General features: G+C 46.4%; 4 protein-coding genes across 7 annotated transcripts in view; 2 read left to right on the top strand and 2 right to left on the bottom strand.

The window, feature by feature from the left end:
• Positions 1-40,803, bottom strand: part of BIRC6 (baculoviral IAP repeat containing 6) — a 538,457-nt gene extending 497,654 nt beyond the window's left edge. For all 3 annotated transcript variants that reach the window (XM_078784399.1, XM_078784400.1, XM_078784401.1), the window contains exons 1-10: positions 40,602-40,803; positions 25,734-25,915; positions 21,197-21,334; positions 15,986-16,179; positions 15,763-15,874; positions 10,721-10,803; positions 4,016-4,238; positions 3,553-3,716; positions 1,965-2,023; positions 1-742 (exon numbers count right to left, since the gene is read on the bottom strand). The exon at positions 1-742 is cut by the window's left edge and continues 698 nt beyond it. In XM_078784399.1, the coding sequence (XP_078640525.1) occupies positions 1-742; positions 1,965-2,023; positions 3,553-3,716; positions 4,016-4,238; positions 10,721-10,803; positions 15,763-15,874; positions 15,986-16,179; positions 21,197-21,334; positions 25,734-25,915; positions 40,602-40,776 (2,072 nt within the window). In that variant the 5' untranslated portion in view covers positions 40,777-40,803. The remainder of the gene's footprint in view (positions 743-1,964; positions 2,024-3,552; positions 3,717-4,015; positions 4,239-10,720; positions 10,804-15,762; positions 15,875-15,985; positions 16,180-21,196; positions 21,335-25,733; positions 25,916-40,601) is intronic.
• Positions 40,804-66,228: 25,425 nt separating this feature from the next.
• YIPF4 (Yip1 domain family member 4) lies at positions 66,229-96,083 on the bottom strand. The gene is made up of 6 exons (XM_068129079.2): positions 95,838-96,083; positions 78,882-79,038; positions 75,204-75,375; positions 70,822-70,899; positions 70,607-70,720; positions 66,229-68,257 (listed from the first exon to the last, which is right to left on the bottom strand). Exons 1-6 carry the CDS (start codon positions 95,923-95,925, stop codon positions 68,120-68,122), a joined length of 747 nt encoding a protein of 248 aa, XP_067985180.1. The 5' UTR covers positions 95,926-96,083; the 3' UTR covers positions 66,229-68,119.
• A 123-nt stretch (positions 96,084-96,206) lies between these two features.
• On the top strand, positions 96,207-184,937 carry EXO1 (exonuclease 1). Of its 2 annotated transcripts, none has more exons than XM_068129080.2 (15): positions 96,207-96,296; positions 98,328-98,436; positions 100,813-100,978; positions 101,448-101,567; positions 104,055-104,178; positions 106,319-106,456; positions 110,655-110,864; positions 116,834-117,021; positions 117,399-117,495; positions 117,665-117,890; positions 147,370-147,646; positions 157,180-157,732; positions 172,517-172,612; positions 172,859-173,049; positions 184,286-184,937. In XM_068129080.2, the coding sequence occupies exons 3-15, from the start codon at positions 100,818-100,820 to the stop codon at positions 184,398-184,400; spliced, it is 2,496 nt and encodes an 831-aa protein (XP_067985181.1). In that variant the 5' UTR covers positions 96,207-96,296; positions 98,328-98,436; positions 100,813-100,817; the 3' UTR covers positions 184,401-184,937. The 2 variants fall into 2 exon arrangements, with proteins under 2 accessions (XP_067985181.1, XP_067985182.1); XM_068129081.2 differs by having other exon boundaries at positions 96,210-96,296; positions 98,328-98,425.
• Positions 184,938-212,808: 27,871 nt separating this feature from the next.
• Positions 212,809-278,352, top strand: LOC137435365 (two pore channel protein 2). Its single transcript, XM_068129084.2, has 19 exons — positions 212,809-213,235; positions 215,895-215,977; positions 216,201-216,321; positions 216,414-216,542; positions 216,667-216,783; positions 217,389-217,507; positions 236,350-236,451; positions 237,749-237,875; positions 239,763-239,964; positions 240,056-240,200; positions 247,750-247,935; positions 248,183-248,238; positions 257,534-257,615; positions 257,728-257,797; positions 260,359-260,575; positions 263,380-263,470; positions 263,561-263,674; positions 275,347-275,471; positions 277,767-278,352. Exons 1-19 carry the CDS (start codon positions 213,056-213,058, stop codon positions 277,880-277,882), a joined length of 2,382 nt encoding a protein of 793 aa, XP_067985185.2. The 5' UTR covers positions 212,809-213,055; the 3' UTR covers positions 277,883-278,352.
• Positions 278,353-288,358: the final 10,006 nt, after the last annotated feature.

Raw genomic sequence — 288,358 nt, 5'->3', positions numbered from 1 at the left:
TGGACATACATGCCTTCGGCCTCAGCAAAAGGTGGTAAAGGCAAGCACTGCACGAGTGTCCCAGGTCGCGGTGTGCCAGCAATGGTCGAACCATTTGAGCCAGCTCCATTTGAATCAGTCTTGCGGTCAGCAGTTGTTGCCAAACCTTGGGTAGCCTGCGCGAGTTGCTGAACGTAAGTCAAATGTACAGGCTCTTGCATAAATAGCTGTGGCTGTTGCTCCGGATCGACACCAAGGAGATGTGGCAGGGGAAATGTGCCACCAGCTCCTCCCTCCTCGTCTGGGGTGCCCTTCCCAAGAAGAGCATCTAACAAGGGTGTGGCCTTCTCTTCTATGCCCCTCACGACGTATACAAGTAGCAATGGAACTGTACGTGTAGAAACCATGCCCCCGAGCCCCCTAATCAGGGAAGACCCAGTTTGCATCACCTGAGCTGGGCTACTCTCTCCACTGCTAAGCACCCTTGGTTCTGATTCTGAGATTGGATCAGAATTCTCAGTCAAACTGGTTGTACACTTACTGGTGACCAAAGCACTGGCCAGAAGGCAAGGCAGTGGTGTGGCTACTGGTTGGTCTTTGTTACGATCGTTGACCCCGAAGCCAGTGCTTCGAGAATCCTTTGTGATTCCATCTGTGGTACTTGGACCGGCATCATAAAACGACCTTTCGGGCTGCTGCAGGATCGTAAGTGCAGTCACCTCCATTGCAATTCCGCTGGACGTGTCATCTTTGCAGGAATCACCTGCATGTGACATGATGTTAGTTTTGCTTTTGTATTGCACATAAAATCAAGCAACTTAAAGAGCCTCTAATATGCCTTTACAACATGTTAAATCATTTCTGATTTTAAAAGGGGATTCCAAAATAATACATAAGAATGTGTGTGCTACCAAAAAGTCTGCTCATCTAAATAAAGTAAAACAGTAAATCATAGCATTTTATTGTGGTACCACATCAGGGATTGTTGTTGCTGTTGATGATGCTGTTGTTCTATGTGGTGTTATAAGGGACCATTTTGAGCCAAAAGCCATGTAAATATAGAGGGAGATAGATACAGAGAAAGGGAGAGGGAGATGGAGAGGGAGGGGGAGAGGGAAAGGGAGGGGGAGAGGGGGCGGGAGAGGTAGAGGGAGAGGGAGAGGGAGAGGGAGAGAGAGAGAAATAATGAGATTGTTCAAAAAAAGAGAAGCTGGAAGTAAAATTAAGTGTTCAGATGGGATTTAAAAGCTCAAAGAACGATAACAAGGAGCTTTGATTAGTTATCAATGGATACCAACCAGGCAGGAAGTGTTACTGAATGATACTTGGCCTTGCTCAATATATGCTGGTCAAAGCCATTTCTGCCATTAAAAAAATTATCTTGTCGCGACGTTCATTTGACAAATACCTCGAAGAAGAAAAAAGTCCGTACTCGTCATAGAGGTTTGACTGTGCTAAGAAATTTTGAAAACTGTTTGATGTCGAGACGCCTACTATAATATCTCTACGGGAGTGTATCGTCCCTGGGAATATCATGGCAACAATTTTCCCGGAAGGTGGTGGAGAAATTTTACACAAGTTTAAAGCCATTTTCAGGATTTTCCAAATACGTATACCTCCCCAACAACAGAACACATGCTGCCATGAGAGTCTCCATATGAAAGGTATTAACAGGAGATGGTAGAGGGCGGCATCTTTACTAAAAAAAAAAAATCCCGTGGGGGCAGGGGTGGATATCTTGCTCAGTTTAGCAAACATTTTGGCTCCACTTAAAAAAAAAATTCTCAGTGGAGGCCATGGTACTTAAACCAATAAATGTTGTTTGGGTTGGATAGTTATGTCATTTGCAACTGAGCACTTGTCTCATGAAGCTACAACCCCAGGTTCAACTATCATACAGTGTTTATTTTCTATCATCTCCTTATGTACAAAACAAATTTGAGAATAAGGAGAGCGTTGCATAAATCATTTTGTGTGGATCTTACCAATAATTAGATCAGAGCCCGAAGGCTGGTCACAGTCAGAGTCCTCCAGCTGGTCATCACTGCAAAAAAAACAAATGAACATAAATCAGAATCCAGAAGCAAAATCAGAGTTTGCAACATTCGTTAATAAGTTAACACCTGAAGAGAATAACCTTTCGTGATGCAGAACTTTTTCATTGAAAGAATGTCCGCACCACATATTTCTACGATAACCAAATTGTTTTCCTCACCACCGATGTTCATTTGATGTCACCCAGATAACATGCTGTTGGCGGTGGTGGTAGTGGTGGTTATTGTTTGCGGAAAATAATTTTCATACACCATAAAAAATACAGCAAACTTTGCCCATCAAATGGAGGCCGTGGTGGCAATGTTGCAGAACATGTTGACTGAGCTAAAGGCCAATGGGGCAGAAATGAGGGCTGGCCAGGACAGGCTGGACAACATGGAGAGCAGGAAATGGCAATCAGACCAGAGTATATGAAAGAATGAATGAATGAATGAATGATCGTTTTAAGGCCATTTTCCCCGCTAGAGCGGGGGTTAGCCTTGCGGGCCCCATGACAATCATGGTTTCCTGTTTGCGGCAATGTTTTATGGCCGGATGCCCTTCCTGACACCAACCCTTGGTCACCTCTTACGGAACTTGCAGGGATTGCAGGGAACTTGCAGGGAACTTCCTCTTGCAGGGATACGGTGTACCTATTCTAAACTGGGGTACACACCAGAATCGTTCATCCCAGCAAGCTGGTACTCAATTTGCCGACATCGGAAGGATGACAGGCTGAGTCAACCCCCCTGGTGTTAATTTAGCGATCGACTGGGATTCGAACCCAGGATCCTAGGATCCCAAGCCGGCACCCTAACCGCTAAGCCAACACCAGGCTCAATCAATCAGACCAGAGTAAAAGAGGAAATTAAAGCAGGCATTAAGGGAGAATAAATAGCGCCAGAGCGAGAGATAGAAAATGAGGAGATTAGAGTGAGCAGCAATCCGGGATGTAGTGGCCATTGCCCAGACATTAATGGCGCCAGAATAAATAAAGAATAAATATAATAGCGCCAGAGCGAGAGATAGAAATGAGGAGATTAGAGTGAGCAGAAATCCGGGATGGCCATTGCCCAGACATGAAGAAATGACTTAGGGCGGGCCCTTGCTGTCGAGGCGATTGAAGGACGTGTTGGGGGGATGAGCTGTGATGTGTGTGCGGGGCCCCAAGGAGCAGATATCCATGCTGGGAGAGCCGGAGGGGAGGCACGATTGCAGGATGGAGCCATCAATTGCCCTGACAAGGTACGTGGACACAGCAATGGTGTTAATGGGGAGCAGATCCTGTTAAAGGAGGCCTGGACGGGAACACTTCCCACGGTGGTGTGTGTACCTCAGTGTGCGAGGTGAAACAGGGTCCGCACCCAAACTGCACAAACCCGAACCTGCTGTAGCAGCCCATCAACACGAAATAACATTGAATTAAAAATACCCCAAAAAATCATTTCCAACATGTCATGGCCTGCAAAGTCAGAACAGCAATCACAGCACCCACGAGGACATTCTTTGCAGCACGAGCGATCGGCAGCAACAGTGTACCTGTCACTCTCCAGCCTTGGGACATCCGAACTACTGGACGTGTCATCTGTCCATGTAAGGCAAGGCTTTGTGGAGTCCTCTTCATCAGGGGAAGTCCTCTCTGTCCGTGTGAAATTCAGTGCAATGAGTGGATCACGTGGGTTCAGGCAGAAGCGTGCTTTTACCTGTCAGTAAAAAAAAAAACACACAACAAAGCTGGCAAAGGCAACCATGGAGAGAAACTTTTGCAACGAGTCAAGTTGCAGGCAACTATCCGGCTGATAAAACAATGTTTTGTGCAAACAATGTTTTGTATTTTCATTACAATAAATCTCACACAGGTAAGTTGTTAAGTGGCATCATGTCTCCTTTTCTGGCACTCAACGCCGAGTCCATAATGTTAGTTTGTCAAGGCAATTCTCTTCAAAAGTAGAACTAAACAATCTGTGGAATACAACATTTGTGACAATAAAATCAGTCACACCTTCATCTGCTGAGAAATGTCCCAGATGCACACATGACCCTGTCGAGTGGCAGCGGCCAGAAGCCTGGGACAGATGCCAAAACCCAGGCAAGCAACAGCGTCATTGGAACCGGTGGCCAGCAGCTGGGCAGGCCCCGTGGCAAGCGTAACAGAAAGCGGGACATTCTGCGTGTGCTCCCCCTTTACATACGGGCAATTGGGAGAATGCCGCTCGTGTTCTGACCTGTGTGAGTACAAGTAAGATGAAAAACTTCACATCTCGTTACACTCCACTTGCTCAATATGTTCTGAAATCAGTTGTTAAGCTCGTTCATGAAAAATACTAAATGTAATCCATCCAAATAGTGTTTTACTAAATAAATAAAAAACCACCTTTAGAGGCCATTTTTCCCCGCAAAGCGGGGGTTGGCCTTTTTCGGGAACCATGGTTGTTGTTGTTTTTTGGTCCCCTTTTTGAAGCAATGTTTTACGGCCGGATGCCCTTCCTGACGCCAACCCTTTTTGCCGCCTTTAACGACAAACAGGGAATTACCAGTGAACTGGTACTCAATTAGCCGACCTCGGAAGGATGACAGGCTGAGTCAACCCCCCTGGCGTTAATTCAGCGATCGACCGGGATTCGAACCCAGGATCCTAGGATCCTAAGCCGGCACCCTAGCCGCTAGCCCAACACCAGGGTGTTTTACTATTGCATAAAAATGCAATTCAGAGCAGAAACTTCACATTTTCTTTTCCTACAGTGCTTCAGGTTCATAGTATGATATTCCTCGGCTGAGGCTTTGCAAACGGCGAGCAGTTGCTGCAGGGTTGGTCACTCTGAAGGGTTTAAAGCACTCATGAGTGGCCTGCCCAGGAGTAACTATTGGCCGTTTGAGGACGGTATAAACACACCTAAAAGGGTCAACCCACAATCGCTTTTCGTGCCACAACACCAAAATAACCATTCATTGTGACAGATAGCAGAGTTCAGCTGCATGCTGATACAATTTTTGCAGCAGATTCTGACTTTTTATTGCAGTGAAAACAAAGTTAGTTTGTTTTTATACGTGCTCTGGGCTCATGGAAGAGCTAGAAGTGTAAAGTGTGTCTCTTAATTTAATCATCCTGGCACAAAGTTTTTGTTTTAGTTATTCTTTGTGAGCAGGGAATGATCAAACGAGTTAACTTCTCAGAACAAATATTATTTGAAACTAGCGTCACAGCTTCAGTGTGTTTATATATTAGCATTCACCTATATTTAAACCAGAAAGTATCTTGAACCCAAAGCCGGCCCACATCCACTTTGTACTGGAACTAAGCTTGACGAAAACACCAATTCAAAAAAAAATAGGAAGTTGAATTTGACGCAAATGTGTCAATGGATATGCTTCAGCCTACATGAGATGTCAACCCACTGTTATGTTTTTCCTCAATTAAGGACCACATGAGAAATTAAAAATCACTTGAGAGAGCGTGAACGTGAGATAGAGAGAAATGGAGAGAGAGGGAGAGACAGAGAGAGCAGGAGAGTTAGATAGAGAGAGATGGAGAGAGGGAGAGAGAGAGAGACAGAGAGAGAGAGCAGGAGAATTATAGAGAGAGAGATGAAGAGAGAGGGAGAGAGAAAGACAGAGGGAGAGAGCGGGAGAGTTAGAGGGAGAGAGCGGGAGAGTTAGATAGAGAGAGATGGAGAGAGAGAGACAGAGAGAGAGAGAGAGCGGGAAGAGGGTGGAGTGGGAGAGAGAGAGACAGAGAGAGAGCGGGAGGAGGGTGAGTGGGAGAGAGAGCGGGAGAGCGAGACGGAGAGAGAGAGCGGGAGAGCGAGACGGAGAGCGAGACGGAGAGCGAGACGGAGAGCGAGACGGAGAGCGAGACGGAGAGCGAGACGGAGAGCGAGACGGAGAGCGAGACGGAGAGCGAGACGGAGAGCGAGACGGAGAGCGAGACGGAGAGCGAGACGGAGAGCGAGACGGAGAGCGAGACGGAGAGCGAGACGGAGAGCGAGACGGAGAGCGAGACGGAGAGCGAGACGGAGAGCGAGACGGAGAGCGAGACGGAGAGCGAGACGGAGAGCGAGACGGAGAGCGAGACGGAGAGAGAGACGGAGAGAGGGAGGGAGAGAGAGAGAGAGAGGAGAGAGGAGAGAGGAGAGCGAGACGGAGAGAGAGATGGAGAGAGGGAGGGAGGGAGAGAGAGAGAGAGAGGAGAGAGGAGAGAGAGAGAGAGAGAGCGGGAAGAGGGTGAGTGGGAGAGAGAGAGACAGAGAGAGAGCGGGAGGAGGGTGAGTGGGAGAGAGAGCTGGAGAGCGAGACGGAGAGCGAGACGGAGAGCGAGACGGAGAGCGAGACGGAGAGCGAGACGGAGAGCGAGACGGAGAGCGAGACGGAGAGCGAGAAGGAGAGCGAGACGGAGAGCGAGACGGAGAGCGAGACGGAGAGCGAGACGTTGAGCGAGACGTTGAGCGAGACGGAGAGCGAGACGGAGAGCGAGACGGAGAGCGAGACGGAGAGCGAGACGGAGAGCGAGACGGAGAGCGAGACGGAGAGCGAGACGGAGAGCGAGACGGAGAGCGAGACGGAGAGCGAGACGGAGAGCGAGACGGAGAGCGAGACGGAGAGCGAGACGGAGAGCGGGACGGAGAGCGGGACGGAGAGCGGGACGGAGAGCGAGACGGAGAGTGAGACAGAGAGCGAGACGGAGAGCGAGACGGAGAGCGAAACGGAGAGCGAGACGGAGAGAGAGACGGAGAGAGAGACGGAGAGAGACGGAGAGAGAGACGGAGAGAGAGACGGAGAGAGAGACGGAGAGAGAGACGGAGAGAGAGAGGGAGAGAGAGAGAGCGAGAGAGAGAGGAGAGAGGAGAGAGGAGAGAGAGAGAGCGGGAGAGCTAGATGGAGAGAGAGAGAGAGCTAGATGGAGAGAGAGCGGGAGAGCTAGATGGAGAGAGAGAGCTAGATGGAGAGAGAGCTAGATGGAGAGAGAGCTAGATGGAGAGAGAGCTAGATGGAGAGAGAGCTAGATGGAGAGAGAGATGGAGAGAGAGATGGAGAGAGAGATGGAGAGAGAGATGGAGAGAGAGAGAGAGACAGAGATGGAGAGAGAGAGAGAGCGGGAGGAGGGTGAGTGGGAGAGAGAGAGAGCGGGAGGAGGGTGAGTGGGAGAGAGAGAGAGAGCGGGAGGGGGGTGAGTGGGAGAGAGAGAGAGCGGGAGGAGGGTGAGTGGGAGAGAGAGACAGAGAGAGAGAGACAGAGAGAGAGAGCGGGAGAGCTAGATAGAGAGAGATGCAGAGAGAGAGAGAGAGGGAGAGAGAGCGGGGGGGGAGAGAGAGCGGGAGGTGAGTGAGTGGGAGAGAGAGAAATAGAGAGCAAAAGAGTGAGGGAGAGTGAGGGAGGGTGAGGGAGAGTGTGGGAGAGTGTGGGAGAGTGTGGGAGAGTGTGGGAGAGTGTGGGAGAGTGTGGGAGAGTGTGGGAGAGTGTGGGAGAGTGTGGGACATAGTGGGAGGGAGTGGGAGGGAGGGAGAGAGAGGGAGAGAGAGGGAGAGAGAGGGAGAGAGAGGGAGAGAGAGGGAGAGAGAGAGAGGAGAGGGAGAGAGAGAGTGGGAGAGAGAGAGAGACAGAATGAGAGAGAGAGTGGGAGAGAGAGAGAGAGAGAGAGAGAACGAGAGATAAAAAAAAAAACAGACATCAGATGCTTCTAACTCCAGTTATGGTCTGCAAAATGATTTTCAAAGGGCACATGGACTTTTGACTTTTGAACGGTTCAATCTAAAATTTATTCAGTTCATCTCTGTATTAGTCTGTACATTTGTCAAGTATGGTTGAAATCTCTGCAGTGGTTCATAAGTTATTGCAGTAACACAGTTTTTAAATTAAAGGGCACTTGACCTTGGGTCCTTGACCTTTTGAATCCAAAATGTAATCACTTTATATTTGTATTACAGTCCATATTTATGTCACGTTTGATAGAAATCTCTTTAGCAGTTCACAAGTTATCGTGGTAACTACAATCTGCTACTTTCAGCTGAGGGTCACATGACCTTTGACCGTTTGAACCCAAAATCTAAACACTTCATCTTTGCATCATAATACACGTTTGCGCCAAGGTTGGTAAAAATCCCTTCAGTGGTTCATTCACAAGTTAACACAAAAACAAAAATTGATTACGCACAGAGGCACGGACAGACAGCCAGACAGAAAACCCAAAAACATAATGCTTTCGGCGGTGGAGCGATAAAATAAAGTAAATTTTATTAATTAGTCTTCTCCATATACTCATAATAAAGGCTAGTTGAAAATTTGATGACAAAATCTCAAATTGTAAAAACGTTATGGCCTGGACAGACGCACTGAAGCTCAAATGGAAAATCAATAAACACGGAAGAGATTTAAAAACCCAGCCGTCTTGTGCAAACCATCGGCGGACGGGCTGAAAAGGCCTATTTCTACTCTTTGTGAATTTGCCCTTTGACATTTTGACCCAATTATTAATTAGCACTCTCGATATTCTCATAGTAAAGGTTTGTTGAAAATATCATGGCAAAAGCTCAAATGGTAAAAAGGTTATGCCCTAGAGCCTAGACATACAGACAGACAGTGATTGCAAAACAGGTCTCTCATTGCACGGGCAGACGGGCTAATAAATAATAGAATGCTTATGCATGGGTAGGCTTATGAACACCACCTTTGCATTCAATTTTCTTCCTTTATCCATGATGCTACAATTGGTGCAGAAGCATCCGTGCATCATTCATCATCATTCCAGCGTTCCTCTGAATAGACACTTCCTCCTCAGTGCTTGACCATATTCGTCGGTCAGTATGCGTGTGTTTTATTTCCCGCGACCCACTAGTCGAGGACGTGGCCTGTAGCCTACTTGAATTTTTCACTCCTCAGGGCTTTTAAAATCACAAAATTGCCGGCGAGAACACCGCACTCTATTTTCGGCATCTGGCACACTGCGAAACTGAATGGCTTTTTTTTTTAATCCAGGCAGCGCCATCAAGGCCTTTGAGTCATGTATGTGATTGGTGCATTGTTTACGTCATACTACATGTTACGAAGATACTGGAGAGCACTTTGGACAGGAGGATAAGGAAGAGAGTCGATATGGAGGCCGGTGAAGAGCAACAGGGGTTTAGAAAGGGTAGAGGGGTGATGGGTGGGATGTTCACGGTGAGACAGATGGTGGAAAAGAGGTCGGAGGTACAAGGTGAATGGCATTAGGATTCGTGAACCTAGAAAAGGTCTATGATACTGTCAGAGACAGATGGTGATGGTGACACTGAGATGGATGTGAGTGCCGGAAGCAGAAATTAGGTTGGTGGAAGGGATGTAACAGGGAGCGAAAGGAAGAATTTTGGTTGGTCCTTGGATGTCAGCGTTCAGTGTGAACATCGGTTTGAGGCAAGGAAGCTCTCGGCTCACTCATGTTTCTCATGGTGATGGAGGTAGTAGGCAGGAGGGTAACAACGAAATGTATTCTGGGGAGGATGTTGTCTGCAGACGATCTGGCCATTTTGGCATAGAGTAAGCGGGAGATGCAGGGAATGCGGGGATAGTGGAAGGAGGGATTCAAGAAGCGTGGGCTGAAGATGAGTACAGAAATGAGAGGTGATGTCGTCGGGCAGCAGAGAAAATTAGAAGGGAATAGGTTTAACTATCTGGGGGAACAGTGACCGGGGATGGTAGTTCTGAGGCAGAGATGGATTGAGGTGGGTGCAAATGTGTGGATGAGGATGGAGGGATTGAATCATCATTGAATCATTGCATTTGAATCATTGCCAGACAGTAAAATCATGAAGGAAATTGAAAGGGAAGGTTATGATGTTGTGTGAAACTCGGGCCTACCTTTACAGTCTGAAAACATTGGAACTGACAGATGTACAACAGAGGCTGCAAGGTTTGTGAGAACAACTGGGTCAGGTGGATTGTGGGAGTGAAGAGGGTGGATAGGAAGATGAACTGAGTAAGGAAACCGGTGTGCAAATGAGCTTGACGGGGAGAATGGTGAAATGCTGGCTGAGATGGGCTGGACACATGGTGTGGATGGGGGAAAGAGAGATTGGCAAAGAGAGCATTGAGGGAACAGGTAGGAGGAAAAGAGGTATACCACGGTTGAGATTGGAGGATTGCGTGAAGAGGGATTTCAGTAAGGTGGGGGTGGTTGGAGAGTAGAGAGAGTTGGCTAAGGACAGAGGGCAGTGGAGGAGTATCGTGGTCAAGGTAGGGCAGAAGCTTGGTACGATTGGACCTCACCCTTTTTAAAGGGAAGAGAAGAAGTATTCTTGCACAGGTCAATGTAATTACAAATTTAGACACTCATGATTCGTTGGCTGGTTCAATTTCAAAACCAAACGCATTAAAAAAAAATTAAAACATTATTGGGTCAACCATTACCGCTTATTTAACTTTCCATTATTAAATTAAAATAATTCACCATTCAGCAGTGATTTCAACGTAATTAATTTCCCAATATTTTTTGAGAAAGCAGACAGACCTATTGTGCCTCTGTTTGTCCCTGAGTGGCTGTATATAAAGCATGCGACATTTCAAAGCCAAGGAGGGGCCTGCAAAGGCGAGTCATGTCAGATTCATCAAAAATTAAATGCTTATGTTTTCACTTAGCAGTCAATTCACAACTCCAAAAGAGGTGTTTTGATGCAATGGACCTCAAACGATGAGGCATGTACAAATGGTGGCTGATCACGGGTGATGTGCGGTGACAAACCACGGCTCGTCAGTGGGCTCCCATGACACGAGGCAAACACTGCATGTGAAGCACATGGCCCTGTCATCCCCATTGGTAGTTGGCTGCAAAAACGACAGAAACATCGTGTTATTTATACTCTTTGATGGTCTATCTGCCTCCCCCAACCATCTTCCCTGCACAACACATCTCTCTTGACTCTTGTGGTGATTGTATTACTTTACACTACAAATAAGAACATCATCTCTGTGCAGGATGGGATGCATGTACTTTAGATTACTCTGGAAAAACTAAGACAAATATAAATGGAGTGATTTGTATGTTTAGAGTAGCCTATGCACCAGAAACTGGAAATTCCTGTCTTGAGCAAAAGCACTGCAATGGAATCTCAATTTGCTGGGTTATAATATCAAACATCAATGGTAATAATTAATTGGTCGGTATTATGAGGGAAGGGGAGGGGGGGAATTCCGGCTATGAAGGCATACAATTTACGTAGATGGACCCTTAGGCTGGATAAAGTAGGATAGGGTTGAAACCGAAGGATGACTGGAGAGAAGAGAGAAAAGTGTCACAAAAGATTATATGGTGCGAAAATTTTCCAGACTTAAATAACACAGTCACAGAAAAGAAAAGAAAAAAATCAAAGAACAGGGCAACTAAGAGTGAATGAGAAATTGCATCAAAAGCATCAAAAGCATGTGGTAGACCATCTGTAGAAATTGCTTTGTCAATGAAAAGTATTTGACCAATCAAAGATGACAGTCTTCCACCACTCATTAAAAAAAAAAGAATACTGAAACATGCATGGGAAGTAATAATGGCAACCCCCTTGGTGTATTTCGATTAACTAGTACTCCCACTCCCTATGGGAGCGACAGGAAGGGTCATGTTATTACCCCTATATAGATTACAGTAGATCTAGGCTCTAATCCGTTAGTCTGTGGTGGACAAGATAAGCATATGGCGGCAATGTGAACATGTTTCATTTTCAAATATTCATACGTTCCTCAAGGATGTCGGGATTCCTCTACATTTCTTCAGTTTAGTGTTAAACAGCAGTAGCAACTGTTGAAAAAGTTAATCATACTTTTCTGTGGTTTATAATATTTTCTACTTCCGGTAGGCCTGCCCCAAGATACGCCACAATAAGCTATATATTTATATACAGTCACGTGAAAAAGTAAGTACACCCCATGTAAAGTTTTGACTTTTTCAACATATTTCAACATACAGCTATTCGATCTTCATTTCAAAAATATTGATAGATAAAGGTGATATAATATAACAAATATCATGAAACATTTAGATTTTGTAGTTCATTGTATAATTTAAATAAACATCAATGCAAATTTCGCATGTGGAAAAATTAAGTACACCCCTACATTTATCACTTCTTCAAATACCTAAAATTTGAATCAGGTGCACCAGCTCAGGTGCAAATGATTAGAACATCATTAGAGAGGATCTTGGAGGAACCTGTCTTATTTAAACCTCAGACATTTCGCTTGGTTTGCTCTTTGTTGTTGAAGTGTGCGGCGTCACCATGCCTAGATCAAAAGAGCTCTCAGAGGCCTTCAGAAAGAAGGTTATAGATGCCTACGAGTCTGGGAAGGGATTAAAAAAGATCTCCAAACAATTTGAAATCAATCATTCGACTGTCCGGAAGATCATCTACAAGTGGAGAAGATTCCAAACAACTGCCAACATGTTCAGGCCAGGCTGCCCCAGCAAGTTCAGCCCAAGAGCAGACAGCAAGATGCTCAAAGAAGTCTCTAAGAACCCCAGAATGTCATCACGGGACCTACAGGTAGCTCTTGCCACTGTTGATGTCAAAGTGCATGAGTCTACCATTAGAAAGAGGCTGCACGAATTTGATCTGCATGGGAGGTGTTAAAAAAAAAAGAAAAAAAAAAAAAAACACCTTTAGAGGCCATTTTGCCCCGCAAGCGGGGGTTGGCCTTTTTCGGGGACCGTGGTTGTTGTTGTTTTTTGGTCCCCTTTTTGAAGCAATGTTTTACGGCCGGATGCCCTTCCTGACGCCAACCCTTTTTGTCGCCTTTTTGCGACAAACAGGGAATTACCAGTGAACTGGTACTCAAATTAGCCGACCTCGGAAGGATGACAGGCTGAGTCAACCCCCCTGGCGTTAATTCAGCGATCGACCGGGATTCGAACCCAGGATCCTAGGATCCTAGGCTGGCACCCTAGCCGCTAGCCCAACACCAGGTTCCTGCATGGGAGGTGTGCCAGGAGGAAACCTTTGCTGTCCAGAAAGAACATCAGGGCAAGACTAAAGTTTGCCAATGAACACCTCAGCAAAGACCAGCACTTCTGGAACAATGTGCTCTGGACAGATGAGTCAAAGTTAGAGCTATTTGGCCACAGTACCAGAAGACATGTTTGGTGAAAACCAAAGACAGCATTTGACCACAAGAACCTGATACCAACTGTAAAGCATGGTGGTGGAAATATTATGGATTGGGGCAGCATTGCTGCATCAGGGCCTGGGCAGCTCACCATCATAGAATCCACTATGAATTCTTCATTGTACCAGAGGGTGCTTGAGGATAATGTGAGGCCACCTGTCGGAAAGTTGAAGCTCAACCGAAGGTGGACCTTGCAACATGACAATGACCCTAAACATACCAGTAAATCCACCAAGGAATGGCTGAAAAGAAAGAAATGGAGGGTTCTGGAATGGCCAAGTCAAAGCCCGGATCTAAATCCCATCAAGATGTTGTGGGGGGATTTGAAACTAACTGTGCATGCAAGAAACCCCTCAAACATCGCACAGCTGAAAGAATTCTGCATGGAGGAGTGGGCAAAAATTTCTCCCAGTCGATGTCAGAGACTGGTAGACAGTTATAAGAAACGCCTACTTGAGGTTGTTTCTGCCGAGGGGGTACAAGCCAAGCCAAGGGTGTTCAAGCCAAATGTACAGCCAAGGGTGTACTTACTTTTTCCACCTGCGAAATTTGCATTTATGTTTATTTAAATTATACAATGGACTACAAAATGTAAATGTTTCATGATATTTGTTATATTAGATCACCTTTATCTATCAATATTGTTGAAATGAACATCAAATAGCTGTATGTTGAAATATGTTGGAAAAGTCAAAACTCTACATGGGGTGTACTTACTTTTTCACGTGACTACGTTAACACGGCGCTTGTCCACAGAGGAAAAAAAAAAACCCTTGGGGAGAGGCCATAATTAGTATTCATATTGTTTTGTAATAACATTAATATTATGATATTAACAGTGTTGTTATTACCTCCACCATCGAAAGTGGATGGAGGTTATGTTTTCACTAATGTCTGTCTGTCTGTCTTTGAACAAGATATCTCAAAATGTTGTGGACAGATTTGGACGAATGTTGGTGTAGAGGATGCATATGTGACAAGAACATTATTAGATTTTGGTGAAGATTCAAATCCAGATCCGGATCAGATCTTCTTCTTTTGTTATTGATTCTTCACCACTGAGAGATACGGCCAAAAAAATATATGTCGCATGATATCTCAAAAAGTTGTGTATGGATTCGGACAAAACTTGCTGGACAGCTTGGGTGTGTGACAAGGAAGTATTGGTTCGATTTTGGTGAAGATTCGAATCCGGATCCAGATACGATGACTTTTTAATTTTCTTAAGTGATTCTTCACCATTGAGTGTTAGGGCCAAAAAACGATGTGTAGCATGATATGAAAAAAAAGTTGTGGATGATTTGTGACAAAACTAAGTGGATGAGTTCATTAGGCAACAAGAACAACCTGATTGGATTTTGGTACATGTCGGATCCAGATCTGACCCATCAGTGGGATAAAAACCGTAAACTGTTCAACCTGGCGGCGGTATGCTCTCTACCGAGTGCCGGTCTACTTACTTTTGTTATTAGAAGTGGCTTTTGAAAAACAGCATGATTAGCTTTCTTAACACGGTAATACACCTCAACACGGATTTCGCCCGAGGTGGAAAAACCCCTTGGGGAAGGGGGCAGATAAAGTCACTACAACCTCCATAGTGTGACCCTTAATCCTCCTGTCAAGTTTGGTTGAGATTGGATAAGTATCGACTGAATGTATCACGGGTCAGACAGACACCAAATTGCGTATTTTAGTATGATGTACACACCACCACATCTGCGGATGTCCTTTATAGATGATCATAAATGGATTTCGTTTTATTGTGTTTCATCCGAAGATTAATTTAGTTTTGAGTCCCACATTCCACCGTTCCAGTTACCACATTTTTCCCACCTGTCATTTCTAAATGGATTTTCATTTCATTTTTTTCTCCCCCACCGAAATTGGACAGACGTTATGATTTAATTCTTATCTGTTTGTTTGCCTGTATTTGTGGGCGGATTCGGACTAAACTTTGTGGACAGGTCAGGTGAGTGACAAGGACGAATAGCTTCGATTTTGGTAAATCTCCAGATGCGATAATTTCTTAAGCGATTCGTCCCCATTGAGAGATGGGGACAACAATGATATATATAGCACGATATCTCAAAACATTGTAATTAAGTCTGACAAAATTAGGTCAACGAGTTGGATAGGTGATAAGAACAAGCCCATTCGATCTTGGTTGAGGTTCGGATCCAGATCCGGCCTGTCAGTGGGATACAAAACGTAAATGGTTCAGCCTGGCGGAGGTGTGCGATCTACTAAGTGCAGTTCTATTTCCTGTGTTTACTTGTCATCTTGATGGTAAAATACACTGCTAAGTGGTTCCACGGAGTATTTGAGGTGCGGAGAGTTGAAGAAAATTGTATATATATTTTTAATGCAGGTGCACAATTAAATGCTTATTTCCCTCGCCCATTGATAACATCACATGGAATTTATTTTTCTAAATGGAATTTAGGTTTTTGGAAATGTAAAAGGCACTTTTCTGAAATAGAAACATCACTAGCTCTAGAAACAGCTTTTACCTTTTCAAAGAGTGATAAAGATTTCCCCACACCGTACAAAAATAAAAATGAGAACCACAGACCATTTAATTGTGTCACCAGCGATTTTCCGTAGCATGATAAAAGCTATGAATGAAACTTTTACCTGATGGTAGAATCCAGCTTGGGCCATTGGGTCGGGCTGGGCCCATCGATAATTAGGATGAGGCCAGGAAGTGAATGTTTCTCTACGATTTGCTTCACTGAACATCAATGTCCTGGAAGGAACAAAACAAGAAAGTAAATAAGACAGTTACAAAATCACACAGTAAAATCGAGTTCACAATGCCGCCCCTGCTTGAATGGTTTGAAGTTTCAGCAGATCTCACCTGTCCAAGGGCCTTCCCGGTCCACCACCAAGGTCACCCTGCGCGCTGGGCAAAAGGTATGACAGGCGGTCCATAAAAGAAGCAGCCACGGGCAGAGCTGCTGCATACAACCCCAACCGCTTCAACTCACTGACTACCGCTCCCGCAACTGTTTTGAGCTGGTAATGAGGCAGGCAAATCTTCACCGTGGCCCACTTGAGGAAAATGCAAGGGTAAGTTCATGCACAAGGAAGAAAATGACAACAATATCAACAAACTTGTGAATTTTTATTTGTAAAACAAACTGTTAACTTAAGACAGCCACAAACTGATAACTTAAGATAGCCACAAACTGGTGACACCTTGCTAACCAATTCTGTGTTTGAAGTATGCTCCCCCTCCATCCCTTCAAATTGCACCACAGCTGACTCCACTCGTGAGAAGGTCGAATGCCTCAATTCTGTGTTGACTTCAAATTCTTGTTCCAACACATTACAGCTAACTGCTCCTGGATTTTGTGTCTTCCTCACCTGAGAAAGTAGATTTCCTGGAAACCCTGGCACCGATTCGGCAACTGGACCGGACGGCATCAACTCGCATGTCCTAGAAACCTGTTCTGCTACCTTTGCACATCCTCCTTCTGCTCTGTTCACCCTATCGTTTTCCTTATGTCTTCTTCCATTTGTTGGTAAGTCAGCCAAATAGACTGCATTGCATAAACATGGTGCAAAAACAGAACCTCTTAACCAGACTTATTAACTTGCTTCCATTCTTCAGCAAAGTAATTTCATCCATCATCGCAGTCGACATCAAACCCTAAAAATAATTTCTTCAACGGACTAAACTCAATCCATCCAGTTGGATTAAAAATGCATCACTCTACCTTGAACATGCTACTTTTGCCCACCTCATTAACAACAGCTGGAGGCCTTCGATCTCAGGCATGAGATCCGGGCCATCTCTCTGAACATATCTCACTCCTATTCCAAATCTTCATTAATGATCTGAATCTCTGGAAAATCCTCTTTATGTCTTCGCTGATGACTCAACCCTCGAACATCTTTCAGAGCATCATCATCTAGAGCATCCTTCAGTTACAAAGACAGCACAGTGTCTTCTCTCTCTCTCTGCAGACCCCTCGCCCTTTCTAGTCTTGCATTCTCTGTTCTTTCCATGCTTTGCTCCCTTCTCCCCCACCCCCATCCTCCCAGGTTTCTGCAGGGCGTACGTGATCCACTATCAACCCCATTCTGATGAAAGTCACAAAATCCAGAATCACTGTTCCCCTCTATTCATTCGTTCCTCTTTTCTCTTGACTATTGAACCAATATCCTCAGTCTGTTCATTTTTATTCCTACCTCCAAGGCTTCAATCAAAACAGCTTTTCGTCGCTATCTTCCAGTCATCCCCATCCATGACCATTGTCCTAGCAACCACCATCCGGCACAATCCCATCTAACCTCCCTCCACCTCCTCAGCATTTCCTCATCCTCCTCGTCATTTTTTGTCTATTCCTGCTTCCTCCCCAGTTTTCCTTTCCACTTCTGCGATTGAGAGTTTGCGCCTGTATTCCAGCTTGTTCACCTCCTGCATTGTCCTCCCCCTCCCTTCGCTCTAATTTTTTCCATCTTTTCTTCCTCCAAGTCTCCCTCTATTTTGTCCGTCTACCCTGCTGTTGGTGTGTTTCACCCCTCTCCCCCACATTTCCACTCTTCTTTTCATTCTGTTATATCCTGGTCCGTTCTGTTTTCTGAGTTACAAAATCACATTGTATAAGTTCTAAGTTACAATGTTCTAGCTCCTCCATAAGCCTCGACTTTGTATACAAAAATAGGTAAAACTAGAATCGCACTCGGTAGAGCACATACCTCCGCCAGGCTTAACAGTTTATGCTTTGTATCCCACTGATATGACGGATCTGGATTCGGTTCTGAACGAAAATCGAATATGTTTGTTCTTGTCATTTACCCAACTCATCCCCCACGTTTAGTCATAACTCATCCACAACTTTTTCAAATACCATGTTATTTATCGTTTTTCGCCCGATTTAGCAATGGTAAAGAATCACTTAAAAATTAAATAATTCTCGTATCCGAATCCGGATCTTCACCAAAATCTAATAATTTCGTCTGTGTCACATACACTACCTCTCTGCCAAATTTCGCCCGAATCCACCCAAAACTTTTTGAGATATCTTGTTCAAGACAGGGGTGAAAACAACCTCCATCCACCTTCGGTGGCAGAGGTAAAAACGTTTTTGCCAAGTGTCTAATCATCAAAAGTTTGTCAAAGAAATTATTTCATAATAAATTGTACTTTTGGAGGAAAGGGAAAAAAAAAAGTAACAACCCCATATCCCCACTATGATGAAAAATCATAAACATTTTCAGACATTAATTTTATCCTTGTAAGTGAATGTCCAAGATGAAACTAGAAACAATGCAGCTTCATAAATAGCCAACATTATATGCTTTCATTTGGACAATAAATTGTGGACACCTTAACTTTACAAGGTTTTCATTGCACGGGCATATTTTTAACACAGCAACAGCATCTTCAATGTCCCTTTATCATCAGAATGATACTATCATTTAACTCATGCAAGTACATTTTTCAAAAGTCTGAAACAATAAGGAAAAAAATTCTTTCAACATTGAGATGTCATTTGAGAAGTGCCTGCTTGTGGGATTCATAAGTACAGTACAGTATATATTGGTTGGTCTGGTTGTTACTCTGTCTTTCTATCTGTCTATGTGTCAATCACCTACAGGTCGCAATTCTACACTGATCTTTACGAAACCAAACTACCTGTTAGAACTAGGCAATAGCTAGAAGCCAATTGTTTTTTTAGGTCAAAAGGTTCACAGGTCACATAAAATCCTCACTTTTCATCCAATTGAGTTGAAATTTGCACAGGAATTGCATTTTGGGTCAAGTATATTGCTTTGAGGTCAAAAGGTCAAAGGTCAAGGTCACATGAAAACAACAATATTTATCCTAATGACTTGAAATTTGAACAAAATTTGAATATTGGGTCGCTGAATTGGTTCACCAATCAAACGCTAGTGGCCTATTCTTTTGAGGTGAAAACCTCAAAGGTCAAGGTCGCATGAAAACAACAGTATTTATCCTAATGACTTGAAATTTGAACAAAATTTGAATATTGGGACATTGAATTGGTTCACCAATCAAAAGATAGAAGCATATTGTTTTGGAAGTGAAAAGGTCACACTCACACTCGCACTCATCCTCTTTGTCCCAATGGGACATAAGGCTGCATGAAGCCCCCTCTATTTGTTGTCACCTTGATGTGGTGGGGGGCGGGGGGGGCTTGCGTGCCTTCGGGATACTGAGTGCTATGCCGGTGGGGGCTCTGGCCCCTGGCAGGTTAAACCAAGCCAGACAGGTTTCAGGTGAAGGGCCAGACTAAGGACAGCAACTGGTCCTCCAGTTTGGGGGTTGGGCATGGGGCTAACTACCCCACCCTGCAAAAACGCTATTAGTTACAGAAACTGTGAAAAGGCCAACTTCATGTAAAATCGTTAATTTTCATTTGATCGAGTTGAAGTTTGAACAGGCATTGCATATTGTGTCACCGCAGCAAATTGCTTTTGAGATAAAAAGGTCAAAGGTCAAGATCACATACAATCATCGATTTCCATCAGGTCGACTTGAAATATGAACTAATTTGGAATATTAGGTTACCGACTTAGTTTACCAATCAAAAGCTAGAAGACTTGTTTTTGACGTCCAAAGGACAAGGTCGCAGTGACTGATTTTGCAAGTACCTGCCTATGGCCCCTTGTTTGGTTGCTTGTTTGCTTGTTTGACTTGTATGCAATACTGAACCAAAGGATGGAACGAGTTGAAAACTGGTGGTTGGACGGGGAGATTTTATGTGGTGTAGGGGAAAAATGAAAAACGGGGATGTACGGGAAGTTTTTGGGTGGTTAAAAAAATTATAGTCCCAGAGGGATCAGGGTAGGGGAGGACCCCAATTCTCTCGATGCAAATATGCATACCATCGCGCCACTGCCAGTGGGAGCGAGTATTACAAATCAAACTAAAATACGACAATTCTGGGGAATTCATCTAGTTGTATGGATAGTTTCTTCACTAGTTTACAGAACCTGAAAAACAACAACATTGCAATCCAATCTCACAAACATTGCATTAACTCGCACAAAGGCAATAGCCAAATAAGTGTTATTAAACTGTCAGTTGTTCTAACAAATCATCATCATTGATTACAAAAGACCGTTTCCAATAACTCCAATGAAGCAGTTGTTCCCATCATTTTTGGGTGTGCGAACCCCTTCCAAATGTTCAAAATTATTTGGACCACCAGAAATATTATCATAGTGATTTGACATGTGACTACCAATATTTTCACCTGCTTTCCTCTTCAACGAGCCTGTTTTTTTGTTGTTGTTTTGTAGATAAGGGCAAGGCTCGTGGAAAAGCTAGTACACTGAACAGATCAGGATATGACAGAACAAAATCAACAACAGAGAGAAGGGGGAAACACCAGCAGCTGGGTCGAAGGACAAAATATAGGGAGACTTGGAGAAACATTGGGTGTAAGGAGGAATGTTGGGTTGTGGAGAATGCATGGGGTGGACAAGATGGATACAGAAACAAACTAACAGGAAGGAAAACCTAGAAATTGGGATGGAGGTGGGCTTGTGCATGTGGCCCTTCTCCTGTCGAGTTTTATTGAGATTGGAGAAGTAACGACCGAATGTGTCATGGTCAGACAGACAGACACCAAATTGCATGTATTAGTATGATAAGATGTAGCATGCAGACCGATTGGAGGAAGTGCTGCTGTTCACACAAGCGCCACAAAACCTTTTATTTTCAAATATTCTCCAAAGTTTTTCCCAACTTTTTTGCTTTGGTTTTATACATTTTCTCATTTAAAAAGATAAGGAGAGCAGATTAACTGGAAAGAAATGCTGCTGTTTACAAGTGCACGATACTTTTATGTGTTTTTTTGAGCGAATAACATTGTCAATCTGAGATCAACAATTTTGTGTCATTCTCTCATTTTTTAAATTAAATTGTTCAATCAGATGCATATAATCGGCATTATAATCGGGAATCAGCCCCCTGCTCTCTAAATATTGGCATCGGGCCTTGAAAACCCATAATCAGTCGACCTCTACATAATATGTACATGTTTGTTTGAAAGATACATTTGTGGTTTGAATTGACATACCAATACCTTACCTTTGCTACTTTGTGGTTTACAGGTGGCTCCTGCGTTGCAATTTTCACTCCTTCCCTTAACTGGGCCATGAAGTCATCACATCCTTCTGTCCCAGACACATCAATTTTTTTCTGACATACAGACAGCAGCTGCTGTGCCTGTGAACAAGCACGATTGCTAGAGTCAAAGAATACAAAATGCAGTTTCAACACGTAAATCACAACAATGTCTCATCTCCCATGAAAACAGCCCTATTATAACAAGTGAATCCTCTTGGATTGCGCTGAGGTTCGGGCTTGGAATTTCTAGGAGGAAGTATAATTTGTATGCAATGAAAGTACATGTAATATGGGATCGAGTAAGCTTCACCAGTGCGCGTGCGCGAATTTACGTCACGTCGTGACGTCGGCAGCGAGAAGGCGTTCCCCAACACGAACCAATCAGGAACTGCCACGCCCACTTATATGATCTCCGAATTCCTGTGACAGGAATTAGCGTTACACTGGCTGGAAGTCAATCGCTAAAGGCGCTTCCTCAGCGCCAATAATAACAAGAAAGAGCAATCAGAGATTGCAAACCCTCACCGGGATGTATTTTCAGTGTTTTTTAAGGCTTTTTTGTTAAAATAAATATGGCGGCCGAACCACGTGACCGATGACGTCATAATTATTTGTTTTCTAAACCAATTTATTCCTAGATTATGCTCAAGAAATTTCATCTTGATCGGATGAAGTTTTGTACTTGTCGAATTATGACATCATAATGGAGGCACCTATGACATCATCATTAACATATTTTATTCCCCATGGAGAGTTCTTTACAATGAGCCATGTCTCAATATTTTCTATTCAGAACTTTCGGAGATATAGAGGTGCAAAGATTTTCGGTTTTTCCAAGATGGCGGCCGAACCACGCGACCGATGACGTCATCATTTTTTTTTTTCTAAACTAATTTATTCCTAGATTATGCTCAAGAAATTTCATCTTGATCGGGTGAAGTTTTTAATTGTCGAAGTATGACGTCATAATGGAGGCACCTATGACATCATCATTAACATATTTTATTCCACATGGAGAGTTCTTTACAATGAGCCATGTCTCAATTTTTTCTATTCAGCACTTTCGGAGATATAGAGGTGCAAAGTTTTTCGGTTTTTCCAAGATGGTGGCCGAACCACGTGACCGATGACGTCATCATTATTTGTTTTCTCCACCAGTTTATGCCAACATGGCGCTCAATAAATTGCATCTTGATTGGATGAAGTTTTGTACTTCAAACGTCATAATGGAGGCTTTGGGCCTAGAGAGTTCAATATAGAACGATCCGATAAGGACGATCGGGCCCCCTCGCCGATAGGCGGCGCTCTTGCGTCCGCCATTACTGGGGGGCGTCCCGATCCAAACTTAACTCCAGCAGTCTGCGCCAGCACAACTATCATCGCGATCGTACATGAAAAGTGTCCGTGATAATCGTTCTCAGGTGTTTCTCTATACGTGTGGAGCGGTCGTGGACACCTGGCACCTGAAGGCACACGATACAAACCCCGTTTTCGGTGAAATCGCCGGGCGCCGTAGGCGCATGGCCATGCCGATCTGAGGACACCTGGCACCTGAAGGCACATGATACAAACCCCGTTTTCGGCGATATCACCGGGCGCCGTAGGCGCACGGCCATGCCGCCCTGAAGGCACCTGGCACCTGGGGGTACCCAGTTTCCACTTCCACCTGCACCAAACCTATTTTGTTAGCAACCGCGTACCCTATGCTACGCCATGCCGAGCCCCCTTCCGCCTTAGCCCCGAGTTTCTCGACCACTACGATAATGACTCCTCTGACCGACCCGACTAGGTGCCCGTCCCTTCATCGACTCCTCCATACGGCCAGGTCTTGGCGGCCGTACCACAGCCGCCCCGCATGGATTCTTCCCTCAGAGTCCACCTCCGCCCGGGCCGGCCACCTCTGGCAACTACGGCTAGGCCACGAGTGGCCACTGCCGAGCCCCAAGTTCCTTGATCACTAGGGTCGCGACTCGTCTGGCAGACCCGACTGGGCCTCCGTCCCTTCGCACGGGCCGCCTCACCGGCTCCTTATCGCTTCATCGACTCTTCCATACGGCCAGGTCACGGCGGGTGTATCACTGCCGCCCGCATGGATTCTTCCCTCAGAGTCCACCTCCGCGCGGGCCGCCACACCGGCTCCTCACCGGTCGTATAGCTCGGTGGACCGGTCGTATCGTCCACGATTCCATCTTCTCCGATGAATCTAACCAACAAATATATTTTGTATCGATATTCTTTCGGCAAAGTGAACTGAGCCCGGTAACTGCATGTAATCTGAACGCTGGAGAGCAAGCCAAATGAAGCGGATGCCTCCCACCTATGGCGGCGTCTATAGAGGGCGCCCGTCCATTGAACCCTCCGTCGGGTCGGTCTATTGGGCACAGTCTATTACAGGGCAAGACAAATATGTGTGTAAAGTATGGCGATGCTATGTGCAACGATGTAGACGTAGTACTGTGCACAAACAGACAAACAGACAGACAGACAGACAGACAGACGATATACAGTGTTAATTTGCCCATTGCCTCCATGTTCTTTTTCCTACTAAGGCGTCATTATGTCTTATTCTTTATTTTGTTTAAAGGCTTTAATATTACGTGACCAATAAAATGACAGATTCCCAAAGAAACATACACTTTCTGAAGCTTCATTACAGTCTCTCTAGAATGCCATCGGAGAACTAAAGACAATATATTTCAAACACCCTGCACAGCATATGATGAGATATTACAGGGAGATTAAACCACACACCTCATTCAAGCTTAAATTTTGTGATTTTTCTTCTTTCTTTCACAATAGGGTCGACAACTCTATTTTTGCATTAAATGGTTTCATATCACAATTTCATAATTGAGGACAATACTCTTGACAGAGCATGGGGGCGTTCACAACAAGTCACAAAACGTTTCAAGGTTAGAACCAATATTGGACAGATGGTTACTCCATCACAGTTGATATACAGGGTGTTCCAAAAAGACCCGGACAACTTTGGTTGTTAATATATTCATAACCACAAATTACATAACGATACCCTTTGGTTTATATGATACAGAAACTCAAAATTTTGTGCACACCATAATACATTTCAATGTGACCTCCGTTTGTCACGCGCGGGACATTAAGGCGGTACACGAATTATTGCCATGTTCGGCTCAGCATGCTTGCATCCACCAGTGTGCATGCAGCTGTGATCCAGGAACAAAGATCCTGCAGGTTTTCCACCTTGATGTTGTAGAGAACATCTTTGACAAACCACAACAGAATAAAATCAAGGGGTGTTATGTCTGGTGATTGTGGGGCCAGGCGGTTGGTTCGTCTTGGCCAATCCAGCGACCTGAAATTTTTTTATTCAGGACGGCTCAAACAACTAAGGCCCAGTGAGGGGGGGGGGGGGGAAGGGGTGAGGGATGCCGTCCTGTAGAAAAATGATATCAGGTTGCAGGTCTTCAATCTGTGGGAAGGCAAGTCCTTCAAAGATGTTCATGTAAATTGTTGAGGTCACTGTATCCTCCGCAAAGAAAAACGGACCCACCAAGCGGTCATGGAGAAGGCCACAGCACACATTGACCTTTGGACTGTTGTGTATGTGCTGAATGACCACGTGGGGGGGTTTGGAGCCCCAGATCCTCACATTGTGCTGGTTGACCTTTCCCGATATATGAAAGCAAGCTTCGTCTGTGAGCGTGACATTTTTCAAGTAATCTTCGTCATCCTCTATGCGACTGAGCACTTACAAGGCAAATGCCTTGTGTTTGGATCTGTCATTTGGTTTGAGTTCCTGCAGAATCTGCACCTTGTAGGCATAAAGCTTCAGTCTTTTATGCAAAATCCTGTGTACAGTGGTGGTTGGTGGTCCCAGTTCTCTGGATCCGCGTCGGATTGATTTTCTCGGACTTTGTTGAAATGATTCACGCACCCGTTCAACTTCTGCTGCACTTGTGCTTGGTCGACCGGTACTTTTCCGTTTCTGACAACTTCCAGTCTCCTTAAAGCTCTCCACTCTGATACTAGTCCATGATGGTGGGCGGATTGTACGGAAATTATGCTAAACTTATGTGTCGGGTTTTGTCTCGATGAATCATTCGAGGCACTGAGCTTTCTCCTGTGGAATCGCCATTTTATTTTACATTAAACCACCAGGCTTGAAAATAAAGAAAACTTTATGAGTTTCTGTATCATATAAAACAACGGGTATTGTGGTATAATTTGTGGTACTAAATATATTACCAACCAAAGTTGTCCAGGTCCTTTTGGACACACTGTAATACTTAAAATAAATCGGGGTGAAAAAAAAACAAATTCAATGCATTGGGGTCAAATAGGTAATGATTTTTATTTAGCTCTTAGCTAGATTGTGTACAGGTGACATAGGACTCCATTTATCAATGCAAAAGTACAAGATATTTAAGGGTGAACAGTGCAGTGTTTGTTGTGCATTGATCAAAACAAGAGAAATGTCACACTGTACAAAGTAATGGACAATAAGGACAAGTCATGCCTCAGACAGAGGTAGCTCCAGCTGCACATGGTCATCTTGCTTGCTGACAGGAGGCTGCAACGCAGTGTCCAACAACAAAATGCCGTTCAGGTCTTTCCTGCAGCCCACTGCGTAGCCATCTGTAAACACTACCTTGTCTACCCCTGGAAGGTAGTGGCAAGAAATCTGCTGCCCTGGCTTTGCTAAGCAGTGTGAAGAGGAAAGGGAGAAGGAAGAAAGAAAAGGCAAATCATTTTCAAAAGTCATTCAAACGCAAACTAGAAAATGGAAGATAAATCAACATATATCTTTTTTTTTTTTATAGTAAAATCCACATGCAACGCAACCCAATCTTTTCTTCAGAATACAGTACTCCAGAAGGAATCATTAGGTATCAAGCAAAATGCACTCGAAGAAGCCGAAGGTACAAATCAAACATTAAACATTCATTCAATGGCTTTCACCAATCAATAATAAGTATATAAAGCTAAGAGTACAAACAAATACCTGCAAGGTTTGCACAGTGAACAGCGTTGCTCGTCAATTACAGATTCAACTATAAAGTAGAATCAGACATGGTTTGCCAGGTGCCTAGCAAATACTGAAAAACATTGATGAATTTCATACTCGATGCCAAAAAAGCTTTTCTAAAAGCACTCAGAGCCTGCCAAAACAGGCAAAGTGAAACATATTATAGGAGTTCTCCAACACTTTGGTCACCTTCTTCCCTTTGAAAATGAATCATTTAGTTCTGAACAAGGTAACCCAGAAGCATTTGTCTAATTTAGTTGAGACAAGAACACCAGTATACAACAACAACAACAACAACAACAACAACAACAACAACAACAACAGGCATTTTAAGGCCATTTTCCATGCTGGAGCGAGCGTTACCCTTGCAGGCCCCATGACAATCTTCTCTATTTTGCCCTATTTTCTGCATCTCTCCTTGTTAACCCCCTTGCCCGCATTTCTTCTTCCATCACCTTAAGCCAAGTCTTTCTCAGTCTTCCCCGTCTTCTACTTCCTTCTACATTCATTTCCATCACTCTTCTCAACCAGTCACGTTCATCCTTCCTCAACACATGACCAAACCTTCTCAACCTGATTCTCTTCACAGCATCCATCAGAGGCTCTATTCCCATCATCTTTCGCAATTCATCATTTGTCTTCCTCTCTCTCAACGATACACCGCACATCCACCGAACCATTCGCATTTCCACCCTTTCCAGCTTTTGTTGCTGCTCTACATTCATTACCAATGTCTCGCTCCCATAAATCATAACACTTCTCACACATGCAGCATATACCTTCCCCTTCAGCTTCAACGACACTCACCTCCTCGTCAGCAAGCCAGTCAGTTCCCAAAACTTCTGCCATGCACATCTCACTCTAGCAACCGTTGCCGAGTCTGATCCACCTTCACCATTCAGCATGTCTCCTAGGTAGCAAAATGTTTTCACACCTTCCAGCTTCATGCCATCTCCAAGATTCAACTCAACATTTCCTCCATCTTCAGCTCCCTCTGTGCACACCTTACACTTGAATGTAGCTGCCACACTGGTTAATGACCCTCTCAGACCACTACATTTTTGATGAACACACTCAGCACACATGATACATTGAATGGAGTTCACTCCGACACCCTTCCTACACACAGCACATGGCCACTTCCCAGTTCTTTCCACCTCACCACATGCTTTACCACTTGCCATCACCTTCGTTTTTCCGATATTCACCTTCAGACCTTTTGCCTCCATACATTCCTTCCACTTGTTCATCTTCTCCTTCAGTCCATCCATACTCTCCCCAATCAACACCAGATCATCTGCATACAACTCCCACGGTAAACCCTCCTTTGCATTCCGAACCAGCACCTCCATCACAGCTACAAATAGTAGTGCTCTTAGTACCGACCCCTGATGCACTCACACCTTCACCTCAAACTCACCACTGTTCCCGTCCTTCGTCCTTACAGCTGTGGGCGCTCTCTCGTACATTGCCATCACTACTCTAATCAACCATTCCTCAACGCCCATGTCACTACTTCACGTGGAACCCTATCGAATGCTTTCTCCAGATCAACAAACCCAAGAAACAACTTCTTCCTCTTCTCCATGTACTTCTCCTGCAACTGCCTTACAATAAAAAGCACGTCTGTCATTCCTCTTCCTGGCATAAAGCCAAATTGCATTTCATCGATTTTCACTTTCTTCCTTATCCTCCTCTCCAACACCCTTTCCAATACCTTCATTCCATACTCTAATAACTGTATTGCTCTATACGAGCCACAGTCCAGAGGGTCACCTTTCCCCTTGTATAGAGGGACGAGGGTACTCAGTCCCCAATCCACTGGAATGCGGCCTTCTTTAAGCACCAGATTACAGATCTTCCAGATCCAGAAGAACACTAGTATGTACTCGGGTAATGAAATACATACAAGTTATCGTTCAAATGTTGTTCACCACAAGAAGAGCCAATAGTACAGATGAAATCAACATCATTTTAAACCTTTAGTTGTCCCCTGGAAGCAAGGAAATGCAGCATATTACAAGGACAATCCCAAAAGTTCATCACCCGATATCGTACCGACATAGACATTGTACCATGGAAAACCAATTAAATCGTGGCACATAATTCTATGTAATCTCAATGCTCTTCAGTGCATTTCATGCACAATCAACAAACTTTTTGACCCAAACGCAGACACCTTCAATCTGGAATTTCTCTACGCATTGGATGCGCCTTTGTATTCGAAATAATTACATTAAAATTACTGAGCATTTGATGCGAATTTTCCTTTAATAAGGGAAATTTTCAAAGGGAATGTGTTTCCACAAATTTATACGAGAGTGAGGTCGATGGTGCACACCATCACAAATCCCCACGCTTCCCTCCTAAAGCAAACTTGAACAAGAAAGAGCAATCAGAGATTGCAGACCCTCACCAGGACGTGTTTTTGTGGTTTTTAAGGCTTTTGTGTTAAAACAAATTTGGTGGCCAAACCACATGACCGATGACGCCATCGTTATCTTTTTCTCCCCTAATTCCTCCCGAGATGACACTCAAGAAATTTCATCTTGATCGGATGAAGTTTTGTACTTGTCGAATTATGACATCATGGAGGAACCTATGGCATAATCATTAACATGTTATTCCCCATGGAGAGTTCTTTACAATGAGCCATGTCTCAATTTTTTCTATACAGAGCTTTCAGAGATATAATGGTGCAAAGTTTTTCGGTTTTTTCCAAGATGGCCCCCATACCATGTGACCTATAACATCATAATTAGAGATGGTTGCAGAGAAAATCATATTTATTCTGTGCAGACAAACAGACAGACAAACAAATAAACGGACTCAAATGCAATAACCTCTCCTCTGGCGAGGGTAAAAATGGCAAAACAATCCAACAGGATTGACCCAATATCAAATTTTGAGTTTAAAATGTTTTATCCGTTTCGAACCCTGTGACCCTAAGTCCCAACCCCCTGGGGCATGAACCAGAGGTTAAATCCAAAAAATCGTTGCATATTTTAAGTGTCTCCCAATGTTGATTGTATATACAAAGTTTCATTACCTCCGCCACCAAAGGTGGATGGATGGAGGTTATTTTTTCACCCCTGTCTGTCTGTTGTCTGTCTGTCTGTCTGTCTGTCTGTGAACAAGATAATTATCTCAAAAAGTTGTGGACTGATTCGGACGAAATTTGGCAGAGATGTAGCATATGTCACAAGGACGAAATGATTAGATTTTGGTGAAGATCCGGATTCGGATCCGGCTACTAGAATTTTAAAGTGATTCTTCACCATTGGGAGATAGATGAAGCCAAAAACGATATATAGCAGGATATCTCAAAACGTTGTGGACGGACAAAACTTGGTGGCCCGGTTGGGTATCTCACAAGGACACATCGATTCGATTTTGGTGAAGATCTGAATATGTATTCGGATATGATAATTATTTAATTTCTCAGGTGATTCTTCACCATTGGGAGATAGGGCCAAAACCTATACATTGCTGGATGTCTCAAAAAGTTATGGATTGATTTGGACGAAACTTGGTGGACAGGTTGTGTGTGTGACAAGAAGAATCGATTCGATTTTGGTGAAGATCTGAATATGGATTCCGATATGAGAATTGTTTAATTTTTGACGAAATTTTGATTCTTCACCGTTGAGTGATATGGCCAACCAGGCAGAGGTATGCTCTCTACGGAGTGCCGTTCTAGTTTGAAAATGTTTTAATATGTGCCTGTAATTGCATTTTTTTGGTATTCGACTTTTTATCCCCACCAGGGAGGGGAGAGGCCAAAATGATACTGCTCTTGCACATTATTGCCATGTGGTAATCATAACTACCAAGTTTGGTAAATTTCTGCCCAACCATTTAGGAAGAGATAGCGTGATGGACGGATGGGCAGAAGGACGGAGCAGATTATACCATACCCACGGTTTTGTTTTTTTCAAATTTTCCCCGGGGAGTGATGATAGTGTCGGGGAGTGATGATACAGTGTCGGGAAGTGATGATACAGTGTCGTACTGACGGTAGTCTTCAATTTGCAGCGTCTGAAGACCAAGTCCAGCATCACGAAAATGTTGTTCCGTGATCTACTTTTCACCGATGACTGCGCACTCTTCAGTCATAATCTCGAAGATGTGCAATTTATTGTCAACTCCTCTGTGCAATCTGCACGTCGATATACCCTAACGATAAACCTCGAGAAAACTGAGGTTATGCTTCAGCCGAGACCAGAATGTGCGAAAACCGTTCCATCCATTACCATCGATGACAAGCCACTCAAAGTTGTAGATAAGTTCTGCTACCTTGAAGGTGTCCTCTCTCAAAATGCAATGATTGATGACGAAGTAACATCAAGAATCGGTAAAGCATGTGTGTCCTTTGGAAGGTTGTCGCATTGTCGTGGCATTCGCCTGGACACCAAGATCAGCGTCTATCGTGCCATTGTTTTATCGACACTCCTGTGCGGATGCAAATCTTGGACACCCTATCGTCGCCATATCAAATGCCTCAATCAATTCCATATGTGATGCCTTTGTAAGATTATTGGCATCACCTGGCAAGACAGAATACCGATGACAACTCTATTCTAGACCGCTGTCGTATACAAAGAATTGCGTATTTCCTGAAGCAAGCCCAGCTTTGCTTTTCAGGATACCTCACACGCATGGAAGACCACAGCATCCCAAGAGCGCTTTTCTACGGTAAGCTTACATTTGGTAAACCATCACGTGGTAGACAAAGCAAGCTCTATAAAGGCATCATTAAGTTTGCACTCAAGTCTTGTGTCATTCCAGTTGTCACCTGGGAACATCAGGCTACAAACAGGTCAGCTTGTCGCACCAGTTGCCAAGAAGGCCTGGACCACTTTGAATGTGGGAGACTTGCTATCGAGAGACAGCGGAGGCAAGAAAGGAAAACCTGCCAACATAAATCTCCACAAGGACCAGTCTCTGCATGCGATATTTGCGGTTGACGCTGTGGGTCCCACATTGGCCTATAGAGCCATCTCACAAGAAACAATGCTTCAAGTGAGCACGCCAACAAATGGGGGAGATTCGTCGAAAGACTCACACTGTCATCATCATCATAATGCAACAGAACAATCTGATTGACTTACATCTGAAAATCTGAATATGCCATATCAGTGGTGTCGAAGAAGTCCTACACTCAAAGAACATACATGACAACATTTAGATCTTCTGCACATGCACAGAGGAGCATGCTTTTCGATTTGTGTGATTTGTTAAGGGAAAAACTGCACCAATGGCAAACTTCATACTTCTATTGCCTATGAACCACTGAATAATCTCCAAACAGTAAAAGCTGCTGATACATTGCAAGGTGCTGCACACATCATACAAGACGAATGGTATCCATTGCCAAAAATGTCCTTGTTGTGATAGAAGTCAGGTATTGATACTGTTACAGATCCTACACGAACCCAAAAAAGCTTGCAGCAATTACGCATCAAAACTAAGATGAAGTTGAACACAAATCTGAATATGATCATACTTTTAATATAATACCACAAAGTAAATTTAAACATCTACACTGGCACCGATACAATGAAAATGTCTGAACTTAAGCAAATGTTCCTCCAGTGTTTCTCTGATGTAAACAATGATGCTTCACAGGACAAAACAACAATGGCACTGATGCAAGCCCAGCTTCCCTGGTCAGGACACTTCACAAGTAGAGCACATACTTCTGCCAGGCTCAACTGTTTACGTTTTGTACCCCATTGATAGGCCAGATCTGGATTCGGACCTGAACGAAAATCAAATCTGCTTGCTATCATCACCGAACCAACTCGTCCACCAAGTTTTATCATAACTCGCCCACAACTTTTTGAAATATCATGCTATAATGCTATATATCATTTTTGGCCCCACCTCTCAATGATGAAGAATCACTTTGAAAATGAAAAAAATTCTTGTTTCTGTATTCGGATTTCACCAAAACGAATACATTCTTCCTTCTCACACACCCAAGCTATTCACCAAGTTTCTTCAAATCTGTCCACAACTTTTTGACATATCCTGCTCACAAATAAACACACAGACAGATAGACAGGGTGAAAACGCAACTTCTGTCCAACTTCGGTGGCAGAGGTAACAAATTAAAGAGCAGGTGACAAAATAGTTTGCAAGGAGACATGGGATTTTGGAGTGCACCTCGTCACAATAAATGTGAGGTAGTGTTTTCTGAAAAGGTACCAAGAGAACAACATGTTTCTGAAATGGATTGCAGAGGACTCGAGGATGAAATGACGTCAGATAAAGAAAGTCAACAGGACAACAACTACCAATGGGAGCATGATGGAGATGTCACCTAACTATTCCATACAGCTAAACGTCTCCGTATGGAACATCTAAATCATGACTATGGGATGGCATGGCCTCCAACATCCCAAGAGTTGACAAAGGAAAATGTAGGACTGCCAGATTTGGTGTATATTTTTCGTTTTTGGCTCCTTCGTGATTTCTGAAGGTCAGTTACCAGTTTCTTTGGAGAGACTGACAGAATCTGAAACATTACATCATTGCAAGATTCATTCAAATGGACAGGACCTGCCATGTGTTACATCAAATGTAAGGAAAACATACCTAAACATATAGCTCTTCCCATGTTAATAAAATCTTTGACTGGGTCCGCTGTAAATAATACAAATACTGAACAGGTTTGGTCATTTAATATCATACTCTTCTCTTGAAGAAGTGGAGACTAAAATGGCAGAATGCATCCTTGCCAGGGGAAGCAATGGTGTTCCGCAACCTAACAACACTCAGCTACCCATCAGTGTAATTTTCTGTTGGAATAACAGTGACATTGGAGAGGAAGAACAGTGTACACATTGTACAAATGGGATTTTTGTTCAGGAACAGGCTGCAGGATGTGCCCCAAAGCAGCACCCAAAAGTACAAGGGTCATGCAAAGGAAAAAGCCGTACAGATCATGAAGAGAACATCAATATCACTGTTCCTCTATGCAAGGCCTAGGTAACCAGGTCGTCGTTTCTCCTGATGTTATAAAAGGACGTGAACAGTTTGTGTGCCGGTTATACGAATCCAAAACAGAAGATGTTGATGAAGCTCATTACCAACTATTTTGTAGCAAGGCTTGCGTCTCCTCAAAGCTTCCACCAAGAAAGGATCGTCTCGGAAAACACATCCAGCGTTCAAACTACCAGACAACTATTTGGAGAGGATCACTGGAGGTATGTCGTGATATTCCAAGCTGGAATGGGATGGAAACAACCTTTGTAAGGGAGCTCAACATGACGAGTATGTTTATTTAAGCAACTTTTTCTTTCACGTTCTGGGATAAGAGATTGACGAAAGGGGTCATGTAAAAATGCCTCTCAAAATTTTAGTTCCACTCTGAGGAACAGGAATTCGTTTGATCAAAATTCCTCAAAGGCTTCCCGACATTTTGGGACCAGCAAAAATCTTTGCCACCCCTGGGGGGAGAACGAACTCTTTTCTAAAGCCCCTATTCTGATTTGGCTCATGGAATATGAGACCCTTTACTCGATAAGGTACAAAAAGGGTGCCAGAACTTTGTGGATGACCCTCACAGATGTGTATGATGACCACATCTCAGAATTCCAGTATCTTAAGCCACTTGGAATGAGAAAATGTGGAACAAATAATATAATAGGTTAAGGAGGCAGAAAAAGACGCATAGCCATAGAATGTTTACAGCAGACATTTGTGCAAACACAACACTTATCTATTCAGCCCAAAATTATATTCCCTCGTACTCGTGATACTTATCCAAACGTAAAAATAAAATCTTGCACTCTATGTAGCTCCAACATAATCATTTTAATTCAAACACTAACTTGCTCTATGAAAAGGTCTCATGACAATACTTCAAAATTGCTCCTCAGTGAGGTGATAAGTTTAGGATTTACCTCTTCTTCTTTCCTATGTAGCACGTGGATGGCTGCGAGTTGCGTCATTGGCTGAGGGCACGTCTGTGCCACTGATGCAAAGCCCTCTGTAGGTCAATGTCGGGAATTTGAAATTTGGCCAGGGTGTCATTGACAACCCAATTAGTCACACGGATATTAAAAGCTGGCCTACTCTTCACGAAGGGCACCGTGGGATCTTTAACGTCCACCAACTAATGCAAGCAAACGGGTCACCCAGTTTAATGTCCATCCGTGGTGTGGCACACGTTAATGCCTCACCCTGCCCACGACACACCGGGATGATAGTTTGTAGCTGGGCTGAGATGCAAACCAAGGCTAATCTGCTCCGAGGTGAGTGTGCATACCTCTAGGTCATCCTGTCAGTCTAGGATTTATCTACACTCTGTTGTGGAAATGGGTTAAAGATGCTTAACATAATGCAGTTATTTCCATAAAGTGAATGGTTAGCATAAGCATAAAGTATTTAAATGTTATATTCGATACGCGTAGCTTTTATTTATAGTCACAGTCCACCACTCCTCATATGTATCTCAAATAAATTATCAATTTGACCTTTTATTAGATGTTTTTTTCTTTTGGAATCAGTCTTAAATGTGCCTTTCTACCACTCGCCAGGCTGCAAATGAAGGTATGGGTGGGGGGGGGGGGGGGGGGGGAACTTGTTGGTAAAGCTGACCTAGCCTGCCATGGTATCAGCGACTCAAGCGTCACGAACAGCTTAGCCTCGCCCACGGACTAGGCCACGGGCCAATAGTCAGTGAGAGAGGAGGGGAGGGGAGGGGCATCATTAATGACACCTGAGCCCAAGGGGATAAAGAACGCAGCAAGCACGGAAGCACCAGGAGAAGCCCGAATGCTCTCGATGAGAGCCATGCAATTTGCTTGCTCCAACCACATCAGAGCCATGCCTCTCCTTTCGTCCGGCCAGACAATGGAGGTGACGGAATGTATCCCTACCAGAGTGCTCAGGACCTTGCTCATCCTGCAATGCCCTGCTGGACACCGCACAGTATTTCTGTATTGTGATTCACTCTGTTTTTCTATGGTAGAGTGAATAATTGGGTCAGGCATATAAATAATTAAGGAGTAAGTTTGTTCATTAATTTTGTGGGTACGTATGATTGGGTAGAGGGTTAGGGGGTTTATTTATTACATATACATTTTGCTGCATTGCTTCCTTCTATTTCCTCTCCCCGTGCCATTTGTATAATAAACCTGATTTAGTCTTGGTGAATTCTGGTTGTGGTGGTGACTAAATTTGCCGTTTTCATAAACTCCTGCTAAGGTTGCAGTCAACACCGCTATCAAGATTGCGTCCAGTGGCTTAGGTGGCTTGGCCTAAATTCGACCTGTTTACGTAACGACTATTTGCACAGCACTGGGCCACTTTAAGACTTCCAATCTGCAAGGTAACACGGTCGTCAGATGCAGACAGATCTGGCAGGGAGGTCTTGAAGTGATCAACTGTTGTGATCGCTTTGACGCGGCCCTCCTAATTTGAACCAGGAAACTTGAACGACGGGCAGCTGTAACATTTCATAACATCAGCGTACACCTGGAGGCAATGACAAATTTTGTTTTCATTTGCCCTCACGTTTTCAAAAAGGAGGAACGTAACGGGTCCATGAAGCAATCGCTAACAACAAAGCAGCTTTTCTAGATTGCATACCAGCAGAACTCTGGAAAAGTAGAGCCTTAGGTAATCCTTTTGCAGAGTAGAGCGGCACACATTCATGGAAAGTAGAGCCTTATATAATCCTGAAAAGATAAGAATTTGCAATAATATCCTCCATGATGGAGATCAGCCAAGCATCTAGGCAAAAAGCGCAACAATACCTAACCCAAAAAAGGTGATCCGAATCTACCAAATATTACAGAAGCATCAGTATAACACCCAGACCAGCTAAAATATTCAACAAAATGATATTGAATCACATAAATATGTACATAGATCCGATGGTTTTAGACAAAATCGATCAATGCTCGCCCAAATCCTCTCACTCAGATGCATAATTGAAGGTATCAAGTAAAACATCTCCAACATGTTATGACATATATATATATATATATATATATATATGTAGGAGCGTACGCTGGATCAGCACGTCGCTGCGTCCTTGGACGACTCCTCAGCACCATCCGGACACACACCACTGTGTGTGTGTGTTATGGAATTAGATGTTTTTACGGCAGCCGGAATGCAAATCCTGCCACCAACCACCTTGATTGAGAGAGGACCCAGTACCCTGGTACTCGTTTCACCGACCTCGGAAGGATGACAGACTGAGTCAACCCCACCTGGTATTAATTCAACAGCTGAACGGGATTCAAACTCAAAACCTTAGGATCCCAAGCCCGCTGCCCTAACCATTAGGCCAACAACAGGTAAACATTTATAGAATTTCAAAAATCTCTCGATTCAATCCATCATGAAAAAATGTTCAACATCTTGAAAGCTTTTTGGATACCAGAATCAATAGTGAAAGCAATCTCTGCACCTAAGACTGACACGATGGCGAAAGTTATCACATGAGAAGGGGAGACCGACTTATTTAACATCCTGGCAGGAGTCCTACAAGGTGACACTAACTCCTTGTCTTTTCATTATTGTATTCGATTACGCAATGAGAACTGGCATTGGTGAAGATCTTGATGAATTAGGTTGCACAACTGTAAAACGCATGAGTCGACTTCACAAAGAAGAAAGAGACTTGGATTACACTGATGACACTGCTCTAATTTCCAACTCTTGAAGCTGTCCAAGAGCTTCTAAGGCCTAAGCAGAATAGCATCCTCTGCTAAAACTGTTGGCAGACACGTAAATACAGATCACACAAAGTGCATGATGTTTAATGTTAATAAAGAAGTTAAAACGTGCCAACAAAAATATCCTTGAAATGTTTATGAGTTCAAATATCTTCGATCATATATGAAGAGTCGTAAACATGACTTTAAAGTGAGAAAAGCGAGAACAGAAGACGCTTCCATCTCTCTCTGATACTCTTCAGAGAATGTCAGTGCGGCCAAAGCTGTTTTCTGACCAAGAGTGAAATATACTGGGTGGTTTGCCATTGCCTTCCCAGCAGTAGTTATGGCAGGAATTTGGAAATTGGCCAGGGTACCAGTGGGAGTTCGCCTACCCTTCGCTAAGGACACCGTGAGATATTTAATTTCCACCAACTAATGCCGGCAGTCGGGACGCCTGTTTAACATCCACCGCAAGGACGGAACACACATGGATGAATCAGTCTGCCTGTGAAACAACAGGATGACAGTTTGTAGCGGGGCCGAGATTCAAACACAGGTGAGTGTGGGTACCTCTAGGAGTCTAGGGCATCCTGCCAGCCCAAGATGCTTCAATAAAGATGGATAAAAGATAGAAATTAGAATAACACAAAATCTCAAAATTAAATTATTCTTCAAAGCAACAGCCGAGAGTATTTTCCTTCATGAAGCCGAGTCTTCGACACTCAATAAAATATGTGAAAGCAGACAAGATGGATGTTACACTAGACTCCCCAAAGCAGCACTAAATATTAGTTGGAAACGACATAACTTCAACAAAAGAACTATATGGTAACCAAGGAATGTACCACAACAAGTTTCTGACTGTTTAAGGGAGGGCAGACACGGATTTGTGGGACACTGCTAGAGAAGAAACATGATTTAATTGTGTTGCAACTTGTATTCTGGTTGCCAAGTGATGGGACGAGATCTCCCGGGTCGACAAGCTTTTACCTACATTGCTCAAAAGGAACATGACACAGGGCTGAAGAAGAGTTACGAAGGAACATGCAACCGAAGACATTCGACCCGATAATATAATGATTTCCTCTCAGCAAAGATGAGGACATATCGATAAGAGATTTGTGCACAATATGGAATTATTTGACTATGATGATTCACGTAATATACACAAATGTATTGTAGCATGTACGGGCTACACACCACAACCACAAAACCAAAATTGAGGTGGGTGGTCAACACATGCTGGAGCACTCCATGGAATAACCAAGCGGTCTGTCTATTCGTGAGCCAACGGGGAACGGAATGGTGGACCCCGGAACGGAGGACCGCGCTTCGGCGTGATCCAATAGCACACCGCCGGTGGCCAAACTGGGGTCAATAAATGTAACCCTCCAGTGATACTCAAACCAGTCCAATTTGAATATGACTAAGCTGGAAAACAAAAATGACGTGCGGCCAAACTGCTTCAGGTGATACATAATTTATTGAATAAATAAGAAACCAGGACAAGATCAAGGAAAATGGTATGTCAGAATGAACTCATTCATCACACAGTCACAGAATGCATAACCCCAATATGGGGCCGTTCAAAAATTACATAATGCTAGTTTTTTTGTAATTTCGAAACATAATGCTCGAGCCTGATTACGTCACGTAATGCTTGATTATCGTGTGTTATGACGGGCTTGATTAAATATTGCTATTATTCGACATATGATTAGACTTTTCAGGGTCCCTCATTGTGAATAACACCTCGATCCAAAAAAAGGCCAATAGAAATCTGAGGCAACGAACCCGGGCAGTGTATAATCAGCAGAGGCCTAATGTGTTAGCCCCACCACAAAATCAATATGGCGGCTATATCATTCATCTCGATGCTATCATGGATGGAGTTGAGCGACAGATGTGGGTGTCGTCTGGCAGATGTCCGACCAATGGGTGCACATTTCAAAAATCGACCCGCAACAAGAACCCCAACAACAACAACACAACTATCAGGGACGCCTCTTTGTGGTAGTCGAGGCCTCCAATGAAAATTGGAGGCCAAATCTTCCCCGCTCTTCCCTGCTGCACAGATTCGTCAGGACCGCGGTCACGATCAGAGTGCGAATCGGTCCCCATGCACCGGCCCTTTCCCTTTCGTCTCTGTCTCTTTCTAACTCTGCCATGGCCCTGACTTTGTGAAGGTGGGGGTACACACCATCCTGGATGTGGATGATCTCCTGCGAGATTGGTCGGCTGTCTCCGTGCCGCGGGCTTGTTCGAGAGAACTGTTCGGAACTGTGCAACAACAACACAACTATCGGGGACCCCTCTTTGTGGTAGTCGAGGCCTCCAATGAAAATTGGAGGCCAAATCTTCCCCGCTCTTCCCTGCTGCACAGATTCGTCAGGACCGCGGTCACGATCAGAGTGCGAATCGGTCCCCATGGACCGGCCCTTTCCCTTTCGTCTCTGTCTCTTTCTAACTCTGCCGTGGCCCTGACTTTGTGAAGGTGGGGGTACACACCATCCTGGATGTGGATGATCTCCTGCGAGATTGGTCGGCTGTCTCCGTGCCGCGGGCTTGTTCGAGAGAACTGTTCGGAACTGTGCAACAACAACAAAACAACGTGAAACTCTTGTAGACCTGCAACATGATAGAGCAGGGACAAACAACTATTGATTGGCTACCACTTTGCAGGCTGATGGGCCTAATGGCCTCTTCCTGTACTGAAGTTCCGAGAAAGGGAACTCACATTAAATACAGGAAACTACCTCCTATCCCACATGACAATGAAGATGACGATGACCGCCCGCCCGTCTATGCACGTTTTCCAAGGACGGGTCTCCAGCACGGTGCCGTTCCTCTCACCAACCAATGTCGACAATACCGGCGACAGTCATCGACCACTCAATCGTACAATGGCACCCAGCACGGGTGATCAGCCAATCCTGGCTCTTCCCGCAAAAATTACACCACTGCCTCCCCAAGAGGTCCTAAGTTACAGTCTCCTGATGGGCTATTTTCGCCAGCCCACGTGTTCAACACAACCCAAGCCCGGTGTCACTCACAGGTCTTAACCTCTCTAGCTACTATTACTAAAGGGTCCAACACAGTGTCACAGCCGCCATTTCAACCCGGAAGTACAACTTTCGGAGGTTACGTGCAGTCGGTGATACTGGGGTGCATTGGGACTTGGGAGACATGTTTACATCATCAGTTTGTAAACATCAACAACATATCGGGATTGATATCACCGGCAAAACAGTTTCTGGGGGAGAGGGGGGCGGTGGGGGACTGCACCCCAGTTTCCCTCTACTTAGGTGGCAGAATACAACATGTCAGCCTCTGATCCTTGCAGGAAAGAATCTGCTGTCGTAGTCTGAGCTAATTAGGAGAGGATTTGAAAAGAAGAGGTTGGGAAAGTAAAGCAGAAGGTAAGTAAAGTCGAAAGTGTGACACAAGTCAAACGAAAATGAGTGAAAGTGACGTCGTTATCGGTGATGACGAATATTTCATAAAGAATTGGCCATGGCGTCTCCGAAAAGAGACACAGGCCCGGACTAGGGTCTAGGCGTCCATTAGCTCAGACGGTCACCAGAGGCGTGCCAATAACCGAGGCCACGGCGGCTCGGAGATCGACCGGGAAAGCGGAAGGAGAGCGCGAGGCGCGAGCACGGAACGGCCCATCGCTCACCGGCCAATGCGGACAACTGCAGAACGGTTCCGGACGTGCCGTCTATAACCTTAACGGTCGCCTTGTCGGTCACGGCGAGCACGGCGTTTAACGCCGGATGGTACGCCAGGCTGCGCAAGCCTTCCTCGCACCGCAAGCAGCCGTCGCCGCTCACCAGCCATCCGGCAGCCGCCATGACGACTCGAATGACAGGGAGAGGGAAACCCCTGACCCTGACGCCACTTCCGTGAGCGAAACACGCTCCTCTCATTCTTCGTTTACTTCATTCGTTCGATACCTGATATCGGATTAATGACCGCAGTTACAGACTATTTACAATTGTCATTCGTAAATGCGAGAATTATTTGCCTTTAAAATATATTTTATATTCACGAGGTGGAACTTTAGCCTCGCTAGTATATTCACCAATATACATCGGCAACGGAATTGTCAATAATGGTAGATTTATTTTTGTTATAGTTTCAAATGTTATCATCGTGCACTGTATTTTCTCTTGCCAACAATTTGTTGGTTGCCTCAAATATACACTATAGCAAAATGGAATTGTTAAATATACCGGACGGTATTATTAATAAAGGGAATTACCAAATACGGTGTACAGTATAATACTATTACTAATACTAATACTAATACTATTATAATAATACTATAATACTGCTATAATACTATAATACTAATACTGAAGGAGCTGGGGCTCCCACGTCGATCGGAAGAATGGACGCGACAAAAAGCTGGAATTCATCCGAGTTGCTTTAATCAAACCAAACACTCAGGCACTCTGAAAAGCCCGTTTATCGGGCAGCAATATATATACATATTATCCCGGAGCGTTTGCCCAGGAAAGGCGAGAGGGGGCGTGGCCCAGCGTCCTGGCTGCGGCCTGGCAAGTTGAGGGCGAGCCTGCCCGGGCATGCCCGGGCGTCCCGACCGAGGCCTGGCAAGTTGAGCGCCGGGCGTCCTGGACGAGCCCGGCATGGTGATCGCTCCGCGTCCTTGATAGGTGCAAGGCGATTGTGAAAACCCAGCGGTAGCCGCTACACACGTCCCCCCAGAATCGACTTGCACCGGCAGGGTCAATTTGAGGGGGGTCCTGATGACCCGGCCGAAGCGACCCTGGCGGGTCGTGGGAGGGGGTCCGGTGTGGTGGTGGGCGGTCGAGTGGGGGGCACCGTGGACGGGGGGCGGCCTCGCCGCGGCGGAAGGGCCACCCGTGGTGGGTGGTCGACGTCCACGTGCGCCGGCTTGAGGCGGTCCACCGCAATCCGGTCCGACCTGCCGCCGATGTCGATGACGAACGACTTGTCGTCCCATCGCAGCACCCGGAAGGGCCCGTCGTACGGCGGCCGGAGTGGCCCCCGATGTGCGTCGTGACGCACAAAAACATACTCCGCTGTGCGAAGTGCTGGGGGGACGTAGGACTGGGGGTCACCGTGGTGGGATGTTGGCACGGGGGCAAACCGTCGGGCGGCCTCCTGGAGGTCCGAGCGCTGGTGAGCTGCGGACCAGGGACTGGTAGCGTCGGGCACGAATTCGCCCGGGACGCTTAGCGCCTGGCCATAGACCAGTTCGGTGGTGGATGCCTGGAGGTCCTCCTTGGGGGCTGTGCGGAGGCCCAAAAGGACCCACGGCAGCCGGTCAGCCCAACCGCCGTCTTGAAGGCCGGCCATGAGCGCGGCCTTCATGGAGCGGTGGAATCGCTCGCACAACCCGTTTGCTTGGGGGTGGTAGGCCGTAGTACGGTGGAGCTTGACCCCCAGGTTGCGGGCGACCGCGCCCCACAGCTCGGAGGTGAACTGTGGTCCGCGGTCTGACGAGATGTCCGCCGGTGCGCCGAAGCGGGCGACCCAGGTGGCGATGAAAGCCTGCGCCACGTCGGCGGTGGTGGTGGAGACGAGGGGAACGGCCTCCGGCCACCTGGTGGTCCTGTCCACCATGGTGAGCAGGTGTGTGAACCCCCGTGACGGGGGGAGGGGGCCCACCAGATCCACGTTGACGTGGTCGAAACGTCGTTCGGGCACGGTGAAAGGTGCCAGCGGGGCCTGGGTGTCGGTGGACCTTGGCCCGTTGGCAGGCCGTGCAGGTGCTGGTCCAATCGCGGACGTCCCGACGAAGGCCGTGCCAGACGAATCGCGCCGACACCAGCTTCTGGGAAGCTTTCCGGCCCGGGTGGGAAAGGCCGTGGAGGGAGGCGAAGATGCGGCGTTGCCAGGTGACGGGCACGATGGGGCAAGGCTGGCCTTGGGAGACGTCGCAGAGCAGGACAGTGTCCGCGAAGGGGATGTCGGCCAGGCGGAGGCCCGTGTCCGCCGCCCGGAGGGCTTGCACCGTGGTGTCGGTGGTTTGGTCCGCCGCCATAAGCGCAAAGTCCACGCCCAGGTGGACCGCGTTCGCGCTGGCCCGGGAAAGACAGTCGGCCACGGCGTTGTTTTTGCCGGCGACGTGCCGGATGTCCGTGGTAAACTCCGACACGGCGGAGAGGTGGCGCTGTTGGCGGGCCGACCACGGCTCCGTGACCTTGGCCATGGCGTAAACCAACGGCTTGTGGTCGACGAACGCCGTGAAAGGTCGGCCCTCCAGGAGGTGGCGGAATATGGCGGACGGCCAGGTGTAGACCGAGGAGCTCCCGGTCAAACGTGCTGTATTTGAGCTCGTTCGGCCGGAGCTGCCGGCTGAAAAAAGCGAGTGGCTGCCAAACCCCGTTCACCCATTGCTCATGTACGGCGCCCACCGCGTAGTCGGAGGCATCCGTGGTGAGGGCGATGGGAGCGTTGAGCACCGGGTGAGCGAGCAGTGTTGCGTCGGCGAGAGCCCGCTTTGAGCTTTGGAAGGCCGCATCCATTGCTGCAGACCAGGCGATGTCGTGCTTGGCCGGCTTGCCCCGGAGGGCTTCGTAGAGGGGCCGCATGAGTTGAGCAGCGCGGGGCACGAAGCGGTGATAAAAATTCACCATTCCCAGGAATTCCTGCAGGGCCTTGATGGAACGGGGACGCGGGAACGTGGTGATGGCCTCGACCTTGGTTGGCAGCGGCACGGCCCCGTTCTTGGTGATGTGGTGGCCCAAAAAATCAACGGCCGTCGTGCCGAAGTGGCATTTGGCCGGGTTGACGATGAGGCCGTGCTCGCTGAGGCGCCCGAACAGTGTTCAGAGGTGGAGGAGGTGCTCGGCCCGGGACGTGCTGGCGACGAGGATGTCGTCCAGGTAAACAAAAAGGAACGGCAGGTCACGCAGCACGCCGTCCATCCAGCGCTGGAACGCCTGAGCCGCGTTCTTGAGACCAAACGGCATCCGCAAGAATTCGAATAAGCCGAACGGCGTGATGACTGCCGTTTTAGGGACGTCGGCCGCCCTGACAGGTACCTGGTGATATCCCCGTATGAGATCAATTTTCGAAAAAATGACCCGTCCCGCCAGACGGGCGGAGAAGTCTTGGATATGCGGGATCGGGTACCTGTCGGGGGTGGTAGCGTCATTGAGACGGCGGTAGTCGCCACACGGGCGCCATCCACCCCCCGGCTTTGGCACGATGTGCAGTGGCGAGGCCCACGCGCTATCGGAGCGCCGCACGATGCCGAGGTGCTCCAACGCGTCGAATTCGGCCTTCGCCACGGCGAGCTTGGCTGGGTTGAGGCGGCGGGCCCTGGCGTAGACCGGCGGGCCCGTGGTTGGTATGTGGTGCTCGATCCCATGCCGTACTGCGACGGCCGAAAACGTCGGCCGCGTGAGGGCCGGGAACTCCGTGAGCAGGCGAGCAAACTCGTTCGCCGCCGGGACGGCGCATGCCAGCTCGGTCGGCGCGGAGCTGCTCAATGTGCATACCAGGGAGCTGAAGGTTTCAGCGTTGATTAAACGACGCCGTTGGACGTCCACCAGCAGTCCGTGTGCGCAGAGGAAGTCGGCGCCTAGCAGAGCCATGGGCACGTTTGCGGTTACAAACGTCCAAGCAAAGCGTTGGCCGCCGAAGCAGAGGGTGACATTGCGCGGGCCGAAGGTGCGGATGGTCGATCCGTTGGCCGCAACCAAGGAGAGGCCGCAAACCGCGGACTGCCTGTCCTGGTCAGAGGCGGGTATGACGCTCAGTTGGGCGCCGGTGTCGCACAGGAAGCGCCGTCCGGACGCTTTATCCATGATGAACAGTAAGTTGCCTGTGTGGCGGGCGCTCATGGCTGGTAATGAACGCCGGCCCAGCCGTTTCCCGGCCTGCCGAAGGTGCACGGGGGTCGGCATGTCCGGGCCTTCTGTCCGAACCTGGCATGATAGTAACACCATGCTTGGTCAGGTGGAGGCCCCGGTCGTCGTGCTGGAGGTGGTCGGCTCGGTGTAGCGGCCACCAATTGCGTCGGCAGTTCGGTCGTCGACCGTGTCGGGTGCTCGGGCACCATGGGTGTTGCGTCGGACGGCGGTGGGTCCCATGTCGCCGCTGCGATGCGCTGACCTGCGGCGGAGATCTTGTTGGCTTCTCTGGCAAGGGCCCGGGGATCTGTGATCGTCGTGCTTGCCAGGGCGAGGCGTACCGGGTTAGGCAGCTGACGGAGGAACAGCTCCCGGAACAGGAATGCCGGAGAGTGCTCGCCGAGCAGTGAAAGCATGTAGTCCATTCGCTCGGAAGGGCGCGTGTAGCCGAGCTCGGGCAGGTCGAGCAGGCGCCGTGCGCGTTCCGCCGATGGGAGGGCGAAAGCGTCGAGGAGAAGCTTCTTAATCGCGCCGTATTTGTCAGCGGCTGGCGGGCTCTCGAGGAGGCTCAGGGCGCGGGCCGCGGTGGCCGAACCGAGCGCTGCTACCACATGGTGGAAGCGGGTGTCGTCGGCCGTGATGCCTCGCAGGGCGAACAGGGAATCCGCCTGTACGAACCAAACCGCCGCGTGAGCCTCCCAGAAGGTAGGCAGTTTAAGGGCGACTGCCGTGTCCATGTCGGTAGGTCACCAATGAAGGAGCTGGGGCTCCCACGTCGATCGGAAGAATGGACGCGACAAAAAGCTGGAATTCATCCGAGTTGCTTTAATCAAACCAAACACTTAGGCACTCTGAAAAGCCCGTTTATCGGGCAGCAATATATATACATATTATCCCGGAGCGTTTGCCCAGGAAAGGCGAGAGGGGGCGTGGCCCAGCATCCTGGCTGCGGCCTGGCAAGTTGAGGGCGAGCCTGCCCGGGCGTCCTGGACGAGCCCGGCATGGTGATCACTCCGCGTCCTTGATAGGTGCAAGGCGATTGTGAAAACCCAGCGGTAGCCGCTACAATACTATAATAATTACTAATACTATTATACTATCAGTATAATACTACTGACAGTATAATACAGTACAATAGTATAATACTACAAACAGTATAATACTACAAACAATAGTATTGTGGCGAACACGATGGCTCGCTGGCGCGGTGACATCATTCCACGCACCAAGAGGGTGTCGGCCACGCCCGAGGGGTAGGCGTGGCCTCGGGATATACACGGGCCCCGCAGCCCCGAGCACTTCAGTGCTATAGTTGAGCTTTGGAATAAACTCTTTTTGGTTACCCGCGTTGTTGCTTATCTTCTTGACAAACAATTCGTGCGCCTAGCACGCACTTCACTGATGACCTCGACGCTGGTTCAGCCGCCGCTGACCAACAGAACACGCCATGTCAAACAACGCGGTAGCGGTGAAGCTCCCTGAGTTTTGGGAAGCTCAGGCCGAGGTATGGTTCGTGCAGGCCGAGGCACAGTTCCAACTTCGAGGCGTAACGGCAGATGAGACGCGTTATTACCACGTCATCGCTGCCCTCGGGCCCGGCACAGCCGCCCGAGTCGTGTCCGTCCTGTGGAACCCACAGGCCGACCACAGGTATGAGGCGCTCAAGCGTCTCCTCATCGCCATGTTCGGCCTCACGGAGTGCGAACAGGCCGACCGCCTCCTGGACCTTCCCGAACTCGGCGACACACGACCATCGGTCCGGATGGACTACATGATGTCGCTGCTGGGTGACAAAGCCCTGGATTTTTTATTCCGGGCGCTCTTTCTACGTCAGCTACCGGCACAGGTACGCCTCGCGTTGGCCGGTTCCAAAATAAAGGAACCCCGCGCTCTGGCCGTCGAGGCTGACAAGTTTTTCGCGGCTTGTGACACGCGGGCGAGAGTCGGTGCGGCTGTCGCGGATCCCGAGGCTGATGCTGCTGCGCACCTCGTGGATCCCGAGGCTGATGCAGATCCACACCTCGTGGCCGCCGCCACACCCCGCCCACCACCACCGCGAAAGCCGCGGCCTCCGCCTCCGCCGCAAACCTGGTGCCGTTTCCACGCCAGGTTTGGCCACAAGGCTAGGAATTGTTGCCCGCCGTGCTCGTTTGGCAAATCGGGAAACTCCCGGGCCGGCGCTCGGTAGCGGCTTTGAGCGTCGGCCTTTCCGGCAGCCTCCTTTTTGTCACAGACACCTTGTCCGGGCGTCGCTTCCTCTGCGACACAGGCGCACAGGTGAGCGTTATCCCCGCCTCCACGTCCGACAAGCGAACCGCGGGCCAGGGCCCCGCGTTGCTTGCAGCCAACGGTACACCCATACGCACATTCGGGAAGCGCTGCCTCTCCCTGCGGTTCGGAGGGCAACGCTTTCAATGGACGTTCGTAACCGCCAGCATGCCCATGGCATTGCTCGGTGCGGACTTCCTATGTGCAAACAGGTTGTTGGTGGACGTGAAGCATAGACGCCTCGTCCAGGCCGAAACGTTCAGCTCGCTTGCTTGCGCGCTGAGCAGTTCGTTGGGCAGCTTCCTGAGCGGCTCACCGATCGGCTCGCCAAGCGGCTTGCTGAGCGGTTCGGTCCCGGCGAGGTTGGTCTGTACGCTTCCGGCAGCGGATGAGTTCACCCGCCTCCTCGCCAGCTTCCCGGCCCTCACGCGGCCCACCTTCTCGGCGGTGGCCGTCAAGCACGGGGTGGAACATCACATCCCCACCGTCGGGCCACCGGTCTACGCCCGGGCACGCCGCCTCGAGCCGACGAAGCTCGCGGTGGCGAAGGCGGAGTTCGCTACGCTGGAGCGGCTGGGCATCGTACGGCGCTCCAGGAGCGCTTGGGCGTCGCCACTGCACATCGTGCCGAAGCCCGGCGGGGGATGGCGGCCGTGCGGAGACTACCGCCGCCTCAACGATGCCACCACCCCCGACCGCTACCCCGTCCCTCACATTCAGGACTTTTCCGCCCGGTTGGTGAAAATGTCCTTCTTTTCTAAGGTGGACCTCATCCGCGGGTACCACCAGGTCCCCGTCAGGCCGGAGGACATACCGAAGACGGCCGTCATTACACCATTCAGCCTCTTCGAGTTTCTTCGGATGCCCTTCGGGTTGAAGAATGCGGCTCAGGCGTTCCAACGGTTGATGGACAGTGTCTTGCACGACTTGGATTGCGTTTACGTCTACCTGGACGACATCCTCTTCGCCAGCGCGTCCCGCGAAGAGCACCTCCGCCACCTCCGCACGCTCTTCGAACGCCTGGGCCAGCATGGCCTGATCGTAAACCCCGCCAAGTGCCGGTTCGGCGTCGCCGAAATCGAATTTTTGGGGCACCGCGTCACCAGGCACGGGGCCACCCCCTTACCGGCAAAGGTGGAGGCTGTCAAGGGGTTTCCGCGCCCCCGCACGATCAGGGGGCTCCAGGAGTTCCTGGGCATGGTGAACCTTTACCACCGTTTCCTGCCCCGCGTTGCCCAGCTCCTGTGCCCCCTGCACGAGGCCCTCCGGGGGAAGCCAGGCAAAGGTGACGTTGTTTGGACCGAGCAGATGGACGCGGCATTCGCAGGCGCGAAGCTCGCCTTGGCTAACACCACCATGCTCGCGCACCGGGCGCTCGATGCACCGATCGCCCTCACCACCGACGCATCAGACTACGCGGTGGGAGCGGTGCACGAGCAATGGGTGCGTGGCGCTTGGCAACCGCTGGCGTTTTTCAGCCGGCAGCTTCGCCCGCACGAACACCGGTACAGCACCTTCGACCGCGAGTTGCTCGGGCTCCACCTGGCGGTCCGGCACTTCCGCCATCTGCTCGAGGGCCGTTCATTCACGGCCTTCGTCGACCACAAGCCCCTGGTCTTCGCGATGGCCAAGGTCGCCGAGCCATGGTCGGCACGGCAGCAGCGTCACCTCTCGGCCGTGTCCGAGTACACGACGGACATCCGGCACGTCGCGGGAAAGGACAACCCGGTGGCGGATTGCCTTTCCCAGTCCGTCGCCCACGCGGTCCACCTCGGGATCGACTATGCCCGGATGGTGGCGGACCAGACCACCGACCCCGACGTCCAGGCCTTGCGGACCACCGTCACGGGCCTCCGCATCACTGAGGTGCCGTTCAACGGCGCGGGCACGGCCCTCTTTTGCGACTTCTCCCTCGGGCGGCCTCGCCCCATCGTGCCCGCGGGCTGGCAGTGCCGGGTTTTTGACGCCATCCACGGCCTGTCCCACACGGGCACGAAGGCCTCACAGAGGCTGGTCGCTGACAAGTTCGTCTGGCATGGCCTCTGGAAGGCCGTCCACGATTGGACCAGGACGTGCCTCGCGTGCCAGTGCGCGAAGGTGCATCGCCACACCCAGGCCCCGTTGGCCCCGTTCACGGTGCCCGAACGTCGGTTCGACCACGTTCACGTGGACTTGGTGGGACCTCTGCCCCCCTCGCGGGGTTTCACCCACGTCCTCACCATGGTGGACCGCACCACCCGGTGGCCGGAGGTCGTGCCTTTGGCGGCGACGACGGCGGCGGACGTCGCGCAGGCGTTCATCACCACCTGGGTTGCCCGGTTCGGCGCCCCCTCGGACATCTCGTCCGACCGCGGCCCCCAGTTCACCTCGGAGCTCTGGGGGGCGGTCGTGCGGGGACTCGGTGTCCAGCTGCACCACACTATGGCCTACCACCCCCAGGCCAACGGCCTGTGCGAGCGCTTCCACCGCTGCTTGAAGGCCGCGCTCCGGGCCACCCTCCGCGACGGCGGCTGGGTCGACAGGCTCCCCTGGGTCCTGCTGGGCCTCCGGACGGCGCCCAAGGACAACCTGCGCGCATCCGCGGCGGAGTTGGTCTTCGGACAACCGCTGCGGGTGCCGGGCGAGTTCCTCCCCGACTCCACGGCACCATGGTCCGCGGCGCAGCAGCGCTCCACACTGCAGGAGACCGCCCGGAGGTTCGCCCCGGTGCCGACGGCGCACCACGGGCGCCCGCCAACGCACATCGCCCCGGAGCTTCGCACGGCGGAGTACGTGTTCGTCCGCCACGACGCCCACCGGACACCGCTGCGGCCCCCGTACGACGGGCCCTTCCGCGTGCTGGAGACAGGGGTGAAACACTTCACCCTCGACATCGGCGGTACTCCTGACCGCGTTTCCATGGACCGCCTCAAGCCGGCCCACCTTGACGTGGACCACCCCCCGCCAGTGGCTCGGCCGCCGCACTACGGCACCGCCCAGCCCCGCCGACACGCCCCCCCCCCCCCCCCCGGTCCTGCACCCATCCCAGGTGCCGCCGGGGGCATCCCAGATGACATCCCGGCATCCCAGACGCCGCCAGCCGCCACAGGGCGCTTCGGCCGGGTCATCCGTTTGCCCCGCAAACTGACCCTTCAGGTGCGCGGGAATTCTGGGGGGGCGCATGTGGCGGACACGATGGCTCGCTGGCGCGGTGACATCATTCCGCGCACCAAGAGGGTGTCGGCCATGCCCGAGGGGTAGGCGTGGCCTCGGGATATACACGGGGCGCGCAGCCCCGAGCACTTCAGTGCTATAGTTGAGCTTTGGAATAAAGACTCTTTTTGGTTACCCGCGTTGTTGCTTATCTTCTTGGCAAACAAGTTGTGCGCATAGCACCGCACTTCACTATACTGTGTACTATATGTTACTAATGGTCGCAATGTCAGAGTGCACCATGAAGACGATACCGTGCCCAAGTTAATAATGGAGGTAAATATTTAGGTCAGGTGTAAGCAAATTGCACTGGGTACAAATTCTAGAACGAGGGTGTAAAACTCGAGGCCCAAAGAGGTGGAGGAACGTGGGTCCTCCTTGGGTTCGTTTTCACCCACTGAACCGCTGCACAGATTGAGTTGAAACCTGCAGGTTGTACTCGGGATGTGCATTGGGGGTTTAGGGAATAAGAAAAATTAGGTGTGGGGAAGATCCCATTGCTCTCGAGCTAAATGTGTATGACACAGCGCTGCTATTGGTGGGAGTATTACAAGTGTGTGTGTGTGTGTGTGTATGTGTGTGTGTGTGTGTGTTTGTGTGTGTGTGTTGTTATCTCCATATGCAGCTTTCAGAAGGTGGAATGGAGTCCTCCCAGGTCTCGGAGTATCCACCTCCGATTTAGTTGTTGTTCCTGTTTCGTGTGCAGCCTTTGGCTGCTGGTTGCATCATTTTTATGGAAGCTTTTTACCCAATTACCAGTTAGCTGGTACTCAATTTGCCAACCTCGAAAGGATGACAGGCTGAATCAACCCCCCTGGTGTCAATTCAACGATTCGAACTCATGATCCTAAGATCCCAATCCAGCACCCTAACCGTTAAGCGAACACCAGCCTTCAGTTTCAGTAAGGGATCATGATTCATGGACCGGTTTGTGATGTTTTCTTATTCTCAAAGTTTTGTTCCGAGGGCTCTTTTGGGGATCGCCACCAAGCCCCTGACAGCTTCCAACTGCAGTTTGTTTGTCGTAATATTCCCAGGAATGATTTTAAGATCTCTGTTAGGCTCTTCTTTATCATTCCCGTTGCCCCAATTATCACTGGTACAATATTGGCGCTCTTCAGCTTCCAGGATCTATTCACTTCATTCTTGAGCTCTAGGTCGGAGCGATGAAGAGAAGGACACGTTCTGGTGTGCGATAGAGAAGCTGATGGAAAACGTGAAAGATGAGGAAGTTGTTGTGGTAGGAGACCTAAATGGACATGTGGGAAGGAGTATGGACGGTTTTGAGGGAGTTCATGGGGGTTACGGATATGGTGTGAGAAATGGAGAAGGTGAAAGGATTTTGGAGTTTGCTGATGGAGCTGATTTGTTGATTTGTAATACTCAGTTCCAGAAAGAGGATAATAAGCTTGTTACATACACGTCAGGTGGGTCGACGACAACCGTTGACTACCTGATGGTGTGTAGGTGAGATAGGGGGCACCACCGGGACACAAATGTGATCCCGGGGGAGGAGGCTGTTTCACAGCACCACTTGGTTTTCTGCGACATAAGGGTGAAAGGTGTGAGGAGAGCTCGGCCATGTGAAGTACCAACCGAGAATGAAGGTGTGGAGGTTGAAAGAGGTGACAGTGAGGGAGGCATTAAAAGAGAGGCTGAGTAGGGTAGAGGATGATGTGGTTGAGCTTGAACGTGGTTGGATGTCAATGAAAGCTAGTCTGTTGGGAGCCGTTGGTGAGGTATGTGGATGGACAAAAGGACCACCGAGGCACTCGGAAACATGGTGGTGGGATGATGAAGTTGGAAAGAGGATTGATGAGAAGAGGAAGAAGTTCAAGGAGTGGCAGAAGGCGAAGGGTACGGGAGCAGAAACAGCAGAGCATGAAAGTTATAAGGCAGCCAAGAAGACTGCAAAGAAAGAGGTGGCAAAAGCGCAGGAGGCATGCAGGAAAATGTTCGGAGAACGCTTGGATTCGGAAGAGGGTCAGAGAGCAGTATTCAGGATTGCAAAGCAGATAGCGAAAGAGAGGTGTGATGTGATGGGGGTGAGTTGCTTGAAGGATGAAGTGGGACAAATCGTTGTGGACCCAGATGGAATTAAAGGAAGATGGAAAAGATATATGGAAATGCTGTTGAACACAGAGAATGAATGGGATGGCAACATAGAGAGTAACCCAGTATTAGGACCGGCAGAGAAGATAACTGAGAAGGAAGTTGAGGAAGCGATAAAAGCAATGAAGAGTAGAAAAGCGGGAGGGCCGACGGGAGTTGTGGGAGATATGTTGAAGGCAGCAGGAAGTTGGGGTGTGAAGAGAATGACAGAGATCTGTAATCTGGCAGTGAAAGAAGGCCGCATTCCAGTGGACTGGGAACTGAGTACCCTCGTCCCTCTATACAAGTGGATAGGTGACCCTCTAGAGTGTGGCTCGTACCGAGCGATAAAGTTATTGGAGCATGGAATGAAGGTATTGGAAAGGGTGTTGGAGAGGAGGATAAGGAATAAAGGGAAGATCGACGAAATGCAGTTTGGATTTATGCCAGGAAGAGGAACGACAGATGCGCTTTTTATTGTGAGGCAGTTGCAGGAGAAGTACATGGAGAAGAGGAAGAACTTGTTTCTTGGGTTTGTTGATCTGGAGAAAGCATTCGATAGGGTTCTACGCAAAGTATTGACATGGGCAATGATGAAGTTAGGAGTGGAGGAATGGTTGATCAGAGTAGTGATGGCAATGTACAAAAGAGCGCGCACAGCTGTAAGGACGAAGAATGGGAACAGTGGTGAGTTTGAGGTGAAGGTGGGAGTGCATCAGGGGTCGGTACTATGTCCATTACTATTTGTAGCTGTGATGGAGGTGCTGGCTCAGAACGTAAAGGAGGGTTTACCGTGGGAGTTGTTGTATGCAGATGATCTGGTGTTGATTGCGGAAAGTATGGATGGACTGAAGGAAAAGATGAACAAGTGGAAGGAATGTATGGAGACAAAAGGTCTGAAGGTGAATATCGGAAAGACAAAGGTGATCGCAAGTGGTAAAGCATGTGGTGGGGTGGAAAGAACTGGGAAGTGGCCATGTGCTGTGTGCAGGAAGGGTGTCGGAGTGAACTCCATTCAATGTACAATGTGCGCTGAGTGGGTTCATCAAAAATGTAGTGGTCTGAGAGGGTCATAAACCAGTGTGGCAGCTACATTCAAATGTAAGGTGTGCACAGAGGGAGCTGCAAATGGAGGAAATGTTGAGTTGGATCTTGGAGACGGCGTGAAGCTGGAAGGTGTGAAAACATTTTGCTACCTCGGAGAGATGCTGAATGGAGAAGGTGGATCAGACTCGGCAACGGTTGCTTGAGTGAGATGTGCATGGAAGAAGTTTCGGGAACTGAGTGGCGTGCTGATGAGGAGGGGAGTGTCGTTGAAGCTGAAGGGAAAGGTGTATGCTGCATGTGTGAGAAGTGTTATGATTTATGCGAGCGAGACATGGGTAATGAATGTAGAGCAGCAACGAAGGTTGGAAAGGGTGGAAATGCGAATGGTTTGATGGATGTGCGGCGTATCGTTGAGAGAGAGGAAGACAAATGATGAATTGCGAAAAATGATGGGAATAGAGCCTGTGATTGATGCTGTGAAGAGGAACAGGTTGAGATGGTTTGGTCATGTGTTGAGGAAAGATGAAAGTGACTGGTTGAGAAGAGTGATGGAAATGAATGTAGAAGGAAGTAGAGGACGGGGAAGACCGAAAAAGACTTGGCTAAAGATGGTGGAAGAAGAAATGCGGTCAAGGGGGTTAACAAGGAGAGATGCAGAAAATATGGCAAGATGGAGAAGATTGTCATGGGGACCGCAAGGCTAACCCCCGCTCGCAGGGAAAATGGCCTTAAAATGCATGTTGTTGTTGTTGTTGCCTTGAGCTCTTGGGATTTGGCCATTTTCTTGATTTCTGCATTATTTAGACCAAAATTGCGAGGTACTGTCACCTCAATAAGCAATGCCTTTGTCTCTTGTTTGTACTATGTCCTGTCGCAATGCTTTGTTTTCTATGTTCACGCTTGATGGAATCATTAGGTCATACGTGAGCATGACTTCATTGTTTTCAGTGATTGCTTTGGGTTCATGTTTCCACGAGTTTTTTGGAACTGGGATAATGAGACTTTTTCATGTGCCGGTGGATTACTCGACATATTTTGTTGTGCCTTTGGATGTACAGCTGCTCTGACATGAGTTTTTTTATGCCTCCGCCCCTGAAGCATTATGTTTTTGGGTTGTCCCTCCATCCGTCCGCTAAACCTTGTTTTTCTCAGCAACCACATGTCTGATTCTGATCGAAATGTATTTATGATAATTGTGACGACATAGGTCACGTGGTATGGCAGCCATATTGGATTAAACGCAATTAATTAAAAAAGTATTTCTCGGAAACCGCTGAATGGAAAAATTTGAAACCTGGCACATTGTCAAGTACTCCCAATGTGGAACAAAAGCATGATAATGATGACATCATAGGTGAAGTGGAATACCAGCCATAAATGTTTTCATCGAATGCGTTATCCTAAAAATCTGAAATTGCATGCACATGATGTAGGACCCATTTGTCTTGAAATATTAAATTTATGACATCATAGGTCACATGGTTTGGCAGCTGTTGTAAAAATCAGAGTCTCACAACAGCTTTCTCGTTCCGAGTTTAATTTGAATCAATCTCGAACAGCATCTAGAAAGAATACATAGCAACCATCATTTCAGTTCTCTAATAAGCATCAAGAGTATACATCATATAGGGTACACATAAGCAAGCCTCATGCCAACGTGATTTCTCACCTTCCTAAGTAAGCGCGTCACGGTCTCAGGTCTCAGGTCTGCCCCTCGCAGTCAGCGAGTGGATATTTATGAGAGCACTTTCGTGGGCAGAAGATGCTACTACACCTGGGCTATAACTTCGATGCCTACGTTTCACAACAGCAGCCATATTAGATTTAACCAGAAACCTCAAAAAAACATCTCCCAAAGCACCAATGATCGACTTGAAACTTTACATGTGTCATTGACTACTGGGCATGGCGATTAAAAGCTGATCATGAAAACCTGATCGGTAACATGGTGTGGCAGCCATATTGGATTGAAGGACAATATTAAATATTATCTTAAATATATTAAATATAATTAAATAATTTAAATATATATTTTAAATTATTTATATTAAATATAATAATATTAAATATATTATTAATAATATAATATAATAATATTAATAATATTAAATATAATAACAATATTAAATACAAGTACACATACATTCAAAGTACACCGCCCCCATGCCAAATAATTAAATATCCTACAGCGCGGCATTGCCGGGGCGCCTCCGGCGCCCGGCAATACCGCAGTGCAGTTCATAGAGGCTACATTGGGAGGGAGAGGTGTACGCTAATTGATTGATTAATTGTATAATTAAAATCAATAAAAGATTATCACAAAATATTTTCTTAATCAATTAGCTAATAGCATAACTAAACCACTAGTGCTTCATCCGAAGATGTATCTTTCAGAAATTTAATGAAATAAGTCATTAATAAAAAATTAAATAATTAATTGATTACTCAATAAATAATTAATCGATTAATCAATAAATAATTAATCGATTAAATGATTAATCAATAAATCAAAAATATCCTTGATAGCCACATCACTTGGTCACTCATGTCCAAATATTAGCTTCCCAGCTCAAAAGGTGCCTGAGATATTGGCCAAATGAGAAAGAAAATAAATAAATGATTAGTAATGAAAATAAATAAATAATAATCATAAAAAAATTAAATTATTAATCAATTTGGTCAGAGAACACATAAACTACCACTATTTCATCAGAATCTGTAACTTTAAAAAAAAAAACTTTTTTTGTCATTAATCGAATAATTAAATAATTAATCGATTAATTGATTAGTTAATAAATCAAAAATATCCTTTGCAGCCAAATCACCTGGTCATTGGCATGTCCAAATGTCAGCTTCCTAACTCAAAAGGTGCCTGAGTTAATGGTCAGAAGAGAAAGGAAATTTGATTAATTAAATAAGTACTTAATTAATCGCTAATAATTAAATAACTCCTCAATTTATTGATTAATCAAAAAAAAAATACCGTTTTTGACAAAGGACTTGCTCACTATTGTGCCGAAATTTCAGCTTCCTAGCTCAAAGGATGGCTGAGATATCGTCCGGACAAACAAACAAGAAAGAAAACAAGTACACATTCATTCAAAGTACACCGCCCCATGCCAAATAATTAAATATGCTGCAGCGCGGCATTGCCGGGGCGCCTCCAGCGCCCGGCAATACCGCAGTGCAGCTCATTGAGGCTGCATTGGGAGGGAGAGGTGTACACTAATTGATTGATTAATTGTATAATTAAAATCAATAAAAGATTATCACAAAATATTTTCATAATCAATTGGCTAATTGCATAACTAAACCACTAGTGCTTCATCCGAAGATGTATCTTTTAGAAATCTAATTAAATAAGTCATTTATAAAAAATTAAATAATTAATTGATTACTCAATAAATAATTAATCGATTAATCAATAAATAATTAATAGATGAAATGATTAATCAATAAATCAAAAATATCCTTGATAGCCACATCACTTGGTCACTCATGTCCAAATATTAGCTTCCCAGCTCAAAAGGTGCCTGAGATATTGGCCAAATGAGAAAGAAAATAAATAAATGATTAATAATGAAAATAAATAAATAATAATCATAAAAAAATTAAATTATTAATCAATTTGGTCAGAGAACACATAAACTACCACTATTTCATCAGAATCTGTAACTTAAAAAAAAAAAAATTTTTGTCATTAATCAAATAATTAAATAATTAATCGATTAATTGATTAATTAATAAATCAAAAATATCCTTTGCAGCCAAATCACCTGGTCATTGGCATGTCCAAATATCAGCTTCCTAACTCAAAAGGTGCCTGAGTTAATGGTCAGAAGAGAAACGAAATTTGATTAATTAAATAAGTACTTAATTAATCGCTAATAATTAAATACTCCTCAATTTATTGATTAATCAAAAAAAAAAATACCGTTTTTGACAAAGGACTTGCTCACTATTGTGCCGAAATTTAAGCTTCCTAGCTCAAAGGATGGCTGAGATATCGCCCGGACAACCAATAAAGAAAACAAGAAAGAAAACAAGAAAACAAGAAAACGAGAAAACAAGAAACCAGAGTGAAAACTGAGTACTCTCTTTCAGCGTGCGTCACTGCCGAGCCCCCTTTGGTGCCCGGCAATGACGATTTGCAATGCCTGGAGATGGCATAGGAAAGGAGCGGTGTACAACAAGAAAACAAGAAACCAGAGTGAAAACTGAGTACTCTCTTTCAGCGTGCGTCACTGCCGAGCCCCCTTTGGTGCCCGGCAATGACGATTTGCAATGCCTGGAGATGGCAAAGGAAAGGAGCGGTGTACAATAATATTAAAAAATATATTAAATAATTATATATCAGAAACCGCTTACCCTGTCGATGTGAAACTTTCTAAATGTCATCTAACACCATTGCTGCATATAGTTTGAAAATGATGATGTCGTACAGCATGTGGTTTGGCAGCCATCTTGGATAGAAAAACAAACTTTACCCGATCAACACGAAACTTCACAAACGTGATCCCCTACCCATACATATGCAGAGTGTCCATTTTTGATGTCATATGTCATGTGGTTTAGCAGCCATATTAGCTTGAAAGCCGATATTTAAAAAACCTTCTCCAAAACCGCTTCACCAATCGATGTGAAACCTGTCATGTCTGGTGAAAATGTGATACTTGAGAGCAGCTGAATAGATTTAAATCAAACTTGTATATTTTAAGGACAGTCAACAAGGGCATCTATCCTTTGTCACAGACAGGGACTATGCAGAGACATATTGGCAATGCAGTCGCATTGTTCCAGTTTACATTCTGATAGGAGGTGGCTCGTACTTTGTTTCTACCTTGCAGAACCTACACTTGTCCGATTGACTCAGTCCCACCATTTTCTTAAATCTGTTGGTGTGTGTCCTCAGTCTTGGGTATTTATTATGATTCGTTCTCCATCCCAGTTGAGCTTACCTCTTCTTAGTCATTCCAAAGAGCCTTCGTTATGTACTCCCAATCTGTCCAACTCTTTTTTTTTTTTATACCTTCCTGCTCTTTATCGTTTTCCCAGTTATTGGTGTATATCTGTTGATATTTCGTTTTTGTATTTTTCTTTCTTATTTTTTTGCAATTGTTGGGGTTATACTCGTTTCGGTTTCTTGTGTGACATTTTCCTTCTCTGGTTTGTCATCTTCGTATTTGCTTACAAATTGGATTCGGTAGTCTGTTGCGCTTTTTACGTATTCGGCCAATCCTACTGTTGTCACTGCACTTGGTCGAGCTCCATCAGGCTGCTACCTCCTTCTAGTCTGGGCAGGTACATTCTCGAGATCCATTAATTTTTGTAAACCATTTTGTGGATGGTGAGAAGTTTCCTTGTTTTGATATCCAGTTTATTGATTTCTGATTGTGGCCAGTTTATTATTCTGCAATTGCCTGGTGTTGGCTTAAAGGTTAAGGTGCTGGCTTGGGATCCTAAAATCCTGAGTTTGAATCCCGGTTGATCATTGAATTAATGCCAGTGGGGTTGACTCAGCCTGTCATCCTTCTGAGGTTGGCAAATTCAGTACCAGCTCACTGGTAATTGGGGCACTGCATCAGCGGCACTAATGCGCTTCCAGAGAAATGATGCAAACCAGCAGTCACAGACTGCATACGAAACAATATTATCCCACAGCTGTACTGGCATACCGGTATTGCGAGTTGGTTTATGGCTTTGATTTTGTTCCTTGAAGATAGATATGTTTCAGGATCAGCCTCATTCAGCACAGGTATTCTTTAGTAATTATTTTGCGCATTTGTTCGTGATATATTTGGTGGCCATCTTCTACTCCAAGATATTTGTATGATGCTTTTTTGTCTAGCTCCTGTATTGCTGTATTTGTGTCAATTTTATGTTGTCCGTTTATTGTTGGTCAACCTTGTATGTATGTGCACTTGGCACACTTATCTAGGCCAAATTTCATTTGAATGTTGTACTGCTTCACTAATTACCTCCGCCACCAAAGGTGGATGGAGGTTATGTTTTCACCCCTGTCTGTTTGTTTGTTCGTCAGTGAACAAGATATCTCAAAAAGTTGTGGACGGATTCAGACGAAATTTGACAGAGGTAATGTATATGACAATGACGAAATGATTAGATTTTGGTGAAGATCCGAATTCGGATCCGGCTACTGGAATTTTTAAGTGATTCTTCACCATTGGGAGATAGGGCCAAAACTGACATGAATGAATGATCGTTTTAAGGCCATTTCTTCCCGCTAGAGCAGGGGTTAGCCTTGCGGGCCCCATGACAATCATGGTTCCCTGTTTGAGGCAATGTTTTTATGGCCAGATGCCCTTCCTGACGCGAACCCTTAGTCGCCTCTTATGATGCGCAGGGATACAGTGGACCTATTCTAAACCGGGGTACACACCGGGATCATTCATCCCAGCAAGCTGGTACTCAATTTGCCGACCTCGGAAGGATGACAGGCTGAGTCAACCCCCCTGGCGTTAATTCAGCGATCGACCGGGATTCGAACCCAGGATCCTAGGATCCCAAGCCAGCACCCTAACCGCTAAGCCAACACCAGCACATATCTCAAAAGGTTATGGACGGATTTGGACGAAACCTGGTGGGCAGGTCGGGTGTGTGACCAGGACTAATCGATTCGATTTTTGTGAAGATCTGAATATGGATTCGGATACGATAATTATTGAATTCATAAGTGATTCTTCACTATTGATAGGGCTAAAAGTGGATATACAACATGATATTTTAAAACGTTATGGACGAGTTATGACTAAACTTGGTGGATGAGTTGGCTAGGTGACAAGAACAAGCCGATTCGATTTTGGTTCAGGTTCGAATCCAGATCCGGTCTCTCAGTGGGATACAAAACATAAACTCTTCAGCCTGGTGGAGGTATGCTCTCTACCGAGTGCCCTTCTAATTTTAGTTGTTCTGCCAATTGTCTACGTCATATCTTGTTTACCATTTGAGTTGTCATCAAATTTCCAACAAACTTTATTATGAAAATATTGAGAAGACAAATTAATAATTTGGTGAAATGGCAGTCAGTGAGTACAAATAGCCCTTATTAGTTCTCCGCAGGTGTATAGCACGAGACAGCCTGGTTTACATTGCCTCCATGTTTCTTTATTTTGTCCACTTGCATTTTGAGATGCTTTCTCGTTTACCATTTAGCTTTTGTCATAAATTTTTCAGCAAACCTTTATTATGAGAATATGGAGAACACTACTTAATAAATTTTACTTTTTGGTTTTTAGCTATTGTTTTTGTAAAGTTTGGTTCGAGAACAAGTGGATGTGGACGGGCTTTGCATTTTGTGAACTGAGGTTCTAATTTAATTTGAAGAGGTGACTTCCATTGTTTTTTTTAACTTACCAGTTTGATTTAAAGTAGTGCAGTTTATAATCGATAAAAAAAAATCGAGATGAAAGGTTCACTCATACATTGACTATTGGAATTACAAGCTAGGACGACCCCTTTTTTAAACAAAGAACTAAGGATCATGGAGGAGTTTGTACATTAATCACATGCAGGAGAAGACATTAATGTACTTTTCCATTTATTATAAGGACTTTAATAGACAATGGACCAACACACATGGTATGATGGGATTTGCACGTGAGTTTACAGTCAACATGTGACAGGAGGGTGATATAGGAACCCTAACAGACTTTCATGCAGGTCTCTCAATATTTCTGCAGGTTTCTCCATGAATGAAATTTGTAACGTTTCAGATTTCTATGACAATGGATTCATACACCAATAGCTATGCAGCCATTTATGATTTTTTTTTTTTCTCTTTCTTTCATTACCTCATGTAAGACGCACAATGAGGAATACATACAATAATTGATTATTGCACTATTTGCTAAAAATGCCTTTGTAAAAATTCCAGCTTTGTTCAACTTTGTATTATCGAGAATAATATGAACGTTTAAATTTTTTTGGAATTTCAGCATTTCATGGAGGATGCCATTCATGACGTTAGACTATGAAGAAAAATTGCTTTCTTTTTTTATTTACAGGAACGAGGCTCATGGAAAAGCAAGATATAATTGACAGTGGGACAAACATCAAGGGAATGAGTGAACAGGAAGGGGAGGGGAGGTAACTTAAACGACAATGTAAAATCTTTGGGATAGGAGAGGTTAATGGAGGCAATGTGTCAGAATTGGGGATGCCAAGAGATGGCGATGCACTGCTTACTTGAAGTCCTGGAGGGAAGAGTGACACAGAACAGTCTCTGGAAGGTGGTTCCATCGAGGAGGGCAGCGAGGAATAAAAGAACATTTGAGCTGTACAGTCAGTGTCGATTTTGGAAATACAACTAAAAATGGGTTAATGGGAGTACTCATGCATCCTGGGGAAGGTCGGAGGACTGAGAGCAGAGGGAGAAATGTTGGACAATTGACGGTAGAAAACAGGGAAACCATGAACCTGCCTGCAATGTGAGAGCAACAGAACTTGTGATTTTGCCACATTACAGGAGATTCCAATAATTTTGAGCTTTAGATGCCAAATAATCTAGGAGAAAGATGCAATTCTGGGATGCCAGCCCATTACCGAGAGCAATACTCCATTGAGCTATGGGAAAAGGGCCTTGTAGACTGAGTAGCTACAGTCACGTGAAAAAGTAAGTACACCCCATGTAAAGTTTTGACTTTTTCAACATATTTCAACATACAGCTATTTGATCTTCATTTCAACAATATTGATAGATAAAGGTGATATAATATAAGAAATATCATGAAACATTTACATATTGTAGTCCATTGTATAATATAAATAAACATATATGCAAATTTTGCATGTGGAAAAAGTAAGTACACCCCTACATTTATCACTACATCAAATACCTAAAATTAGAATCAGGTGCACCAGCTCAGGTGCAAATGATTAGAACATTGTTAGAGAGGATCTTGGAGGAACCTGTCTTATTTAAACCTCAGACATTTAGTTTGGTTTCCTCTTTGTTGTTGAAGTGTGCGGCGTCACCATGCCGAGATCAAAAGAGCTCTCTGAGGCCTTCAGAAAGAAGGCTGGGAAGGGATTTAAAAAGATCTCCAAACAATTTGAAATCAATCATTCGACTGTCCGAAAGATCATCTACAAGTGGAGAAGATTCCAAACAACTGCCAACTTGTTTAGGCCAGGCCGCCCCAGCAAGTTCAGCCCGAGAGCAGACCGCAAGATGCTGAAAGAAGTCTCTGAGAACCCCAGCATGTCATCACGGGACCTACAGGTAGTTCTTGCCACTGTTGATGTCAAAGTGCACGAGTCTACCCTTAGAAAGAGGCTGCACAAATTTGATCTACATGGGACGTGTGCCAGGAGGAAACCTTTGCTGTCCAGAAACAACATCAGGGCAAGACTAAAGTTTTCCAATGAAAACCTAGGCAAAGACCAACAATTCTGGAACAATGTGCTCTGGACAGATGAGTCAAAGGTAGAGCTATTTGGCCACAGTACCGGAAGACATGTTTGGCGAAAACCAAAGACAGCATTTGACCACAATAACCTGATACCAACTGTAAAGCAGGGTGGTGGAAATATTATGGTTTGGGGCAGCTTTGCTGCATCAGGGCCTGGGCAGCTCACCATCATAGAATCCACTATGAATTCTTCATTGTACCAGAGGGTGCTTGAGGATAATGTGAGGCCATCTGTCGGAAAGTTGAAGCTCAACCGTAGGTATACCTTGCAACATGACAATGACCGCAAACATACCAGTAAATCCAGCAAGGAATGGCTGAAAAGAAAGAAATGGAGGGTTCTGGAATGGCCAAGTCAAAGCCCGGATCTAAATCCCATCGAGATGTTGTGGGGGGATTTGAAACGAGCTGTGCATGCAAGAAACCCATCAAACATCGCACAGCTGAAATAATTCTGCATGGAGGAGTGGGAAAAAATTTCTCCCAGTCCATGTCAGAGACTGGTAGACAGTTATAAGAAACGCCTACTTGAGGTTGTTTCTGCCAAATGGGGCAATACCACCTATTAGAGCCAAGGGTGTACTTACTTTTTCCACATGCGAAATTTGCACTTATGTTTATTTAAATTATACCATGGACTACAAAATGTAAATGTTTCATGATATTTGTTATATTATATCACCTTTATCTATCAATATTGTTGAAATGAACATCAATTAGCTGTATGTTGAAATATGTTGAAAAAGTCAAAACTTTACATGGGGTGTACTTACTTTTTCACGTGACTGTATGTTGTGAGACATATTGCTCATTTCAATCTGTTTGTGAAAATCTAAGAAACATTTTCGTCTCTCTACCATTGCATTCCAGAGATTGATCATATTGAATAAAACAATTTGGAATATCGCTTCCTTAATAATATGGTCTTATTTGGCACCTAAGTACAAACTTGCGTATTTCAAACTCTTCTCCAATAATTTCTGTGCCCAATTTAACCTTCATTGCATTTAGCATTGTGGAAATGCTGCAGGTTCAGCTTTTCAGTGGCATTTCCATAATGTTCATTTGATTCATTGTAATACTGCACTTGACAAATTCTAATGCTACTCAAGTTAGTTTAAATGTCCTCGTAAAGATGACTTCACAATAATCTTCCTCTGGGTTTTCTTTCTTGAAATCTTGCCGCAAAGCGCATCTTGGGATCACTTCATCGATGACGTTAAATTATGTATGGAATATTAACTTCCTCTTTCTATTTAGCAGACTCATTTTCTATATGTGGAACCAATTCTTAACAATTCTCACCTCAGAACTGTCTCGCCTGGGTTTGAATCTCGGCCGAGCTGAAAACTATCATCCTGGTGTCCCGCAGGCTGAGCAAGGTATCAATGTGTGTGCCGTCCGAGAGAGGGACGTTAAACTGGGTGCACTGGGCGCACCATCTGCATTGATGGTTGATTAGTTGGTGAACTTTAAAGATCACACGGTGTCCTTTGCGATGAGTAGGCAAATTTTTGCCAGCACTCTGGCCAAAATCCAAATTCCTGCTCTAACCTACAGGGAGCTGTTATCCCATAAAAAGAGATTCCAATCCAAAAAATGTTTAAAATCTAAATTACAACAAGAAAAAGAGCAATCAGAGATTGCAAACTCTCGCCAGGATGTATTTTCAGTGGTTTTTAAGGCTTTTGTGTTAAAAAAAGTATGGCGACCGAACCATGTGACCGATGATGTCATCATTTTTTTTTTCTAAACGAATTTATTCCTAGATTATGCTCAAGAAATTTCATCTTGATCGGAACAAGTTTTGTACTTGGCGAATTATGACGTCATAATGGAGGCACCTATGACATCATCATTAACATATATTATTCCCCATGGAGAGTTCTTTACAATGAGCCATGTCTCATTTTTTTCTATTCAGCACTTTCGGAGATATAGAGGTGCAAAGTTTTTCGGTTTTTCCCAGATGGCGGGCGAACCACGTGACTGATGACGTCATCAGTAATTTGTTTTCTCCACCAGTTTATGCCGACATGGCGTTCAAGAAATTTCATCTTAATTGGATGAAGTTTTGTACTTGTCGAATTATGACGTCATAATGGAGGCACCTATGACATCATTAACATATTATTCCCCATGGAGAGTTCTTTACAATGAGCCGTGTCTCAATTTTTTATATTCAGTGCTTTCAGAGATATAGAGGTGCAAAGATTTTCAGTTTTTCCAAGATGGCGGCTGAACCACGTGACCTACATCATAATAATTATCATTTTAAAAATTCTACAGGTGGAGTTTCACCTATGGTGAAAATTTCCTGTCAATCAGACCAACGGTTGAAGAGAAAATCATATTTGTTCTGTGCGGACAAACAGACAAACAAACAGATGAAAAATCTGTCAGAGACCGAGGACTTGCCGGAATGTACTTTTTTTTAAATCTGCCATTTTGGACAAATATGGCAGCCGAACCACGTGACCGAGGACGTCATCATTATTTGTTTTCTCAACTAATCTATTCCGAGATTATGCTCAAGAAATTTCATCTTGATCGGATGAAGTTTGTACTTGTCGAATTATGACGTCATAATGGAGGCACCAATGACATCATCATTAACATATTTTATTCCCCATGGAGAGTTCTTTACAATGAGCCATGTCTCAATTTTTTCTATTCAGCACTTTCGGAGATATAGAGGTGCAAAGTTTTTCGGTTTTTCCAAGATGGTGGCCGAACCACGTGACCGATGACGGCATCATTATTTTTTTTTCTCCACCAGTTTATGCCGACATGGCGCTCAAGAAATTGCATCTTGATTGGATGAAGTTTTGTACTTGTCGAATTATCGAATTATGATCTCATAATGGAGGCCTTGGGCCTAGAGAGTTCAAAATTTGGCACAGTCTATTCCAGGGCAAGACAAATATGTGCGTAAAGTATGGCGATTCTATGTGCAACGATGTAGACGTAGTACAGTGCACAAACAGACAAACAGACACACGGACCGATAAACCAACCAACCAACATAATTGCCGGAATCTGTTCCGGCAAGTAACAAACAAACGGACTCAAATGCAATACCCTCTCCTCTGGCGAGGGTAATAATGTAGAGCCTAGCCAGGATAATTGCCTCAGTGACCCCTCTAACATACTGGGGTTAGACATCAAAGTGAGCTGCATGGGGCACTAGATTAAAGTAGATCTGCATGTCGACCCACAGACACAGACGGATTACAAAATCCTCTCCTGGAATTTGGGGAATAGGTGATCCTACGTTGTGTTATTCACCACAAATAAAAGAAAAGCATGTATTTGATTCCAAGCACAGACAACTGTATTCGCTATTTTGTCAACAGCAACTGCACTGGTTTCATTTTGTGATAGTGATGGTTCAATGGTCCAAACAATTCAAGCAAACAAACGTGAGTTCAAGTCAGAGGAAAGGAAGCAAAAGCATTCATTCCTTTAATATTTACCAATACGACAGTCAACATTCCATTCATTGCACTTCTGCTAAATACAGCTGAGTTGTACGCTATGTACCTAGGAAATACCATCCAGATCAGTTTAAAATAAAACCTATTGAAATCAAACTAAAGGAGAAAATCTCCATTTTCCAAAATGAGATGTATTGTGAAAGTAAGTCTTAAGCAACAACAAAATATTCATAATGTGCAAATATTGTATGCAGTACAGTTATTGCAGCAAATTATCACACCATTAAACTGTTCCATTGAATCGTTGACCTGCGAACCCAGTACTAGCATTTCATCACCAATTAATAAGAGGTTTAAAATCTGGTATCTGCACATTTGGCTACGCCCTCCATATGTAAAATATACAAGGTGCTCGTGACATAAAAGGTAAGGGGAGGGGGGGGAAATAATTATTTTTTAAAGTACTACTGTAGTATAAAAAATCCACTACCATGTTATACTCCCCTATCATGGGGACCGCAAGGCTAACCCCCGCTCTTGCAGGGAAAATGGCCTTAAAATGCCTGTTGTTGTATGTTATACTCCCCTACCATTCAGTGACCAAAACACAACGAAAATGGTTATTTGTATATTACATTACCAAACTAGCAACTAGATTAGAAGTAGGCATACGGTACTCACCTCTGAGCTGTCTAGCCTGGGTTTCAATCTCAGCCCAGTGCTATAAACTGTCACCCTGATATATCGCATGCAGGATGATACATCGGTGTGTGCACCATTCATCAGCAGGGTGACAAACAGGGTGTCTCATCTGCTATCATTAGTTGATGGGCATTCAAGATCTCACAGCGTCTTTTGTGAAGAGAAGAGTTATCACTGGCACCCTGGACAAATTGCAAATTCCTGCTCAAATCCGTAGGGGCATAGTCAGTGGCACAACCATGCCTCAGTAATTATACAACGGGCAGGTTGAATTCAGAACTGAATCCCAATCCATTATACATTCACGGACAAATGGCAAACTTCCCCAATGCTCTTCGTAAAACATGACAGTTAAAAGAAAAATAACCGTTCCTTTCACGTCTACAGACACATAGGGCTGCTGATGCAGCATTCCTTGGCTAGGGGGGCACACTCCTGGATATGTCACCACTCTGACACAGGATACTCAAATGGCTCATTCTTGCCAGTAAACCTGTACTCATTTTGCCCGATCTCGAAAGGATGACAGGCTGAGTCAACCCACCTGGTGTTATTTAACGGCGCAGCAGGAGCCCAAACTCAAGACCCTAATATTTTAAGCCAGCCACCTTAACCATTAAGCCAAGTTCAGGCTTTGACAGAATTATACACAATATATATATATATAATATATATACACATTTGCATTTGAGATCCAACAATACGAATAGTGAACAAAACATTATGATAATGTGTATTATACTGTATTGTGTAGATGAAGTTTGATGGACAAACGGCAAATTGCAATGCATTTTACATCTGTACATTGTTCAAATCCCACACCTCCACGCAAATGTACTTACTGCATTATTTCTCTTCATTTTTTTCCAACATAGTAAACAATAATTATTAAATCAAAAGGGGGCTTCGACTATTCATTAGGCATGGAAGCAATATTTACCAGTCATCGTTTTTCCTGTAATTAGGTCAATTGTAGGAAATAATGGTAATTTCTGCTCTTTACCAATCCAAGGTGTGCTGCAACAAAATAATAAACAATATTCCCCATTACAATGTTTTAGATGCAAGGCGTGGAGTTCAAATCTATCAAGAAATTGTTTCGTATTTCTATCGCTATTTTTATACAATTGCGATACAACTTGTTTCGTCCGAAAAGACTTTCCAAGTCACGTTTTAAATTCAAGCTCCACTGTACAGTGAGAGAAAGTAAATGTACAACAGAAATATGGGATATATCAGAAGAGGTTTCTTGGCTTTGAACTCGGTGGCAACAAGCAAAGATGCTGCACTGTATGCAGACCAAAATACTCCAAATAACTGTGGAGGGAATTGTGAAGGCAAAAAGCACAGATTTCAATCAACAATAACATACAAAACACTGAGATCATGTACATTATATGTGGGAGAGATAATGCCGAAAAAGAAAATAGAGAAAGGTAAAGTTGGGGAGAAGGAGGTGAGGAGGGAATGTACAAGGAGGTAGGGTCAAAAATTTAACAATATGTGCATGTCAAGCTATTACGTTGTAATCAATATCAAATACACTTGGTACTTAATGTCGCAGTTGAGTTTTTGAAAAATGCGACTTTAAGCGAAACAACATAAAGTGAATCAAATTTTCCAATCTTACTATAATTCACCAAATGTCCGTCCGTCTGTCTGTCTGTCCGTTCGAAGGTACGGCAAAAACGGCTGAACCGATCGCAACGATATTTTGGGTGGGTAATCCTAGGGCCCCCTGGAGTGAAATAGGCTATATTGTTTTTCAAAGTTTTCCAAGTTTTCCAATTTTTTCAAACACGATGGAATAATATTTACCGATATGAACAGTGATGTGGCTTTTGTTGAAATTCTATGTACCAGGAAAGAGTAGATCGACTCCTGACGAACTCTTCCTAGATAAACGTGCGGCTCTGAAGTAACACGGCAGTGTGTGCAAAGCGACTGAGAAACAGGTGGAGCGGTCGCTTCCGTGTTACAGATTCGGCACGCACTCTTCACACATAAACGTGCGACTGAGAAAGACGTGTAGCGGCCGCTTCCGTTTTGCAGAATTCAATCTTTTTTCAAAATGGGCACCATGTACTGTTTAGATTTTGATGATTTGCGTGTGATATGATTCAACGGATGTTTATATGAATCGTTTAAAATAAATTTAAAAAGCCTTCAATTTCTGATATAGCCTTTTCCTTTTCTTTTTCCTTTTCATTTGGGCTTCCCAATTTAAGCCCCGCCCATGGGGCGGGTACCATTGCTTGTAACAATTAATGTCCAATTTGGAGCTCGGTTATTTTGATCATTTCTCGTCAGAAAAAAAAAACATTAAAAGTTGAAATACTCAACATGTATCATACATTCCTAAATTAAATATCATTTTTAAATAAAATAAATTTCTGGGTATAAATTTTACTTAGATAATACTAACTAGTGATGGGTGTGTAGATTGTTTGTCGAGGTGGGATGGGGTGGAGGGGTGAGTGGTGGAGTTAATGGGACAGACCAAAAGCTGTTCCGATAAATTCATCAAAAGAAAAAGAAAAAAAAACATTAAATATAAACATTATTATTATTAAACATTATTATTATTATTATTATTAAACAAACATTATTAAAACATCATTATTCTCCAGCATAAAAATGCTTTAAAACCTCGAGTTTAATTTCTAAAATAATTGTTTTTCTTTTCTTGCTGTCAGACTCACTTCTATCACATATGAACGTTTTTGACTCATGTTTACAAGGGACTAGCAAGGGTACTGGGTGTGGGCTGGTGTTATTCTAATCCTGTTGTGCCATTTTGGAGAAATCAAATTTTGATTTTTTTCTCTATTTTTTGTGAGGAACTAAAACACTTCCCTATACCCACCAAGGAATGGGGCCAGGGATCATTTAATATTTCCTTTCACATTGCGACAAAGGTTGAGGCATTATAAAGCAATGAAAAAAAGAATCCAAAATGTTCACAAATTTTTTTTGGGTTTTGCCTAAAACACTCCCCAACACTCACCGATTAACCTCTGAAAGTTTAACAAAGATCCATCTGGTCAACTCTGAGAAAAATGGCGACACACACACACTTAAAGGCTCTCATAGTATAGATTTTATGATTTCATCATAAAAATCCCTGGTGTTGGGCTGGTGGCTAGGGTGCCGGCTTAGGATCCTAGGATCCTGGGTTCGAATCTCGGTCGATCGCCGAATTAATGCCAGCAGGGTTGACTCAGCCTGTCATCCTTCCGAGGTCGGCTAATTGAGTACCAGTTCACTGGTAATTCCCTGTTTGTCGTTGAAGGCGGCAAAAAGGGTTGGCGTCAGGAAGGGCATCCGGCCGTAAAACATTGCTTCAAAAAGGGGACCAAAAAACAACAACTACCACGGTCCCCGAAAAGGCCAACCCCCGCTTTGCGGGGAAAAATGGCCTCTAAACGGTGGTTTTATACTTAAGACAGCATCAAAATGGTGTGGTTCAGCGTCTACCTGCCCCTCTACGTGTATGTGACACAAAGTAGTTTCCTGTCGCCTGCTGGCAAACAACGTAATAGTGAACGTCACTAATAAGGATATAATTATGTTCCATATTGTATCAGTGATGATAAAATGGAAAACGATAACTGAATCAAAGGTAAGTGAAGAATTACTGTACATGCATCATCACCATGAACTCACCTTCACCAGAAGAGTTACAACTTCAAACGAGTTTGCAATCAGCAATATTGGAACTATTACAATCAAAGGTAATAGTGAGTAGCCAATGACGCCAACAACTTGTCCATAGCTGACCTAAAAATTAATAATTAAACAATAAAGTCACAAGAATTGCAATTTCAAAAAACAATAGAAAGGAGAAAAAAAGCCTTTCAATGAGGAAACAAAGTACTTACCTCCCCACCCAACACCCTTGCCAACAGGAAGATTGTCAATGAACCAAATAACCAGATCGTAATGATCCACGACACCACCTGAATCAAATTCATATATTAAAAAAGTAAAATTTCTTACAAGGGTTTGTTCTAAATTTGATGAGAAACATTAATATGGTAAAAAGGTTATGACCCAGACAGACACACTGACACACAGAAGCTATTGTAAAACCCTGTCTCCCACTGCATGGGCGGACAGGCTAACAAACCAAAAATATATTACATGTTATCAAATGCTGTGCCATCTCAGATAAAAGTGGCATTCAAAAGATTATTTTCATCAAATCAAAACTTACACACCAATTAATTTATCAACAAAACTAGAAAGTTCATAGAACACCTTATCCCGCGCTGTCTTGATTTATACCAACCGAAAACAAGGACATGAGCGGGGTCTAAAAAAAAAAAAAAAACACCGTTTAGAGGCCATTTAGAGCGGGGTCTACGAGTGGCAAATGTGATTTGTCGTAATAAAGTAAAATTACGTAATATTTTGTCAAAGTACTGCTAAATGGAAGGGTTTTGAAAGTGCTAAAAAGGCAATTTGTGTTCTAGTGTTCAAGTATATAATTAAATTGAAATAAAATAAAGATTTAAATTTTGTCATATACATTTTTTTTTTTGATTTACCACCGTTGCTGCTGCGTCTTTACACCACCTTGCAGCGTCTATATGGATTGAACGACTCCAGAAGCGTGCACTCCGTTTTATTGTGTACCATCTGTTCAGTCCTACGTGCAACAACCTAGTCATTTTGATATACAAGTGTTGAGTGAACGCAGGAATGAGCTTCTCTAGCATTTTGGACTTTGTCTTCTAAAGTCTGATCGTCACCATGACATTCTTCCTTCTACCCAACGATCTATGTCTCAATATAATATTCAACTCAGAAATGCTGAACATCTTGATCTACCTCAGGGTAACACTCAAAGGTACAAAAATTCAACAATTCCTTTTTTGACCAAAATGCTTAATTTTGTTATGTCGGTGTATATATATATCAATTACGTGTATAATATTTGTTTGAATTGTGTTTTAATTTACTTTGTGGTCTTGGTGTTTTTACATTTGTTTTGACTTTTTTAAAATCTCATCTGAGTTGTATATTGAGTGTATTTGTTATTTGTGTTTGTGTAATATTGTGATTATTATGTTGTGTGTCTTATTTATTATAATTATTTTGTAATTTTCCTTGCTATTCCAATGTCAACCTTTTATCTACCAGTTTTCTGACTGTCTTTACCAAGGATGCTTTTATTAATAAACCGAAATGATTGATTGATTGACCTTATTTAACATGTTACATTCGTTCTTTGTGTCCTTTATGATGTACTTAAAAACGCAGTTTCCTGATTGGAATGATTTTCACTCCTCTCAGGCCATGTGTGATCCCATCCAGATGAATTCATAGCCAAAGTACTGCTATATTACAGGTTTGTTTTCAAATTCCTGTCCAAAGTTGAAACTGTTCATTGAAAAGAGCAATGTTGTTGAAAAGAACAACATTCAATTGAAATTAACTTGTTCTTCGATCATAAACAGACGTTTGTGGACAGACAAACAGACAGACAGAAATGAACCAAATGCTTAACCCCGCTTTTTGTTTCACATGTATGGGGTGGTAAATACAGTACCACTAATCGAGTCCGTAGTCCCAAGTAGGCATTGTAGCATATCTCAAAACAGGCCTAGTGAAAGCAAGCACACTGAGGAATACGTGCAGATAACTTTAAAGTAAACCATATTGGAGTCACAAAGTCAACTTGTTCTCAAGCTAAGTGCCTTCAGAAAGTATTCGCGCCCTTTGACTTTTTTCAAATTTTGTTGTGTTACAGCCTGAACTTAAAATGGATTAAACGCAGTTTTTTGGCACTGACCCACACATAATATCCTATGATGTCAAAGTGGAATTTTTTTTAATAGAAATTTTTACAAAATAAAAAAAGTAAAAGCTGAAATGTCTAGAGTCAATAAGCATTCAACCCTTATGATACTCTGCATTCAAATTGAGCTAAGCTGCATTCAATTTCCTTTGATCATCCTTGAAACGTCTTTACAACTTGATTGGAGTCCACGTTTGGCCAAATTAATTGATTGGACATGATTTAGAAAGAAACACACCTTTCTATATAAAGGTCCCACAGCTGACAGTGCATGTCAGAGCAGAAACTGTACTACGAAGTCCAAGGAACAGTCTGTATAACAACGAAATATAATTGTGAGGAGGTATAGATCTGGCACAGGGTATAAAAGAATTTATCGAGTGTTGAAAATTCCCAAGAGTACAGTGAGCTCCATCATTAGGAAATGGAAAGAATATGGAACTGCACAGACTCTTACTAGAGCTGGCCATTCGACCAAACTGAACAACCGGGCAAGAAGGAACTTGGTCAGTGAGGTGACCAAGAACCCAATGACCACTCTGACAGAACTACAGAGTTCCTTGGCTGAGATAGGAGAACCTGCCAGAAGGACAACAGTTTCTGCAGCCCTTCACAAATCTAGGCTTCATGAGAGAGTGGCCAGACAGAAGCCACTCTTGAGAAAAAGGCACATGACAGCACACCTGGAATTTGCAAACATAGGGGCAATACCCCTGGGCGCTCACCTGGTATAATAAAGCAGTATACTACACTGACTAAAGGTATTTTAAACAGTATCATGGAATTTTTAACTAATTTCAATGGAAGACAGGGCAGCATGTACAATCATACTAACGAAATCATAAGACTTTAAACAGACAAACAAAAAAATACCTATTTTGGGAGGCAACCTATCTCCCCTCCCTCCCCTCCCCCCCCCCCCTCCCTCCTCCATCGACTACCTTAGACCCCTATTTTTTTTAATGCTGAGTACAAACTTTGGTACACCACGGGTGGTGAAGGTTGTGGTAAAGTTTCATCGGAATTGCATGTGTAGTTTCTGAGAAGAAAACAAATACCTATTTTGGGGGGCAACCCCCCCCCCCCCCCCCCCACCCCCGTACACCCCCTAAGGGGCAGATTTTTTTTAATGCAGTGAACAAACTTGTCAAAACATAACATATATAATTTGTGCCAAATTTGGTCGCAATCCCATGAGTGGTTTTGGAGAAGAAGTTTCAAGTGTTTACGGATGGACTGACGGACGGACGCGCCATCGCATAAGCTCCCCTGAACTTCGTTCCAGGTGAGCTAAAAAGTCACGTGAAAGAGTCTGAGAGCATGAGGCAAAAGATTCTGTGGTCTGATGAGACAAAAACGAGCATATCTCATCGAGCATATCTCATCACCCATCTAACACCATCCCTATCATGAAGCATGGTGGTGGCAGCATCATGCTATGGGGCTGCTTTTCAGCGACAGGGAATGGGAGACATGTAAGGATAGAGGGAACAATTAATGGATCCAAATACAGGAAAAAGTTTGAGGAGAACCTGCTTCAGAGTGCAAAAGACCTTAGATTGTGGTGAAGATTTATGTTCCAACTGGACAATGACCCAAAGCATACAACCAAAGCAACACTGGAATGGCTTCAGAACAAGAATGTGAAAGTCCTTGAGTGGCCCAGCCAAAGCCCAGACTTGAATTCCATTGAGAAACTGTGGAAAGACTTGAAGATTGCTGTTCACCGACGCTCCCCATCCAACTTGAAAGATCTTGAGCAAATCTGCAAGGAAGAATGGGAGCAACTCCCCAAATCCAGATGTGCAAAGCTGATACAGACATACGCAAGAAGACTCGAAGCTGTAACTACTGCCAAAGGCACTTCTACCAAGTATTGAATCAGGGCGTTGAATACTTATGCAAATTAGATATTTTTGTATTTCACTATTTTATCTTTTTAATTAAAAAAAAAATTCCACTTTGAGATTATGGGGATTATGTGTATATCAGTGACAAAAAATATCTCAACTTAATCAATTTAAAATTGAGGCTGCAAGAACAAAATGTGAAAAAGTCAAGGGGTGTGAATACTTTCTGAAGGCACTGTAGATGTCAAAATGTTAAGGTTATTCTCGCCAACTTCGTTGAACTGTGCTAAAAGCCGAACGGGGCACTATATATAAAAGTTGGAATGCATAAGGACTTGCACACACGAGCATTAGCATGAGCATGCACGCATGTGCACACACGCACACCCCAAGTTCTACAATACCCACACCCATCTCCTTAAGAATGGATGATGCTAAAAAAGTAACGTCCTGTTTGTTGTCTTTCCCATACACCCCTGGGGGCATCAACATGCTCACGATATATCATAAATGTTTGTTAATAAATTTTTCATTCACAGAACAAATAAACCCAAAATTCCACAACCACCACAATGACTAGAACACCAGCACTAAAACCAGTCAAACATACCCGAAACTGGCCGTACAGGGAGACCATGGAGAAAAACAGTACAACTGCCAAAGGTCCCCAGAAATCTGGATTGTCCCGCACCACCTGTCGATTGAAGCCAAGGGATGGCAGTGGCATCAGCACACAGCGCAGCTTGTAGTATATATCTTTGAGATCAATGTCCAGTTCTTCCCTGAAAGAAGAACCCAGTGGGAGGGGGGGGGGGGGGGGGTGGGGAAAGATAACATTTAATCATTAAAGTGCTTCAATTATATACAACACACACACACACACACACACACACACACACACACACACACACACACACACACACACACACACACACACACACACACACACACACACACACACACACACACACACCACCATTGCGATGATGAAAATAGTGTACATGTTTAAACATCATGAAGTTTTAACTTTTAAAGTTTCTGGTGTACCAGCAGCATTCTAGTTTTCATCAAATGGAAAGCAATGGAAGGAGAACTTTATTAAGAAAGTTTGGTGACCAGACTCAATGATGTAATGGTTAGAGTGTCTACTCCGAATCTGGAAGGTCAGTGGTTCGAACCCAACCCTGAGTGAGTCATACCAAAAACTAAAAATGGAACTTGCTGCTGTCTTTATGCTCAGTATTTAAAGGATAAAGAATGGATAAACAGCTATAGGTTGGCAACCATTGCACAGACCTGATTGACCGAGCCTCCCCCTACGTTGAAGCTCCGCTGTTTGTGCAGACGGGTGTTTATGTAATTAAACCACCAGCCCCCTTAAACTTGTTTGGTTTTCATGTTTTTAAATACTTTCTTTAAACGAAACTTTACGAATACTTACGAAACGAATACGAAACGAATACTTTTTAAAATACTTTAATACTTTAAATACCAGCCTGGTGTTGGCTTAGCGGTTAGGGTGCCGGTTTGGGATCCTAGGATCCTGGGTTCGAATCCCGGTTGATCGCTGAATTAACGCCAGGGGGGTTGACTCAGCCTGTCATCCTTCCGAGGTCGGCAAATTGAGTACCAGCTTGCTGGGATGAATGATCCCGGTGTGTACCCCGGCCTAGAATAGGTACACCGTATCCCTGCGCATCGTAAGAGGCGACCAAGGGTTGGCGTCAGGAAGGGCATCCGGCCATAAAACATTGCCTCAAACAGGGAACCATGATTGTCATGGGGCTCGCAAGGCTAACCCCCGCTCTAGCGGGGAAAATGGCCTTATTTTTTTTCTTTTTTTGTTTTGTATACAAGATCGAGGCTCGTGAAAGAGCGAACATTAATCACACAGAAAGACAAACAGACACATAAAACAAATAACATCGGGAGCGGTAGACAAGATGGGGAGAGAGAGGGAAGGACACAAACACAACATTTGAGAGCAGGGACCGAGAGACATGGAGACATCGAGAGAACTGTGGGAGGGAGAGGGCTTTGGGGGGAGGCATGGGAAGGGGGGGGGGGGGGTGGGAGAGGTATAAAACATATGGACACTGCCAGGACTTCCAGGAAAGAAGTTGGAATTTCAAACAAGGTGGATCTGGGGTGAATTAGTGGGGGTAGAAAAGATCAAGGTTTTGGATGGGGGAAGATAAGAGATGGTGGAGACCAGCTGTTTTAAAGACCTGGAGGGAGGAGTGTGATTGAAGTGAGTGTGGGAGTTTGTTCCAGAGGCGGGAGAAAAGAGGAATGAAAGAGTGAAGGTGAGCAGAGAGCCGAGATTTCGGCAGTTTAACCATCAGAGGGTGGCTGGCAGATCTTGTGCGACCTGTAGGAATATTTGGCCTTAAAACGATCATTCATTCATTCATTCAAATACTTTCAATTTTTGGATAACAGTCTTTCCTTAATTTAAAATTATGTTAAATTATAATACAGGTAACCAACCACATATCTGGGAACCTTTGGACCGAAGGGTTGCCATTTTTCAGGATATCCCGGTTTTCAGGATAAAAGACTAAGAATCGAAGGATTTTGGACTGTTTTTGACAATAAAAGAAATACAGTACATATACACTGTGTTAATTGATTAGATTATATGCCTTGCCGCGTAACACCACCCCGTGGATTACTATCACACTGTAATACTCTGTTCATGTATATCCATGATCACCTCGGACACAGATGCAGTCAGATATGTAACATGGCTTATTTGAGTTAACACCGAGTGTGTGTTCTGTGATATAAGCATCTGAAACACACCAGGCCGTCATTTTTATTTATTTATTATCATTATAATAATCATTAATTTATCAATGATTTTTGGACTTAAATTTTGGGGGTCTGTAACGTATCTCATTGACTTTCATGTTATAAACTGTTTGGTGTTTGCGATTTCGCCATTCACGGAGGATTACAGGAATGTAATGCCAGAGGATGGGCGAGGTTTTACCGTATATCACAAGCAGGACAGATAAAATAGTAGATCTCAGTGTACTTTTACATGAATTGCAAGGACAGCAGTCGACAATGGACAAACACATATATGGTAAATGGGATTTTAGTCTGGGTTCCCTGCATCATGTGGCATAGGAGTCAGTTGAGACCACGAGCAGGTAATCTATGTAGTATGTCCTCATATAAAAACTACAACACTTCATGATCTTCGATTACCTAAAAGGATAAAAATGTGCCCGTAATTTTTTCGGTATTTCTACTTGACCTTTTGACGCCATCCTTGGGCCTCAGGGCTGGGGGAAAATGATCATGCTCTCGCACCTTCTTGCCATTTGGTGATCATAACTACTACGTAGTGTGTTCAAAAAGTATCCGACCTTTATTTTTCGTGCGTTAAAAAAAAAGAAGCTAGGGAGGCGTTGATTGGTGCACGTATGTAGGCGATCCTAATGCGCACGCGTGAATTTTTTCCACCTGCAGAAGCTGTCATTCGACGGCAGACCGCCGATGAGTGAGGACATGTAAGTGAGCACCGTAGGATTTTCGTTTTTGACAAAATGACGGGAAAACTTGAACAACGCTACTGCATCAAATTTTGTGTTTTTTGGCCTCGGGGATGTTGGATGCTTCCATTGTGATGACTGCAACTTGGTTTCTGGGTCGTACCCATAAACCCAGGACTCATCGCCAGTGATCACTGTGTTGAGGAAGCTGGGATCGCTGTTCACAGTCTGCAGCATGTCCTGTGCGATCTCCAAACGGAGTTGCTTCTGCTCAATCGTTAGCAGCTTTGGTACGAACTTCGCTGAGATTCTCCTGAAGCCCAAATCCTCCTTCATAATGGAATGAACGGTGTTGAATCTTGCGGTTCGTTTCCACTTGGGAATCGCCAAGCTTTACACAAAATTTGATGCAGTAGCGTTGTTCAAGTTTTTCCGTCATTTTGTCAAAAACGAAAATCCGACGGCTCTCACTTACATGTCCTCACTCATCGGCGGTCTGCCGTCGAATGACAGCTTCTGCAGGTGGGAAAAAATTCACGCGTGCGCATTAGGATCGCCTACATACGTGCACCAATCAACGCCTCCCTAGCTTCTTTTTTTTTTACGCACGAAAAATAAAGGTCGGATACTTTTTGAACACAGTAGTAAGTTAGGTGAATTGCTGCACAACCGTTTAGGAAGAGATAGCGTGACAGACAGAGAGAGCAGATTACAATTACCCCCCACACTCCCCTCCCCCAACCAGTTTTTTTTTGTAATCGTGGTGACAACAACAGGAGTCTTACAGCAGGGGTTTTTGGCTGTCTGGGTCATCTCCGTCTTCCACCTCAAGTAACCAACCATATCCCTTCTTCTGAAGAAATGCCGCAGTTGTCGATTGCTGCTGAGCATCTTCACCGAGCATCAGCTTCACATCCGTGGAAGCTATATTCCCACTGACATCTGATACACAAAACATCACACCACAAACATGATGTTATTGCTCATTACATCTGCTTAACATCAAAATAAAACGGTTATGTAAAGTCAGAGCAGAATATGCCATTTTAACGTTAATGGCAATACAAGTATACAGGTTGTGGTAATTGATCGACAATACTCATTATGATGTACCACAGTCTGTTACAGAGCGCCAGTGCTGCCAGAGCACTTTATTGGCAAAGGTTTTACTTGGTGGTGTGCCATAGCCTTCGCAGTCAGTGGTTAGGGCAGATATTTGGAACTTAGTCATGGTGTTGGCGATAGCTCGCCTACTCTTTGTGAAGGACACTACGGGATATTTAGCGTCCACCAACTAATGCCAGCAGACCTGGTTTAACGTCCATCCGATGGACACATTGATGAATCACCCTGTCTGTGAAACACCAGGATGAAAGTTTATAGGTCGGTCAAGACTCAAACTCAGGCTAGACAGCTGACGAGTGTGCATACCTGTAGGCCATCCTGCCAGCCCTAGATAACAATACAGATCGGCCCCGTATAACCGAACGTTCACTTCAAAGTCTATAATCAGGTGGGGAACAAAGATCCGCTACAAGTCGCAACGTTACGCTTTCAAGTTGCTCAATTCATTTAAATCACTCAAAATGATACCATTGACTGATAAAAAGAGATTTATCAGAAGAAGAAAAGATAGGCACACCAACAGTCTTTAGGTAATTATTCAAGGTCAAACTAAACCATTCAAGGTCAACCTAAACCAGTCAAACTCCACCACACTATAAGCAAGCTTCATAACCATCTCCGATTAATGTACAACTGTACATGCTATTTATTTACACTTTTATATTAAAGCAACATTTAAATATATATTGTTGCGGATATGGGACTTGGCCTCAATATCCGCTTGTAAATACTCCCCTATTTCCCCAATACTCCCCAACTATCCCCAATCCCCCATTCCCTAGTCCCATTGCCTGTAAATAACACTCTGTAGAACCGACCTTCCCCTTTTTCCCCCATTAAATGTCGTGCCCAGGTCCACCGCATCTCACGTAGACAACTTTCGGACATCTTGCTAGTTATTCTTAGTCTATGTCAGTTAAGGACTCGTTTCCATTAATTCTGACTCTTCGTTGCACCAGAATGTGATTATATGGCACCAGTAGTGAGTTTAGGACCTTCCCATACCTCCTCCCATCTTCTTCCCCAAACAACAACTACAAACAACAACTACAACAACAACTACAACAACAACTACAACAACTACAACAACGGCGCGGCGCGGGGGAGTGTGCGTCCTCACACCGGCTCGGTTAGCCGCCATTGACCATGCGCTCCGACGGGGTTACCACGAAGGGGCTCCCTGTCAGCCCCTCGTCAAGGGCGGAGCCGGTAACCCCCCCGCACGCACCCAATGAGAAGCAACGGACCGATTCCATCTGGGGCGGAGCTAACTAGCCGAGGGCGTGTCACTCCCCGCCGGATATACGCGGCCACTTACCGGACGTGACGTCAGATGCGCCCCCGACTGAAGAAGACAAGTCGCGACCTCCAAGCGCTGAGCGAGCTCCACGCATCGACCCGGTATTGCAGTACCTCCGAGAACGGTGCACCCCCTCCGAGAACGGTGCACCTTGAGCCATCGACGGCCCGCTTTCCTTGCCATCAATCCCCGTGCGAGTCAGTTTTTGTCCTGTTTATCTGTCGTCTGTCGGGGCTATTATAAGAGTGTGTCTAAGTGCCTGTCTTCCTATGCTGTCCCTCTTGTCGTTGTAATCTGACCTTCCGCCCTAATATAACCTCCTCCGGAGGTCTTGAGAACTGAACCCTTGGTGTCGTGTCATTTTAATCCAGCCGTTGTGTCTTTTCCATCATCGATTTAGCATAGCGCGATTTAGTCAACGTTCGAGTATAATCGGGTAACTTGTGCGGACACGGCGGCCATTCCGCTCGGCCCACCCTAACATCAAAGTCGTGTCTGTAACAATTGGTGTCAGGAGTGTCGGATTCGGACCTGGGACTAAATTTATTAGGCCCAAATTTTGGAACACCAATTGTACCACTAGGGTAACAATTGGTGTTGGGGAGGTAGAATTCGATCCGGAGCGCGTTTCCCGCTCGAAATTATAACGGCGAAATTTGAATTTGTTTTACGAAAATAAAAACCCGAATTTTGAAAGTCGCGCTATGGCGGATCAAGACAGCTGGGTTCCGGTAGAGGAGAGTGAGGCAGGGTCGGTCCAGGACCAAATTGAGGGACGCGAGGAGAGCGAAGCAGCGAGGGTAGCAGACGCACAGATTAGCGTCGTTGCGCCCGACATGGCGGGTGCGCAAAATGGCGCCTCGCTGGTCACCGCGCCCGCGACCGTGGCAGCGCCCCTGGTGGATTCGAACCTTTTCCTCCTGCAAATGAGGGCCCTTATGGAACAAATGGGTGAGCAATTGGGAGACCAAATTAGAGGTTTGAAAAGCAGTATGGGACAAATGGGGAACCGGATGGATGCTCAGGGTGAGCAATTGGGGGTAATGAGGGACGAAGCGAGGGGTACCGGTGAGGGGTTAGGCAACGGGATAAAAGAGGTGAGAAATGGGTTAAAGGGGGTAGAAAACAGAATGGCCGCTCAAGAGAATCAAATGGAAGGGATGCAAAAGGGGTTAGAGGGGGTAGAAAATAGAATGGCTGCCCAGGAGAATCAGATAGAGGGAGTGAAAAATGGGTTAGAGGGGTTAGAAAACAGGATGGAAGGCAAATTGAGGGACATGAGGGACCAAGCGGAAAGGGAAGTTAACCAAATGGGGCAGCAGATAGAGGGGGTCAGAATGGGGGTAGAAACCAAACTGGATGCTCACAGGGAGGAAATGGAGCAGATGAGGGTGGCATCTGGGCAGGAGATGCAAGTGATGGGAGAGGAGATCAGAAGAGGAGTGAGTGAGGAGGTCGGAGGAGTGCGCGAGGAGGTGAGGCACTGTAAGGAGCGCATGGAGAAGGAGGTGAGAAAGGGGACTGTAAAACTGCAAGGGGGTATAGAGGAGTTGACGCTGGGAGTAGAGCAACTGACAGTGGGACAAAAGGAGTTGGGGGACCAGGTAAAGAAGAACACAGCGGTAATAGAGGGTTTAAAATCGACACAGAAGGAGATGAAAAAGGACATAGGGGTAATTAAAAAAGAGTGTCAGACGGTACATGAGGACCTGACGAGGAAAATGGACAAGGTGGTAGAGGTGATGGAGGTTAAAGAACGGGAGGTGCGGGAGCACATAGAAAAAATAAAGTGGAGTTAGAGGAAGAACTTAAAGGGGCGCACGAAGAGATGAAGGAGGTGAAGCAGAAATTAGAAGAAGTGGAAGAAGGGATGAGCGTAATTAAGAAGCGACGGAGAGAGGATAAGAAAGAGATAAAGGAGGAAGTAAAAGAATTGGTCCAAAGTCTGTGTTCGGATCGTGATGATGTGCTCATTAACCGGATGAGGGATTCGCAGGTGATGGAGGAGAAGCGAAGAGAAAGAGGACCCGGTGTAAGTGGTGACCAATATGGTCGTGCGTATGATGCGCCAGGTGATTTAATAAGCTTGGGGGTCGAGATAGACCCGGATGTTCGTGAGAGGCCACGAGTGAGGTGTATGGCTGGTCCGGAGGGTATGGAACGAGAGGTGCGAGGTGTGGGTGAGCAAGGTTGTGGTGGTATGGAATGGGTAGCGGGTTGCGGAGGTGTGACCCATGCATCGACACCAACAGGGGTAGTTGTTGGAGGGACCGGGGAGGCACGAGAGCCCCTTGGGGGTAATGTACTGTGGGGGCCCGGCCGGTTCGGCCCCGCGCTGACCCCGCAAGGGGCGACGCACGGGGTCCGGCCGGCGGGCAACGACTCGCATACGAGGTGGTCCCACAAGGTCCCACTCGCGCCGTATGACGGCAAGAGTGATCTACGCGCGTACCTGGCGCAGTTCGACTGTGTGTGTAAGGGCAACGGTTGGGGTGAGGACGAAGGTGGAGTACACCTGGTGGCCGCATTGCGCGGCGCGGCGGCGGAGGTGCTGACGGCATTACCAGCGGGTGCTCTCACCCTGCCAGCCCTCCGCGACGCCCTAATTAATCGATTTGGCATAGAACAGCAGAGCGAGCTTGTTAAAGCTCAGCTCGCGCTGCGAAAGCGCAAGCCCCAGGAAGCCATCGGGGAACTTGCCCACGACATTCGCCGCGCAGTGGGGATCGCACATGCTAGCATGGCAGCGGATTCCCGGGAAAGCCTGGCGCTGGACCATTTTATCCAGGCCCTCCCGGATATTGAGCTCCGGCAACAGCTCGCCATGTGGCGCCCGCAGACTCTGAGCCAGGCGGCTGACGCTGCGGCCCGTTGGGAAGCAGCGAGGCCCCTGGCCCGGGGGGGCGAGCGTCTCGCAATGGCGGTCCGCCAGGTGGGACCCCCGATGGAGGGCGGACCCCTTAGGGGGCCCGCCCCCGACGTGGGTCCTGACCTGGCGGGCATGGTCCGGAGGCTGGTGGACCAGCGCCTGGCGGGACCTGGACCATGGCAGGCGGCCCCGGAGGTGGCCCACGGTGGACCACGAGCGGGTAATCCAATTCGGACCTACAGGGGGGGAAATTTGGAATTCCGGAGGCAAGCACCTTATCAGGTGAGGTGCTATACCTGCAACCGTCTGGGTCACCTGGCGCGGCACTGTCGAGCCGCGCGCCGGGATGATCCCCGGCGGTTGAGGTCCTCAACTCCGCCCAGGGGGGAGCGGGTTAGCCGACCCCAGACACCCCCCCGCCAGACCCCGGGAAACTAGAAGGTGTCGGGCACGTAGGGCGGTGTTCGGCAGCAGAGGATGGAGGAGAGCCCTCATTGACGCGACAGGTCATTTATTGTGGCCAAATTGGAACCGGTAGCCTGACAATTAGATGCAAAATTGCCGGCGTGGGGGTAGACGCCGTAGTGGACACAGGAGCTAGCGCCACGATCATCAGCCCTGTGGTCCTTGATTCGAGCGCAGGTGGCTGGGATAAGATCCAGCGCCTGCAAAATTATAGTTTGCAGCTTGCTACCGGGGTAACGGCCCCGATCATAGGGCGTGGTTCTGTGACCCTCAAGTTAGGGTCGGTAAGGAGGGAGATAGATGTTTGGGTGGCGGAGGTGTGCGACCCATGTTTAATAGGGTTGGACCTGTTGACTGCCAGCGGTTGTAAAATCGACTTGTGCCGGGGGATCCTGCAGGTGGGAGTAGAAGAGCTGCCGTTAGGGGGAGTGAGCACGGCCGAGAGAGCGGAGCTGGAGGCTTCCGAGGCCGTGACCATCCCCCCAAGGGCCGAGGCGATAGTGCCGGCCCGGTGGGCAGCTCGCCCAACATGGCAGGAGTCCTGCGGCCTGGTCGAACCGGTGGCAGCGCAGTCCATACCGGGTTTAATCGTGGGCCGCACCCTTGTAAAAACGGACGGACCGGTAGTGGCCGTCCGAGTAATAAATATGAGTACAGAACCACGCACTATAGTAAGGGGCACGAGGGTAGCTGGCTGCACCCCAGTTGAGGAAGTCGCGACAGTGAGGGGCGAGAACGTCCAGCCGAGCCGACCCCGGGGGGAGCCTTCAATAACAAGTAGGAATTGGCCCGATCCCATTTGCGAGATGGTAAATCGTAGTAGCGTAGAGTTGGGAGGTACCCAGAGGGAGGCCTTACACAAACTGGTTGGGTCCCATTTGGACCTCTTCTCCCTGTCCACCGAGGATATTGGACGTACGGGCCTGGTGAAACATCAGATCCACACCGGTGAGGCCCGGCCTATTCGTCAGGCCGCCCGACGGCTCCCTTGGAGCAAGAGGGCGGAAGCTGACGAGCAGGTTGAAAAAATGCTCGACGCAGGTGTGATCGAGCCCTCGGGAAGTCCTTGGATGTCACCTGTTGTGCTGGTCAAAAAGAAGGATGGGACCACGCGGTTCTGCGTGGACTATCGCCAGCTAAACAACGTGACACTCAAGGACTCATATCCCCTGCCAAGGATTGATGACACCCTCGATGCCGTTGCGGGCTCAAATTGGTTCACAACTTTGGACCTCAAGAGTGGGTATTGGCAGGTGGAGATGGATAGGGCAGGGAAGGAGAAAACGGCATTTTCCACAGGTAAGGGACTGTATCAGTTTACTGTGATGCCGTTTGGTTTGTGTAACGCCCCCGCCACCTTTGAAAGATTGATGGAGCATGTACTAGGCGGCATGCCATGGCAATCATGCCTGGTGTACCTGGATGACGTCCTGGTACATGCCCAAACGTTCCCCCAGGCAGTAGCTAATTTGGACCAGGTGTTCGGGTGCCTCAGACAGGCAGGGTTGAAGCTGAACCCGAGTAAGTGCACTTTGTTTGCAAGAGAGGTGGCCTATCTAGGTCACGTGATCGGCCGCGAGGGGGTAAAAACGGACCCAGACAAAATTAAAGCGGTAGAGGAGTGGCCCGCACCACGTACCATCAAGGAGGTGCGGGGATTTTTGGGACTCTGCTCCTACTACCGGCGCTTTGTGGCGAAATTTGCGGAGTTGGCCCGTCCCCTCCACCGGCTTCCGGAGAAGGGGACGCGATTTAATTGGACACGGGAGTGCCACGAGGCCTTCCAAAAATTGAAGGGGTGTCTAACATCCGCACCCCTTCTAGCTTACCCCACTAGTGGCGGGGCATTTACCCTGGACACGGATGCGAGCCAGGAAGGATTGGGCGCAGTTTTGTCTCAGACACAGGAGGGCGTGGAGAGAGTGATTGGTTACTATAGTCGGGCCTTAAGTAGGCCCGAGCGAAATTATTGCGTCACTCGCAAAGAGTTATTGGCCATGCTGGCTGCCATGAACCATTTCCACCCGTACCTGTACGGGCGGAAATTTTTGGTTAGAACTGACCATTCCTCCTTGCAATGGCTCCTTCGGTTCAAGGAACCGGAGGGCCAAATTGCAAGGTGGTTGGAAAAGTTGCAGCAGTACGATTTTGATGTGGCCCATAGGGCCGGGAAGGCCCATGGTAATGCGGACGCACTCTCTCGGCGTCCTTGTCTGGGGGAAAACTGTAAATTTTGTGCGAGACACGAGGAGAGGGAGCAATTGGGCGATTCCGCCCCGATTCTCGTCGTCCGGGCAACCCGGGTGAGAGGGCCAATTTTGCCACTAACCGCAGATGAGGAATTCGGAACTTTGGCATGGAGCACGGCCCAGCAGGAGGATCCTGTCCTGGGGCCAGTGTTCAATTGGGTCAAATTGGGGCAAAGACCAAAGGGGGAAGAGGTCACCCCCCTCGGGGCACAAACAAAGGCATATTGGGCTCAGTGGAAAACTCTGGAATTGAAGGATAACATCTTGTATCGCAAGTGGGTGGAGGTTCCCTCTGATAGAACTTCCTGGCTGGTGGTAGTCCCAAACAAATTTAAGACCGATATATTGCAACAGGTGCATGGTACCCGCCCCGGCGGCCATTTGGGCAGGACAAAGACAACATCGAGGGTACGCCGGAGGTTTTATTGGGTGAATATGGGGCGCGACATACAGGACTGGTGTCGGAGATGCGACGCCTGTACTGCCAAAAAGGGACCAGCACGGAGGATGATGGCCCCCCTTCAATTACACCAGGTGGGGGCCCCCCTAGAGCGGGTGGCCATGGATATCCTAGGCCCACTACCCCGCACCCGCCTAGGTAATAAGTACATCCTCGTTGTGATGGACTACTTCACCAAGTGGCCGGAGGCCTACGCCCTCCCCAACCAAGAAGCAGGGGTGGTAGCGCAGGCCTTCGTGGAAGGATTTGTGTGCCGGCATGGGATTCCACAGGAGTTGCACACCGACCAGGGACGAAATTTTGAGAGCAAATTGCTAAAAGATGTGTGCAGTCTCCTGTCAATTCGGAAAACCAGAACAACGCCTTTAAGACCTCAATCTGACGGGATGGTGGAAAGATTTAACCGAACTCTAATCCAACAACTGGCACTGTTCACCGCCACCCGTCAGGATGACTGGGACGAACATCTCCCTTATTTGCTTATGGCCTACCGAACCAGCCAGCACGGGGCCACCGCATGCAGTCCAGCGTTGCTTATGTATGGGCGGGAGTTACGGGCTCCCGCCGACTTGCTATGCGGTCCCGTGCCAGACACAGTGGTTAACCCGCCGAGGGAGGGGTACGCACGTCACCTAGAGGAAGGCATGGAGCTAGTCCATGCCTTCGCCCGCCGCCAACTCCATCTGGCGGGGGAAAAGATGAAGCGCAGGTACGACGACCGGAGCCAGGGGAGTCAATACGCTCCGGGGATGAAGATTTGGTTCTTTAATCCCCGGAGGCGGAAGGGAAGGTGCCCAAAGCTCACCTCCCCCTGGCAAGGCCCAGGAGTCGTCCTGTCGCAAATCTGTGACGTGGTCATTAAGATCAAAATGGGGCCACGAGCCCTCCCTCGGATCGTCCACGCCGACCGGATAAGACCTTACACTGGCGAGCAGGCGCCCCCGTGGATTGCCTCGGCTTTAGATGCCGAGGCGGGACCCAGTACCTCTGAATAAGGGGGGCTTATTAGTGCCAGAGGACTGGGGGATTGAGGAGCGATGGGCCCGGTGGGTAAGGGTGGCATCTCTGCCACCCTTCCCATGTGGGGCAAATGCGCAATAGATTATGGGGTGTATGGCAGTGAAAACTAGCCCGGGTGGGTTAGGTTATATTGTAGGGATCTAGCAAAGATGACATGAGGTGACGTTAAGGTTAGTTAGTGACTGATACCTGTAGTGGGGACGCAGGTAGATTAGTATGGATGATAATGACGAGGGAGCGCAATAGTTAAAGGCACGACTGGGAAGCGCAAGTTCAGAAGGGAGTAGTTAGCTGAGATGATGCCGTGGGTGTGAGAATTGAACAGGTGTGATTGCACAGGTGTGCAACTGGACAGGTGTGTGGAACAGTGTGTGAGTAATGAGTGTTGTGGATCAGCGCGAATGCGCTTGGGGAGAGAAGGGTGCAGGTGGCACCAGGTGTGAGAGCACAGGTGTGCAGGTACAGATGTGTGGAGAGAGTTGGAGTAAGTGGTAGGGAGTGGTGTGCATGGTGCGAAGGTGTGGATGGGGGAAGAGTGGACCCCTTTCACGAGTACCCGGGGCGGGTAGTGTAAGTGTTAGGTAGAGGGTATAGGTAAATTGTGGTTGGATATTGGCATTTGTGGTGCGGTTGCAGAATGGTATTGTGAATGGGTGCATTAGTGTTGTGGAAATGGCTGGGCGTGTAGCCTGTTAGTGTGTGTAGTTGGTTGGGCACTCCACCACTGTGAGGATGTCGGCCAGGTGAGGCCGCAGGTGGGCTCTGGGAGCCGTTAGTGTCAGTGGGTGCCTGAGGATCCCGGGTATGGATCGGGTAGCCCAGTGCCAGAGAGGGCACCGAGTGGGGAGAGCGCCAGAGGGCCTTCCCCAGGTAGTTAGGTTAGGGTAAGGAGCAGGTAAGCTCGGAGGCAACTGCAGTGGTGGAGGTGTGCAGGTGGGTAGACCCGCTGGGAGAGGTACACGCCACAGCCCAGAAATTGTGCGAGGGCACCGGGAGATGAATCGGGGGAGTGAGACCCCAAATTGAAAAGCACCACAGTTTGGCCAATGGGAATTGGTTTTTAGAACCCATAGTGTAAGAGGGCCAATGGTTTGGCCGGAGAAAGACCCCGGGTAGTGTAAAGTTGTTAAAGTCATTTAGGAAATAGTTAGGATTGATGAACCTGTCGCACCATACGCAGCCACTTACCTGTGGTGATGATGATGACTCCACACCTGTGTTTTCTTTGTTCTGTGTGCAGGAAATGAGAATTGCTGTGAGGATTTGTGAGACGCATCACGACGTGGATGAGACATTGGGGTGATTCCATCTCTCCCTCCTTAGGAGGGACTGATGATGAATTGGTAATGGCAAATTTTGATGTTCAGTTGGAGATGGCAAATTTTGATGAGAGTTGAAAATGGCAAATTTGATTGGTTCGGAGGGAGAGAAGACGAATTTGGTATATGGGAGGAACGGGGAAGACAGTAGGGACGTTTGTTGATTGGTAAAGTAGATGTTTATGGGTAGTGTTGTGTTTTGTGGATACAGTAAGGGGTAAGGGAGGGGCCATGTAGGTTACCTGGTGGGGGGGGGGAGCGTACGGTAGGAACGTACCTGTCTCACCTGGTTCCCATGTGCCCCTAGTGTGCATTACCTTGTGTTGCGTGCACTTTTGCGCCCTTACCACCTTACTCACTTGTCTGCTTCTTTTGTCTCCCACCTCCGAGGATCTGGCTTTGGGGCAGAGAGAGAGAGGAGAGAGAGGTGCTGGCTTCGCAGTTGTGGGCCTGCACTTTCGCTGCTTGCTGCCTGGATCGATACACCATATGGACCGCAATGTTTGTGGCCACCCACCATGGACCGCAGTTCTTTTGCGGCCAAGCACCACCCGTGGATGGACCTATGGGTCAACGTGGCACCTATGCCATACAGGTGAACCACTTTTAGTTGACACCACTGAAGGCCACAATACAGAAATGGACGCGGTTGGCGCCTTTCTTTATTTTTAAAGAAGCCAGAAGGCCAAGTGCACCACACGAAGAGCAAGAGACACCTGCAGGGTTAGGGGTTGTTGAATTTATTTTTATTCATTGAACAATGGTGACTGCACCGATTGGTGCTGGGGTGGTGCTTTTGGTGCTTGGATGGGGTGCTCTGCACATTATTAAAGGCCGTAAGGCCACAGAGCACTCGTGGGTGGGTGTATCGATGCTGGCATGCGTGCTCTCTCTATGCATAACATCTGCATGTGTTCCTCCAAAAACAGGTCCTGGATCGTAGTGTAAATATCAGCGTAGTCTTGTAAATAATGCTCCCTACCGGCTGTATGTTTAGTTTGCGAATTCTTTCCGCAATTCGGTTATCCTGTGGGTGTGTTTCTGTGAGGAGAAGGGTGCAACGTCGCAGGGGGACATATTTACTCATTTGTGAACATCTGTAAAACTGTCGCACTCAGGGTAGAGTTAATAGTAGAGGGAACTACATCTGAGTGCCACACTAAAGTAGGTAAAAATTTATCGGGTCGGGACGCCCCGAGGGTAGAGAAGGGTGCAATGTTGCGGATATGGGACTTGGCCTCAATATCCGCTTGTAAATACTCCCCTATTTCCCCAATACTCCCCAACTATCCCCAATCCCCCATTCCCTAGTCCCATTGCCTGTAAATAACACTGTAGAACCGACCTTCCCCTTTTTCCCCCATTAAATGTCGTGCCCAGGTCCACCGCATCTCACGTAGACAACTTTCGGACATCTTGCTAGTTATTCTTAGTCTATGTCAGTTAAGGACTCGTTTCCATTAATTCTGACTCTTCGTTGCACCAGAATGTGATTATATGGCACCAGTAGTGAGTTTAGGACCTTCCCATACCTCCTCCCATCTTCTTCCCCAAACAACAACTACAAACAACAACTACAACAACAACTACAACAACAACTACAACAACTACAACAACGGCGCGGCGCGGGGGAGTGTGCGTCCTCACACCGGCCCGTTTAGCCGCCATTGACCATGCGCTCCGACGGGGTTACCACGAAGGGGCTCCCTGTCAGCCCCTCGTCAAGGGCGGAGCCGGTAACCCCCCCGCACGCACCCAATGAGAAGCAACGGACCGATTCCATCTGGGGCGGAGCTAACTAGCCGAGGGCGTGTCACTCCCCGCCGGATATACGCGGCCACTTACCGGACGTGACGTCAGATGCGCCCCCGACTGAAGAAGACAAGTCGCGACCTCCAAGCGCTGAGCGAGCTCCACGCATCGACCCGGTATTGCAGTACCTCCGAGAACGGTGCACCCCCTCCGAGAACGGTGCACCTTGAGCCATCGACGGCACGCTTTCCTTGCCATCAATCCCCGTGTGAGTCAGTTTTTGTCCTGTTTATCTGTCGTCTGTCGGGGCTATTATAAGAGTGTGTCTAAGTGCCTGTCTTCCTATGCTGTCCCTCTTGTCGTTGTAATCTGACCTTCCGCCCTAATATAACCTCCTCCGGAGGTCTTGAGAACTGAACCCTTGGTGTCGTGTCATTTTAATCCAGCCGTTGTGTCTTTTCCATCATTGATTTAGCATAGCGCGATTTAGTCAACGTTCGAGTATAATCGGGTAACTTGTGCGGACACGGCGGCCATTCCGCTCGGCCCACCCTAACATCAAAGTCGTGTCTGTAACAATATGTATGTAGTCAACTCGTATTGTCTTTTATTGCAGAAAACATTCCCGAGTTTGGGCCCAAGGACCGTAACCAACATTTATACACGGTTCCCATGGGAAAACTGGATACGCTTCAAGACGACTTTCCAGGAACGCAACCCCGATGTAAACCTGGGCCGGAGTGTATAGTCGGATGAAAAATGGCAAAACTCACTCAAACCTCTTGCCATAGCAGAGGGCCTGTCAGGTTGGCCTGTTTAGCAACACCATCTGAACTGATGGCTCATGATGTGAAGAACATAGGTCACACATACCATACATGTTTCCCTGCAGTCCAACGATGCCCTTTTAATTCAGGTAAACACCAAATTTGGTGATGTCATGGTTAGATGAGGTCTGCGCTCACTTGACACAAAACTGGCAGGATAGCTCCAATTACGACTTTTTTGTTTGGATATGCATTTGTTACTAACCATGTATTAAATATCAACCACCCCAAATGTAGACTTTCCTCTACTTTCTCTCTTTCAGCTCTTGTTATTTAAATAATACGAGATGAATATTCTGCAGGTGGCTAACGATATCTCTTCGTGGATATATTTTTCAAAAGGCACAAAGTGGAATTTTAAACGTCAATAAAATAATGCCACAGGTGGAATAGGTAGCCTAGTCCATTAAAGGGACGGTCCACTCATTCATGTAGTGCCCTGTCTACGAAGCCAACATCAGTCAGGTTATTTTAAATAGTCATGTGGTGAATCAAATCCAGATGAGACAGCTTGAAGGTAAGTGCGCTCTGCACAATCCTGCCAGGCCCAATGAATCTTAGATGACTATAAAATAAAATCTTAGCGATAGGCTCGAAGTGCCCTTTGAAGATTATGCAAATAAGAAAAATAAGACGATTTTCATTCTGGCAAAATCGATGATCAGATTTGAAGCTGGGTTCCCATGCCGTCACGAGTTCAGATGAAAACACGAACAAGCCAACCTGGTTTATATATATATATATATATATATATATATATATATATATATATATATAAAAGAGACATATATCCATATATATACATACATATACATATGAATGAATGAATGAATGATCTTTTTAAGGCCATTTTCCCCGCTAGAGCGGGGGTTAGCCTTGCGGGCCCCATGACAATCATGGTTCCCTGTTTGAGGCAACATACATATATATATATATATATATATATATATATATATATATATATATATATATATATATATATATATATATATACTGAAACGCAAAAGAAACTTACCACCTTTGAAACCTTTAAATATCAACAATAACACTGCGTGTAGTAAATGTGTGAACTTATTTGTGGACAATAGTGTCCTCACTGTCAGACAAAACGGTCACGGATGGTCACTTGAACCTTCAATGGTCACTTCATAGCACAGCTGTTGAACAGCCGTTTTGACTGTCAGTGATTAGCCAAGGGGTACGGGATGATTTTAATGAGCTGCACGTGATGTCTTGATATTGGCTTTAAAAAGGCCAGTGCAAAATGGGCATTTCAATCAACATGCCACGATTGTCAAGGGATCAACGGCAGCGTGCCCTGGGCATGCTGCAAGGTGGACTGAGCTACCGTGAGGTGGCACGTCGCCTTGGCTGTTCACACCAGACGATATCGGCCCTGGTGGACAGAGACACCCTCCACAACTCTGCAGATGACAGACCTCGATCAGGGAGGCCAAGAGTCACCACTGCAAGGCAGGACAGGCAGATGGTCCGAAGTCACCTGCGGGATCGATTCCGTCCAGCATCCCGCACTGCGGCAGAAACTCCGGGGCGTGCAAACCCACGGATCTCCAATGGTACTGCACGAAGACGACTGCATGACTATGGTCTGACTGCCAGAAGACCATACAGAGGCCCCGTGATGACGGTTGCCCATCGCCGCAACCGTCAGAGATGGTGCCAGCAGCATCAGCGGTGGACCTTGGCGCAGTGGAACGAGGTCGCTTTCAGCGATGAGTCAAGGTTCTGTGTGGACAGTCCTGATGGGCGTGAGTGTGTCTGGAGAAGAACAGGCGAGCGATATGCCGATTGTTGCGTGCGTCAAGCCAACAGGTGGGGTGGCCCAAGTGTGATGGTGTGGGCAGCCATATCAGGCCGGTACAGGATGCCACTGGTGGTTGTGGATGGGAATCTTAACGCCCAGCGGTATGTGGATAACATCCTGCGACCTCATCTGCTGCCATTCCTGCTAGACCACCCAGAACTGAGAACCTTTCAGCATGACAACGCTCGTCCCCATGCTGCTCGCATTACCACTGCATTTCTCCAAGGCGAGAACATCAACACCATGCAGTGGCCTGCGCTCTCCCCTGACCTGAATCCCATAGAGCACCTGTGGGATGAGCTTGGGAGACGCGTAGTTGGCAGGGCCAGGACACGGGCAGAGCTGCTTCAGACATTGAGGACTGAGTGGGACAGAATCCAGCAGCAATCCATCCAAAGACTGGTAGGCAGTATACGCCGACGATGCACTGCCTGTATCCAAAACAATGGTGGCCATACACGCTATTGAAAGGGGACTGACATTGCACCCTGTGCTGTTCTGTACTGTAGAACAAACTGATGAGATGGTGTATCTTGGTCAAAAACTTGACATGTCATCAATAAAATGCCAATGTTTCAATTAGCAATTGTTGGTTTGTTTTATTTTGAACTGTTACAATTTTATTACATTTCAAACAAGTGGTAAATTTCTTTTGCGTTTTCGGTCTTTTTGAAGTTGGTCAAAATGGTCAAAATGGTCAAAATTTTCGGTCAAAATGCCCATTTTGCACTGGCCTTTTTAAAGCCAATATCAAGACATCACGTGCAGCTCATTAAAATCATCCCGTACCCCTTGGCTAATCACTGACAGTCAAAACGGCTGTTCAACAGCTGTGCTATGAAGTGACCATTGAAGGTTCAAGTGACTATCCGTGACCGTTTTGTCTGACAGTGAGGACACTATTGTCCACAAATAAGTTCACACATTTACTATACGCAGTGTTATTGTTGATATTTAAAGGTTTCAAAGGTGGTAAGTTTCTTTTGTGTTTTCGGTCTTTTTGAAGTTGGTCAAAATGGTCAAATTTTTCGGTCAAAATGCCCATTTTGCACTGGCCTTTTTAAAGCCAATATCAAGACATCACGTGCAGCTCATTAAAATCATCCCGTACCCCTTGGCTAATCACTGACAGTCAAAACGGCTGTTCAACAGCTGTGCTATGAAGTGACCATTGAAGGTTCAAGTGACCATCCGTGACCGTTTTGTCTGACAGCGAGGACACTATTGTCCACAAATAAGTTCACACATTTACTACACGCAGTGTTATTGTTGATATTTAAAGGTTTCAAAGGTGGTAAGTTTCTTTTGCGTTTCAGTATATATATATATATATATATATCTAACGTCATCTGTCTGTATGTATGTCACACCCTGAAACACAGAAACACTCCTTGGGGTGAAAACAATATTCAGCAAAAGTTGCTTCCAATATTGAAGCTGGGTGGTGTATAATGCAACATACCGCTGCTTCGATCGCTTCCGACCTTTTTTCTGTTAAGAAATATTCTGCGCTGTATTTGCTGTTAAGAAATATTATTGTTTTGGAACTTCACAATACACACTCCATACAGTATATTTAATAGGCTAATGGTGTCTGTCCACTCCGCCACCCCCTCCCACCCATCCTCCCCCCAAAACATGGAAATGCTCATTAGAGACAATAAATTACGTAAAAGTTGTTTCAAATTAACCCACACCTACGGGAAATTATAATACTGGATAGTGCCTCAATTTAGGTCTTTAAACGAACGCAAGAATAAAAGGCTTCATTTTATTTTTGGTCACCTGGAACGCCGGTCCAGGGAGCTCATGGGATGGTGCGGCGTCCGTCCATCCATCCGTCAGTCCATAAACACATGCAACTTCTCTGAAACCGCTGATGGGATTGTGACCAAACTTGGAACAAATGATATTAGGTATGTTGCAACTCAAGTTTGTTCACGGAATAAAATTTAAAAAAGAAAATCGGGGTCTGAGTGGGTCTACGGAGGGGAGTGGGGGGGGGGGGTGGTTAAAATTGGTCCAGCTTTAACCACCAAAATAGGAATTTGCTTTTTCCACTGAAACTACACACACTATTTCAATGACACGTGACCACAACCTTCACCACACGTGATGTACCAAAGTTTGTTGACGGTATTAGAAAAACCGGGGTCCAAGGGGTTGTACGGGTGGTCAGGTGGGGGTTGCCCCCCAAAATAGGTATTTTTTTTTGTTTGTTTGTTTAAAGACATGATTATTAAAGTTAGGATGATTCTACATGCTGCCCTGTCTCCTAGCAACCATTGAAATTGGTTTATAATACCGTGATACTGTTTAAAATACCTTTACTTTTAGTCAGTGTCGTCTACCGCTCTATTCTACCAGGGGTATTGGCCCTATTTTTATTTTTCTGTCGTGGTATTTTTACCACAGGCTTCCAGCAAGTCGAATACAAATAAACAGCGTCTTCCAAAACACCATCGAAACAATGACATTTGTCAACAACATTAACAAGCATTTCTCACCCGGCCGGAACCAAAGTACCCACCAGCATCCCCGGTAGGAGAGACAAATGTAAAGTCGCTGTTGCTCGCTGCATCGAACGTTTCACGACCTGATGACCTCTGCGGGTTCATGACTTCCGGCCGTGCCGATCGATATCTCTTCCGATATCGGACGTGATATTAAATAAATATATACCGAGTAGCTCAATCCCAAACTGTTTGCTACATCAAGCCTCCTCTCGCGTCATCGCACTAGGCCCGTCTCGAAGGCTCCACGTCACATCAAGTGTAAAAGCTAAATCCATAAAATGATTTTTTTTTCCAACACCAAGCCGCCGATTATGTTCTAATCTTCCCTGCGAATATTATTTCGGCCTTGGGATATTTTTAGTTTTAGTTCATTTCTTTCGTCCAATGGGAAGCGGAGGTTCGCTGATCGCGCGCATTTTGGTCGCTCGACGTTGGCGACGTTGGCGACGTTGTTATCCTGGATATTAAGAAATGTATTGTTTGACGAAACAGTTTATTTTAATTATACTGTTGTTGTGCTTACAACCCCTGCTTGAAGAATAGGTTCTGCTCGCTAGCGTGGTCGTCGTGGTGGTGGTGATGGTCGTCGTGGTGGTGGTGATGGTCGTCGTTATGGTTGTGGTGGTGTGCAGTTGGTTGTCGTGGTGGTGTGCAGATGGTTGTCGTGGTGGTGTGCAGATGGTTGTCGTGGTGGTGTGCAGATGGTTGTCGTGGTGGTGTGCAGATGGTTGTCGTGGTGGTGTGCAGATGGTTGTCGTGGTGGTGTGCAGATGGTTGTCTTGGTGGTGTGCAGATGGTTGTCTTGGTGGTGTGCAGATGGTTGTCGTGGTGGTGTGCAGATGGTTGTCGTGGTGGTGTGCAGATGGTTGTCGTGGTGGTGTGCAGATGGTTGTCGTGGTGGTGTGCAGATGGTTGTCGTGGTGGTGTGCAGATGGTTGTCTTGGTGGTGTGCAGATGGTTGTCTTGGTGGTGTGCAGATGGTTGTCGTGGTGGTGTGCAGATGGTTGTCGTGGTGGTGTGCAGATGGTTGTCGTGGTGGTGTGCAGATGGTTGTCGTTGTGGTGTGCAGATGGTTGTCGTGGTGGTGTGCAGATGGTTGTCGTGGTGGTGTGCAGATGGTTGTCGTGGTGGTGTGCAGATGGTTGTCTTGGTGGTGTGCAGATGGTTGTCGTGGTGGTGTGCAGATGGTTGTCGTGGTGGTGTGCAGATGGTTGTCGTGGTGGTGTGCAGATGGTTGTCGTGGTGGTGTGCAGATGGTTGTCGTGGTGGTGTGCAGATGGTTGTCTTGGTGGTGTGCAGATGGTTGTCTTGGTGGTGTGCAGATGGTTGTCTTGGTGGTGTGCAGATGGTTGTCTTGGTGGTGTGCAGATGGTTGTCGTGGTGGTGTGCAGATAGTTGTCGTGGTGGTGTGCAGATGGTTGTCTTGGTGGTGTGCAGATGGTTGTCGTGGTGGTGTGCAGTTGGTTGTCGTGGTGGTGTGCAGATGGTTGTCGTGGTGGTGTGCAGATGGTTGTCGTGGTGGTGTGCAGATGGTTGTCTTGGTGGTGTGCAGATGGTTGTCTTGGTGGTGTGCAGATGGTTGTCTTGGTGGTGTGCAGATGGTTGTCGTGGTGGTGTGCAGATGATTGTCGTGGTGGTGTGCAGATGGTTGTCGTTGTGGTGTGCAGATGGTTGTCGTGGTGGTGTGCAGATGGTTGTCGTGGTGGTGTGCAGATGGTTGTCGTGGTGGTGTGCAGATGGTTGTCTTGGTGGTGTGCAGATGGTTGTCGTGGTGGTGTGCAGATGGTTGTCGTGGTGGTGTGCAGATGGTTGTCGTGGTGGTGTGCAGATGGTTGTCTTGGTGGTGTGCAGATGGTTGTGGTGGTGTGCAGATGGTTGTCTTGGTGGTGTGCAGATGGTTGTCTTGGTGGTGTGCAGATGGTTGTCTTGGTGGTGTGCAGATGGTTGTCGTGGTGGTGTGCAGATAGTTGTCGTGGTGGTGTGCAGATGGTTGTCGTTGTGGTGTGTAGATGGTTGCCGTGGTGGTGTACAGATGGTTGTCGTGGTGGTGTGCAGATGGTTGTCTTGGTGGTGTGCAGATGGTTGTCGTGGTGGTGTGCAGATGGTTGTCTTGGTGGTGTGCAGATGGTTGTCGTGGTGGTGTGCAGATGGTTGTCGTGGTGGTGTGCAGATGGTTGTCTTGGTGGTGTGCAGATGGTTGTCGTGGTGGTGTGCAGATGGTTGTCTTGGTGGTGTGCAGATGGTTGTCGTGGTGGTGTGCAGATGGTTGTCGTGGTGGTGGTGGTGGTGGTGGTCGTCGTGGTGGTGTGCATAAGTTTAGGATAACAAATTTAATTTATGGATCGTCATTTACACATATGATCCCTAACGGTTGCTTTTTGATGTGTATATTATATATATATATATATGTTCCTTGGTCCGTCGAACACTGCGCTGTTTGACTTCGTGTGACATTTCTTGGGCTGAAGCTTGTTGCCTTGTTGGGTGATTCTGTATTCTGCCAGATTTCCAACACGGGTGGGCCGAACCCGAACCACCGGCTGTCGACCTTGGGACACCGTACGGAGACGTCGCCCGGGACGGGGCGCATATTCGCCAACAGGTGACCCCTAAGTATGTAATGCAATCGGGTTGGACTTGTTTGCGGTGGTTGTGACAGACGTTTGACCCTTTGGCTTTCCAGGTTTGACATTCGACTGGAGCACATTTGGGGAGGAATTTTGAACCTGTTTCCTGGAAAATAGGTGAACTACTCTTTGCGAAATTCGTTCTGGGATCTCTGGCATAATTACACCAGTTAATGCAAGCAGAATGGACAGCCAGCTTGATGTCCATCCAACGGATGGTGTTCTTTGTGATGCAAACTTTGAATATGAAATACCAGGATGGCAGTTTAAAGTAGGGCCAAGAAACGAACCCAGGCTAGACTGATAAAAGGTAAGCCTCTGCACAATCCTGTTGGACTACTGTCAAAAAGTTTACATTTTATTTGGACATAGATACAATTCTAAACTAGAGCGGCATTCAGTAACTAACGTATATCTCCACCAGGCTAAATAGTTCTGTATCCCACCAGTAAGTAATAAGTTCTGTATCCCACTGATAGGCCGTAGCTGCATCCAGACCTGAACCAACTTGTCACCTATGGAACTCATCGACCAAGTTTTGTCCGAATCCGTCCACAACTTTTGGAGATATCGTTTTTGGCCCTGTCTCTCAAAGGTGAATAATCACTTTAAAATTCTCGGATCCAGATCTTCACCAAAATCGAATCAATTTGTGCTTGTCACACACCCAACTTGTCTACCGTATTTCATCAAAACTTTTTTGAGATATCCTGCTCACAGACAGACAGGGGTGAAAACATAACCTCTGTCCACCTTCAATGGTGGAGGTAATTATTTGGCAATGCAACATTTCGCACAAGTTAACCTTTAAATACTTTGCATTTGAAAATCACAAATCCCAGGCATTGTTTGATCGATCTACACCTATTATATTGTTGCGGATCTCAAACGTCGGCCTTCTCCCCTTACCAAGAGGGGGTTAATCCCCTTGTCTGTTACTGACCGACGTGATCCTGAAGTTATCCCGTTCCTTCCGGTCGGTATTAGGTAAGGTTGCTGGTCAATTTGGTCCCGTTTCCTAATTACCAACACCGACCGTGAAGCAAGGAGATAACCTCCCACCCGAGCCGCAGCGTTAGTGGATACGCCGAGCGAAGCGAGCCGCGACTCGGGCCGTTAACAATGACTAAACCCGATTCTGAGCGGTTCCTAATCGTGCCACGTTTACCCAATTAGAGAAAAGACGAATGCGATTGGACAAGAGGAAACCAGAAAATAGGAATAACAAAGATGGGTTTATTAATTATTCACAAGAAGGAGAAGAGGAAACGAAAGGAATATACAAGATAGGAAGAGGAAGAAGCAGCACACAGGGCAGTCTTAAAACAGTCTTATTCTTAATACCCCAGACAAACGTACACACTCACACCGGGATTGTAGATGGTGGATGGTCAGGTAGAGGGTCCGGCGATGGGGTCCAGGCTCCGGTCCAGTGGGCGAAACCCGGCAGGCAGCTCCGCGTGTAGTTGAACGCGACCGGACAATTTTATATAGCGGGGGGAAGCTGGTGTCCTGCGTACGTAATATGTGTACACTTGTGCCAAACGCCCTCTCTCCAAAGTCCTCCTTTAACAAAGGTGCGCTCTCCCAATTGTCCAATGCAACGTGCGTTTCCCAGCGAGTCCTTAACAAGCGCTGCCGTATCTCTCCTTCAAGCCAATGCAATGCGCTCGCTGGCAAGTTCTTTGATCAGTGCACCAATCCTTCTCCGCGTAAGTCCTTTCAGATCCAACCTTCCACTCGAGTGCTTCGTGAGAATCCTGTGAAAGGGCTTTGTGCTCGCTTATATAAGCCAACCAAGCGATCGCTCTGCCAGCCCAAAGCCACGCCTGTCGGCGATGTCACTTCAGCCCTGGTTGGCTGGTTAGGGCTTACCGGCTCCGCCTTTGACGGCTGGATGACGTGGCCACACCTTCTTCCCGGCGTTCCGCCTCCCTTCTCGGGCCTCACCGCGTGGCTTATGGCGGCGTTTGGACGGAAGCCCAGCGAGGCTGCGAACGCTGCTGGCAGAGGCGCGTAACTATTTGGGAGGGGCCATGGGCAGACTGGAGGGCGCGTAATGGCGTCGCTTGGAGAGGGAGGTTGCAAACTGAACGGAATGGGGCCTACTTCTTATTTGATTGACACAACGCAGATTCAACTATTGGAAACACGGCCTTATCTAAAACACATATTAATGAAATAACTGGAATCCTATGGTGGCCTACGTGTTGCTTGTGGACTAACTAGGGGTGCTACCTTTAACCTTTAATGATGTTGAATTTATTTACATAAGTGAGGGTTTTCAAAACCGCAACAATATGTTAAATCATTGTACCGGTATTGATTTCATATAATTGACTGATACTGTGATTGGTTTCAGCCACAATGGGAATCCAAGGACTCCTTCAGTTCCTCAAAGATGCGACTGATCAAGTCAGTATCAAGAAGTACAAAGGGCATACGGTTGCAGTTGACACATATTGCTGGATCCACAAAGGTGCATTCTCATGTGCTGACATATTGGCCAAGGGCAAGAATACCGACCAGTAAGCTTGAATCCTCTTACCATCAATTTTCCATTCTAGAGGAAGATTTATTTATTTTTCCAAGATTTGATGATGTCATGGATTTCACAGAAATGTTTCTCCTAGTCCTTTTGTTGAATCGTATGGCAAAAAGGCAGCCACAGGCAATGGGTTATTTCCAGTGACATTCTGAAATTAATAATGTGCTACCAAGTCTGTTTATCAACATTGGGAGCACAGTCATTTTCCCTTGGTCTGCTTATGAATTCAAGATTTGCCTAATGAGCATTTTTTTCTTTGTCAGAACCAAAGAAAATGTCATAAAAAAATTCACAATCGTAAAATTTTGAATTGTATGCTCATATCATTGCTATGCATAAATTTATCGTGGAATACCCTTTGATGAAGCTAAATTTGTTTGGACTTTTTTTTTCAAGGAATCTTTTTCATACTGTTGTGAAACTCGTTCCTGTGCACGTCTGTCACACAGATACGTTTCTTATTGTATGAAGTACATCGAGATGATGCTGTCGTTCGAGGTCAAGCCCATCTTGGTGTTTGACGGCTGCACCTTGCCATCTAAATGCGAGGTCGAGAAATCGCGCAGACAGTAAGGACTTGTCATTCGCCCAACCACATAATGCTTGGCGTGCATCAATTTATGTACAGTGTTTTAAAAGGAAAGTATCTTTGTATTCATCTATTTTGAATGGAAAATATTAATGTCAACCTTCAGGTTTTTGAAATGTGCACCCATTGGTCAGACAGCATCCACACTCCACCCACATTTATCGCAAGACTCCACCCACCACATGGCACCCAGACAAAATAATATGGCCGACGTCTTGGTGTTCTGTTCAGCCGAAGACATCAGGCTTTTAGTTAGGCCTCTGCTGATTATATACTGCCAGGGTTTGTTGCGTCAGATGTCCATTGGCTTTGTTTGGCACGAGTGTTACTCATTATGAGGGACCCCAAAAAGTCGAATCAATGTTCACTACAAATTATTGGTACGTTTTAATCAGGCACATCAACACGCACGGTATGCAATGTAATTTTTGAATGGCCTTATATTGGGGTTAAACAATCCCTGACAGTGTGACGAATCAGCTCTTTCTCATATAACAGTGGGGAGGGTGCTATGGATGAGAGGTGTTGAGTTTATCTTTTAATAGCACATTAAATGTGTGTTTACCAATTAAGTGTTAATCCTTTAAGAGTGCTTTAAATGCGTGTTTCCCAACCGGCTCGTTACCGGATTTTGTCGTAGGTTGTGACCACAGTGCGGTCATTCTTGTTGTTCTTGGTGAAGTTATTTACAACACTCACTTCATTGCATCACCAACTCCCCTTGTCACTTTGGAGCTGTGTTCCCTGTTCAGATAATCATCACTGAAGATTTTCAAACCAGCTTCAATCATTTGGAAAACTTCAGAAAGACGTTTGGTTTGTTCAAATCCAATGGATTGGTTCTTCTACTTCTTGGACCTCTTCTTCCTTTTTTTCTCATCATCTCTAGTCACTTCAGATCTTCATTGGTTAGTTCTTCTCTGCGTGATTGCAGAGGTTATGTAACGTTGGCTTCTTCCACTTCATCAAAACCTGCTTTATTTGCCAAGCCGAGAATAACCTTCCTCATAGCGAGCCAACATAGTCCCTGGTGTTGGGCTAGCGGCTAGGGTGCCGGCTTAGGATCCTAGGATCCTGGGTTCGAATCCCGGTCGATCGCTGAATTAACGCCAGGGGGGTTGACTCAGCCTGTCATCCTTCCGAGGTCGGCAAATTGAGTACCAGTTCACTGGTAATTCCCTGCTTGTCGTTAAAGGCGGCAAAAAGGGTTGGCGTCAGGAAGGGCATCCGGCCGTAAAACATTGCTTCAAAAAGGGGACCGAAAAACAACAACAACCACAGTTCCCGAAAAAGGCCAACCCCCGCTTGCGGGGAAAAATGGCCTCTAAAAGGTGGTTTTTATAGCGAGCCAACATCTTTAAATCCTTTCAAGTCATCAACACATTTAGGCCACAACATCCTCCACACACCATTTATGCACAACTGGGTGACTTCAGCCTCAGACCCACCGATGTTATCGATGCATTTGATGATGTAGTTGTGCCAAAATTGCTGAATCGTAGGCTTGCCTTCCCCATAGGTGCCGCTAATGAGCTGGTTGAAAACCTGCATAAGTAATACGCCGTACATGCAGCAATGGCTCCTTCGTCCAGGGGTTGGATGAGTGGTGGTGTTACGTGGCAGAATGACAACTTTGATGAATTCACACTGGTCGTCAAGGCTTATTGGATCAGATGGTGCATTATCAATAAGTAATAAAATCAAGATTTTCCTTGGCACAGCTCTTTTGATGCAGACGAGCGTGCGGTAGTTATCTACTGTACACGACGTTATTACGGAACATTGCGTGACTTTAAATGGGTATGGTCTTGAAGAAATCGGTAACGTAATAAGGAAACAACGTTATGGACAGTGTTACTAACTGTGCATACATTGGTGTAACACCTTGCCTGTCAAGCACCAGAGTGATCGTTTATAATTGGATGAGGAATTGAACTTGGACTAAACATCTCAAAGCTGAATGAGCTACCCCTGAGCATAGGCGTAGTTTGACTTCTCTATTTTTGGGGGCAAGGGGTTAATATTAATAATGGGTACCTAGGTCTGACGTCCAAAATTACCATTTGTTTGTGTAGTTACAGTGTGCGTGAAATCACACATACAGTTTACGTTCATTATTGTTACTCACGTTTAAATACGGGATGTTTTAATCTTGATTATAAACTACTGAAAAAAATTAAGGTGGGGGCATTGCCCCCCCGCCATGCCCTCCTCCCCCCCCCCCCCCCCTCCCAAACTCCACCGATGCCTCTGAGCCATCCTGCCAGCCCTGTTCTGCATCAAATTTTGTTAAACAGACAAAGGCACCAAAAATCTCATAAATCCATATTCTCTGTCTTTCTGAAGCCAAAAATGAAGTTGTGTTTTGTTTGAAATTAGATTATACAAGTTGGCATATGTTTTTGCTTTGTAGTCATTTATGCTCTTGATGGCTAAAGTATCTGCCTCACTGTCCTATTTCCTCCAGGAATCGGCAGGAAAACCTGCAGAGAGGCAAGCAGCTACTACGAGAGGGCAAAACTTCGGAAGCACGGAAATATTTCAACCGGTGCATCAATGTTACACCACATATGGCACTGCAGGTTATGAAGGTCAGCATGGTCTTGAGTTGCGAAAGCAAAGTGCCACCATCACAACGATGTACTCCCGTCCGTCCGTCCTTCCTTCCTTCTCCTTTCCTTTAAATATATTGATTCAAGAACATTTTTGGTGGAAGGATCTGCTTAAGTGCGGACTACCAAGCATGTCGGTGGTGATTATGCTTTGCTTTGGTATGAATATGTTCATTTTTTTTTTTCTACACTTTTTTCTTTACTTGAGTGAGGCTCATGGAAGATCATGGTAGGACTTGCAGTGGAACAAACATCGAGGGAATGAATAAATAGGGAAAGAGAAAAGGGAAGAAGGGGAGAAAACTCTAACGATCAAGAAAAAATGGTTGGGTTAGCAAAGATTCATGAGAGTAATTCAGATCAAGGGTCAGAATTGGGAATGACAAAGGATGGCATGCACTGCTTGTTTGAAGTCCTGGAGGTAAGAATAGGACAGAATAGCTTCTGGAAGGTGGTTCCATGGAGAGCAGAAACAAAGAATAAGAGATGAGGTTTGCAGTCAGCCTGGATTTTGGAAATTTCACCAGAAAGGGGTTGATGTAAGAATGTGATGACAGGAGTAGCTGGGGAAGGTCGGAGGATTGGGAGAGCAGAGGGAGCAATGTTGGAGAATAGACGGAAAAAAGCAGAGACCACCGACCTGCCTGCGATGTGCTTGAACATGATACATGTCTTTTGAATACATTGATAACTCCCACCTATTGGACTTGAGTACTCGGTAATCATAATCAAATCACCTGTGATGGTAAGAATGAGGTCAGTTGGGCTACTTTCATCTCTGCATTTCAAGTTGGTTCCTTCCTTTTGAGACATTTCAAGTCTATGCTGATAGAGAAAGTGATTTGAGGCATTTGTTGTTCAAATTATTGGGGTTAGTTGCTCTACTTTTATAAACAATCCCATCTATCTCATGAAGATCAAGACTCACAGTCACCATAATGCACATTAATCCTATTCCAACCTCGTGTTTAAACATCTACCAAACTTGCTGGTTATCAACAGAACTATGATATTTCCAGTTTCTGGAAATGCATCCAAACGGCAACTCAGAGTTTTTCGACAGGGGAACGGCATGCCTAATGGAATAATGATTCGATAAAAATCAAGCACAGACGAAAATTAAATGTTGAGGTAAAATCAATTCTAATTTGAGGGGCCTCCACTCCAACTCAACCACACACACAAGGAAAGGTAATAAAATAAAATGTCTTGGCTGTAGCTTGCCCCAACGGGTCTTTTTGTAAGGCCAGCAGTGGTTGACCTTGAGCCACCCACGCGGGAAGCCCAAATTGGCGGCAGCGCCACAGGTTAAAGGCGCTCGCTATCAACCCTGTGGCGAGCTCGTGAAGATGTCCCACTTCCTTCTTCACTGCCTGGACGAGCACCAAGCGGCCTCCAGCTCCCTGGTGAGCCCAACAGTAACCCGCCTCTTTCAAAATGTTGCGATGCAGCAAAAGCTCCACTAGCCCTCAAAAGCGCACCCAATTGTCCCAGCACACAAAAATGGCCATCCTTCCTGTCGGACCCAGCAGAAGAAGCTCATTCCTCTTCTTCCGCCACGAGAGCCAATCGCGTCCCTTAGGGCATGGCCTGCAGGCCTTCTTCTCTGCCCACTGATCCTCCGCCTCTTCTGTGCAGGTCTTTTTCCGTATTAGGTCCATGTTTTTTTTTCTTGCCTTTCCCCCATTGGCTTGACTGGTAGTTGTTTAACATGGCCGGCAGATGCTTTAAAATGTTAAGAAAAACTACAGAGGATTTGACGGACAGGGGTAACCAGCCTTAACCCCTATTACTAATTAACACGGTATCATCCCCCGTATAATGCACATTTAAACAACCTTAAGCTACATTTTCCCTGCTTATGTACATCGAAATGCTTCTACACGGCACACAGTCCATACTGTTTCCCTACGGTATTCCTTTATCTACCCTCCAAAAACGTAACAATATTTCTGGATAACCTTCATTTTATATCAATATTTATTGACTTGTGAATTACCTGTCTGATACGGCGAAAGCTTTTGCGGATTATGCTCACAATTTTAAATTGAAAGCGTGCTTAGCCTTGACCAGATCTGTTTATCAGCACACGACCATGTTTCCTTGCTGTGTCCTGCAGGCGGCTCGTGCCCGGGGAGTGGACTGCCTTGTAGCACCATACGAGGCCGATGCCCAACTTGCATATTTGAATATCACTGGCATTGCACAGGCCGTTATAACTGAAGACTCGGACCTCCTCGCATTTGGATGTGACAGGGTACTACTGAGTGGGAAAGCAATATTGTACAACTTTACTAGTCCGTCCACTTTGCAGTGGGGGAGGGGTTTTTTATTTATTTATTGTGTGCGTGTGTGCACACACCCAGATCCATAACTTTGGCCATAATATCAAAGTTTTCTGATGAGAATATGGAGAAGACAAATCAATAACTTGGTCAAAGGACAATTGTCACATTAAATCATCAATTTTCATCCAATTGACCTCAATTTTAAGAATCTGCATATAGTGTCACTGAATTGGTTCACTAATCTATGCTAGAAGCGGATTTTTTTTTTAGATCAAAAGGTCAAAGTTCAAGGTCACACAATCATCATTTTCCATCTTATTGACTTGAAATTTGAGCAGGGTTTACATGTTGCTTTTAAGGTCAAAAGGTCAAGATTGCCTAAAATCATCAATTTTGTTTTACACTGCTCCTTTGCAGCGCCATCTCCAGGCGCTGCATAACGTCATTGCCAGGCACCAAAGTAGGCTCGGCAATGATGCACGCTGAAAGGGAGTACTCAGTTTTCACTCTGGTTGTTTGTTTGTTTTCTTGTTTGTTTTCTTGTTTGTTTGTTTCCTTCCTTGTTTGTCCGGGCGATATCTCAGCCATCATTTGAGCTGGGAAGCTGAAATTTGGGCACAATAGTGAGAAAGTACTTTGTCAAAAACTGTATTTTTTGTTTTTTTATTTATTAATTAATTGATTAGTTATTTAATTATTATAGCTTAATTAAGTACTTATATTGTTGTTGGTGTCAGACTTGTTGGGAGGGAGAGGGGACGTGTAAAGGGGGGTGTGGGGTTAGGGGAAATGAGAATGGGCCCACTTCGATCCTCTCTGTGATAATCTTGTGGACCGCGAGAAGAGATCGTGCGACACCATCGCAACTGCTTCCAGCACTTCCGCATTTTACCATTTCGTGAACACCATTCGCCCCGCCCATCACAGTGCGTACGTAATACACGAAAATACAGTGGCCCAGGTGTCGTCATTTGCGCATGCGCAAACATCCATCCACATATTACGTAAGCGTGCACACGTGACCTTGCGATCCAGCGCGACCATTTGCGCATGCGCGGTTTTTCAGCGTTGGTTGCGCATTCAAACTCTGGTGTTGGGCTAGCGGCTAGGGTGCCGGCTTAGGATCCAAGAATCCTGGGTTCGAATCCCGGTCGATTGCTGAATTAATGCCAGGGGGGTTGACTCAGCCTGTCATCCTACCGAGGTCGGCTAATTGAGTACCAGTTCACTGGTAATTCCCTGTTTGTCGTTAAAGGCAGCAAAAAGGGTTGGCGTCAGGAAGGGCATCCGGCCGTAAAACATTGCTTCAAAAAGGGGACCGAAAAACAATAACAACCACGGTTCCCGAAAAAGGCCAACCCCCGCTTTGCGGGGAAAAATGGCCTCTAAAGGTGGTTATTTATTTATTTATTTTAATTAATACTTATATATATACAGACTTGGCATTTAATATGGAATTTTTTTTTTCTTGACTTGGGTTTACTTTCTTAACTCAGTATATCAATCTGGTGAGTTTCTTTTACACTTTGGTGATTTATTTGTTAAAAGAACCATGTCACTGATTGTCTGTCGCAGCAAGAATTCAACAACAGGATTATATCACAGGTGGCGTGGCAAAATGTACAGACAGGTGCATTTGATGATTGGCTTCACAGTCGGGTATACAAGGGTTGTTGTGTTCTGTATTAGTGGAAAACAACTGCTGCACGTCTCCAAAAGTTATTGCCGCTTCCTCTGGAGATGGTCCGTCAACTCGACAATGCTGTTTGTCATGGAGTGGTGGCTTTACGAAATTACGGCATGAAACAGCGTGCTATTGCTCGGCAGTATGGCATCACTCAAGGTCAGGTGTCAAAGATCCTGAAACAAAATGCTCAGAGGGGTGCCCCGACTCCAATACCGAGGCCAGGATGTCCCCGCAGAACCACAAGGAGGGATGATCGCCAGCTGCACCGGTTAGTCCGCAATGGCCGTACCAAGTCAGCTAATCAGCTTAGGGCTGAGTGGCAGCAACTGACAAATGTGCCTGTATCCAGAAGGCGAGTCAACCAACGACTGGTTCAAGCAGGCTATCGTGCCAGGCGTCCCCTGAGAAAGCCACGCCTGACCAGACAACACCGCCAGCGCCGATTGCAGTGGGCCAGAGAGCACCGTCAATGGCAGCCAGGACACTGGAATCACGTGATCTTCAGTGACAGGTCTAGATTTCTGGTCTATCGTCAAGATGGCCGCGTCCGAGTGCACAGACAAGTGCATGAAGCCTACAACAAAGATTGTATAGTGCCAAGAGTCCAAGCTGGAGGTGTTGGGGTGACCGTTTGGGCTGCTTTTCATGCAGGGGGAAAAACTGACCTGGTTGTTCTGAATGGAAACCTTAACCAGTTCAAGTACAGGGCCATTCTGGAAGAAACATTGCTTCCATTTGCTCGTGCAGCCTTTCGAGGAAACTTTGTCTTCCAAGATGACAATGCACGGCCTCATCGCGCTCGCATGATCCAACACTTTCTTGCTGACCGAGTGACCGTGGTGTAGAGCATACGGAGTGGCCTGCCATGTCACCGGATATGACTCCGATAGATAACTTGTGGGCAGAATTAACGCGTCAAATCGACCACTTGGACCAGCAGCCGACCTCTGTGCGTGAATTGCAGCAGGCTATTGTCACTGCATGGCAAGTGATTCCTGTCCAAACCTTGGCAAATCTCGTGAACAGCATGCCTCAACGTGTCCGTGTTCTCCTGAATGCTCGTGGGGGTTACACGAAGTACTGAACTGTAATTTTACTGTCCGTAATCCCAGTCGTAATTTAACTTTTGTTTTTGTTAAAAAAAAATTTGGCTAATGTGCAAAATAAAGAGATACTTCTGGAAAACGTACAGATGTTTAACACAGTACTGTCCATGAATTGAGTTCGATATCAGTTTACATCACTTTCAAGGATCAATTTATTTGTTTCGAAATGTCAAATGTGGTTTTTGTTTCTTTTAAAGGTCACATTAACAACATCTAGAATAATTTCAACATAATTCCAATGAACTTTTGGTTCTAAGACATCTTGAAAAGTAAGTTCACCCCCACAAAAAAAAATATTCCATATTAAATGCCAAGTCTGTATATATATATATATTTTTTATTTTTTATTTTTTTTATTAAGTACTTATATATTTCCTTTCTCTGCTGGGCATTATCTCAGGCACCTTTTGAGTTAGGAAGCTGATATTTGGGCATGCCAATGACCAAGTGATTTGGCTGTAAAGGCTATTTTTGATTTATTGATGAATCAATTAATCGATTTATTATTTATTTATTTGATTAATGACTTAATTCATTTAAAAAAATTTAAGTTACAGATTCAGATGAAATGGTGGTGGTTTATGTATTATATTAGCCAATTGATTAATTATTTAATGTTTTATGATTATTATTTATTTATTTTCATTATTAGTCATTTATTTATTTTCTTTCTTATCTGGGCAATATCTCAGGCACCTTTTGAGCTAGGAAGCTAATATTTGGACACGACAGTGACCAAGTGATATGGCTATAAAGGATATTTTTGATGAAATTGATTAATCAATTAATCAATTAATTATTTTTTGATTAATAAATTAATTATTTCATTTTTTTATTCATGACATTTAATTACATTTCTAAAAGTTAAATCTTCGGATGAAGCACTAGTGGTTTAGTTATGCTATTAGCCAATTGATTAAGAAAATATTTTATGATAATCTTTTATCGATTTTAATAATGCAATTAATCAATCAATTATTGTACACCTCACCCTCCCAATACAGTCTCTATGAGCTGCACGGCGGTATTGCCAGGCGCCAGCGGCTTAATAGGGGAGGAGGCCCCAGCAATGCTGTGCTGGAGGATATTTAATTATTTGGCATGGGGGTGGTGTACTTTGAATGTATCTGTACTTGTTTTGTATATATCTTTTAGCTTTAGTCATGTTTAGCATTTGGAAGAAGAAGAGGAAGTCTGACTACAAAGCGGATGCAGACGGGATTTGTATTTTCAGATGCTTTCTTGTTTCCTCTATGATTAAAGCTGAATGTTTTATACCTGCTTTTATTAGTCTTAGTGATCTTTATAAACTATCCTTGTTTCTGATGCAAATGCTGCTACTAATACAAGGTTATCTTGCTGTGTTCTGTGTAGGTGATAATCAAAATGGATCCAGTAGGGAATGGGTTAGAAATATCCCAACAACAACTTGGTAGGGTGAAGCAGCTCGGAGGCTTCACGGAAGAAAAGTTCCGGCACATGTGCATCCTTGCTGGGTGCGATTACCTTCCTTCAATCCATGGAATCGGTCTGGGAAAAGCGAGCAAACTGCTGCAGTTGTCAACCAACCCCGATATAACCAAGGTGTCTGCAATTTGTTTCTGACTTCACTTGGCTCACCTGAGCCATCATGTTGTGTAGCTTTGATGCACCATTCTGTGTCGTGTTTGAAAATAGCTTTACTGCCTTGCTTATGGGAATATCCTGCATGCTTTATGTAAATGGCTGCAAAAACAGATGGATTTTACAACTTGAAGAAGATAAAGAAAAGAGCGTAGGGGAGGAGGGTGGTGAAAATAGGAAGGAGAGGATTGTGGGACGGAAGAGTTGTGTATGGGACCTGTTGATTTTGGGAAGGTTTGAGTATTTGCAGTCTTGCATACATAACATGTGTAGAAGTCCCCTTAACATAAAAGCATATCTTTGCTGAAATATTAGGGTATGGCTCCACACGAGCGTGTAGCTGGGTTTTGTGCAGTACACATGCGACTTCCATAGTCAGCTACATTATTATATGGAGGTACGGACGGCTAAACTATTTCCACAAGTAACATCTAACGAATGGATACTTGGGATTCAGTTGGCGTAAAATTCCGATGTGATTGTCAAGTTTGTGCAAAAAATTAATAACACTCTGCTTATTTGTACATCTGTCATTCATCTTCCATTTGCTGCTTGGTTTTAGTCAATTTGCTGCCAACACCACCTCAGGATCTCTGCCATTTCCACGACAGAGTACAGCAATATGTACCCCGCTTTGGCCCCCAATTCAATCCTGTGTATGTATACCAGGGTGGAGCTTATTTTTGAACTTTTGAAATATGATCTTCGTACCCTCTCAATTTGTTCCTATATATGAAATAAAAATTCAGGCAAAATATGAACACAATTGAACAATATTTAGGGGTAGCTCAATGATGGTAAAGTTTCTGATACCCCAAAGCTGCGGCCGCCCTTTTATTTCGCATACTACTGATAATAGATTAATTCTGTTGATAAATTAAGAACCCAATTTTAACTACTAAGTAAATTGACACTCTCTCCTATCATCATACACACAACATGCAATCATTGTGGAAAAATTAATTACTGGGAACACAGATAAAACCTTTAAGTTATAAAACTCTGTGCTCCATTAAATAAATAATTACAGTAGTAATATGTACATTGTACATACACAATATCTGTTATAATAAAAGAGTAAAATGTTCATTGAGCTAGAGTCTGCTAGACAATAAATGCTAAAATGAGATGTAGCACTGACCTGGGAACGCTTATCACCATAGTATCTAAAAGTAAACACTGTACATAGGTGTATCACAGAACACTATTTGAAAATAAAAACTAAGTTATCACAGGCTTTGCAGAGAATCACAGACACAATGGGTGTATAAACATGGTATAATATTATCACAGATTATAGAAGCATAAATCATTGTGGTTCAACTGGTTCATATCTATTATCCAACCAATCATCCGAATCCCATTGTTTTGCTGATAAATTGATAATGCAAATTTTCCATGAATTTATATTCCAGACATGTTCAGACTTGTTTACTGTTTGGACTCAATGGACTGACTATGCTGACTAAGCAACAGCTGCAACACTGTTGCAGCAGTATGTTTGTGTAATTGCTTGAGGCATTGTGCTCACTGCTCAGTTACTAATAGAACTGTTTGAATTTTCTTGATTCTTAATTTCTTAATGCTATGTTCTATTTCTTTCAGATTCATATCTGATTGAAAATGTCATCTGTGGAAAAAGCAACAAGATCTCAAACCAAGTTGTATCTCCTTGGCGACTCTGTGACTGAATTAAGTGGCAGCAAGTTGCCATCATTGCGTATGGCTCTTGGATTCTTCCTACATCACCATCTCGATCTGAAGGAGACCGTAAGACAATCGTCGGATGTTACCATCACGGAAATAGCTAACTTTTGGAAGAAAGCTAGAATCCCGATGAGAGCTCATCAAAACTGCCAAACCAAGCTTGAGCAGACATTTGAAGAATGGCGCCTTCTGAAAAAGAACAAAGCGCGAACGTCACCAACTCAACTCGCGAGAGAGTCGGCTTTTGTTTCCAGGCTTGAAGACCTTTTTGATGTCGCTCACGCTGATGCTCTGACCAATACGTCAGTATTACAAGAAGACAAGGATTTCTTGTTAGCCCAGCGAGAAAAGGGAAGAAGGGGGTCACTGGCTGGAGTAGATGTAAAGCTTGCTGCGAAGGAGAAAACGGCGTCCAAAAGAGAGGAGGAAATGCTTGCCAGGCGACATCGAATGGAGCAAATGAAACAGTTAGCAGCTTCTACAGGTGAACTGATTTCATCTGGTTCTGAATCTGAAAACAGCTCAGCAGAAGATAGTGAAAAGATGGAAACTGGGGACAATGCAAGTGAGGGAGCTGCTGGAGGCATCACATTTCAGACACGAAAAAGAAACAGGGGGCGAAAAACTGTCGTTACTGAAGAACTCGCAGCCGCTCTAGATCGCACAAAAGTGTCAGACCGCAAAGCCGTTTTTGTTATAGCAGAAACTGCCAAAAGCTTGGGACAGAACATTGATGAACTTGCTCTAAACAGAGACTCAATTCGCCGACAAAGAGTACAACACCGAGTCCAGAGATCTGCAAATATAAAGGCAGAGTTTCAGGGTAACGTTCCCCTTGTTGTTCACTGGGACGGCAAACTGATCCTTGATCTAATTGGAAAAGAGAAGGTTGATCGCCTGCCAGTATTGGTTTCAGGGAAAGGAGTTTCTCAGCTACTCACAGTTGCCAAGCTTCCATCTGGAACAGGCGAGGCTCAGGCTGCTGCTGTCTTTGGAGCCATTGAAGACTGGAGCATAGCCGACAGCATCCGAGCTATGTGTTTTGACACGACCAGCTCAAACACTGGACGGATCGCTGGTGCCTGTGTCCTCCTAGAGCAGAAGCTTGAGAAGGAGCTCTTGTCACTAGCTTGCAGGCATCACATTATGGAATTGATAATTGGTGCAGTGTTCCAAGTGTGTATGGGATTGGGAGCCAAATCTTCTCCCGAGGTTCCACTCTTCAAACGCTTCCAGGAATACTGGGGATTCATAGACACGGCCAAGTATGAACCAGGGATTGCAGCTGATGATGTGGCAAGTCTAGTGGAAGACATAAAGCAAGGCACTATCGATTATGCCAACAAGCATCTTGAACAGAGTCAGCCGAGAGATGATTATAAAGAATTCTTGGAACTTGTGATTGTCTTTCTCGGTGCTGCTCCTGCCAGAGGAGTGCGATTCATGTCACCCGGAGCAATGCACCACGCCCGCTGGATGTCCAAAGTAATATACTGTCTCAAGATCTGGATGTTCAAGGCTCAATTCAAACTGACTCCTGCAGAAAAGAGAGGATTACGTGATGTGTGTGTATTCACAGTGCGTGTCTACCTGACAGCCTGGATCTCTGCACCTCAAGCATCAGGTGCTCCTTGCAGTGACCTGCTGCTGCTGAAGTCACTGCTTGAATACTCATCAATCCATCCAGCCATCTCAAAGTCAACATCACGCAAGTTTTCCAATCACGTGTGGTACTTGTCACAGGAACTTGTTAGCTTGGCTTTCTTCGACAGTCGGGTCAGTTCGGCAACCAAGAGACTGATGGTGAGAGCCATGAAGAATGAAGAAGACCAAGATCAGGATCATTCCAAGCGAATCACTGTTGCTCTTGATTCATTCAAGGACAAGAACTTGGAAGATTTCGTCACAGCAAGGTCAATGAAACTTCTGCGAATGATGGAACTTCCAGATGGATTTCTCGCGGTTGATCCGGACTTGTGGGATGACAGAGACGACTACAAGCAGGCTGCAGAAACAGTCAACTCTCGAAAAGTTGTCAATGACTACGCTGAACGTGGAGTGGCACTCATTCAGGAGTACAGTGGGTTGATAACCCGCGATGAAACTCAGCTGCAATTCCTGCTGCAAGTTGTCGAGGACCATCGCAGAATGTACCCTGATAGCAGAAAACATACACTGTCCGGGATGCCATGAAAATAATAAATTTGGGGTTTGCTGGACATTGTCAGACTGATACTATGAACTCTGTCAGAAACTGAACAAAGAATTCACTATTAACGTGTTCAAAAATAAATACTGTGTTCAAGTGTGTTGTTTAAAATAAATTAAGATATAGTCTGATATACTCGTAATTCGTTGAATTTTTATAATTTTCATAATCTTTGCGGCCCTTGAGCTACCCCTAAACATAATAATTTAGTGCTCAAACTTTTTATACAGTGTTTCTATATTATATGGAACAGATTAAGGGGGTACGACTTTCAAAAATAAAACTTTAGTTTTTAAAAAAAATTTAAGCTCCAACGTAATGTATACTGCATTTATATTGTAACGGTTGATGGTCTTGTATGGACTAACATGTCTGCCTAGTGGGAATGGGTCAAATTTGCCCCTCTTCCACCCTTTATTTGCATTCTGCCAATTAATTGTACGTGCTTGCAGTTCCGCATTCCCCAATGTCCACGACACAGGGTCTCATTTGCAGGAAGAATTTGATAACCGGAAAAACTGAGGGAAAGGAAGAGACAAACGGCCGCCAATGGCGAAACAATTGGTACCAATAAATAAATAATCCTATTTCTCACACCGTCAGTGCAAATTACAAACTTTAATTACCTTAAATTTTACCTTTAATTAAAAATTAACTATCTTAAAGGCCTCACTCACTTGGGTGAGAGGACATATATAGGAAGACGACGAGACACAAAATAAACTTGCAGCTAGAGCGTCCTGGCTTGGGCCCGAACCTCCAACCAACACACTTTTTTTTGCCCTTCCCCCTCATGGGGTGTGCCTCATTTTGGATGGTTCCATCCTTCGTGACTGCCTGGCACCACGAGTCCACCCCCACCTCTCTGTGTTCCCTTTACCCCTATTTGTTTCCTCTCTCATCACTCCTCTGACAGCTCATGTCATGGCTCGAATTCCCTCTGTCGTCCTGGCCTCACCAGCCACCATTTCCCGCTGTGTCCTGCATGTCAGCCAAGGACGCCGCCAACCTGTCGTAGCTGGCCTCTATTTTAGCCGTCAGCTCGGCCACCATGTTGTCCTGCCTTGTTTGGCCAGCCTCAATTCTGGCTCTATGATCGGCCTGACCTGCTTCCATCCTTGAGAGCAAGGCTGCGAGTTTCAGGTTAAAGTTTGGTGGTGTCACCAGTCTGCTGCTGCTCGGTGCTGGTTCTGGGCAAGCTAAAAAATATTCCAATTTGCCAGTGAGGAATGTAACAAGTTGTTCAAACGCCAGTAAAATAATATGTGTTATCCAACCCAGAGAGGTTTGCCAGAGTGCTTTTGGGGCACATTGTATTTATCTGTCATTTTTGCCGGTGGGTGGAGGTTAGATTTTCACCCCTGTCTGTCTGTTTGTATGTCTGTGAACAGGACATCTCAAAGTTGTGGACGGATTCGGACGAAACTTAGCAGACGAGTTGGTTAGGTGACAAGAACGAGCCAATTCGATTTTGGTTCAGGTCCCAGATTTATATCCAGCCCATCAGTGGGATACAAAACATGAACTGTTCAGCCTTGTGGATGTATGTGCTCGACGGAGTGCCGTTCTAGTTTTTTGTGAACCACACAACAATGACCAATGCTGAATCGCCAGTCTATTTGCAACAGCAAAATACTCCAAATACTACAAAACATCATGTATTTCAGTTTGGTGCTTATTAGCCTTTGACCGCCAGTTAAGCAGAAAGGATTCCATCATTCTGATTTTAAATTATTGAAGATCAAACGGTGATGGTTTTTTCCAAGAGCTTAATAATGGCGAGTCGACTTGTTTCATGAAAGACTTGATCATCAATACAAGGCCGATTTAAGCTAATCAAAAAGGAAAAGGGAAAAAGTTCAGTGTTTCCTATTGCAGCATGCTGTGAGATTTGATTTTGGTGGAGGTACCTGTTCTGTGACACCACAATTTGTGATTAAATTGTACTATGCCTCTACTTGTTCCTTATAAATAATGGAGTTTTTTTTTTTTGCACACGCTCTTGCATGTTCAGGTGATTCGTAAAATGGGCCATTACCTCAAAATGAATGTCACTGTTCCTGACGAGTACCTAAAAGGTTTTCAACGAGCTGAGAATACCTTCCGTCATCAGCTGGTCTTCGACCCTCTGTCCCTCCGTTTGCTGCCTCTTCATCCATACCCAGAGGACATCGATCCCAATCAGCTGCACTACGCAGGCCCGTATCCTTATTTTATTGTGATTCATCAACTGCAGATGTGCCATACTTCCGCCATTTGATGGAATGCTGCTCTTTTGTCTCCATTTGTTTGATTTTTATATTTAGTTAATACTACCCTTCCTCTCCCCTTTCACGGATGTTGTGATATCACCCATGGCTTATTTTTTTCCGTTTTTTTTCTTATGATCAAAATTTTTTACATTTAAAATAAAATTTTAATGTGTACACTTGTTTACTAATTTTTTATTTTAATTTTTTTTAAAAATCCTACTGGCGTACAAAGAACAAGTCGATAATGCAATTGTATGTCGGCATCTGGGTTGTACTTTGGGTCCTATGCACTGGTTGTTGACTTTTAATTAAAGCATACACTCTTAGGGTGATCAGCAACAAAAAAGCACGAGAAATTGCTTTGGGTAACATTGACATAAACACGATGAAAACGATCTGTGACTTCACTCCTGGGATTCTACAGGTGAGCAATGACTTGATTTGTATCTCTTGACATTAGTTTGTATTAATTTACATGGTATTGATTTGTATGTTTGTACAAAGATTGGTTTGTAAGGTGAAGATTCCACTCTCGGCTTATTTGCCCGACAAATCATTGGCACATTGTGTATGGACATGCCTCCACCTCCCAGAAAACGACTCCACGGAAAACTGGCAGCTGGGCCTCAAACAACACCAGCAAGGTGGCACCACATCAGTTGAGCATCTGGGATCCTAATTATAAGCCGCAGGGAAAGTTTGGATGCGGGGTTAAAACGCCAAATCCTCATGATCAACGGCAATCTACTCGAGGCAAGGAGAAGGTGATTGAGTTACCACAACTCAGGACGCAGGTCGTGAACAAAAGGCTGAGGGAAGGTAAGTGGATGTTTATTGGTTAGTTGTGAAATTATTGGAAACCTCAGCTTAAGAATAATGAAATGGGTGAATTGTTGTTTTGTTTTGTTTTTCCCCTGTTTTCAAAAAGCAATTGGCATAGTGTGCAAGATCAGGATTTGAAATTTTATGAAAAAGGCGTTATTTTACATGAATGATCAAAAAGTGGCTACTATTTTTGATCACGTGAAAATGCTTTGAAAAAATATAGAATCCTTTGGTTTTGGTTATCTTCACATATGCCAAACGTTTCTGTTCCCCATGTAACTTGGGAACATTTAGGTGCTTTTGGACTTTGAAGAAAGCTAAAGACCATCTAGGTAGTGTCGATAAAGTTAGTCCGATGGTAAAAATAGAAAAAAAACAATCGTATTCAACGTTGGGATCAAGATGCTTGGTTTGGATTGTGAGCATTCTCATCTGAGCACAAAAATACTGATTTCCATATGTTGTACTGTCAGTCTTGGCTATACAAACTAGATGCATTCCAAATAGTGTATATAAAAGATTTTCCCTTAGACATATTGTTATAAATCTAAGATGCTTGTAAAAGAAGATGATAAATAAGTTCCAGGGGGCTGATGTTCAGACACCTTAGTCAGGTTCACTATGTTATTTCGTTAAAAATTTTTGGAGATTAGCAAAACTATACATTTTTGGAATATTCAGAGCATGAGGAATCCATAAATTAATGTTGGCATTTGCGTAGACACCTTTGCAAAAATGACACTCAGGACAGTGATGAAGATCTGTAAAAGCATATTCCTGAACGGTATAGACATAGTAGATCCTGTGTATAGGACTTATAGTTCAATCTGATACTAACAAGGGTGCTTTCTTGCTTTATAAACCCATACCTATAACTTCAAAGGACTTGCAATATCATGTAGTATGTAATACAGTTATATCACAAATATAAAGACAATGGTTTTCAATTACCTTTGTTGCTTTTCTATAATCCTGAGCACTATTTTAAGGCCTTTATTGGATTCCTTGACCCAGAAAACATAGGATTAGCATATTTAATTAAGTTTCCCGGTTGACTAGAAGCCGAGATCGCGCAAAATATTGTTGCGGATATGGGATTTGGCCTCCATCCATATCCGCTTGTAAATATTCCCCTATTTCCCCAATACTTCCCAACTATCCCCAATCCCCCATTCCCTAGTCCCATTTTCTGTAAACAACACTCTGTAGAACCGACCTTCCCCTATTTCCCCCATTAAATGTCGCATCCAGGTCCACCGCATCTCACGTAGACAACTATAGGACATCTTGCTAGTTATTCTTAGTCTATGTCAGTTAAGGACTCGTTTCCATTAATTCTGACTCTTCGTTGCACCAGAATGTGATTGTATGGCACCGTTAGAAAGTTTAGGACCTCCCAATACCTCCCCGCAGCTCTTCCTCATGGTACAACAACAACAACAACAACAGCGGCGGCGGCGCGGGGAGTGTGCGTCCTCACTCCGGCTTGGTTAGCCGCCATTGCACATGTGCTCCGACGGGGTTACCACGCAGGGGCTCGCTGTCAGCTCCTCGTCAAGGGCGGAGCCCGGTAACCCCCGCACCCAATAGAAGCGGCGGACCGATTCCATCTGGGGCGGAGCTAACGAGCCGAGGGCGTGTCACTCCCCGTTGGGCATGCGCAGGAAGAGGGAGGTGACGTCAGATGCGCCCCCAGCTTGGAGAGAGAAGACGCCACCTCCGAGCGCTGAAATATACCTCCCCGCATCTCTGGACCGGACCGTGTTGACTCTGCCCCTGAGCCAAGGTGCACCTTGTGCGATCGACTGCCTGTCCTTCCTTGCCATCAATCCCCGTGTAAGTCAGTCTTGTCCCGTTTGTCTGTGGTCTGTCGGGGATAAGATAAGACTGTGTCTAAGTGCCCATCTTTTCTGTGCTTTACCTCTTACCGTGTAATCTACCCGTTTCTGCATCACCAATATTATATCCTCCTCCGGAGGTCTTGAGAACTGTACCCCTTGTGTCGTTGCATTTATCCCAGCCGTTGTGTCCTTTCCTTCATTGATTTAGCATAGCGCGACTTGGTCAACGTCGAGTGGAATCGGGCGGGATAGGGTTCTAATCGGGGAGTAACTGTGCGGACGCGGTAATACCAAACCGCTCGGTAAACTAACATCTAAAACCGCGTCAGTAACAATTGGTGTCGGGGAGTGAGATCGGACCCGAAGCGCGCTTCACGCGCTCGAAATTGTTAACGGCGAAATTTGATTTTGTTTTACAAAAATAAAAACCCGAATTTTGAAAGTCGCGCTATGGCGGATCAAGACGGCTGGGTTCCGGTAGAGGAGAGTGAGGCAGGGTCGATCCAGGACCAAATTGAGGGACATGAGGAGAGCGAAGCAGTGAGGGTGGCAGGGTCGCAAAATCGCGTCCTCACGCACGAGGTTACGGGCGCGCAAAATGGCGCCTCGCACATGGCCACGGCGACTGCGCCCGCGACCGTAGTAGCGCCGCTGGTAGATTTGGACCTTTTTTTAATACAAATGAAGGCCCTTATGGCCCAGAATAGCGAGAAAATGAGGGACGAATTGGGGGGCGACATGGGGGCCAATAGCCAACGGTTAGAACAAAGGATGGGGGCCCAGATCGGAGGGTTAGGGAGTAGAATAGAGGGATTAGACAATAGATTAGGGGAAATACAGGAGGGGTTAATGGGGGTAGAAAACAGAATGGCCGTTCAGGAGAATCAAATGGAAGGGATGAAAAAGGGGTTAGAGGGGTTAGAAAACAGTATGGAAGGCAAATTGAGGGACATGAGGGACCAAGCGGAAAGGGAAGTAAAACAAATGGGGCAGCAGATAGAGGGGGTCAGAATGGGGGTAGAAACTAAATTGGATGCTCACAGGGAGGAAATGGAGCAGATGACGGTGGCATCTGGGCAGGAGATGCAAGTGATGGGAGAAGAGATCAGAAGAGGTGTGAGTGAGGAGGTCGGAGGAGTGCGCGAGGAGGTGAGGCACTATAAGGAGCGCATGGAGAAGGAGGTGAGAAAGGGGACTGTAAAATTGCAAGGTGGTATAGAGGAGTTGACGCTGGGAGTAGAACAACTGACAGTGGGACAAAAGGAGTTGGGGGACCAGGTAAAGAAGAACACAGCGGTAATAGAGGGTTTAAAATCGACACAGAAGGAGATGAAAAAGGACGTAGGGGTAATTAAAAAAGAGTGTCAGACGGTACATGAGGACCTGACGAGGAAAATGAACAAGGTGGTAGAGGTGATGGAGGTTAAAGAGCGGGAGGTGCGGGAGCACATAGAAAAAAATAAAGTGGAGTTAGAGGAAGAACTTAAAGGGGCGCACGAGGAGATGAAGGAGGTGAAGCAGAAATTAGAAGAAGTGGAAGAAGGGGTGAGCGAAATTAAGAAGCGACGGAGAGAGGATAAGAAAGAGATAAAGGAGGAAGTAAAAGAATTGGTCCAAAGTCTGTGTTCGGATCGTGATGATGTGCTCATTAACCGGATGAGGGATTCGCAGGTGATGGAGGAGAAGCGAAGAGAAAGAGGACCCGGTGTAAGTGGTGACCAATATGGTCGTGCGTATGATGCGCCAGGTGATTTAATAAGCTTGGGGGTCGAGATGGACCCGGGTGTTCGTGAGAGGCCGTTGGTGAAGTATGCGACAGGTCTGGTGTGCGAAAAAGGAGGTGTGCGAGAAAGTCCGACTCTGGGGTGTGTGAGGAAAAAGTGCGTGCCAAGGAGTGAGGGTGCTGGCGAGGGTGAGTCGGTCGTAGCGCGTGTGCGAGGGAGCACATGGAAGCGCGTAGTGAGGAGTGTTACGGAGGGTGTAAAGGGAGAGGGTGTGCGAGAAAGATGTGTGACGGACAGGTGCATGGGGAAAGAGTGCGCTGTCAAAAGTAAGGAAGAATGCACGCCTGTGGTGAGTGTTACAGAGGATGTAATGGGAGAGGGTGTGCGAGAAAGATGTGTGACGGACAGGTGCATGGGGAAAGAGTGCGCTGTCAAAAGTAAGGAAGAATGCACGCCTGTGGTGAGTGTTACAGAGGGTGTAACGGGAGAGTGTGCACGAGAAAGGTGTGTAACGGACGGGTGCATGAGGAAAGAGTGCGCTGTCGAGAGTAAGGGTGAGTGCGCTGTCAAGAGTGGAGGTGAGAGTAGTAAGAGTGACACGGAGCGTGAGTTGGTTGTGGCAGGTGAGAAAGGAAGCACACCTGGAATGGTAGAGCGTGTGTGGGAATGCACGCTGGAATTGGTAGTGAGGCACGTGGTTGGGTGTGCGAGTGAAAGCACACCTGTGATTGTCACAGAGGAGGTGACCGAGGAGGGGGCGCGAAGAGGTGTGTTGGTGAGGTGTGCGACCAACGAATGTGTGCCAAAGTGTTCGGTGGTCAGGTGTGTGACCAAAGCTGGGAGTGGAATGAGTGTACCTGGGTGTGTTAGAGAAGGTACGACGAGGAGCATGGAAACGGCTGGATGTATGAGCAAGAAAGGGGTAGCGTATGCATGTAAGCATGCAGGTGAAGCATCGACGGTAACCGGGTTAGAGGTTAGAACGACTTATAGCCGAATCGGGCCCTCGGTGCGCGTCGGGCAGCTTCGCGTGCCGCGAGGACCAGCGGGGATCCGAACCACGGCGGTTTCGAAAGAACCGCCGTACGCGATCCACGCCGGGCCGCGCTTTGAACGGCCGCGTCCGTGCTCCACTAGGCGGAGCTGGCAGCCCGATAGGAAGGGTCGTCATGGCGACCACTTTCTATTGAGACGTGCCGGCAGGTCGAGATCGGGACATTGGATGGCTCCACGCCGAGGTGGTGTGTGGGATCTCGGCCCGGGTACGCCCCCGTCCCTGCACCGAGTGCCGGACGCATCCAGCCGCTGGCACCAAACCACCCGAATTCATTGCTCGGCTTTACGAAGCCGGGCTTTGGACAGGAATTGGCGCACCGAGAGGCATTAGTGAGTAGACTGTGTGATGAGGTTAGTGTTTTGGACCCAAAATTAGAAAAAAACAAAATTTGATGATTGGCAAGGCATTGGCAGTAATGATTGGCAGATGATGGGTAGTGATTGGCAAATTTTTGATTTGTTGAAATTTGATGTGCAAAATTGGTAGTGGGAGATGCCCGATGTGGTGGGATGGCAACTCTGTCATCCCTCACAAACGTGGGGCAAATGCGCTATAGTTTATGGGGTGTATGGCAGTGAAAACTAGCCCGGGTGGGTTAGGTTATATTGTGTGTAGGGATCTAGCGAAGATGACATTAGGTGACGTTAAGGTTAGTTAGTGACTGATACCTGTAGTGGGGATGCAGGTAGGTTAGAGTGGATGATAATGACGAGGGAGCGCAATAGTTTAAAGGGACGACTGGGAAGCGCAAGTTTCAGAGGGGAGTAGTTAGATGAGATGATGCTGTGTGAGAACTGGACAGGTGTGTGGAGCAGTGTATGAGTAGTGAGTGTTGTGGATCAGCGCGAAGGCGCTTGGGGAGAGAAGGGTGCAGGTGGCACCAGGTGTGAGAGCACAGGTGTGCAAGTACAGGTGTGTGGAATACATGGAGTATTGGAATGAGTGGTGTGGAGAGAGTTGGAGTAAGTGGTACGGAGTGGTGTGCATGGTGCGAAGGTGTGGATGGGGGAAGAGTGGACCCCTTTCACGAGTACCCGGGGCGGGTAGTGTAAGTGTTAGGTAGAGGGTATAGGTAAATTGTGGTTGGATATTGGCATTTGTGGTGCGGTTGCAGAATGGTATTGTGGATGGGTGCATTAGTGTTGTGGAAATGGCTGGGCGTGTAGCCTGTTAGTGTGTGTAGTTGGTTTGGGCACTCCACCACTGTGAGGATGTCGGCCAGGTGAGGCCGCAGGTGGGCTCTGGGAGCCGTTAGTGTCAGTGGGTGCCTGAGGATCCCGGGTGTGGATCGGGTAGCCCGTGCCAGAGAGGGCACTGAGGGGGTGAGAGTGCGAGAGGGCCTTCCCCAGTTAGTTAGGTTAGGGTGAGGAGCAGGTAAGCTCGGGTGGCAACTACGGTGGTGGAGGTGTGCAGGTGGGTAGACCTGCTGGGAGAGCTACACGTCACAGCCCAGAAATTGTGCAAGGGCACCGGGAGATGAATCGGGGGAGTGAGACCCCAAATTGAGAAGCACCACAGTTTGGTCAATGGGAATTGGTTTTTAGAACCCATAGTGTAAGTTGGCCAATAGATTGGCAGGGAAAGACCCCGGGTAATGTAAAGTTGTTAAAGTCATTTAGGAAATAGTTAGGATTGATGAACCTGTCGCACCGTACGCAGCCACTTACCTGAGGTGATGATGATGACTCCACACCTGTGTTTCTTTGTTTTGTGTTGCAGGAAATGAGAATTGCTGTTGGATTTGTGAGACGCATCACGACGTGGATGAGACATTGGGGTGATTCCATCTCTCCCTCCCTAGGAGGGACTGATGATGAATTGGTGATGGCAAATTTTGATGTTGAGTTGGAGATGGGAAATTTTGATGAGAGTTGGAAATGGCAAATTTGATTGGTTAGGAGGGAGAGAAGACGAATTTGGTTTATGGGAGGAACGGGGAAGACAGTAGGGACGTTTGTTGATGTGTAAAGTAGATGTTTATGGGTAGTGTTGTGTTTTGTGGACACAGTAAGGGGTAAGGGAGGGGCAATGTAGGTTACCTGGTGGGGGGGGGGGGGCGTACGGTAGGAACGTACCTGTCTCACCTGGTTCCCATGTGCCCCCAGTGTGCATCACCTTGTATTGCGTGCACTTTTGCGCCCTTACCACCTTACTCACTTGTCTTCTTCTTTTGTCTCCCACCTACGAGGATCTGGCTTTGGGGCAGAGAGAGAGGAGAGAGAGGTGCTGGCTCCGCAGTTGTGGGCCTGTACTTTTGCTGCTTGCTGCCTGGATCGATACACCATATGGACCGCAATTTTTGTGGCCGCCCACCATGGACCGCAGTTCTTTTGCGGGCAAGCACCACCCGTTGATGGACCTATGGGTCAACGTGGCACCTATGCCATACAGGTGAACCACTTATAGTTGGCCCCCTGACGGCCACAATTTAGAGATGGACGCGGTTGGCGCCTTTCTTTATTTTTGAAAGAAGCCAGAAGGCCAAGTGCACTTCAAGAAGGCAAGACCAGCGGCAGAACATCGGCCGGCTGCGATACCACCGGTGACTATGAACACTTTATTGGTGCACCAGATGGTGCTGACTGTGTGTATGGGGTGGTGCTTTTGGTGCTTGGATGGGGTGCTCTGCACATTATTAAAGGCCGTAGGGCCACAGGGCACTCGTGGGTTGGTGTATCGATGCTGGCATGCGTGCTCTCTCTATGCATAACATCTGCATGTGTTCCTCCAAAAACAGGTCCTGGATCGTAGTGTAAATATCAGTGTAGTCTTGTATAAATGATGCTCCCTACCGGCTGTATGTTTAGTTTGAGGATTCTTTCCGCAATTCGGTTATCCTGTGGGTGTGTTTCTGTGAGGAGAAGGGTGCAACGTCGCAGGGGGACATATTTACTCATTTGTGAACATCTGTAAAACTGTCGCACTCAGGGTTGAGTTAATAGTAGAGGGAACTACATCTGAGTGCCACACTAACGTAGGTAAAAATTTATCGGGTCGGGACGCCCCGAGGTAGAGAAGGGTGCAATGTTGCGGATATGGGATTTGGCCTCCATCCATATCCGCTTGTAAATATTCCCCTATTTCCCCAATTCTTCCCAACTATCCCCAATCCCCCATTCCCTAGTCCCATTTTCTGTAAACAACACTCTGTAGAACCGACCTTCCCCTATTTCCCCCATTAAATGTCGCATCCAGGTCCACCGCATCTCACGTAGACAACTATAGGACATCTTGCTAGTTATTCTTAGTCTATGTCAGTTAAGGACTCGTTTCCATTAATTCTGACTCTTCGTTGCACCAGAATGTGATTGTATGGCACCGTTAGAAAGTTTAGGACCTCCCAATACCTCCCCGCAGCTCTTCCTCATGGTACAACAACAACAACAGCGGCGGCGGCGGCGCGGGGAGTGTGCGTCCTCACTCCGGCTTGGTTAGCCGCCATTGCACATGTGCTCCGACGGGGTTACCACGCAGGGGCTCGCTGTCAGCTCCTCGTCAAGGGCGGAGCCCAGTAACCCCCGCACCCAATAGAAGCGGCGGACCGATTCCATCTGGGGCAGAGCTAACGAGCCGAGGGCGTGTCACTCCCCGCTGGGCATGCGCAGGAAGAGGGAGGTGACGTCAGATGCGCCCCCAGCTTGGAGAGAGAAGACGCCACCTCCGAGCGCTGAAATATACCTCCTCGCATCTCTGGACCGGACCGTGTTGACTCTGCCCCTGAGCCAAGGTGCACCTTGTGCGATCAACTGCCTGTCCTTCCTTGCCATCAATCCCCGTGTAAGTCAGTCTTGTCCCGTTTGTCTGTGGTCTGTCGGGGATAAGATAAGACTGTGTCTAAGTGCCCATCTTTTCTGTGCTTTACCTCTTACCGTGTAATCTACCCGTTTCTGCATCACCAATATTATATCCTCCTCCGGAGGTCTTGAGAACTGTACCCCTTGTGTCGTTGCATTTATCCCAGCCGTTGTGTCCTTTCCTTCATTGATTTAGCATAGCGCGACTTGGTCAACGTCGAGTGGAATCGGGCGGGATAGGGTTCTAATCGGGGAGTAACTGTGCGGACGCGGTAATACCAAACCGCTCGGTAAACTAACATCTAAAACCGCGTCTGTAACAATATGTATTTTATGGTGGCCATTTTGAAAATCCTAAATGGCGGCCATGCAGGTGTCTGTGCAAATGCCAACATTGATTTTCGGATTCTCCATGCTCTGATGATTCCAAAAATGTATAGGTTTGCTAATCTCCCAAAATTTTGAACGAAATTATATTTGTGTACATAGTGAACCTGACTACCTTGCGGTTCCAAACCAAGCCAAACCTAACGAAATACAAACGACATAACTCGCTAAATCTATTTAGGAGAAGGGAGATCAGGAAAAGTGGTGGAAGTATTGGTCAGAAGAAGAGTGGACATATTGTTGTGGTTTTGGAATAAAGGATAATCCCCCTCGTAGGTAGATGCACTACAACATGAAGCCTCACGATAGTTCATTTATTTCTTAGTGAATGTAAGCGTAGTCCTTTCCTGTGTTAGTTTTGCGTTGAGCAGGCCCGTGAGTAGGGCGGTCTTTTGGCGCTAGCATGCCACGTGGCAGGCCTGAATAAGTCTGGCGAGGCCGAAGGGAGGTGCTGCAGGAGGGAGTGGCCGGTAAACGCGAGCCGCCAATCAGAGCTCGAGGGGAGTGGCCAACCACGGCGATGAGAGGTGGGGCTTGGAACATTCGATTAAGGCCGGGGCGGAGCAATAAAACCCTGATCCGAGCCCCCCACCTCAGTTCAGTTGAGTCGGAGCACCTGAGAGTTGAGTGAGAATCGAGTTCAGTTGAGAGTTCGGAGTTCACCTGTGTCAGAGTTGAGTTGAGTTCGGGGAAGGCATTGTTTGAGTCAGAGTCGTGTGCACAGGCAGTTGAGTTGAGTTGAGAGTCGCGCAGCCCATGAGTTGGAGTTCAGTTCAGTTGAGTCGGAGCCCCTGTGAGAGTGAGTTGGAGTACGGGTCGAGGCATTGATTGAGTCAGAGAGAGAGAACGAGTCAATTGCATTGCCGGTTATCGTGATTGTACACGAACTTGCCCCGTGCCCTGCACTCTGCGTTGTATTAGTTGCGCGCTCGAGAAGACGACCGTTCCGGGCCACAGACGCGCGATCTCCTCCTGCCTGCCTTGTCCTGCATACGTGCCGTGACCGCCAGAGGGCCACGCCGGGCGAGCTGCCCCGGAGCGACCGACGGCAAAGCGCGGTTGGCGCGTGAACTTCTTTTCTCCTTCTCCCCGTGTGCATGAGTGGGCCCTGTGTCTGGGAATAAGTTAAATTGGTTAAGCTTCTGTTCTGTGTCCCCTTTCCTTCATCCTGATTATTGTACATTGTAAATAAATTGTGTTATTCCTCTTATTTGACCGTTCCCGTCCCTTCCATCCATTGGCCTCGCATGGTACGACTAGAACCGCTCGAATCGGGTTCCATAAAAGTAATGGCACGAGTCACGTGATACGCATACCGCTCGGGCGTACTCGATTAAGTGTGGCTTGTGCGAGGTTCGGTCCCCGCTTTTGTGGCAGCGTGGGTTAAAGGTACGTGCAGCGTTGACCCGATACCCTTTTTCACGCTTGCTCCGGAAGTGGCGATTCGGCCTCGTGGACACGAAGACCCAAGGGGAAAAAGGGGTTTAATCACCCCTTTGTAAGGGGAACGGGCTTAGGGAGATCCGCAACAATATGTTGTGTGCAAGAGACTGGATGGAAGGAAAGTGGTGTGAAGGGTAGGCAGGGACAGAAATACATGTTTGTGTGGCAAGGGTGCCCGGAAGGTGTGCATGGTGTTGATGTCCTGTTTTCTGAGGTGTTTGTAGACAGTGGTGAGTGTGACTGGAGTGAATGAAAGGTTACAGTGGTGATGATGGTGAGAATGATGATTGGAAAGCTCTTGGTGAATGTCATTTCGGGATATGCTCCGCAGGTCGGTCGGAGTGATGAAGAGAAGTATAAGTTCTGGTGTGCAATAGAGAAGCTGGTGTGCAATAGAGAATCTGATTCAAAACATGAAAGATGAAGAAGTTGTTGTGGTAGGATGAGACTTAAATGGACATGTGGGAAGGAGTACAGACGGTTTTGAGGGAGTTCATGGGGGTTACGGATATGGTGTGAAGAATGGAGAAGGTGAAAGGATTTTGGAGTTTGCTGATGGAGCTGATTTGTTGATTTGTAATACTCGGTTCCAGAAAGTGGATAATAAGCTTGTTACATACACGTCAGGTGGGTCGACGACAACTGTTGACTACCTGATGGTGCTTAGGCGAGATAGGGGGCACCTCCGGGACACAAAGGTGATCCCGAGGGAGGAGGCAGTTTCACAGCACCACTTGGTTGTCTGTGACATAAGGGTGAAAGGTGCGAGGAGAGCTCGGTGGGTGAAGTACCAACCGAGAATGAAGGTGTGAAGGTTGAAAGAGGTGACAGTGAGGGATGCATTAAAAGAGAGGCTGAGTATGGTAGATGATGATGTGGTTGAGCTTGAAAATGGTTGGATATCAATGAAAGATAGTCTGTTGGGAGCCATTGGTGAGGTTTTGTGGATGGACAAAAGGACCACTGAGGCACTCGGAAACATGGTGGTGGGATGATGAAGTTGGAAAGAGGATTGACCAGAAGAGGAAGAAGTTCAAGGACTGGCCGAAGGTCAAGGGTAAGGGGGCAGAAGAGGCAGAGCATGAAAGTTTATAAGGCAGCCAAGAAGGCTGCAAATGAAGAGGTAGCAAAGGCGCTGGAGGCATGTAGGAAAATATTCGGAGAACGCTTGGATTCAGAAGAGGGTCAGAGAGCGGTATTCAGGATTGCAAAGCAGATAGCGAAAGAGAGGTGCGATGTGATGGGGGTGAGTTGCTTGAAGAATGAAGTGGGCCAAATTGTTGTCGACCCAGATGGAATTAAAGGAAGATGGAAGAGATGTATGGAAATGCTTTGGAATGCAGAGAATGAATGGGATGGCAACATCGAGAGTAACCCAGTTTTAGGACCGGCAGAGATGATAACTGAGAAGGAAGCTGAGGAAGCGATAAAAGCAATGAAGAGTAGCAAAGCGGAAGGGCCAACGGAAGTTGTGGGAGATATGTTCAAGGCAGCAGGAAGTTGGGGTGTTAAGAAAATGACAGAGATCTGTAATCTGGTGGTGAAAGAAGGCCACATTCCAGTGGATTGGGAACTGAGTACCCTCCCTCTATACAAATACAAGGGGAAAGGTGACCCACTGGACTGTGGCTTGTATGGAGCGATAAAGTTATTAGAGCATGGAATGAATGTATTGGAAAGGGTGTTGGAGAAGAGGATAATGAAGAAAGTGAAGATCGACGAAATGCAGTTTGGATTTATGCCAGGAAGAGGAACGACAGACATGCTTTTTATTGTAAGGCAGTTGCAGGAGAAGGACATGGAGAAGAGGAAGAAGTTGTTTCTTGGGTTTGTTGATCTGGAGAAAGCATTCGATAGGGCTCCACATGAAGGAATGACATGGGCATTGAGGAATTTAGGAGTGGAGGAATGGTTGATCAAAGTAGTGATGACAATGTACGAGAGAGCGCGCACAGCTGTAAGGACAAAGGACGGGAACAGTGGTGAGTTTGAGGTGAAGGTGGGAGTGCATTAGGGGTCGGAACTAAGTCCACTACTATTTGTAGCTGTGATGGAGGTTCTGGCTCGGAACGTAAAGGAGAGTTTACCGTGGGAGTTGTTGTATGCAGATGATCTGGTGTTAATTGCGGAGAGTATGGATGGACTGAAGGAGAAGATGAACAAGTGGAAGGAATGTATGGAGGCAAAAGGTCTGAAGGTGAATATCGGAAAGACGAAGGTGATGGCAACTGGTAAAGCATGTGGTGAGGTGGAAAGAACTGGGAAGTAGCCGTGTGCTGTGTGCAGGAAGGGTGCCAGAGTGAACGCCATTCAATGTACAATGTGCGCTGAGTGGGTTCATCGAAAATGTAGTGGTCTGAGAGGGTCATTAACCAGTGTGGCAGCTACATTCAAGTGTAAGGTGTGCACAGAGGGAGCTGCAGATGGAGGAAATGTTGAGTTGGATCTTGGAGAAGGCATGAAGCTGGAACGTGTGAAAACATTTTGCTACCTGGGAGACATGCTGAATGGAGAAGGTGGATCAGACTCGGCAACGGTTGTGAGAGTGAGAGGTGCATGGAAGAAGTTTTGGGAACTGAGTGGCGTGCTGACGAGGAGGGGAGTGTTGTTGAAGCTCAAGGGAAAGGTGTGTGCTGCATGTGGAGAAGTGTTATGATTTATGGGAGCGATACATGGGCAATGAACGTAGAGCAGCAACGAAGGCTGGAAAGGGTGGAAATGTGAATGGTCTGGTGGATGTGTGGAGTATCGTTGAGAGGGAGGAAGACAAATGATGAATCGCGAAAGATTATTATGGGAATAGAGCCTGTGATGGATGTTATGAAGAGAAACAGGTTGAGATGGTTTGGTCATGTGTTGAGGAAGGATGAAAGTGACTGGGTGAGAAGAGTGATGGAAATGAATGTAGAAGGAAGTAGCGGACGGGGAAGACCGAGAAAGACTTGGCTAAAGGTGGTGGAAGAAGAAATGCGGGCAAGGGGGTTAACAAGGGGAGATGTAGAAAATAGGGCAAAATGGAGAAGATTGTCATGGGGCCCGCAAGGCTAAACCCCGCTCTAGCAGGGAAAATGGCCTTAAAATGCATGTTGTTGTTGTTGTTGTTGTTGTTGTATAACTAAGTGTATTTATGGAAGCAAGGCTGGTCTCCTCATTCTGCACTGTCATCTTAATTCACACCTCCATAGGATAGGGTGTTTTTTCAAGTTGCACAATGCTTCAACTTTATGCCCATTTGTCATAATTTCATTATTGAATGTAACAAACAGAATACGGAGAAACAGCATGAACAAAGCATTAGCGCTTATTATTCTTCAGCTACTAATGCAATTGGCAAAACATAAACTCAACTATCATTTTATTACTCCCTGCGTTTTGGACAAAATACACCCCCAGACCTTCTTCAAACTCAACGAAAAACTTCTTCTTGAAGCTCGGAAAACATTACGGAGAAACTTTACATCTGATAGTTCTTCTTCAAACTTGGGAAGCATTATGGAGAAACTCAGCTATGGATTACCGAAGGGCTCCTACGTTCACCGCTGTTAGGCTGGTTAAAAAAAAATTCCTGTTTATCATCGCCGCCCGCCCCATAAAAGTCGTCCGCCCATAAAAAAAAAAAATATATTTTTTTTTTTTTGGTCGCGAAGTCAGTAAAATCCGTTCCCGCTCAGTGGAACAGGTTCGAATTTTGGATGTGCTCGCGTACTGTCTGAGCCAAGTTACATGTGCTCGAACTTCGCCGATCTGCAGGAGACCAATGAGGCAAACGTCTTCAATAATGTCGACGCCAAAGCCAATCTCACATGCAACGATGCGACAGAGAAGCCATACTACATGGCTGGCTATGAAGATGTGTGCTATTTGTGTGGCTGTGTTGAGGAGCTGAGTACCACAGATGAGTCATATCCTATATGCAGTACCCGCGGTAAGAGTCGTACTGCCGAGAAGAGGCCCACTCGGAAGTTCAAGAAGTAGTTGGTATTCTGTAGGAGAAGCCAAATATCATCGGCAAACGGGAGAGCCTTACGTGATAATTATTGCTGTGGATTTCTCGTCAAAAATTAAACGAGCGCTACACGACATGTAGTAGGTGATGATAGATACATGAATAAACGGCAACCAACACTCTACTCAACATCTATGAGTGCTATAATAGCAGTAGCTGCTGATAGATAGATGCATCTATGGGTGCTATAATAGCAGTAGCTGCTGATAGATAGATGCATCTATGGGTGCTATAATAGCAGTAGCTGCTGATAGATAGATACATCTATGGGTGCTATAATAGCAGTAGCTGCTGATAGATAGATGCATCTATGGGTGCTATAATAGCAGTAGCTGCTGATAGATAGATACATCTATGGGTGCTATAATAGCAGTAGCTGCTGATATATAGATACATCTATGGGTGCTATAATAGCAGTAGCTGCTGATATATAGATACATCTATGGGTGCTATAATAGCAGTAGCTGCTGATAGATAGATGCATCTATGGGTGCTATAATAGCAGTAGCTGCTGATAGATAGATACATCTATGGGTGCTATAATAGCAGTAGCTGCTGATATATAGATACATCTATGGGTGCTATAATAGCAGTAGCTGCTGATATATAGATACATCTATGAGTGCTATAATAGCAGTAGCTGCTGATAGATAGATGCATCTATGGGTGCTATAATAGCAGTAGCTGCTGATATATAGATACATCTATGGGTGCTATAATAGCAGTAGCTGCTGATAGATAGATGCATCTATGGGTGCTATAATAGCAGTAGCTGCTGATATATAGATACATCTATGAGTGCTATAATAGCAGTAGCTGCTGATAGATAGATACATCTATGAGTGCTGTAATAGCAGTATCTGCTGATAGATGGATGCATCTATGAGTGCTATAATAGCAGTAGCTGCTGATATATAGATACATCTATGAGTGCTATAATAGCAGTAGCTGCTGATATATAGATACATCTATGAGTGCTATAATAGCAGTAGCTGCTGATAGATAGATACATCTATGAGTGCTGTAATAGCAGTATCTGCTGATAGATGGATGCATCTATGAGTGCTGTAATAGCAGTATCTGCTGATAGATAGATACATCTATGAGTGCTATAATAGCAGTAGCTGCTGATAGATAGATACATCTATGGGTGCTATAATAGCAGTAGTTGCTGATAGATAGATACATCTATGGGTGCTATAATAGCAGTAGCTGCTGATATATAGATACATCTATGAGTGCTATAATAGCAGTAGCTGCTGATAGATAGATACATCTATGGGTGCTATAATAGCAGTATCTGCTGATATATAGATACATCTATGAGTGATATAATAGCAGTAGCTGCTGATATATAGATACATCTATGAGTGCTATAATAGCAGTAGCTGCTGATATATAGATACATCTATGAGTGCTATAATAGCAGTAGCTGCTGATAGATAGATGCATATATGGGTGCTATAATAGCAGTAGCTGCTGATATATAGATACATCTATGAGTGCTATAATAGCAGTAGCTGCTGATAGATAGATACATCTATGAGTGCTGTAATAGCAGTATCTGCTGATAGATGGATGCATCTATGAGTGCTATAATAGCAATAGCTGCTGATATATAGATACATCTATGAATGCTATAATAGCAGTAGCTGCTGATAGATAGATGCATCTATGAGTGCTATAATAGCAGTAGCTGCTGATATATAGATACATCTATGAGTGCTATAATAGCAGTAGCTGCTCATAGATAGATACATCTATGAGTGCTGTAATAACAGTAGCTGCTGATATATAGATGTATAAATGCGAACCAGACATCCTTTTGATGTGGTTAATGTCCTCTTCCATGTCTGCCAAACTGCTCAATATGTATGTACCGTATAGTGATTTTTTTTTTTGTATGTACCGTATATATGTATGTACCGTATAGTGTACCATGAAGTGATATTTCGTGGCGAGGAATTCTAGTCAAATATGCATGAATGCTATGGCAATAGCTGCTGATAGATACATGTATGGCAACCGGACATTATTCTTAAAAGCCGAAGTTTTGGTCTACCATTGTTATACAGTATAAAAAAATAAATAAAAAAAAACACCTTTAGAGGCCATTTTTCCCCGCAAAGCGGGGGTTGGCCTTTTTCGGGCACCGTGGTTGTTGTTGTTTTTGTTGGTCCCCTTTTTGAAGCAATGTTTTACGGCCGGATGCCCTTCCTGCCGCCAACCGCTGGGGGAGAGCAGAAGTCTCCGCTGGGGAGCAGGCTGCTGCTCCACTCTACCCGTCCTCCTGCTCCCCACTTACCATCCTCCTGCTCCCTCCTGTTCTCCCCCGTCCTCCTACTCCCTCTTGCTCTCCTCCGTCCTCTCCTCCTCCCCTGTCCTCATAGATGTCATCCTCCTCTCCCCCGTCATCCTCCACCATCTGCTCTTCCCCTGTCCTCCTGCTCCCTTCTGCTCTCCCCCGTCCTCCTGCTCCCTTCTGCTCTCCCCCGTCCTCCTGCTCCCTTCTGCTCTCCCCCGTCCTCCTGCTCCCTTCTGCTCTCCCCTGTCCTCCTGCTCCCTTCTGCTCTTCCCCGTCCTTCTGCTCTTCCCCGTCCTCCTGCTCCCTTCTGCTCTCCCCGTCCTCCTGCTCCCTTCTGCTCTCCCCCGTCCTCCTGCTCCCTTCTGCTCTCCCCCATCCTCCTGCTCCCTTCTGCTGATACAGTATGTATCAGCAAATATTAAAAGTAAACAGAACTCAATGTGGCATAGGTTTCTTTATTTTCTTTATTTGAATCGTATCAGTGCGTACTTACGAAGGTTTACTAGTTTAGAAATCATAACATGATTTATCATGTATGTCCGATCAAGTATATATAAGAAAAAAACATATTGTGCTTTGAATAATCCATTAAAATTTCACTCTGAAAAAAAAAAAAAAAGCCCTCCCTCCCTACCCACTTTTTTGAAAAAAAGTGATGATAAACAGGGAAAAAAATTTAACCAGCCTTATGTCTGGGAACATAGCGTATATCGAGCTTCGCGGCTCTCAAAACACCGTAAAACTTTAAAAAACGTTTTAAAGGTTTTTAAAGAACACGAAGAAGACCCCTCTTTCTCCATATTCAGTGAAGCAACAGGTAGAATTTGCTATTGATGGGCGGTATTTTGAGAAAAACCTGTGGTGCCGGCCCCATGGTGATCACACGTTGGATTAACAATGGTGCCTGAGGAGCACAAGCCAGGGGTATGTTCTCCCCTCCCCCTCCCCTTCCTCCTGCTCCCCCTTCACCATCCCCATGCACCCTCCTTCCCTCCTCTTCCTCACCCGTCCTCCTGCTCCCTCCTGCTCAAACCCCTTTCCTCCGACTCACTCCTGCTTTCCACTGTCCTCGCTCCCTTCTGCTCTTCCCTGTCCTCTTGCTCCCTTCTGCTCTCCCCAACCTCCTGTTCTCCTCCCTCGCCCTTCCCCCTACTCCCTCAAGATCTCCCACCACCCCTTTCTCTCCTCACCCCCTGCTCTCCCCCTCTCCATCCTGCTGCTCCACTCTACCCGTCCTCCTGCTCCCCACTTACCATCCTCCTGCTCCCTCCTGTTCTCCCCCGTCCTCCTACTCCCTCTTGCTCTCCTCCGTCCTCCTGCTCCCTCTTGTTCTCCCCCGTCCTCCTGCACCCTCTTGCTCTCCTCCGTACTCCTGCTGCCTTCTGCTCTCCCCTGTCCTCCTGCTCCCTTCTGCTCTTCCCCGTCCTTCTGCTCTTCCCCGTCCTCCTGCTCCCTTCTGCTCTCCCCCATCCTCCTGCTCCCTTCTGCTCTCCCCCATCCTCCTGCTCCCTTCTGCTCTCCCCCGTCCTCCTGCTCCCTTCTGCTCTCCCCGTCCTCCTGCTCCCTTCTGCTCTCCCCCGTCCTCCTGCTCCCTTCTGCTCTCCCCGTCCTCCTGCTCCCCTCTGCTCTCCCCCGTCCTCCTGCTCCCTTCTGCTCTCCCCCGTCCTCCTGCTCCCTTCTGCTCTTCCCCGTCCTCCTGCTCCCTTCTGCTCTTCCCCTGTCCTCCTGCTCCCTTCTGCTCTTCCCCTGTCCTTCTGCTCTCCCCCATCCTCCTGCTCCCTTCTGCTCTCCCCCATCCTCCTGCTCCCTTCTGCTCTTCCCCGTCCTCCTGCTCCCTTCTGCTCTCCCCCGTCCTCCTGCTCCCTTCTGCTCTACCCCGTCCTCCTGCTCCCTTCTGCTCTACCCCGTCCTCCTGCTCCCTTCTGCTCTTCCCCTGTCCTCCTGCTCCCTTCTGCTCTTCCCCTGTCCTCCTGCTCCCTTCTGCTCTCCCCCATCCTCCTGCTCCCTACTGCTCTCCCCCGTCCTCCTACTCCCTTCTGCTCTCCCCCGTCCTCCTGCTCCCTTCTGCTCTCCCCTGTTCTCCTGCTCCCTTCTGCTCTTCCCCGTCCTTCTGCTCTTCCCCGTCCTCCTGCTCCCTTCTGCTCTCCCCCATCCTCCTGCTCCCTTCTGCTCTCCCCCATCCTCCTGCTCCCTTCTGCTCTCCCCCATCCTCCTGCTCCCTTCTGCTCTCCCCCTTCCTCCTGCTCCCTTCTGCTCTCCCCCGTCCTCCTGCTCCGTTCTGCTCTCCCCCGTCCTCCTGCTCCCTTCTGCTCTCCCCCATCCTCCTGCTCCCTTCTGCTCTCCCCCGTCCTCCTGCTCCCTTCTGCTCTCCCCCATCCTCCTGCTCCCTTCTGCTCTCCCCGTCCTCCTGCTCCCTTCTGCTGTCCCCCGTCCTCCTGCTCCCTTCTGTTCTCCCTCGTCCTCCTGCTCCCTTCTGCTCTTCCCCATCCTCCTGCTCCCTTCTGCTCTTCCCCTGTCCTCCTGCTCCCTTCTGCTCTTCCCCTGTCCTCCTGCTCCCTTCTGCTCTCCCCTGTCCTCCTGCTCCCTTCTGCTCTCCCCCGTCCTCCTGCTCCCTTCTGCTCTCCCCCGTCCTCCTGCTCCCTTCTGCTCTCCCCCGTCCTGCTCCCTTCTGCTCTTCCCCATCCTTCTGCTCTTCCCCTGTCCTCCTGCTCCCTTCTGCTCTTCCCCTGTCCTCCTGCTCCCTTCTGCTCTCCCCCGTCCTCCTGCTCCCTACTGCTCTCCCCCGTCCTCCTGCTCCCTTCTGCTCTCCCCCGTCCTCCTGCTCCCTTCTGCTCTCCCCTGTCCTCCTGCTCCCTTCTGCTCTTCCCCGTCCTTCTGCTCCCTTCTGCTCTTCCCCGTCCTCCTGCTCCCTTCTGCTCTTCCCCTGTCCTCCTGCTCCCTTCTGCTCTTCCCCTGTCCTCCTGCTCCCTTCTGCTCTTCCCCGTCCTCCTGCTCCCTTCTGCTCTCCCCCGTCCTCCTGCTCCCTTCTGCTCTCCCCCGTCCTCCTGCTCCCTTCTGCTCTCCCCCGTCCTCCTGCTCCCTTCTGCTCTCCCCCGTCCTCCTGCTCCCTTCTGCTCTCCCCCGTCCTCCTGCTCCCTTCTGCTCTCCCCCGTCCTCCTGCTCCCTTCTGCTCTCCCCCGTCCTCCTGCTCCCTTCTGCTCTCCCCCGTCCTCCTGCTCCCTTCTGCTCTCCCCCATCCTTCTGCTCCCACTCCCCAGCCTCCTGTTCTTCCCCCTCGCCCTTCTCCTTACTCCCTCAAGATCTCCCACCACCCCTTCCTCTCCCTCCCTCTCCTACTCCCCTGCTCTCCCCCTCCCCATCCTGCTGCTCCACTCTCCCCATCCTCCTGCTCTCCACATTCCCCGTCCTCCTGCTCGATACACTCCCTGTCCCCCTGCTCTTCTCCCCCCACCCCTTCTGCTGCTCCCCCCTGCCTGTCACCCCCTTCCTCTTCTCCTCTCCTTCTCCCCCTACCTTCGTTCCCTTCCTCCCCCTCATCTACTCACCTATCCCTCCCGTTCCCCTCCCCTCCGTTCCCCTCCCCTCCCTCCCCCTTCCCTGCACACACTCTCGCCTCCCCCTCCTCTCCTCCCTCTTAATATTCATGTCACTAAGTGACATTGCCTTCCCCAGCAACGCCGGTTGCTTTGCTAGTTTACAATACAATAGTACGGTAATATATTGTTACAGACACGACTTTGATGTTAAGGTGGGCCGAGCGGAATGGCCGTCGTGTCCGCACAAATTACCCGATTGTACTCGAACTTTGACGAAGCCGCGCTACGCTGGATCAATAAGGAAAAAGAAGACACACGGCTGGATTATAATGACAGACACCAATGTTTCGATTCTCAATTATATTCGTACGGAAAAGGTTAGATTACAGGGGCTAGAGGTAAAGCACAGAAAAGATGGGCACTTAGACACAGGCTTATCTTAACCCCGGACAGACGACAGGTAAACGGGACAAGGCTGACTCACACGGGGGTTGATGGCAGGAAAGCGGTTGTCGATGGCTCCAGGTGCACCTGTGCTCAAAGGTTAGAATCGACCCGGTCCGGTCCAGAGATGCGGGAGGTTTCACAGCGCTCGGAGGGGACGTTCTTTCACAGGCGGGCCTTTCTCTCTCAGCGCTCGCAGGCAACGTTCTTTCTCAGGCGGGGCGCATCTGACTCAGCGCTCGCAGGTCCTTCTTTCTCTTCAGCTGGGGGCGCATCTGACTCAGCGCTCGCAGGTCCTTCTTTCTCTTCAGCTGGGGGCGCATCTGACTCAGCGCTCGCAGGTCCTTCTTTCTCTTCAGCTGGGGGCGCATCTGACTCAGCGCTCGCAGGTCCTTCTTTCTCTTCAGCTGGGGGCGCATCTGACTCAGCGCTCGCAGGTCCTTCTTTCTCTTCAGCTGGGGGCGCATCTGACGTCACATCCGGCGCGGGGCCGCGTATATCCGGCGGGGAGTGACACGCCCTCGGCTCGTTAGCGCCGCCCCAGATGGAATCGGTCCGCCCTTCTGATTGGGTGCGGGGGGTTACCAGGCTCCGCCCTTGAGGAGGAGCTGACAGCCAGCCCCTCCGTGGTAACCCCGTGGAGCGCGTGGTCAATGGCGCTAATCGAGCCGGTGTGAGGACGCATCCTCCCCCGCGCCGCCGCGACGCCCCCATCTCCTCTGTTGTTGTAGTTATAGTTGTTGAAGAAGATGGAAGGAGGTATGGGAAAGGTCCTAAACTCACTACTGATGCCATATAATCACATTCTGGTGCAACGAAGAGTCATAATTAATGGAAACGAGGCCTTAACTGACATAGACTAAGAATAACTAGCAAGATGTCCGAAAGTTGTCTACGTGTGGTGCGGTGGACCTGGGCACGACATTTAATGGGGGAATAAGGGGAAGGTCGGCTCTACTGATTGTTGTTTACATGCAATGGGACTAGGGAATGGGGGATTAGGGAAAGTTGGGGAGTATTGGAGAAAATAGGGGAATATTTACAAGCGGATATGGAGGCCAAATTCCATATTCGCAACATTGCACCCTTCTCTACCCTCGGGGCGTCCCGACCCGATAAATTTTTACCTACTTTAGTGTGGCACGCAATGTAGTTCCCTCTACTATTAACTCTACCCTGAGTGCGACAGTTTTATAGATATTCACAAATGAGTAAATATGTCCCCCTGCGACGTTGCACCCTTCTCCTCTCAGAAACACACCCACAGGATAACCGAATCCGGAAAGAATTCTCAAACTAAACATACAGCCGGTAGGGAGCATTATTTACAAGACTACGCTGCTATTTACACTACGATCCAGGACCTGTTTTTGGAGGAACACATGCAGATGTTATGCATAGAGAGAGCGCGCTTGCCAACATCGATACACCAACCCACGAGTGCTCTGTGGCCGACGGCCTTTAATAACGTGCAGAGCACCCTTCCCGAGCATCAAAAGCACCACCCCACCACCAATCGGTGCAGTCACCATTGTTCATTGGAATAAAAATAAATTCGACAACCCCTAACCCTGCAGGTGTCTCTTGCTCTTCTTGTGGTGCACTTGGTGTTAACTAAAAGTGGTTCACCTGTATGGCATAGGTGCCACGTTGACCCATAGGTCCATCCCCGGGTGGTGCTTGGCCGCAAACGAACTGCGGTCCATTGTGGGTGGCCACAAACATTGCGGTCCATATGGTGTATTGATCCCGGCAGCAAACAGCGAAAGTGCAGGCCCACAACTGCGCAGCCAGCACCTCTCTCTCCTCTCTCTCTACCCCAAAGCCAGATCCTCGGAGGTGGGAGACAAAAGAAGCAGACAAGTGAGTAAGGTGGTAAGGGCGCAAAAGTGCACGCAATGTAAGGTGATGCACACTGGGGGCACATGGGAACCAGGTGAGACAGGTACGTTCCTATCGTACGCCCCCCCCCACCAGGTAACCTACATGGCCCCTCCCTTACCCCTTACTGCATCCACAAAACACAACACTACCCATAAACATCTACTTTACAAATCAACAAACATCCCTACTGTCTTCCCCGTTCCTCCCATATACCAAATTCGTCTTCTCTCCCTCCTAACCAATCAAATTTGCCATTTTCAACTCTCATCAAAATTTGCCATTTTCAACTCAACATCAAAATTTGCCATTACCAATTCAACATCAGTCCCTCCTAGGGAGGGAGAGATGGAATCACCCCAATGTCTCATCCACGTCGTGATGCGTCTCACAAATCCACACAGCAATCTCATTTCCTGCAACAAACAAAGAAAACACAGGTGTGGAGTCATCATCATCACCACAGGTAAGTGGCTGCGTATGGTGCGACAGGTTCATCAATCCTAACTATTTCCTAAATGACTTTAACAACTTTACACTACCCGGGGTCTTTCTCCGGCCAAACCATTGGCCCTCTTACACTATGGGTTCTAAAAACCAATTCCCATTGGCCAAACTGTGGTGCGCTTCAATTTGGGGTCTCACTCCCCCGATTCATCTCCCGGTGCCCTCGCACAATTTCTGGGCTGTGGCGTGTACCTCTCCCAGTGGGTCTACCCACCTGCACACCTCCACCACTGCGGTTGCCTCCGAGCTTACCTGCTCCTTACCCTAACCTAACTACCTGGGGAAGGCCCTCTGGCACTCTCCCCACTCGGTGCCCTCTCTGGCACTGGGCTACCCGGGTCCATCCTCCGGATCCTCGGGCCCCATCCACAACTCTACCGGCTCCCAGAGCCCACCTGCGGCCTCACCTGGCCGACATCCTCACAGTGGTGGAGTGCCCAACCAACTACACACACTAACAGGCTACACGCCCAGCCATTTCCACAACACTAATGCACCCATCCACAACACCATTCTGCAACCGCACCACAGATGCCAATATCCAACCACAATTTACCTGTAGCCTCTACCTAACACTTACACTACCCGCCCCGGGTACTCGTGAAAGGGGTCCACTCTTCCCCCATCCACACCTTCGCACCATGCACACCACTCCGTACCACTTACTCCAACTCTCTCCACACACCTGTATTTGCACACCTGTGCTCTCACACCTGGTGCCACCTGCACCCTTCTCTCCCCAAGCGCATTCGCGCTGATCCACACACTCACTACTCACACACTGCTCCACACACCTGTCCAGTTGCACACCTGTGCAATCACACCTGTTCAATTCTCACAAACACGGCATCATCTCAGCTAACTACTCCCTTCTGAAACTTGCGCTTCCCAGTCGTCCCTTTAAACTATTGCGCTCCCTCGTCATTATCATCCATACTAAACTACCTGCGTCCCCACTACAGGTATCAGTCACTAACTAACCTTAACGTCACCTAATGTCATCTTCTAGGGCCCTATCCATATAACCTAACCCACCCGGGCTAGTTTTCACTGCCATACACCCCATAAGCTATTGCTCCTTTGCCCCACCATGGGAAGGATGGTGGATTTGCCATCCCACCACATCGGGGGTCTCTCACTACCAATTTTGCACATCAAATTTCAACAAATTAAAAATTTGCCAATCACTGCCCATCATCTGCCAATCACTACTGCCAATCCCTTGCCAATCATCAAATTTTGTTTTTCTCTAATTTTGGGTCCAAAACACTAACCTCATCACCCAGTCTACTCACTACTACCTCTCGGTGCGCCAATCCCTGTCCAAAGCCCGGCTTCGTAAAGCCAAGCAATGGATGCTGGTTGTTTTGTGCCAGCGGCTGGATGCGTCCGGCACTCGGTGCAGGGACGGGGGTTTACCCGTGCCGAGATCCCACACATCACCTCGGCGTGGAGCCATCCAATGTCCCGATCTCGACCTGCCGGCATGCCTCAACAAAACGTGGTCGCCATAACGACCCTTCCTATCCAGCCGCCCGCTCCGCCTAGTGGAGCACAGACGCGGCCGTTCAAAGCGAGGCCCAGCACGCACCGAGGGCCCGATTCGGCTATAAGTCGTTCTAAACTCTATCCCGTCTAACGTCGATGCTTCACCTGGACGCTTACACCCCGCAGCCCGTTCCTTGCTCACACATCCAGCCGTTCCCATGCTACCTTTCCTTACACACCCAGGTACTCTCATTCCACTCACAGACTTGGTCACACACCTGACCACCGAACACTTTGGCACACATTCGTTGCTCGCACACCTCACCAATACACCGCTTCGCGCCCCCTCCTCGGTCACCTCCTCTGTGACAATCACAGGTGTGCCCTCATTCGCACACCCAACCACGTGCCTCACCACCAACTCCAGCGTGCATTCCCACTCACGCTCTACCATTCCAGGTGTGCATCCTTCCATCCCAGGTGTACATCCTCGCTCACCTGTCACAACCACCTCACGCTCCATGTCACTCTCACTACTCTCACCTCCATTCTTGACAGCGCACTCACCCTTACTCTTGACAGCGCACTCTTTCCTCGTGCACCTGCCCGTCACACACCTTTCTCGCGCACACTCTCCCGTTACACCCTCTGTAACACTCACCACAGGTGGACACCCTTCCTTACTTCTGACAGCGCACTCTTTCCTCATGCACCTGTCCGTCACACACCTTTCTCGCGCACACTCTCCCGTTACACCCTCTGTAACACTCACCACAGGTGTGCATTCTTCCTTGCCTTTGACAGCGCACTCTTTCCTCATGCACCTGTCCGTCACACACCTTTCTCGCGCACACTCTTGCGCACACTCTCCCGTCACACCCTCTGTAACACTTACCACACCGCGCTTCCATGTGCTCCCTCGCACACACGGTACGACCGACTCATTCTCGCCAGCACCCTCACTCCTTGGCACACACTTTTTCCTCACACACCCCAGAGTCGGACTTTCTCGCACACCTCCTCTTTCGCACACCAGACCTGTCGCACACTTCACCAACGGCCTCTCACGAACACCCGGGTCCATCTCGACCCCCAAGCTTATTAAATCCCCTGGCGCATCATACGCACGACCATATTGGTCACCACTTACACCGGGTCCTCTTTCTCTTCGCTTCTCCTCCATCACCTGCGAATCCCTCATCCGGTCAATGAGCACATCGTCACGATCCAAACACAGACTTTGGACCAATTCTTTTATCTCATCTTTTATTTCTTTCTTATCCCCTCTCCGTCGCTTCTTAATTTCGCTCACCCCTTCTTCCACTTCTTCTAATTTGTGCCTCACCTCTTTTATTCCCCGGTACGTCTCCTCAAGCTCGTCCTCCAAGGCTACCTTGACCGTTTCCATGTGCGTCCTCACCTGCCGGTCCTTCGTCTCCATTACCTCTATCACCTCGTCCAACCTCGTTGTCAGTCCCTCACGTACCATCTGACATTCCCTCTTCGTCGCTACCAAGTCATCTTTTAGTTCTTTCTGTGTCGCCTTTAAACCTCCTAATACCGCAGTGTTCCTTTGAACCTGCTCCACTAACTCCGTCTGTCCCACCGTCAGCTGCTCCACCTCCTGCGTCAGGTCCTCTATGCCCCCTTGTAACTTTACAGTCCCCTTTCTCACCTCCTTCTCCATGTGCTCCTCACAGTGCCTCACCTCCTCGCGCACTCCTCCGACCTCCTCACTCACTCCTCTTCTGATCTCTTCTCCCATCACTTGCATCTCCTGCCCAGATGCCACCCTCATCTGCTCCATTTCCTCCCTGTGAGCATCCAGTTTGGCTTCTACCCCCATTCTGACCCCCTCTATCTGTTGCCCCCTTTGGTTAACTTCCCTTTCCGCTTGGTCCCTCATGTCCCTCAATTTGCCTTCCATGGTGTTTTCTAACCCTATTAACCCATTTCTCACTCCCTCTATCTGATTCTCCTGGGCAGCCATTCTATTTTCTACCCCCATTAACCCATGTTTCACCCCTTCTATCCCATTGTCTAACCCCTCTAATTTCTTGTCTAATCCCTCACCGGTACCCCTCGCTTCGTCCCTCATTACCCCCATTTCGTTTCCCATTACCCCCATTTGGTTCCCCATTACCCCCAATTGCTCACTCTGAGCCTCCATCCGGTTCCCCATTACCCCCATTTGGCCCCCCAAGTCATTCCTCAGGTCTTCACCTGTCTGGACCATGAGCGCCTTTATTTGTTCCATAAATAGGCCCCAATCCATCGGCGGCGCTGCTACGGTCGCGGGCGCGGTGACCAGCGAGGCGCTATTTTGTGCGTTTGCTACCCTCGCTGCTTCGCTCTCCTCACGTGTCTCAATTTGGTCCTGGACCGACCCTGCTTCACTCTCCCCTACCGGACCCCAGCCGTCTTGATCCGCCATAGCGCGACTTGCAAAATTCGAGTTTCGTAAAACAAATCCAAATTTTTTTTTTTTTCCGTTATAATTTCGGCGAGCGCAGTAACCGCGGGACCGCGCTCCGAATCGATTCGGTCGAGCGCCGTACGCGCTCCGGCTCGATTTTCCCTCCCAAAATTTGGGCCTAACTAATTTAGTCCCGGGTCCGAATCTCACTCCTCGACACCAATTGTTACCGTACTAACACAATTGGTGTCCAAAATTTGGGCTAAATAAATTTAGTCCCAGGTTCGAATCCAACTCCTGACAACCAATTGTTACAGACACGACTTTGATGTTAAGGTGGGCCGAGCGGAATGGCCGTCGTGTCCGCACAAATTACCCGATTGTACTCGAACTTTGACGAAGCCGCGCTACGCTGGATCAATAAGGAAAAAGAAGACACACGGCTGGATTATAATGACAGACACCAATGTTTCGATTCTCAATTATATTCGTACGGAAAAGGTTAGATTACAGGGGCTAGAGGTAAAGCACAGAAAAGATGGGCACTTAGACACAGGCTTATCTTAACCCCGGACAGACGACAGGTAAACGGGACAAGGCTGACTCACACGGGGGTTGATGGCAGGAAAGCGGTTGTCGATGGCTCCAGGTGCACCTGTGCTCAAAGGTTAGAATCGACCCGGTCCGGTCCAGAGATGCGGGAGGTTTCACAGCGCTCGGAGGGGACGTTCTTTCACAGGCGGGCCTTTCTCTCTCAGCGCTCGCAGGCAACGTTCTTTCTCAGGCGGGGCGCATCTGACTCAGCGCTCGCAGGTCCTTCTTTCTCTTCAGCTGGGGGCGCATCTGACTCAGCGCTCGCAGGTCCTTCTTTCTCTTCAGCTGGGGGCGCATCTGACTCAGCGCTCGCAGGTCCTTCTTTCTCTTCAGCTGGGGGCGCATCTGACTCAGCGCTCGCAGGTCCTTCTTTCTCTTCAGCTGGGGGCGCATCTGACTCAGCGCTCGCAGGTCCTTCTTTCTCTTCAGCTGGGGGCGCATCTGACGTCACATCCGGCGCGGGGCCGCGTATATCCGGCGGGGAGTGACACGCCCTCGGCTCGTTAGCGCCGCCCCAGATGGAATCGGTCCGCCCTTCTGATTGGGTGCGGGGGGTTACCAGGCTCCGCCCTTGAGGAGGAGCTGACAGCCAGCCCCTCCGTGGTAACCCCGTGGAGCGCGTGGTCAATGGCGCTAATCGAGCCGGTGTGAGGACGCATCCTCCCCCGCGCCGCCGCGACGCCCCCATCTCCTCTGTTGTTGTAGTTATAGTTGTTGAAGAAGATGGAAGGAGGTATGGGAAAGGTCCTAAACTCACTACTGATGCCATATAATCACATTCTGGTGCAACGAAGAGTCATAATTAATGGAAACGAGGCCTTAACTGACATAGACTAAGAATAACTAGCAAGATGTCCGAAAGTTGTCTACGTGTGGTGCGGTGGACCTGGGCACGACATTTAATGGGGGAATAAGGGGAAGGTCGGCTCTACTGATTGTTGTTTACATGCAATGGGACTAGGGAATGGGGGATTAGGGAAAGTTGGGGAGTATTGGAGAAAATAGGGGAATATTTACAAGCGGATATGGAGGCCAAATTCCATATTCGCAACAATATTAACACCCTTCGCTTTACAATTGAATAATCCCCTTCCTTTTTCACCGTCACAGCATATGCTCTTCCCCTTTAGACGCGCTGGCAGAATAAAAAATGTGTATCTGCAAAAATGTGTGCTATCTCTTGAAAAGTGTTTTTATAGCGTAGCCTGTGTGGTAATGCCATCTGGAACAGCGTTTGTCTGTCCGTCTGGTGTATGTATGTCCCTCGCAAACGTCCACCAATCAGAGCTGAGGATCTGGTCACATGACAGAGGGACAGCAGATCCTCCACTCAGCAAATGCAAGCCCAGCTACGCCGTTGTTAGACTATTGGTCTTGTTTACTTTATTAAATGCATTAACCAGCAGTGCATAAAGTGAGGAGTGCCTGTACTGTGTTTATTTGTCAACTGGCTGACCTGGCTGACCTCCTCTCCAGACACACTCCCACCCGCAACCTCCGCTCTGCTGGTACCAACCTCCTGACCCCCCCCCCCCCCCCCCCCATCCGGACCAAATTCAGATCCTGGGGGGACAGGGCCTTCTCCATCGCTGCTCCCACCCTCTGGAACTCACGACCTCACACCATCAGAGACTCCTCCTCACACACCACATTCAAAACATCACTCAAGACCCACCTGTTCAACACTGCATTTAACATTTAACCCACATAATTTAACCCCTGACTATCTCTTCTCCTTCTCCTTCCTTTTGCTTTGATTATTTACCTATTGATTTTGGTCTCTTTGCACTTGTTTTTTTGTACTCTGTCAAAGCGTCTTTGGGCTTCTTGAAAAGCGCTATATAAAATAAATGTATTATTATTATTATTATTATAACTGTTTATTTGTCCATTGCCAACTGATCCCTGTGTAATTCATGTAAAAAAAATAGACTGATGTCTCATAGTCTCCTGTCTGTCTGTGATTTTCATACAAGCTCTTCCACGCGTCTCTCATTTGTGTGAATATTCTCGTAATATAAATGGGAATTGTTTTTGGTGTTTGTTGCAGATGAATCATTGATGTCTGATGCAGACTTGCTGTCCCAATACCACGTCTCTGCTCCAAAACGGATGTGCCAGGAGCTTTGTTTAACAGACAAGAATGATGATTTTAAAGGACAGAAAGAGAGTAAAAGGAAGCAACAAGTAATTTCAGTTCAACAGAGTGAATACTTTCCAGCTAGAAGCAAGAGGAGATTGGATGACTCCACTCTTGGTCGAATTTCTGCGATTCTCCAGAAGCAGCAAACCCAGGACACTGTAGTGACACTGGGTACACGAAGCAGGTTTGTACTAAAGCTTGGAACATTTGACGCTGCTACTTGAATTGCATTACACTTGTAACTTTTACTCGAAAGCCAAGCAGTTCAAATGCTCTAAATATGTAATTTAAAAACATTTTTTACGTTAAAAAACCCCCCCCCCAAAAGACCTGAAGACTCGTTGATTCAGCTAATCTTACCCCTTCCTGTAAATAGTGAAATGTCGAAGCGAGCACATTCACGATGGAAAAGGGTAGGTACAGGGCATGGAAATTATTGAATAGCATAGAATTTTGTTACTTCAAATTCAAGACCTTGAAAGCATCGATTTTTTCCCGTTTTTCTCAACAGAGCTTGGAGAAGGCATGGAAAATGAAAATATATATATAAAGGAAATAGTCGTGACTTTTACATGGTTTCCATTCCAGATGGAATTATTTTGCACAATCGCAGAAAAACGACGGAATACCATGACCTGAAAGATAAATCCGATTCTGACCCGAGACAAATAGTTAATTACACCGCCTAGGGTCGTTGCCGAGGAAAAGGGGCTGAGACGCGCAGCTGTGTGATGCATGTTGGGCCCTCCCTCATTGAAAGCCGTCTGGGGTAGAAGCTTGTCGATAACTTGAAAATGAATTTATTTTGTGAAACTGAATTTAACTTTTTTGAAAACAGAAAAAGGCATATTTGTTTGAAACAAAATCACTGGCTGTAAAATTAATGATTGCCTCCATTGTTTAAAAAACAGATTTTAGTTGCCCAAACGTACCACATTGACATGCTCCTGCAGCATGAAAAAAACTACCATTTTTATTCATGTCCTCGAGGAGAATGATGTAGATTTTCCTCGAGGAATTATGTCCCCTTGTATAGTTTGCTTGATAGTTGTTGGATTAAGATAAGCAAAGCCATTTTTTATGTTATTGCAGAGTATTTCTCCGAAATAACCTCAGAGTGTGTCCCGGTGTCCAGCAGTCTGTGCGTATGTACAGTGCCCTCAAGTATTCGAGCAGTGAAGTCAAATTCGTTATTATTCATACATACTCAAGAAATTTGGATTTTAGATCAAAAGATGAACATGAGGCATGAATACAGAAGGTCATCTTTTATTTCTTGGTATTTCTATGCATTATATATGTTTTACCATTGCAGAAAATAGCATTTTTTTATGTTCAGTATCCCCCATTTTAGGTAAGCATTAGTATTGGAACAGATTAACTTGCAGTAAATTAAAGTAGTTCAATTGTTCGTATTTGGTTGCATATCCCTTGCATGTAATAAATCTGTCAAACCTGTGACCCATCGACATCACCAAACTCATGGTATCTTCCTTTGAGATGCTTTGCCAAGCGTTTACTGCAGCCATTTTCAGTTGTTGTTTGTTTTGGGGGGTTTCTGAGTTTAATCTCCTTTTAAGCAAGGGAAATGCATGTTCCATTCGATTTAAATCAGGAGATCGACTTGGCCAGTCTGAAACCTTACACCTTTTCCCTCTGCCACTGAAGGTGGATGGAGGTTGTGTTTTTACCCTTGCCTGTCTGTTAGTTTGTCTGTGAACAAGATATCTCAGAAAGTTGTGGACGGATTCAGACGAAACTTGGTGGGCAAGTTGGGTGTGTGACAAGGACGAAATTATCAGATTTTGGTGAAGATTCGGATCCGAATCGGAGAATTTTTTGTTTTTAAGTGATTGGGCTAAAACGATATTTAGCATGATATCACAAAACGTTATGGACGAATTGTGATCAAACTTGGTGGATGAGTTGGGTAAGTGACAAGAACAAGCCGATTAGCTTTTGGTGCAGGTCCGAATCGAGATCCGGCCTATCAGTGGATAGAAAACGTAAACTGTTCAGTGTGGCGGAGGTATGCGCTCTACCGAGTGTCCTTCTAGTTCCCCTGATGAAATCCTTGGTTGCGTTGGCAGTGTGTTTTGGGTCATTGTCTTGCTGCATGCTGAAGCGCCACCCAATGACTTTCGAGGCATTTTCTTGTACATAGGCAAACAAAATGTTTCTGTACATTTCCAAATTCAATCTGCTGCTGACTTGGCCAGTCCTCTCCTCAATTTGTTACATCATCAAAGAAGACGAGTGAGCCAGTTCCAAAGGCTGTCATGCAAGCCCAAGCCATGACACTACCTCCACCATGCTTCACAGATGAGGTAGTATGGTTTGGATCATATGCAGTTCCTTCCTTTCTCCACACTTTCACCTTACCCATCACTTTGGTAAAGGTAGATCTTGGTCTCATCTGTCCATAAAACGTTGTTCCAGAACTCACTGGCTCACCTCTGTACTTGTTCGCAAATTTTAATCTGGCCTTTTTTTTTTTTGTGCTGATGGGAGGGTTGCATGTTGTGGTGTAGCCTTTGTAATTCTGTTGTTGAAGTCTTTTGCGAATGGTAGATTGTGATACTTTCACCCCTGCACTCTGGAGATTGTTGGTGATGTCACTGATAGTTGTTTTATGTTTTTCTTCACAGCTCTGATGATTTTTCTGTCATCAACTGCAATTTTTTTCCTTGGCTGACCGAGCCATTGTCTATAGCAAAATACACCAGTGGTGTCTTTTTCAAGACATTCCAAATTGCTGTATTTTACTATGCCCAGTTGTGATATGGCTCTAATTGAATTCTTCTGATCTTTCAGCTTACATGTTGGTTGCTTTTCTTTCATAAATAGTTCTTTGGTATTCATGTTGGTTTATGCCTACTGACTCCAAAGGCAGATTCCCAAGGAAAAAGAAAAGACTAAAACCAAGACTGGACATTCACAGCTCTTATGTGTCAACAATCAATGCAACAATAAAAACCTGGCAGTCATCTGTTCTAATACTAATACTAAACTAAAATGGGGGGGACTGAACACAAGTGCTATTGTTCAACAATGATAAAACATATATCCATAGAAATACCAATAAATACAAGCTGACCTTCTGTACTCTTGCCTCATATTCATCTTTTGATATCAAATCCAAATTTCTTGAGTATATCTTATTATAATGGAGCATACATATAGTTACACTACCGGTCAAAAGTTTTAGAACACCTCAATTTTTCTAGTTTTTATTGAAATTTACGCAGTTTAACGTCTCAATGTACTCTGAAATTAAGCATAAAACAAATAAACAATTGGAGATTTAAAAAAAGAAATCATAGAATCATTTTGTTTAACAAAATTTAATTTAAATTTTTGACTCGGCAAAGTAGCCACCTTTTGCAGATATAACCGCCGAACACACTTGTGGCATTCTTTCTACAATGGAAATCAAATATTGTTTGGGAAGTTCTTCCCAACACTGTTGCAGAAGTTCCTACAAATGTGTTGCACTTGTAGGTTGCTTCGCTTTCACCTTTCTGTCCAGTTCATTGCAAACCAGCTCGATGGGGTTTAAGTCTGGAGACTGTGCTGGCCATTCCATGATTTGAAGCCTACCGTCTTGTTCTTTTCTTCGAAGGTAGTTTTGACTTAGCCTGGAGGTGTGTTTAGGGTCATTATCTTGCTGTAGGATGAACCCCTGACCATCTAGGCGTATACCAGAGGTATTGCATGGCGCTGCAAAATGCTGTGGTAGTCCTTTTGGTTCAGGGTGCCAGTCACTCTGTGCAAGTCGCCGACTCTGGATCCAGCAAAAGAGCCCCAGACCATCACGCTTCCTCCTCCATGTTTGACAGTTGGTGTCACACACTGAGGAACCATCCTTTCGCCTACTCAACGGTGACAAAAACCCTGCGTGATGAACCAAAGATTTCAAATTTTGATTCATCGGTCCAGAAGACCTTCTTCCAGTCTTCAGTAGTCCACTGGCGGTGCTTCATGTCCCAGCTAAGCCTCTTTTTCTTATTTTTCCATCTTGGCAATGGCTTTCTTACTGCCACTCGACCTGTCAAACCTGCAGCTCGAAGTCTTCTCTTCACAGTTGAAACTGAGTCTTGCTTACTTCGACCAGTGTTAAGCTCTGCTTGAAGCTGTTGTCCTGTGAGCCATCTATCACGCAAGCTGTTGACTCTCAGAAACTTGTCTTCTGATTCTGTTGTGGCTTTGGGTCTGCCAGACCTCTTCCTGTCAGAGTTTCTTCCAGTTTCCAAATGCCTTTTGATGCAGCGCAATATTGTCCAAATAATGCTTCAGAGGGTGTAATAACAGTCTGTTCCAATACTGCTTTCATACAGATAGGGGGTTTGTAATCAAGTAATCAGCAGAGGTTGGGACACCTGTAGGAATTGTTTGCATCAACTTTCAAGGCTTAATTTACTTGCATTGCTGCAGAACAGCTGTACGTTGTTAACCTATTACATGTTCCCTGAAGAAGGCCTTTTTTTTTTACAATATAACTGTGCAATGTACATTATTTCTTCGTTTTTGCTAACCTAAACTTTTTTTTAACCTCAAGCAGTTTACTGCTTACCTTTGTACCATTTCAGGTTATTCACTGGACTTGAATTGCTTAAATTTCAATAAAAACTGGAAAAATTGAGGTGTTCTAAAACTTTTGACCGGTAGTGTATGTCTGTATATTTGTGAATATGTAAAATATACAGACATAACTATATATAGTATGTCAAAACGTCTTTTTCATCTTCTTCATCTTCAAATTTTAAAAACAAATTTCGCCATGTTGTTTTAGAGTACAGTGAAACTTCCTCCAACGCGGGGGATACGTTCTGGGATAACCTCGTGTTGGAGGAATTCGCGTTGTAGGAATCATTAAGCGGATGGGGAAAATGGGGATATGTTCCAGGCTCCCAAAAACTGACCCTAAAACAGCCTTTCTTCCTTTTTTTAACATGTTTCTTTGTATGGAATGGTGCAGCATTATTAAATGAATGAATGAATGAATGAATGATCGTTTTAAGGCCATTTTCCCCACTAGAGCGGGGGTTAGCCAAATATACATTAAATTAAATTATTAGTAAATTAAATTAAATTAAATTATTATTAAATATACATTAAAATAAGTCTTGTTATATAATAAGTCTAATAAATATATAATAAAATAAGGTTAATAATAAAATAAGTCTAATAAATATATAATAAAATAAGGTTTTTTGTTTATACATTAAAATAAGTGTTAGTATCATAATAGTACTGTATCATTGCAAAATAACTCACCTTATTGTGAGGTGGTTGTTGGAGGTTTCGGTGATGATTTGCTGGTGGGTGGTGTTGAATTGCTGCTGGTAGCTGTTGAAGTAGGCCTAAAGAATTGTGTTATAGGCACTTGCTTTGCCTTCTGTTTTAACTCCCTGTGAAGTTCTGTGTATGGATTTAAAGCTGACTCTATGGCCCACTTGAACTTTAGGCTTCTTTCCACAAAAGGATCTATCCTTACAGCAATTTATTGGGCAGTTTTTATTGCCTTGAAGAGCTCCTCCAGCAGTTTGGTGGTTAAGTCTGCCTTTTCTGGCTCTTCATCATATTCTTCATTGTCTTCTTCATGAGATGTCTGGGTCGCAAGTTCTTCAAGTTCTTCAGTGGACAGTTCTTCTCCATGGGTCTTCAACAGTTCTACTTCTTCTTCTTCCATGTCATCAAATCCTTCCCTTCCAATATGTTTTGCAAGATCAATGATCCTCTTTACTTCTTCTTTCTGACCAGGGAAACCCCATCCACTGAAGCAGTTTTCTGGTTCTGATCTTCGTTCCAGACACTCAATCTTTTCTCCATTTTTTCAACAAGTGTGTCTCTCCTGCTAACGTATGATGTTGCAATGGAGGCTCCTACACGAACGCTGGAACGGATTTTATCTTCGGCCTTCCGTACCGTCCTAATGGTTGATTCATTCACGCCATATTGCCTGGCCAAAGATGAAGCAGAAACTGATGATGATTTATTCAGGATATCAAGTTTGACCTCCATGGTCATTGTTTTCCTCCTCTTCTTGTCTGGTTGGTTCAAATTGGGTCTTTTGGGAGCCATAATGATCGACGTAAGTTCACTTGATGGCGACAGGTGGCAGCTCGTGCCGCGCGTGTATATAAATTAAATAGTAATTAAGCAAGGTAATAAGGTATAAGCAAAAAGAATAAAATCTTTGGGAAAACGCCGGCCATTTTTGTCGCAATTAATCCAGAATGTAAAATCGAACTGCGAGCGATGACGGCAGGTGGCGACTCGTATCATCGTATGTATAAATTAAATATTAATTAACCCTTGTCCACACAAGGGGGGTCTTTTTAGCCTTGTATTTAGCCTAAGAACACCTGCCTTGTGTGGGCAAGGGTTAAGTAAAGTTCAGTACAGTAACAAGGAATAAGAATAATATAAATCTTTGGGAAAACACCAGCCACGATCGCGTAAATGCGAAACACACTCTCGCGTTGCGGAGATTTTGACGCATTTAATTCAACATGTATATTGGAAACCGCGTTCGATGAAGCCACGTTGGAGGAAGTTTTACTGTATCTATAAAGCTAATGTAAGAAACACATTGGTGACGTACCTATATTCATCAGCGCTAATTTTTACTGAGTGTTTGTCTGTTTTGGTTGAGAAAAGTGTTTGTCCGTATGTATATATGTATGTCCCCTCAAACGTATACCAATCAGAGCTGAGGATCTGGTCACATGACAGGCTGATGTTATTACGTCTGATGTCATGACGGCGGTACGGCGGCTGACTCTCCACACTCCGGCATTTTGATTCCAATTTCGTTCAGGCCGAACATATCGTCGAACCTGTCATATATCACAATCGCCATGCTCTACCTTTACGTCTTTCATTCAGTGTGAAACACAAACAAACTGATTGTTAAAATGACCATCAAATATTGAAAGCATTAATGTTACGGCTCTTCCAAAAAAAACTGGTACGTATATGCCTTAGGCTTCATGCCTTGCCTTCGGGCCGCATCAGACAAATTAAGCGCAGGTTTCTTAATACAGTTGTGTATCGTTTTCGTAATAGTAATCATAATAATAACAATAATATAGTAAATAGGACCATAACACTTTGATTCCAATGTCGTGAATACAAAGATAATGGATTGAAGCGGTGTATGGTTCATGAATCGATGATAAGCGGTGTACGGTACCAGCAACCGTGGAAGTAAGGAATTCGCCTAGGTTTTTTTGATAGCATGTTATTAACCCAACCATTGTGGGGTATGTAGATTACAGAAGATCTTCCCTCAGTTCTGGAAGTAAAACTTACCTCACGGATGTCGGGATTCCTCCAAATTGCTTTGTTTAATGTTATAAACAACATTAGTGTCTGTTTTGAAAAGCGAATCATATGTGTTTGTGGTTTATAATATTTTACAAGCCCAGCTATGCCGCTGTTAGACTTTCGGTCTTGTTTTGTTTCTTTGACTTGATTAATCGAGATGGAGATATGGGCAAAATAGAATGTACGACAAAAAACCCGGCTGAAAGTCCACCATTCCCCATCACCTTATGGAATTGTTCCTCTTATCTAAGATAAAGAAAGACTCCACTTTTGTTCACTTTTGTTTCTGTTTATTAAAACTCAAAAAGGTAGGGGATAACGTACTAATTCAAGATATTGACTAACTAACGAACTAATTAACTTTAACGAAGCCTGTCTGTTCAACCGGTCGTGGCATGGTACAATCTTCTCCTTTGTAGATCTTCTCCTTCGCTCTTGGCCAGCGCAGCTCTCTCCTCGCGAAGTCCCACTTGTCTCTTATATCATGAAAAACTCACTTCCATATATGGAATGGAATTTAAGACTCCGCACAGACTTTTTCGGCTCAGACAGTGGAACGGTCTGCTTTCCATCTCAGAGAATTATAAGGGCCATCTTAGACAGCTGTCACAGTTAACGTGATGGAACACCTTCTTATCTCTCTTTTGTAGGTCATTCCTTGACCTGTGCACGCAAGCTCTTTTCTCCTACAGATTCCATTTCTACAGGGTTATACAAAACATACATTTGGAGAAAGAAATATATGAACACATATATTTTTGGTATTCTCCCACAACCTCACAACCCCTGATCCACCATCACCCCGACTAACCCACACCCGACATCCCCCCTTTCATAACTCACAGAGAAAACAGGCATGGCTAAAGATGCCTATGCCTCTGCAGCGATGTATGGTGAGGTGCACGAAGCATGCCGATCCACACAGGTAGCAATAATAAGAATTTTGACTTCACTGTTCCATTACATATGGAGGGCACTGTACATCCATTAACATTTGACTAAAACATATTCTCCACACAAACTACCCAACAGATGATGGACCAAATTTGGTACGATGCATCAGAATGGCAAGGTCTCATGGGGTTGTGCTCACCATCCAGATGTGCCCCCTATACATGGGATGAAAGGGTGGTTTTGCCCCAAATATTGGTATTTCATTTTAAAAATCTTCTTCTCAGAAACTGCCAGACAGATCCAGACAAAACTCGCCACGAGGCATTGGGACCATACCCTTAACCTTAAATTGTGCTCCTCGTGGTCGTATCTCCTTGGGAAAGGGTGCCATGGGCCCCCCTCCCTGAAATCCCTCATTTTCATAAAACATCTCCACAACTACCTGAGCAATACGGACCAAATTTGGTACCACGTATCAGGACAGTAAGGTCTCATGGGGTTGTGCTCCCCATCTGTATCCACCCCCTATAAGAGGATGACCTCTCTACTTCCCCCACTTCTACTTCCTCTTCCCTTCTCTCCTCAGTTTTTGCCATTTTCCACTTTGCATTCCCACTCTGACCGTGAAAGTATTCACCAAACAACTCAAAATTATTTTCTTCAAGCTTTTGCTTTACTCTTCTTCTACCTAACCCTCAATAATAAAAAAATTTTTAAAAGGTAATTGCTCCCACCGTGCCTACTAACTTCTTATATACACCTCCACGTCTTATCCTGATGGTCTTCATGGTGCAATTTATAATGTTTCAATGTCCTCTTTTTCCCGTGTTGAATTATATATTCCATTACAATTCACTTTTCTTTTTCCTCTTCAAAAGTTTGTTTTCAAATAAATCCTTCAACCATACCAATACATACAGCTCTTCCTTTCTAAATTTCCTAAACTCGCCTTTATATCACCCCTCCTCCAACGTTTTCAAACGTATATCCGACTTGCAAATTTCAAGAACCCCAGCTTGCAATGGATGTTTGTATTTCATTAATTGTTCCTTTTATACATCTTGTCTGTTCCTCCTCGAATCCTCCACTGTCTGTTTGCTGCCCTCCTTATACTTGCCTCTATCCTACAAACCCTATCCCATACCAGCATCCCACTCAATGTGCCCTCCCTCTATGTCTTCCTATACCCATTCCATCACTACCTTCCCCATACCTCCCGCCTTCAAATCTCCCACCTCACCCCTCCCCTTAAAATCGCCCACCTCACCCCTCCCCTCTAAATCTCCCCTCACCCCTCCCCTTAAAATCGCCCACCTCACCCCTCCCCTTATAATGTCCCCCTCACCCTTCCCCTCTTCCCCTCCCAAGGACGCGTACGCAAGCACACCACGACCGAGCTCTTTTTATATATTAATTACATGCACATGCAAGTTTATTTTTTGTTTAGTTATTGGTGCTAAGTTTGTGTCCTTGCTGCTTGTCACCATGCAGATTTTTCTCCAATTCAAAACCAAGGGAATGTGAGGAAAGGAAGGAGCTTGTTGCAAAAGAGATGACGATGAGCAAACTGCATTGTGCACAGGATGCGGACACAGAAGACTCCATTCATTGCAATGACACATTGATAAACTGCTCTCCATCAAAACCAGAAACTAAAATGTCAGCAGACTCTTTTCAAGCCGAACAATCAGAGGAATCTGCAGTTGAAATTGAACATGGCACACAAAGACAGCGTGGATCCTATGGTGCATTTATTTGGCCCAATGTGAAAGATGACGAAGAAAACGCTTGCAAAGCAGATTCTGTTGTCAGTATGTTGAGCCAATTCAAAATGCAGCCTGTGCACCGGAAAAGCATGGCGAGTCGTAACCCCTTTGCTGTCGTCAATCATTTGTCTTCAAACTCTGTGATCAAAGAGACGGAGAGCTTTGATTCCGGCTTCTCTGAGGAATCCACATCGTCATCTCAGAAGTTATTCCTTTTATCTGGCTCACCAAGCAGCTGGGATGAGGGTTGTAGTTCCCAAACAGAAACATTTAATCAGGTGAGATTAACTGCACTTTTCTAAAGCAAATGATTGGTTAACGTTTATTATACAGTTCCTTCACAAAGTATTCATACCCCTTGATCTTTTCCACATTTTGTTGTTTTACAGCCTGAATTTTAAATGGCTAACATTTAAAGTTTTTGGCACTGATCTTTTTTCTCCCATAATATGGGAATTCACATAATATCCGACAATGACAACGTGGATTTAATTTTTTTTTTAGAAATTTTTGCAAAATAATTAAAAATGAAAAGCTGAAGTGTCATGACTCAATAAGTATTCAATCCCTTTGCTATGACACTCCAGATTGAGCCCAAGTGCATCCAATTTCCTTTCCCTTCAGATGTCTCCACAACTTCATTGGAGTCAGCCTGTGGCCAATTAAATTGATCGGACATGATTTAGAAAGAAACACACCTTTCTATATAAGTCCCACAGTTGACAGTGCATGTCAGAGCGGAAACTTTACCATGAAGTCCAAGGAACTGTCAAGAGATATAATTGTGAAGAGGCATAGATCTGGGAAAGGGTATAAAACAATTTATAGAGGGTTTAAAGTTCCCAAGAGCACACTGAACTCCATCATTAGGAAATGGAAAGAATATGGAACTACCCAGACTCTTCCTAGAGCTGGCCGTCCGACCAAACTGAGCAACCAGGCAAGAAAGGACCTTGGTCATTGAGGTGACCAAGAACCCAATGACCACTCTGACAGAACTACAGAGTTCCGTGGCTGAGATGGCAGAACGTGCCGGAAGGACAACATTCTCTGCAGCACTTCACAAATCTAGGCTTTATGGGAGAGTGGCCAGACGGAAGCCACACCTGAGAAAAGGGCACAAAACAGCATGCCTGGAGTTTGAAAAAAGCGCAAGAAAGACAGAGCATGATGCAAAATATTATGTGGTCTAATGAGAATAAAATTGACATATTTCGTCTGAATGCAAAGCGTTACATATTGTTGCGAATATGGAATTTGGCCTCCATATCCGCTTGTAAATATTCCCCTATTTCCCCAATACTCCCCAACTATCCCCAATCCCCCATTCCCTAGTCCCATTGTCTGTAAACAACACTCTGTAGAACCGACCTTCCCCTTTTTCCCCCATTAAATGTCGTGCCCAGGTCCACCGCATCTCACGTAGACAACTTTCGGACATCTTGCTAGTTATTCTTAGTCTATGTCAGTTAAGGACTCGTTTCCATTAATTCCGACTCTTCGTTGCACCAGAATGTGATTATATGGCACCAGTAGTGAGTTTAGGACCTTCCCATGCCTCCTCCCGTCTTCTTCCCCAAACAACAACAACAACAACTACAACAACGGCGCTGCGCGGAGGAGTGTGCATCCTCACACCGGCTCGGTTAGCCGCCATTGACGATGCGCTCCGACGGGGTTACCACGAAGGGGCTCCTTGTCAGCCCCTCGTCAAGGGCGGAGCCGGTAACCCCCCCCCCCCCCAGCACGCACCCAATGAGAAGCAACGAGCCGATTCCATCTGGGGCGGAGCTAACGAGCCGAGGGCGTGTCACTCCCCGCCGGATATACGCGGCCACGTACCGGACGGGACGTCAGATGCGCCCCGAGCTTGAGAAGACAAGAGAGCCACCTCCGAGCGCTGAGAGACCTCCTGCATCTTTTGGGCCGCGCTATCCTGTCCCTGAGCACAAGGTGCACCTTGTGCTGGCCATCGAATACCCGCTTTCCTTGCCATCAATCCCCGTGTGAGTCAGTTTTTGTCCTGTTTATCTGTCATCTGTCGGGGCTATTATAAGACCGTAATTAAGTGCCTATCTTACTATGCTGTACCTCTCATCCCTGTAATCTGACCTTCCGCCCTAATATAATCTCCTCCGGAGGTCTTGAGAACCGTATCCCTGGTGTCGTGTCATTTTAATCCAGCAGTTGTGTCCTTTTCCTTCATTGATTTAGCATAGCGCGATTTGGTCAACGTCGGGTGGAATCGGGTGAGTTGGGGAAGAATCGGGGCAACTGTTAGGTCGCGGCAATACCACCGCTCGGTAAATAACATCTAAGCCGCGTCCGTAACAATTGGTGTCGAGGAGTGGAATTCGAACCCGGGACTAAATTTATTAGGCCCAAATTTGTAGTAGAATCGATTCGGAGCGCGTTTCCCGCGCGAAATTATAACGGCGAAATTTGATTTTGTTATACGAAAATAAAAACCCGAATTTTGAAAGTCGCGCTATGGCAGACCAAGACAGCTGGGGTCCGGTAGTGGAGAGTGAGGCAGGGTCGGTCCAGGACCAAATTGAGGGACGCGAGGAGAGCGAAGCAGTGAGGGTAGCAGGTTCGCAAAGTAGCGCCGTCACGCACGAAGTAGCGGGCGCGCAAAATGGCGCCTCGCAGATGGCCACGGCGTCCACGCCCGCGACCGTGGCAGCGCCCCTGGTGGATTTGAACCTTTTTTTTATACAAATAAAGGCCCTTATGGCCCAGAATAGTGAGCGATTGGAGGGCCAAATGGGGGTAATGGGGAACCGGATGGATGCTCAGGGTGAGCGATTAGAGGGCCAAATGGGGGTAATGAGGGACGAAGCGAGGGGTACCGGTGAGGGGTTAGACAATAATTTTAAGGAGTTAGACAAGAAATTTGGGAAGTTAGACAATAATTTTGAGGGGTTAGACAATAATTTTAAGGAGTTAGACAAGAAATTTGGGAAGTTAGACAATAATTTTGAGGGGTTAGACAACGGGATAAAAGAGGTGAGAAATGGGTTAATAGGGTTAGAAAACAGTATGGAAGGCAAATTGAGGGACATGAGGGACCAAGCGGAAAGGGAAGTTAACCAAATGGGGCAGCAGATAGAGGGGGTCAGAATGGGGGAAGAAGCCAAACTGGATGCTCACAGGGAGGAAATGGAGCAGATTAGGGTGGCATCTGGGCAGGAGATGCAAGTGATGGGAGAGGAGATCAGGAGAGGAGTGAGTGAGGAGGTCGGAGGAGTGCGCGAGGAGGTGAGGCACTGTAAGGAGCGCATGGAGAAGGAGGTGAGAAAGGGGACTGTAAAATTGCAAGGTGGTATAGAGGAGTTGACGCTGGGAGTAGAACAACTGACAGTGGGACAAAAGGAGTTGGGGGACCAGGTAAAGAAGAACACAGCGGTAATAGAGGGTTTAAAATCGACACAGAAGGAGATGAAAAAGGACGTAGGGGTAATTAAAAAAGAGTGTCAGACGGTACATGAGGACCTGATGAGGAAAATGGACAAGGTGATGGAGGTTAAAGAGCGGGAGGTGCGGGAGCACATAGAAAAAAATAAAGTGGAGTTAGAGGAAGAACTTAAAGGGGCGCACGAAGAGATGAAGGAGGTGAAGCAGAAATTAGAAGAAGTGGAAGAAGGGGTGAGCGAAATTAAGAAGCGACGGAGAGAGGATAAGAAAGAGATAAAGGAGGAAGTAAAAGAATTGGTCCAAAGTCTGTGTTCGGATCGTGATGATGTGCTCATTAACCGGATGAGGGATTCGCAGGTGATGGAGGAGAAGCGAAGAGAAAGAGGACCCGGTGTAAGTGGTGACCAATATGGTCGTGCGTATGATGCGCCAGGTGATTTAATAAGCTTGGGGGTCGAGATAGACCCGGATGTTCGTTAGAGGCCACGAGTGAGGTGTATGGCTGGTCCGGAGGGTATGGAACGAGAGGTGCGAGATGTGGGTGAGCAAGGTTGTGGTGGTATGGAATGGGTAGCGGGTTGCGGAGGTGTGACCCATGCATCGACACCAACAGGGGTAGTTGTTGGAGGGACCGGGGAGGCACGAGAGCCCCTTGGGGGTAATGTACTGTGGGGGCCCGGCCGGTTCGGCCCCGCGCTGACCCCGCAAGGAGCGACGCACGGGGTCCGGCAGGCGGGCAACGACTCGCATGCGAGGTGGTCCCACAAGGTCCCACTCGCGCCGTATGACGGCAAGAGTGATCTACGCGCGTACCTGGCGCAGTTCGACTGTGTGTGTAAGGGCAACGGTTGGGGTGAGGACGAAGGTGGAGTACACCTGGTGGCCGCATTGCGCGGCGCGGCGGCGGAGGTGCTGACGGCATTACCAGCGGGTGCTCTCACCCTGCCAGCCCTCCGCGACGCCCTAATTAATCGATTCGGCATAGAACAGCAGAGCGAGCTTGTTAAAGCTCAGCTCGCGCTGCGAAAGCGCAAGCCCCAGGAAGCCATCGGGGAACTTGCCCACGACATTCGCCGCGCAGTGGGGATCGCACATGCTAGCATGGCAGCGGATTCCCGGGAAAGCCTGGCGCTGGACCATTTTATCCAGGCCCTCCCGGACATTGAGCTCCGGCAACAGCTCGCCATGTGGCGCCCGCAGACTCTGAGCCAGGCGGCTGACGCTGCGGCCCGTTGGGAAGCAGCGAGGCCCCTGGCCCGGGGGGGCGAGCGTCTCGCAATGGCGGTCCGCCAGGTGGGACCCCCGATGGAGGGCGGACCCCTTAGGGGGCCCGCCCACGACGTGGGTCCTGACCTGGCGGGCATGGTCCGGAGGCTGGTGGACCAGCGCCTGGCAGGACCTGGACCATGGCAGGCGGCCCCGGAGGTGGCCCGCGGTGGACCACGAGCGGGTAATCCAATTCGGACCTACAGGGGGGGAAATTTGGAATTCCGGAGGCAAGCACCTTATCAGGTGAGGTGCTATACCTGCAACCGTCTGGGTCACCTGGCGCGCACTGTCGATCCGCGCGCCGGGATGATCCCCGGCGGTTGAGGTCCTCAACTCCGCCCAGGGGGGAGCGGGTTAGCCGACCCCAGACACCCCCCCGCCAGACCCCGGGAAACTAGAAGGTGTCGGGCACGTAGGGCGGTGTTCGGCAGCAGAGGATGGAGGAGAGCCCTCATTGACGCGACAGGTCATTTATTGTGGCCAAATTGGAACCGGTAGCCTGACAATTAGATGCAAAATTGCCGGCGTGGGGGTAGACGCCGTAGTGGACACAGGAGCTAGCGCCACGATCATCAGCCCTGTGGTCCTTGATTCGAGCGCAGGTGGCTGGGATAAGATCCAGCGCCTGCAAAATTATAGTTTGCAGCTTGCTACCGGGGTAACGGCCCCGATCATAGGGCGTGGTTCTGTGACCCTCAAGTTAGGGTCGGTAAGGAGGGAGATAGATGTTTGGGTGGCGGAGGTGTGCGACCCATGTTTAATAGGGTTGGACCTGTTGACTGCCAGCGGCTGTAAAATCGACTTGTGCCGGGGGATCCTGCAGGTGGGAGTAGAAGAGCTGCCGTTAGGGGGAGTGAGCACGGCCGAGAGAGCGGAGCTGGAGGCTTCCGAGGCCGTGACCATCCCCCCAAGGGCCGAGGCGATAGTGCCGGCCCGGTGGGGAGCTCGCCCAACATGGCAGGAGTCCTGCGGCCTGGTCGAACCGGTGGCAGCGCAGTCCATACCGGGTTTAATCGTGGGCCGCACCCTTGTAAAAACGGACGGACCGGTAGTGGCCGTCCGAGTAATAAATATGAGTACAGAACCACGCACTATAGTAAGGGGCACGAGGGTAGCTGGCTGCACCCCAGTTGAGGAAGTCGCGACAGTGAGGGGCGAGAACGTCCAGCCGAGCCGACCCCGGGGGGAGCCTTCAATAACAAGTAGGAATTGGCCCGATCCCATTTGCGAGATGGTAAATCGTAGTAGCGTAGAGTTGGGAGGTACCCAGAGGGAGGCCTTGCACAAACTGGTTGGATCCCATTTGGACCTCTTCTCCCTGTCCACCGAGGATATTGGACGTACGGGCCTGGTGAAACATCAGATCCACACCGGTGAGGCCCGGCCTATTCGTCAGGCCGCCCGACGGCTCCCTTGGAGCAAGAGGGCGGAAGCTGACGAGCAGGTTGAAAAAATGCTCGACGCAGGTGTGATCGAGCCCTCGGGAAGTCCTTGGATGTCACCTGTTGTGCTGGTCAAAAAGAAGGATGGGACCACGCGGTTCTGCGTGGACTATCGCCAGCTAAACAACGTGACACTCAAGGACTCATATCCCCTGCCAAGGATTGATGACACCCTCGATGCCGTTGCGGGCTCAAATTGGTTCACAACTTTGGACCTCAAGAGTGGGTATTGGCAGGTGGAGATGGATAGGGCAGGGAAGGAGAAAACGGCATTTTCCACAGGTAAGGGACTGTATCAGTTTACTGTGATGCCGTTTGGTTTGTGTAACGCCCCCGCCACCTTTGAAAGATTGATGGAGCATGTACTGGGCGGCATGCCATGGCAATCATGCCTGGTGTACCTGGATGACGTCCTGGTACATGCCCAAACGTTCCCCCAGGCAGTAGCTAATTTGGACCAGGTGTTCGGGTGCCTCAGACAGGCAGGGTTGAAGCTGAACCCGAGTAAGTGCACTTTGTTTGCAAGAGAGGTGGCCTATCTAGGTCACGTGATCGGCCGCGAGGGGGTAAAAACGGACCCAGACAAAATTAAAGCGGTAGAGGAGTGGCCCGCACCACGTACCATCAAGGAGGTGCGGGGATTTTTGGGACTCTGCTCCTACTACCGGCGCTTTGTGGCGAAATTTGCGGAGTTGGCCCGTCCCCTCCACCGGCTTACGGAGAAGGGGATGCGATTTAATTGGACACGGGAGTGCCACGAGGCCTTCCAAAAATTGAAGGGGTGTCTAACATCCGCACCCCTTCTAGCTTACCCCACTAGCGACGGGGCATTTACCCTGGACACGGATGCGAGCCAGGAAGGATTGGGCGCAGTTTTGTCTCAGACACAGGAGGGCGTGGAGAGAGTGATTGGTTATTATAGTCGGGCCTTAAGTAGGCCCGAGAGAAATTATTGCGTCACTCGCAAAGAGTTATTGGCTATGCTGGCTGCCATGAACCATTTCCACCCGTACTTGTACGGGCGGAAATTTTTGGTTAGAACTGACCATTCCTCCTTGCAATGGCTCCTTCGGTTCAAGGAACCAGAGGGCCAAATTGCAAGGTGGTTGGAAAAGTTGCAGCAGTACGATTTTGATGTGGCCCATAGGGCCGGGAAGGCCCATGGTAATGCGGACGCACTCTCTCGGCATCCTTGTCTGGGGGAAAACTGTAAATTTTGTGCGAGACACGAGGAGAGGGAGCAATTGGGCGATTCGGACCCGACCCTCGTTGTCCGGGCAACCCGGGTGAGAGGGCCAATTTTGCCACTAACCGCGGACGAAGAATTTGGAGAGTTGGCTTGGAGCACGGCCCAGCAGGAGGATCCTGTTCTAGGGCCGGTGTTCCAATGGGTCAAATTGGGGCAAAGACCAAAGGGGGAAGAGGTCACCCCCCTCGGGGCGCAAACAAAGGCGTATTGGGCTCAGTGGCAGACCCTGGAATTGAAAGGCAACATCTTGTATCGCAAGTGGGTGGAGGTTCCCTCTGATAGAACTTCCTGGCTGGTGATAGTCCCTGACAAATTCAAGAACGTCATATTGCAACAGGTGCATGGTACCCGCTCCGGCGGCCATTTGGGCAGGACAAAGACAATATCTCGGGTCCGCCGGAGGTTCTATTGGGTGAATATGGGGCGCGACATACAGGACTGGTGTCGGAGATGCGACGCCTGTTCTGCCAAAAAGGGACCAGCACGGAGGATGAGGGCCCCCCTTCAATTACATCAGGTGGGGGCTATCTTGAGCGGGTGGCTATGGATATTCTAGGACCGCTGCCCCGCACCCGCCAAGGTAATAAGTATATCCTCGTTGTAATGGACTATTTCACCAAGTGGCCGGAGGCCTACGCCCTCCCCAACCAAGAAGCAGGGGTGGTAGCGCAGGCCTTCGTGGAAGGATTTGTGTGCCGGCATGGGATTCCACAGGAGTTGCACACCGACCAGGGACGAAATTTTGAGAGCAAATTGCTAAAAGATGTGTGCAGTCTCCTGTCAATTCGGAAAACCAGAACAACGCCTTTAAGACCTCAATCTGACGGGATGGTGGAAAGATTCAACCGAACTCTAATCCAACAACTGGCACTGTTCACCGCCACCCGTCAGGATGACTGGGACGAACATCTCCCTTACTTGCTCATGGCCTACCGAACCAGCCAGCACGGGGCCACCGCATGCAGTCCAGCGTTGCTTATGTATGGGCGGGAGTTACGGGCTCCCGCCGACTTGCTATGCGGTCCCGTGCCAGACACAGTGGTTAACCCGCCGAGGGAGGGGTACGCACGTCACCTAGAGGAAGGCATGGAGCTAGTCCATGCCTTCGCCCGCCGCCAACTCCATCTGGCGGGGGAAAAGATGAAGCGCAGGTACGACGACCGGAGCCAGGGGAGTCAATACGCTCCGGGGATGAAGATTTGGTTCTTTAATCCCCGGAGGCGGAAGGGAAGGTGCCCAAAACTCACCTCCCCCTGGCAAGGCCCAGGAGTCGTCCTGTCGCAAATCTGTGACGTGGTCATTAAGATCAAAATGGGGCCACGAGCCCTCCCTCGGATCGTCCACGCCGACCGGATAAGACCTTACACCGGCGAGCAGGCGCCCCCGTGGATTGCCTCGGCTTTAGATGCCGAGGCGGGACCCAGTACCTCTGAATAAGGGGGGCTTATTAGTGCCAGAGGACTGGGGGATTGAGGAGCGATGTGCCCGGTGGGTAAGAGTGGCATCCCTGCCACCCTGCCCAAGTGGGGGGCAAATGCGCAATAGCTTATGGGGTGTATGGCAGTGAAAACTAGCCCGGGTGGGTTAGGTTATATTGATAGGGCCCTAGAAAGATGACATTAGGTGACATTAAGTTTAGTTAGTGACTGATACCTGTAGTGGGGACGCAGGTAGATTAGTGTGGATTATAATGACGAGGGAGCGCAATAGTTTAAAGGGACGACTGGGAAGCGCAAGTTTCAGAGGGGAGTAGTTAGATGAGATGATGCTGTGTGAGGATTGAACAGGTGTGATTGCACAGGTGTGCAACTGGACAGGTGTGTGGAGCAGTGTGTGAGTAGTGAGTGTTGTGGATCAGCGCGAATGCGCTTGGGGAGAGAAGGGTGCAGGTGGCACCAGGTGTGAGAGCACAGGTGTGCAAGTACAGGTGTGTGGAGAGAGTTGGAGTAAGTGGTACGGAGTGGTGTGCATGGTGCGAAGGTGTGGATGGGGGAAGAGTGGACCCCTTTCACGAGTACCCGGGGCGGGTAGTGTAAGTGTTAGGTAGAGGGTATAGGTAAATTGTGGTTGGATATTGGCATTTGTGGTGCGGTTGCAGAATGGTGTTGTGAATGGGTGCATTAGTGTTGTGGAAATGGCTGGGCGTGTAGCCTGTTAGTGTGTGTAGTTGGTTGGGCACTCCACCACTGTGAGGATGTCGGCCAGGTGAGGCCGCAGGTGGGCTCTGGGAGCCGGTAGTTGTGAGTGGGTGCCTGAGGATCCCGGGTGTGGATCGGGCAGCCCAGTGCCAGAGAGGGCACCGAGTGGGGAGAGCGCCAGAGGGCCTTCCCCAGGTAGTTAGGTTAGGGTAAGGAGCAGGTAAGCTCGGAGGCAACTGCAGTGGTGGAGGTGTGCAGGTGGGTAGACCCACTGGGAGAGGTACACGCCACAGCCCAGAAATTGTGCGAGGGCACCGGGAGATGAATCGGGGGAGTGAGACCCCAAATTGAAAAGCACCACAGTTTGGCCAATGGGAATTGGTTTTTAGAACCCATAGTGTAAGAGGGCCAATGGTTTGGCCGGAGAAAGACCCCGGGTAGTGTAAAGTTGTTAAAGTCATTTAGGAAATAGTTAGGATTGATGAACCTGTCGCACCATGCGCAGCCACTTGCCTGTGGTGATGATGATGACTCCACACCTGTGTTTTCTTTGTTTTGTTGCAGGAAATGAGATTGCTGTGGATTTGTGAGACGCATCACGACGTGGATGAGACATTGGGGTGATTCCATCTCTCCCTCCCTAGGAGGGACTGATGATGAATTGGTGATAGCAAATTATGATGTTGCGTTGGAGATGGCAAATTTTGATGAGAGTTGAAAATGGCAAATTTGATTGGTTAGGAGGGAGAGAAGACGAATTTGGTTTATGGGAGGAACGGGGAAGACAGTAGGGATGTTTGTTGATTTGTAAAGTAGATGTTTATGGGTAGTGTTGTGTTTTGTGGATACAGTAAGGGGTAAGGGAGGGGCCATGTAGGTTACCTGGTGGGGGGGGGGGGGGGCGTACGATAGGAACGTACCTGTCTCACCTGGTTCCCATGTGCCCCCAGTGTGCATCATCTTGTATTGCGTGCACTTTTGCGCCCTTACCACCTTACTCACTTGTCTGCTTCTTTTGTCTCCCACCTCCGAGGATCTGGCTTTGGGGCAGAGAGAGAGGAGAGAGGGGTGCTGGCTCCGCAGTTGTGGGCCTGCACTTTCGCTGCTTGCTGCTTGGATCGATACACCATATGGACCGCAATGTTTGTGGCCACCCACAATGGACCGCAGCTCTTTTGCGGCCAAGCACCACCCGTGGATGGACCTATGGGTCAACGTGGCACCTATGCCATACAGGTGAACCACTTTTAGTTGACACCACTGAAGGCCACAATATAGAAATGGACGCGGTTGGCGCCTTTCTTTGTTTTTTGAAAGAGGCAAGAACACCAAGTGCACCACACGAAGGCAAGACCAGCGGCAGAACATCGGCCGGCTGTGACACCACCGGTGATTCATAAACACTTTATTGGTGCACCGGATGGTGCTGACTGTGTGAAGGGGTGGTGCTTTTGATGCTTGGAAGGGGTGCTCTGCACATTATTAAAGGCCGTAGGCCACAGAGCACTCGTGGGTTGGTGTATCGATGCTGGCATGCGTGCTCTCTCTATGCATAACATCTGCATGTGTCCCTCCAAAAACAGGTCCTGGATCGTAGTGTAAATATCAGCGTAGTCTTGTAAAAAATGCTCCCTACCGGCTGTATGTTTAGTTTGAGAATTCTTTCCGGATTCGGTTATCCTGTGGGTGTGTTTCTGAGAGGAGAAGGGTGCAACGTCGCAGGGGGACATATTTACTCATTTGTGAATATCTGTAAAACTGTCGCACTCAGGGTAGAGTTAATAGTAGTGGGAACTACATCTGAGTGCCACACTAAACTAGGTAAAAATTTATCGGGTCGGGACGCCCCGAGGGTAGAGAAGGGTGCAATGTTGCGAATATGGAATTTGGCCTCCATATCCGCTTGTAAATATTCCCCTATTTCCCCAATACTCCCCAACTATCCCCAATCCCCCATTCCCTAGTCCCATTGTCTGTAAACAACACTCTGTAGAACCGACCTTCCCCTTTTTCCCCCATTAAATGTCGTGCCCAGGTCCACCGCATCTCACGTAGACAACTTTCGGACATCTTGCTAGTTATTCTTAGTCTATGTCAGTTAAGGACTCGTTTCCATTAATTCCGACTCTTCGTTGCACCAGAATGTGATTATATGGCACCAGTAGTGAGTTTAGGACCTTCCCATGCCTCCTCCCGTCTTCTTCCCCAAACAACAACAACAACTACAACAACGGCGCTGCGCGGAGGAGTGTGCGTCCTCACACCGGCTCGGTTAGCCGCCATTGACGATGCGCTCCGACGGGGTTACCACGAAGGGGCTCCTTGTCAGCCCCTCGTCAAGGGCGGAGCCGGTAACCCCCCCCCCCCCCCCCAGCACGCACCCAATGAGAAGCAACGAGCCGATTCCATCTGGGGCGGAGCTAACGAGCCGAGGGCGTGTCACTCCCCGCCGGATATACGCGGCCACGTACCGGACGGGACGTCAGATGCGCCCCGAGCTTGAGAAGACAAGAGAGCCACCTCCGAGCGCTGAGAGACCTCCTGCATCTTTTGGGCCGCGCTATCCTGTCCCTGAGCACAAGGTGCACCTTGTGCTGGCCATCGAATACCCGCTTTCCTTGCCATCAATCCCCGTGTGAGTCAGTTTTTGTCCTGTTTATCTGTCGTCTGTCGGGGCTATTATAAGACCGTAATTAAGTGCCTATCTTACTATGCTGTACCTCTCATCCCTGTAATCTGACCTTCCGCCCTCATATAATCTCCTCCGGAGGTCTTGAGAACCGTATCCCTGGTGTCGTGTCATTTTAATCCAGCAGTTGTGTCCTTTTCCTTCATTGATTTAGCATAGCGCGATTTGGTCAACGTCGGGTGGAATCGGGTGAGTTGGGGAAGAATCGGGGCAACTGTTAGGTCGCGGCAATACCACCGCTCGGTAAATAACATCTAAGCCGCGTCCGTAACAATATGGTGGACACCGAGCACAGCTTTTCACCCATCTAACACCATCCCTACCGTGAAGCATGGTAAAGGCAGCACCATGCTATGGGATGCTTTTCAGTGGGAGGGACTGGGAGACTTGTAAGGATAGAAGGACCAATGAATGGAGCCAACTACAGGCAAATCCTTGAGGAGGAACCTGCTTCAGATTGAAAAAGACCTTGGACTGTGGCGAAGATTTATGTTCCAACAGGACAATGACCCCAAGCATACAGCCAAATCAACACTGGAATGGCTTCAGAACAAAAACATGAAAGTCCTTGAGTGGCCCAGCCAAATCCGAGACTTGAATCCCATTGAGAACCTGTGAAAAGGCTGGAAGCTTGCTGTTCATCAACGCTCCCCATCCCACTTGACAGAGCCTGAGCAAATCTGCGAGGAAGAATGGGATAACCTCATTAAATCCAGATGTGTAACGCTGATAGACATACCCAATAAAATTTGAAGCTGTAATCGCTGCCAAAGGCGCCGCTATGGAGTATTGACTCGGGTGGGGCTGAATAATTATGTAAATTCGATATTTTGTATTTCATTTTCAATTATTTTGTAAAAGTTTCTTTAAAAAATAAAAATTCCACTTTGACATTATGGGGTATTATGTGTAGATCGGTGACAAAAAATGTTGATTTAATCCATTTTAAATTCAGGCTGTAACACAACAAAATGTGAAAAAGTCAAGGGATGTGAATACTTTCTGAAGGCACTGTACAATATAGCGAAAAGCATCAACCAAAGTCAAGGGATGTGAATACCTTGATTTACTTATAAAAAGCTAGTTGCCTTCACCAAAGGAGGGGGTATTGCACTGGGGTCTGTTTGCTTGTCTGCACAGAATATAATAGCGTAGGCCACATTCGCCACCTAGTGTACACACCATAGCCAGTAGTAGTACACGTTTTCTTTTTTCAACAGATAATTAATATACAATTGGAATGTGAGTACATCTATAAAGTATTGTCCTGTCCGCAGCGATTAAAATCAGCCTTGGACGAATAGCCGAACCAGCTTTATTACTCCTGAGGCAAGCAGCCAAATATATGGCGGGTTTTTTTTGTTTTGTTTTTACACACGCGGGAATGACGGGATGCGAGAAATTTGGCTGAATAAAAACAAACGGGTTTATTCCGAAACCACAAACAAGTAAACAGAACAGTCAATTCAACATATATGATTTAATGAAAATAAAGCAAGGGATGAAATAAATGTTGAGGTAAACTAATTGAAATTCCTACTTTGAAGATCCACCACTCAGACACAAAAACGGGCAAGGGGAAAGATAATAGAAATAAAATGCTTCCTTTTTAGTACCGGCACTTAGCTCTGGCCTCACGAGTTCCTCTGCGAGGTTGGCAGCTGGGGACGAGGCTCCGAGCTCGGTGTCCCTCCGGCGGGAACCTGGCACAAGATGGCGGCGGCACCACACTCGACAGCCCCATGAACGTGTGGTGAGTTGTCAAGACGACCCTCTTTCGCTCTCCCTAGGACGAACAGCACTGCATTCAGCCCACTCAGTCGCCGAAACCTCCTGCAAAATACTGCCGACACAGCAAAGCTTTCTTCACTCCAAATGTGCATGCAAAAATCCCAATGCACAAAAATGGCGAGCTTTCTTGCCCGATCCAAGATCGAGAGAGAGAGAGACGTGCTCTTCTTCTTCCTCTTGAGAGCCAATTTCCGAACGTCCCTCCCAGTTCGCCCCGCCCACAACCTCTGGGCTAATAATTCCCCTCAGGGGCGTGGCCTGTTTCCTGGTAGGTCCTTTAGAGGCGGGGTTTAGTCTGATCGGCTCTGTTTGGCTTTTGCAAGCAGTTGTTGTTGTTTAAAGGAGATTTTCATGGCCGGCCTCGTTAGCAAAACGTAAAGGGAAAGTTGGAGGTAAAATCACGTACTGGTGAAAATTAGCCTTAATCCCTACACTAATTAGCACTGCTTCACCCCTTGTGTGAAGACACATAAACAATCCTAAGCTACAGTTTCCCTACTTACTGTACATCGAGGTTTCTCCTACGCGGCCACTGTCAATGCTACAATTATACAGTCCTACCTTCCCTACGGTATCCTCTCACCTGCCCCTCTAAACGTAACAGTATGTACAGTTGGAGATGTGAATACATCTATAAAGTATGTACAATTGGAATGTGAGTACATGTATAAAGTATGCACAATTTGAATGCGAGTACATCTATAAAGTATGTACAATTGGAATGTGAATACATCTATAATGTATGTTCAATTAGAATGTGACTAATTATGTACAATTAGAATATGAGTACGTCTATAAAATACGGACAATTAGAATGCGAGTATGTCTATAAAATACGTACAATTAGAATACGAGTTTGTCTATAAATTAAGTACAGTACTATAAAGTATAAAACTACACAAAACAATTCTGGGCAAGGGGATGCAATCTTTGCTTCTAGTTTCTTTTTTTTTGCACTCTCATTTTAGCAAAAGTTAGCCCTTTTTGCATCCTCACCCCACCAAAACTGTTAATTGTCATACACCCATTTCCATTCGAAGTTTGCAATTTTCTTTTAACTTTCCCAGAATGGTAATGCCACTCTGAATTCTGATTGTGGTGACGATGGATTAGAAACCGAGTACTTGCCCCAAAAAGCGACAATCCCTCCAGTGCACTTGAAGGTAAGATTTCTTCCTTTTTCACTTATAATGTGTGCTAAACTTGAATAACATGGGTTTCGCAGACAAACAAGACACACGTTTTGTATCATCTTGATGGCCTGGCTAGTTGTATTTTGAATTGGCAAATCGATAAATTTACTTAAATGCAGCAAAGCATTTATCCTTGACATAAACACAAGCCTGCATTCACATTTTTTATATTTGTGAATATGTTAATTGTCTGTCCCATCCCACCTTTCTGTGCAGAGCCCGGGACTCTCGCGGTTTAAATCTATGAGCACATTACGTAACCAACCAGCTAATTACATGGGGAAAGCCAAGGCTAGTGGCCTGAGGAGGAAGAGATATCCCAACCAAACCCATCTGGGTGAGAAGAGGCAGGAAGAAAAGACTCAGATGACACTCACCACTCTCTGGCAGGAGTATAGCTTCAATAAGTGAGTATCATTTTTCCCAAGTATTCCTACTTTGAGTGGATTTTGTAACTTTTGATTTTCATGCTTAAAATATCTGCATGGATGAAACTCATGTATAGAACAGAACTCCGTATTTTTGTAACGACCCATACAGAGGTTTCCATATTTTTGTCATCAGAAAAGCGTGCCGTGATTTTTGGGAATTGAGGTGCTATTCCGATATACTGATTCGTTTCTTAACTGTGTGGATTAATGTCTCAGTTATCCGGGTACAAAAGCTTGCAAGTGCCTTACCGTGATCAGATGTCCTCCAGGCAGGAGAACGTCTGCCTATGTTGGTAAATGCGGAAATAGAGTCCATTGTTGGATTTTCACATCGCCGTTCCCTCCTTTGAAAATCATGGGAGACCCGGCATGATTTTTGTTGTGCCATAAAATTTTATATAAATGGTTATTTGCATGATATTCCAGGTATGCTCCTAAAAAGTGGTGACAAATAATTATATTGTATAATTTTTTTTTTTTCGTTCAGGTGTAAGAAATAAATAGTTTTATTTTGTTTTTAAATGACCCCGACATTACATGTGCCGGGTGTGCGAGTCCTGATCTATATTTATCATTACTGTGCACATAACTTACATGTGTGATTAGTTTGAGTGATGGTTTCTAATCCGCAGCGCTATTTCGTGAGTCATATGTGATTTATTCACATCACTTTCAAACCTTTGTGTGCTGTCTCCTTCTCATTATCTCACATGCTTCCTGCTTCTTGTTATCTCACGATTTTCAGCTTCTTGTTTTTCTCAACTTCTTATTTATTATTTTACCATCTTTGAAATCGGATCAGTGAGCTTCGATTCCTTCAACAAATTGAAGCATTTCCTTTTTATTTCACATGATTTACAAGTTCACGAATTATTTTCTTTCATTGAAAGTATCATGTGATCTGTGAGGTTTGTGCTTGTTTTTAGTGTCGTGCAACATTTGGCTACCATCCGTGACGTGCATCTGTGGTATTTTCTGATTTTTTTTTTGTGGTATACCATCTTTTATATCCTTTCCTACCATGTTTCTACCAGTAAGTTTCTTTTTATTCTCCTATCTATACTCTAAGAGGTGTGTGTGTGTGTGTGTGTGTGTGTGTGTGTGTGTGTGTGTGTGTGTGTGTGTGTGTGTGTGTGTGTGTGTGTGTGTGTGTGTGCACGTCTCGTTGGTTGTTACCTCCACTTGCGGGTTTCAGCAGGTGGAACAAGATTTGTCTTTCCCCACTCTGTCCAATTATTTTTTGTATTGTCCTGCTCTTTTGACATTCTCCTAGTTGTTGATGAACATTTTTTGATATTTCTTTTTATATATTTATTTGGTCTTTTTTGCAATTGTTGGAGCTGTATTTGTTCGCTTGGATTCGAAGAGGGTCAGAGAGCGGTATTCAGGATTGCAAAACAGACAGCGAAAGAGAGGTGTGATGTGATGGGGGTAAGTTGCTTGAAGGATGAAGTGAGACAAATCGTTGTTGACCCAGATGGAATTAAAGGAAGATGGAAGAGATATATGGAAATGCTGTTGAATGCAGAGAATGAATGGGATGGCAACATAGAGAGTAACCCAGTTTTAAGACCGGCAGAGAAGATAGCTATCTTCTCTGTCGGTCCTAAAACTGGGTTACTCTCTATGTCTGAGAAGGAAGTTGAGGAAGCGATAAAAGAAATGAAGGGTAGAAAAGCGGGAGGGCCGACGGGAGTTGTGGGAGATATGTTGAAGGCAGCAGGAAGTTGGGGTGTGAAGAGAATGACAGAGATCTGTAATCTGGTGATGAAAGAAGGCCGCATTCCAGTGGATTGGGAACTGAGTACCCTCGTCCCTCTATACAAGGGGAAAGGTGACCCTCTGGATTGTGGCTCGTATCGAGCGATAAAGTTATTGTAGCATGGAATGAAGGTATTGGAAAGGGTGTTGGAGAGGAGGATAAGGAAGAAAGTGAAGATTGACGAAATGCAGTTTGGATTTATGCCAGGAAGAGGAACGACAGACGCGCTTTTTATTGTAAGGCAGTTGCAGGACCCCTGCTCTAGCAGGGAAAATGGCCTTCAAATGCCTCTTGTGGTGTGTTTGTTGTTGCAGTTGCAGGAGAAGTACATGGAGAAGAGGAAGAAGTTGTTTCTTGGGTTTGTTGATCTGTAGAAAGCATTCGATAGGGTTCCACACGAAGTAGGGGGGGGTCACACACGGGGGAGGGGGACGTCACACACGGGGGAGGGGGGGAGGATCACGACGTTCATTGGTGGTCTCCTTCTGTTCCCTCATTCTTTTATTCATTTTGAAAATGGCAGTTACAAATGGCCCTCATGCACCTCATTGAGACAGCGCTGACATAAAGAAGCAGGAATGACCACCCACTTGCCCCACATTACGTAACCTTGAGCTAAAGACAGCTCGGATGGATGCGACGCATATGTAGCATATTCTGACGTCGAGAACAACTCGCACCAAGAACCTGACAAAAAAACGTCCGCAACACGTGACAGCACGGGATCATGACGAATGGCAGCGGCCACTTCTGCAGCGATTGTAATTGTAATTACTGGACCAGATTATTTCCCGTCTGTGTTTATTTATTTATTTCACATCTGTGAATTGCATGTCCATGCACATGTGAAATGGAGTTTCTTTATTAATCCTGGATGTGAACACGATTCAGCCTTGAAAACTCGTGCGAAAACCCAAAAAATTGTTATTAAAGATTACACGATTTTATTTCCTATATCTATGAAACGCATCTTCTTTGGGCGGTGTATAATCGCTCCAAACGAAACAGGCATTGCCTGGTTTCCTTTGCTTGAGTTGTAATCAAAATGTACCTTTGTTTCTTCAAAAAGTAATTCATGATCGAAGACGTGTTGATTCAATCTTAAAATGCACATCAGAGACATATGGACCCCATGACTTCTTCATTTTTAAACTTGAATGTATCGAAAACCTATCACTTTACAAAGTAAAATTAGATTAAAACCAAACGTTATTAATAAATATTGTATTCCATTGTTAGTTTACATTATTATGTCCATTTTTGAAGTACTGTATTGTTTAATTCCATGGTTGGAAAAGAGTTGGCTCGCTTCAAACAAACTCTGTATGTACACCCCAGGAATATGTAAATACGTAATTCGACTACGGTTCAATGCCGAACTTCATTATTCAATTGCTGTACTTTTACTAAGTAATAATATAAATAACGAAGTCCTGGGATACGTTCCCCTCTCTCATTCCCCTCTCTCCTTCCCCTCTCTCCTTCCCCTCTCTCCTTCCTCGTGCCCACATCTCATCCAACCAGTCGACACATTCAAAACTGCTGTTGGAATACATGTCGCCGATTTTCTCAACTTTTGCTGAAACTGAGACTTGAACCATCCCAGTGACTGTGATGGTGAATTAGGGTCGAGATAAAGCCATGAGGGAGACTCAATGAATGGCCTTTTTGTGACAGATCTTTGAAAATGCATTTTGTTCCATAAACAGTTACTTTAATCGAATTTTATTCCCGTTTTTTGCAACCGAGTCTAAAACCATGTTAGCGACTATGAAAAATGAAATGAGATATTGAAATAGAGTTGAAATAAAACTGTGAGAGAGAGCAGGCCACCACGGGCCTAACAAAAGAGGCCTTAAAGCTATGCGAGGAAACAAAATGGTGGATATTTGTTTTTGAAGCCTCTTCCAGAATGGGTGGAGCTACTCCCTCAATGGGGGAGGCTACACCCCCGGACAGACTCACAGACAGACAGACAGACAGAATCACCTACGGAGAATATAATATAGATTTTCAAGTGAATCTTCACCATTGGGAGATCGTGCCAAAAACGATACATAGTAGGATATCTCAAAAAGTTGGGGATGGATTTGGACGAAACTTGGCAGAGAGGTTGTGCATGTGACAAGGAAGAATCAATTCGATGTTGGTGAAGATCCACATCCGGATCAGGCTAGTGGAATCTTTTAAATGTAAACTGTTCACCTGGATACAAAACGTAAACTGTTCGCCTCGCAAGAACAAGCCAATCAGATTTTGGTTGAGGTCCGAATCCAGATCCAGTCTATCAGTGGGATACAAAACAAACTGTTAAGCCTGGCGGAGGTGTACCCTCTACCAAGTGCCGTTCTAGTTATGTTGTCTGTTTTTATTGGTTTAACTTTTACAAATGTGCACTTGGCACACTTGTCAAGTCCAAATGCCATTTGAATGTCCTTGGAGAACCGTTTTACTAGTTTTATTCCTGTCCATTTTTTGTCATTTGGCGAGAAGACCTTTAAATCATCCATGTATAGTAGATGTGTCATCTTTCCTATTTCTTTGGATGTTTGTCTGTTGGTTGATAGGGTGTATCCGTGTCCTTGTTCATTGATGAGGTTACTTAGTGGGTCCAAAGCCATACAAAACAGAAGGGGGGAAAGACCGTCTTTTTGGAAAATTCCACACCGTATCTTCACATCGGGTATTTCGATATTTCCTTCTTCTCATTTTGGGATGAGAAAGGTGTTCCCCTGTACAAGCCACTCATCCACTTCCTTTTCCTCTTGGATCAGTTCGTTAAATGTCCTGGCGTAGTGATAGTGAAGTGCATCAAGTTGTTTTAGCCAGAAATTTGGAATTCCATCTGGGCCTGGGCTTTTAACGTTTGGCATTTTTTGTAGTTGTTTTCTAATTTTCTCTTCATCAATAATTAATCAATGGGGGCATTTCCTCAAGATGTTGCTTCTTATTTTAAACTCGCCTGCAGCGAAGTTATGGGGAACTCATGCGATGGCACGTCGTCCGTTAGTCAGTCCGCCCGTCCGTCCGTAAACACTTGAAACTTTTCTCCGAAACCTCTGATGGGATTGCGACCAAATTTGGCACGGATGATATTTCTTGTGTTATGACTAAAGTTTGTTCACGGCATTAAAAAAAATCGGGTGTCTAAGGGTGTTTACCGGGGGTCAAAGTGCATCCAGGTTTGACCCCCTAAAATAGGAATTTGCTTTTTTCTCTGAAACTGCACACAATATTTAGATTAAACTTGACCGCAACCTTCATCACCTGTGATTTACCGAAGTTTATTCACGGCACGAAGAAAATCGAATTTTGAAGGGGTCTATGGGGGGAGGGGTCAAAGTGGGTCCAGGTTTTTACCCCCCCAAAAATATATATTTGCTTTCTTCTCTGAAAATACACACACAATTTCAATGAAACTTAACCACAATCTGCATCACCCGTGATGTACCGAAGTTTGTTCACGGCATTAAAAAAAACAATCGGGCCCTGGGAGGGTTTATGGTGGGGGGAGGGGGGTTGTCCCCCAAAAATAGGTATTTGCTTGTTTCTCCGAGTATACACACGCAATTCTGATGAAACTTGACCACAACCTTAATCACCCGTGTTGTCCCAAAGTTTGTTCACCGCATTTTTAAAAATCAGGCCGTGAGGGATCTACTGGGGGGTTGCCCCCCAAAATAGGTATTTGCTCTTTTCTCTGAAACTACATACAATATTTTTATGAAACTTGACTACACCCTTCATCATCCGTGATGGACCAAAGCCTGTTCGCGGCATTAAAAAAAATTGGGGTCTGAGGGATTGGACGGGTGGTCAGATGGGGTTTGGACGAAACTTGTTGGACAGGATGTGTGTGTGACAAGGAAGAATCGATTCAATTCAATGTTGGTGTCTGTTTGTCTGCACACATTCAAGGAGGGGTTGTACGGGTGGTCAGGTGGGGGTTGCCCCCCAAAATAGGTATTTTTTTGTTTGTTTGTTTAAAGTCTTATGATTATGTTAGTATGATTCTGCATGCTGTGCTGTTTTCTAGAAACCATTCAAATTGGTTTAAAATACTGTTATGTTTGGGGGTAGAGCAAAATGTAGAGCAGAGTAGATCTGAGTAGGTAACATGCTTCGAGATGTCGCGATAAGGAACACTTGCTGTAATAAGTCCGTGTTTAGGCGTTTTGTCGGTTAAGGTGTATAATTGTGAATCTACCTGGAGATTCGGGTGATAGTTAGTGTAGGGGTTAATCAGTAGAGCCCTTGTATGTCTCACCTAGTAGTCAAACCTTTGTCCATTATGGCACTGCAGACCACATAAACATTAGTTAGGACCTTTAGTACAACACTAAATGACGCCCTTCTCCCCTGACATGACTTAGGAAGAAATCAGGCTGGAACACCACCACAATTGGCCGCCACCATTTACACCTCCGAGAGGCCTATCCACCTCGCATAACACGTGCTATGACCGAGGAGCAGGAGTGGGGAGAGTTGGAGTGACGCAAAGGGCGTGACCTGGACGAGCCGGCGAGTCGTGGGAGGCTCTGATTGGCAGAGCAGTGCTCCAATGTGACGTCATCGGCCGGAGATATTGGCGAGGGTCGGACGCCATTTTCGAGTTCAGATGAGACGGCAGAGTTCAGATGAGATCAGAGCCCCGACCTGAGTTGGAGTCCCGGTGCGAGTGAGTCGAGTTCAGTTAAGAGTTCGTGTGCACCCGAGGCGAGTTCACTACGAGTTGAGAGAGGCAGTCTGGAGAGTTGGATCCCGAGTGGAGATCCTGAGTTGAGTTGAGTTGAGAGTGAGCACCGGACGCCTTTGCAAGCAGTTGGATTCCTGGCAGCGCAGTTCAGAGACCCCGACCCGAGTTGGGCTGAAGTGTAGCCTGGGTGGAGCTCGCTGTCCTGCTGTGGGACCTCGTGGTGCTTCGGAGCTTGGAGCGGGATCTCGGGGGCGAGGGCGTTGGCTCAGGCCTAGCGGGGCGTGCGAGGCGGACGGAGGATTCGTCCAGGCCGGGAAGAAGACGACGAGACAGATAAGCCCGAGCTCCGCATACATTGTGAACAAAAGACGTGTTTATTTTCGTATTCATATTCCCCCGGTTTGTATTTGAGGTCTGGTGTGCGGGATCCCGATGAGGATATTTATTACCGGCGTGTGCTTTTCCTGTCTTGTTCTTCCCAATAAACCCTTGTATATATTTTTCTTGTACATAATACCTGAACACAGTTTCCTGTTTGATTTTAATAGATAAGGCTGCAGGGCTCTTGCCGTTTCCCTCCAATCCGTGCGCTTAGATTTTGGAATCCGCTATTGAGCTTCCGCCTCGGCGGGAGTTAAAGCCTCGTAATCAGCAATCCGCAACTCTGATGTTAATCGGAGTTGCGTGACAATACCTTCAGTCAGTGCAGTATACTGTTTATTCTACCAGGTGAGCACCAGGGGTATTGCCCCTATGTTTTTATATTTATTGCAGTCATCTCTATTTTGAGTTTGCTTTCACCAGTCATTACCTCGAGGTCTTTATTTTCAATTTTGTTTTTTTATTTTTGAATTCTCCTCATTGGCTTTGGGCTTCAATTTCCGCTTATAAATTGCTGTATTTGTCACATTTATTTTCTGAGTTGCTCCCTCTGTACTCCCAGCCTCCCTTTCCATGGTGGTGCCTTGTCTCCGTGTGGGCTAATTTGCTCTTCTTGCGGTGTTGTTTTCTTATTTATTTATTTTTATTGTATGAGCAGTGTCGCTGCAAAGCTTATGATGTTGAGTTCCTTTAATGGGGATGATTTTAGTACCAATCTCGTGTTTTGTTTGTTCTCTCAACCAGCATTTTTGTCCGTCGGTTGTTTTGGTCCCCCGTCGCACCGCGGAGCGAAAGGGGGACTATGGTGCGTGCGGGCGTGCATGCGTCGGTGCGTAAGCGAAGGACCGCATTCGAATTTGGTGTGTGGATGCAACCCACGTCAAAATCCAAGATGGCCGCCACCATGTATGTCTGACGCCATGTATGTCTGAGCATTGTGAGCGGAATATCTTGAAAAATAAGCGAAGTACCAACTTCTAATCTGGTGTGTGGGTGTATCTAGGCATAAGGAAGAACCCTATTGAAAATTGGGTCGCCACGTCAAAATCCAAGATGACCACCGCCATGTATGCCTGAACCTTGTGAGCGGAATATCTTGAAAAATAAGCAAAGTACCAACTTCTAATCTAGTGTGTGGGTGTATCTAGGCATAAGGAAGAAAGCTATTGGAAATTGGGTCGCCCTGTCAAAATCCAAGATGGCCGCCACCATATATATGTCTGAACCTTGTGAGCGAAATATCTCGAAAAATAAGCGAAGTACCAACTTCTAATCTGGTGTGTGGGTGTATCTAGGCATAAGGAAGAACGCTATTGAAAAGTGGGTCGCCACGTCAAAATCCAAGATGGCCGCCACCATGTATACGTCTGAAAATTGTGAGCGGAATATCTTGAAAAATAAGCGAACTACTAACTTCTAATCTGGTGTGTGGGTGTATCTATGCATAAGGAAGAACACTATTGAAAATTGGGTCGCCACGTCAAAATCCAAGATGGCCGCCTTTCGTCTTCCACTTTGTCAACTTACATCACTTCACCGACGGGGGACCTAGGCGAAACGCTTGTCTATCTTGTGTATAGTCGTGGCTAAAAATTCTGGCACCCTTGCACTTTTTTCAAATAACTCACAATTTTCTCTAAAAATAAGTTGAAATTGACAAAAGTATATGGCCTCCACAATTCTTTATTTCACTCTTAATATTACAGAAACTTTGTTTTTGATTCAGAACTTAATATATTCTTTTAAATCAGAAAATAAAAAGAAATGGCATAAGCAAAATTATGAACACCCCAGACTTAATATTTGGTGGCACAGCCTTTGGACAAAATAACTGCAGTCAAGCACTTCCTATAGCCATGAATGAGCTTCCTCCACCTCGCTACTGGCAGTTTGGCCCACTCTTCTTGTGCAAACTGCTCCACTCTCTCAGATTTGAAGGGTGCCTTCTCTCAACTGCTGTTTTAAGATCTCCCCACAGGTGTTCAATGGGATTTAAATCTGGACTCATTGCTGGCCACTTCAGAACAGTCCAGCGTTTTGTCTTGAACCATTCCTGGGTGCTTTTTGAAGTGTGTTTTGGGTCATTGTCCTGCTGCAAGACCTATGACCTTCGACGGAGACCCAGCTTTCTGACACTGGGTTGAACATTGCGCTCCAAAATGCCTTGGTAATCTCCTGATTTCATGATGCCGTGCACACATTCAAGGTACCCAGTGCCAGAGGCAGCACAGCAACCCCAAAACATCACTGAACCTCCTCCATGTTTGACTGTAGGGAAGGTGTTGTTTTCTTTGAAGGCTTCATTTCGTTTTCTGTAAACATAGAGATGATGTGCTTCACCAAAATGCTCTAATTTGGTCTCATCTGTCCACAGGATATTCTCCCAGAAGGATTTTGGCTTGTTCCCTCCGCCACCAATGGTGGATGGAGGTTATGTTTTCACCCCTGTCTGTTTGTCTGTTTGTGAACAAAATATCTCAAAACGTGGTGGATGGATTCGGAGGAAATTTGGCAGAGATGTAGTGTATGTGACAAGGACGAAATGATTAGATTTTGGTGAAGATCCGGATTCGGATCCAGCTACTACAAATTTTTAAGTGATTCTTCACCATTGGGAGATAGTGCCAAAAACGATACATAGCAGGATATCTCAAAAGGTTGTGGACGGATTTGGACGAAACTTTGTGGATCGGTTGGGTGTGTGACAAGAACGATTCGATTCAATTTTGTTGAAGATCTGAATATGGATTCGGATGTGAGAATTATTTAATTTTTCAAGTGCTTCTTCACCATTGAGAGAGATGGCTAAAAACGACACATAGCAGGATATCTCAAAAAGTTATGGATGGATCTGGACGAAACTTGTTGTACAGGATGTGTGTGTGTGACAAGGAAGAATTGATTCAATTTTGGTGAAGATCCGGATACAGCTCGTATAATTTTTTAAGTGATTCTTCATCATTGAGTGATATGGCCAACCAGGTGGAGATATGCTCTCCACTGAGTGGCTTTCTAGTTAAGGTGTGTTTTGGCAAACTCCAGTCGGGCTTATGTCTGTCTCTTAGCAGTCAGTAGGGTCCCCCTGGGTCTCCTCCCATTGAACCCCCTTTCATTGAGTTAGTGCAGGATGTTGCGAGTTGAAAGTGTCATACCTTGTGTCTGAAGGTCAGCTTGAATCTGTTTGGCAGTTGATCGAGGTTCTTTCTTCGCTGCAATCTTCGATCACGTTTTCTCTTGCGGCCACGTCCAGGGAGGTTGGCTACAATGCCATGGGCCTTGAACCTCCTGATAACATTGTATACGGTGGACACAGGAACATCAAGGTCTCTGGAGATGGACTTGGAGCCTTGAGATTGTCCATGCTTGGCTCCAATCCTGCGTCTGACCTCCTCAGACAATTCTCTGGTTTTCTTTCTTTTCTCCATGCTCATTGGAGATCAGTGACACACAGTGACACAAAACAGCAGAATGACTCCTCTTCTCTATTCAAACTGGTTGAATGACTGATTTTTATATTGCAGGCACCTACAACTCACAGCAGGTGAGTTCAATTCCAAAGTAAAGGAGAATCATCTGCTTGAAATCTAATTATTTCTAACAACTTCTAAAAGGTGGTAATAATATTGCCTGGGCCATTTTAGGATTTATGTGTGGAATAAGCAAAAATTTCGTAATTTATTCAGGTTTTTTTTGTTTTGTTCCACTGCAAACCAAAGAAATACATATGTGGATACCAAAATATTTTTTCATTTCAACAATTTTCTGGAAAAAATGGCGCATTATTTGCAAAAAGTGCAAGGGTGCCAATATTTTTGGCCACAACTGTACATTCATACATACATACATACATACATACATACATACATATTAGCAAGGGTACCCGAAATTGCCAGATGCTGTTCCAATCCTGTTGACATTTCAAAGAAATTTTAAAAACATTGCCTGGTGTTGTCGTCTATTTTTTTGTGGGGGCTTAAACCACTTCCCTCCGCCCACTAAGGAATGGGGTCGTGGATCATTTAACATTATGTTTCACATAACTACAAAGGCTTAGGCGCTATAGAGCGATTTTTATTTATTTTATTTTTTTATTATTATTTGTATTATTATTTTCAATCCAACTTGATTTTAACAAAATTTTCAAAACTTTTTTTTGCCCAAACCACTCATGGATACTCACTGATGAACCTCTGAAAGTTTGACAAAGATCAATTTGGCCATCTCTGAGAAAAATGGTGACAGACACACATCTTACTGTATAGATTACACTGTGAAGTTAGTTGTGAATGGGAAATCTCATGTTTAAAAGAAGGTGATGGATTTGTTCCTGTTTTTTCAATGCATGTGTGTTGCTCACATTTCTCTTCAATTAGGGTGGTTGACAAGCTTCCTTCGGCTCGGAACTTTCTACCAATTTCTCCAATGGAGGAAAATTCTGCACAGCTCTTGGCAACAGAAAAAAACAAATCACCACAGACTTGGAATTAAGATTTTTTTTGAGTATTTTCGTAATTTGTAACTTGTTTTTCTGCACTTGACCTTGCGGTAAAACACGCACAGCCTTGAGTTAAAAATATTGTTTAATCCACTCCTGTGGCATTGTCCCTCCGAAAAAGTTTCATTTTGTGCTGCAAAAGGGTTAATAAAGTGGAGAGGGGGTGGGGGTAAATACCTGTGTATTTTTGGTTTGGGATAAATACACTTAATTTATTGGCCTTTTTAACAAGTCATGAAACCTTTTCTTTTTCAAGAATGTACATTTGAAAATATGTATACTGCATTATTTGTTTTGGGCAACTGTCTGTGTTTTGAAATCGAAAAACTTTTTTTTTTTTTAATTCTGATGTCCTTGTGTATCAAATCATCCTTGTTTTGTCCTTTTTCAACTGTTGCCCTTGGTGTAGTTCCTTGATGTGCTGTTTGTGCGTAAAGTTAATTTTGTAACCCCGATGCTGTATCATTGTTTGTGCATGCAGTGAGCCTTTTACCAAAGTGATGAAATAAATAGTATCCTGAAAGACTGCTCATTTTACTGGTGATCTTCCTCGTCTTCTTTAGCAATTATTCCCAACTTCTTGTGGAGGCCAACTGGGGAAATAGTTCCAGCCCAAATCTTACACAAACCTGGCCAGGCCTGACATTCAACTGACAATAATTTGGAATTTGATTTGGGTGCTGGCGAGAACTTCCTACTCTTTGCTGTGGAAACGCCATTGGATCTTGAATGCCCACTGTTCCCTGTGCTGGCAGACTAATTCTCTGCTTTTACAAAAAACTCAAGGTCCCTAACACAGACACAGAAATATCAAAAAAGAATCACTGATTGTTGGGGGCTTACCGTCCATCGACCTTCAGAATGCCTGCTGAAAAATGATCGCTGTGCTCAAACCATTCAGGAATTTGGAATTTCTCAAGGACATAGGCCCGGTTGCACAAAGCATCCTTGAGGAAAGATTTGAGGCTTTCCTTAAATATTTCCTCAAGTTTCTCCATGAAGACATCTTCAATTTTAGGATCATTGCGTAATCGAATATTCCTTAAGTTTTTCCTTAAAACCTTCCTTAAACTCAGGGGACCATCCTTCCCCTCCCCCCTTCCCACCGTCCTTGAACGCCACCCTTTGAGCTTCCATATGGCGCTCTTCATGGGAATTGGTCACGAAGAGGACGATTATCGCCACACAATATGTAGTGAATATCGGGGACAGATAGGACAATACTTCCAAAATTTAAATAAATAGGACCACTGGACCTGTAGCTTATCTGGGCCCTTGCCTAATGTTGTAACCCAAATTTGGTAGCATTCTGACTGGTGGATCTGGATAAGAAGATTTATGAAGGAATTTATGCGACCACCATTTTGACACACTTATCGTCATGTGATCGGCATGGCTTCTCCATATAAAATCAGGACCCTGGCTCGGTTGCATAAAATTCCCTCATCCTTAAGGAAAGATTCCCCTTTAGGTACACTGTGATTCCTTTTTAAAGGATTTCCTTGAGAGCTGTTGCATAAACAACCTGAAGGAAATCCTCAGGTAAGTATTTTCTTGAGGTTGAGGAAACCCTTAGGAGCCGTTGCTCTGCTAGGCAACCAATCAGATTAGAGATAGGAAGCGGCGTCCAAAAGCAAGAACATGTAATTTAAAAAGACGCTTGTTATATTGCGACATACACGCTTAGTACAGTGCATTCAGAAAGTATTCAGACCCCATCCCTTTTTGCACATGTTGTTATGTTGCAGCCTTATGCTGAAATCGTTTAAATTCATTTTTTCCCTCATCCATCGACACTCAATACCCCATAATGACAAAGAGAAAATAGGATTTTAGAAAGTTTTTGCAAATTTATTAAAAAGAAAAAACTGAAATATCACATATAAGTATTCAGACCCTTTGCTATGACACTTGAAATTTAGCTCAAGTGCCTCCCATTTCTCTTGATCATCTTTGAGATGTTTCTGCACCTTGATCGGGGTCCACCTGTGGTAAATTCAATTGATTGGACATGATTTGGAAAGGCACACACCTGTCTATATAAGGTCTCACAGCTGACAATGCATATCCGAGCAAAAACCAATCCATGAGGTCGAAGGAACCGCCTGCAGAGCTCAGAGACAGGATTGTGTCGAGGCACAGATCTGGGGAAGCCTACAAAAAATTTCTGCTGCATTGAAGGTTCCCAAGAACATGGAATTAAAGGAAGATGGAAAAGATATATGGAAATGCTGTTGAATACAGAGAATGAATGGGATGGCAACATAGAGAGTAACCCAGTTTTAGGACCGGCAGAGAAGATAACTGAGAAGGAAGTTGAGGAAGCGATAAAAGCAATGAAGGGTAGAAAAGCAGGAGGGCCGACGGGAGTTGTGGGAGATATGTTGAAGGCAGCAGGAAGTTGGGGTGTGAAGAGAATGACAGAGATCTGTAATCTGGTGGTGAAAGAAGGCCGCATTCCAGTGGATTGGGAACTGAGTACCCTCGTCCCTCTATACAAGGGGAAAGGTGACCCTCTGGAGTGTGGCTCGTACCGAGCGATAAGGTTATTGGAGCATGGAATGAAGGTATTGGAAAGGGTGTTGGAGAGGAGGATAAGGAAGAAAGTGAAGATCGACGAAATGCAGTTTGGATTCATGCCAGGAAGAGGAACGACAGACGCGCTTTTCATTGTGAGGCAGTTGCAGGAGAAGTACATGGAGAAGAGGAAGAAGTTGTTTCTTGGGTTTGTTGATCTGGAGAAAGCATTCGATCGGGTTCCACGCAAAGTATTGACATGGGCATTGAGGAAGTTAGGAGTGGAGGAATGGTTGATCAGAGTAGTGATGGCAATGTACAAAAGAGCGTGCACAGCTGTAAGGATGAAGGACGGGAACAGTGGTGAGTTTGAGGTGAACGTGGGAGTGCATCAGGGGTCGGTACTAAGTCCACTACTATTTGTAGCTGTGATGGAGGTGCTGGCTCAGAACGTAAAGGAGGGTTTACCGTGGGAGTTGTTGTATGCAGATGATCTGGTGTTGATTGCGGAAAGTATGGATGGACTGAAGGAAAAGATGAACACGTGGAAGGAGTGTCTGGAGACAAAAGGTCTGAAGGTGAATATCGGAAAGACGAAGGTGATGGCAAGTGGTAAAGCATGTGGCGAGGTGGAAATAACTGGGAAGTGGCCCTGTGCTGTGTGTCGGAAGGGTGTCGGAGTGATCTCCATTCAGTGTACAATGTGCGCTGAGTGGGTTCATCAAAAATGTAGTGGTCTGAGAGGGTCATTAACCAGTGTGGCAGCTACATTCAAATGTAAGGTGTGCACAGAGGGAGCTGCAGATGGAGGAAATGTTGAGTTGGATCTTGGAGACGGCGTGAAGCTGGAAGGTGTGAAAACATTTTGCTACCTCGGAGACATGCTGAATGGAGATGGTGGATCAGACTCGGCAACGGTTGCTCGAGTGAGATGTGCATGGAAGAAGTTTCGGGAATTGAGTGGCATGCTGATGATGAGGGGAGTGTCGTTGAAGCTGAAGGGAAAGGTGTATGCTGCATGTGTGAGAAGTGTTATGATTTATGGGAGCGAGACATGGGTAATGAACGTAGAGCAGCAACGAAGGTTGGAAAGGGTGGAAATGCGAATGGTTCGACGGATGTGCGGAGTATCGTTGAGAGAGAGGAAGACAAATGATGAATTGCCAAAGGTGATGGGAATAGAGCCTGTGATTGATCCTGTGAAGAGGAACACGTTGAGATGGTTTGGTCATGTGTTGAGGAAGGATGAAAGTGACTGGTTGAGAAGAGTGATGGAAATGAATGTAGAAGGAAGTAGAAGACGGGGAAGACCGAGAAAGACTTGGCTAAAGATGGTGGAAGAAGAAATGTGGGCAAGGGGGTTAACAAGGAGAGATGCAGAAAATAGGGCAAAATGGAGAAGATTGTCATGGGGACCGCAAAGCTAACCCCCGCTCTAGCAGGGAAAATGGCCTTTAAAATGCATGTTGTTGTTGTTGAAGGTTCCCAAGAGCACAGTGGCCTCCATAATTCTTAAATGGAAGAAGTTTGAACAACCAGGACTCTTCCTAGAGCTGGCTGCCCAGCCAAACTGAGCAATTGGGGGAGAAGGGCCTTGGTAAGAGAGGTGACCAAGATCCTGATGGTCACTGGCTGAGCTCCAGAGATCCTGTGTGGAGATGGGAGAAACTTCCAGAAGGACAACTATCACTGCAACGCTCCACTGATCTGGGCTTTATGGCAGAGTGGCCAGACGGAAGCCTCTCCTCAGTGAAAGACACATGGAAGCCCACAGAATCTTGTTTTTCACAGTCTTAGAGTCCTTTAGGTGCTTTTTTGCAAACTCCAAGCGGGCTTTCATTTTTCTTTTCATTTTTCTCCACCGATTTCTTGAATTTAAACGATTTCAGCATAAGGCTGCAACATAACAAAATGTGAAAAAGTGAAGGGGTCTGAATACTTTCTGAATGCACTGTATATGTTGTATGGGGAACACGTGCTTCCAGATGAAGGAGGAATAAAATTATTCTTGTGTAAAATTCATTCGATTCTCATTGAATTATATTGTAAATGTGTTAATGTGTGCAGTAAATGTTTGGAAACTTCCCAAGAATGGTGAAAGTGTGGAATTATAAAAGTGAAATATGCGTGTGAAACAAGCAAAATATGCTGGATGTCTGTCATGAAGGAGTGATAAAGCATCCAAATCACTGTGCCGCTGATCAAAGCGTGTTTTGCAATGTACAGTCAAATTGATATGTGTGGGAAAATTACACGCCCAGACCAGGAATCTAACTTAGGTCCTCTGGAAAACCGTACCATTGCTCTGCCGTCTGAGCTATCTGGGCGACCCTGACCAAGAATGCAATTTTTCCACATATAATTGCCACTGTCTTTCCATCAATGCTTCCAGGGCACTCGCTGCCAACCATAGGAGCACCATTGGCCTAAACACAAGAGGGTCTTCCTCCAATGGGGGGACAAATCAATGTCCTCTCTTATAAACACCACTAGGACGTAGTGAAGTAGTTACATTAATGACCAGGATGAAATAATTCAATAGATATGTGTGGGAAAATTACATGCCCAGACCAGGAATCGAACCCAGGTCCTCTGGTGAACCGTACCGGTGCTCTACCATCTGAGTTATCTAGGTGACCCTGACTGAGCATGCAATTTTCCCACATATAATTGCCACTCTCTTTAAGATGCTTGAAGATCCCTAAGACTTTTTAGACCTCAAGGGCACTTGAAACCTTGAAGACCCCAAGCACCTGTAAGACTCTTAAGACCCCGTTACCCACCAGCATCACCTCAACTCACCATTTGTATAAACCCAAAATGGCATCGCCCTGAATCACCATTTTAAATAAACCATCCTGCCCCCTCCACCTCGCCATCTCTCTTGACCCCCGCTCCTCCGCCCCTGCGGTTCTCCTGCCCCTTCTCAGTTTTTCCCCTGCCCCTGCTGGCTTTCCTTCCTGCCCTGACCTTTGGGTGGTACTATAACCCTGTTGCCCCACAGCAGGCAACCTGAATGTAAGGATTGCTCATTTTTATGGACAAGGTATGGTTTCAGTTTCTCATGGATTTCATAGGGTACAGTTGACCATGTGCCTCTGATAACATTATTTGACCATCGATCAGGTCGGGTTCATATTCGTCCATGATTCAATCTGTTTGGAAGTGATTGGGGCATGATCACAGTGTTGGAGAACTAATTAATTTAGCCTTAAATGATACTCATTGACTCAATAATTAAGGTCCAAACTTGTTTCAGAAGTCAATCGGCTGATTTTAATGGAACGTGGGAGATCTCAATTCACTTTTACAAAGGTATTACAAAACACTCACTTCAATTTCCATACGCAAATTCTCAATAAGAGATCTCGTCAAAGTAACACATACAAGAACAGAATAAAATCTCCAAGCAGGCTCAGAACATAACATTCAATACAGGCAAACTAGACTGAGAATCTCCACAACTTTTCTGTTACATGGCTATTTATGGTTGCAGATGAAAGCGTGAGAGGTCAGGAGGGGGTCAGAGAGGAGGAGTGAAAAATAGATTTGGGGCCAAAGGAAAGATAACATTTCAGCATAGCAGTCATTCGTGATCTCGCCATCCGTTGGATTCATCCATGGCGCTTTCAACATACAGCTATTTGATCTTCATTTCAACAATATTGATAGATAAAGGTGATATAAAATAACAAATATCATGAAACATTTACATTTTGTAGTCCATTGTATAATTTAAATAAACATGCAAATTTCGCATGTGGAAAAAGTAAGTACACCCTGACATTTATCACGACTTCAAATACCTAAAATTAGAATCAGGTGCACCAGCTCAGGTGCAAATAATTAGAACATCGTTAGAAAGGATCTTGGAGGAACCTGTCTTATTTAAACCTCAGACATTTAGTTTGTTTTGCTCTTTGTTGTTGAAGTCTTTTATTCAAGATAATGATATTGACGTGCTTTTTCTGACCGAAACTTGGCTCCGGCCCAGTGGCGACGAAGCGAGGTGTGCTGATCTCACCCCACCTGGATACACCCTGCAGTCATTTCCTCGCTCCTCTAGGGGTGGGGGCGTGGCTGTTATTTACAGAGACAACTTCTCTCCCTTTGTCTCCTTCACCACGACTTTTTCGTTCGACCATTCATCCTACGAGCTAGCCCACGTCACTTTCACTCTGTCAGAAACCCCTCTTCATTTCTTCTGCCTCTACCGACCTCCACCTAACCGGAAAAACAAGCTTACTGACTCTATGTTCGTGACCCAGCTTCCTAATCTGCTCGACCACTGCAATACTCTTCCTGGTTTCGTCTTGATTCTTGGAGATTTCAACGTCCACCACGACCAACCACAACATCCTCTCACTTCAAAGATCATTGAGCTCTTTTCCACTTTTAGTCTGTCTCAGTCTGTCTCCCAACCTACACACGTTAAAGGACACATCCTGGATTGGTTAGTGCACAGATACGATGATCAGTTGGTGCAGTCCACGTCAGTGACCTGTGCTATCACCTCGGACCACTTCTGTGTCACCAGCCACCTGAGTATTGCTGTTCCTCGTCTTCAGCCCACCTTCAGCACTGCCTGCAACATTCGTGCCATCGACCGTTCCGCCTTTGAAGAGGACCTTCACACCCATCTCTCTGGCCGTTCCTATGTCACTGCAGAAGACCTCGACTGTTGCCTCCGCACAGCGTTGGACTGTCATGCTCCAGCGACACGGCGCGCCGTTCCCAGACGCAGGAGTACTCCGTGGTTCAGCGCAGTCAGCGACGAAGTCAGGGCTGCCAAAAAGGAACGACGACGTGCCGAGAGACAGTGGCTGAAGACTGGCCTCAGTCCATAAACAGTTGTATAACATAGCTAAAAGACTCGTCATAAAAATCATTCTGAAAGAAAAAACGTCATATATTTCTGATCGGATTACTAGGAGCTCCTCCTGCAAGCAACTGTTCAGCATTACCAACCGCCTGTTTGCCACCAAAAATAAATCCGTTCTTCCCACTGTATTTCCTCAAAACGAACTACCCCAACGCTTCCTGCATTTCTTTCACAATACAATTCAGTCAATAAGAAACAATCTTGACAAGCAGTCACTCCTTTCCTTCGATGATGCTGAACACTGCTTTCACGGACGACCTCTTAGTTCGTTTACTCCTGTTACTGAGGAAATTGTCAAATGTACAATCCTCAAGTCAAACACAAAAACATGTGATCTCGACCCCCTTCCCACCGATTTGTTCATTGAGTGTTTGGACACCCTCCTCCCATTTATTACTGCAGTTATCAATGATTCTCTGACTACAGGTTCATTTCTGCTTCTCTTTAAACAAGCTCTTGTTAAACCCCTTCTTAAAAAGCCCACCCTTGACCTTAACGACATGAAAAATTACCGTCCTATCTCCAACCTGTCTTTCCTGTCAAAGATCACAGAAAGAATTGTGCTATCACAGATGAATGACCATCTAGTTTAAAATAATCTTTTCAATTCTCGCCAGTCAGCATATAGACCAGGCCATAGCACTGAGACCGCTCTCCTAAGAATAACCAATGATCTTCTGACCTCTCTTGACTGTGGTAAGGTTTCCATTCTTGCTCTTTTGGACTTGTCTGCCGCCTTTGACACGATTGACCATAGTGTCTTAATTCGTCGTCTTGAAATCACATTTGGTATAACTGGTACTCCACTTTCTTGGCTGATGTCCTATCTTACTGATAGAGTGCAAACAGTTGTTGTCAATGGCCAGAAATCAGCCCCTTCTCAGCTTTCCTTTGGCGTTCCCCAGGGCTCAGTCCTGGGACCTATCCTCTTTCTTTTGTACACTCAGCCTCTATTTGATCTTGTTGCCAGACATTCAGTTGATCACCACGCCTTTGCGGATGACAATCAGCTGTACAAAGGAAGCACGATTCAACAAATCGTGCCCACTGTTGAAGTGTTAGAAGGCTGTATTGCCGACGTGAAGGCGTGGATGCCCCAAAACAAACTTCAGCTGAACGATGCTAAAACAGAGTCTATGATTGTAAGATCGCACAGATGTCCTCTACAATGTTCACTTCCTACCACTATTCATGTTGGTGAAACCGATGTAAACTTTGTTTCGTCGGCCAGGAACCTTTGTGTGGTTTTCGACTGTAACATGACATTTTCCAAGCAAGTACTTCAAACTTGCAAATCAGCATACTTTCAGCTGCGCAAGATCGCATCCATTTGCCACTTTCTTACTCCTCAAGCTGCTCTAACTCTGGTCTGTGCCCTTGTCCTCTCAAGGCTAGACTATTGTAATTCTTTGTATGCTGGCTGCCCTCAGTTTCTCTTGGATAAGTTACAAAAGGTTCAAATCTCTGCCGCTCGCCTTGTTTGTAAGGCGAAGAAGTCTGACCATGTTACTCCGCTTCTTGAATCTTTACACTGGCTGCCTGTCTCTGCTCGTGTGCAATACAAAATTTGCACACTATGTTATAAATCATTGTGTGGAACGGGACCTCACTATCTCTCCGATTTGCTCACTCTCTATGAACCTCGGCGACGGCTTCGTTCAAGCGACGACTCTATGACCTTAGAGCCGCCGCGCACCAGCACCAAGTCGTTTGGTGAGAAATCCTTTTCGTTTGCTGCACCTCTGCTCTGGAATGACGCCTTCCTCTGTTCGACATGTTGACTCGCTTCCTGCCTTTAAAACCTCCGTCAAAACCTATCTGTTTCACAAGTCTTTCAAAGTCTAAGTCCTGTTTTCCCTTTGGTTTGAGGTGGGACAGAGATCGAGAGTATGTCTGTGTACATGTGCGGGGAAGGGAGGGGAGGAGGAGGGGGAGTACACATCTGTGGGTTTTGAATGGGGAGGGAGAGGAATAGGGCAAGAGTAAAGGTGTGTCTGTGTGTGTGTATGTTTGTGTGTGTGCTTTCGCATGATAATGTAAAGCGCCATGAGGGTAGTTTACTCTGCTTGATGGGGCTGTATAAGACTCCTTTATTATTATTATTAAGTGCGCGGCGTCACCAGGCCTCGATCAAAAGAGCTCTCCGAGGCCTTCAGAAAGAAGGTTATAGATGCCTACGAGTCTGGGAAGGGATTTAAAAAGATCTCCAAACAATTTTAAATCAATCATTCGACTGTCCGGAAGATCATCTACAAGTGGAGAAGATTCCAAACAACTGCCAACTTGTTCAGGCCAGGCCGCCCCAGCAAGTTCAGCCCGAGAGCAGACCGCAAGATGCTGAAAGAAGTCTCAAAGAACCCCAGAATGTCATCATGGGACCTCCAGGTAGCTCTTGCCACTGTTGATGTCAAAGTGCACGTGTCTACCGTTAGAAAGAGGCTGCACAAATTTGATCTACATGGGAGGTGTGCCAGGAGGAAACCTTTGCTGTCCAGAAAGAACATCAGGGCAAGACTAAAGTTTGCCAATGAACAACTCGGCAAAGACCAGCACTTCTGGAACAATGTGCTCTGGACAGATGAGTCAAAGGTAGAGCTATTTGGCCACAGTACCAGAAGACATGTTTGGCGAAACCCAAAGACAGCATTTGACCACAAGAACCTGACACCAACTGTAAAGCATGGTGGTGGAAATATTATGGTTTGGGGCAGCTTTGCTGCATCATGGCCTGGGCAGCTCACCATCATAGAATCCACGATGAATTCTTCATTGTACCAGAGGGTGCTTGAGGATAATGTGAGGCCACCTGTCGGAAAGTTGAAGCTCAACCGAGGGTGGACCTTGCAACATGACAATGACCCTAAACATACCAGTAAATCCACCAAGGAATGGCTGAAAAGAAAGAAATGGAGGGTTCTGGAATGGCCAACTCAAAGCCCGGATCTAAATCCCATCGAGATGTTGTGAGGGCATTTGAAACGAGCTGTGCATGCAAGAAACCCCTCAAACATCGCACAGCTGAAAGAATTCTGCATGGAGGAGTGGGAAAAAATTTTTCCCAGTCGATGTCAGAGACTGGTAGACAGTTATAAGAAACGCCTACTTGAGGTTGTTCTGCCAAATGGGGCAATACCACCTATTAGAGCCAAGGGTGTACTTACTTTTTCCACATGCGAAATTTGCATTTATGTTTATTTAAATTATACAATGGACTACAAAATGTAAATGTTTCATGATATTTGTTATATTATATCACCTTTATCTATCAATATTGTTGAAATGAAGATCAAATAGCTGTATGTTGAAATATGTTGAAAAAGTCAAGACTTCACATGGGGTGTACTTACTTTTTCACGTGACTGTATATATATATATATATAGATCTTATATTCATCTAATGGGAATTTTTTTTGACAACTGTCATACTGTAACATTTTAATAGACCTTTGGAAATATTTTCCAAATAAAGTTTGTTTACCAAATTACTCATCTGCAAATTACGTATGCAATTCCAGTTTATTAATTTTTCGTAGCACAAACAAAAGATGTCATCCCTACTTTAGTCAATTATAGATTCCTTGTTTTGGAGCTGTCTTCCAACTTCCATAAGGAAGATTTGGTTCACGAGTTATCAAGTGGCCACTATATTCGTCATGTGTGTGCGTCTGTCTGTGTGTCAGTGTGTCTATCTGTCCGCAGCATAACTACCCGATGATATCATCCGATCTTGATGAAACTTGGGTGGGAGGTTGATAGAATGATCTCGTTGTGTCCTGCCGAGAGTGGGCGTATTGCGCTCATTGTGGGCGGAGCCACGCCCGAAAAAGATGTATTTTTAGGGGGTAATCGAGTTCAAGCTACATCTTCTCCGAGGGGTTTGGTGGAATCTGACAGGGGTTTCGATATTTGGTTAGGCCAATGTCATGTGTCTGGCCCCACGGAGCTCGATTTTTCATTTTTTAAAATTTTTTTTTCCATTTATTTATTTATATATATTTTTTCATTTCATTTTTCACCGAATTTTCGGTATTGTGTAGCTAACTAACCTCAGAACTGATTATACATTATTTTCTATCTCATTTCAAGGTCAGTAAATTTCGTTTTGACATTTCCGGGCCTGGCTTGTCCGGGCCTGTTTCGGTTATAGTCCGTCCTTTGTCATTGAATACCGCTCGCTCGTGAACCATCGTCGTCTCCTGACTTGTCATAACTCTAATATTGGTTTCAAAATATCTCGCTTAATTTAACCAGCATCCTAAAATTATTCAATTATCACGTCATTCTACTTCCATAAATCAAGATACGTTCAAGTCCACCATTATCAATTCTTGTGTTATTAAATCAGCAAATCTTTACCCAGAACCCACTCCCTGGTACATATCAAAATATTGCCATTCTCAGGGAGTATTATTAAAATCTCCTTTCATAAATCATTCGGCTCATCTTAGTGAGCTCTTGCCCATTATCACATCTGTCTTTGTTTCTTAAACATATCTTATTGTGAGACAGTTATACTGCCATTTTCAGCAATCTCTTGAAAAATACACAAACCCATGCTTTATATACACTTGTTTGCGTCCGAATTCCATATCATTATTATTATATCAGGGTGGATGTTACTCAACTGGGAAACATTTATTGGACGTAAGTATGGAATATCATATGCCATGTCGCAAGGCCACCCCCCCCCCCCCCCTCCTCCTATCTGGGGGGTTGTTAAATATGGTGAACTCTCGCAACGGCATTGTAATTATTAGAAAAGTCCGTTTATTAATTTTTTTACTGTAATATCATATTTAGTGTGCCATTCCATCTCAGGTATTAGCCAAGGGTATGCCCTGAAACTGCATACAAAATGCATATTGTTGGTGGGTATTTGATAAAAGTTCATATTCCACATTACCCCTTATCTTCCCTCCGTATATCTATGTAGGTTTCACAATATTTTCAACAAAATTTTCCTCATAATAATCATTTTCCCCAAAATATGTAAAACTGTCTGTACAGTATGTTAACTCCACCCACATATTTACTTCAGTTTTATCATTTAAACTTATCCTTAAAGAAACTTTTTCCCAAGAGATACTTCTTTCACAATTTTATGCTTTATATAAAGCCATAGTCCGCTAGCCTACCGCTCCCGATGTTGTATGTTTTATGTGTCGGTTTGTCTTTCTGTGTGATTAATGTTCGCTCTTTCACGAGCCTCGATCTTGTATACAAAAAAAAAAAAAAAATTGTCCATAAAAAAAAAAAAATTAATCCATTAATATTAATATTATATTAATATTAATAATATTAATAATATTAATATTAATCTTTAATCCAGTCCATTAATCAACCAGAATATTTATTTACAAAATAGAAAAGTCATATTTACCAATCTTAACATTTTTCTCACAGAATTTTCCATTACCTTACTTAATTTTCCATTATTTAAGTTGGGAGCAAGAGTCTTTCTCCAAGATCTGTATTTTATTTTATTCCTCTCAATTTTAATTGAAACAATGTAAGTTCCCATCAACAACCTTGTCCAAGTTTCAAAATTCCACAAATCCTCTATTAATTGTTATTCCCTTGGGGGTAATCCAACAGAAAAGATTTTAAACCCCTTTCCCTGTCGGGAGCAATGTTCTTATCGTTTTAATTTCTCGAATGCAAAGGTAGAAACTCGGCCAATATCTTAACATGGTGTAAATGTAGGTATTGGAGAAAGAAGTGCATGGATGGAGGAAAAACAATATTGCTGTTTCCAGCCAATGGTTGCCAAGCGCACTACGTGTTGAAAGACATGCAGTGTCTGAAAAACAGGGAACTCAGAAGTAAGGGGACATCAAAGGCAGATCGATCATCAACCATTTTCAATTCACATAAATCAATCAGCATAGAAAATTAGCAGAAAACCAGATCATTTCTCGTCAGCGCTGCCATTGGCCCAGCTCACTGTTCATCCGTAAGACTCGTAACTCAAATTCAACAGCATTCCTTGGAATGGACTTCAGAGTTCACGCGATCAGTCCTGCCTTTGACAGCACATGTTATTAGCATCCACATGGATCCATTTTGCAAGCACTTTCTTCTTTCAAAGTTCAATGTCAGCAAAATCTCTGGGCTTCGTAAGTACTCGTTAACTACGAATTCAGATCAAATGCATCGTGGAAAGTGAGCAGCAGAGGAGAGGGTGCAGAGACGATAGGTATGCAGCTGCTCTCATTCATACCTGTCTCATATGATATCTCATGTAGCTGTCTCATTCACCAACGCCTCCTGTAACACTGGTACACTCAACAAATTAACTCGTCCAACTCGTCACAATGCAATATGTGTGAATTGCATTGTGGTGGGGAGAACATGGATTTAAGCACTGTTTCCCAATTTCTCGTCCACTCACAACCCTTTACAATCCCATGGCACTTGTCACCCTCCCCATGTTGAATATCACTCAAAAGATTTTGACAATAAACACAAATCCCAATTTAGCATTACTATTCTTACTAAAACGAAATCACACTCCGTTTGTCCACAACAATTTTATCTAATCTTGTCCACAACCTTAAGACACACAGGACCACGTCCACAACAAATTTAGAAGTGAGATAAAAATTTGTCTACACTTTGTCTCATAGAATTTACAATCTTGTTTCAATCTGCTCCTGGACTCTGTGTCCTTTCCTCCTGACAAGGTGGAAAAGTTTCTGTCAACCCTCGACTCTGATTCTGCAACTGGACCTGACGGCATCAGCCCACGGGTCCGAAAATCCTGCTCTGCCGCTCTTTCACTCCCTCTCTCTGTTCTCTTCACCCTCTCTTTTGCTCAAGGTCATCTTCCATCTGCTTGGAAATCAGCCAACATCACCGCTTTACACAAAAAATGTGCAAAAACAGATCCTTGCAACGACAGACCAATCAGCCTTCTCCCAATTATCAGAAAAGTCATGGAATCCATCATTGCTTCGGATATCAAATCTTTCCTCTTCTCCAATGGCTTGACCTCTGATCATCAATTTGATTTCAGACCACGTCACTCTACTCTGGACATGCTGCTTCTGTTGTGTCAACAATAGATGGAGGTCCTCAATGCCAAACAGGAAATTAGACCTGTCTCCCTTGAAATATCATGTGCCTTCGATATGGTCTGGCACCCCGCTCTGCTCACCAAACTCTCCTCCTATGGTATCCATGGAAATCTCCACGCATGGCTTGCGGACTTCCTCTGTGGTCGTAGTCAACGTGTGGCCCTGAATGGATTTCTCTCATCTCCCCTTCCTGTTCAGGCTGGAGTTCCCCAAGGCAGTGTTCTGGGTCCTGTGCTTTTTCTGGTCTTCATCAATGATCTCTCTGACTCTTGAAAATCCTCTACCTCTTCGCTGATGACTCCACTCTCTGCCGCTCCATTCCTTATCCCTCAGATCGGCAGTCTGCAGCCTCCTCACTCTCTGCAGACCTGGACAAAATCACAGACTGGTCAAACAAGTGGAACATGTCTTTCAATCCTGACAAATCTCACACTCTCACTACGTCTCTCCGAAAAGACCGACTGGACAACCCTCCCATACACTTTCTGAATAATCCTCTCCAAGACGTTCTGTCACTCAAGCTTTTGGGGCTCACTATCTGCCATGATCTTTCCTGGGAAAACCACATTTCAAATCTGGCCTCCAAAGCCAGTCACCGACTGGGCATCCTCCATCGTGCGAAGTCCTTCCTTGGCACACCTGAGCACCTCACCACATACAAGGCTTTCATCCGCAGCTCAATGGAATACTGCTCTTCCCTCTGGGCTGGTGCTCCTGCCTCACACCTAGCTCGTCTTCACGCTGTTGAAACCAAAGCTTTCAGAATCATTGGAATCTCCAGCGATGAAGCTAACTCCAAGGGCCTTTCACTTACTCACCGCAGGCAGGTTGGTTGTCTTTCCGTCTTCTACCGACTCCTCTCCGGCCTTGCTCTCCCAGCTCTATCTGTGCTCTGTCCCCCAAATATTCCTACAGGTCCACAAGATCTGCCTGCAACCCTCTTATGGTTAAACTGCCAAAATCAAGACTCTCTGCTCACCTTCACTCCTTCATTCCTCTTTTCTCCCGCCTCTAGAACAAACTCCCTCACTCTCTTCAATCCCACTCCTCCCTCCAGGTCTTTAAAACAGCTGTTCACCACCATCTCTTATCTTCCCCCATCCAAAACCTTGATCTTTTCTACCCCCGCTAATTTCACCCCAGATTCACTTTTTTAAAATACCGACTTCCTTCCTGGAAGTCCTTGCAGTGTCCTGTGTTTTATGCTTCTCCCACCCCCCGCCCCCTTCCCGGTGTGTACCCCGGTTTATAATAGGTACACCGTATCCCTGCGCATCGTAAGAGGCGACCAAGGGTTGGCGTCAGGAAGGGCATCCGGCCATAAAAACATTGCCTCAAACAGGGAACCATGAGCTCATGGGGCCCGCAAGGATAACCCCCACTCTAGCGGGGAAAATGGCCTTAAAACGATCATTCATTCATTCATTTCAGATCAGGTAATTGAAAGGATCAGGCCGTGCCAGTACACCATTCAAAATTCCCGATAGTAAAATTTACTTCAGTGAGGATGTCGGGGAGGGGAGGAAGGGCAATATCGCAATTTACAAAATCCCTTGAGTGGGTAATGTTGTTTTGTCATATCATTCATAATATGCTATTGTCATCACATAGACTACGGATTTTTATGTTAAGAAAATAGGCCTTTTATGTTTTGAAAAGCGGAATTTTTTTTTTTTATGTGAAAAAATCCCGAAATATTTTTTTCCCCCGTTTTATTCATTTTTTATTATTACCAAGTTTTTCAGAAATCAGTCAAAAAAAGAACAAAAAATGGTAAGCTTTTTCCTGCACAACATTAAGCACTCTGGGCTAGTAAACAGGTAAAAAATGACGTTCAGGTACCTTTATTGCAACCGCATTGTTTGATAAGTAGAGGACTAGAAGAAATTGACAAGACCCTTTTAGGAACGGTTAAAGTAGGTGTTTGAAATCACTAGGGCGTGCCCGTACGTGGGTGCAAAAAAACATGCGTGCAAACAACAACAACAAAAAAAAACTTTGAAACCACGTGGCAGTAACGACCACAGAACCCCCCCCTCTATTTACATGAAATGGTTTGGTCCATTCGCAAAGCCAAAGCGAACGGCTTGCGAGTACGGTAGAACCCCCCCCCCCCTCTATTTACATGAAATGGTTTGGTCCATTCGCAAAGCCAAAGCGAACGGCGAACGGCTAAATCGCCATAGCTCGGTAACTACTTCTCCGATTAATATGAAACCTTGAAAAGGCACATCCTCAGGTCCCCAGCAATATACCTGGCAAGTTTCAAGTATATCGGACCCGTGGTTGTCGAGAAACAGCGGTCACAGACAAACACACAGACACACACACATACACACACACACACACACACACATACACACAGAGATTACTGGAATTATAGATAGATTATCTTGGTAATGTTCTCCTTGGTGAGGCGGTGTCGGCGGTCGGTGAGGACGTTTCTGTAGACGGAGAAGGACCTTTCCACGTCGACGCTGACGATGGGGCAGTACCTCAAGAGGGGGATGTCGGCAAGCTTGACTCCAGCCGGCACACCAACCTCAGATCCGTGCTGATCTCCATCCAGGATCAAAGCCACTGTCCTCAGCACACCAATGTCGGGATTACGCTGCAGCACCGCCTTGAACTTGGTGAGCAGGATCTCCTTACGGCAGCCTCGGATCTTTTCGAGCTCCTCATTGGCCTGATCAAGGAGCTGGAAGGCCTTGGCCAGCTCCATGCCGGCCTCCTCCAGCTGCTTAAGGATCTTCGGGATGAACGACACGTGGGCATTTAAGAAGACCAAACTGAGCTTGATGTCCGCCTTTCCGAACAGGTCCTTGGCACTCCGGATTGCCATCGCGTCGTCATCGTTCAGCTGGTCCACAATGTCCTTGACGGCCTCGAAGTGCTCGGCATAAAACACCGCGGCGTCGATCCACGTCCCCCACCGAGTCAGAATGGGCTCCGGGGGGAGAGAAAGATTGGGCTGCTGCTCCTTCCAAAGGACAACACGCGACGGGGCTTTGACGAACACCTTCTTCGTCATGGCAATCAGGTCGTTGACATCCTTGAACATTTCTCGGACTGTCTCGCAGACACGGTGGAGCGCGTGGGCAACGCAAGTCACATGCAGCAAGTCCGGGAAGAGTTCCTTCAGGGCATGGCCGGCCTTGATCATATAGGCCGCGGCGTCGCTGACGAGGACCTTGAGGCACTCCAGCTTGAAATCAGGCCAAAGATAGCGCAGCGTGTCATTGACTGCGCGCACGATCTCCCCGTTGGTCTTCTCCAGAAACATGCACTGGACGAGGTGGGGACGAAAGTACCCCTCCTTGGACAAGCGTCCCGCGATGATGTTGGCCACATATCGACCTGCCGAATCGGTCGTCTCGTCGACGGACAGCCAGATGGGCTGCTGTCCGAGGTCGGCACGGATCCCCGCCAAGGCCTCGTCGTAGCACTTGTCGAGGTAGTGCTTTCGAATCCAGCTTTCATCGGGGATCTGGAGAGTGATGTGCTTCTCCAGGAACGACCGGAGGGCAGGGTTTTCCAATTTCGACCATGGGATGCCAGCGGCCAGCATGGCCTGGCACAGCTCCTGAGCCACGACGTCGCACTTGTGCCTCTTTCCGCCACCAAAGTCCTCCATGGTGGCTTGCGTGACCGTCCTCTTCTTCTTCAAGGCCAAGTTGCTCTTGTGGCGGTCTCCTCGGACATGTTGGGCCAGCTCAGACTTCTGCTTCGCCCGGAAAGTCTTTTCACAAGCTCGACAGAAAGCCGTGTCACTCGACACGTACTTGAAGGTGGCCCCATCGCCGCCAGCGTTGAATTCCTTCAGCCACTTGTCACGAAGAGCAGCACTCATCTTGATAGGAGACTTGTTCACACTTTGTGTACACTCTCTCACTGTAGTACACCGCCTCACTGCTGTACACGCTGGGGACGCAACGCACGCAAGTGGACGCAACGTTTTGTTTTTGAGATCGATCGCAGTTTAAAATTTCGAAAAAGTCCCCAATTTTTTTTAGCGTCGCCAGACATTTTCGACCAAAAAGGGCATTTTATTTTATTTTTCCCAAAAAAGGGCGAAATTCTTTTTTTCTCCAAAAATAGCAAAATATTTTTTTTGCGCGCAAAAAAGCCGTTTTATGTGAAAAAATATTTTTTATTTTTTCACATAAAAATCCGATGTGCAGTCATCAGTGTTCTTTTTTCTTTTTACTTTTGCAAGGAGAAACAGCTTTGGAGAAACGCCATGAACACTCCTTGGGAGAAGTCCATGGAAACGGCAGGAAGGGTCGTGTTATTAACACTTGTGGGGTATGTCGACGGCAGTATATCTACGAGCAGGTACGATCATCGGCGTTATAAGCTTAGAGCCTTAGACGAATGTCCGGAGTCCTCCAAATTTATTTAAGTTCAGTGTTAAATAGCATTATCGACTATTTTAAAAGGTAATCAAACGTGTTTGTGGTTTATAATATTTTTACTTCCTGTAGAGGCCGTTGCTCCCAGGAAAACGGCACAATGAGCTATTTATACACGTTAACATGCCAGAAAAAACCCCTTGGGGAGGTGGGATATTAATGATTTTAATATTTGTTTGTAATAACATTAATATTATGCAATTATCGTTAGTTGTTTTATTAGAAGCGGCCTTGGAAGAATGCCACAATAAAGCTAACTTAACATCGATATACACCTCAACACGCAACCCCATTGGCGGCAATGGTGGGGAAAACCCGCTTGGGAGAGAAACCCCCCTTGGGGAGAGGGGGCAAATGAATGTGCTACAACCTTCATTATGTAACCCTTAATCATCCTGTCAAGTTTGGTTGAGAGTTGATAAGTAGGCCTAACGACGGAATGTATCGTGGTCAAGAAATCATCAGACAGACAGACAGACCCCAAATTGCATATTTTAGTCTGATGATTAAACTTAACCCGATAACATTTTCCTCACTGGGAAATCTTGTCCAAATCCGAATTTAAAGTGGTGGCTGTGATGAAACGAAATGTAGATCGAGTGAGGGAAGATGGGACAGATGGGAAAAACATGGAGAAATGTAATGTCGAGTCATCAGCATATGAGTGCATTTGGTTATTTGTAGAAGAAAGAAGGTCATTGATAAAAAGAAGGAAGAGCGTTGGATACAGGGCAGAATCCTGAGGGAAACTTCTGTTCATAGGGAAGGAGGGAGATGTTGAACCATCAACAATTACAGAGATAGAGCGATCAGAGAGAAAGCTCGATATGAGAGAGCAGAGTGAAGGAGGAAAGCCGAAAGAGGGAAGCTTGGATATTAGACCCTGATGCCAAACTCTGTCAAAGGCTTTTGAGATATCAAGGCGAACAATGGATTCCCCAAAGTCTCTCAGAGAAGAGGCCCAGACATTCGTAATGTAAGAAAGGATATCACCGGTAGATCTTGCCTCGAGAAAGCCATATTGATGGTCAGATAGAAGACTGTGGGATTCAAGATGATTGAGGAAATGGTTATTGAGAAGACATTCAAAGACTTTTGAAATAGTAGAAGTCAGAGCAATAGGACGGTAGTTGGAAGGGTTTGAACGATCACCCTTCTTTAAAATAGGCTGTACTAAGGCATGTTTCCAGGAAAGAGGAAAAGTTTTGGTTTTTAAACAAAAACGAAACAAACGAGCAAGCACCGGTGCAAGTTCTGATGCATACTCCTTCAAGACACGAGGAGGCATGCTGTCTTGTCCATATGATTTGCTTATGTCCAGGGAGAGAAGTACTTTTTTGACTGCATGAAAATAGATTATAGGGAGGGGCATAGGATTTGTAAGGGGTGCATCGGAGGGAGATGGATGTCTTACTACACTGCGTGCACCACTGCCATTCAACACCTTTACGAAGAAGTTTGTGGAGAAGTTCAAGAATGGTGCTTAGATTCGGAAGAAAGTTACAGTAATAGTTCAACATTCCCAGGAATGCTTTGCGCTCAGTAATGTTCACAGGAGTAGGAGCATCACTGATAGCCTCAGTCTTTCACTTGGTGGGCCTTATGCCATTGGCGCTGACAATACGACTGAGAAAATCCACTTCTAGCAACATAAACCTGCACTTGTCACGTTTCACCTTAACACAAGTTTCGACAAGATGTTGGAGAACGGCCTCAAGGTTACACAAGTGTTCAGGGTCAGTGCGGCCAGTGATCAATACATCATCTTGAAAAACTACAACATTGGGAATTGCTTTTATCAGATTCTCCATATTGCATTGAAATTTAGTAGCGGCCTTGTTATGTATTGCATGGGATTAAACCGGAAGGCGGATATAAAGGAGGCGGGGCATACGGCTTGGCAGAGGAAGCTGGGCCGACGCTGGGCGCTTGTGGTTTTTCCCGGCTGTGCAATAAACGACCGATGGTGCACTCAAACTGTCTTCCCAGCCTGATACATCACAGGCCTATTTGATGCAAAGAAAGGACTGCGATTATAAACAAACAACCCCTCGTGAGTGTTACAACATGTATACTTATTGGAGTCCTCATCTAGTACTACCTGAGTGCAAGCAGATTCCAAATCCAGGTGGATAAACGTCTTCCCACCAGAGAGTGTCGTGAACAAGTCATTGCATTTGGGCCTTTGGGCAGAGGATAATGGTCCTGCTTGGAATACCTGCTGTTGATTGTTGTTTTTTAATCACCACAAATTTGAACACTACCACCAGACTTCAATACAGGGACAATTGGGCATGCCCAATCACTGAACACAACAGGACTGATAACACCTTCCTTCTGCAGGCGATCGAGCTCTGCCTCAAATTTAGGACACATCATGAGGTACAGACTTGGATTTACAAAAAAATGCCAGAACCCAATGTGTCTGAACCCGATCCTCGGGTGATCGAACTTCCTCCACCACCTTATACCTTATCCTCCTGAATCGGCTACCATCAGCACTCCTCAAGCACAGTCACCCCTTTTGCGACGCTCTGCTCGCACGATTGAGGCACCTTTACCAGTTAAACTTGTAATTGTACCTTGCAATGTGTATAGTTTTCTTTTGGGGGGGGGGGGGGGATGTTGACGTGTATGAAAACACTGATGTGCAGCGTCTTTCTCGTGTGGAATAAAATGTGGAGAGCTTGTAGAAATGGTGTGTGTGTCAAATTTCTACTTGTGTGTCTGTGTGTCAATTTCTACTTCCCGGGTTAGTTGTGTTCCTTCGAACCTTCGACCAGCTTCTGGGGAGCATTGGCTGCATCTCGGCGGAACACACATCCTTATTCCCATTTTGCCATGTTCGTCGAGCGTAGCGGAGATGGAGGATTGCCAGGAAGCATGTCACCACCGCGGGTGGACCTGGCATGAAATGTTGATTTTTCAGGAGACGAAAATACCAATGCTTCGGGGTGACCAGAGCGGTGGTTGAAACAAAATGAACATTCCACCGGCAAAAAGCGATCTAAGATGGCGAAAGAAAAATAAATAACCCCGGGAAGTAGAAAGGTTTGTCGAGTTGTCGTGAACAGCGAGCGTGTGGTGAAGTAGCGCTCTCCTGATATTCCCAAGGGAAAACAAAGAACAGTGAAGTTTGTGTCCACTCACTCCACGTTATCACACGATTTAGCTCTAAGCCCCTCGAGATTCCAGAGGCTTCGTAAAAACTCTTCTTCACCCTCATGCTTCCACCTGAAGTACTGAGTTGATTGGCTGTTCCTGGTTTTAAACCACGCCTGGTTGGTGTGGCCCCTTTTACTCCTGATTAAGGTGTGATTGATTGAAAAAATTAGCAATTTACATTTACATATCTCAAGTATAAATGAAGGCAATTTGGAATCGATTGGTTTCAGTTACAAATTCAATGAGAAAACAAGAAACTCTCAGGAACTTCTTGTTACCTGAGCAAGTCATCCACCTCGTTTTAGTAGGGTCAATATACAAAAAAAACTCACCTAACCCCCAAAAAATTGATACAAAAGGTTTTTTAATGGATTCTGGTACCATTGGGCATGCAAAATAACATACTAAAAATCTAGTAACATCTGACTTCCGGAAAGGGGTCATTTTCAAGATGGCGTCCAAGATGGCCACCAGGAGCTTAAAATGGCCATATCTCAATTATTATTCAACCTAGAAAGGTGGTTTTGGTGTCTAACCCTAGGTTTTAGGGCCCAAGGAATCCAATTGAATCAATAAAATTACCATCAGTTAATTATTTATTGACAAGTCCAAGATGGCATCCCAAGGTGACATCCTGATCCACTAAAATGGCTCTGTCGAATAGTAGTCAACCTAGATAGATTTTTTCAGTGTGTATACCTAGGTTTAAGGCACCCAGGAAATCATCAAAATTACTTAAATAAGCACAAACTAATCAGGTAATCCAGTAAGCCAGGTTTACCAGCCCATTAGGCATTTGTTGTCTTATACAGTTAGTCGCTATTCATCGTCATCCTCCGACTCCTCTGGAAGAAACTTGTTATGTGGATTGTCACATTCTTCAAGTTGGCACGGTCCACAGGCAGTAGTACATGGTAGTCCATATCGTCTACAAGAGCAGCGGAGTGTCTTGCAGGCGGTGGAGCAGTTACAATGAATGACCTTCAAGAGACTGTCTGGAGCATTACAAGTGTACATTTCTTTTGGAAATGTCTAAAAAAGATGGATTTTGTTTATGCATACATGTACCAAATAATATACTTATTCCTTTTGAGGTGAAAATAAATTGTTTGTCAGATTTTTCAGTCCACCCCCCCCCCCCCTCCCCAATATAAAATAGTCTGTCCCTTGCCATAACCTCTCAAGCTTTGTACAAACCTTTGTCTGTAATGATCACTGAATACTGTGGACTGGAGTCACAGGTGGCAGTGGTGTAGACACATTACACTCTTATCTCCAATCTGAAACACACACTTGGTTCATTAGCTGGTGAGTCGGAGGATGACGATGAATAGCGACTAACTGTATAAGACAACAAATGCCTAATGGGCTGGTAAACCTGGCTTACTGGATTACCTGATTACTTTGTGCTTATTTAAGTAATTTTGATGATTTCCTGGGTGCCTTAAACCTAGGTATGCACACTGAAAAAATCTCTCTAGGTTGACTACTATTCGACAGAGCCATTTTAGTGGATCAGGATGTCACCTTGGGATGCCATCTTGGACTTGTCAATAAATAATTAACTGATGGTAATTTTATTGATTCAATTGGATTCCTTGGGCCCTAAAACATAGGGTTAGACACCAAAACCACCTTTGTAGGTTGAATAATAATTGAGATATGGCCATTTTAAGCTCCCGGTGGCCATCTTGGACGCCATCTTGAAAATGACCCCTTTCCGGAAGTCGGATGTTACTAGATTTTTAGTATGTTATTTAGCATGCCCAATGGTACCAGAATCCATTGAAAAACCTTTTGTATCAATTTTTTTGGGGTCCAACCATATATTGACCCCTCTATTTTGTCATAATCCGTCCATATAATTTTTTGAACTTCGACAGGACCAGTGTTCACAGTCTACCAATAAAGAAGAAGAGTTTTGACGTTAGTAATTGGCAAGTCTTTCGCACAGAGTAAATGCATTGGAATGGTCTCCATGGAAACAAAAGGTAAATGTAGTGTGGAAGGTGGACGTGCAGTAGCGACAGAACATACGGTCGATAGATTTAACCTGCAAATGGATAACTACGTACCGTAAAATGGGGGTGAATAGGGACAGCAAGGTGAATAGGGACACAAACTGAAATAAAGTTCGGAAAACTTTTTCACTGAAAATTGATAACCATACTGATTTGTTGATATTTGGGTTGAAAGTGTTCTCTTGTTTTTTTTAAAAAGCAACTTATAGTCCCTATTAACCCCATATATGGGTTCAATAGGAATAAATAGGATTTTTATGGCTGTCCATATTAACCCCGTTTTATGGGTGAATAGGGACAGTCACTAATACAAAAAAATAATAATCAAGAAACAATCCTGAGTTTCCAACTTATTGCTAAATTGATAGCTCAGATGGATGCACATAATATGCACCCATAATATAAACCACGGTGCCAATGAAAAAAATATGGGACAAAAGGTTTCTCCAAACTGTCCCTATTTCTTGATTATTATTTTTTTGTATTAGTGACTGTCCCTATTCACCCGTAAAACGGGGTGAATAGGGACAGCCATAAAAATCCTATTTATTCCTATTTAACCCATATATGGGGTTAATAGGGACTAAAAGTTGCTTTTTACAAAACAAGAGAACACTTTCAACCCAAATATCAACAAATCAGTATGGTTATCAATTTTCAGCGAAAAAAAATTTCCGAACTTTTTTTCAGTTTGTGTCCCTATTCACCCCCATTTTACGGTACCTCGTTATAGGCATTGGGGATACAGAGGTACATATAGTAAGGGAAACATATGAAAATCTGTTAACTAAATTGTTACCAAAAAATTTCTTCACCAATATGTTTGTAAAGGTGTGTAATAACATGTGTTAAAATGTTGAAGGTCAACTCCCGTGGGAAACCCAGAAAAAAAGCTGTTGAATTCGGGTACCGAAAAATTATTTTCGAGAATTTTTATTTTTTTTAATCGGCCCTTAAGTAACTTATGAGGGGTCAAATAAGGGTTTTTCATGATTCTGAGTTGATTGTTAACATTTATATTTCACCACAGACACTCCTTTGTGGAAAAATAATTTCTAAATATATCTCATTTTCTACTTTGCAGGACATGGAGTCTAGCAATATGGATGAAGACGTTACTCCACCTGTGCTCAATTGCTTCATCTGTGCACGCTCGGATACACCAGCTGAAAGGCTCATACAGGCAACTCCAAAGGGATACTCAACTTTATTGAAACAAGCAGAAACTGTCGAAAATGTTACTGTTGTGGAACGTATGAAGGAGGCTCAAAAGGAAGGAAAACTGAGGTACCACCAGAAGTGTAAAAATGATCTGTACAACAACTTTGTTGCAACCACCAAGAAGTCAGCTCAAGCATCAAAGGCAGAGAAAGAGTCATCAAAGTTGAAGAGAAGACGCACTACTTGTGAGTTCAGTTCATCAACTGGCTGCAGTTCTAGAAGATCACAGTCAGTTGACCTCCTGTATAAGGATGTATGCATTCTTTGCAACCAACCAGCCCAGCTCTACAAAAATAATCCAGCACAAGCTAGAAAGAAATACAGAGTGCCAGATAATTTGACTGCAGATACACTGAAGGCAAGCTTGCTGAAGACAGCACGGAGTCGCGGGGATGACTGGGGCACTGAAGTCACTGGACGCCTGGAAGGGATCAACGACTTGGTAGCAGAAGAAACACTGTACCATTTGCGATGCAAACTTATGTTTGCGAGAGGTGACAGTTTGTCCAAGACTGATGAGGAAGGAAAAAGGAAGAAAGGACAGAGGAGTATTGATGAGGAGCGAGAGGCAGTTTTTATTGAATTCTGCGAATGGTTAGACTCAGAATTAGAGCATGGGGTAATGAACATGGACCAAGTCCATGAAAAGCTGCAGGAGTTTGATCAGTCACCAGAGAAGAGCCTTTCTTATTCAAAGCATTGGCTAAAGATAAAACTTCTAGAGAAATACGAAGACACCTTGTATTTCACAACACAGGGAAGAAGGGCAGATGTACTCTGTCTCAAAGATGGCACCGACAATATTCTGCGAGCGCATCATGCTAATCTTGACCATGGAGATGAGAAGACTCAGATCATAAAGACGGCACTCAAGTTCATATCCAATGATATTGCCTTGATTGATTTAGGTCCAAAGTCATACCCCACCACACACAGTATGACTGACATCGATAGTCAGCTGACACTTGTTCCTGCAAGCCTTCAGATGTTCTTGAGACCGATTGTCAAGACAGACGAAAGAGTTGCCATTTGGGGACAGAATTTTATTAAGGCCTGTCGACCTCGGTCTGGAGTATTGCCACACCAAATGGGGCTTGCCATACAACTTGATCATAGATTTGGGTCAAAATGGATGCTCAACAAGTTCCACCGGCTGGGATACACTGAGTCTTACACGGAGACACAAAACTACAAATACTGCTTCCTTAATAGTAGGAGTGGAGATGATGTTCCAGATACTTCTGGCACTCTTGACACCATTGTGGAGGAAACCGATGAACAGATCAATGATGAGGTTGCGGTTGATGCTGCGCTTGAGGATCAATCAGTGATGACAGCCAAAGTGCCAGCCAGTGAAAGTGAATTGTCAAGTAATGATCAGGTGGTCTTTATGGAGGTTGGGGAAACAAACAATGCAGTCACTCAGTTTGTTGGAGACAATATAGATTTAAACATTGTCTCTATTCATGGAAACACTCCCTTTCACTCAATGGGTTGGATCGAAGTCACCTCTCCGGCACCACCTTTGCCAGATCCACAGACAACAGCAGCTTTCCCCCGGGTGAAGTTGAAGGCACTCGACAAAGCTAAGATCCTGAGAGGAACTGAAGTAAAGATTATTCCATTTACGAACAGGAAACAGATAGGAACGAACGCGATCATGTTTCTCCCCCTCGCTGAGCTTTCCTCCTCCCTGGCTCATGATCAGCCACTCCTCACTCCAGGTGACACACTCTGGGCAGCGGGGTGGGTGATCAAAGCCAACGATCCTGAGTTCCCACACTCCAACTGGAATGGCTGGATGAAGAGAATCCATGCTAATGATGCAAAGCAGAGCACACAGATCGAGTTCCTCCCAGTTATTGAAGGAGACCCTAATGACCTCAACACCACCACTTCACCACTTCAACACTCTGAAATTCGGTACAACATGTTCTCAAGGAAGGCAGCGGCAGGAGTGATCAAACCAGAGACTCTACCTCCAACAGAGGGTGCAGCTGCACAACATTCACTCCGTGCCTACCTGCAGACCCGGGACTGGATCCTTCTACAGAGCATGTCTCTGAACCCCAGTGACTATGGACGGACAATAGGTGTGCATGGGTATGAGCCAGTTCCAACACTGGACCCCACGGCTCCTGAGGAGCTATTGCAGTTCACGAGCTGTAATTGTCATGGAGATTGCAGCAACCGGCGATGCAGCTGCAAGAAGAATGGGGTCACGTGCATCTCGGCCTGTGGAGTCTGTAATGGCATTACATGCAGAAACTGCAGTCATGATGTTGTTGAGTCTGAAGAAGACATAGACAATGACTGTTGAAACTTCTGACATTGTGAATGAGAAATAACTCTTGAGTATTATATATGTATGTGAAATAAAAGCTACTTTGTGTGTAAATGTAAAAGCGAAAATATAAATGTTAACAATCAACTCAGAATCATGAAAAACCCTTATTTGACCCCTCATAAGTTACTTAAGGGCCGATTTAAAAAAATAATAATTCTCGAAAATAATTTTTCGGTACCCGAATTCAACAGCTTTTTTTCTGGGTTTCCCACGGGAGTTGAACTTCAACATTTTAACACATGTTATTACACACCTTTACAAACATATTGGTGAAGAAATTTTTTGGTAACAATTTAGTTAACAGATTTGTGAAATATCTCATAAAATGCCCTTACTAATAGACATTGGCAGGTGGACTGTTCGGTAATTCAGGTTGGTGTTTGTGACGTCTGTGTGAAGATCTCGTCAAATAGTGAACGTGCTCCCAATGTTTGTTCATTCCTCGTCACCGAGCCCTCCGCTAAAAGAAAATAACGTAAAATAAAAATCCAATGTTAAATATCCTCGAGCCTGCTCCTGCACGTCCTCGTGAAATAGACCATTAAACACCGGCAGATTGAATTCACCTGGAGTTAATGAGGCGCACACCTTGATGCACCGCACACCACTACCTTGATGGGCCAAATGGTCTCCTCCTGTGTCCTGCGAGCTCCTGCTCTATCTTTGCGATGATCGAGTTCCTGTTGTTAATTGATTAATCGATACTCATTGGAGCAAAGCGCGCGGAATTCCAGAACTGCGGGAACTGCGTGAATCTCGTGACGTGGAGGGGGCGTGGCCTGACGTGACGCGAGGTCGAGCTGTTTGTGTGAGGGTTTTTTTCCCCCTTTTTGTTGAGAATTTTCCTACAAAGTCCAAATACTTCGCCGTCTGGCTCGGAGGTTTGAGGTGGAATTTGTTTTTGCATTTGTAAGTCTAAAGTGTCAGATTCGAGGGACTAATCCTGACGCCGATCGCTGTCAATTGGGAAATCTATTCATTGATTGTTGATCACCGGACAAGAGCAAATGAGCAACTCGGCGGTGGTTGAGGAGGTGAGAGTAAAGGAAGGTGAAGAAGAGGAAGAGGAGGAAAAGAGGAAGAGGAGGAAGAATGAGGAGGATTGGCAGCAAGAGGTCCGATCGGAGCACACTCCTGGTAAGATCCTCACAACTTTGGATCGAACCACCACCAAACCAGGAGACCAGGTGCGATGTTTTTTAAATATTATTTCACTTTCGATCGAATCGTGGAATTTTCAGTCTTTGCTTTGCACTGCGGCCGCCGATGGTTGTTTTCGTTGGAACAAACACAGATCGGTTGTACAACTCGGACAGGAAATGATTTGTGTTGTTTTTGTGCTTTGACCTGCACGTTTCACATGAGGCTGCAAGTTTGCAGAAAACGACGACGATGGCACTCGGCAGAGCGCACACCTCCACCTGGCTCGACAATTTACGTTTTGGAGACCACTGATTGTGATGGGCTGAGTCTCCAAAATCGAATCGGCCTCTTCCTCATTTACCCAACTCATCCACCAACTTTTGTCTGAATCCGTCCATAACTTTTTGATATATATATATGTATGTATATGTAATTATGTATATATTTAGTTTTGGGCCTGTCTCTCAATGCTCTCGATTCACTTTAACGAATTTTATCAGATGTGGATATATTCAGCAAAATCTAATCAATTTGTCCTTGCCACACACCCAACCTGTCCACCAAATTTCTTCTGAATCCGTCTACAACTGTTTGAGATCCTGCTCACAGACAGACATGGGTAACAACATAACCTCCGTAATCCTTAGGTGGCAGAGGTAATGAACCAAATGAGTAATTAGTAATTGCTTGCTCATGAATGGGCAGTTGTTTGTAATGATCATTTGTATGAGCGGGCAGGACAGCCTGCAGGTATGTGCACTCATCTTTTGAACTGGCTGTCTTCCCTGCGTTCCAATCTCGACCAGCTTTAAGCTGTCACCTTGGTGTTCATAACGAAAAACGGTAAAAAAAAAATTTTTGACTTTTAGGTGACCTTGACCTTTTGACCTCAAAAGCAACCATGACCCAATATGCAACCCCTGATTTTTTTTTTTTTTTTTTTTTTTTTTTTTTTTTTTTTTTTTTTTTTTTTTTTTTTTGCATATAAAGTTGAGGCTAGTGTGAGAGCCAACACATAAAACACGCAAAACTATAAACAAACATAAAACATAAAGGGAGTGGGAGACAAAAGGAGGAGAGAGGGAAGCACAACAACAGTAGAGAACAGGGACATCCGTGGATCGTTGAAAGGAAGCGGACCAGGGGCGGGGGTGGGGGGGGGGGGTGCGAAGGGCGTATACAGACATACAGACATGCTCATACACCGCTCATACAGACATACAGACATACAGACCGCTCATACAGACAGGGTATAAAATAAATGGACACTATTAGGACATTCAGAAGAGAAAACGGGATTAAAAAAAAGGTGGATTTGGGGTGTATTAACGGGGGGTAGAAAAGATCAAGGTTTTGGATGGGGGAAGATGAGAGATGGGGGTGAACAGCTGTTTTAAAGACCTGGAGGGAGGAGTGGGATTGAAGAGAGTGTGGGAGTTTGTTCCAGAGATTGAATGAAGGAGCGAAGGCGAGCAGCGAGTTGATTTTGGCAGTTTCACCAGAAGAGGGTTGCTGGCAGATTTTGTACGTTCTGAAGGAATATTAGGGGGACAGAGCAGGGGGAGCTAGGCCGGCGAGGAGACTGTAGAAGCCAGAAAGACCACTAACCTGCCTGTGGTGAGACATAGAAAGGCCCTCATAATCGGCTTCATCATGGGAGGTTCCAATGATTCTGAAAGCTTTGGTTTCAACAGCGTGAAGCCGAGCTAGGTGTGAAGCAGGAGCACCAACCCAGAGGAGAGAGAGAGCAGTATTCCATCAAGCTGCGGATGAAAGCCTTGTATGTGGTGAGGAGATCAGAGGTGCCAAGGAAGGACTTCGCATGACGGCGGATGCCCAGTCGGCGACTGGCTTTGAAGGCCAGCTTGGGAATGTGGTTTTCCCAGGAAAGATCATGGCAGATAGTGAGACCCAAAATATTTAGTGACAGAACTTCTTCGAGAGGATTATTCAGAAAGTGGATGGGAGGGTTGTCCAGTCGGTCTTTTTGGAGAGAAAGTGAGGGTGTGAGATTTGTCAGGATTGAAAGACATGTTCCACTTGTTTGACCAGTCTGATTTTGTCCAGGTCTGCAGAGAGTGAGGAGGCTGCAGACTGCCGATCTGAGGGTTGAGATATGGAGCGGCAGAGAGTGGAGTCATCAGCAAAGAGAAAGAGAGGATTTTTCAGAGAGTCGGAGAGATCATTGATGAAGACTAGAAAAAAAGCACAGGGCCCAGAACACTGCCTTGGGGAACTCCAGCCTGAACAGGAAGAGGAGATGAGAGAATACCATTCAGGGCCATATGTTGACTGCGACCGACCGGAGAGGAAGTATGTGAGCCATGCATTTAGGTTTCCATGGATACCATAAGAGGAGAGTTTGGTGAGCAGATCGGGGTGCCAGACCGTATCGAAGGCACGTGATATGTCGAGGGAGACAGCTCTGATTTCCTGTTTGGCATTGAGGACCTCCATCCATTGTTGAGACAGCAGAAGCAGCATGTCCAGAGTAGAGTGACCTGGTCTGAAACCAAATTGATGATCAGAGATCAAGCCATTGGAGAAGAGGAAAGATTTCATATCCGAAGCAATGATGGATTCCATGACTTTGCTGATAATTGGGAGCAGGCTGATTGATCTGTAGGTGCAAAGATCTGTTTTTGCATCTGTAGTTGCAAGGAAGTTCATAAGTGCATATTGTGTAATTTTTTTTTTGTGCAGGCCTTTCAACTTGCTGCAGCATATGTCTCTGATGCTCAATATGCCAGAAACATTCCATTTCAAACAGGAGAGAATGCCATCTGGTAAGCCTTGCTCGATATTACAAGCTTCCAATTGTTGATAAAAGAAAACCTTGCAAAAAGGAAATCTTTTACCTCATGTCTCCAAGAATATTTGTGATATTTTGTATTAATCTTAATTGTGATGTCGTAACTTTTTGAACTTATGCAAATGCACATTGGTATTAATGAAAATTATTTTAGTTGTGAAATGAATTGTAGAACTTGTGAACAATTTATTTTGCAGGTGTTATCACTTTTACACAAAATGGGTCACGAAGTTCCCCATGTACCTGTTCCTTATATTGGATCTGGCGTTGGCCTTGGTCGAGTCACCAGCTATACCTGGCCTGGAGTGGCCATTCTGGGTAAGATCTTCTGATGAAATGGAATTACCTTTGAGGGGGTGGGATTGGGTTTGGGAGTGAATAAATTTCCAATTGTTTGTTTGGGAATGCAGGCCAGCATGTTGGTGGAGTTATTGTGCCTTGTGGCTTTTACTGGTCGGCTGGTGCATCTCGGCATGTTCACCGAACGTCGAGTGTTTTGGAGAGATGGCAAGAACATCTGCGTTGTCGTGGCAGTCATTGTATGTTGTACCTTTTCTAACTTTCTGGATTGAATTACATGCTCGGTTTGATGGCTTGTGTTTGCTGGCTTGTCTAACCTCGAGATGCTTGCTGATTCAAATGTTGTCATATCTCTTCCAACAGGTGACTGCTATTGACATGGTGGTTTACCTGGTCTTGACTGTTGAAGGACATTGGGACATCAGGTGGTCCCGTGTGTTACGACCTATCTTTGCAATCAACTTCAGCGAGAGTCGCCAGGTTTGAGTTATAATAAAAAAATAAATAGATATTGTGCACACCAGGGTTTTTCTCTTGATTTTTCTGGTTTCTGTAATATGGAACTTTTTATTATATTGGTTTATTGCCCCTTCCTTCTTTCCAATCTATCTTTGTTTACCAAGTTGCGTAGTGGAAGAACATGCTCAACGGAATGACAGGGACTCAAACTCAGGACCCAAAGTTCTCAAGCCATCCACTTTCCAGTCGTAGTTAGGACAGGAATTTGTAGTTTTGTTCAGGGTGCTGGTGATAGCTCGTCTACTCTTCACGAAAGAAAGACTGTGGGATCTTTAACGTTCACCAAGTAATGCCGGGAGACAAGATGCCCAGTTTATTGTCCATCCGATGAATGGCACACACATTGATGAATCACAGGGATGACAGTTTATATCAGGGTCGGGATTCGAACTCAGGCTGGACAGCTTAGGAGGTGTGCATGTGCATCAGGATGTAACTGGAGCATGTTGCTAAAAAAAACTTTTGTCACATTACTTTATTTTTCTTATAAAATGTATTTGTTTGGCATCATGGCAGTTCCATTAAACCATTTTCTTCCACCCTCTCCCCTCACCCTCTTCCCACAGCTGCGTCGAGCATTTTGCAACATCCGCAGAACATTGCTTGGAATCCTAAGTGTCTTTATCCTCTTCCTCTTCAGCATCGCAACCTTCTCATTACTGGCACTCAAACTCTTTGGAAACCAGTTAGTTTGCACGATTTCTGCACTCGCTATGTTGGTGAAAACTTGAACGTTTAATAAGTTGTTGAATGTTCTCGGTACGATACATGCCCGGTTTAATAAGTGTTGAATATATATATATATATATATATATATATATATATATATATATATATATATATATATATATATATATGTATATGTAAATATATATATGTATATGTAAATATATATATATATATATGTATATGTAAATATATATATATATATATATATATATGTATATGTAAATATATATATATATATATATATGTATATGTATATATATATATATATGTATATATATATATATATGTATATATATATATATATATGTATATGTGTATATATATATATATGTATATGTATATATATATATATGTATATATATATATATATATATATATATATATGTATATGTATATATATATATATATATATATATATATATATATATATATATATGTATATGTATATATATATATATATATATATATATATGTATATGTATATATATATATATATATATATATATATGTATATGTATATATATATATATATATATATATATATGTATATGTATATATATATATATATATATATATATGTATATGTATATATATATATATATGTATATGTATATGTATATGTATATATATATATATGTATATGTATATGTATATATATATATGTATATGTATATGTATATATATATATATATGTATATGTATATATTGTTACAGACGTGGCTTAGATGTTGGTTTACCGAGCGGTTTTGGTATGACCACGTCTGCACAAGTTACCGATTATACTCGACGTTGACGAAGCCGCGCCACGCTGGCTCAATAAGAAAAAGAAGACACCCGGCTGGGTTATAAAATGACGACACCAGGGATACGGTTCTCAAGACCTCCGGAGGAGATTATATTCGTTACGGAAAAGGTTAGATTACAGGGGCTAGAGGTACAACATAGAAAGACAAGCACTTAGACACAATCTTATATTATTCCCCAACAGACGACAGGCAAACGGGACAACGGCTGACTCACACGGGGGTTGATGGAAAGGACAGGCGGGTAGCGATGGCTCCAGGTGCACCTGTGCTCAAAGGTTAGAATCGACCCGGTCCGGTCCAGAGATGCGGGGAGGTCTCGTCGCAGCGCTCAGAGGTGACGTTCTTTCTCAGGCGGGTTCTCTTCCTCTCAGCGGTCGTAGGCAAGGCAACGTTCTTTCTCCAGCTGGGGGCGCATCTCACGTCACGTCCGCTACGTGGCCGCGTATATCCGGCGGGGAGTGACACGCCCTCGGCTCGTTAGCTCCGCCTCGTGGAATCGGCACGTTGCTTCTCATTGGGTGCGTGCGGGGGGGTTTACCAGGCTCCGCCCTTGACGAGGAGCTGACAAGGAGCCCCTTCGTGGTAACCCCGTGGAGCGCATGGTCTGGAGCGCATCGTCTGGAGCGCATTGTCGATGGCGGCGAACCGAGCCGGTGGGAGGACGCACACTCCCCCCCGCGCAGCGCCGTGCCCCTCTGTTGTTGTAGACGGGGAAGAAGATGGGAGGAGGTATGGGAAAGGTCCTAAACTCACTACTGATGCCATATAATCACATTCTGGTGCAACGAAGAGTCATAATTAATGGAAACGAGGCCTTAACTGACATAGACTAAGAATAACTAGGAAGATGTCCGAAAGTTGTCTACGTGTGGTGCGGTGGACCTGGGCACGACATTTAATGGGGGAATAAGGGGAAGGTCGGCTCTACTGATTGTTATTTACATGCAATGGGACTAGGGAATGGGGATTGGGAAAGTTGGGGAGTATTGGAGAAAATAGGGGAATATTTACAAGCGGATATGGAGGCCAAATTCCATATTCGCAACATTGCACCCTTCTCTACCCTCGGGGCGTCCCGACCCGATAAATTTTTACCTACTTTAGTGTGGCACGCAATGTAGTTCCCTCTACTATTAACTCTACCCTGAGTGCGACAGTTTTACAGATATTCACAAATGAGTAAATATGTCCCCCTGCGACGTTGCACCCTTCTCCTCACAGAAACACACCCACAGGATAACCGAATCCGGAAAGAATTCGCAAACTAAACATACAGCCGGTAGGGAGCATTATTTACAAGATTACGCTGATATCTACACTACGATCCAGGACCTGTTTTTGGAGGAACACATGCAGATGTTATGCATAGAGAGAGCGCGCTGGCCAGCATCGATACACCAACCCACGAGTGCTCTGTGGCCGACGGCCTTTAATAACGTGCAGAGCACCCTTTCCCAGCATCACAAGCACCACCCCACCACCAATCGGTGCAGTCACCATTGTTCATTGGAATAAAAATAAATTCGACAACCCCTAACCCTGCAGGTGTCTCTTGCTCTTCTTGTGGTGCACTTGGTGTTAACTAAAAGTGGTTCACCTGTATGGCATAGGTGCCACGTTGACCCATAGGTCCATCCCCGGGTGGTGCTTGGCCGCAAACGAACTGCGGTCCATTGTGGGTGGCCACAAACATTGCGGTCCATATGGTGTATCGATCCCGGCAGCAAACAGCGAAAGTGCAGGCCCACAACTGCGCAGCCAGCACCTCTCTCTCCTCTCTCTCTACCCCAAGCCAGATCCTCGGAGGTGGGAGACAAAAGAAAACAAAAGAAAAGACAAGTGAGTAAGGTGGTAAGGGCGCAAAAGTGCACGCAATGTAAGGTGATGCACACTGGGGGCACATGGGAACCAGGTGAGACAGGTACGTTCCTATCGTACGCCCCCCCCCCCCACCAGGTAACCTACATGGCCCCTCCCTTACCCCTTACTGTATCCACAAAACACAACACTACCCATAAACATCTACTTTACAAATCAACAAACATCCCTACTGTCTTCCCCGTTCCTCCCATATACCAAATTCGTCTTCTCTCCCTCCTAACCAATCAAATTTGCCATTTTCAACTCTCATCAAAATTTGCCATCTCCAACTCAACATCATAATTTGCTATCACCAATTCATCATCAGTCCCTCCTAAGGAGGGAGAGATGGAATCACCCCAATGTCTCATCCACGTCGTGATGCGTCTCACCAATCCACACAGCAATTCTCATTTCCTGCACACAGAACAAAGAAAACACAGGTGTGGAGTCCTCATCATCACCACAGGTAAGTGGCTGCGTATGGTGCGACAGGTTCATCAATCCTAACTATCTCCTAAATGACTTTAACAACTTTACACTACCCGGGGTCTTTCTCCGGCCAAACCATTGGCCCTCTTACACTATGGGTTCTAAAAACCAATTCCCATTGGCCAAACTGTGGTGCTTTTCAATTTGGGGTCTCACTCCCCCGATTCATCTCCCGGTGCCCTCGCACAATTTCTGGGCTGTGGCGTGTACCTCTCCCAGCGGGTCTACCCACCTGCACACCTCCACCACTGCAGTTGCCTCCGAGCTTACCTGCTCCTTGCCCTAACCTAACTACCTGGGGAAGGCCCTCTGGCACTCTCCCCACTCGGTGCCCTCTCTGGCACTGGGCTACCCGGGTCCGTCCTCCGGATCCTCGGGCCCCATCCACAACTCTACCGGCTCCCAGAGCCCACCTGCGGCCTCACCTGGCCGACATCCTCACAGTGGTGGAGTGCCCAACCAACTACACACACTAACAGGCTACACGCCCAGCCATTTCCACAACACTAATGCACCCATCCATGTACCATTCTTTCACCCGCACCACAAATGCCAATATCCAACCACAATTTACCTGTACCCTCTACCTAACACTTACACTACCCGCCCCGGGTACTCGTGAAAGGGGTCCACTCTTCCCCCATCCACACCTTCGCACCATGCACACCACTCCGTACCACTTACTCCAACTCTCTCCACACACCTGTACTTGCACACCTGTGCTCTCACACCTGGTGCCACCTGCACCCTTCTCTCCCCAAGCGCATTCGCGCTGATCCACAACACTCACTACTCATACACTGCTCCACACACCTGTCCAGTTGCACACCTGTGCAATCACACCTGTTCAATTCTCACACACACGGCATCATCTCAGCTAGCTACTCCCTTCTGAAACTTGCGCTTCCCAGTCGTCCCTTTTAAACTATTGCGCTCCCACGTCATTATCATCCACCCTAATCTACCTGCGTCCCCACTACAGGTATCAGTCACTAACTAAACTTAACGTTACCTACTGTCATCTTCTAGATCCCTACACACCATATCCTAACCCACCCGGGCTAGTTTTCACTGCCATACACCCCATAATCTAGTGCTCCTTTGCCCCCCACTGTGAGGGATGGTGGATTTGCCATCCCACCACATCGGGGGTCTCTCACTATAAATTTTGTTCGTCCAAATCCAACAATCAAAAATTTTCCATTTAGTGCCAATTCTATTCACTTTTCTAAATTTTGTATCAAATCACTACTATCACTATCACCATCACCCGTCTACTTATTAGGTACTCTCGGTGCGCCAATTCACATCTACAGCCCGGCTTCGTACAGCCAAGCCATGAATGCTGGTTGTTTTGTGCCGGCGGCTGGATGCGTCCGGCATTCGGGGCAGGGACGGGGGCTTACCCGGGCCGAGATCCCACGCACCACCTCGGCGTGGAGCCATCCAATGTCCCGATCTCGACCTGCCGGCACGTCTCACCAAAAAGTGGTCGCCATGACGACCCTTTCTATCGGGCTGCCAGCTCCGCCTAGTGGAGCACGGACGCGGCCGTTCAAAGCGAGGCCCGGCACGCACCGAGGGCCCGCTTCGGCTAAAAGTCGCTCTAACCTCTAACCCGTGTAACGTCGATGCTTCACCTGCATGCTTACACCCCGCAGCCCGTTCCTTGCTCACACATCCAGCCGTGCCCATGCTCCTCGTACCTTTCCTTACACACCCAGGTACACTCATTCCACTCACAGCCTTGGTCACACACCTGACCACCGAACATTTTGGCACACATTCGTTGCTCGCACACCTCACCAATACACCGCTTCGCGCCCCCTCCTCGGTCACCTCCTCTGTGACAATCACAGGTGTGCCCTCATTCGCACACCCAACCATGTGCCTCACCACCAACTCCAGCGTGCATTCCCACTCACGCTCTACCATTCCAGGTGTGCATCCTTCCATCCCAGGTGTACATCCTCGCTCACCTGTCACAACCAGCTCACTCTCCTTGTCACTCTCACTACTCTCACCTCCATTCTTGACAGCGCACTCACCCTTACTCTTGACAGCGCACTCTTTCCTCATGCACCTGTCCGTCACACACCTTTCTCGCGCACACTCTTGCGCACACTCTCCGGTCACACCCTCTGTAACACTCACCACACCGCGCTTCCACGTGCTCCCTCGCACACGCGCTACGACCGACTCACTCTCGCCAGCACACTCACTCCTTGGCACGCACTTTTTCCTCCCACACCCCAGAGTCGGACTTTCTCGCACACCTCCTCTTTCGCACACCAGACCTGTCACACACCTCACCAACGGCCTTTCACGAACACCCGGGTCTATCTCGACCCCCAAGCTTCTTAAATCCCCTGGCGCATCATACGCACGACCATATTGGTCACCACTTACACCGGGTCCTCTTCCTCTTCGCTTCTCCTCCATCACCTGCGAATCCCTCATCCGGTTAATGAGCACATCATCACGATCCAAACACAGACTTTGGACCAATTCTTTTATCTCCTCTTTTATCTCTTTCTTATCCCCTCTCCGTCGCTTCTTAATTTCGCTCATCCCTTCTTCCACTTCTTCTAATTTGTGCTTCACCTCTTTTATTCCCCGGTACGTCTCCTCAAGCTCATCCTCTAAGGCTACCTTGACCGTTTCCAGGTGCGTCCTCACCTGCCGGTCCTTCGTCTCCATTACCTCTATCACCTCGTCCAACCTCGTTGTCAGTCCCTCACGTACCATCTGACATTCCCTCTTTGTCGCTATCAAGTCGTTTTTTATGTCGTTTTGTGTCGCTTTCAACCCTCCTAATACCGCAGTGTTCCTTTGAACCTGCTCCGTTAGTCCTTTTTGTCCCTCCGTCAGCTGTTCCACCTCCTGCGTCAGGACCTCTATGCCCCCTTGTAACTTTACAGTCCCCTTTCTCACCTCCTTCTCCATGTGCTCCTTACAGTGCCTCACCTCCTCGCGCACTCCTCCGACCTCCTCACTCACACCTCTTCTGATCTCTTCTCCCATCACTTGCATCTCCTGCCCAGATGCCACCCTCATCTGCTCCATTTCCTCCCTGTGAGCATCCAGTTTGGTTTCTACCCCCATTCTGACCCCCTCTATCTGCTGCTCCATTTGTTTAACTTCCCTTTCCGCTTGGTCCCTCATGTCCCTCAATTTGCCTTCCATACTGTTTTCTAACCCCTCTAACCCATTTTTCACTCCCTCTATCTGATTCTCCTGGGCAGCCATTCTATTTTCTACCCCCATTAACCCATTTTTCACTTCTTTTATCCCGTTGTCTAACTCCTCCCCAGTACCCCTCGCTTCGTCCCTCATTACCCCCATTTGGCCCTCTAATCGCCCACTATCAACCCTCATTTGCTCACTCTGAGCATCCATCCGGTTCCCCATTACCCCCAATTGCTCACTCTGAGCATCCATCCGGTTCCCCAACCGCTCACCCAATCGCTCAATTTGGCTCCCCATACTCATCTGTACAGCTGCCTGTAGCTGCGCAATGAGGGCCTGTATGTCAATCGGCTGCATGTTAAAGCCCGTTGATACAGCGGGCTCGGCTACCGCGCGCTCTTGCGAGGTGCCATTTTGCGTGCCTGCTACCCTCGCTGTTTCGCTCTCCTCATGTCCCTCATGTCCCTCAATTTGGTCCTGGACCGACCCTGCTTCACTCTCCCCTACCGGACCCCAGCCGTCTTGATCCGCCATGGCGCGACTTTCAAAATTCGAGTTTCGTAACACAAATTCGAAATTTCGCCGTTATAATTTCGTCGAGCGCAGTAACCGCGGGACCGCGCTCCGGATCGATTTGGTCGAGCACCGTACGCGCTCCGGCTCGATTTTCCCTCCCAAAATTTGGGCCTAACTAATTTAGTCCCGGGTCCGAATCTCACTCCTCGACACCAATTGTTACCGTACTAACACAATTGGTGTCCAAAATTTGGGCTAAATAAATTTAGTCCCAGGTTCGAATCCAACTCCTGACAACCAATTGTTACCGTACTAACACAATTGGTGTCCAAAATTTGGGCTAAATAAATTTAGTCCCAGGTTCGAATCCAACTCCTGACAACCAATTGTTACAGACGTGGCTTAGATGTTGGTTTACCGAGCGGTTTTGGTATGACCACGTCTGCACAAGTTACCGATTATACTCGACGTTGACGAAGCCGCGCCACGCTGGCTCAATAAGAAAAAGAAGACACCCGGCTGGGTTATAAAATGACGACACCAGGGATACGGTTCTCAAGACCTCCGGAGGAGATTATATTCGTTACGGAAAAGGTTAGATTACAGGGGCTAGAGGTACAACATAGAAAGACAAGCACTTAGACACAATCTTATATTATTCCCCAACAGACGACAGGCAAACGGGACAACGGCTGACTCACACGGGGGTTGATGGAAAGGACAGGCGGGTAGCGATGGCTCCAGGTGCACCTGTGCTCAAAGGTTAGAATCGACCCGGTCCGGTCCAGAGATGCGGGGAGGTCTCGTCGCAGCGCTCAGAGGTGACGTTCTTTCTCAGGCGGGTTCTCTTCCTCTCAGCGGTCGTAGGCAAGGCAACGTTCTTTCTCCAGCTGGGGGCGCATCTCACGTCACGTCCGCTACGTGGCCGCGTATATCCGGCGGGGAGTGACACGCCCTCGGCTCGTTAGCTCCGCCTCGTGGAATCGGCACGTTGCTTCTCATTGGGTGCGTGCGGGGGGGTTTACCAGGCTCCGCCCTTGACGAGGAGCTGACAAGGAGCCCCTTCGTGGTAACCCCGTGGAGCGCATGGTCTGGAGCGCATCGTCTGGAGCGCATTGTCGATGGCGGCGAACCGAGCCGGTGGGAGGACGCACACTCCCCCCCGCGCAGCGCCGTGCCCCTCTGTTGTTGTAGACGGGGAAGAAGATGGGAGGAGGTATGGGAAAGGTCCTAAACTCACTACTGATGCCATATAATCACATTCTGGTGCAACGAAGAGTCATAATTAATGGAAACGAGGCCTTAACTGACATAGACTAAGAATAACTAGGAAGATGTCCGAAAGTTGTCTACGTGTGGTGCGGTGGACCTGGGCACGACATTTAATGGGGGAATAAGGGGAAGGTCGGCTCTACTGATTGTTATTTACATGCAATGGGACTAGGGAATGGGGGATTGGGGAAAGTTGGGGAGTATTGGAGAAAATAGGGGAATATTTACAAGCGGATATGGAGGCCAAATTCCATATTCGCAACAATATATATATATATATATATATATGTATATGTATATATATATATATATATATGTATATGTATATATATATATATATGTATATGTATATGTATATGTATATATATATATATGTATATGTATATATATATGTATATATATATATATATATATATATATATATATATATATATATATATATATATATATGTATATGTATATATATATATGTATATATGTATATATATATGTGTATATATATATGTGTATATATATATGTATATATATATATGTATATATATATATGTATATATATATATATATGTATATATATATATGTATATATATATATATGTATATATACATATATATGTATATATACTGTTACGTGGTCCCCTCGGTGACTACCTGGTCGCGGTGACCCCCGGACCGTGAGAGGAACTTCGCCAGAAAGTTGTATTATATATGCGCTTTCGCCACGCAATCCATATGAATTCCACCCAAGAGAAAACTGAGTTTCAATGATATATTTCAATGGTAATGATACCATACAATTTCAATGCTACAATCAAGGATATATTCCCCGAGCAATCCACCATCAACAATTCACAATCCACAATCAATCCCCTAGATGATTAAGATGGCCATCTTATATATGTGTGTCCCCTTTTGTACTCACGACCCCCGTTGGTCTCTGTCCCTCACAATGTCTCTGGGCCCCTCCTGACCAAGATGATGGTCGGCTTCGCCGCACTCGGGCGGTTGAACGAACCCCGGGTGGACGTGTTTCCACCGGGCATGTATCGTACCGAGAACCACGGCTGCAGCCCCCTCGTGGCCACGCGAAGCGGGTACTGTAAAGCAAGCAAAAGCCACACGCCGCTTGCAACGCGTGTTAGGCCCCAACGTGCGACCCGTACGCGTCTTTGTAGACGGTGCCGCGAACGGTGCCAGACGCTGGGTCGGTGCACGGCCCCACGGCAACTTGACGTGTCCACCGGGTAGGTACACGTCCCGGTAACTCCTCTCGCCAGACGGGCTTGGGAACGCCGCTTTTTCCACGCGGCTCAATATCGATCCCACCTCTGGTCGGAGCGGGGCGAGGAAGAAGAATCCTCGTCGCTTCTCTTGACCTCGTGTGTTTCTTCTTCCGTTTCCGGTCTCTTTTTCCAGAAGGGCTCCTGACCCTCCAACCACAACAACCCTTAATCGACTACACATTGATAAGCAAAGACCTGAATAGGAATTCACATACATTCCCATAAATATGTAACACTCCCCCCCTTCAAGAAAGAAAGTTTGAACCCAGCGAAAACTTTCTTTACCGGCCAACTTGGATAAACAAACCAGATAACTCAACCCCCCCCCACATTATCAGTTCCCCCCGGGCACAGTTATCACTTAATATTAAAGCAACAAAATTTCACCAAACCCCCAGAGATTTTCAAAGGTAATTCACTCTGGACAAAGCACCAGCAACGACATTGTCCCTGCCCTTTACATGTTCAATTTCCCGTTGGACTCCTGCCAAGCCAAACTCCATCTCATGACCCTCTGACTTCGACTGTCAGTTTCTTGTGAATGAAGGTTAAGGGGTTGATCAAAGATCCAAAGTTAAGCAACTCGATAGCACTTTTTCCGGGAGCCCAAGCCGAGTATTCACTACATGGATGCCTTTAGGAACGTGGAGTTCACGGTTAGTCCGTGCAGGAAAGTTCTCTACATGGATGCCTTGAGGAACGTGGAGTTCACGGTTAGTCCGTGCATGAAAGTTCACTACATGGACGCCTTTAGGAACGTGGCGTTCACGGTTAATCCGTGTAGGAATCTTGGCTCGGCGGCTCCGCTGCATTCAGTGCTTCTACTTTTCCGAACTTCCCTAATGATTATGGTGGGACCGCTTGTCACTGTAGTCCCATGAATAGCGGTCTCCTTCTCGGCCACTACTTTGACAATCCTTCCTTCGGGAGCTGCCGTAACTCAGGGAGCCTCCATAATAATATTGATTGCGGCCACCACCAAAACTACCGCCCAGTTGTCCTCTCCTGTAGACCTCTCGACGCCTACGAAATGCCTTCCCTACTGTTATGGTCCGACCCTCCAAATCCTTGCCATTCCAATTCTTCTCTGCCTCTCTGGCGTCTTTTGTGCTTGCAAACGTGACAAAGCCGAACCCTCTTGACTGTTGCGTTTCCCTGTCTCTTACCAACCGCACTTCCACCAGCGGCCCATATCTGTTGAAGACAGAGGTCAGAACTTCTTCCTCTGTTTTGAAGTTCAGTCCCCCTACAAATAACTTGGTACTTTTGTCGCCATCCCGAGCTGGTGTGGTTATATTCCCTGCTGGGCTCTTTACCAACCCTCAGGTTACCATAAACTTGACCCCCGGCCAAATCATTCCCGATAACCACAGATACACCCTCTACAGGAAGTGTGGCTTGTAAACCGACGGTGACCGGTCCTGACACCAAATCGGACTCCAAATGGATGACCTGAAGGGGAGCACTAACACCGCCCCCGATCCCCTGTAAACGAACACTATCCCCCGTTGCTGTCTCCTCGGACCATGGCAAAATGCCTTCAAGCATTAAAGATTGATGTGCTCCTGTGTCCCTCAATATCCTAACCGGTCTCCGGTTAGTCGAGGCTCCATCCAGTGACACAAACCCCTCTGAAATAAATGATTGGTAACCCTTTTGATGGCGATTTCTCACAATGGCCATTGCATTTGGAGTCGTACTAGTCGGACTCCGCTCTGGGTCTTCCCTTATCATGAGGTAACAACTGGACATCAAGTGTCCAGGTTTCTTGCAAAAAGCGCAAGTAGGCCCGGAGGAAAAACTCGTGGTCTGCCTCGGGCCCCCTGAAAAATAAGTTTGTCTTGGGCCCGCAGCCCTCTGATTTCGAACAGGTGGGGTATCCGCGTTGTCCCCATAATCCTCTCGAGGCCGCCGCCATGTATTGTCGTTCTCCGCACCTGCTGTTCCCCACCTCCCCTGCGGAGATCTAGGCGAGGAGTTAGGTTAGTGGACCCCTATCCGGTGGGTTAAGGCATAATCATCTGCCAGGGTGGCTGCGTCCCACAACTTCGGTACTTTCTTTTCCTGCAGGTACACTTTGATGTCCTCGTGGACACACTGTTGAAATTCCTCCACCAGGATCAAGTCACGCAATGTTTCGAAGTCTTTCCCGACTCCTTTTGACTCACACCACCGATCAAACATGTTTTCTTTCACTCTGGCAAACTCCACATGGGTCTCACTCTCCCTCTTCCTGGCATTCCTGAATTTTTGCCTGTAAGCTTCCGGCACCAACTCATAGGCTTTGAGGATGTGTTTCTTCAGTACCTCATAATCTGCACATTGGTCCATTGGTAGCGCCGAATAAATCTCTTGAGCTTTTCCCACCAGCACACTTTGCACTAGTATGGTCCAGGCCTCCTCCGGCCAGTTTAATTGTCGAGCCACTTTCTCAAAGTGTGGAAAAAATTTCGCGACTTCCTTTTCACTGAACGGTGGAACCAGCCTCACATGTCTGCCCACATCCCAGGTTTTCTGGTTAGGTGTCGACCCCGTCAGCAAGGGTGGTACCTCTCCCCGTTCTCTCATTAACTCCAGCTCCTTGAATTTAATTTCCTGCCGAAGCTCCATGTCACGTTCCTTTAATTCCCTTTCTGCTTTTCTCTCCTCTGCTTCGAGTTCCCTTGCAGCTCTCCTCTCCTCTGCTTGTTTCTCTTCTCTCCTCTCTTCTGCTTTCCTTTCTTCTTCTGCTCTTTCCTTTTCTGCTTTCCTTTCTTCTTCTGCTCTTTCCTTTTCTGCTTTCCTTTCTTCTTCTGCTAACCTTTCCTGGAGTTCTCGTTCCACTCTCCTTTCCTCTGCTTGTTTCTCTTCTCTCCTCTCTTCTGCTTTCCTTTCTTCTTCTGCTCTTTCCTTTTCTGCTTTCCTTTCTTCTTCTGCTCTTTCCTTTTCTGCTTTCCTTTCTTCTTCTGCTCTTTCCTTTTCTGCTTTCCTTTCTTCTTCTTTTAACCTTTCCTGGAGTTCTCGTTCCACTCTCCTTTCCTCTGCTTGTTTCTCTTCTCTCCTCTCTTCTGCTTTCCTTTCTTCTTCTTTAATCCGTTCCTGGCTCCGTAATTGCAACTCCAGTTTCCGGAGCTCAACGTCTTCTGGTTCTTCAGGTAGCCACTGCCAGGCTAACTCGTCCCATGTTCCTACTCCAACCATAGACTGTATCACCGTGGTCTGCAACTCTGCCTTCCTCAAATTAGTTCGGACCTCCAAGTTAAAATGTTTGGCCAATTTCAAGAGGTCCGCTTTTAGTAACGCTCGGAACTGTGCCTCACTAGGTGTTACCGCAAAGTTCTGTGCAACAAACGCCATGGTGACTATCGTTAACACCTGTTAACCTTCACCCCAAGACTTTACCACAATTTCTCAAAAATTTACCAATTAATAATTAATTAATTAATTTTAATTAATAAAAACTATTATTTTATTATGTTATACAATTTTAGATCCCAGACGTAGACCCAATTGCGAATCCGCAAATCGTAATTTGGACGAGCCCCCAATTCTGTTACGTGGTCCCCTCGGTGACTACCTGGTCGCGGTGACCCCCGGACCGTGAGAGGAACTTCGCCAGAAAGTTGTATTATATATGCGCTTTCGCCACGCAATCCATATGAATTCCACCCAAGAGAAAACTGAGTTTCAATGATATATTTCAATGGTAATGATACCATACTATTTCAATGCTACAATCAAGGATATATTCCCCGAGCAATCCACCATCAACAATTCACAATCCACAATCAATCCCCTAGATGATTAAGATGGCCATCTTATATATGTGTGTCCCCTTTTGTACTCACGACCCCCGTTGGTCTCTGTCCCTCACAATGTCTCTGGGCCCCTCCTGACCAAGATGATGGTCGGCTTCGCCGCACTCGGGCGGTTGAACGAACCCCGGGTGGACGTGTTTCCACCGGGCATGTATCGTACCGAGAACCACGGCTGCAGCCCCCTCGTGGCCACGCGAAGCGGGTACTGTAAAGCAAGCAAAAGCCACACGCCGCTTGCAACGCGTGTTAGGCCCCAACGTGCGACCCGTACGCGTCTTTGTAGACGGTGCCGCGAACGGTGCCAGACGCTGGGTCGGTGCACGGCCCCATGGCAACTTGACGTGTCCACCGGGTAGGTACACGTCCCGGTAACTCCTCTCGCCAGACGGGCTTGGGAACGCCGCTTTTTCCACGCGGCTCAATATCGATCCCACCTCTGGTCGGAGCGGGGCGAGGAAGAAGAATCCTCGTCGCTTCTCTTGACCTCGTGTGTTTCTTCTTCCGTTTCCGGTCTCTTTTTCCAGAAGGGCTCCTGACCCTCCAACCACAACAACCCTTAATCGACTACACATTGATAAGCAAAGACCTGAATAGGAATTCACATACATTCCCATAAATATGTAACAATACATATATATGTATATATACATATATATATATCATGCAAGTTGCCTGATTGCATCTGATCGGGGTAAACGTCGTAACTACAACATGTACAATGCTGAATGATACCTCATTTAAAGGCTCTTTGGTCCAGATGGTGCATGAGGAGGTTCAAAATTGTTGTTCGTGCAATATCGAGTTATATTCATTTTTGTTGCGCATGTGCGCTGAGTGGGTTCATCAAAAATGTAGTGGTCTGAGAGGGTCATTAACCAGTGTGGCAGCTACATTCAAGTGTAAGGTGTGCACAGAGGGAGCTGCAGATGGAGGAAATGTTGAGTTGGATCTTGGAGAAGGTGTGAAGCTGGAAGGTGTGAAAACATTTTGCTACCTAGGAGACATGCTGAATGGAGAAGGTGGATTAGACTTGGCAACGGTTGCTGGAGTGACATGTGCATGGAAGAAGTTTCATGAACTGAGCTGAAGGGAAAGGTGTATGCTGCATGTGTGAGAAGTGTTATGATTTATGGGAGTGAGACATGGGTGATGAACAAAGAGCAGCAACGAAGGCTGGAAAGGGTGGAAATGCGAATTGTTTGGTCGATGTGCGGAGTATCGTTGAGAGAGAGGAAGACAAATGATGAATTGCAAAAGATAATGGGAATAGAGCCTGTGATTGATGCTGTGAAGAGAAACAGGTTGAGATGGTTTGGTCATGTGTTGAGGAAGGATGTAAGTGACTGGTTGAGAAGAGTGATGGAAATAAATGTAGAAGGAAGTAGAGGACGGGGAAGACCGAGAAAGACTTGGCTAAAGGTGATGGAAGAAGAAATGCGGGCAAGGGGGTTAACAAGGGGAGATGTAGAAAATAGGGCAAAATGGAGAAGATTGTCATGGGGACCGCAAGGCTAACCCCCGCTCCAGCAGGGAAAATGGCCTTAAAATGCATGTTGTTGTTGTTGTTGTTGTATGTGGTGTATATGCTCAGCCATTGATTTGCACAACAAGAACTAAAATAACAATAATAATACTCAATCTGTCAATATCTAACTGTTTATCGAAATATATAAAACCGAAAAACACAGTTGGTGAAGCTGTCCGTCCATTTAGTCATGTGACTATATGTCTTAAGATCCCTAAAGATCATTTAGACCCAAAACACCCTGAGGAATTTCCACGGGTCCCTGTCGATCTGCTGTCAGATGTTCCACGCTTTATTGCAAACTAATTTACAACAGCCCAGTGGAACATATACATATATATACATATACACACATATATTAAATTATGGGTGAGAGACATGATTGGATCTTATTAGTCCCCTACCGGTGTACACCGGAGGGGACTATAGGTTTGCACGCCGTCCCTCCGTCCGTCAGTCTGTCAGTCTGTCAGTCCGTCAGTCCGTCACACAAAGAACAGTTTTCCGGACTTTTTTTTCTACACTCTTAATGCTAATGATTTCAAACTTGGTACATGGTTTCCTCATGATAAGTTACAGATCAAGTTCGAACTTCACGACGTTTCGATCATTTTTGACAAAGTTATGGCACTTTGAACTTTGGGAATTCTGATAATTCTGATGATCCTTAACTCAGTGCCATTTTAAGTTTTAATTTCCTTTAAAAAAAGATTTTCTCTGCAATAATAGGACCGATTGAGATCAAATTTTCACCGTAGGGGGACTCGGTCTATAAGAATATTTTAATGGTAATTATGACGTCACAGGTCACGTGGTTCGGCCGCCATATTGTTTTTCGTGAAAACACGAAAACCCATTTTTCTCTGCAACGGCTGAACAGATCGAGGCCAAACTTTGCAGGCCGAATTGCATACCCATGACGACAAAAAAGTCAGCGAGCATGACGTCATGCGTCACATGGTTTCAGAGTTATGACGTTTTTAAGCATGAACCTTTAAAACCGAGCTCCGAGCTCCCTCATTTTTGATCCAATCGAGGGGAAACTTCACAGATCTGTTCGGCATGTCAGTCTACTAAAATGACCTTTTGGAATTTGCGATAGGGCGCGTGGTTTGGCAGATATCGTTAATTAAACGAATTTTTTTTTTTTAAATGGATATTTCTTGTTTATTCTAGAGTTCTCCTCAAGCCGCACCGCGTGCCCTCAGCCTCGTCTCGCGAACTTCAAAAGCGCGACACAGCGCGCACTTTTGGGAGGGGCGGAGCCAAGCCGAGCAACATATATATATATATATATATATATATATATATATATATATATATATACACACATCGATCATTGATCGTGAACCGGAAAATATAATAAATTACTGATATTTAGTGACTCGAAAGGTTCTTTATCAACAACTTTATCAACAATTTTCTCGTGCGTCTGCTGACCTGTCTGCAAGGTGTAGAAATCGAAGTCCCGAGTGCGAATCACAGGTGAGCCCGTCCTGAGGTAATTAGCGATTGGGAACGATTCAGAACCTGTGGGTGAATAACCGTTGGTAATTTCCCCAACAGTTTTCCGGACGACAGACTGCCGGGAGGGGACATGTATTGCAGCGCAATACTCAGAATGCTTGTTATTTATGAGTTAACTGCTGTTGACATTGCACGTGCTGCATGCTTGGGAGCCTCGCTGGTTAACGTTTCTGTCTACGCCGTCGCTGATGACTTACTAAGTGAAGATACCAGTCCAGCAGTTGAAGGGAGTGGCGGGGGGGGCAGGGGGGGGGCAGGGGGGGGAGGGTGTAGCATTGGGATTCTCATGTATGTGTAACTTGTAAATGCCTGCAGCTGTAGAGGAACCTGGGTAGGGTTTGAAACAGCAATGGGCTCATTTTGTGTAGCTTTTCTTGGTTGCTTTATGCAGCTTTATTTGGCTGGAAGAACATGGGAGTTTATATATTGTTACGGATCGAGGTTCGGGGTTTGCCACGTGGGGAAACCCCTCAAATCCCTCCCGACCTCTGGTGACGCAGGCCGACATGCCACAGATAACTCCGCAGCCCGTCAGGTTGGAACCAACCAAGAATGCCAAACACATGGCCAAATATTCCAGGGTCCCCATAGCTAACATTGTTTACCTGGGACTGACGCAGCCCAACTAACGGGGATCGTGCACTCAGCACTGCACTCTGATTGCTGCAGAACAGAAGTACAGAGCTGACTTGATTGGAGCAAAACAAGTGGGGTAAAACTTCCTGGCTACTTTGCGGACTTTGCTAGATCAAAAAGATAGACATCACAAGTCGATCAGAAGAACGTGTGTTGGGGTGTATTTACAAAAAGGGTTGGGAAAGGTATGGTATGTGGCAAATTAAAATGAGGGTTTTTATTTACAAAGTACAGCAGACCTACATTTATTTGTGGTGTGGCTAAATCTACAAAGGGGGAACTTGTGGTGTAAAAATGTACAGGAGAGACGAGGTACAGTGCTGATGTTGCCCATCTAAATAACTACTTGTACACCATATTTGTGATAAGAAAACATGGTGCCAATCAGCTTCACACCCAAGCAAAGGGAGTGATCGAGACAGTGCTGGCTCACCTGCCATGGACTCGTGTGCCTGTGCTGATCCCAATCGCAGAAAAGGTAAGGAAAGGGGTATTGGTATTTGAGTGTCACCTTGCAGAACGGGCTATTGTTTAGCAGTGTGGTTGGTCGGGTCTCCTTCTCTGAACACTCACAGGCGTTGCGCTCCGTGTCCGTTCCACTTGTCACGCTCGTTCTTCAGTGCTCCAGCGGCATTCTACTCCATTCCGCTATCATGAAAACCAGACCAAACCGCAGAAGCAAGAGTGCTCTGCTCTTTATACATCCCAGGAAGGGTGGAGTTTGGTAGCCTTCGTGGGCGTGGTTGCTTGGAGCAAGGTTCATGCTCCGCCTCTTCTGTGGCAAGCATGGTGTGCCCAATGGTCTGGGCTTGCCTCAGCGTAACGTCACACTCCCTGCGAGACTTCTGCATAGAAAATGATCCCAGTTGTCTCTGGGGCAGGCCACATGTATGTGCTCCCAAATTAACATGGGGTGGTGTGTGGTGCTCCCAACCAACCTCACAAACGAGGCGCTGACAGTATGCTGTACAAGAGGAGCGGTCATTGCAAGCGGAGATGTTATTGCTGGCAGGAAGGCACAACAGGGTGGTCAGCACAGGTTGTAGTTTCGTGTTGTAGAGCAAAACACGGGTTTGGTTGATAGTGGAGTCAGTTCGAGCTGTGAGCGTAGTGCTATTGGCATCCTAGACAGGTGAGATGGTGGTTGCTGACAGAGGCATAAGGTGGTTGAAGTGGTTGTGATTGTGGTTGCCTCTATCCTCATGGTGACGTGGCACCACCCAGCAATGCCAGGTTTTAATGATGAGCGGGTGTTGAAAGGCGAGCTTGAATGGTGCATTTGTGAAGCACAACTATAGTCCAGGGGGTATTTGAAGCGGGCACCGCGGTCATCGCTGCCAACGAAGAAACTGCAGCTAAATCATAAGCTTGATGCCATTGTGGGTCATTGTGGGTCAATCATAAGCTTGATGCCATGCCATTGTGGGTCAATCATAAGCTTGATGCCATGCCATTGTGGGTCAGAGTGACGGTTTGGTTTTGGCGGGGGCCGATTTGAATTGTAGCGTGGTTTAAAGTGGTTGTTTGGCGGTTAATGAAAAGTGAATGATGGGGAAAACCTACCTAATCACTCACAATGCATAATCCCCATTTTTACCCACTACACAAAAGGAGGGCTCCATCTGGAACATTTAATAATGAAATAACTAACTGTATCTGCTGAATGTTGTGTGCCATTGCAGTAAGGTGATGGTGTGTGTGTGTGCGTGCGTTCGTTCGTTCGTTCGAGATCCAGTTCATCAAAAGGCATCCCTATGGATATTTCTATTACGGTTCCTCATTAAGGCTTCAGGAAAAGCAAACCTTTAATTTGCACGTTGGTAGCACTGCCCGTCCGTGTTATTTTGATTTCATTGTATAATTTCAATTGGCTGCTAATCAGTTTTGTGTATTTTCAGACATTTAACCACCCACCAGGGGAGTCCATATTTTGACAACTACCTCAATGCTTTATTCGACTTGTATGTTCTCGTGACAACAGCAAACAGTCCTGATATCATGTGAGTGCGATGCGATTGCATTTAGAAAGTGATGACATTTTAAAATTTATAAAATCTTTTATTTTTTATTCTATTTGTGATGTAAATGGCATTTTAATTTTATCTCGTATTTTAATCTTCTCTGAAAAACTCATGGTGGAGGGTGTACTTAATAATAAGTCTGATGTCTTAAGTCTTGTGCAGGACAAAGACATTATTAAACAGTAAATGTGAACTTCATATTTGTAGATAATGGACAAATACACGTGATGGTATATGGGATTTCAACATATTCACCCTGTGTTATGAGCGATTGCTTCAGATGGGAATCCTACACAGCCCAACCCAAATTTGAATCTTGTTTTGGTGTTTCTGTTAATGGCCACACTCCTTGCTTCCCGAGTTGGTTGTCCTGCAAAATCCAAGATTTTTTTTTTTTTTAAATAATCCCACCCCCGCCTCCCCAATCTTGAAGACGGCTATTCACCACCGTCTCATTGAACCCCCTCCCCCGTCCCAAACCATGATCTTTTCTACCCTCGCTAACCCTCACGAAGCCCATCTCTTTCCAAGTTTCCAGTTTTTCTCTCCTGAGTTGTCTTCTATCCCTCTTGTCCACACTTTATCTTCCCCTAGCCCTTATTCTTCCCCATATCCATTATGTCTCCAAGTCTCTCTCTGTTTTTTCCCTATTCCCAGCTGTTGGTGTGTTTCGCTACTTCATATTGCATTCCTGTTCCGTTGTCCTGATCAGTTCCATGCTCTAGCTCTTCCATGAGCCGCGACTTTGTATGAAACCCCCCCCCCCCCCAAAAAAAAACCCAACCTTGGGTCTGGCTAGCCAGTTCATGAAAGACTTTGGCCAAAAACTCTCCCCAGCCGGCCCCAGAAAGTGGGAATAATTGGAGCTGTTATAGTCATCGTATTCTCCCCGAAGGCCTGCATTTTGCGAATCATTTCCTGTGCAGCATGCGGCTGTGATCTTACATCACTGCTGGAAGCACAGCTGTGTCACTGATGCAGGAATTCTGAATTGGCCAGGGTGTGAGCCATAACCTGCCCACTTGTGCGAGTTTATGAAATTGAAAATGGATACCAATGTAGATATTGTAGGCTTGTCAGGGTCTTTCTCTGGCCTCACCCATTCCTAGTATCTATAATTGTGATCTATAATTGAGTGCAAGCAAAGTGCTGTCCATGGTTATCCCAGGACTCTTTCTATTTTAAAAAAAATTACATTTGACTGAATAAAAAAGTGATTGTGTTGCATTCTCCCATCCTCACTCCAACTCTCCAAACGGCTACGACCAAACCACAGGATGCCGGCTTATAATAAAAATCGCTGGTATTCTCTGTTCTTCATCGTGTACATCGTGGTGAATACCTACCTCTTCATGTCTATCTTTCTAGCCGTTGTATACAATGGCTACCGAAAACATCTCAAGGTGGGAGGTTTTCTATTTGTACAACAGCTTGCATATTGTTTGCTCCGACTTACTTTATCCTCTTATTTATTTATTTTGGTATGATTGTATCGGTGCATTTTCAATGCATGTTGGAATGCACTGGCTTTTGGATGGAATGTTGAGTTCACTGCTGTCCATATTAAGCTTGTGGATGTGAAATATATCGAGGTATCTTGTACGAAAAAGAGCAGGCTACTGTGTCCCGGTGCTCTGGCTGTGTGCCATGTTTGGCCCTAACTGTGTCATTATCATGAACTGTCTGTGGCTGAAATTCCTGGGATGTTGACATTGCACAGACATGATGGATCAAACGCATCAGCATGATGGGTCAAATGTACACCACCGATCAAAAGTTTTAGAACACCTCAATTTTTCCAGTTTTTATTGAAATCTACGCAGTTTAACGTCTCAATGTACTCTGAAATTAAGCATAGAACAAATAAACAATTGGAGATAAAAAAGAAATCGCAGAATCATTTTGTTTAACAAAATTTAATTTAAAATTTTGACTCAACAAAGTAGCCACCTCTTGCATATATAACCGCCGAGCACACTCGTGGCATTCTTTCTACAATGGAAATCAAATATTGTTCGGGAAGTTCTTCCCCACACTGTTGCAGAAGTTCCCACAAATGTGTTGCACTTGTAGGTTGCTTCGCTTTCACCTTTCTGTCCAGTTCATCCCAAACCAGCTCGATGGGGTTTAAGTCTGGAGACTGTGCTGGCCATTCCATGATTTGAAGCCGACCGTCTTGTTCTTTTCCTCGAAGGTAGTTTTGACATAGCCTGGAGGTGTGTTTAGGGTCATTATCTTGCTGTAGGATGAACCCCTGACCAACTCGGCGAATAGCAGAGGGTATTGCATGGCGCTGCAAAATGCTGTGGTCGCCCTTTTGGTTCAGGGTGCCAGTCACTCTGTGCAAGTCACCGACTCTGGATCCAGCAAAAGAGCCCAAGACCATCACGCTTCCTCCTCCATGTTTGACAGTTGGTGTCACACACTGAGGAACCGTCCTTTCGCCTACTCGACGGCCTACAAAAACCCTGCGTGATGAACCAAAGATTTCTAATTTTGATTCATCTGTCCATAAGACCAGCTTCTTGGAGGCCCCAACTTGGTCTGGCTCCTTGGAGGCCCCAACTGGATACAGGGTACATGTGGGATTGGTGTCTCAGCTCCTGGTACATTTAGAGCAATGCAGTCATAAAATGGCTCCAGGAAGAATGTGTGTGCCCTGCGTCCAATCGGGATTGAAAATATCAAAAGCTTCATGCAATCGATGGTCCAAGTGGTTCAAATATGCACTCGTTCAGTTCTGTCTTGCACTGAGGTCCCAGGTCCAGAGGGAACGTTCCTATAACAGATGTAATTGCAAAGAAAGGATAGAGCCTCATTCACCGCAGCAGTGGATTGCAATGAGAAGACTGGGTAAGCTTCACATGATGTTTGCCTTGTCTCTATTTCTCCAGTCCTCCCCACTTCCAGACCTCTATTGTCCTACTCACGCTTGCCGAAGTTCAAAATATTATGTTGCTCACAGTGGCAGGGTCGTGGTGAAGGGTGAAAACGTGTCCACGGGATCGGTTAAGCCTGCTATTTGCTCTCTCCTAAACTGACCAAATAGATGGGGCAGCTGAGTAAACAGCATGAACTACACACAGATTGAGGTGTAAATCCTGTTTCCTGTCAATGAAATGATCAATGGCAGCAAACATTCCAGACTGGTTCGTATGAAACATTGCGACTGAAGACCCCAATTCACTTGTACAATCGATTAATATATCACTTTGCAAACCTTGTAATGTCAGTCCCTTATGCAATGCTTGTAACAATACTCCAACAGACTCTTACCCCTAACCATGCAGAATGAAGTCCGAACATCTGTATTCAACAAGAGGCGTTCTATGGCGTGTGCATTCCAAGTTCTGTGTGAGCCGGTGGATGAAGACATGGTCATGAGCCAGTCAACATGGCTAAAACTTGTGAGGGTGGTTGCCCCCACAACGAGTGAGAGCCATCGGATGCTTTTATGGCAGGTTTCTGATGAAGAGCATCAGGGATACATTGGTAAGTGTTTGCTATGGTGATTGTAATTATGGTTTTCACTTTGTGGATGTTGCACTAAATTTTCCGGACAAATGGCTGTCTTTGGCTGTAGGAAAACGAGTGTTCACACGTCTTGCCGACCTACTTAACATTGAGGTGGTGGAGCAGTGGAGACGGCCTCATCCTCTGGAGAACTGTGCACCCCGTGTCTATAATTCTTGGCTCAGTTGTCTTGTGCGGCACGCTGTGCATCACAGGTTCGGTGGGCTGCTGTAAATGCTCTCTCTCTGTCTATCTCATCTATATCTCTATAATCTCTCCATAATTTTTTGTATGCTTCGTCGAGGTTCAAATAAGAGATAACACAGAACGTATAATAAAGGGAGCGGAAGACAAGAGGGGGAAAGAGGGAAGCATCACAACAGTAAGGAACCTAGACATCAGAAGATCTGTTGAAGACAGAAGAGGCTTGGGCGGGGGACACGGGATAAACGAGATGGACACTACAGGGGATTTAAGGAAATATAATGGGGAATTTGAAGGAGGTGGGTTTGGGGTGGATTAACGGGGGTAGAATAGATCACCATCATATGTTTCTGACGCACACACACACACACACACACACACACACACACACACACACACACACACACACACACACACACACACACATACACACACACACACACACAGATAGATACATACATACATATGTGTATATATATATATATATATATATATATATGGGTTCACGAGTTATCAAGTGACCACTATATTCGTTGTGTGTGCCTGTCTGTCCGCAGAATAACTACCCGATGATATCATCCGATCTTGATGAAACTTGGGTGGGAGGTTGATATCATGATCTAGTTGTGTCCTGCCTAGAGTGGGCGTATTGCGCCCATTGTGGGCGGAGCCACGCCCGAAAAAGATGTTTTTAGGGGGTAATCGAGTTCAAGCTACATCTTCTCCAAGTGGTTTGGTGGAATCTGACAGGGGTTTCGATATTTGATTAGGCCAATGTCATGTGTCTAGCCCCACTGAGCTCGATTTTTCATTATTTATTTATTTTTTATTATTATTTTTTCATTTCATTTTTCACCGAATTTTCGGTATTGTGTAGCTAACTAACCTCAACTGATTATGCATTATTTTCTATCTAATTTCAAGGTCAGTAACCTTCGTTTTGACATTTCAGGACCTGGCCTATCTGGGCCTGTTTCGGTTATAGTCCGTCCTTTGTCATTGAATACCGCTTGCTCGTGAACCATCGTCGTCTCCTGACTTATATATGTATATAATATATATATATATAAATTTTTTCTTAACGACAAGCAGTATATGCCTTTTTTTTTGTTGTTGTTGCATGATGAAATTGCCATTTCTGTGAAGATTCTTGGAGACCTCGGATTCCAATGGAATGTCGCTAGCGAAGGGTAAATTGGATGTGCTCACCATTTCAATCAAAACAAGACCTCCTATAATGGCACTCCTCTCACTCGCATGTTCATTCTGAACAAAAATGTTATTGCCAACTCAACACGGCACTCTTGGTCCAATGCTGTTATGGCCCATATTCCCATATCATCCATGCACCCACCCTATTGTCACATAGTTTCTTGGCATGGGTATATTGTATTGTTTTTGTATTGTTTTCAAATATAATAAAAACTTTGATGAAGGGCTCTTCAAACATTGAAGCATTTCTCTTATGACTGCCTCAAACCACCCTAAGCCTGGTGTTGGCTTAACGGTAAGGGCCGAGGGCTTGGGATCCGAGGGTCCTGTGTTTGAATCCCGGTCAGCTGTTGAATTAACACCATGTGGGGTTGACTCAGCCTGTTATCCTTCCGAGGTTGGCAAAATGAGTACCAACTCACTGGGTCCTCTCAAGGAGGTTGGTGTCAAGATTTGCACACCGGCCGTCGTAAAACACCTCATTCTGTAACGCACACAGTGGTGTGTGTCGGGACGGTGCTGAGGTCACTTTGATAGTGCTGACTAACTGACCAACAGATATAATAAACCATATGGTGTCTCAATGCAATCTCTTAACTTCCATGGTGGCAGACAGCTTAGAGACTTGGAGTACTTCAAAATAATGTAATACTTACATTATTTGCTAACTGGTATCTCCACCCAGGTCATACTATTCTCCAACTAAGACGGTGGTTCTTCACCTTTTTAAAGGCACCGAACCCGAACGAAACCCACCGAACACTCGTGGAATCCCTCAAATTTGACCAAAAAATTAAGAAGAATTCCATCTTAATGCGTTTTCTGTTCTTCTTTTCGGGAGGCGATCTGGGAAATGCGTGGTTTTGTTTTGGCAAGGGCCACCCTCCAATCATTTTCGCATGCAAGCCTGCTCCTTTTCTTTGTTTTAATGTCCACCAGTTTCGAAAACGCATGCTCGCAAAGATACGTTGTGACGAAAGGCGTGAGGATCTCAAGGGCAATTTTAGCGATGCGAGGATACCCTTCCATTTGGCGGCACAAAAACGTTGAGAGCGTTGTTGTGCCAAAGAGTTGTTGTTGAGTCTGGCTCTGCTGAAGTTCGATGAGGTCGTCGAGGTATTGGTCGTTGACATCTGCCGTTGCAACGTCGAAGGTAAATGGCTGCCGCACCCATGCTGGGCATTGCTCTTGGTCGGGGATGTAGCCGTCGAATGACTTTCCCAGCTCATCCAAGTGCATGGCAATCGCTTGCTTCAGCTCCCCCGGTACAGCAGTACCTCCAATTTCAGACTCATCTTCGATCCCGCTCACGCACTCGTCCAGTAGTGAAAACTTCACGACGTTGTCGTTCTCTGTTCGCCGCCTCCACAACGGTAACTTCTTTCGGAAAGTGCTTAGCTTGTCTTCAGATTCGATGACATTCACTCCACCACCCTGCATCTGGCAATTGAGATGATTGAGTGCGTCGAAGATGTCAGCCAAGTACCTACGCCAAGGCGAGAATGAACTCTGAATCTTGGAAGTGTGTTGCATGGCAATGCTGGTGTTCTCGTAAAAACAGGGCTAATTCTACACGCAAGGCAAAAACACGGCTCACTACCTTCCCTCGTGATAACCATCGAACGTTAGAGTGGTATAGAAGGACTTCGAATTCAGAGCCGATTTCATTGCACAGCTCTTTGAAGATGCGATGATTCAGAGCACGGCTTTGCACGTAATTCACAGTTTCAACGACGATTTTCAGAACATTGGCCAGTTTTGGAGGCAGGGTTTTTGATGCCAGCGCGTGTCTGTGCAGGACGCAGTGCGTGACGATGATATGTGGTGCATCGGTCTTCACCAGCGCTCCAAAACCGGAGTTGCATCCCAGCATGGCTGGAGCTCCATCCGAGCAAACTGCAGACACCATGTTCCACGAGAGGCCGTTGCTTCTGAAGAAGTCGTCCACAAGCTTCTTCACATCAGCTGCCTTTGTCGTTGTTGTGAGAGGCTTGCAGAACAGAAAGTCTTCCTTGATCTCGTCTCCTTTGATATAACACACAAATAAGATGAGCTGGCTCAAATTCGAAACATCGGTGGTCTCGTCGAGTAGAAGGCTGAATTTCGTCGGGCTCGCGACTAAATCTGCAATTACCTGGGGGAGGATGTCGACGCTCATGTCGTCGATTCTGCATCTGATGGTGTCATTTGAGAGTGGAACAAGAGACGACTTGTTTTCAGCAGCTTTTCCCAGCATGATGTTGGCCATCTTCAACGCGGCCGGTTTGATGAGTGTCTCGCCAACGGTGTGCGGTTTGCCCTGCTTTGCGATCAGGTACGCAACTTCATACGACGCGGTGAGGATCGGTTTGTCAATTGGAACGAAGCCGAGAGTGGGCAAGGTAGCACTTGCGTCGAATCGGACTCTCTTCAATTTGAATTCATCCAGCGTTGCATCTTTGTACTGCCCCTCGCCGTGCAGTTTATTGAAGTGTTCCCGTAGTTTTGCTGGTGCGAAGCTGGAGTTGCTCAACTTGACATTGCAAAGCATGCATTGAGGACGCTGACTTCCGTCCCGTTCCATCAAACACGTGAACCTGTACCGCACGTAATCCTCCGACCACTTCCTTTTTTTGCTCGACATACTGAAAAAAAAAAAAAAAGGAACAAACTGATCTTAATCGAGTTCAGGCAAATAATTATATGACAAAAATTAAAAAAGGAACATGCTTAACTATAATCAGTACCTCTCTGAAAACAGAAATTTTAACGAAGAAAACATAACTTGTAGTTACGATGACGGGATTTATTATCTACTCAACTCTAGGTCACCTCAAATCCCATTATAAGATGACATAGAAAACTGCGACTTGTTAGTTTTGAATTCCGACCAAAGGAGTTATATCACCTCCACCTAATTTTCTGAGTAATTCAATCATATTTTATAATCACCATCCACTTTTGACTTTAATATAACTCTGAACCCGTCCTGCATATCCACAAACATTTCCAACTTACTTTTCAATTAATCAGTAACTCCAAAGTGAGGCGCGACCAATGACGCACGGCACACGGCAAGCTAATCGAGGCTATTCACTGGAATTTCCAAACACCTGCAAAGTCCAAAATCCAACAAGTAAGTAAGCAAGTAAGCACCATCAACAGAATAATTAGCAGGTTGCTCATTGATTCAACTTACTACAGTCAGTGTGAAACAACTTATCTTAAACACAGACCAGAGAAACCATGAATGGGATGGGAATACAATTACAAATAACATTTCCATTCGTTCGTAACATACATAGCAAAATAATAATAATATTAATAATAAGCGTAATTACACATAGATTCAAAATAGATACAAAACTAAAAAAACAAATTGCAATGCCCCCGGAGGACCTCCGGAGGACCTCCTCAATGGAGGACCTCCGCCGAACCCCTGAGACTAGAGTCCCTTTATATGCAGAGTTGCGACATAGAGGGTCCGGAAAAATCTAGTCACGTGATTGCGTGGAGCCATTTTGAGTCAATCGCGGACAGGATCAGGATCGGACGCATATCGGTCAGCGTTTTAACGTTCCCGCTGTACGCAGCGTTCTCATTCGTGTTTTACATCGATTTTATGACAAAATGACAGGTTGTAGCACCTGTGGGTGCACAAATAGAACAAATAGAAAGTGAGAGTACCGTCCGAGGAAAATCTACAGGGCCTTGTCATTCCAGATATCCAAGACGTGCAGGAGCTGTCTCAACCTGAGCGCGATAGCTTGTACAACCTTGCTGGCTACTGTGGTCACAGTATAAGGAAAAACCAGAAGACGTGTGATGACTGCATTAGCCAGGTGATTGTTGCTGAAGGTGAAGAAGTTAACCAAGCTGCAGAGCTTACTGTACTGAAAGAGTATAAGCAAGGGTGTCTTGTTCATGTTTCAGAAAAAGTGATCAACATGTTGGTAACTGTGGAGGCCATGTTTCGTGGTGCACAGGATGCTTTCATGGCTGAAAAGAACGTCGCAACAATGTTTGTGGAGAGAGCAGAGCAGATAACGAGAGATGTTCACTTCCCAACGTGCCACAATCTGAAAGCCAAACTGCTTACAAAATTCATCAACACACGCCTACACATCTTTTGTAAGAAAAAGACACATCGACGCAGGCAACAAGCTGCACAAGCAAAGAAGGGGGGTGAACTTGGCAGCAAGAGCATGGCAATGAGACAATTGGCTGCAAAAGTTAAATCGATATTTCCATTGGACTTCAGTTGCAGGACTGCAATGTGCTGTACACCTACAAGCTAGCAACTTACGTGGATAATTGGACTAAATAATCATTTTGAAAATGTTATCATAAACATTTTCTCTAATATGTTATTTCAACAGGGAATAATACACATATCCAAGTTATTTTAAAGCTATGGACTAACATACATTTCAACATGATATTTCTGAGAGGGAATGATTGTAATATTGGTTGCAAATTAAATAAATGTACTGTATGAATATCTCGCAAAGGAGCTCTTTATGAATGACGAGAATTTGAGCATGTATAGTTTTATACTCTGTTTTGAGGTACATGAATCAAAACTTACAAATTGTTGTTTATATACATGTACCAATGCCCTCTGCTAAAGGCACTTTCCTGCCTGTGGTAGTTAGTACTCCAACAAGTGAATGACATGCTTTGTTTTTAACAAAATTATGTAATTTGCTATAAAAGTGGAAGGTTACAGGTTCACGGTTTGAGTATTAATCGTAAATGAGTTCAAAGCCTTTCACAATGGTCTCTGAGACCTTCGTAAAACAAATAATAAAATAAGTTTTGTTTTTTGTACTTTCACATGGAAGATAGGATTATTGTCATTCAAAATTTTCGATGATGCTTCAGAAAGAATTTGCTAGAAACCAATTCATGCCAGTGATACAGTTGTATGCCACAACTGAGAAAGGGTGGGGGGGGGGAGGGCATGCATTGAATGTATGTATTTGTCTCTTGATTTGAATGTGTGAGGACATTAACTTGTGTTTGTGTGTGTGACTTTCAATTTATAATTTGTATGTGTGTGCATTAGCACATGCGTGTATATGTGTGTGATTGTAAAAAATATGTAATTTGTATATGTATTAGTGTGTGTGTGTGTGTGTGTGTGTGTGTGTGTGTGTGTGTGTGTGTGTGTGTGTGTGTGTGTGTGTGTGTGTGTGTGTGTGTGTGTGTGTGTGTGTGTGTGTGTGTGTGTGTGTGTGTGTGTGTGTGTGTGTGTGTGTGTGTGTGTGAGAGAGAGATAGAGAGAAAGAGGGGGCCGGGGGTAGGGGGGCTAATCTATTTTTGGTGGGATTAATATATGATCGGCAACATGCAGCAAAGTTTAGATTAATAATTTAAATATGAAAATTAAACAAACACAAATATATACCCACACATGATAAACAAGGTCAAGCAACTGCAGAAATACAAAGATAACTCTTAACATTGTATTGTACATGTACATGTATAAGCAGGGAGGTGAGAGTTCGAGTCTTGCTCTCGCCTCCCTGAAATTAAAATGAGGCTGAAATAAGCAGCAAAGCAGCACGTGTACCTGTCTAGTTCATTCCTTCTTTGTCATGGTTCTAAATGTCTGTGACTGTTAAATCACAACCAGCTCTGTGATTTTCTTCTTTATCATATGGCTCTTAGTTGTCATAAATCTTCTATTTTGTCATCTTCACATAATTTGTTCATTATCAACATGGAAAAGACCATTCCCATCTCTCATACATAGAGAACATAATGGAATACACGGTTCAATGCACTAGCGCCATACGGCGGCTCCGCACTGAATGGACTCAAAATGGCGTCAAATCGTTAGTTGTCGCTACTCTCTCTATAAAGGGACTCTACCTGAGACTGGCTCACTGAACCCCCCTCGGTCGAACCCAGGTTAAGAACCACGGCACTAAAGTATCAAACAAGCCCAGCTGCTCTTCTCCCTCTAACCGCCCACCCTTGAACCTATCTGACCCTACCGGATTTTCACTCCCATCCATGTATTAACTGGGTCAAAATCAGTTCGTAATTCGTGTCTTTACAACTACGAATGCAAAGTGCTGTTGGCTGATTGGGTAACAAAACGGCGCCTCTTCGGATACCATAGTCGAGTTGGCCAGACTCTCTTTATGTACAGCACTCTTGCAATAGCCCAAGGCACTACAAGGTTATGTGGTGTTGTGCGGTTTGTTTTTCCTCTGACTAATATATACGTGTACCTCTTTATTTAAAAATGAAAAACCTTGGTAAGTCTTGGACTATTGCATCTAATTTGTACAAGGTTTCAAAATCCCCATTTCCCATCCATTAAGCTCCTCTTCTTTCTTTTTCTCTCCCTCCCTTTAGGTTTTTCCGATACTTTTTTGATGTTGTCATTTTTGTGAATGCAATTTTTATTGCCACCGATGATACAGTCCTGGCCATTCAGAAGGCCGAGTGGGTGTTTCTCGCGCTATACCTCGTTGAAATACTTTTGAAGCTCTACACTTATGAACCACGGGCCTTTTTCTCTCTCTCCAACTTCTGGAACTGGTAGGTAGACTGGTAGAACTGGTAGAATGAGATTTGAGAATGAGAATGAGGTAGATGAGAATGAGGTAGAATGAGAATGAGGTGAGATAGAACTGGTAGAACTGGTAGACAAACTGAACTGGATGTCTGTTCTACAACTTAAGGAACCAGAGCAAGCATAGTTTTGCTATATGTCTGTTTTCACAATGGTAAATTGCAGATGCAAATGCAGTTTTGGTTTTTGTAATAATTTTAAACTTTTTTTCAGGTTTGATACCCTAATTGTTCTCATTGCACTGATTTATACCATGGTGGTTCATTCATGTAAGTCTACATTTTTATTTTTTGTTGAATATTTTCTTAATGCATTTGATATATCAGTTTTTGCTTGTTCAATGAAAAGCACAAGCTCTTATGTCTTTGTGCGGGTTCATAAAGTGGGTCCTGGTTAGACATCAAAATCGCTAATGTTGTGTTATTGTACAACCTGTCTTGCAATGGGCTGCAGTGCTATGCAGGATTTGACTTAGCAACTTGTGCAAAGCCTGTGCATAGCATATGTTTACCCCGTGCATGCAAAGTGAAAAGCAGGGTTTGTTTTAAGCCATTCGTTAATGTTTGTCTGTCCGTCTGTCTTGTTAGTTTATGACCGTCAGTTTATGATCGAGGAACAACTTGTTTAAATCAAATGTTATATTTTGAACAGGAATTGGAACATGAATGGGAAGACAAGTTTGCTGTTTTGTCATACTTTGGCTTTGAATTTGGCCCAATAGCACATGTACAGAGAGTAGTGGGAATTTTTTTCACTCTGCCTGCCTGGCAGTCAAACAAAAGTGAAACTCATTCCAAACAGAAAACTTAGCTTTTAAGGACGTTATAAAGGACACAAACAACAGGCATGCAGAACTAATGTGTAACGTGTTAGATAGGGTGATATAGTGGACACTTGGTAACACGGCGTGAAAAGCCAGAACTTATATGTCTTTAAACTTATAATTTGAATTGTATACTTGAACACTGAACACAAAAAGCCTTCATGTGGCCTGCTTCTACATTCACGGCCCTGTATCTCACAAACACTGTTTTACGCGGGGACAAAAAAATTTCCACAAGCATGACAAGCTTCTACATTACTCATATGCGCTTCACATTTTCACGGCTTTTAGCCGCCACATAAAAAATATTTTAGCTGTGCTATAAGCGAGCTTTGTGCGATATCCTGCCATTCACATGGTAAACAGAGCTTTGGGGGCTACCCCCCATTCACACGGTAAACATTGCTCCGCGGGCTTTCCCCCATTCACACAGTAAACATTGCTTTGTGGGATATCCTGCTATTCACATGGTAAACATTGCTCTGTGGGATATCCCGCCATTCACATGGTAAACATAGTTTTGCGGGATGTCCCGCCATTCACATGGTAAACATTGCTTTGTGGGATATCCCCCCATTCACATGGTAAACATAGCTTTGGGCGATATTGCCCATTCACATGGTACACATTGCTTTGCAGGATATCCCGCCATTCACATGGTAAATATAGCTTCGGGCACTATTCACACGGTAAATACAGCTTTTGTGGGATATCGCACCATTCACATGGTAAATATAGCTTTTGTGGGATATCGCACCATTCACATGGTAAACATAGCTTTGTGGGATATCCCACCATGCACATGGTAAACAGAACATTGAGGGATATCCTGGCATTCACATGGTAAATATAGCTTTTGTGGGATATCCCACCATTCACATGGTAAACATAGCATTGAGGGATATCCTGCCATTCACATGGTAAACATAGCATTGAGGGATATCCTGCCATTCACACGGTAAATATAGCTTCGGGACTAACCCACCATTCACAAGGTAAACATTGCTTTGTGAGATAGCCTACCATTCACACAGTAAACATTGCTTTGTGGGATATCCCACCATTCACATGGTAAACATTGCTTTGTGGGATATCCCACCATTCACATGGTAAACATTGCTTTATGGGATATCCCACCATTCACATGGTAAACTTTTCATAAAGTTTTTTGTGAAAAAAACAAAAAAGGATAAAATTAATGCAATAAAAAATAATAGGTGTGTGGTTGGCACTTATCTGTGAGTGGCTTCAACCTCGTTAGGAATCGTCTGCCCTTGGCAGGAAATGCACGCCGGTTGGCGCGAACTCATGTGCAGGAATTAGGCCTCGCTGAGCCCTCGCTCGCCTTACTGTGTGGTCTGCTCAAGTCCCGCTGCCTCCTTGGTTCGCTCGGCACAGCCCCCAGCTGCACGAAGCTGGGCTATTCGCACAGAGTCCATGAGCTGCGACCGCCTCGCCACATGATCGGCGCCAAATCCACGTCCTTTGTTAATAGCGCTATCGAATGTTTTCGTGCTCGTGAAGAAAACCAAGCCGAGAATAAAGCGAATAACTCAACAAGCAACCGCTCGCGATGCATCCACAGTGAGAAGGGCCACAAGAACAACCACGAGTAGACCAAAATGTCCACCACTTAAATCGTGCCAAACTCAGAGCCAGAGAGTCCAGAGAAGAGTAATAAGTGACCTTTCGCTATCAAAACCAGGACAAGAAGGCACAAAAGGAAATGTCGGTCAGAGCATTATTTTAACATCCAGGCTCTGACATCATCTGTCTTGCTTTTCCAATCGGCGAGTTGCTTCTTACTCGTCCTTATGTCAATCAAAACCATGACAAATCATGACTCCTTGGGGCATGGCCTCGGCCTGCCCGTTCTATGTGTGCCTCCCAAGTCGGGGTTGTCAGCGGTAGGGCTTAATGTACTGGCTTCCGGTGGGTTTTATTATTAATTGGTGCCATTAAATTCCCGATTCTAACTAGTGTCTAATTCGGTGCCATAAGGGACATCGGGATAAATCACAGAGGGAATGACATACAAGGAATTAATTAACCCTTATTCCCTAAGCTAGTTAACATGCCCCACTCCTCGTAATGGGGATGAAGATACACCTTAATCTGAACACACGGTCTACCCGGATCCCGACTTATTACATGGTGATTCTTCTTCACGACAATCGAAGCACACTAATCTATACAAATCTACCTGGTCTAAAGTAATCACTGCCTACCCCCTACAAACATAACAATATGTAGAAATACACAGAAATTGGACTATGGAACAATGAATGCGCAAAGGTGATTTGGACAGATGAGCTAAACGTTTTGGATTTTTTAAATGGAAATCGCACCAATGAAGACATAAAGCCTCTATATGTATGGGGCTAAGGGAAGGTTAGAAAAAGATGAGGATAAAGCAAAACAAAATAATATAAAGAAAAAAATACCAAACATCCAAGACACAGGAAGTCACAGAAGTCAGGTAAAATGTGATTAAACCTCAAAGACGTAAGAAGCAGGAATCGACATTCCCCTTGAAGTTGAGTAGATCGTAGGATAATGGGAAGCATGTTACAGGTTGTGAATTCCAGAGTGAGACAGCACAAGGGATAAAACTATCTGCATGGCCTTTGGTTCGGAGATGGCAAACCGAATCTTGCGTCCAAAGACTCGTAAGGAAGGAACCAAGTTCAAAAGTCCAACAGAACATTGTCCATGAAAATATCTATATCACAAACCAACAGTGGCAACTGACCTATGGTGAGAGAGCGGTTGAAGAGTTGAACACATCTCTGCACCAACCAGGTTGACAATGTGTTTCTGGAGCCTATCAAGTAAAGATAAGTGGCAGGCTGGTGCTCCAGCCCAAATGTGGCAATAGTACTCCATGAGGGGACGTATAGTTGCCTTATACAGGTACAAAACAGCCTCAGGAGGTAAATACCTCTGCGCTCCAAAAAGACAGCAAACTCATTTGGAAGCACTCTTAGCAATACCAAAAATGTACTTATCCCAACGGAGGTTAGAGGAGATGTCCAGACGAAGAAACCGAAGCTCAGAAGATTCTGTTAAGGTTGAAGACCCCATGTGCACAAAAGGGAAAGACCTGCTTTTAGAGTGAGACATGGACAACAATTTAGTTTTCTTTGCATTGAAGGTTACCAGCCAGTTGTGCCCCCACTTCAACACATTCTCTAAATTATTGTCCAGAGAAACTCCAACCTCATTCCGAGAGAGGTTGAGTGAATCAGCAGATGTGCAGTAGAGTGAAGTCATCAGCATACATGGCTAGCTGAGACACAACATTATCAGGAAGATCATTGATATAAACAGCATGAGCCTGAATTGTTGGAGTGAATTGCCTACTCTGGGATCACTTGTGATGTTAATTGGACCTAATGCAGATTATTTGGTATGATGATGAAGCAAAACACGAGCACATGTTTTTTGTATACAGTATCAACCCTTGTAAAGGAGCTGGAAGAATTAGGATGATGTTGAGGGAGCTGCGCTCCAACGCGAGTCGAAAGAAGTGACGCGACCAAAGACGGAATTCGTCCGAGTTGCTTTATTAAAACAAAACAGCTCAGGTATTCTGACAAAAGCCCGTTTATCGGGCAGCAATATATATACACATTTATGTCGGGAAGTTTGCCCGGCAAAAGCTATACCGGGCATGCCCGGGTGTCAAGGGCGAGCCTTGGAAAGGCGAGTCTGGACCTGCCCGGGCGTGTTTGGCTGCGGCCTGGCAAGTCGAGGCTGGGCGTGCCCGGGCGCTCTGGACAAGCACTGGAAAGGCGAGAGCGGGCATGCCTGGACGCTCTGGGCGAGCCCTGGAAAGGCGATAGCGGGCATGCCCGGACGCTCTGGGCGAGCCCTGGAAAGGCGATAGCGGGCATGCCCGGACGCTCTGGGCGAGCCCTGGAAAGGCGATAGCGGGCATGCCCGGGAGGTTCGGGCGTGCCCGGGAACAGTGAGTCCGGGCATGCCCGGGAGAGGCGCGTCTGGCCGTGTTCTGGCCGGTGCAAGGCGATTGTGTGCATCCAGCGGTAACCGCTACACATGCCCCTCCAGAATCGACCTGCACCGGCAGGGTCAATTTAAGGGGGGTCCGGATGACCCGGCCGAAGCGACCCCTGGAGGGTCGTGGGGAGGGGTCCGACGTGGTGGTGGGTGGTCGAGCGGGGGGAACTGTGGACGGGGGGCGGCCTCGCCGCGGAGGAAGGGCCAACCGTGGTCGGTCGACGTCCATGTGTGCCGGTTTGAGGCGGTCCACAGAGATCCGGTCCGACCGGCCGCCAACGACAAAGGACTTGTCGCCCCGTCGCAGGACCCGGAAGGGCCCGTCGTACGGCGGCCGGAGTGGCCCCCGGTGCGCGTCATGACGCACAAAGACGTACTCCGCTGTGCGAAGCGCCGGGGGGACGTAGGACTGGGGGCCACCGTGGCGGGACGTTGGCAGGGGGGCAAATCGGCGGGCGGCCTCCTGGAGGTCCGAGCGCTGGTGTGCGGCGGACCAGGGACTGGTAGCGTCGGGCACGAACTCGCCCGGGACGCGGAGCGGCTGGCCGTAGACGAGCTCGGCGGCAGACGCCCGGAGGTCCTCCTTGGGGGCCGTGCGGAGGCCCAAAAGGACCCACGGCAGCCGGTCGGTCCAACCGTCGTCCTGAAGGCCGGCCATGAGTGCGGCGTTCATGGAGCGGTGAAACCGCTCGCACAACCCGTTGGCTTGGGGGTGGTAGGCCGTGGTGCGCTGCAGCGTGACCCCCCAACGAGCGGGCGACCGCGCCCCAAAGTTCGGACGTGAACTGTGGGCCGCGGTTGGACGAGATGTCCGCCGGTGCACCGAAGCGCGCGACCCAGATGGCGATGAACGCCTGCGCCGCGGTGGTGGTGGAGGTGAGGGGCACGGCCTCCGGCCACCTGGTGGTCCTGTCCACCATGGTGAGCAGGTGGGTGAACCCCCGCGATGGGGGCAGGGGACCCACCAGGTCCACGTGGACATGGTCGAAACGCCGTGCAGGCACGGTGAAAGGTGCCAGCGGGGCCTGGGTGTGGCGGTGGACCTTGGCCCGCTGGCAGGCCATGCAGGCATTGGCCCAGTCGCGGACGTTCCGTCGAAGGCCGTGCCAGACGAAACGCGCCGACACCAGCTTCTGAGAAGCTTTCCGGCCCGGGTGAGAAAGGCCGTGGATGGAGGCGAAGATGCGGCGCTGCCAGGAAACAGGCACGATGGGGCGAGGCTGGCCCTGGGAGACGTCGCAGAGCAGGACGGTGCCCGCGAAGGCGATGTCGGCCAGGCGGAGGCCCGTGTCCGCTGCCCGGAGGGCCTGCACCGAGGTGTCGGTGGTCTGGTCGGCCGCCATGAGCGCGAAGTCCACGCCGAGGTGGACCGCGTTCGCGCTGGCCCGAGAAAGACAGTCGGCCACAGCGTTGTCTTTGCCGGCGACGTGCCGGATGTCCGTGGTGAATTCCGACACGGCGGAGAGGTGGCGCTGCTGGCGGGCCGACCACGGCTCCGTGACTTTGGCCATTGCGTAGACCAACGGCTTGTGGTCGACGAAAGCCGTGAACGGGCGGCCCTCCAGGAGGTGTCGGAAATGGCGAACGGCCAGGAATAGACCGAGCAGCTCACGGTCGAACGTGCTGTATTTTAACTCGTTCGGCCGGAGCTGCCGGCTGAAAAAAGCGAGTGGCTGCCAAACCCTGTCCACCCATTGTTCATGGACGGCGCCCACCACCTAGTTGGAGGCGTCCGTAGTGAGGGCGATGGGCGCGTTGAGCACCGGGTGAGCCAGCAGCGTTGCGTCGGCGAGGGCCCATTTTGCGCTCGCGAAGGCCGCGTCCATGGCCGTGGACCAAACGATGTCATGCTTGGCCGGCTTGCCCCGGAGGGCCTCGTAAAGGGGCCGCATGAGCTGAGCAGCGTGGGGCACGAATCGGTGATAAAAATTCACCATGCCGAGGAACTCTTGTAGGGCCTTGATGGAACGGGGACGCGGGAACGTGGTGATGGCCTCGACCTTGGTCGGCAGCGGCACGGCCCCGGTCTTGGTGATGCGGTGGCCCAAAAAGTCAACGGCCGCCGTGCCGAAGTGGCATTTGGCCGGGTTGACAATTAAGCCGTGCTCGCTGAGGCGACCGAACGGTGTTCGGAGGTGGAGGAGGTGCTCGGCGCGGGACGTGCTGGCGACGAGGATGTCGTCCAGATAGACGAAAAGAAATGGCAGGTCACGCAGCACGCCGTCCATTAAGCGCTGGAACGCCTGGGCCGCGTTCTTGAGGCCAAACGGCATCCTCAAAAATTCGAACAAGCCGAACGGCGTGATGACGGCCGTCTTCGGGACGTCGGCCGCCCGGACAGGTACCTGGTGGTATCCCCGTATCAGGTCAATTTTGGAAAATATGACCCCTCCCGCCAAACGGGCGGAAAAGTCCTGGATGTGCGGGATCGGGTACCTGTCGGGGGTGGTAGCATCGTTGAGGCGGCGGTAGTCGCCACACGGGCGCCATCCGCCCCCCGGCTTTGGCACGATGTGCAGTGGTGAGGCCCACGCGCTATTGGAGCGCCGCACGATGCCGAGGTGCTCCAACGCGTCGAACTCGGCCTTTGCCACGGCGAGCTTGGCCGGGTCGAGGCGGCGGGCCCTGGCGTAGACCGGCGGGCCCGTAGTGGGTATGTGGTGCTCGATCCCATGCCGCACTGCGATGGCCGAAAACGTCGGCCGTGTGAGGGCCGGGAATTCCGCGAGCAGGCGAGCGAACTCGTTCGCCGTCGGGAGGGCGCACGCCAGTTCGGTCGGCGCGGAGCTGCTCATCGTGCACGCCAGGGAGCTAAAGGTCTCGGCGTTGACAAGGCGACGACGTTTGACGTCGACCAGCAGCCCGTGTGCGCAGAGGAAGTCGGCGCCCAGCAAAGCCATAGGGACGCAGGCGGTCACAAAGGTCCACTGAAAGCGCTGGCTGCCGAAGCAGAGGGTGACGTTGCGCGGGTCGAAAGTGCGTATGGCCGAGCCATTAGCAGCGACCAAAGAGGGGCCGCAAACGGCGTCCCGCCTGTCCTGCTCGGAGGCGGGTATGACGCTCAGTTGGGCGCCGGTGTCACAAAGGAAACGCCGCCCGGACGCTTTGTCCCGAATAAAAAGCAAGTTGCCCGAGTGGCCGGCGCTCATGGCTGGGAATGAACGCCGGCCCGGCCGTTTCCCGACCTGCCGAAAGTGCACGGGGGTCGGCACGTCCGAGCCTTGTGTCCGAATCTGGCGTGGTAATAACACCACGCCTGATCAGGTGGAGGCCCCGGCCGTCATGTCGGAAGCGGTCGGTGCGGCGTGGCGGCCGCCAGTTTCACTGGCAGTTCGGCCTCCAACCGCGCAGGGCGCTCGGGCGTCGTGGGCGTCGCCTCGGACGGCGGCAGGCTCCAGGTAGCCGCGCCGATGTGTTGGCCCGCCGAGGAGATCTTATCGGCTTCCCTGGCGAGGGCGCGGGGATCGGTGATCGACGTGCCAGCCAGGGCGAGGCGTACCGGGTGAGGCAGCTGGCGAAGGAACAACTCGCGGAACAGAAAATCCGGAGAGTGCTCACCGAGCAACGAGAGCATATAGTCCATGCGCTCGGATGGGCGCGTGTCGCCGAGCTCGGGCAGGTCGAGCAGGCGCCGTGCGCGTGCCGCCGGTGAGAGGGCGAGAGCATCGAGGAGGAGCGTCTTCAGCGCGTCATACTTGTCGGCAGCGGGCGGGTGCTCGAGGAGGCTCAGGGCGCGGGCCGCGGTGGCGGAACCGAGCGCTGCTACGACGTGGTGGAAGCGGGTGTCGTCCGCGGTGATGCCTCCCAGGGTGAACTGGGAGTCCGCCTGGGCGAACCAAACAGCCGCGTGAGCCTCCCAGAAGGTAGGCAGTTTAAGAGTCACTGCCGTGTACATATCTGGTGTGTCACCAGTGAGGGAGCTGCGCTCCAACGCGAGTCGAAAGAAGTGATGCGACCAAAGACGGAATTCGTCCGAGTTGCTTTATTAAAACAAAACAGCTCAGGTATTCTGACAAAAGCCTGTTTATCGGGCAGCAATATATATACACATTTATGTCGGGAAGTTTGCCCGGCAAAAGCTATACCGGGGATGCCCGGGTGTCAAGGGCGAGCCTTGGAAAGGCGAGTCTGGACCTGCCCGGGCGTGTTTGGCTGCGGCCTGGCAGGTCGAGGCTGGGTGTGCCCGGGCGCTCTGGACAAGCACTGAAAAGGCGAGAGCGGGCATGCCCGGACGCTCTGGGCGAGCCCTGGAAAGGCGATAGCGGGCATGCCCGGACGCTCTGGGCGAGCCCTGGAAAGGCGAGAGTGGGCGAGCCCTGGAAAGGCGAGACCGGGCATGCCCGGGAAAGACGAGACCGGGCGTGCCCGGGAGGTTCGGGCGTGCCCGGGAACAGTGAGTCCGGGCATGCCCGGGAGAGGCGCGTCTGGCCGTGTTCTGGCCGGTGCAAGGCGATTGTGTGCATCCAGCGGTAACCGCTACAATGTATTTGTTTCTGTTGGCCATTATGAAACATTCTGACAAACTGCTCGATTGCATAGGGATCTATAAGAATCTTTCATCAGGGTGTTTTTTTTTTCGCTTGAATTTGCCGTTTATTAAAAAAAATTAAAATACTGGACTCTACGATTTATTATTTTTGCCTTGTGTTAAGACACTTCCGATAACATCGATGAAATTGAAATGTATTACTAAGACTGCATTGTAGTTTTTGATTTTGCAGCTTCTCATACGACGGAGATTTTGGATTTTTTGTTCATTCTGCGAGTTCTGCGTTTGCTACGGATTGTAGATACCTTTCACAGGTTGGTGTTGCCCTTTTTTAACTTGCAGATTGTCGCTGAATGAACTGCGATTCATGGCTTTTCCAAAGCGACTTTTGTGGTGTCACTTTCCCTTTGGCCTCATTTCTTGCAGGTTGAGAGTAGTCATGCAGACTCTGATCAACATTGGTCCCACCATGGTCACATTTGCTGCCCTCATAATGGTATGCCGGGTTTGAAAATGTTGGTGTTAAATGTTCTATTTTGGGAGTTATTGAGGTGTGACCCATTATTTATTTGTTACTCTAATGCCATTTGTTACTCTTAGCAGAGCCATACGACAGAGTAGAAGTTTGATCAAAATACTATTAAGAGGTTTATTTCACCACGTTAGTCATATCAAAGACTTAAAAAAAGGTATGTGCTACTGCCTTGCTTGGCGGTTAGTATTCAAAAGGATAAGAGCACGGACAATCCCAAAAGGTGGGCATCCATGGGGAGGAAGACGTTCTTCCTCAGGAAATGCCCAACTGAGTGTGGTGAGGAAGTGGTGCCATTATTTTGGTGTCACTGGTACCAACTGTTCCGCAGGAAGTGACGGCACTTCCCCCAAGCTCAGTGGCTGTGTTTGTATCGTCTAACAGTCCTGTGTTGTCTCATGCATTCGTCTGTGTCCATGTATGTGGCAGCTCTACTACGAGTCTTAGATCCTGTGAAAAATAATATTTAAAAAAAGGTGGCAGCAGGACAGAAATCAGTACATAAGCGACATAAAGAAGAGTGAACAGACAAAGCTGCTGGCAGGCTTAGAGGAGGTAGGAAAGGTCTGCTGTTGGTCATAGAGAAAACGAGACAGTGATGTTTGGCTGAAGAGGAAGGCAAGATCGGATGGCCTTGGAGAGGCATGAACAGTGGAAGTAAACATGAAGCTTGATGTGGAGAAGTGAACAAGAAATGAGTTGCTGTGCTTGGATTGAATCAGAAAGGAGGATTCTTTATACTTTCGGTACTGTAAAGGAATGTGGGATAGAAGGGTGTATGAAGTGTTGAAATGAGCCAGAAATCAAATTTGCAAGGTATGGAACATGGAACATTGAGCATTGCCACATCCTTTTTTTAATGGGTTATGGCCTTGTATCATTCATCTGTGGTTCTTTGGTTTTATTTGATCGTAGTCGTGCATTCTTTCCTGACCAGCTCCAAAATATTGTTCACTTGTCTCTGCCGTCCATTGGCCTAACGCGGAACAAACCCACCGACGATGTCCTTTGGACTGACTTGGTAACCGTATGGACAAACTACACAAAGCTCGTTTTTCCCTATTTTGATTGCGTTAAACACCTCTGTCCAAGGTGACATGAAAATACGGCACTTGAAGTTTGATTCCAAACGAGATATCTCCATTGTTTTTACAGACACTGCAAATGCTGGGTTTACCATTTTGAAATCAAGTGAGGTTTTCTCTGCATGGAATAAAAACCACCGTTTAGAGGCCATTTTTCCCCGCAAAGCGGGGCTTTTTCGGGGACCGTGGTTGTTGTTGTTTTTTGGTCCCCTTTTTGAAGCAATGTTTTACGGCCGGATGCCCTTCCTGCCGCCAACCCTATTTGTCGCCTTTTTACGACACACAGGGAATTACCAGTGAACTGGTACTCAATTTGCCGACCTCGGAAGGATGACAGGCTGAGTCAACCCCCCTGGCGTTAATTCAGCGATCGACCGGGATTCGAACCCAGGATCTTTGGATCCTAAGCCGGCACCCTAGCCGCTAGCCCAACACCAGGCTTTTCTCTGCATGGAATGAAGGACAATAAATAAATAATGGTGTGCAGCAAGCATTGAAAAATTTTTTTACGTGCTTAGATCTACTACCGAATCCTCTTTTCTGAAACATAACACTTAACACTGTCAGTAACTCACTAAACATGCAATTGGCATTTATAACGTCCTGGAATCGCTCCATTATTACCTCCGCCGTCAAGGTGGACGGAGGTTATGTATTAAACCTTGTTTGTCTGTTTGTCTGAGCAGGATATCTCAAAAGGTTATGGACGGATTCGGACAAAACTTGGTGGACAGGTTTGGGTGTGCGACAAGGACAAATTGATTCGATTTTGGTTACGATTCGGACATTATAATTTCTTGTGATTCTTCACAATACATAGGGCCAAAAACGATATAGAGCACTATATTTCAAAGATTATGACAAAACTTGGAAGATAAGTTGTTAGGTGACATGAACAAGCTGATTAGATTTTGGTTCAGGTCTAAATCCAGATCCGGCCTATCAGTGGGATAAAAAAAAACAAAAACTGTTCAGCCTAGCGGAGGTATGCTCTCCACCGAGTGTCGTTTTATTTGAATTTGTGAATATTTGTAAACTACATGGACGACCAGTTTATTTGAGCAGCTTTGTTGCAACCTTGGAGGAACCTCTCTTAATCCCAGTTGTAAAGAGCTGTGTATAATGGTTATTGGCTACACCTGCCATCATGGGTGCGAGACACTATTGGCATTACGTTTGGGAAAATATCTTCAAATAAAGTTTTAAAATAATAATAAATAATTGTGATAAGCAATTTATAATTTGGGAAAAAATTTGTATCTGTTTCATTTGTTGAAGTGAAGTTTGAATGAAGCGATGCTTTTATTTGCTGTGCTCGATTTAATGCATCACGTGCTTTTATTTTGGTCAATGGTTTGTTTTTCTTGTCTCGCAAAAATATGGTGACCTCCGCACCCCCTCTTTCACCCACCCTCCTTTGCTTGCCTCTTCAATCTGTAGGTTTTTTACTATAGCTTTGCTATTCTGGGTATGGAGCTCTTCCATGGCAAAGTGCAATTCTTCCCGACTCCCAGCACTCCAGAGCAGCAAATGTGTGGAAATCCGCTGCTTGTTGGCTCTGAGTTTGTTCAGCGACAGTATTGTAAAAACAACTTCAACGACATTGTGTCTGCATCGGTCCTGCTTGTACAGCTCACCGTGGTTAATCAGTGGCATGATATCCTTCCACATACACTGCATATGCACAGCGATGCTATGTTTATTCTGCCATGCGCAAAACAATTGGGCCTATTGCCCTGTACATAACAAAGGTTTGACAACTTAACTGTTTTAAAGTTGCAAAAGTGACCAACTTGAATTTGTCTTTTTAACCACCGATTACATTTATTCATTTGATTACAAGGGAGGAAGCTTCTCCTCTTGCAACCAATGAGTGAGAATGGTTACGCACACTCCTGCCTCCCCTAAAACGCCCTGGTTACTCGACCTCTTGACCGTTCAGTCTCGTTGTTGGTGGATGTTTTTTCTGGATTTATTGCACATCAACTGAGACGACGTTTAAAAAGGAAACAAACTTTTGAGAAAACATTCAACACTGACCTGTTCAAGTGGTCAATTAAAAGGTACACGTTGATATTTTTGCAAACATTAGGTAGAATCCTCCTGCCAGTTTAAGGTAAAACTACCACCGTCCTTGAAGAGAACGGAGGCGCGGTACTTATTCTGGAGACTTGACAATCATTGTCAGCTGTGTGACATGTCATCCTCTGTGAGTTGCTGTGGAGAATGAAAGCACTCCACCACATCTATTAGTGCAATTAGCCACCCCCCTTTTCCCTATTGAAACATTGCCTCGACATTCACGGGATTTTCCTCGACATTCGTGGGATTTTCCTCGACATTCGTGGGATTTTTCACGAATCAGTAACTGCCAGGAACCTATCCCCTCTTTTCCTATTGAAATAATGCCCCCGCATTCACGTCAGGAACTTATCCCCCCTTTTCCTATTGAAATAATGCCCCCGCATTCACGTCAGGAACCTATCCCCTCTTTTCCTATTGAAATAATGCCCCCGCATTCACGCCAGGAACCTATCCCCTCTTTTCCTATTGAAATAATGCCCCCGCATTCACGCCAGGAACCTATCCCCTCTTTTCCTATTGAAATAATGCCCCCGCATTCACGCCAGGAACCTATCCCCCCTTTTCCTATTGAAATAATGCCCCCGCATTCACGTCAGGAACCTATCCCCTCTTTTCCTATTGAAATAATGCCCCCGCATTCACGTCAGGAACCTATCCCCCCTTTTCCTATTGAAATAATGCCCCCGCATTCACGTCAGGAACCTATCCCCTCTTTTCCTATTGAAATAATGCCCCCGCATTCACGTCAGGAACCTATCCCCCCTTTTCCTATTGAAATAATGCCCCCGCATTCACGTCAGGAACCTATCCCCTCTTTTCCTATTGAAATAATGCCCCCGCATTCACGCCAGGAACCTATCCCCTCTTTTCCTATTGAAATAATGCCCCCGCATTCACGCCAGGAACCTATCCCCTCTTTTCCTATTGAAATAATGCCCCCGCATTCACGTCAGGAACCTATCCCCTCTTTTCCTATTGAAATAATGCCCCCGCATTCACGTCAGGAACCTATCCCCCCTTTTCCTATTGAAATAATGCCCCCGCATTCACGTCAGGAACCTATCCCCCCCTTTTCCTATTGAAATAATGCCCCCGCATTCACAGTTCCGACATTTTCCATGAACGTACCCACCGCGAATATTGGGATTCGACTGTATTTTACTTTTTTGATGTGGATTATATCCCTCCTTTTTAAATGTTTTGGGGAATTTGAGAGGTGAAGGGGATGGAGGAATATGTATCACTTTTGGAATTGTTCTCTCCATTTCTCTTCCTTTTCCCACAATCCTGGCCTGTTTGTATATATTTTAAATTTTGGGTTGCATGTAACAGGAGAGACGGGGAGTTCCTCGTGTTGGAATCGCCTTAATCACTGCAGCCGTTATTGTTAGGTTGGGCAACAGTTTAACACTGTTTTTAGAGGGGAAGAACATGAAGAACATTTTGCCAATTTCGCGATCTATTGTGGCATCTTTTTAAATCTTGGTCGTTCAGAGAAAGATCAAATAAAAGACATGGCTTTTAAAAGGCTTATATCCAATCACTATTATCTCAAGCATATCACTTGTATACATTATAGACATGTATGTATATATATATATATGTATGTGTGTGTGTGTGTGTGTGTGTGTGTGTGTGTGTGTGTGTGTGTGTGTGTGTGTGTGTGTGTGTGTGTGTGTGTGTGTGTGTGTGTGTGTGTGTGTGTGTGTCCATCCGTCCCTTTAATTTCTGTAAACAAAAACCAGCTCGCCCAATCTCCATAGATTTTGCTTATGTGCTGGGGGTACCCAGGTGCAGGTCATGGGCTCAACCCCTCTTCATCCATCCATAAAATCATTCTCGATGTATGTGTTTGTACATCTGAAAATCAAGAAAGTGACCTCTAACAAGGTAATGAGGCCATTTGGCCAATCATTGCCGTGGTGCACTCTCGGGTTCATTTTTGCTGCAGCTTGAACATCAAACTTCTTGATGGTATACTAAAGTCTAAATAACCCGATATATATATATATATATATATATATATATATATAAAGATGGCTTTTCCTGTGTGTTGCCCCAGATTCATGAGCACCCCAGATTCAAATCGCATTTCCTGTCCCTCATGTTCTCTAATATCATTGTAATTGAATGTAAAAGTATAGTAATGTCTCTTGATGCACTTGAGCCTTGTATCAAAGTCCTGAAGTCATTTTTTTTAACAATGAAAGCATGGTCTTGCTTTTCACTTACTGTGGCACCAATTCTGGGTTCATTGATCAAATTGTTTGGATTGAATGGTATCTCGTCAGTGGTTACCTGGTTGAGTACCGTAGTGGTATAATAAGTGCTTTCCTTGGTTTAAACCGCATCTTTGGTTTTCTTTGACAAATGCACTTCTTGCCAGTGGCTTTGTGATCACCACTGACATCGCCGCACGATTGTACTTCATTGTTTTCCACATGATTGTCGTCATCCTTATAATCAAGTGAGTATGTTCCTCATTAGTGAATCAAATTATCTACACATCCCCGTTTACAACAGTAGTATCAAAGCCAAATGCTTTTGTCTCTTGCAGCATATTTATCGCATTTGTACTCGAAGCTTTCATTTTGGAATACACGCTCGATAAAGGGAAAATGGAATCTGCAATTGAGAGGAAGATTCAGGAGTTGGGTTTGGGCATTACAACGTGAGTAATCGGATTTCTGTTCCACTTTGGGAGGTTGTCCTGTTATGTGCTGATTAAAAGTTTGCTTGTTTTGGGCAAGATTTTTTTTTATTATCATGAGATTGATGTCGATTTTAAAATGTTAGCTTGCTTTGGGATGGTGCTACATGTCCATGATAATTTGTTCATCACAATACATGTATGATCTCTGACATTGATAGGTTAAATTTTTTATATTTTATATTGAAAACATTGACCTCATATTGAAACCTTATATTGAAACATTTCATGATGCTCTGCCCCTCACATTGATGCGTCGCTCTGCCCCTCACATTGATGCCTCGCTCTGCCCCTCACATTGATGCCTCGCCCTTCCCCTCACAATGCCTCACATTGATGCCTCGCTGTTTCATTAAAAAAAACAGTATTGCGTTTTTGCAAGAGTAAAAGGCTGTGTATGTATGCATATATACATACACATATACACAGTGCCTTCAGAAAGTATTCACACCCCTTGACTTTTTCACATTTTGTTGTTACAGCCTGGATTTAAAATGCATTAAATTGAGATTTTTATTTTTGTCAATGGCAATAATGGGGTATTGTGTGTAGATCAAAGTGGAATTATTATTATCTTTTTTTTTTTTTTTTTCAGAATTATTTTACAAAATAATAAAAATGAAATACAGAAATATCTAACTTGCTTATGTGTTCATCCCCCTGAGTCAATACTTCATAGAAGGGCCTTTGGCAGCGATTACAGCTTTGAGTCTTATTGGGTATGTCTGTATCAGCTTTGCACATCTGGATTTGGGGACATCCTTGCAGATGTGTTCAAGCTCTGTCAAGTTGGATGGGAAGCATCGGTGAACAGCGATCTTCGTCTTTCCACAGATTCTCAATATGATTGACAAAGAAATTTGGCCTTTGGCTGGCCCACTCTAGGACTTTCAGGTTCTTGTTCTGAAGCCATTCCAGTGTTGCTTTGGCTGTATGCTTGGGGTCATTGTCCTGTTGAAATGTAAATCTTCACCGCAGTCTAAAATCTTTTGCACTCTGAAGCAGGTTCTCCTCAAGGATTTGCCTGTATTTGGCTCCATTCATAGCTTTCACTATCCTTACAAGTCTCACAGTCCCTGCCGCTGAAAAGCATCCCCATAGCATGATACTGCCACCACCATGCTTCACGATAGGGATGGTGTTAGATGGGTGATCTGTGCTCAGTTTCTGCCAGACGTAGTACTTTGTATTTAGGCCAAAGAGTTCAATTTTCCTCTCATCAGACCACACAATATTTTGCCTCATGCTCTGAGTGTTTCATGTGCATTTTTACAAACTCCAGGCATGCTGTCATGTGCCTTTTTCTCAGGAGTGGCTTCCTTCTGTCTGACTACTATCTCATAAAGTGTAGATTTGTGAAGTGCTGCAGAGACTGTTGTCCTTCTAGCAGGTACTCCCATCACATCCAAGAAACTGTGTAGTTCTGTTAGAGTGGTCATTGGGTTCTTTGTCACCTCCCAGTCCAAGGTTCTTCTTGCCGAGCTATAAGAGTCTGGGTAGTTCCATATTCTTTCAATTTCCTAAGGATGGAGCTCACTGTACTCTTGGAAACTTTCAAAGAAATTGTTTTATACCCTTCCCCAGATCTTTGCCTCGCAATTCTATCTCGGAGTTCTACAGACAGTTCCTTGGAATTCATGGTGCAGTTTCTGCTCTGAGATGCACTGTCAACTGTGGGGCCTTGTATAGAAAGGTGTTTCTTTCTACATCATGTCCAATCAATTGGATTGGCCACAGGTGGACTCAAATCAAGTTGTCGAGACGCAACTGAGCTCAATTTGGCGTGTCATAGCAAAGGAGTTGAATACTTATTGACACAAGATATATCGGCTTTTTGTTTTTAATTATTTTGTGAAAATTTCTATTAAAATTTTTTATTATTCCACTTTGACGTGTTGATCAGTGACAAAAAAAAAATTCAGTTTAAGGCATTTTAAATTCAGGATGTAACACAACAAAATGTGAAAAATGCAAGGGGTGTGAATACTTTCTAAAGGTTCTGTACAGTGGCCTGCGAAAGTATTTAACCACCCCCCTCAAGTTTTCACATTTTCATGCCACCTGAGCTCTTTTTCATGATGCTTTCAAATCAAACTTACTATATAGGGTCTTCACAAACTACTCCAAAGTGATAAAACTTTTAAAATGCAGATGAAATGTGAATAAGTTAGATAAACAGAAATATGAATGAATGATCATTTTAAAGGCCATTTTCCCCACTAGAGCAGGGGTTAGCCTTGTATGCCCCGTGACAATCATGGTTCCCTGTTTGAGGCAATGTTTTTATGGCCGGATGCCCTTCCTGACGCCAACCCTTGGTCACGCTCTTACGATGTGCAGGGATACGGTGTACCTATTCTAAACCGGGGTACACACCGGGATCATTCATCCCAGCAAGCTGGTACTCAATTTGCCGACCTCGGAAGGATGACAGGCTGAGTCAACCCCCCTGGCGTTAATTCAGCGATCGACCGGGATTCAAACTCAGGATCCTAGGATCCCAAGCCTGCACCCTAACGGCTAAGCCAACACCAGGCTTAAGTTAGATAAACAGAGAAAATCAGATTATTCTAAGTCGCATAAGTATTAAAAACCCTTTGCCTAATTCACCCGAAATCACTTCAGGAGCAAATTATTTGTTGAAAGATTACAAAATAAGTGTAATAGGTTCCACCTGTATGTAATCAGAGGTTTAACTTTAAAAAAATTAAGCTCCCCCACTGATGTAAGGAGTTTTAAAGTGCAACTCATGGTAACCCGAAAAGGCAAACGTGAAGACCAAGATGCTTTCTAAAGAAGTCAGACATAAAGTGGTGGAAAAGAACGGTTCAGGGAAGGGTTATAAGACTTCAGTCACTCATTATTCCTTTGAATACCATGAAATCCGTCATTAAGAAGTGGAAGGCTTATCATACCACACAGACTTTACCCAGATCAGGTCACCCATCCAAACTCGGCAGCCAGGCAAGCAGGAAACTTGTTCGGGATGTCGCTGTAAATCCAACAACGACTTTGATAGATCTGCAAGGCTCTGTGTCTGATATTGGGGTCAGTGTTTGTCAATCGACAATATCCCGTTCCCTTCACAAAGCTGGCCTCTATGGATAGGTGGCAAGAAGGAAGCCATTACTGAAGAAGAAGAAGCATCTAAAAGCACGTATGGAGTTTGTGAAAAAGCATCTTAATGATACTGCAGGCATGTGGAGAGGTTTTCTGGTCAGACAAGACAAAAATTGAACTTTTTGGTCTAAATTGAAAGCGTTACGTCTGGTGCTAGCCTAACACTGCACATCATCCAGTCAACACCATCCCTACTGTCAAGAATGGTGATTGCAGCATCATGTTATGGGGATGCTTTTCATCAGCAGGGACTGGCAAGCTTGCCAGGATAAAAGGGCCAATGCATGGTGCAAAGTACAGGAGAATCCTTGATGAAAACCTGTTTGAGTCAACCATGAATCTGAAACCGGATAGGAGATTCACGTTTCAGCAGAACAATGATCCGAAGCACAAAGCTAAAGCCACACTGGAGTGGCTGAATAAGAAGAAAGTAAATGTTCTTGAGTGGCCCAGTAAAAGTCCTGACTTGAACCCAATTGAATATTTATGGCGAGACTTGAAGATTGCAGTCTATCGACAATCCACATCAAACTTGGCAGAACTAGAGCAATTTTCACATTGTTACGTGGTCCTCCCGGTAACTACCTGGTCTTGGTGACCCCCGGACCGTGGGAGGGACCCCGCCAGAAAGATATATGGTTTATACGCTTTCGTAACGCAATCAATATGAATTCCGGTCAAGAAGAAACCCCACACCAAGGATCCGGAATAATCAATAATATATTCACTGAGCAATCAACAACCATCAACAATGCACAATCAATATTACAACCATGTGAACTCATCTACACAAACTCTAAGATGGCCATCTTAATCTTATACATTCCTCACGTGAGCCCCACTCCTGACTCCCTCCGTGGTCAATGTCTCTCCTCTCCGCACACGGGCGGTTGAACGAGCCCCGGGCGGACGTGCTCTAAACGTGCCGTCTCGGACTGGGGCCGCGGCTGCAGCGCACCTCCTTGCCAAGCCACGGGGCAAACCCAGCGCGGCTTCCGACGCGAGCGAGGCCCAACGTGCGGACCCGTACGCGTCTTTGTAGACGGGGCAAAACCCCGCGCGGCTTCCGACGCGAGCGAGGCCCAACGTGCGGACCCGTACGCGTCTTTGTAGACGGGGCAAACTGTCCCGGACGCTTGGTTTCGTGCACGAACTCACGGTGACTGGACGTGTCAAAAGGTATTTACCGCCCAGGTCACTCCTCTCGCCAGACGTTTCGCAACGGCGCGTTTTCCGCGCAGCGTAAGGTCGATTCCACCTTCTCGTCGTCGCGGGGCGAGGAAGAAGAAGCCCCGTCCTTTTCTCTCCTCGTGTCTTTTCTTCTTCCGTTTCCGGCCACTTCCGTTTCCGGCCACTGGTTCCGAAGGGCTCCTGACCCTCCCATCACAACAACCCTTAATATAATACACACGGATAAGCAACCTGAATGGTAATTTACATACATTCACCTAAATATGTAACACTCCCCCCCTTCAAGAAAGAAAGTTTGAACCCAGCGAAAACTTTCTTTGCCGGCCAATTTGGAGAAACAAACCAGATCACTCAACCCCCCCACATTATCAGTTCCCCCTGGGCACAGTTATCACTTAAAAATAAAGCCAGTTAAGCCACTCGATAGCACTTTTCCGGGAGGCCAAGCCGAGTATTCACTACATGGATGCCTTTAGGAACGCGGAGTTCACGGTTAGTCCGTGCAGGAAAGTTCTCTACATGGGCGCCTTGAGGAACGTGGAGTTCACGGTTAGTCCGTGCAGGAAAGTTCTCTACATGGGCGCCTTGAGGAACGTGGAGTTCACGGTTAGTCCGTGCAGGAAAGTTCACTACATGGACGCCTTTAGGAACGGCGTTCACGGTTAATTCGTGTAGGAATCTTGGCTCGGTGGCTCCGCCGCCTTCAGTGCTTCAACTTCTCAGAACGTCCCTAATAATTAGGGTGGGACCACTGGTCCCTGTAGTCCCCTGAATACCGGTCTTCTTCTCGGCCACTACTTTGCCAATTCTTCCTTCGGGAGCGGCCGTAACTCAGGGAGCCTCCATAATAATATTGACTGCGGCCACCACCAAAACTACCGCCCAGTTGTCCTCTCCTGTAGACCTCTCGACGCCTACGAAATGCCTTCCCTACTGTTATGGTCCGACCCTCCAAATCCTTGCCATTCCAATTCTTCTCTGCCTCTCTGGCGTCTTTTGTGCTGGCAAACGTGACAAAGCCGAACCCTCTTGACTGTTGCGTTTCCCAGTCTCTTACCAACCGCACTTCCACCAGCGGCCCATATCTGTTGAAGACAGAGGTCAGAACTTCTTCCTCTGTTTTGAAGTTCAGTCCCCCTACAAATAACTTGGCACTTTTGTCACCATCCCGAGCTGGTGTGGTGTTATTTTCCCTGCTGGGCTCTTTATCAACCCTCAGGTTACCATAAACTTGACCCCCGGCCAAATCATTCCCGAGAACCACAGATACACCCTCTACAGGAAACGTGGCTTGTAAACCGACGGTGACCGGTCCTGACACCAAATCGGACTCCAACTGGATGACCTGAAGGGGAGCACTAACACCGCCCCCGATCCCCTGTAAACGAACACCCTCCCCCGTTGTCGTCTCCTCGGACCATGGCAAAATGCCTTCAAGCATTAAAGATTGATGGGCCCCTGTGTCTCTCAATATCCTAACCGGTCTCCGGTTAGTCGAGGCTCCATCCAGTGACACAAACCCCTCGGAAATAAATGGTTGGTAACCCTCTTGATGGCGATTTCTTACGCTAGCCATCGCATTCGGAGTTGTAATAGTCGGACTCCGCTCTGGGTTGTCCCTTTTCATGAGGTAACAACTGGACATCAAGTGTCCAGGTTTTTTGCAAAACGCGCAAGTAGGCCCGGAGGAAAAACTCGGGGTCTGCCTCGGGCCCCCCGAACTATAAGTTTGTCTTGGGCCCGCATCCCTCTGATTTCGAACCGGTGGGGTATCATAGTTGTCCCCATAATCATCTCGAGGCCGCCGCCATGTATGGTCGTTCTCCGCACCTGCTGTTCCCCACCTCCCCTGCGGAGATCTAGGCGAGGAGTTAGGTTCGTGGACCCCTATTCGGTGGGTTAAGGCATAATCATCTGCCATGGTGGCTGCGTCCCACAACTTTGGTACCTTCTTTTCCTGCAGGTACACTTTGATGTCCTCGTGGACACACTGCTGGAATTCCTCCACCAGGATCAAGTCCCGCAATGTTTCGAAGTCTTTCCCGACTCCTTTTGACTCACACCACCGATCAAACATGTTTTCTTTCACTCTGGCAAACTCCACATGGGTCTCACTCTCCCTCTTCCTGGCATTCCTGAATTTTTGCCTGTAAGCTTCCGGAACCAACTCATAGGCTTTGAGGATGTGCTTCTTCAGTACCTCATAATCTGCACATTGGTCCATTGGTAGCGCCGAATAAATTTCCTGAGCTTTCCCCACCAGCACACTTTGCACGAGTATGGTCCATGCCTCCTCCGGCCAGTTTAATTGTCGAGCCACTTTCTCAAAGTGTGGAAAAAATTTCGCGACTTCTTTTTCACTGAACGGTGGAACCAGCCTCACATGTCTGCCCACATCCCAGGTTTTCTGGTTAGGTGTCGACCCCGTCAGCAAGGGTGGTGCCTCTCCCCGTTCTCTCATTAACTCCAGCTCCTTGAATTTGATTTCTTGCTGAAGCTGCATGTCACGTTCCTTTAATTCCCTTTCCGCTTTTCTCTCCTCTGCTTCGAGGTCCCTTGCAGCTCTCCTTTCCTCTGCTTGTTCCTTTTCTCTTCTTTCCTGGAGTTCTCTTTCCACTCTCCTTTCCTCTGCTTGTTTCTCTTCTCTCCTCTCCTCTGCTTTCCTTTCTTCTTCTGCTCTTTCCTTTTCTGCTTTCCTTTCTTCTTCTGCTCTTTCCTTTTCTGCTTTCCTTTCTTCTTCTGCTCTTTCCTTTTCTGCTTTCCTTTCTTCTTCTGCTCTTTCCTTTTCTGCTTTCCTTTCTTCTTCTGCTCTTTCCTTTTCTGCTTTCCTTTCTTCTTCTGCTCTTTCCTTTTCTGCTTTCCTTTCTTCTTCTTTTAACCTTTCCTGGAGTTCTCTTTCCACTCTCCTTTCCTCTGCTTGCTTCTCTTCTCTCCTCTCTTCTGCTTTCCTTTCTTCCTCTGCTCTTTCCTTTTCTGCTTTCCTTTCTTCTTCTTTGATCCGTTCCTGGCTCCGTAATTGCAACTCCAGTTTCCGGAGCTCCACGTCTTCTGGTTCTTCGGGTAGCCACTCCCAGGCTAACTCGTCCCATGTTCCTAATCCCACCATAGATTGTATCACCGTGGCCTGCAACTCTGCCTTCCTCAAATTAGTTCGGACCTCCAAGTTAAAATGTTTGGCCAATTTCAAGAGATCCGACTTTAGCAATGCTCGGAACTGTGCCTCACTCGGGGTTACCCCAAAGTTCTGTGCCACAAACGCCATGGTGCCTATCGTTAACACCTGTTAACCTTCACCCCAAGACTTTCCCCAATTTCTCAAAAAAAAAATATTACCAATTAATAATTAATTAATAAATTTTAATTACCAAAATTATTATTATTTTATTATTTTATACACTTTTAGATCCCGGACGTAGACCCAATTGCGAAACCGCAAATCGTAATTTGGACGAGCCCCCAATTCTGTTACGTGGTCCTCCCGGTAACTACCTGGTCTTGGTGACCCCCGGACCGTGGGAGGGACCCCGCCAGAAAGATATATGGTTTATACGCTTTCGTAACGCAATCAATATGAATTCCGGTCAAGAAGAAACCCCACACCAAGGATCCGGAATAATCAATAATATATTCACTGAGCAATCAACAACCATCAACAATGCACAATCAATATTACAACCATGTGAACTCATCTACACAAACTCTAAGATGGCCATCTTAATCTTATACATTCCTCACGTGAGCCCCACTCCTGACTCCCTCCGTGGTCAATGTCTCTCCTCTCCGCACACGGGCGGTTGAACGAGCCCCGGGCGGACGTGCTCTAAACGTGCCGTCTCGGACTGGGGCCGCGGCTGCAGCGCACCTCCTTGCCAAGCCACGGGGCAAACCCAGCGCGGCTTCCGACGCGAGCGAGGCCCAACGTGCGGACCCGTACGCGTCTTTGTAGACGGGGCAAAACCCCGCGCGGCTTCCGACGCGAGCGAGGCCCAACGTGCGGACCCGTACGCGTCTTTGTAGACGGGGCAAACTGTCCCGGACGCTTGGTTTCGTGCACGAACTCACGGTGACTGGACGTGTCAAAAGGTATTTACCGCCCAGGTCACTCCTCTCGCCAGACGTTTCGCAACGGCGCGTTTTCCGCGCAGCGTAAGGTCGATTCCACCTTCTCGTCGTCGCGGGGCGAGGAAGAAGAAGCCCCGTCCTTTTCTCTCCTCGTGTCTTTTCTTCTTCCGTTTCCGGCCACTTCCGTTTCCGGCCACTGGTTCCGAAGGGCTCCTGACCCTCCCATCACAACAACCCTTAATATAATACACACGGATAAGCAACCTGAATGGTAATTTACATACATTCACCTAAATATGTAACAACATGAAGAATGCGAAAAGATTTCACCATCTCACTGTGAAGCCAGCGGAGACCTATGCAAAAGACCCATAGCTGTCATTGCTGTAAAGTGTAAAGGTGCTTTCATCAAGTACTGACCGAAGCAGTTGAATACTTTGGCAACCAGTGAATTTTGATTTGTACATTTTTTTTTGCAGGTATTCCTGACAGGTACAGCAGTGTTTAGTTTGGGAACCATGGGAACCCAATGACCACTCTGACAGAACTCTCTTCAGTTATGAATAATAAAAAAAAGGAAATTTGGAAAAAAAATTCTACATAATTGGTAATTAGTTTTAATGTGTCGTCGCGGTAGGGGATGAATACCTTTGCAGGCCACTGTATATACAACTATAACGGCACTCAGTAGAGAGCATACCTCCACCTGGTGAACAGTTTACGTTTAGTATCAGAGTAGACCAGAAAATCACAATACAGAATCACATTTAATCAAAACCAATCACAGGAATCACCATAGGTCCAGTCTTTCATACCGTGATCTATCCCTCGTTTTTGGCCATATCACTAAATAGTGAAGAATGACCTAAAACATTCTACTAGCTGGATCCGGATCCGGATCCGTATCTTCACCAAGATCGAATCGAATCGTCCTTGTCAGACACCAAAACCGGTCCAACATGTTTCGTCCAACTCCGTCCACAACTTTTTGAGATATCCTGCTGTGTATCGTTTTTGGCCCGATCTCCCAATGGTGAAGAATCACTTAAAATTATAGTAGCCGGATCCGAATCCGAATCGTCACCAAAATCTAATCGTTTCGTCGTTGTCACGTACGCGACATCTGTGCCAAATTTCCTCCGAATCCATCCACAACTTATTGAGATATTTTGTTCGCAAACGGACAGACAGACAGAGACGGACAGGGGTGAAAACATAACCTCCATCCACCTTTGGTGGCGCAGGTAATATCTAGCGGTTTTTTTTTCCTCTTCCATGACTGATCCGTAGCACCTATAGGCACCAAATTTTAGCCACACTATAAAGTGTATATCGGTATGCGGGATCAGGTAGTGCTGCCACAGGCAAAAGGTATAACCACATCGAGGCCAATAAATCCATAGCTTCTGAAAGTCCAACATGTCCCAGAATCACCCAACCAGGCAGCACAGGGAATCCCCCCCCCCAACCCCCACCCTACATCCCACGTCCCCCAACCCCCACCCTACATCCCACGTCCCCCAACCCCCACCCCACCTCCTCATATATACGCCTACCTACCGCCCCCCCTCCCCCTTACTTGTCTGCCTTTTCGTTGATGACAATAATCTATCTATAATTCCAGTAATCTCTGTATGTATGTCTGTATGTCTGTGACCGCTGTTTCTCGACAACCACGGGTCCGATATACTTTAAACTTGCCAGGTATATTGCTGGGGACCCGAGGATGTGCCTTTTCAAGGTTTCATATTAATCGGACAAGTAGTTACCGAGCTATGTCCAAAAAACGATTCAACCAATCAGAGAGCAGCGAGCTATCACGTGTGCCGAACGTGGCGAACAGACTCTGCCTCGGACGGCACATTTGAGAGCGTATTCATTTATTTCACGTTGGCAAACTATGTTGCCGTTAAACTATGTTTTAAAACTAATTAAAACTAATTTGCGATTCATCGTAACTGCGATTTGTCTTTACCAAACTCCGCAAGCCGTTCGCTTTGGACCAAACCATTTCATGTAAATAGAGGGGGGGGATTGTCACCGTACTCGCAAGCCGTTCGCTTTGGACCAAACCATTTCATGTAAATGGAGGGGGGGGGGATATAATTTTAGATATATATATAGTACGGGCATGCCCTAGTTTATTCAATTGGTATAAAATAGTGAACTCGTGATGGAGGAGAGGTAAAACAATGGATGGATTCACAAGAATGATCAACAGTACCGCAATTCCTGACTCCCCCTTTCGTGATGTCAAAATGAGTTCCATGTGCACGCTGAATGCTGTTCACCCCCGCCCTATGTCAACTTTCACCCCTGTCCCATCTCCCTTCCCTTTCGTATGCAGCACATGGTTGATAGTAGCATCACTGGCTGAGGGAAGGGGGGGAGGGGGAGGGAGGCATGGACATGCCGCAGATGCAGTTCCCTCTAAGATGGAGCATGAATTTGGCCAGGGTGCTGGCGATAGCACACCACCTATTCGCAAAGGACACCGTGGGATATTTAACGTGCACTATCAAATTCCGGAAGACGAGACACTTCGTTCAACGTCCATCTGAGGGATGGCACACGCAATTACTGCCTCGCCGTGCCCCTCACATTGATGCATCGCCCTGCCCCTCACATTGATGTCTCGCCCTGCCCCTCACATTGATGTCTCGCCCTGCCCCTCACATTGATGTCTCGCCCTGCCCCTCACATTGATGTCTCGCCCTGCCCCTCACATTGATGTCTCACCCTGCCCCTCACATTGATGTCTCGCCCTGCCCCTCACATTGATGTCTCGCCCTGCCCCTCACATTGATGTCTCGCCCTGCCCCTCACATTGATGTCTCGCCCTGCCCCTCACATTGATGTCTCGCCCTGCCCCTCACATTGATGTCTCGCCCTGCCCCTCACATTGATGTCTCGCCCTGCCCCTCACATTGATGCATGGCCCTGCCCCTCACATTGATGTCTCGCCCTGCCCCTGAGACACCAGGATGAGTTTGTAGCTAGGCCGAGATTCAAACTCAGGCGAGTGTGTGTACTTTTAGGCCATCCTGTGCCAGCACCCTCCTCCCCCTCCCCCCCGCCTCCCCCTCCCCCCCCCTCCCCAATCACACTTTTACTCCAACAAAGCGTCAATGCCTGAAATGTCAGTTTCTCCTTGCTTCCCACATCGCTTCGCACACTTTGATCAGCATCTTTGTCGATTCCATCCATTGTTCAAAGCCCTTCAATGTGAACGACCAACTTGTTTTAATTGCTCTATCCAGGCAGGAATTGGAGAACAAACAAGAGATGCTGATCGAAAACATGGAGCACTCGGGAAACGAGTTGGGGAAGAGCGAAAGTGACCAGAGTGCAGGAAAATGCATCATGTTTAAAATATCAGAGAAAAGTAGGTGGTCGATCGTTTCGCCGCTCGTTTATCATTGGTGGTGCCGTGCGCCGTTTATCATTGGTGGTGCCGTGCGCCGTTTATCATTGGTGGTGCCGTGCGCCGTTTATCATTGGTGGCGCCGTGCGCCGTTTATCATTGATGGTGCCGTGCGCCGTTTATCATTGGTGGCGCCGTGCGCCGTTTATCATTGGTGGTGCCGTGCGCCGTTTATCATTGGTGGCGCCGTGCGCCGTTTATCATTGGTGGCGCCGTGCGCCGTTTATCATTGGTGGTGCCGTGCGCCGTTTATCATTGGTGGTGCCGTGCGCCGTTTATCATTGGTGGTGCCGTGCACCGTTTATCATTGGTGGTGCCGTGCGCCGTTTATCATTGATGGTGCCGTGCGCCGTTTATCATTGGTGGCGCCATGCGCCGTTTATCATTGGTGGCGCCGTGCGCCGTTTATCATTGGTGGTGCCGTGCGCCGCTTATCATTGGTGGTGCCGTGCGCCGTTTATCATTGGTGGTGCCGTGCGCCGTTTATCATTGGTGGCGCCGTGCGCCGTTTATCATTGGTGGTGCCGTGCGCCGTTTATCATTGGTGGTGCCGTGCGCCGTTTATCATTGGTGGCGCCGTGCGCCGTTTATCATTGGTGGCGCCGTGCGCCGTTTATCATTGGTGGCGCCGTGCGCCGTTTATCATTGGTGGCGCCGTGCGCCGTTTATCATTGGTGGCGCCGTGCGCCGTTTATCATTGGTGGCGCCGTGCGCCGTTTATCATTGGTGGCGCCGTGCGCCGTTTATCATTGGTGGTGCCGTGCGCCGTTTATCATTGGTGGTGCCGTGCGCCGTTTATCATTGGTGGCGCCGTGCGCCGTTTATCATTGGTGGCGCCGTGCGCCGTTTATCATTGGTGGTGCCGTGCGCCGTTTATCATTGATGGTGCCGTGCGCCGTTTATCATTGGTGGCGCCGTGCGCCGTTTATCATTGGTGGTGCCGTGCGCCGTTTATCATTGGTGGTGCCGTGCGCCGTTTATCATTGGTGGTGCCGTGCGCCGTTTATCATTGGTGGTGCCGTGCGCCGTTTATCATTGGTGGTGCCGTGCGCCGTTTATCATTGGTGGTGCCGTGCGCCGTTTATCATTGGTGGCGCCGTGCGCCGTTTATCATTGGTGGCGCCGTGCGCCGTTTATCATTGGTGGTGCCGTGCGCCGTTTATCATTGGTGGTGCCGTGCACCGTTTATCATTGGTGGTGCCGTGCGCCGTTTATCATTGATGGTGCCGTGCGCCGTTTATCATTGGTGGCGCCGTGCGCCGTTTATCATTGGTGGCGCCGTGCGCCGTTTATCATTGGTGGCGCCGTGCGCCGTTTATCATTGGTGGTGCCGTGCGCCGCTTATCATTGGTGGTGCCGTGCGCCGTTTATCATTGGTGGTGCCGTGCGCCGTTTATCATTGGTGGCGCCGTGCGCCGTTTATCATTGGTGGCGCCGTGCGCCGTTTATCATTGGTGGTGCCGTGCGCCGTTTATCATTGGTGGCGCCGTGCGCCGTTTATCATTGGTGGCGCCGTGCGCCGTTTATCATTGGTGGCGCCGTGCGCCGTTTATCATTGGTGGCGCCGTGCGCCGTTTATCATTGGTGGCGCCGTGCGCCGTTTATCATTGGTGGCGCCGTGCGCCGTTTATCATTGGTGGTGCCGTGCGCCGTTTATCATTGGTGGTGCCGTGCGCCGTTTATCATTGGTGGCGCCGTGCGCCGTTTATCATTGGTGGCGCCGTGCGCCGTTTATCATTGGTGGTGCCGTGCGCCGTTTATCATTGATGGTGCCGTGCGCCGTTTATCATTGGTGGCGCCGTGCGCCGTTTATCATTGGTGGTGCCGTGCGCCGTTTATCATTGGTGGTGCCGTGCGCCGTTTATCATTGGTGGTGCCGTGCGCCGTTTATCATTGGTGGTGCCGTGCGCCGTTTATCATTGGTGGCGCCGTGCGCCGTTTATCATTGGTGGCGCCGTGCGCCGTTTATCATTGCTTGTGCCGTGCGCCGTTTATCATTGGTGGCGCCGTGCGCCGTTTATCATTGGTGGTGCCGTGCGCCGTTTATCATTGGTGGTGCCGTGCGCCGTTTATCATTGGTGGCGCCGTGCGCCGTTTATCATTGGTGGCGCCGTGCGCCGTTTATCATTGGTGGCGCCGTGCGCCGTTTATCATTGGTGGCGCCGTGCGCCGTTTATCATTGGTGGCACGAATGAATTGCGCATGAAAACGTTGCCTGCACCAACAGCAGCACTTGTGATGTGATGTGTGCGCCAGGGTACAGAACGGTGAACGCTTTGCTGCAGCGCATGTTCGAGCAAGACCTCGCGGATGAACCTGAGGACCAGGTGGACGCGGTTCCGTGTCGATTCACTTTGGACGGTGTTCTGTAAGGGGAGGATGAGCCTTAAATGTGGATCCATCAGGAAGCACAGGCCGAACGTTTCCTACATTTGTTTAGGTTCTGCGTATAACTACCAAATTGTGCAATAATCGAACAATCTAGAAGTACATTGATTTTGTCGCGCTATTGTGTAGATTTTGTACACGTTCATGTTTAATATTAGGCCACAAACTTAGTCGAGAATGGATGAAGTATTTTCATTTTTATAAGATTGTAACTGTGAATACGAGAGGACGACATTGCTGTGACACTTGGTTTTGGTGAAGGAATCACTTGCACTGGCAAAGTTGTTTATCCATTTGCCGCCTGGTTGTTGATTGCATTGTATAAAGTGCTTACCTGTTTGCTTTTGTTCGTTAGAGGACAGGATGTAGCTGAGGTGGTGCATCCACATTTGAACTGCCGATTCCGGGTTTAACTCCAAAACCCAATAAAATGTCACCCTGGTTTCACCTTTCAGCCAGAGTCAACGTGTGGTCTTTTAGGGTGGAATTAAGCTTACCATCTCATGCGCAACTAGATGGCGCTCGGAAGAGAGCATACCTCCACCTGGCTGAACAGTTTACGTTTTCAATCCCACTGATGGGCCGGATCTGGATTCGGACCTGAACCAAAATCTAATCCGCTTGTTCTTGTCACCCAACCAACTCGTCCACCAAGTTTAGTCATAACTTGTCCATAACTTTCAAAATTATCATGTTGCTTATCGACCGATCTCTCAATGGTGAAGAATCACATATTAATTAAATAATTCTCGTATCCGTATCCATATTGAGATCTTTACCAAAATCGAATCGATTAGTCCTTGTCTCACACACAACCTGTCTACAAAGTTTAGTCATAACTTTGAAAATTATCATGTCATTTTTCGCCCGATCTTTCAATGGTGAAGAATCACATATTAATTAAATAATTCTCGTATCCGTATCCATATTCAGATCTCTACCAAAATCGAATCGATTAGCCCTTGTCAGACACACAACCCGTCCACTAAGTTTCATCCAAATCCGTCCATAACTTTTTGACATATCCTGCTATAGGTTGGTTTTAGCCCTGTCTCTCAATGGTGAAGAATCATTAAAAATTAAATAATTGTCGTATCCGAATCTCTATTCAGATCTTCACCAAAATCGAATCGATTAGTCCTTGTCAGACACACAACCTGTCCACCAAGTTTAGTCATAACTTGTCCATAACTTTGAAAATTATCATGTTGCTTATCGCCCGATCTCTCAATGGTGAAGAATCGCTTAAAAATTAAATAATTCTCGTATCTGTATCCATATTCAGATGTTCACCAAAATCGAATCGATTAGCCCTTGTCAGACACAACCTGTCCACCAAGTTTAGTCTTAACTTGTCCATAACTTTGAAAATTATCATGTCATTTTTCGCCCGATCTTTCAATGGTGAAGAATCACATATTAATTAAATAATTATCGTATCCGAATCCATATTCAGATCTTCACCAAAATAGATTCGATTATTCCTTGTCAGACACCAAACTTGTCCACCAAGTTTCGTCCAAATCCATCCATAAATTTTTGAGATATCCTGCTATATATAGTTTTGGTCCTATCACTCAATGGTGAAGAATCACTTAAAAATTCAAGTAGCCGGATCCGAATTCGGATCTTCACCAAAATCTAATCATTTTGTCCTCGTCACATACGTTACCTCTCTGCCAAATCTCGTCCGAATCCGTCCACAACGTTGAGATATTTTATTCACAAACAGACAGGGCTGAAAACAACCTGCATGCACCTTTGGTGGTGAAGGTAATTATTTCCTGGTGGCCATAAAACTATTGCAGGTGTTTCCTATCCTAAATCTCGACGGGATGGTGCATCAATGGCATAGCCACCTTCCAGGTTGATGCATCCAGTCACCATGGAAGTTTACTGTGTGTGTGTGATTTTACAACTTTCAAAAATGTAACGAAAAGGAAACTAGATGTAACGACCTTGTCTGTCACTGATAGCTTAAGCAATTGACTCAGCTTTGAAGAAGAGGAATGCGGAGTCTTGTTACCTTGATATAGAACGGCTGCATTGAGGGTTCAGCACAAGATGGAATTGCTGAAGATGCCAAATTCGAGGTGTTGGAGGGAAAGAGGCACAACATAACGATGAACAGAAAAGCAACCTCGAACTGAGATGAAGGCTTTTTCTTGTGCTCCTGGAGTAGTTTGGATGTCGAAGGAAGTCGTCGTTTTACTTGCGAAGGCCAGTGCTTGCATTGATGCACAGGTAAAACGATGGATGGATTCGGCAGAATGTTTCAGCAATGCTGACCACCATCGGAAGCAAGGAGAATTGTGGGTGAGATTCAAAATGAATGAATTGTTGATTTAAATACATTTTCAGCATTTTGGATTAAATTTCTTTGCTAAAGTCCTGTTAGTTGCTGATTCCAGTAGGATGAATGGTCGTGGTTGTGCATTGCTCTTGCCACCTTTCTAATTACAGGTCGGCACATATGTCGTCGCTCCGGTTAATGGTGTTTCCTTTTAGTTCCCTTGATCAAGTTGGAAGCAAAGATTCCTGACATTGCGACGTCCGATTTTCGAGTCGTGTGCCAAGCAAAGATTTGTCAAATGAAGATTGAATGGACCTGCAGTGGAACTACTGTGAGCTGCTGAAGTTGAAGATTGAATGGACCTACAGTGGAACTACTGTGAGCTGCTGAAGTTGAAGATTGAATGGACCTACAGTGGAACTACTGTGAGCTGGTGAAGTTGAAGATTGAATGGACCTGCAGTGGAACTACTGTGAGCTGGTGAAGTTGAAGATTGAATGGACCTGCAGTGGAACTACTGTGAGCTGGTGAAGTTGAAGATTGAATAGACCTACAGTGGAACTACTGTGAGCTGGTGAAGTTGAAGATTGAATGGACCTGCAGTGGAACTACTGTGAGCTGGTGAAGTTGAAGATTGAATGGACCTACAGTGGAACTACTGTGAGCTGGTGAAGTTGAAGATTGAATAGACCTACAGTGGAACTACTGTGAGCTGGTGAAGTTGAAGATTGAATGGACCTGCAGTGGAACTACTGTGTGCTGGTGAAGTTGAAGATTGAATGGACCTACAGTGGAACTACTGTGAGCTGGTGAAGTTGAAGATTGAATGGACCTACAGTGGAACTACTGTGAGCTGGTGAAGTTGAAGATTGAATGGACCTGCAGTGGAACTACTGTGCACTGGTGAAGTTGAAGATTGAATTGACCTGCAGTGGAACTACTGTGTGCTGGTGAAGTTGAAGATTGAATGGACCTGCAGTGGAACTACTGTGAGCTGGTGAAGTTGAAGATTGAATAGACCTACAGTGGAACTACTGTGCACTGGTGAAGTTGAAGATTGAATGGACCTGCAGTGGAACTACTGTGAGCTGGTGAAGTTGAAGATTGAATAGACCTACAGTGGAACTACTGTGAGCTGGTGAAGTTGAAGATTGAATGGACCTGCAGTGGAACTACTGTGAGCTGGTGAAGTTGCTCCTGTCGAAACGCCACCCCAGCGGAAGTCGACTACAAAAGGAATGGATTTTCAGCTTATCCACAAAGCAATGATTATTTTTAGCGAGGATGGTCCGAGGAGAGACCGCAGTTCCCAAGTTGCTAGGTTGGTTGAATGAATGAATGAATGAATATGAATGAATGAATGAATGATCGTTTTAATGCCATTTCCCCCACTAGAGCAGGGGTTAGCCTTGCGGGCCCTATGACAATCATGGTTCCCTGTTTGAGGCAATGTTTTTATGGCCGGATGCCCTTCTTGACGCCAACCCTTGGTCACGCTCTTACGATGCGCAGGGACACGGTGTACATCTATCTATAATTCCAGTAATCTCTGTGTGTCTGTGTGTCTGTGTGTCTGTGTGTCTGTGTGTCTGTGTGTCTGTGTGTCTGTGTGTCTGTGACCGCTGTTTCTCGACAACCACGGGTCCGATATACTTGAAACTTGCCAGGTATATTGCTGGGGACCCGAGGATGTGCCTTTTCAAGGTTTCATATTAATCGGACAATTACTTACCGAGCTATGTCCAAAAAACGATTCAACCAATCAGAGAGCAGCGAGCTATCACGTGTGCCGAACGTGGCGATCAGACTCTGCCTCGGACGGCACATTTGACAGCGTATTCATTTATTTCACGTTGGAAAACTATGTTGCCGTTAAACTATGTTTTAAAACGAATTCAAACTGCGATTAAATTAAAACGATTCATCCTAACTGCGATTTGCGAACTTCCGGACAGTGAAGACTGTCCGGCAGCACGCTTTCCGGCAGCCAATCACAGAACGCTTTGTTGCGTAGGCGTGGCCGATGTGAGACGAGCGGAGCTGAGCGCGTTACGAGCTGACCGCCATTACGGTACGTAATTCGATTTCTTATGCGCATTATTTCTCCCAATTCAGTCAGAGCGAAGGGCGGAAGCGAAGAGCGTTGTTTTTTTTGTTTACGGGCGTACGGGCGGGGTAGAACGTACGGGTAGCGTTTTTTTTTTTTTTTGGCAAGGAACGGGCACCCACGTACGGGCAATGCCCTAGTATTCTAAATGGGGGTACACACCGTGATCATTCATCCCAGCAAGCTGGTACTCAATTTGCCGACCTCGGAAGGATGACAGGCTGAGTCAACCCCCCTGGTGTTAATTCAGCGATCGACCGGGATTCCAACCCAGGATCCCAAACCTGCACCCTAACCGCTAAGCCAACACCAGGCTACGTTGATGCCATTAATTGTTCGAATGACCTATGACAGTCCCAAAGAAAGTGAGCCAAAATTCATAAATTCTGCAAGGTGGAACCGAAGCAGGAAGAGAAGCCACAAGAGTCTACACATTCAGTTTAATCCGTGGATGGAGCAGCAGACGAACCTTCCCCTTCATGCACATAACTCCGCACAATAAGCAAGCTTCAAAATCATTTTTGGTGAGTGCACATGCTATTTATACTTTATATTAAAATAACATTTAAACATGTATAACAACTTGTATGGTCTTTGAGAGAATATTCCTGTTGGGCTCGAAGGAATGTAACTGGCCTTTGTACATGGTTACCTATGGGGGAAAATTCTTTGCTTTTGCAGTTTCACTTTACGCAGCACTTTCCAGGAACGCAACCCCGACACATTGACCGGGTCCAGAGTGCAAGTGTTTGCTGAGCTTATAGATGGAAAGTGGTTCAGAGAGAATGAAAAGTATAAGTTCAGGAAAGTAGCTAAAGTAGAGAAACGGTTACAGATGAGTTTGGATGTCTTCAGACAGGTAAAGTGCAAGATCATACAAAGGTGATGGCAGTGATAGTTAATTTAAAAGATTATCCATTATATTGGTCAGAAGATTGTGGAATCATGACATGGAAAAACGGGGGGGGGGGGGGGGGGGAGGTGAGGCAGGGGAGTCTCGTGGAATGTTAGAGCGAGGCCAGAGGTCAAAGGTCAAGAGGTAATGCCCTTTTCCTGACAGAGTTAACGTCCAAATGTCAGCTCTTTCCCACGATGGTTGGCATCCTTCAATCGACATTCTGTCGATTTCATTCATAATATTGTTGCGGAAATGAGGATTGTTTTTTTATTGTGTTGTATTGTATCGTAAATTGTGTGAATTATTGCTTTAGTCTGGACCCTCCTGCCTCCAGTGTTGTATGAAGGTCAAAGGGCGTTCCCGTAGTTAATTCCGTAAAGCATACACGTCAGCCAATTATAGATTTCCCCCTGGTTGATAGTTATATATTATTATGTGTATTAGGGTAAGGCCTTGTCTTCCATTAAGATGACACTCCATTGCACTGCATTAAATAAGAGTAGATCCCCTTTCATCATTGCCAAGCCTCGATTGCAAATTCCATCCCCTCCAAAACCACCATTGAACATGTGCTCGGGTCGGGGAAGAAAGGCGTGCCCACCCGTCGTCATCAAGGGCGTAGCCAGAGGGTCGCGCGACCAACCAGGGCCGAGGTGAGCACACCGATGGGCGTGTCCTGAAGGCCGGCGGCTTAATAGCCGGAGGCGCTATAAAGGCGCGCGCGCAAGAAGTTGTCGGGGGTCAGTGGTTGCGTTGAGTTGTCAGTGGTTGTCGGTGGTGAGGAGTTGGTTGGTGGTTGGTGGCTAAAAGTACAGTTGTTGTTGAAGGAGGAAGGGTTGATGAAGAAAGAGAGTGGCGTGGGAGGAGGACGAGTTGAGTGTGGCGTTAAGTGGCAATAAAAGGAGCTGAAGAGCCCGGAGTCCAGCACGAAGCGCCCACCCGCTCGGGGTGAACAATACGCGCCGCTGCACACGAAGGCTTTCCCGCCAAGAACGCGAGTCGACTCCTGGAGCGGGACCTCGACGCCTGCAGTGGCCTGGGCTTTCCCATTCCTCTTTCCAGCCAATCCACTCTGCAATTCCCCGTGTGAGTCCGTCTTTGTTTGTTCTGTCCTGGGTATTTAAGTAAGCTCGTATAAGCTAGCATTGCACTGTCTCTAAAATCTTCTGTAAATTATTTTCTTATCTTTCCTTCTCCTTAGTTTTTTTGAGCTTGTAAATAGCAAATAAATTATATTCGTATTTCCAACCTTTTTGCCTGCTTCTTCTTCACATCCGTGTCGCCTTAGTCTTTTCCCTATTGAATATCTGTGGCGCGATCCGGCCAACGTTCGGGAATCGGGTTAGTCGGGGTAACTGTACGACCGCGGGGCCATCCGCTCGGCAAACACAACACCTTATCCGCGGGCCGTAACAATTGGTATCTGCGAGTGAGATACGAGGCCCGAACCAAATTTTTAAAACATCAAGAAAAAATTTGGTCAAAATTTGGAGCGGCCGAAATTTGTTTTGTTTTACAAAACCCGAATTTTGAAATCGCGCCATGGCTGGTCAAGACGACGGGATGTCGGTGGGAGAGATAGACGGGGTAGAATCGACCCAGGACCTCGGGGAAATGTATGTGGAGGAAAGGGAAGAGGAGAACAATGAGGAGGTGGTTGAGGAGGTATCAGGCGCGCAAAATGGCGCCCTCGCGCACGAGGTTGAGGAGGCACAAAATGGTGGCGCTGCGGCAGCCGAGACCGCAGCACTGGGGAAATTGGACCTCTTCGCGGCACAGATGATGGGGTATATGAAAAAAATGGCTGAAAAATCCAGCAGGGACATGGACAATAAATTTGAGGGGTTAGACAAGAAATTTGAGGGGTTAGACAATGGGATAGAAGGGGTGAAACATGGGTTAACGGGGGTGGAAAATAGAATGGCTGCTCAGGAGAATCAGATAGAGGGGGTGAAAAATGGGTTAGAGGGGTTAGAAAACAAGATGGAAAACAAATTGCGGGAAATAGGGGAGCAATCCGCCCGAGAAATTAAACAAATGGGAGAGCAGATAGAGGAGGTGAAAATCGGGTTAGAAGGTAAATTGGATGCTCAGAGGGATGAATTGGGACAGATGAGGGTGGCATCCACTAAGGAGATGAAAGAGGAGATACGACGAGGTGTAAGCGAGGAGGTCTCGGGGGTACGCGAGGAGGTCTCGGGGGTACGCGAGGAGGTCTCGGGGGTACGCGAGGAGGTAAAGCGAGGTGAAAAGCGTATGGAGAAAGAGGTGGGGAATAGAGGGTCTGACGAGGGGAGTAGAACAGCTGACGGTGGGACAAAAAGAACTAGTGGAGCAGGTACAAAATAACACTGCGGTACTAGGAGGGTTAAAAGCCACACAAAACGACTTAATAGCGACACAGAGGCAATGTCAGATGGTACGTGAGGGACTGACGAGGTTGGACGAGGTGACAGAAGTAATGGAGACGAAGGACCGGGAGGTGAGGAAGCACATAGAGACGGTCAAGATAGCCTTAGAGGACGAGATTGAGGAGACGCACCGGGGGATAAAAGAGGTGAAGCAAAAGTTAAAGGAGGTGGAAGAGGGGGTGAGTGAAATTAAGAAGAGACGGACAGAAACTAAGAGAGAAATACAGGAGGAGGTGATGGAATATGTACAAGGTTCGGTGCTCAAATCATGATGGTGTGCTCGCTAACCAAATAAAGAGTTTGCAGGTGGTGAAGGAGGTGCGGAGACGAGGTGCCAAGGTGAGTGGCGATATACGAGGAAATGTATATGATGTGAGGGGAGCTTCAGTCGGCTTGGGGGTTGATTTGGATCCGGGTGTTCGTGAGAGGCCGTTGGTGAAGTGTGCGACAGGTACGGTGTGCGAAGGAGGAGGTGTGCGAGAATGTCCGACTCTGGGGTGTGTGAGGAAAAAGTGCGCGCCAAGGAGTGAGTGTGCTGTCGAGAGTGAGTCGGTCGTAGCGCGTGTGCGAGGGAGCACATGGAAGCGCGTAGTGGGGAGTGTTACAGAGGATGTAACGAGAGAGTGTACACCTGTGGTGAGTGTTACGGAGGGAGTAACGAGAGAGTGTGCGCAAGAGGATGCACGAGAAAGGTGTGTAACGGACAGGTGCATGAGGAAAGAGTGCGCTGTCAACAGTAAGGAAGAATGCACACCTGTGGTGAGTGTAACGGAGGGTGTAACGGGAGAGTGCGCAAGAGTGTGCGCGAGAAAGGTGTGTAACGGACAGGTGCATGAGTACAGAGTACGCTGTCGAGAGTAAGGGTGAGTGCGCGACCGAGTGTGGAGGTGAGAGTAGTAAGAGTGACACGGAGCGTGAGTTGGTTGTGGCAGGTGAGAGAGGATGTACACCTGGAATGAGAGGATGTACACCTGGAATGGAAGGATGCACACCTGGAATGGTAGAGCATGTGTGGGAATGCACCCTGGAATTAGTAGTGAGGCACGTGGTTGGGTGTGCGAGTGAGCACACCTGTGATTGTCACAGAGGAGGTGACCGAGAAGGGGGCGCGAAGAGGTGTGTTGGTGAGGTGTGTGATCAAGTCTAAGCGGAATGAGTGTACCTGGGTGTGTCAGGGAAGGTGCAATGACCAAGAGCATGGAGACGGCTGGATGTGTGAGGGTGAAAGGGGTAGCGTATGCGTGTGAGCATGCAGGTGAAGCATCGACGGTAACCGGGTTAGCGGTTCGAGCGACTTATAGCCGAATCGGGCCCTGGGTGCGCGCCGGGCAGCTTCGCGTGCCGCGAGGACCAGCGGGGATCCGAACCACGGCGGTTTCGAAAGAATCGCCGTACGCGATCCACGCCGGGCCGCGCTTTGAACGGCCGCGTCCGTGCTCCACTAGGCGGAGCGGGCAGCCCGATAGGAAGGGTCGTCATGGCGACCCCTTTTTGTTGAGGCGTTCCGGCAGGTCGAGATGGGGCCATTGGACGGCTCTGTGCCGAGATGGTGCGTGGGATCTCGGCCCGGGTAAGCGTCCTTCCCTTCACCGAGTGTCGGACGCATCCAGCCGCCGGCACCAAACGACCCGCATTCATTGAAGCCGAGCTTTAGAAGTGAATTGGCGCACCGAGAGGCACTAGTGAGAAGACTGATGACGAGGATAGTGGTTTGGACCCGAAATTGAAAAGCGAAATTTAATGATTGGCAAAGGATTGGCAGTAATGATTGGCAGATGATGGGTAGTGATTGGCAAATTTTTGATTGGTTGAAATTTGGTGTGCAAAATTGATAGTGGGAGATGCCCGATGTGGTGGGATGGCAACTCTGTCATCCCTCACAACGGGGGCAAAGGAACACTAGACTTATGGGGTTTATGGCAGTGTAAGCTCGCCGAGGGAGGGTTAGGATATAATGATCGGGACCTAGAAGATGACCTTAGGTAACGTTAAGATTAGGTAGTGACAATGATACCTGTAGTGGGGACGCAGGTAGATTAGAGTGGAGGATAATGACGTGGTATGTGCTTAGTTTAAAGGGAAGACGGGGAGCACTAAGTTAGCAGGGCAACAGGTAGATTAGATGATGCCGTGTGTAAGGAACAGGTGTGATTGCACAGGTGTGCAACTGAACAGGTGTGTGGAGCAGTGTATGAGGGAGTGATGGTGATGTGTGTTGTGTTGACCAAATGGTCCAGGAAGGAAGGAGGGTGCAGGTGGCACCAGGTGTGATTGCACAGGTATGCAACGACAGGTGTATGGAGAATGGTTATGTGGAATAAATGGTATGGAGTATATGGAGTATTGGAATGGATGGTCGTGGAGTGAGTATGGTGGAAACTATGGAGTGGAGTGGATGGTGCGAAGGTGTGAATGGGGGAAGGATGGTCCCCCATCACGAATACCCGGGGAGGGTAGTGTAAGTGTTAGGTAGAGGGTATAGGTAAATTGTGGTGGGATATTGGCATCTGTGGTGCGGGTGAAAGAATGGTGTTTGGATGGGTGCATTAGTGTTGTGGAAATGGCTGGGCGTGTAGCCTGTTAGTGTGTGTAGTTGGTTTGGGCACTCCACCACTGTGAGGATGTCGGCCAGGTGAGGCCGCAGGTGGGCTCTGGGAGCCGGTAGAGTTGTTGTGGATGGGGCCCGAGGATCCAGAGGACGGACCTGGGTAGCCCAGTGCCAGAGGGCACCAAGGGGTGACAGAGCCAGGA

Source organism: Myxine glutinosa, chromosome 9, assembly GCF_964187855.1.
Source record: "Myxine glutinosa chromosome 9, kmMyxGlut1.1, whole genome shotgun sequence".
NCBI lineage: Eukaryota > Metazoa > Chordata > Myxini > Myxiniformes > Myxinidae > Myxine > Myxine glutinosa.
This window is presented reverse-complemented; position numbering and strand designations above follow the sequence as displayed.

Coding starts and splice junctions, on each gene's coding strand:
- YIPF4 (XM_068129079.2), bottom strand. CDS start 95,925: ATGAACCCGCAGAGGTCATCAGGTCGTGAAACGTTCGATGCAGCGAGC. Junction 70,900..75,203: donor CCCTGTACGGCCAGTTTCGG/GTATGTTTGACT, acceptor AATTTGATTCAG/GTGGTGTCGTGGATCATTAC. Junction 68,258..70,606: donor TTGTAACTCTTCTGGTGAAG/GTGAGTTCATGG, acceptor TTCCCTCCACAG/TTATTTGGAGTATTTTGGTC.
- EXO1 (XM_068129080.2), top strand. CDS start 100,818: ATGGGAATCCAAGGACTCCTTCAGTTCCTCAAAGATGCGACTGATCAA. Junction 117,496..117,664: donor TCACTCCTGGGATTCTACAG/GTGAGCAATGAC, acceptor TCCACCTCCCAG/AAAACGACTCCACGGAAAAC. Junction 147,647..157,179: donor ACACTGGGTACACGAAGCAG/GTTTGTACTAAA, acceptor GTCACCATGCAG/ATTTTTCTCCAATTCAAAAC.
- LOC137435365 (XM_068129084.2), top strand. CDS start 213,056: ATGAGCAACTCGGCGGTGGTTGAGGAGGTGAGAGTAAAGGAAGGTGAA. Junction 240,201..247,749: donor CGGCACGCTGTGCATCACAG/GTTCGGTGGGCT, acceptor CCCTCCCTTTAG/GTTTTTCCGATACTTTTTTG. Junction 257,616..257,727: donor ATTGTAGATACCTTTCACAG/GTTGGTGTTGCC, acceptor CATTTCTTGCAG/GTTGAGAGTAGTCATGCAGA.